This window comes from Crocodylus siamensis, chromosome 4, assembly GCF_052110815.1.
Source record: "Crocodylus siamensis isolate JL-2025a chromosome 4, ASM5211081v1, whole genome shotgun sequence".
NCBI lineage: Eukaryota > Metazoa > Chordata > Crocodylia > Crocodylidae > Crocodylus > Crocodylus siamensis.
Window position 1 is genome coordinate 126,512,439 of NC_143398.1, and position 253,868 is coordinate 126,766,306.

Below are 253,868 nucleotides of genomic sequence, written 5' to 3' on the forward strand. Positions count from 1 at the left end.
CTTAACTGGGTTTGACCTGGTGGCTGCAAATCCCCATTCAGGTGCCTGGGGTTGACCTGGCGGCTACAAGGCCCCATTCAGTTGCGTGGGGTTGACATGGTTGCTGCAATACCCCACAGGCTCGTAGGGGGTTGACATGGTGGCTTCAAGACCCCTTTCGCTTTCCTGGGGTTGAGCTGGTTGCTGAAAGGCCCAATTCGATTACTTGGGGTTGACCTGGTGGCTCCAAGGCCCCATTCGCTTAAATGGGGTTGACCTTGTGGCTGCAAGGCCCCATTGGCTTGCCTGGGGTTGACCTCGTGGCTGCAAGGCCCCATTCGCTTACCTGGAGTTGACCTGGTATCTCCAAGGCCCCGTTCGCTTACCTGGGGTTAACCTGGTGGCTGCCAGGCCCCATTCACTTTTCTGGGGTTCACCTGGTGGCTGCGGGGCCCCATAGGCTTGCTTGGGGTTGACCTGCTCGATGTAAGGCCGCTTTCACTTACCTGGGGTTGACCTGGTGGCTGCAAGGCCCCCTTCGCTTGCCTGGGGTTGAACTGGTGGCTCCAAGGCCCCATTCGCTTGGCTGACGTTGACCTGGTGGCTGCAAGGCCCCATTCACTTACCTGGGGTTCACCTGGTGGCTGCAAGGCCCAATTCACTTACCTGGGGTTAACATGGTGGCTTCAGGGGCCCATTGCCTTGCAGGGGTTGACCTGGTGGCTGCAAGGCCCCATTCGCTTGCCCGGGGTTGACCTGGTGGCTGCAAGACCCCATTCGCTTACCTGGGATTGACGTGGTGGCTGCAAGGCCCCATTGAATTACTTGAGGTTGACCTGGGCTCCAAAATCTCCCTAGCCATGGGTGGGGCCGAGCTTGTGCCCAGACTTACTGCCGCCCGGGCTTTCACGCCCAAACAACGACCGGAAGTGCGGACACAGGTCCCACACAACCCCCGGGGGCTTAAGCCTCTATCAAGTGCCCCCCACCTGAGCCGAAGCCTCCAAGGAGTACCCCCGCACCTGGGCCAGATCCCATTTGCTTGCCTGGGGTTGACCTTGTGGCTGATAGTCCCCATTTGCTTGCATTGGGTTGACCTGTTGTCTGCAAGGCCCCATTTGCTTACCTGCGGTTGACCTGGTGACTACAAGGCCCAATTCACTTATCTAGGGTTGACCTGGTGGCTGCACGGCCCCTTTCACTTAACTGGGGTTCGCCTTGTGGCTCCAAGGCCCCATTCGCTTGCCTGGCGTTGACCTGGTGGCTGCGAGGCCCCATTCACTTACCTGGGGTTCACCTGGTGGCTGCAGGACATCATAGGCTTGCATGGGGTTCACGTGGTGGCTGCAATGCCCCATTCGCTTGCCTCGGGTTAAACTGGTGGCTGCAAGGGCCAATTCGCTTGGATTGGGTTGACGTGGTAGCCGCAAGGCCCTGTAGGCTTGCCTGAGTTACAACTGGTGGCTGCAAGGCCACATTCAGTAGCCTGGGGTGGACTTGGTGGCTGCAAGGCCCCATTCGATTACCTACGGTTGACCTGGTGGTTGCAAGGCCCCACTCGCTTGCATTGGGTTGACATGGTCGCTGAAAGGCCCCATTCGCTTGCCTGGGGTTGATCTTGTGGCTGTAAGGCCCCATTCGCTTGCCTGGGTTTGACCAGGTGTTTGTAAGGCCTCATTCGCTTGCCTGGGGTTAACATGGTGCTGCAAGGCCCCGTTCACTTTCCTGGGGTTGACTTGGTGGCTGAAAGGCCCCATTCACCAGCCTGGGGTTTGACCTGGTGGCTGTAAGGCCTCATTCGCTTGCCTGGGGTTAACCTAGTGGCTGGAAGGCCCCATTAACTTGCCTGGGGTTCACCTGGTGGGTGCAAGGCCACGTTCACTTTCCTGGGGTTGACTAGGTGGCTGCAAGGTCCCATTCGCTTGCAGGGGATTGACCTGGTGGCTGAAAAGCCCCATTCGCTTGCAATGGGTTGACCTGCTGTCTGAAACGCACCATTCGCTTGAATTGGGTTGACATGGTGTCTGAAAGGCCCCATCCGCTTACCTGGGGTTGACCTGGTGGCTGCAATGCCCCATTCACTTACCTGGGGTTCACCTGGTGACTGCAAGGCCCCATTCACTTTCATTGGGTTGACCTGGTGGCTGCAAGGCCCCATTCGCTTGCATTGGGTAGAAATGGTGTCTGCAAGGCCTCATCTGCTTACCTGCAGTAGACCTGGTGTCTGCAAGGCCCTATTCACTTCCCTGGGGTTGACCTGGTGGCTGCAAGGCGCCATTCGCTTGCATTGGGTTGACCTGGTGGCTGCAGGGACCCATTAGCTTACCTGGGGTTGACCTGGTGGCTGCAAGCCCCATTCGCTTGCCTAGGGTTGACCTAGTGGTTGTAATGACCCATTCGCTTGACTGGGGTTGACCTGGTGGTTGCAAGTCCCCATTCTCATTCCGTGGGTTACCCTGGTCACTGCAAGACCGCATTCGCTCTCCTGGGGTTCACCTGGTGGCTGTAAGGCCCCATTCAATTGCATTCGTTTGTCCTGTTGTATGCAAGGCTCCGTAGGCTTGCTTGGGGTTGACCTGGTGGCTACACGGCCCCATTCGCTTGCCTGCGTATGACCTGGTGGCTGCAAGGCCACATTCATTTGCATTGGGTTAACCTGGTGTCTGCAAGGCCCCGTTGGCTTGCCTGGGGTTGACCTGATGTCTGGAAGGCCCCATTCGCTTGCATTGGGTTGACCTGGTTTCTGCAAGGCCCCATCCGATTACCTGCAGTTGACCTGGTGGCTGCAAGGCCCTATTCACTTCCCTGGGGTTGACCTGGTGGCTGCAAGGCCCCATTCGCTTGCATTGGGTTGACCTGGTGGCTGCAAGGCCCCATTCGCTTGCCTCGGGTTAAACTGGTGGCTGCAAGGGCCAATTCGCTTGGATTGGGTTGACGTGGTAGCTTCAAGAACCTGTAGGCTTGCCTGAGTTACAATTGGTGACTGCAAGGCCCCATTCAGTAGCCTGGGGTGGACTTGGTGGCTGCAAGGCCCCATTCGAATACCTACGGTTGACCTGGTGGTTTCAAGGCCCCACTCGCTTGCATTGGGTTGACATGGTCGCTGAAAGGCCCCATTCGCTTGCCTGGGGTTGATCTTGTGGCTGTAAGGCCCCATTCGCTTGCCTGGGGTTGACCAGGTGGTTGTAAGGCCTCATTTGCTTGCCTGGGGTTAACATGGTACTGCAAGGCCCCGTTCACTTTCCTGGGGTTGACTTGGTGGCTGAAAGGCCCCATTCGCCAGCCTGGGGTTGACCTGGTGGCTGTAAGGCCTCATTCGCTTGCCTGGGGTTAACCTGGTGGCTGGAAGGCCCCATTCACTTGCCTGGGGTTCACCTGGTGGGTGCAAGGCCACGTTCACTTTCCTGGGGTTGACCAGGTGGCTGCAAGGCCCCATTCGCTTGCAGGGGATTGACCTGGTTGCTGAAAAGCCCCATTCGTTTGCAATGGGTTGACCTGATGTCTGAAACGCACCATTCGCTTGCATTGGGTTGACCTGGTGTCTGAAAGGTCCCATCATCTTACCTGGGGTTGACCTGGTGGCTGCAATGCCCCATTCACTTACCTGGGGTTCACCTGGTGACTGCAAGGCCCCATTTACTTTCATTGGGTTGACCTCGTGGCTGCAAGGCCCCATTCACTTGCATTGGGTAGAAATGGTGTCTGCAAGGCCCTATTCACTTTCCTGGGGTTGACCTGGTGGCTGCACGGCTCCATTCGCTTGCATTGGGTTGACCTGGTGGCTGCAAGGCCCCAGTAGCTTACCTGGGGTTGACCTGGTGGCTGCAAGGCCCCATTCGCTTGCCTAGGGTTGACCTAGTGGTTGTAATGACCCATTCGCTTGCCTGGGGTTGACCTGGTGGTTGCAAGGCCCCATTCTCATTCCGGGGGTTACCCTGGTCACTGCAAGACCGCATTCGCTTTGCTGGGTTTGACCTGGTGGCTGTAAGGCCCCGTAGTCTTGCCTGAGTTACAGCTGTTAGCTGCAAGGACCCATTCGCTTACAGGGGGTTGACCTGGTGGCTGCAGGGCCCTTTCGCTTACATTGGTTTGACCTCGTGTCTCCAAGGCCCCGCAGGCCTGCTTGTGGTTGACCTGGTGGCTGCAAGGCCCCATTCGCTTGCCTGGGGTTGACTTGGTGGCTGCAAGGCCCCGTTTGCATGAATGGGGTTGAGCTGGTGGCTGCAAGGCCCCATTCGCTTGCATTGGGTTGACCTGCTGTCTGCAAGGCCCCATTCGCTTACCTGGGCTGGACCTGGTGGCTGCAAGGCCCCATTCTCTTGCCTGGGGTGGACCTGGTTCCTGCAAGGCCCCATTCGCTTGCAGGGGGTTGACCTGGTGGCTGCAAGGCCAAATTCACTTTCTTGTGGTTGACCTCGTGGCTGCAAGGCCCCATTCGCTTGGCTGGGGTTGACCTGGTCACTGCCAGGCCCCGTTCGCTTGCCTGGGGTTGACCTGGTCACTGCCAGGCCCCGTTCGCTTGCCTGGGGTTGACGTGGGCTCCAACCAGGGAGAAGAGATCGACCAGGAATTCTTAGGTCAGCTCACAGAGGTAGTGAGGGCTAAGGATGTGGTCATCATGGGGGACCTGAACTTCCCAGACATCTGCTGGGAAGAGCAGTCAGCTAAGTCTGATCGCTCACGTCGGTTCTTAGCCAGAGTGCAGGACCTCCATCTAACCCCGGAGGTGCACAGCCCCACCAGGGGAGTCGCCTTGTTGGACCTGGTGCTGGCCACGAGTGATGACCTGGTGAGGGGGCTGCGGGTGATGGGCCACCTGGGAGACACTGATCATCGCTTGCTGGAATTCACCATCCAGCATAAGGTGGCAAAGGGCTGCAGCAAGGCAACAGCCCTAGACTGTAGGAGGGCTGACTTCAACAAGCTAAGGAGGATCGTTGGGGAAGCGCTGAGGACCCAGAGGGGAAGGGAGCCAGATGTCCAAGGTGAGTGGTTGCTCCTTAAGGAGACGATCCTCCATGCCCAAAGGGAGGTAATCCCAACAAGGGTCAAAGAGAGCACGAGGGCACATAAACCCCCATGGCTCACTAGGAGCATCCGGGAATGTCTCCTTGCTAAAAGGGAGGCATACACCCAATGGAGGGATGGGGTCATCACCAAGAAGGACTATGTTACAGTCGCCCGAGGATGTAGGGGGGCAGTCAGGAAGGCCAAGGCAGAGATGGAGATATGACTAGCTTCCCGGATTAGGGACAATAAGAAGTCCTTCTTCAAATACATAGGGGGTAAAAAGAGGGTCCCGGGTAATGTGGGGCCCCTGCAGCACACGATGGGCAACTTAGTCGTCATGCCAGAGGACAAAGCTAACATATTTAATGATTTCTTTGCCTCTGTCTTCCTAAGTAGGGACCAGTTCAGCCACCTCCCTGCTGGGCCCCCCTCGGGCCCCGGGAGAGACACGCCTGGGCCAGGGGTTAGCGAGGAGTTAGTTAGGATACTTCTGGAGAGGCTGGACGTGTTCAAGTCCGCTGGTCCGGACGATCTTCACCCTAGGGTTCTACAGGAACTGGCCGAGGTCATTGCGGGACCCCTGGCGCGGCTCTATGAGCACTCGTGGTGCTCTGGCGAGGTGCCGGAGGACTGGAAGAGGGCCAATGTAGTCCCTATCTTCAAAAAGGGAAAAAAAGAGGACCCGGGAAATTACAGGCCAGTTAGTCTTACCTCAATCCCGGGTAAGCTCTTTGAAAAAATTATCCTGGCACACATCCAGGAGGGCCTTGCGGGGGAATGCATGCTCAGGGGCAACCAACATGGGTTCATCAGTGGCAGGTCTTGTCAGACCAACCTGGTGGCCTTTTACAATCAGGTCACCAAATCATTAGACACAGGGTTGCTGTGGATGTAGTCTTTCTGGACTTCCGGAAGGCTTTCGACACTGTCTCTCACCCTGTCCTCATCAAAAAGCTGGGAGACTGTGGTGTCGATGCCCACACGGTCAAATGGGTCGCCAACTGGTTAGAGGGCCGCACCCAGAGGGTGGTAGTGGATGGGTTCTTCTCGACCTGGAAGGACGTGGGCAGTGGGGTTCCGCAGGGCTCGGTCCTCGGGCCCGCACTGTTCAACATCTTCATCAGTGACTTGGATGAGGGGGTAGAAAGCACCCTGTTCAAGTTTGCTGACGACACTAAGATGTGGGGGGATGTGGGTGCACTAGAAGGGTGCAATAGGCTACAAGCTGACCTTGACAGGTTGCAACGGTGGGCGGAAGAGAATAGGATGGGGTTTAACACTGGTAAGTGCAAGGTGTTGCACATGGGGAGGAAGAACCGGCACCACACTTACAGGTTGGGGAACTCCCCTCTTGCCAGCACGGAGACGGAAAAGGATCTTGGAGTCGTCATTGACTCCACGATGAACATGGGCCGGCAGTGTGGGGAGGCAGTCAAGAAGGCCAACCGTACCCTGTCATGCATCCACAGATGCATCTCGAGCAGGTCCAGGGAGGTGATCCTCCCCCTCTATGCGGCACTGGTCAGGCCGCAGCTGGAGTACTGCGTCCAGTTCTGGGCGCCACACTTCAAGAGGGACGTGGACGATATGGAAAGAGTCCAGAGGAGGGCCACTCGTATGATCAGGGGTCAGCAGGGCAGGCCTTATGAGGAGAGGCTACGGGACCTGAACCTGTTTAGCCTCCACAAGAGAAGGTTAAGGGGGGACCTTGTGGCCTGCTACAAACTGGTCAGGGGGGATCAGCAGGTATTGGGGGAGTCCCTGTTCCCCCGTGCGCTGCCAGGAGTGACCAGGAATAACGGTCACAAGCTGGCGGAGGGTAAGTTTAGATTAGATATTAGGAGGCGCTACTTCACAGTCAGGGTGGCTAGGGCCTGGAACCGGCTTCCAGGGGAAGTGGTGCAGGCTCCTTGCCTGGGGATTTTTAAAAGGAAGTTAGATGAGCACCTTGCCGGGGTCATCTGACCCCGGTGCTCTTTCCTGCCAAGGCAGGGGGTGGGACTAGATGATGTTCCTAGGTCCCTTCCGACTCTAGCTACTATGAAACAATGAAACTATAAGTGCCCCCCCCACCAGAGCTTAAGCCTCCAAGGAGTGTCCCCCGCACCTGGGCCAGGCCCCATTTGCTTGCATTTGTTGAATTGGTGTATGCAAGGCACCCGTAGGCTAGCCTGGGGTTTACATGGTGGCTGCAAGGCCCCATTCTCTTGCCTGGGGTTGACCTGGTTGCGGAAAGGCCCCTTTCAATTGCCTGGGTTTGACCTGGTGGCTGCAAGCCTCCATTCACTTGGATTGGGACGACCTGGTGTCTGGAAGGCCCCGTAGGCTTGCCTCTGTTACACCTGGTGCCTGCAAGGCCCATACGTTTGCAGGGGGTTGACCTGGGGGCTGCAAGGCCCCATTCTCTTACCTAGGTTTGACATGGTTGCTGCAAGGCTCCTTTAGCTTGCATTGGGTTGACCTGGTGGCTGAAGGCCCCATTCGCTTATCTGGGCTTAACCTGGTGGCTGCAAGGCCCCATTCTCTTGCCTGGGGTGGACCTGGTGTCTGCAAGGCCACATTCACTTGCCTGGGGTTGACCTGGTGCATACACGGCCCCATTCGCTTGCCCGGCATTGACATGAGGGCTGCAAGGCCCCATTCACTTACCTGGGGTTCACCTGGTGGGTACAGGGCCCCATAGGCTTACAGGGGGTTGACCTGGTCCATGCTAGGCCCCATTCTCTTCCCTGGGGTTCACCTGATGGCTACAGGGCCCCATAGGCTTGGAGGGGGTTGCCCTGATGGATGCAAGGCCCCATTCGCCTTCCTGGGGTTGACCTCGTGGGTGCAGGGCCCCATTCGCTTGCCCGGGTTTCACCTGGTGGGTGCAAGGCCCCATCATTTACCTGGGGTTCACCTGGTGGCTTCAGGGCCCCATGCGCTTGCTTGGGATTGACCTGGTGGCTGCAACGCGCCATTCGCTTGCCCGGGGTTGATCTGGTGGCTGCAAGGCCCCATTCGCTTGACAGGCATGGTCCTGCTGACTGCAAGGCCCCATTCGCTTACCAGGGGTTGACCTGGTGGCTGCAAGGCCCCTTTCGCTTACCTGGGTTTGACCTGCTGGCTGGAAGGCCCCATCATTTACCTGGGTTCACCTGGTGGCTTCAGGGCCCCATGCGCTTGCTTGGGGTTGACCTGGTGTCTTCAAAGCCCAATTCGCTTACCTGGGGTTGATCTGGTGGCTGCAAGGCCCCATTCGCTTGCCAGGCATTGACCTGGTGTCCGCAAGGCCCCATTCACTTACCGGGGGTTCACCTGGTGGCTGCAAGGCCCCTTTCGCTTAAGTGGGTTTGACCTGCTGGCTGCAAGGCCCCATTCGCTTACCTTGGGTTGACATGGAGGCTGCAAGGCCCCATTCACTTACCTGGGGTTCACCTGGTGGCTGCAGGGCCGCATAGGCTTGCAGGAGGTTGACCTGCTGGCTGCAAGGCCCCATTCACTTGCATTCGGTTGACCTGGCGCCTGCAAGGCCCCATTCAATCACTTGGGGTAGACCTGGGGGTTGCTAGGCCCCAGTCGCTTGCAGGGGGTTGACCTGGTGACTGCAAGGCCCGATTCGCTTACCTTGGGTTTACCTGGTGGCTGCAGGTCCCCATAGGCTTACAGGGGGTTGACGTGGTGGCTGCAAGGCCCCAGTCACATACCTGGGGATAATCTGGTGCCTGCAAGGCCCCATTTGCTTCGATTGGGTATACCTGGTGGATTCAAGGCCCCATGCGCTTGGCTGCGGTTGACCTGGTGGCTGCAAGGCCCCATTCGCTTGCCTGGGGTTGACCTGGTGGGTGCAAGGCCCCATTCACTTACCTGGGGTTCACCTGGGGGCTTCAAGGCCCCATTCGCTTGCCCGGCATTGACATGAGGGCTGCAAGACCCCATTCGCTTACCTGGGGTTGACCTGGTGGCAGCAATGCCCCTTTCTCTTACCTGGGGTTGACCTGGAGCCTGCAAGGCCCTATTCGCTTCCCTGGGGTTGACCTGTTGTCTGCAAGGCCTCATGCGCTTGCCTGGGGTTGATGTGGTGGCTGCAAGGCCCCATTCGCTTGCATTGGGTTGACCTGGTGGCTCCAAGGCCCCATTCGCTTACCTGGGGTTGACCTGGTGGCAGCAAGGCCCCATTTGCTTGCCCAGGGTTGACCTGTTGTCTGCAAGGCCCCATTCGCTTACCTGGGGTTGACCTGGTGGCTGAAAGGCCCCATTTGCTTGCCTGCGGTTGACCTGGTGTCTGCAAGGCCCCATTCACTTACCTGGGTTTGACCTGGTGCCTGCAAGTCCCCATTCACTTGGATGGGGTTGAACTAGTGGACGCAAGGACCCATTCCCTTGCCTGGGGTTGAGCATGTGGCTGCAAAGCCCCATTCTCTTTCCGGGGATTGCCCTCATCACTGGAAGGGCGCATTAGCTTGCCTGGGGTTGACGTGTGCTCCAAAAGTCCTCTTAGGCATGGCTGGGGTTGACCTGGTGGCTGCAGGGCCCTATAGGCTTGCAGGGGTTAGCCCTGATGGCTGCAAGGCCTCATCCGCTTGCCTGGGGTTGACCTGGTGGCTGTATGGCCCCATTCAATTCATTGGTTTGAGCTGGTGTCTGCAAGGCTCCGTAGGCTTGCTTCCGGTTGATCTGGTGGCTACAAGGCCCATTCGCTTTCCTGGGGTGACCTGACGGCTGCAAGGCCCAATTCGATAACTTGGGGTAGACCTGGTGGTTGCCAGGCCCCAGTCGCTTGCCTGGTGTAAACCTGGTGGCGAAAAGGCCCCTTTCGCATGCAGGGGGTTGACCTGGTGGCTGCAAGGCCGCATTTACTTACCTGGGGTTGACCTGGTGGCTGCAAGGCCCCTTTCACTTACCTGGGTTTGACCCTGCGGTTGTAGGGCCCCATAGGCTTGCAGGGGGCTGACCTCGTGTCTGCAAGGCCCATTCGCTTACCTGGGGTTGACCTGGTGGCTGCAAGGCCCCATTCAGTTGCCTGGGGTTGACCTGGTGATTGCAAGGCCCCATTCGCTTGCATTGGGTTGACCTGGTGGCTCCAAGACCCCATTCACTTACCTGGGGGTGACCTGGTGGTAGCAACACCCCAATTGCTTGCCCGGGGTTCACCTGGTAGCTGCAAAACCCCATTCGCTTACCTGGGGTTTACCTGGTGGCTGCAGGTCCCCATAGGCTTACAGGGGGTCGACGTGGTGGCTGCAAGGCCCCAGTCACATACCTGGGGATAATCTGGTGCCTGCAAGGCCCCATTTGCTTCGATTGGGTATACCTGGTGGATTCAAGGCCCCATTCGCTTTACCTGGGGTTGACCTGGTGGCTGCAAGGCGCCATTCACTTCCATGGTGTTCACCTGGTGGCTGCAGGGCCCCATAGGCTTGCAGGGGTTTGACCTGGTGGCTCCAATGCCCCATTCGCTTGCACTGGGTTGACCTGGTGGCTGCAAGGCCCCATTCAATTACGTGGGATTGACCTGGAGTCTACAAGGCCACATTCACTTACGCGGGGTTAAACAGCTGGCTGCAGGCCCCCATTCACTCTACCTGTGGTTCACCTGGTGGCTGCAAGGCCCAATTTGCTTGCCTGGGGTTAACCTGGTGGCTGGAAGGCCCCATTCCCTTGGATTGGGTTGATCTGGTGTCTGCAAGGCCCTGTAGGATTGCTTGAGTCACACCTGGTGTCTGCAAGGTCCCATTCGCTTGAAGGGGGTTGACGAGGTGTCTGCAAGGCCACATTCACTTGCCTGGGGTTGATCTGGTGGCTGCAAGGCCCCATTCGCTTGCAGGGGATTGACCTGGTGTCTGCAAGGCCACATTCACTTGCTTGGGATTGACCTGGTTGCTGTAATGCCTCATGGGATTCCCGGGGTTTTACCAGGTGGCTGCTGGGCCCCATTCGCTTTACCTGGGGTTGACCTGGTGGCTGCAAGGCCCCATTCGCTTGCCTGGGGTTGAGCTGGAGGCTCCAAGGCCCCATTCACTTCCCTGGGGTTGACCTGGTGGCTGCATGGCCCCATAGCCTTGCCGGGGTTTTGCCTGGTGGCTGTTGGGCCACATTCGCTTACATGGGGTTGACCCGATGGCTGCAAGGCAGCATTCACTTGCATTGGCTTGACCTGGTGTCTGCAAGGCCCCATTCGCTTACCTGGCGTGGATCTGACGTCTGCAAGGCCCCATTCGCTTGCATTGGGTTGACCTGGTGGCTGCAAGGCCCCATTCGCTTACCTGGGTTTGACCTGCTGTCTGCAAAGCCCCATTTCCTTAGCTTCGTTTGACCTGGTGGCTGCAAGGCCCCATTCACTTACCTGTGGTTCACCTGGTGGCTGCAGGGCCCGATAGGCTTGCAGGTGTTTGACCTGGTGGCTGCAATGCCCCATTCGCTTTTATTGGGTTGACCTGGATTCTGGAAGGCCCCATTCGCTCACCTGGGGTTAACCAGGTGGCTGCAAGCTCACATTCACTTACTTCGGGTTCACCTGGTGGCTGCAGGGCCCCATAGGCTTGCAGGGGGTTGACCTGGTGGCTGCAATGCTCCATTCGCTTACCTGGCGTTGGCCTGGTGCCTGCAAGGCCCCATTCACTTACCTGGGGTTAACCTGGTTGCTGCAAGGCCCCATTCACTTGGATTGGGTTGACGTGGTGGCTGCAAGGCCCCATTCGCTTGCAGGGGGTTTACCTGGTCGCTGCACGGCCCCATTCGCTTCCCTGGGGTTAACCTGGTGGCTGCAAGGCTGCATTCACTTGGATTTGGTTGATCTGGTGTCTGCAAGGCCCTGTAGGCTTGCCTGAGTTACACCTGGTGGCTGCAAGGCCACATTCACTTGCCTGGGGTGGACCTGGTTGCTGCAAGGCCCCATTCGCTTACCTAGGGTTGACCTGGTGTCTGCAAGGACCCATTCGTTTGCAGGGGGTTGACGTGGTGTCTGCAAGGCCACATTCACTTGCCTGGGGTTGACCTGGTGGCTGCAAGGCCTCATTAGCTTGCATGGGATTGACCTGGTGCCTGCAAGGCCCCATTAGCTCTACATGGTGTAGACCTGGTGGCTGCAAGGACGCATTCGCTTGGATTTGGTTGACCTGGTGTCTGCAAAGCCCCATTCGCTTACCTGTGTGGACCTGGTGGCTGCAAGGCCGCATTCGCTTGGATTCGGTTAACCTGGTGGCTGCAAGGCCCCATTCGCTTACCTGGGGTTTACCTGGTGGCTGCAAGGACACATTCAGTTGCATTTCATTGACCTGGTGTCTGCAGGGCCCCATTCACTTACGTGGGGTTGACCTGGTGTCCGCAAGACACCGTAGGCTAGCTAGGGTTTGACCTGGTCGCTGCAAGGACCCATAGGCTTGCCTGGGTTTTACCTGGTGGCTGCTGGGCCACATTCACTTGCCTGGGGTGGACCTGGTGGCTGCAAGGCCCCATTCGCTTTACTGGGGTTGAACTGGAGGCTGCAAGGCCCCATTCACTTGCCTGGGGTTGACCTGGTGGCTGCATGGCCCCATAGGCTTGCCGGGGTTTTACCTGGTGGCTGCTGGGCCCCATTCGCTTACACGGTGCTCACCTGGTGGCTGCAAGGCCCCATTCGCTTGCCTTGGGTTGACCTGGTGGCTGCAAGGACACATTCAGTTGCATTTGGTTGACCAGGTGGCTGGACGGCCCCTTCGCTTGCATTGGGTTGTCCTGATGGCAGCAAGGCCCCATTCGCTTGCATTGGGTTGACCTGGTGTCTGCAAGGCCCGACTCAGTTATCTGGGGTTGACCTGGTGGCTGCAACACCCCATTCACTTACGTGGGGTTCACCTGGTGACTGCAAGGCCCCATTCGCATACCTGGGGTGGACCTGGTGGGTGCAACGCCACATTCACTTACGTTGGCTTCACCTGGTGGCTGCCAGGCCCCGTAGGCTTCCTTGGGGTTGAGCTGGTCGCTGCAAAGCCCCATAGGCTTGCCGGGGTTTTACCTGGTGGCTGCTGGGCCCCATTCGCTTAACTGGGGTTGACCTGGTGTCTGCAACGCCCCTTTCACTTGCCTGGGGTTCATCTGGAGGCTGCCAGGCCCCATTTACTTCCCTGTGGTTGACCTGGTATCTGCAAGGCACCATTTGCTTGCCGGGGAATGACCTGGTGGCTGCTAGGCCCCATTCGCTTACCTGGGGTCGACCTGGTGTCTCCAAGTCCCCATTACCTTACCTGGGGTTAACCAGGCAGTGAAAGCTGCCATTCAATTACCTGGGGTTTTGCTGGTGGCTGCCAGGCCCCATTCTCTTGCCTGGGGTTAACATGCTGGCTGCAATGCCCCATTCACTTGGATTGGGTAGACCTGGTGGCTGCAAGGCCCCATTCACTTGCATTGGGTTGACCTGGTGTCTCCAAGGCCCCTTCGCTTACATGGGGTTGACCTGGTGGCTGGAAGGCCCCGATCGCTTACCTGCGGTTGACCTGGTGGCTGCAAGGCCCCATTAGTTTACCTGGGGTTGACCTGGGGTCTGCAAGCCCCATTAGCTTGCAGGGGGTTGACCTGGTGGCTGCAAGGCCACATTCGCTTACCTGCTCTTGACCTTGTGGCTGCAAGGCCCCGTTCGCTTGAATGGGATTGACCTGGTAGCTGCAAGGCCCAATTCACTTAGCTGGTTCACCTGGTGGCTGTAGGGCCCCATAGGCTTGCAGGGGGCTGAACTGGTGGCTGCGAGGACCCATTCATTAGCATTGGGTTGACCTGGAATCTGGAAGACCCTATTCTCTTATCTGCGGTTGACCTGGTGGTTGCAAGGCCCCATTCGCTTACCTGGTGGTGACCTGGTGGCTGCAATGCCCCATTCGCTTGGCTGGGGTTGGCCTGTGGTTGAAAGGCCCCATTCACTTACCTGGGGTTCATCTGCTCGCTTCAGGACCCCATAGGCTCACAGGCGGTTGACCTGGTGGCTGAAAGGCCCCTTTCGCTTGCATTGGGTTCACCTGGTGTCTTCAAGTCCCCATTCGCTTACCTGGGGGTGACCTAGTGTCTGCAAGGACCCATTCGCTTGCAGGGGCCTGACCTGGTGCCTGCAAGGCCCCATTCGCTTCCATTGGGTTGACCTGGTGGCTGCAAGGCCACATTCGCTCACCCGGGGTTGACCTGGTGGCTGCAAGAACACATTCAGTTGCATTTCATTGACCTGGTGGCTGCAATGCCCCATTAACTTGGATTGGGTTGACCTGGTGGCTGAAAGGCCCCATTCGCTTGCATTGTGTTGACCTTGTGTCTGCAAGGCCCCATTCACTTACCTGGGGTTGACCTGGTGGCAGCAGGGCCCCATACGCTTGCCTGGGGTTAACCTGTTGGCTGCAAGGCCCCATTCACTTGCATTGCGTTGATCTGGTGTCTGCAAGGCCCTGTAGGATTGCCTGAGTTACACCTGGTGTCTGCAAGGACCTATTCGCTTGCTGGGGGTTGACGTGGTGTCCGCAAGGCCACATTCACTTGCTTGGGGTTGACCTGGTGGCTGCAAGGCCCCATTCACTTCGATTGGGTTGAGGTGGTGGCTGCAAGGTCCCATTCGCTTGCAGGGGGTTGTCCTAGTGGCTGCAAGGCCACATTCGCTTCCGTGGGGTTGACCTGGGGGCTCAAAGGCCCAATTCACTTACCTGGGGTTCACCTGGTGGCAGCAGGGCCCCATAGGATTGCCTGGGGTTTACTGGGTGGCTGCAAGGCCCCATTCGCTTCCCTGGGGTTAAACTGATGGCTGCAAGGCCCCATTCACTTGGATTGGGTTTATCTGGTGTCTGCAAGGCCCTGTAGCCTTGCCTGAGTTACTCCTGGTGGCTGCAAGGCCCCATTCAGTTGCCTAGGGTGGGCCTGGTGGCTGCAAGGCCCCATTCGCTTACCTAGGGTTGACCTAGTGTCTTCAAGGACCCATTCACTTGCGGGGGGTTGACGTGGTGTCTGCAAGGCCACATTCACTTGCCTGGGTTTGACCTGGTGGCTGCTAGGCCCCATTCGCTTGCATTGAGTTCAGCTGGAGTATGTAAGGCCCCGTAGGCTTCCTTCGGGTTGACCTGGTTACTGCAAGGCCCTATTCACTTAAAAGGGGTTCACCAGGTGGCTGGAAGGGCCCATTTGATTACTTGGGGTGAACCTGGTGGCTGCCAGGCCCCATTGGCTTACCTGGGTTTGACCTGGAGGCTTCAAGGCCCCATTCGCTTCCCTGGGGTTGACCTGGTGTCTGCAAAGCCCCATTAGCTTACCTGGGATTGACGTGGTGTCTGCAAGCACCATTAGCTTCCAGAGCGTTGACCTGGTGGCTGCAAGTCCACATTCGTTTCCCTGCTGTTGACCTCGTGGGTTCAAGGCCCCATTCGCTTGCCTGGGATGGAGCTGGTGGCTACAAGGCCCAATTTACTTACCTGGATCACCTGGTGGCTGTAGGGCCCATAGGCTTGCAGGGGGCTGACCTGGTGGCTGCAAGGACCCATTCATTAGCATTGGGTTGACCTGGAATCTGGAAGACCCCATTCTCTTATCTGGGGTTGACGTGGTTGTTGCAAAACCCCAGTCACTTACCTGGGGTTCACCTGGTCGCTGCAGGACCCCTTAGGCTCACAGGGGGTTGGCCTGGTGGCTGAAAGGCCCCATTCGCTTGCATTGGGTTCAGCTGGAGTATGTAAGCCCCGTAGGCTTGCTTCGGGTTGACCTGGTGACTGCAAGGCCCCATTCACATAAAAGGGGTTCACCAGGTGGCTGGAAGGCCCCATTTGATTACTTGGGGTTGACCTGGTGGCTGCAAGGCCCCATTGGCTTACCTGGGTTTGACCTGGAGGCTTCAAGGCCCAATTCACTTCCCTGGGGTTGACCTGGTGGCTGGAAGGCCCCATTCACTTGGATATTGTTGACCTGGTGTCTGTAAGCCCCGTAGGCTTGCGTGAGTTACACCTGGTGGGAGCAAGGCCCCATTTGCTTGCCTGGGGTTGACCTGGTGGTTGCAAGGCCACATTCACTTGACTGGGGTTGACCTGGTGGCTGCAAATCCCTATTCACTTGCAGGGCTTTACCTGGTGGCTGCAAGGCCCCATTCGCTTACCTGGGGTTAACCTGGTGTCTACAAGGCCCCATTCACTTAGAGTGGGTTGACCTGGTGTCTGCAAGGCCCCATTCGCTTAAAGGGGCTTGACCTGGTGGCTGCAAGGCCCTATTCGCTTGCATTGGGTTGGCCTGGTGGCTGCAAGGCCCCATTCGCTTGCCCGGGATTGACCTGGTGGCTGCAAGGCACAATTCGCTTGCATTGGGTTGACCCGGTGGCTGCAAGGCCCCATTCACTTACGTGGGGTACACCTGGTGACTGCAGGGCCCGCTAGGCTTGCAGGGGGTTGACCTAGGGTCTGAAAGGCTCCATTGGCATACCGGGGGTTGACCTGGTGGTTGCAAGACCCTATTCACTTACCTCGGGTTCATGTGCTCGCTTCAGGACCCCATAGGCTCACAGGGGGTTGACCTGGTGGCTGAAAGGCCCCATTCACTGGCATTGGGTTGACCTGGTGTCTGCAAGGCCCCTTTCGCTTGCAGGGGGTTGACCTGTTGGCCGCAAGGCCACATTCGCTTGCCTGGGGTTGAACTGGTGGCTGCAAGGCCCTAGTCGCTTGCAGTGGTTTGACCTGGTGGCTATAAGGCACCATTCACTTGCTGGGGGTTCACCTGGTGGCTGCAGGGCCCCATAGGCTTGGAGGGGGTTGACGTGCACTGGGTTGGACTGGTGTCTCTAAGGCCCCAGTAGCTTAGGTGGGGTTGACCTGGTGGCTGCAAGGCCCCATTCGCTTACCAAGGGGTGACCTAGTGTCTGCAAGGCCCCATTCGCTTGCATTGGGTTGACCTGTTGGCTGCAAGGCTCCATTCGCTTACCTGGGGTTGACCTGGTGTCTGCAAGCTCCATTAGCTTGCAGGGGGTTGACCTGGTCGCTGCAAGGCCACATTCGCTTCCCTGCTGTTTACCTTGTGGCTGCAAGGCCCCATTCGCTTACCTGGGATTGACCTGGTGGCTGCAAGGCACAATTCGCTCTGCATTGGGTTGACCTGGTGGCTGCAAGGCCCCATTAGCTTACCTGGGGTTGACCTGGTGGCTACAAGGCCGTTTCGCTTGCCTGGGGTTGACCTGGTGGCTGCAGGACCCCATAGGCTTGCAGGGGGTTGACGTGGTGGCTGCAAGGCCCCATTCGCTTGCTTTGGGTTTACCTGATGGCTGCAAGGCCCCATTCGCTTGCATCGGGTGAACTGGTGGCTCCCACGCCCCATTAACTTCCGTGGGGTTCTCATGTTGGCTGCAGGGCCCCCTAGGCTTGCAGGGGGTTGATCTAGTGGCTGCAACGCCCCATTTGCTTGCCTGGGGTTAAGCTGGTGGCTGCAAGGCCCCACTCACTTGGATTGGTGTTGACCTGGTGGCTGCAAGGCCCCATTCGCTTACAGGGGCTTGACCTGGTGGCTGAAAGGCCCCATTTGCTTTCATTGGGTTAACCTGGTGGCTGCAAGGCCCCATTAGCTTACCTGGGGTTGAGCTGGTGTCTTAAAGCGCAATTAGCTTGCAGAGGGTTGACCTGGTGGCTGCAAGGCCACTTTCGTTTTCCTGCTGTTGACCTGGTGGGTTCAAGGCCCCATTCGCTTGCCTGGGATTGACCTGGTGGCTGCAAGGCCCCATTGGCTTACCTGGGTTTGACCTGGAGGCTTCAAGGCCCAATTCGCTTCTCTGGGGTTGACCTGGTGGCTGGAAGGCCCCATTCACTTGGATATTGTTGACCAGGTGTCTGTAAGCCCCGTAGGCTTGCGTGAGTTACACCTGGTGGGAGCAAGGCCCCATTCGCTTGCCTGGGGTTGACCTGGTGGTTGCAAGGCCACATTCACTTGACTGGGGTTGACCTGGTGGCTGCAAATCCCTATTCACTTGCAGGGCTTGACCTGGTGGCTGCAAGGCCCCATTCGCTTGCATTGGGTTGACCTGGTGGCTGCAAGGCCCCATTCGCTTACCTGGGGTTGACCTGGTGTCTGCAAGGCCCCATTCGCTTAAAGGGGCTTGACCTGGTGGCTGCAAGGCCCTATTCGCTTGCATTGGGTTGACCTGGTGGCTGCAAGGCCCCATTCGCTTGCCCGGGATTGACCTGGTGGCTGCAAGGCACAATTTGCTTGCATTGGGTTGACCCGGTGGCTGCAAGGCCCCATTCACTTACGTGGGGTACACCTGGTGACTGCAGGGCCCCCTAGGCTTGCAGGGGGTTGACCTAGGGTCTGAAAGGCTCCATTGGCATACCAGGGGTTGACCTGGTGGTTGCAAGACCCCATTCACTTACCTCGGGTTCATCTGCTCGCTTCAGGACCCCATAGGCTCACAGGGGGTTGACCTGGTGGCTGAAAGGCCCCATTCGCTTGCATTGGGTTGACCTGGTGTCTGCAAGGCCCCTTTCGCTTGCAGGGGGTTGACCTGGTGTCTGCAAGGCCCCTTTCGCTTGCAGGGGGTTGACCTGTTGGCCGCAAGGCCACATTCGCTTGCCTGGGGTTGAACTGGTGTCTGCAAGGCCCTAGTCGCTTGCAGTGGTTTGACCTGGTGGCTATAAGGCACCATTCACTTGCTGGGGGTTCACCTGGTGGCTGCAGGGCCCCATAGGCTTGGAGGGGGTTGACGTGCACTGGGTTGGACTGGTGTCTCTAAGGCCCCAGTAGCTTAGGTGGGGTTGACCTGGTGGCTGAAAGGCCCCATTCACTTGCATTGGGTTGACCTGGTGGCTGCAAGGCCCCATTCGCTTACCTGGGGGTGACCTAGTGTCTGCAAGGCCCCATTCGCTGGCATTGGGTTGACCTGGTGGCTGCAAGGCCCCATTCACTTACCTGGGGTTGACCTGGCGGCTGCAAGGCCCCATGCGCCTGCCTGGGGTTCACCTGGTGGCTGCAGGACCCCATAGGCTCGCAGGGGGTTGACGTGGTGGCTGGAAGTACCCATTGGCTGGCATTGCGTTGACCTAGTGGCTGCAAAACCCCATTCGCTTACCTGGGGTTCACCTGGTGTCTCCAAGGCCGCATTCGCTTACCTGGGGTTAACCTGGTGGCTGCAAGGCCCCATTCACTTTACCTGGGGTCACCTGGTGGCTGCAAGTCCCCATTCACTTGGAGTGGGTTGACCTGGTGTCTGCAAGGCCCTGTAGGCTTGCCTGAGTTACACCTGGTGGCTGCAAGGTCCCATTCACTTGCCGGGGCTGGACCTGGTGGCTGCAAGGCTCCACTCGCTTACCTTGGATTGACCTGGTGGCTGCAAGGCCACATTCGCTTGCCTGGGGTTGACATGGTGGCTGCAAGCCCCATTCGCTTGCATTGGGTTCACGTGGTGTCTGCAAGGCCCCGTAGGCTTGCTCTGGGTTGACCTGGTGGCTGCAAGGCACCATTCACTTAAATGGGGTTTACCAGGTTGCTGCAAGGCCCTATTCTCTTCACTGGGGTTCACCTGGTGGCTTCAGGGCCCCATAGGCTTCCAGCGGGTTGACCTGGTGGCTGCAAGACCCCATTTGCTTACCTAGGGTTCACCTGGGCTCCAAAAGTCCCCCTAGGCAGGCCTGGGGTTGGCCTGGTGCCCAGATTTGCTGCCGCCCTGGGTTTCACTCCCAAACAAGAACTGAGAGTGCGTACACAGGACCCACACAACCCCCAAGGGCCTAAGCCTCCATCAAGTGCCCCCCCACCGGAGCTTAAGCCTCCAAGGTGTGCCCCCGGCACCTGGGCCAGGCCCCATTTGCTTGCCTGGGGTTTACCTGGTGGCTGCAAGGACCCATTCACTCGCATTGGGTTGACCTGGTGGCTGCAAGGCCCCGTTCGCTTGCATTGGATTGATCTGGTGGCTGCAAGGCCCCATTCGCTTACCTGGGTTTGACCTGCTGGCTGCAAGGCCCCATTCGCTTACCTGGGGTTCCGCTGGTGCTTGCAAGACCCCATTCCCTTGCCTGGGGTGACCTGGCCACCAAAATCCCCCTAGGCATGCCTGGGGTTGATCTCGTGGTTGCAGAGCCCTATAGGCTTCCAGGGGGGAGACCTGGTTGCTGCAAACCCGATTCGCTTACCTGGGGTTGAGGTGATCGCTGCAAGGCACCATTCACTTACCTGGGGTTCAACTGGTGGCTGTAGGGCCCCATAGGGTTGCAGGGTTTTGACCTGGTGGCTGCAATGCCCCATTCGCTGGCATTGGGTTGACCTGGTGTGTGCCAGGCCCCATTCACTTGCCTGGGTTTATCCTGGTGGCTGCAAGGCCGCACTCGCTTGGATTGGGTTGACCTGCTGTCTGCAAGGCCCCGTAGGCTTGCCTGAGTTACACGTGGTGGCTGCCAGGTCCCATTCGCTTGCATTGGGTTCACCTGGTGTATGTAAGGCCCCGTAGACTTGCTTCGGGTTGACCTGGTGAATGCAAGGCCCCGTTCGCTTAAAGGGGGTTGACCAGGTGGCTGGAAGGCCCCATTTGATTACTTGGGGTTGACCTGGTGGCTGCAAGGCTCCATTCACTTAGATGGGGTTGACCTGGTTGCTGCAAGGCTCCATTCGCTTACCTGGGTTTGACCTGGTGGCTGCAAGGCCACATTCACTTGCCAGGGGTTGACCTGGTGGCTGCAAGGCCCTATTCACTTGCAGGGCTTGACCTGGTGGCTGCAAGACCCCATTCATTTACCTGGGGTTCCCCTGGTGGCTGAAGGGCCCCCTAGCCTTGCAGGGGGTTGACCTAGTAGCTGAAACGCCCCATTCACATACCTGGGGTTGACCTGGACGCTGCCAGGCCCCATACGCTTGCCTTTGGTTAACCTGGTGGCTGAAAGGCCCCATTCGCTTCGATTGGGTTGACCTGCTGTATGCAAGGCAACGTAGGCTTGCCTGAGTTACACGTCGTGGCTGAGAGGTCCCATTGTCTTCCAGGGGGTTCATGTGGTGTCTGCAAGGCCCCATTCGCTTACCTGGGGGTTACCTAGTGTCTGCAAGGCCCCATTAGCTTGCAGGGGGTTGACCTGGTCGCTGCAAGGCCACATTCGCTTCCCTGCTGTTGACCTTGTGGCTGCAAGGCCCCATTCGCTTACCTGGGATTGAAATGGTGGCTGCAAGGCACAATTCGCTCTGCATTGGGTTGACCTGGTGGCTGCAAGGCCCCATTAGCTTACCTGGGGTTGACCTGGTGGCTACAAGGCCGTTTCGCTTGCCTGGGGTTGACCTGGTGGCTGCAAGGCCCCTTTCGCTTGCAGGTGTTTGACCGGGTGGCTGCAAGGCACAATTCACTTCCTGGGGGTTCACCTGGTGGCTGCAGGACCCCATAGGCTTGCAGGGGGTTGACGTGGTGGCTGCAAGGCCCCATTCGCTTGCATTGGGTTTACCTGATGGCTGCAAGGCCCCATTCGCTTGCATTGGGTGAACTGGTGGCTCCAACGCCCCATTCACTTCTGTGGGGTTCTCATGTTGGCTGCAGGGCCCCCTAGGCTTGCAGGGGGTTGACCTATTGGCTGATAGGCCCCATTCGCATACCTGGGGTTGACCTGGAGGCTGCCATGACCCATTCGCTTGCCTGGGGTTAACCTGGTGTCTGCAAGGCCCCATTTCATTCTATTGGGTTGACCTAGTGTCTGGAATGCGCCGTAGGCTTGCCTGAGTTACACCTGGTGGCTGCAAGGCCCCATTCGCTTACCTGAGGGTGACCTAGTGTCTGCAAGGCCCCATTTGCTTGCATTGGGTTGATCTGGTGGCTGCTAGGCCCCATTCGCTTACCTGGGATTGACCTGGTGGCTGCAAGGCCCAAATCGCTTTACCTGGGGTTGACCTGGTGGCTGCAAGGCCCCATTTGCTTGCCTGGGGTTAAGCTGGTGGCTGCAAGGCCCCACTCACTTGGATTGGTGTTGACCTGGTGGCTGCAAGGCCCCATTCGCTTACAGGGGCTTGACCTGGTGGCTGAAAGGCCCCATTTGCTTGCATTGGGTTGACCTGGTGGCTGCAAGGCCCCATTAGCTTACCTGGGGTTGACCTGGTGTCTGCAAGCCCCATTAGCTTGCAGAGGGTTGACCTGGTGGCTGCAAGGCCACATTCTTTTCCCTGCTGTTGACCTGGTGGGTTCAAGGCCCCATTCGCTTGCCTGGGATTGAGCTGGTGGCTGCAAGGCCCAATTTACTTACCTGGATCACCTGGTGGCTGTACTGCCCATAGGCTTGCAGGGGGCTGACCTGGTGGCTGCAAGGACCCATTCATTAGCATTGGGTTGACCTGGGATCTGGAAGACCCCATTCTCTTATCTGGGGTTGACGTGGTTGTTGCAAAACCCCATTCACTTACCTGGGGTTCACCTGGTCGCTGCAGGACCCCTTAGGCTCACAGGGGGTTGGCCTGGTGGCTGAAAGGCCCCATTCGCTTGCATTGGGTTCAGCTGGAGTATGTAAGGCCCCGTAGGCTTGCTTCGGGTTGACCTGGTGACTGCAAGGGCCCATTCACATAAAAGGGGTTCACCAGGTGGCTGGAAGGCCCCATTTGATTACTTGGGGTTGACCTGGAGGCTGCAAGGCCCCATTGGCTTACCTGGGTTTGACCTGGAGGCTTCAAGGCCCAATTTGTTTCCCTGGGGTTGACCTGGTGGCTGGAAAGCCCCATTCACTTGGATATTGTTGACCTGGTGTCTGTAAGCCCAGTAGGCTTGCGTGAGTTACACCTGGTGGCAGCAAGGCCCCATTCGCTTGCCTGGGGTTGACCTGGTGGCTGCAAGGCCACATTCACTTGACTGGGGTTGACCTGGTGGCTGCAAATCCCTATTCACTTGCAGGGCTTGACCTGGTGGCTGCAAGGCCCCATTCGCTTGCATTGGGTTGACCTGGTGGCTGCAAGGCCCCATTCGCTTGCCCGGGATTGACCTGGTGGCTGCAAGGCACAATTTGCTTGCATTGGGTAGACCCGGTGGCTGCAAGGCCCCATTCACTTACATGGGGTACACCTGGTGACTGCAGGGCCCCCTAGGCTTGCAGGGGGTTGACCTAGGGTCTGAAAGGCTCCATTGGCATACCAGGGGTTGACCTGGTGGTTGCAAGACCCCATTCACTTACCTCGGGTTCATCTGCTCGCTTCAGGACCCCATAGGCTCACAGGCGGTTGACCTGGTGGCTGAATGGCCCCATTCGCTTGCATTGGGTTGACCTGGTGTCTGCAAGGCCCCTTTCGCTTGCAGGGGGTAGACCTGGTGTCTGTAAGGCCCCTTTCGCTTGCAGGGGGTTGACGTGTTGGCCGCAAGGCCACATTTGCTTGCCTGGGGTTGAACTGGTGGCTGCAAGGCCCTTTCGCTTGCCTGGGGTTGACCTGGTGTCTGCAAGGCCCCTTTCGCTTGCAGGGGGTTGACCTGTTGGCCACAAGGCCACATTCGCTTGCCTGGGGTTGAATTGGTGGCTGCAAGGCCCTAGTCGCTTGCAGTGGTTTGACCTGGTGGCTATAAGGCACCATTCACTTGCTGGGGGTTCACCTGGTGGCTGCAGGGCCCCATAGGCTTGGAGGGGGTTGACGTGCACTGGGTTGGCCTGGTGTCTCTAAGGCCCCAGTAGCTTAGGTGGGGTTGACCTGGTGGCTGAAAGGCCCCATTCGCTTGCATTGGGTTGACCTTGTGGCTGCAAGGCCCCATTCGCTTACCTGGGGGTGACCTAGTGTCTGCAAGGCCCCATTCGCTGGCATTGGTTTGACCTGGTGGCTGCAAGGCTCCATTCGCTTACCTGGGGTTGACCTGGTGGCTGCAAGGCCCCATTTGATTGGATTGGGTTGACCTAGTGTCTGGAATGCCCCGTAGGCTTGCCTGAGTTACACCTGGTGGCTGCAAGGCCCCATTAGCTTACCTGGGGTTTCACCTGATGGCTGCAGGGCCCCATAGGCTTGGAGGGGGTCGACGTGGTGGCTGACAGGCCCCATTCGCTTGCAGGGGGTTGACCTGGTGGCTGCAAGGCCCCATTCGCTTACCCTGGGTTGACCTGGCGGCTGCAAGGCCCCATTCGCCTGCCTGGGGTTCTCCTGGTGGCTGCAGGACCCCATAGGCTCACAGGGGGTTGACGTGGTGGCTGGAAGTACCCATTGGCTGGCATTGCGTTGACCTAGTGGCTGCAAGACCCCATTCGCTTACCTGGGGTTAACCTGGTGGCTGCAAGGCCCCATTCACTTTACCTGGGGTCACCTGGTGGCTGCAAGTCCCCATTCACTTGGAGTGGGTTGACCTGGTTTCTGCAAGGCCCTGTAGGCTTGCCTGAGTTACCCCTGGTGGCTGCAAGGTCCCATTCACTTGCTGGGGCTGGACCTGGTGGCTGCAAGGCTCCACTCGCTTACCTTGGATTGACCTGGTGACTGCAAGGCCACGTTCACTTGTTTGGGGTTGACCTGGTCGCTGCAAGGCCCCATTCGCTTGCAGGGGTTTACCTGGTGACTGCAAGTCCCTATTCTCTTTCCTGGGGTTGACCTGGTCACTGCAAGGCCCCATTCGCTTGCAGAGGGTTGACTTGGGCTGCGTAAGTCCCCTTAGGCAAGCCTGGGGTTGACCTGAGGACTGCAGGGCCCCATAGGCTTGCAGGGGTTTGACCTGGTGGCTGCAAGTCCACATTCCCTTGCCTGGGGTTGACCTGGTGGCTGCAATTACCCATTCACTTGCTGGGGGTTGACCTGGTGGCTGCAAGGCCCCATTCGCCTGCCTGGGGTTGACCTGGTGGCTGCAAGGCCCCACAGGCTTCACAGGCGGTTGACTTGGTGGCTGCAAGGACCTTTCGCTTGCATTGCATTGACCTGGTGGTTGCAATGCCCTGTAGCCTGTAACTGTCTTATAGTTTTTAGCAAAGACTTTATATTATTTTCTCTTTTCTGTATAACTGCCGCGCGGCACTCTCACATTTATGTAACCTTGAAGTAGACTGTTAATCAAAATGAACGCTTTGTACTTCTCTCCACCGGCATTAAGCTACACATGCGCATTCTGTAAATTTCATTTCTTATCTAAAAGTGTCATTTTTGCAGAAATGAAACTTATGTAGAAAATCTGCCTAGCAATAATTATGTAAAAGAAAATTATCCTATCTGTATACTATAGTTAGTGTCATAGAGGCAGTCCAACAAACATTTATAAAAGAGGCAAAAAGCAGGAAGCAGCAGAGACGACAACTGGAAAACTCTGTGGGCCTGATCACCCCGCAGACCGGTTCTCAGCCTCCCCGCCTGGGCGTATCCCAGCGAAGATAAAGGCCTCAGAAATCCGACAACTGACAACGATTCACTGTGTTACAGTATTGCTTTGTGTTTCCCAATTATGAGCCGTTGACCAGTTCTGGGACTTAAGGAGCCGGCAGCCGCACCTAGCTTTGGACTTGTTCCACTGTTGGAACGCAAGGGCTGGCTCTGGAACCTCGTGAACCAACGGACACCCTATAGAATATCCCATTCATGAGCTGTTGACCAGTTCTGGGACTACGGAGTCGGCAGCTGCTGGCTCTGGAACCCCGTGAACCAACAGACTCCTTTAGTATCCAGCATACTGTAACTGAAGAAACATCGGAGACTCCGCTTCTCGACTGCCTCTCATCGTAGCTTAGACAGCATACCTACGCTTGCTATACTTGTATTTACTGCAACTTCATTCCAACCGGCCTCCCCTCTTACTTGTAAGAGGGTGAGGCCAGGTGAATGAATAAATCTTTTTCTTTTACTCTATATCTGCTCCGTAATAACTTTTATTACTAACATTCCATATCAATGAGCCGTTGACCAGTTCTGGGACTTAAGGAGTCGGCAGCCGCACCTAGCTTTGGACTTGTTCCACTGTTGGAACGCAAGGGCTGGCTCTGGAACCTCGTGAACCAACGGACACCCTATAGATTAAGAGACACTAACTACTTACTCTAAGTCGTCTACTTGTGCCAACACGGCGAACCTCGAGGGCGGCTAAGAGCTACCTCAATTCCGCCCCACAAGCCACGCGCTCGCACAACTCCGCAAAGCACGCGGCTCCCCTAAGCGGTGCCGGAGACGCTAGCCCGGCATTTCGCCACATAGCCTTGCCTGAGTTACACATGGTGGCTGCAAGGCCCCATGTACTTGCCTGGGGGGAACCTGGTGGCTGCAAGGACCCATTCGCTTACCCAGGGTTGACCTGGAGTTTGCAAGGCCCAGTAGGCTTGCTTGGGGTTCACCTGGTGGCTGCAAGGCCCCATTCGATTACTTGGGGTTGACCTGGTGGCTGCAAGGCCCCTTTCACTTCCCTGAGGTTTATCTGGTGGCTGCAGGGCCCCATAGGCTTTCAGGGGGTTGATCTGGTGGCTGCAAGGCCCCATTCGCTTACCTGGGGTTACACTGGTGGCTGCAAAGCCCCATTCACCTCCCTGGGGTGGACCTGGTGGCTGCAAGGCCCCATTGACTCACCTGGGGTTGACCTGGTGGCTGCAAGGCCCCATTTACTTGCATAGGGTTGATCTGGTAGCTGCAAGGCCCCATTCAATTGCCTTGGGTCCACGTGTTGGCTGCAAGGCCCCATTCGCTTGCAGAGGTTTGACCTGGTGGCTGCTGGGCCCCATTCGCTTAGATTGGGATGACGTGGTGTCTGCAAGGCCCCATCCGCTTACCTGCAGTTGACCTGGTGGCTGCAAAGCCCCATTCAATTTTGTGGGGTTGACCCAGGGGCTGCAGGGCCCCATTCGCTTCCCTGGGGTTGACCTGGTGGTGGAAAAGCCCCATTCGCTTAAATGGGGTTGACCTGGTGGCTGCAAGGCCCCATTCGATTACTTGGGGTTGACCTGGTGGCTGCAAGGCCCCTTTCACTTACGTGAGGTTGACCTGGTGGCTGCTGGGCCCCATAGGCTTGCAGGGGGTTGACCTGGTGGCTGCAAGGCCCCATTCGCTTAGCTGGGGTTGACCTGGTGTCTGCAAGGCCCCGTAGGCTTGCCTGACTTACACCTGGTGGCTGCAAAGCCCCATTCAGGTCCCTGGGGTTGAACTGGTGGCTGCAAGGCGCCATTCACTTGATTGGGATTGACCTGGTGGCTGCAAGGCCCCACAGGCTTGCAGGCGGTTGACTTGGTGGCTGCAAGGCCCTTTCGCTTGCATTGCATTGACCTGGTGGCTGCAATGCCCTGTAGCCTTGCCAGAGTTACACATGGTGGCTGCAAGGCCCCATGTACTTGCCTGGGGTGGACCTGGTGGCTGCAAGGCCCCGTAGTCTTGCTTGGTGTTGACCTGGTGGCTGCAAGGCCCCGTAGGCTTGCTTGGGGTTCACCTGGTGGCTACAAGGCCCCATTAGCTTGCCTGGGCTTGACCTGGTGGCGGAAAAGCCCCATTCGCTTAAATGGGGTTGACCTGGTGGCTGCAAGGCCCCATTGGATTACTTGGGGTTGACCCGGTGGCTGCAATACCCCATTCGCTTAAATGGGGTTGACCTGGTGGCTACAAGGCCCCTTTGCACTTACCTGAGGTTGACCTGGTGGCTGCAGGGCCCCATAGGCTTGCAGGGGATTGACCTGGTGGCTGCAAGGCCCCATTCACCTCCCTGGGGTAGACCTGGTGGCTGCAAGGCCCCATTCCCTTGCGTGGGGTTGTTCTGGTGACTGTAAGGCCCCATCCGCTTGCATTTGGTTGACATGGTGGCTGCAAGGCCCCATTGACTCACCTGGGGTTGACCTGGTGGCTGCAAGGCCCCAATTACTTGCATAGGGTTGACCTGGTAGCTGCAAGGGCCCATTCAATAGCCTTGGGTTCACCTGTTGGCTGCAAGGCCCCATTCGCTTGCCTGGGCTTAACCTGGTGGATGCAAGGCCCCTTTCGGTTGCATTGGGTTGACCTGGTGTCTGCAGGGCCCCGTAGGCTTGCCTGAGTTACACCTCATGGCTGCAAGGCCCCATTAAGTTACCCGGGGTTGACCTGGTCGCTGGAAGCCCCATTCGCTTACCTGGGGTTGACCTGGTGGCTGCAAGGACCCATTCACTTGCAGGGGGTTGACCTGGTGGCTACAAGGCCCCATTCGCTTGCCTGGGGTTGACCTGGTGCCTGCAACGCCCCACTCGCTTGCAGGGGGTTGACCTGGTGGCTGCAAGGCCACATTCGCCTCCCTGGGGTTGAACTGGTGGCTGCAAGGCCCCATTTACTTCCCTTGGGTTTACCTGGTGGCTGCAAGCCCCTATTCGCTTGCCTGGGGTTGACTTGTTGGCTGCAACGCCCCACTCGCTTGCAGGGGGTTGACCTGGTGGCTGCAAGGCCACATTCGCTTCCCTGGGGTTGAACTGGTGGCTGCAACACCCCATTCGCTTGCATTGGGTTGACCTGGTGTCTGCAAGGCCCCATTCGCTTACCTGGGGCTGTCCTGGTGTCCGCAAGGCCCCATTCGCTTCCCTGGGGTTGAACTGGTGGCTGCAAAGAACCATTCCCTTACCTGGGGTTGACCTGGTAGCTGCAAGGCCCCATTTCCTTGCCTGGGGTTCACCAGGTGGCTGTAAGGCCTGATTAGCTTACCTGGGTTTGAGCTGGTGGCTGCCAGGCCCCATTCGCTTGCCTGGGCTTGACCTGGGCAGCCAAAGTTCCCCTAGGCATGCCTGGCATTGACATGGGCTTTGCAGGGCCCCATAGGCTTGCAGGGGCTGTCCTAGTGTCTGTAAGGCCCTGTAGGCTTGCCTGAGTTACACCTGGTGGCTGCAAGGCCCTATTCAGTTGCCCGGGGTTTACCTGGTGGCTGGAAGGCCCAATTAGATTACCTGGGGTTGACCTGGTGGCTCCAAGGACCCATTCACTTGCAGGGGGTTCACCTGGTGGCTACAAGGCCCCATTCACTTGTCTGGGGTTGACCTGGTGGCTGCAACGTCCCATTGACTTCCCTTGGGTTGACCTGGTGGCTGCAAGCCCCTATTCGCTTGCCAGGGGTTGACCTGTTGGCTGCAAGGCCCCACTCGCTTGCAGGTGGTTCACCTGGTGGCTGCAAGGCCACATTCGCTTCCCTGGGGGTTGAACTGGTGGCTGCAACGCCCCATTCGCTTGCATTGGGTTGACCTGGTGTCTGCAAGACCCCATTCACTTACCTGGGGCTGTCCTGGTGTCCGCAAGGCCCCATTCACTTCCCTGGGGTTGAACTGGTGGCTGCAAAGAACCATTCACTTACCTGGGGTTGACCTGGTAGCTGCAAGGCCCCATTTGCTTGCCTGGGGTTCACCAGGTGGCTGCAAGGCCTGATTAGCTTACCTGGGTTTGAGCTGGTGGCTGCCAGGCCCCATTCGCTTGCCTGGGCTTGACCTGGGCACCAAAAGTTCCCCTAGGCATGCCTGGCATTGACATGGTCGTTGCAGGGCCCCATAGGCTTGCAGGGGCTGACCTAGTGTCTGTAAGGCCCTGTAGGCTTGCCTGAGGTACACCTGGTGGATGCAAGGCCCTTTCATCTGCCTGGGGTTGAGCTTGTGCCTGCAAGGCCCCATTCGCTTGCCTGGGTTTGCCCTGGTGGCTGCGAGGCCCCATTCGCTTGCACTGGGTGGACATGGTGTCTGCAAGGCCCCATAGGCTTGCATGGGGTTCACCTGGTGGCTGCAAGGCCCCATTCGCTTGCATTGGGTTGACCTGGTGTCTGCAATGTCCCATTCGGTTACTGGGGGTTGACCTGGTTGCTGCAAGGCCCCTTCACTTGCATTGTGTTGACGTGGTGGCTGCAAGGCCCAATTCGCTTGCATTGTGTTGACCTGGTGGCTGCAAGGCCCCATTCACTTACCTCGGGTTGACCTGGTGGCTGCAAGGCCCCTTTCACTTACCTTGGGTTGAGCTGGTGGCTGCAGGGCCCCATTCACTTGCCTGGGGTTTAACTGGTGGCTGCAAGCCCCTTTCGCTTGCCTGGGGTTGACCTAGAGTCTGCAAGGCCCCGTAGGCTTGCTTGAGGTTGACCTGGTGGCTACAAGGCCCCATTCGCTTAAATGGAGTTGACCCGGTGGCTGCAAGGCCCCATTCGCTTGCCTGGGGTTTCACCTGGTGGCTGCAGGACCCCATAGGATCGCAGGGGGTTGACTTGGTGGTTGCAAGGCCCTTCCGCTTGCAGTGCATTGACCTGGTGGCTGCAATGCCCTGTAGCCTTGCCTCAGTTCCACCTGGTGGCTGCAAGGCCCCATTCCCTTGCCTGGGGTGGACATGGTGGCTGAAAGGCCACATTGGATTACTTGGGGTTGACCGGGTGGCTGCAATGCCCCATTCGCTTAAATGGGGTTGACCTGGTGGCTGCAAGGCCCCTTTCACTTACCTGAGGTTGACCTGGTGGCTGCAGGGCCCCATAGGCTTGCAGGGGATTGACCTGGTGGCTGCAAGGCCCCATTCACCTCCCTGGGGTAGACCTGGTGGCTGCAAGGACACATTCCCTTGCGTGGGGTTGTCCTGGTGACTGTAAGGCCCCATCCGCTTGCATTGGGTTGACCTGGTGGCTGCCAGGCCCCATTGACTCACCTGGGGTTGACCTGGTGGCTGCAAGGCCCCATTTACTTGCATAGGGTTGACCTGGTAGCTGCAAGGGCCCATTCAATTGCCTTGGGTTCACCTGTTGGCTGCAAGGCCCCATTCGCTTGCAGGGGTTTGACCTGGTGGCTGCTTGGCCCCATTCGCTTGCATTGGAATGACGTGGTGTCTGCAAGGCCCCATTCGCTTGCCTGGGCTTAACCTGGTGGCTGCAAGGCCCATTTCAGTTGCATTGGGTTGACCTGGTGTCTGCAGGGCCCCGTAGGCTTGCCTGAGTTACACCTCGTGGCTGCAAGACCCCATTCAGTTGCCCGGGGTTGACCTGGTGGCTGGAAGGCCCAATTAGATTACCTGGGGTTGAGCTGGTGGCTCCAAGGACCCATTCACTTGCAGGGGGTTGACCTGGTGCCTGCTAGGCCCCATTCGCTTACTTGGGGTTGACCTGGAGGCTGGAAGGCCCCATTCACTTACCTGGGTTTGACCTGGAGGCTGCAAGGCCCCATTCACTCGCCTGGGCTTGACCTGGGCTCCAAAAGTCCCCCTAGGCATGCCTGGGTTGTTCTGGTGCCTGGACTTGCTTCTGGCCTGGGCTTCACTCCCAAAACACCACTGGGAGTGTGGACGCAGGACACGCACAACAGCCAGGGGCTTAAGCCTACATCAAGTGCCCCCCCCACCCGGGCTTAAGCCTCCAAGGAGTGCCCCACCCACCTGGGCCACTCCCAGTTCTATTGCCTGGGGTTGACCTGGGGCCTGCAGCGCCCCATTTGCTTCCCTGGGTTTGCCTTGGTGCCTGCTAGGCCCCATTCGCTTCCCTGGGGTTGACCTGGTGGCTGCAAGGCCCCATTCGCTAGCCTGGGGTTGACCTGGGCTCCAAAAGTCCCCCTAGGCATGCCTGGGGTTGTCCTGGTGCCCGGACTTGCTGCCGCCCTGGGCTTCACTCCCAAAAAACCACGGGGAGTGCGGACGCAGGACCCACAAAACCACCAGGGGCTTAAGCCCCCATCAAGTGCCCCCCCACCCAAGCTTAAGCCTCCAAGGAGTGCCCCCCACACCTGGGCCAGGCCCCATTCTCTTGCCTGGGGTTGACCTGGTGGCTGCAGGTCCCCATAGGCTTGCAGGGGGTTGCCCTGGTGGCTGTAAGGCCCCATTCGCTTACCTGGGATTGACCTGGAGGCTGCAAGGCCCATTCGCTTGCCTGGGGTTGACCTGGGCTTCCAAAGCCCCCTAGGCATGCCTGGGTTGTTCTGGTGCCCGGACTTGCTGCTGCCCTGGGCTTCACTCCCAAAAAGCCCCTGGGAGTGCGCACGCAGGACAAGCACAACAGCCAGGGGCTTAAGCCTAAATCAAGTGCCCCCGCCACCCGGGCTTAAGCCTCCAAGGAGTGCCCCCCGCACCGGGGTCAGGCCCCATTCGCTTGCCTGGCGTTTACTTGGGCTCCAAAAGTCCCCCTAGGCATGCCTGGGTTGTTCTTGTGCCCGGACTTGCTCCCGCCCTGGGCTTCACTCCCAAAAAACCACCGGGAGTGCGGACGCAGGACCCGCACAACCGCCAGGTGCTTAAGCCTCCATCAAGTGCCCCCCGCACCCAGGCTCAAGCCTCCAACAAGTGCCCCCCGCACCTGGGCCAGGCCCCATTCGCTTGCCTAGGGTTCACCTGGTGGCTACAAGGCCCCATTCCCTCTACCTGGGTTTTCCTTGGTGCCTGCCAGGCCCCATTCGCTTGCCTGGGGTTGATCTGGTGGCTGCAAGGCCCCATTCGCTTGCCTGGGGTTGACCTGGGCTCCAAAAGTCCCCCTAGGAATGCCTGGGGTTGCTCTGGTGCCCGGACTTGGTTCCGCCCTGGGCTTCACTCCCACAAAACCACAGGGAGTGCGGACGCAGGCCCCGCACAACCGCCAGGGGCTTAAGCCTCCATCAAGTGCCCCCTCCACCCGGGCTTAAGCCTTCAAGGAGTGCCCCGCACACCTGGGCCAGGCCCTAGTCTCTTGCCAGGGGTTGACCTGGGGCCTGCAGGGCCCCACAGGCTTGCAGGGGGTTGACCTGGTGGCTGCAAGGCCCCATTCGCTTACCTGGGTTTGACCTGGAGGCTGCAAGGCCCCATTCGCTTACCTGGGTTTGACCTGGAGGCTGCAAGCCCCATTTGCTTGCCTGGGGTTGACCTGGGCTCCAAAAGTCCCCCTAGGCATGCCTGGGTTGTTCTGGTGCCTGGACTTGCTTCTGGCCTGGGCTTCACTCCCAAAACACCACTGGGAGTGTAGACGCAGGACACGCACAACAGCCAGGGGCTTAAGCCTAAATCAAGTGCCCCGCCCACCCGGGCTTAAGCCTCCAAGGAGTGCCCCACCCACCTGGGCCACGCCCAGTTCTATTGCCTGGGGTTGACCTGGGGCCTGCAGGGCCCCATTTGCTTCCCTGGGTTTGCCTTGGTGCCTGCTAGGCGCCATTCACTTGGCTGGGGTTGACCTGGTGGCTGCAAGGCCCAGTTCGCTTTCTGGGGTTCACCTGGGCTCCAAAAGTCCCCCTAGGCATGCCTGGGGTTGTCCTGGTGCCCGGACTTGCTCCCGCCCTGGGCTTCACTCCCAAAAAACCACCGGGAGTGCGGACGCAGGACCCGCACAACCGCCAGGGGCTTAGGCCTCCATCAAGTGCCCCCCGCACTCAGGCTCAAGCCTCCAACAAGTGCCCCCCGCACCCGGGCCAGGCCCCATTCGCTTGCGTAGGTTTCACCTGCTGGCTACAAGGCCCCATTCGCTTCCTTGGGTTGACCAGGGCTCCAAAAGTCCCCCTAGGCATGCCTGGGCTTGACCTGGTCCCCGGATATGCTGCCGCTCTGAGCTTCACTCCCAAAAAACCACCGGAAGTGCGGATGCAGGACCCGCACAACCGCCACTTCCTTAAGCCTCCATCAAGTGCCCCCCCAACCAAGCTTAAGCCTCCAAGGAGTGCCCCCGCCACACCTGGGCCAGGCCCCATTCACTTGCCTGGGGTTGACCTGGTGGCTGCAGGGCCCCATAGGCTTGCAGGGGGTCGACCTGGTAGCTGCAAGGCCCCGCTCGCTTCCCTGGGTTTGACCGGGGCTCCAAAACCCCATAGGCTTGCAGGGGGTTGACCTGGTGGCTGCAAGGCCCCGTTCGCTTACCTGGGATTGACCTGGAGGCTGCAAGGCCCATTCGCTTGCCTGGGGTTGACCTGGGCTTCCAAAGTCCCCCTAGGCATGCCTGGGTTGTTCTGGTGCCCGGACTTGCTGCTGCCCTGGGCTTCACTCCCAAAAGCCACTGGGAGTGCGCACGCAGGACAAGCACAACAGCCAGGGGCTTAAGCCTAAATCAAGTGCCCCCGCCACCCGGGCTTAAGCCTCAAGGAGTGCCCCCCGCACCGGGGTCAGGCCCCATTCGCTTGCCTGGGGTTGACCTGGGCTTCCAAAGTCCCCCTAGGCATGCCTGGGTTGTTCTAGTGCCCGGAATTGCTGCTGCCCTGGGCTTCACTCCCAAAAAGCCACTGGGAGTGCGCACGCAGGACAAGCACAAGAGCCAGGGGCTTAAGCCTAAATCAAGTGCCCCCGCCACCCGGGCTTAAGCCTCCAAGGAGTGCCCCCCGCACCAGGGTTAGGCCCCATTCGCTTGCCTGGGGTTTACCTGGGCTCCAAAAGTCCCCCTAGGCATGCCTGGGTTGTTCTGGTGCCCGGACTTGCTCGCGCCCTGGCCTTCACTCCCAAAAAACCACCGGGAGTGCGGACGCAGGACCCGCACAACCGCCAGGGGCTTAAGCCTCCATCAAGTGCCCCCCGCACCCAGGCTCAAGCCTCCAACAAGTGCCCCCCGCACCTGGGCCAGGTCCCATTCGCTTGCCTAGGGTTCACCTCGTGGCGACAAGGCCCCATTCCCTTACCTGGGTTTTCCATGGTCCCTGCCAGGCCCCATTCGCTTGCCTGGGGTTGATCTGTTAGCTGCAAGGCCCCATTCGCTTGCCTGGGGTTGACCTGGGCTCCAAAAGTCCCTCTAGGAATGCCTGGCGTTGTCCTGGTGCCCGGACTTGGTTCCGCCCTGGGCTTCACTCCCACAAAACCACCTGGAGCGCGGACGCAAGACCCGCAAAACCACCAGGGGCTTAAGCCTCCATCAAGTGCCCCCCCACCCAAGCTTAAGCTTCCAAGGAGTGCCCCCCCCACACCTGGGCCAGGCTCCATTCATTTGCCTGGGGTTGACCTGGTGGCTGCAGGGCCCCATAGGCTTGCAGGGGGTCGACCTGGTGGCTGCAAGGCCCTGCTCGCTTCCCTGGGTTTGCCTTGGTGCCTGCTAGGCCCCATTCGCTTGCCTGGGGTTGACCTGGGCTCCAAAAGTCCCCCTAGGCATGCCTGGGTTGTTCTGGTGCCCGGACTTGCTCCCGCCTTGGGCTTCACTCCCAAAAAACCACCGGCAGTGCGGACGCAGGACCCGCACAACCACCAGGGCCTTAAGCCTCCAAGGAGTGCCCCCTCCACCCGGGCTTTAGCCTCCAAGGAGTGCCCCCTCCACCCGGGCTTAAGCCTTCAAGGAGTGCCCCGCACACCTGGGCCAGGCCGTAGTCTCTTGCCAGGGGTTGACCTGGGGCCTGCAGGGCCCCACAGGCTTGCAGGGGGTTGACCTGGTGGCTGCAAGGCCCCATTCGCTTACCTGGGTTTGACCTGGAGGCTGCAAGGCCCCATTCGCTTACCTGGGTTTGACCTGGAGGCTGCAAGCCCCATTTGCTTGCCTGGGGTTGACCTGGGCTCCAAAAGTCCCCCTAGGCATGCCTGGGTTGTTCTGGTGCCTGGACTTGCTTCTGGCCTGGGCTTCACTCCCAAAACACCACTGGGAGTGTAGACGCAGGACACGCACAACAGCCAGGGGCTTAAGCCTAAATCAAGTGCCCCGCCCACCCGGGCTTAAGCCTCCAAGGAGTGCCCCACCCACCTGGGCCACGCCCAGTTCTATTGCCTGGGGTTGACCTGGGGCCTGCAGGGCCCCATTTGCTTCCCTGGGTTTGCCTTGGTGCCTGCTAGGCGCCATTCGCTTGGCTGGGGTTGACCTGGTGGCTGCAAGGCCCAGTTCGCTTTCTGGGGTTCACCTGGGCTCCAAAAGTCCCCCTAGGCATGCCTGGGGTTGTCCTGGTGCCCGGACTTGCTCCCGCCCTGGGCTTCACTCCCAAAAAACCACCGGGAGTGCGGACGCAGGACCCGCACAACCGCCAGGGGCTTAGGCCTCCATCAAGTGCCCCCCGCACTCAGGCTCAAGCCTCCAACAAGTGCCCCCCGCACCCGGGCCAGGCCCCATTCGCTTGCGTAGGTTTCACCTGCTGGCTACAAGGCCCCATTCGCTTCCTTGGGTTGACCAGGGCTCCAAAAGTCCCCCTAGGCATGCCTGGGCTTGACCTGGTCCCCGGATATGCTGCCGCTCTGAGCTTCACTCCCAAAAAACCACCGGAAGTGCGGATGCAGGACCCGCACAACCGCCACTTCCTTAAGCCTCCATCAAGTGCCCCCCCAACCAAGCTTAAGCCTCCAAGGAGTGCCCCCGCCACACCTGGGCCAGGCCCCATTCACTTGCCTGGGGTTGACCTGGTGGCTGCAGGGCCCCATAGGCTTGCAGGGGGTCGACCTGGTAGCTGCAAGGCCCCGCTCGCTTCCCTGGGTTTGACCGGGGCTCCAAAACCCCATAGGCTTGCAGGGGGTTGACCTGGTGGCTGCAAGGCCCCGTTCGCTTACCTGGGATTGACCTGGAGGCTGCAAGGCCCATTCGCTTGCCTGGGGTTGACCTGGGCTTCCAAAGTCCCCCTAGGCATGCCTGGGTTGTTCTGGTGCCCGGACTTGCTGCTGCCCTGGGCTTCACTCCCAAAAGCCACTGGGAGTGCGCACGCAGGACAAGCACAACAGCCAGGGGCTTAAGCCTAAATCAAGTGCCCCCGCCACCCGGGCTTAAGCCTCAAGGAGTGCCCCCCGCACCGGGGTCAGGCCCCATTCGCTTGCCTGGGGTTGACCTGGGCTTCCAAAGTCCCCCTAGGCATGCCTGGGTTGTTCTAGTGCCCGGAATTGCTGCTGCCCTGGGCTTCACTCCCAAAAAGCCACTGGGAGTGCGCACGCAGGACAAGCACAAGAGCCAGGGGCTTAAGCCTAAATCAAGTGCCCCCGCCACCCGGGCTTAAGCCTCCAAGGAGTGCCCCCCGCACCAGGGTTAGGCCCCATTCGCTTGCCTGGGGTTTACCTGGGCTCCAAAAGTCCCCCTAGGCATGCCTGGGCTTGACCTGGTCCCCGGATATGCTGCCGCTCTGAGCTTCACTCCCAAAAAACCACCGGAAGTGCGGATGCAGGACCCGCACAACCGCCACTTCCTTAAGCCTCCATCAAGTGCCCCCCCAACCAAGCTTAAGCCTCCAAGGAGTGCCCCCGCCACACCTGGGCCAGGCCCCATTCACTTGCCTGGGGTTGACCTGGTGGCTGCAGGGCCCCATAGGCTTGCAGGGGGTCGACCTGGTAGCTGCAAGGCCCCATTCGCTTCCCTGGGTTTGCCTTGGTGCCTGCTAGGCCCCACTCGCTTGCCTGGAGTTGACCTGGTGCTGCAAGGCCCCACTCACTTGCCTGGGGTTGACCTGGTGGCTGCAAGGCCCCATTCGCTTACCTGGCTTTGCCTTGGTGCCGGCCAGGCCCGATTCGCTTGCCTGGGGTTGACCTGGGCTCCAAAATCCCCCTAGGCATGCCTGGGGTTGTCCTGGTGCTCGGACTTGGTTCCGCCCTGGGCTTCACTCCCAAAAAACCACCGGGAGTGTGGACGCAAGAACCGCACAACCACCAGCGCCTAAAGCCTCCATCAAGTGCCCCCCCCACCCGGGCTTAAGCCTCCAAGGAGTGCCCCCCCCACCTGGGCCAGGCCCCATTCTCTTGCCTGGGCTTGACCTGGGGCCTGCAGGGCCTCATTTGCTTACCTGGGTTTGACCTGGAGGCTGCAAGGCCCCATTCGCTTGCCTGGGGTTGACCTGGAGGCTGCAAGGCCCCATTCGCTTGCCTGGGGTTGACCTGGAGGCTGCAAGGCCCCATTCGCTTGCCTGGGGTTGACCTGGAGGCTGCAAGGCCCCATTCGCTTGCCTGCGGTTGACCTGGGCTCCAAGAGTCCCCCTAGGCATGCCTGGGGCTGTCCTGGTGGCTGCAAGGCCCCATTCAATTACCTGGGTTTGCCTTGGTGCCTGCTAGGCCCGATTCACTTGCCTGGGGTTGACCTGGGCTCCAATATCCCTCTAGGCATGCCTGGGGTTCTCCTGGTGCCCGGACTTGGTTCTGCCCTGGGCTTCACTTCCAAAAAACCACCGGGAGTGCCGATGCAGGACCCGCACAACCACCAGGGGCTTTAAGCCTCCATCAAGTGCCCCCGCCCACCCGGGCTTAAGCCTCCAAGGAGTGCTCCCCCGACCTGGGCCAGGCCCCATTCACTTGCCTGGGGTTAACCTGGTGGCTGCAAGGCCCCAATCGCTTGTCTGGGGTTGACCTGGTGGCTGCAAGGCCCCATTCGCTTCCCTGGATTTCACCTGGTGTATGCAAGGCCCCATTCACCTGCATGGAGTTGACCTGGTGCTGCAAGGCGCCATTCGCTTTACCTTGGGTTGACCTGGTTTCTCCAAGACCCCATTCGCTTGCCTGCGGTTTACCTTGGCTCCTGAAGTCCCCCTAGGCGTACCTGGGCTAGACCTGGTGCCCGGACATGCTGCCGCCCTGGGCTTCACTCCCAAAAAACCACCGGAAGTGCGGACGCAGGACCCTTACAAACGCCAGGGACTTAAGCCTCCATCAAGTGCCCCCCCCACCCGGGCTTAAGCCTCCAAGGAGTGCTCCCCCAACCTGGGCCAGGCCCCATTCACTTGCCTGGGGTTGACCTGGTGGCTGCAGGTCCCCATAGGCTTTCAGGGGGTCGACCTGGTGGCTGCAAGGCCCCAATCGCTTGCCGGCGGTTTATCTGGTGGTTGCAAGGCCCACTCGCTCGCCTGGATTTTCCCAGGTGTCTGCAAGGCCCCATTCACCTGCCTGGGGTTGGCCTGGTGTCTGCAAGGCCCCTTTCACTTGCCTGGGGTTCACCTGGGCTCCAAAAGTCCCCCTAGGCATGCTTTGGGTTGACCTGGTGCCAGGACATGCTGCCGCCCGGGGCTTCTCTCCCAAAAAACCACGGGAAGTGCAGACGCAGGACCCGGACAACCGCCAGGCCCTTAAGCCTCCATCAAGTCCCCCCCACCCGGGATTTAGCCTCCAAGAAGTGCTCCCCCCACCTGGGCCAGTCTCCATTCGCTCCCCTGGAGTTGACCTGGTGGCTGCAAGGCCCCATTCGCTTGCCTGGGTTTGCCTTGGTGCCTGCCAGGCCCGATTCGCTTGCCTGGGGTTGACCTGGGCTCCAAAATCCCCCTAGGCATGCCTGGGGTTGTCCTGGTGCCCGGACTTGGTTCCGCCCTGGGCTCCACTCCCAAAAAACCACTGGGAGTGCGGACGCAGGAACCGCACAACCACCAGGGCCTAAACCCTCCATGAAGTGCCCCAGCCACCTGGGCTTAAGCCTCCAAGGAGTGCCCCCCACACCTGGGCCAGGCCCCATTCGCTTGCCTGGGGTTGACCTGGTGGCTGCAAGGCCCCATTTGCTTGCCTGGGGTTGACCTGGGCTCCAAAAATCCCACGAGGCATGCCCGGGGTTCACCTGGTCCCCCGACTTCCTGCCGCCCTGAGCTTCACTCCCAAACAAGCACCGGAAGTGCGGACGCAGGACCCGCAAAACCACCAGGGGCTTAAGCCCCCATCAAGTGCCCCCCCACCCAGACTTAAGCCCCCAACAAGTGCCCCCCCCACCTGTTGCAGGCCCCATTCACTTGCCTGCAGTTCCCCTGGTGGCTGCAGGGCCCCATCCGCTTGCAGGGGGTTGACCTGGTGGCTGCAAGGCCCCACTCGCTTGCCTGGAGTTGAACTGGTGGCTGCAAGGCCCCATTCGCTTACCTGGGTTTACCTTGGTGCCTGCCAGACCCGATTCTCTTGCCTGGGGTTGACCTGGGCTCCAAAATCCCCCTAGGCATACCTGGGGTTGTCCTGGTGCCCGGACTTGGTTCCGCCCTGGGCTTCACTCCCAAAAAACCACCTGAAGTGCGGACGCAGGATCCGTAAAACCACCAGGGGCTTAAGCCTCCTACAAGTGCCCCCCCACCTGGGCCAGGCCCCATTCGCTTGCCTGGGGTTGACCTGGTGGCTGCAAGGCCCCATTTGCTTGCCTGGGGTTGACCTGGGCTCCAAAAATCCCACGAGGCATGCCCGGGGTTCACCTGGTCCCCCGACTTCCTGCCGCCCTGAGCTTCACTCCCAAACAAGCACCGGAAGTGCGGACGCAGGACCCGCAAAACCACCAGGGGCTTAAGCCTCCATCAAGTGCCCCCCCACCCAGACTTAAGCCCCCAACAAGTGCCCCCCCCCCACCTGTTGCAGGCCCCATTCACTTGCCTGCAGTTCCCCTGGTGGCTGCAGGGCCCCATCCGCTTGCAGGGGGTTGACCTGGTGGCTGCAAGGCCCCACTCGCTTGCCTGGAGTTGAACTGGTGGCTGCAAGGCCCCATTCGCTTACCTGGGTTTACCTTGGTGCCTGCCAGACCCGATTCTCTTGCCTGGGGTTGACCTGGGCTCCAAAATCCCCCTAGGCATACCTGGGGTTGTCCTGGTGCCCGGACTTGGTTCCGCCCTGGGCTTCACTCCCAAAAAACCACCTGAAGTGCGGACGCAGGATCCGTAAAACCACCAGGGGCTTAAGCCTCCTACAAGTGCCCCCCCACCTGGGCCAGGCCCCATTTGCTTGCCTGGGGTTGACCTGGTGGCTGCAAGGCCCCATTTGCTTGCCTGGGGTTGACCTGGGCTCCAAAAATCCCACGAGGCATGCCCGGGGTTCACCTGGTCCCCCGACTTCCTGCCGCCCTGAGCTTCACTCCCAAACAAGCACCGGAAGTGCGGACGCAGGACCCGCAAAACCACCAGGGGCTTAAGCCTCCATCAAGTGCCCCCCCACCCAGGCTTAAGCCTCCAACAAGTGCCCCCCCCACCTGTGCCAGGCCACATTCACTTGCCTGCAGTTCCCCTGGTGGCTGCAGGGCCCCATCCGCTTGCAGGGGGTTGACCTGGTGGCTGCAAGGCCCCACTCGCTTGCCTGGAGTTGAAATGGTGGCTGCAAGGCCCCATTCGCTTACCTGGGTTTACCTTGGTGCCTGCCAGGCCCGATTCTCTTGCCTAGGGTTGACCTGGGCTCCAAAATCCCCCTAGGCATGCCTGGGGTTGTCCTGGTGCCCGGACTTGGTTCCGCCCTGGGCTTCACTCCCAAAAAACCACCTGAAGTGCAGACGCAGGATCCGTAAAACCACCAGGGGCTTAAGCCTCCAACAAGTGCCCCCCCACCTGGGCCAGGCCCCATTCACTTGGCTGGGGTTTCCCTGGCGGCTGCAGGGCCCCATGAGCTTGCAGGGAGTTGACCTGGTGGCTGCAAGGCCACAATCGCTTGTCTGGAGTTGACCTGCTGCTGCAAGGCCCCATTCGCTTGCCTGGGGTTGACCTGGTGGCTGCAAGTCCCCACTCGCTTGCCTGGGTTTGCCTTGGTGCCTGCCAGGCCCGATTCGCTTGCCTGGGGTTGACCTGGGCTCCAAAATCCCCGTAGGCATGCCTGGGGTTGTCCTGGTGCCCGGACTTGGTTCCACCCTGGGCTTCACTCCCAAAAAACCACCGGGAGTGCGGACGCAGGAACCGCACAACCACCAGGGCCTAAAGCCTCCATCAAGTGCCCCCCCCCCCACGTGCTTAAGCCTCCACGGAGTGCCCCCCCCACCTGGGCCAGGCCCCATTCTCTTGCCTGCGGTTGACCTGGGGCCTACAGGGCCCCATACGCTTGCAGTGGGTTGACCTGGTGGCTGCAAGGCCCCATTCGCTTACCTGGGTTTGACCTGGAGGCTGCAAGGCCCCATTCGCTTGCCTGCGGTTGACCTGGGCTCCAAGAGTCCCCTTAGGCATGCCCTGGCTTCACCTGGTCCCCGGGCTTCCTGCCGCCCTGAGCTTCACTCCCAAACACGCACCGGGAGTGCGGACGCAGGACCCGCACACCCGCCAGGGACTTAAGCCTCCATCAAGTGCCCCGCCACCCGGGCTTAAGCCTCCAAGACGTGCCTCCCACACGTGGGCCAGGCCCCATTCACTTGGCTGGGGTTGACCTGCCGGCTGCAACGCCCGATTCACTTCCCTGGGGTTGACCTGGGGGCTGCAAGGCCCCATTCGCTTTGCTGGGGTTGACCTGGAGGCTGCAAGGCCCCATTCGCTTACCTGGGTTTGCCTTGGTGCCTGCTAGGCCCCATTCGCTTGCCTGGGGTTGACCTGGGCTCCAAAATCCCCTAGGCATGCCTGGGGTTGTCATGGTGCTCGGACTTCGTTCCGCCCTGGGCTTCACTCCCAAAAAACTACCGGAAGTGCGGACGAAGGACCCACACAACCGCCAGGGCCTTAATGCTCCATGAAGTGCTCCCCAACTCGGGCTTAAGCCTCCAAAGAGTGCCCCACTGACCTGGGCCAGGCCCCATTCACTTGCCTGGGGTTGACCTGGCGCCTGCACGGCCCCGTAGGCTTGCAGGCGGTTGACCTGGTGGCTGCAAGGCACCATTCGCTTACCTGCGGTTGACCTGGTTGCTGCAAGCCCCATTCGCTTTGCTGGGGTTGACCTGGTGGCTTTAAGGCCCCATTCGCTTGCCTTGGGTTCACCTGGTGCTGCAAGGCCCCATTCGCTTGCATTGGGTTAACCTAGTGTCTGCAAGGCCCCATTCCCTTGCCTGGGGTTGACCTGGGCTCCAGAAGTCCCCCTAGCCCTGCCTGGGGTTGACCTGGCGCCCGAATATGCTGCCGCCCAGGACTTCACTCCGAAAAAACCACCGGAAGTGCGGACGCAGGCCCCGCACAACGGCAAGGGGCTTCAGCCTCCATCAAGTGCCCCCCCAAACTGGCTTAAGCCTGCAACAAGTGCTCCCCCCACCTGGGCGAGGACCCATTCAGTTGCCTCGGCTTGACATGGTGGCTTCAAGGCCCCATTCACTTGCCTGGGGTTGACCTGGTGGCTCCAAGGCCCCATACGCTTGCAGGGGGTCGACCTGGTGGCTCCAAGGCCCCACTCGCTTGCCCGGGGTTGACCTGGTGGCTGCAAGGCCCCATTCGCTTGCCTGGATTTGACCTGTTCCCTGCAAGGCCCCATTCGCTTGCCTGGATTTGACCTGTTCCCTGCAAGGCCCCATTCCCCCGCCTGGGGTTGACCTGGTGCTGCAAGGCCCCATTCGCTTGCCTGGCATTGACCTGGTGCATGCAGTGCCTCATAGGGTGGCAGGGGGATGACCTCGTGCCTGAAACGCCCCATTCACTTACCTTGGGTAGACCTGGTGGCTGCAAGGCCCCAATCGCTTGCCTGGGGTTGACCTGGGCCCCAAAAGTCCCCCTGGGCATGCCTGGGGTTGACCTGGAGCCCAGACATGCTGCTGCCCAGGGCTTCACTCCCAAAAAACCACCGGAAGTGCGGACGCAGGACCCACACAACCGTCACAGTCTTAAGCCTCCATCAATTGCCCCCCAACCTGGGTTTAAGCCTCCAAGGAGTGTCCCCCCAACCTGGGGAAGGCCCCATTCACTTGCCTGGATTTCACCTGGTGTCTGCGAGGCACCAGTCGCCTGCCTGGGGTTCACCTGGTGGCTGCAGGGCCCCATAGGGTGGCAGGGGGTTGACCTGGTGGCTGCAAGGCCCCGTTCACTTACCTGGGGTTCACCTCGTGCCTGCAGGGCCCCATTTGCTTGCCTGGGGTTCACCTGGTGCTGCAAGGCCCCATTCGCTTGCATTGCGTTGACCTGGTGTCTGCAAGGCCCCATTCGCTTGCCTGGGGTTGACCTGGTGTCTGCAAGGCCCCATTCGCTTGCCTGGGGTTGACCTGCTGTCTGCAAGGCCCCAATCGCTTGCCTGGGGTTGACCTGGGCTCCAAAAGTCCCCCTAGGCATGCTTGGGGTTGTCCTGGTGCCCGGACTTGGTTCCGCCCTGGGCTTCACTCCCAAAAAACCACCAGTAGTGCGGACGCAGGACCCGCACAACCACCAGGGTCTTAAGCCTCCATCATGTGCCGCCCCAACCCTGGCTTAAGCCTCCAAGGAGTGCCCCCCTGACCTGGGCCGGGCCCCATTCGCTTGCCTGGGGTTGACCTGGTGCCTGGAGGGCCCCATACGCTTGCAGGGGGTTGACCTGGTGGCTGCAAGGCCCCATTCACTTACATGGGTTTCCTTTGGTGCCTGGAAGGCCCTATTCACTTTCCTGGGGTTGACCTGGTGGATGCAAGGCCCCATTCGCTTACCTGGGGTTGACCTGGTGTCTGCAAGGCCCCACTCGCTTGCCTGGGTTTGACCTGGGCTCCAGAAGTTCCGCTAGGGATGCCTGAGGTTGACCTGGTGCCCAGACATCCTGCCGCCCTGGGCTTCACTCCCAAAAATCCACCAGGAGTGTGGACGCAGGACCCTCACAACTGCAAGGGCCTTAAGCCTCCATCAAGTGCCCCCCCCACACAGACTTAAGCCTCCAAGGAGTGCCGCCCCCAACTGGGCCAGGCCCCATTCGCTTGCATTGGGTTGACCTGGTGTCTGCAAGGCCCCATTCCTTTGCCTTGGGTTGACCTGGTGGCTGCACTGCCCCATAGGCTTGCACGGGTTGACCTGGCAGCTGCAAGGCCCCATTCACTTACCTGGGGTTCACCTGGTGCCTGCAAGGCCTTGTTCGCTTACCTGGGGTTGACCTGGTGCCTACAAGGCCCCATTCGCTTGCATTGGGTTTGCCTGGTGTCTCCAAGCCCCATTTCCTTTCCTTGGGTTGACCTGGTGCCTGCTGGGCCCCATAGGCTTGCAGGGGGTTGACCTGGCGGCTGCAGGGCCCCATTCACTTACCTGGGGTTGATCTGGTGCCTGCTAGGCCCCATTCGCTTACCTGGGGTTGTCCTGGTGCCTGCAAGGCCCCATTCGCTTACCTGGGGTTGACCTGGTGCCTGCAAGGCCCTATTCGCTTGCCTGGGGTTGACCTGGTGCCTACAAGGCCCCATTCGCTTGCCTGGGGTTGACCTGGGCTCCAAAAGTCCCCCTAGGCATGCCTGGGGTTGACCTGATGCCCGGACTGGCTGCCGCCCTGGGCTTCACTCCCGAAAAACCACCGGGATTGCGGACGCAGGACCCGCACAACCACCAGGGCCTTAAGCTTCCATCAAGTGCCCCCTCCACCTGGGCCAGGACCCATTCGCTTGCCTAGGGTTGACCTGGTGGCTGCAAGACCCGATTCCCTTACCTGGGGTTGACCTGGTGCCTGCAAGGCCCCATTCACTCTACCTGGGTTTGCGTTGATGCCTGGTAGGCCCCATTCGCTTGGCTGGTTTAGACTTTAGACTGGTTTCTACTGGTTTAAACTGGTTCAAACGGGCTCTGGAACCGGCTGGAACTGCTTGCGACCGGTTTTAACTAGTTAGCAAACCACTTTAAACAGGTGTAGGCTGGTCTAAACTGGTTGAATCTGCATCGGGAAAAGGTTAAAACTGGTTTGGACCGGTTTTAACTAGTTAGCAAACCACTTAAAACTGGTTTAGACTGGTCTCAACTGGTTGAAATTGCTTTCGGAACCGGTGAAAACTGGATTAGATCGGTTTTAACTAGTTAGCAACTCACTTTAAACTGGTTTAGACTGGTTTCAACTGGTTGAAACGGCTTCGGGAACTGGTTAAAACTGATTTAGACTGGTTTTAACTAGTTACAAACCACTTTAGATTGGTGTAGTCTGGTTTAAACTGATTCAAATGGGCTCAGGAACCGGCTAAAACTGCTTAAGACCAGTTTTAACTAGTTAGCAAACCACTTTAAACTGGTTTAGACTGGTTTCAACTGGTTGAAATTGCTTTCGGAACCGGTGAAAACTGGTTTAGATCGGTTTTAACTAGTTAGCAAACCACTTTAGACTGGTTTAAACCAGTTGAAACTGCTTCGGAAACCGGTTAAAACTGGTTTAGTCTGGTTTTAACTAGTTAGCAAACCACTTTGGACTGGTTTAGACTGGTCTAAACTGGTTGAAACTTCTTCGGGAACCGGTTGAAACTGGTTTAGACCGGCTTTAACAAGTTAGCAAACCACTTTAAACTGGTTTAGACTGGTTTAAACTGGTTGAAACTGCTTCGGGAACCGGTTAAAACTGGCTTAGACCGGTTTCAACTAGTTAGCAAACCTCTGTAAACTGGTTGAGACTGCTCTAAAATGGTTGAAACTCCTTCGGGAACCGGTTAAAACTGGTTTAGACCGGTTTTAACTAGTTAGCAAACCACTTTAGACTGCTTTGGACTGGTTTCAACTGCTTGAAACTGCTTCGGGAACCAGTTAAAACTGGTTGAGACCGGTTTAATCTAGTTAGCAAACCACTTTAAACTGGTTTAGACTGGTTTAAACTGGTTGAAACAGCTTCGGGAACTGGTTAAAACTGATTTAGACCGGTTTTAACAAGTTAGCAAACCACTTTAAGCTGGTTTAGACTGGTCTAAACTGGTTGAAACTCCTTCGGGAACCGGTTAAAACTGGTTTTGACCGGTTTTAACTAGTTAGGAAACCACTTTAAACTGGTTTAGGCTGGTCTAAACTGGTTGAAACTGTGTCGGGAACTGGTTAAAACTGGTTTCAACCAGTTTTAACTATTTAGCAAACCACTTAAAACTGGTTTAGACTGGTTCAAACTGGTTGAAACAGCTTCGGGAACCGGTTAAAACTGGTTTAGACCGGTTTTAACAAGTTAGCAAACCACTTTGAACTGGTTTAGACTGGTTCAAACTGGTTGAAACAGCTTCGGGAACCGGTTAAAACTGGTTTAGACCGGTGTTACGTAGTTAGCAAGCCACTTTAGACTGGTCTAGACCGGTCTAAACTGGTTGAAACTGCTTCGGGAACCATTTAAAACTGGTTTAGACCGGTTTTAACTAGGTAGCAAACCACTTCAGACTGGTTTATAATGGTTTAAACTGGTTCAGACGTCCTCTGGAACCAGCTAAAACTGCTTGCGACCGGTTTTAAGTATTTAGGAAACCACTTCAAACTGGTTTAGACTGGTTTGAACTAGTTGAAACTGCTTCGGGAACCGGTTAAAACTGGTTTAGACCGGTTTTAACTAGTTAGCAAACCACTTTAAACTGGTTTAGGCTGCTCTAATCTGGTTGAAACAGCTTCGGGAACCGGTTAAAACCAGTTTAGACCGGTTTTAACTAGTTAGCAAACCACTTTAAACTGGTTAGGCTGGTCTAAAGAGGTTGAAACTGCTTTGGGAACCGGTTAAAACTGGTTTAGACTGGTTTTAACTAGTTAGCAAAGCACTTTATATTGGTTTCGTCTGTTTAAACTGATTCAAACGGGCTCGGGAACTGGCTAAAACTACTTGCGACCGGTTTTAACTATTTAGCAAACCACTTTAAACTGGTTTAGACTGGTTTCAACTGGTTGAAACAGCTTCAGGAACCGGTTAAACCTGGTTTAGACCGGTTTTTACTAGTTAGTAAACCACTTTAAACTCATTTAGACTGGCCTAAACTGGTTGAAACTGCTTCGGGAACCAGTTAAAACTGATTTTGACCGGTTTTAACTAGTTAGCAAACCACTTTAAACTAGTTTAGACTCGTCTGAACTGGTTGAAACTGCTTCGGGAACAGGTTAAAACTGGTTTGGACCGGTTTTAACTAGTTAGCAAACCACATTAGACTGGTTTACACTGGTTTAAACTGCTTGAAACTGCTTCGGGAACCGGTTAAAACCGATTTAGACCGGTTTTAACTAGTTAGCAAACCACTTTAAACTGGTTTAGACTGGTCTAAACTGGTTGAAATTGCTTTGGGAACCGGTGAAAACTGGTTTAGATCGGTTTTAACTAGTTAGCAAACCACTTTAAACTGGTTTGGCTGGTCTAAACTGGTTGAAACTGCTTCGGGAACTGGGTAAAACTGGTTTAGACCGGTTTTAACTAGTTCGCAAACCACTTAAAACTGGTTTAGACTGGTCTAAACTGGTTGAAACTGCTTCGGGAAACAGTTAAAACTGGTTTAGACCAGATTTAACTAGTTAGCAAACCACTGTACAGTGGTTTAGTCTGGTTTAAACTGGTCCAAACGGGCTCGGGAACCGGCTAAAACTGCTTGCAACCAATTTTAACTAATTAGCAAACCACTTTAAACTGGTTTAGACCCGTTTCAAGTGGTTGAAACAGCTTCAGGAACCGGTTAAAACTGGTTTGGACCTGTTTTAACTAGTTTGCAAACCACTTTAGACTGGTTTATACTGGTTTGAACTGCTTGAAACTGCTTCGGGAAGCGGTTAAAACTGGTTTAGACCAGTTTTAACTAGTTCGCAAACCACTTTAGACTGGTTTAGACTGGTCTAAACTGGTTGAAATTGCTTCGGGAACGGGTGAAAACTGGTCTAGACCAGTCTTAACTAGTTAGCAAACCACTTTAAAGTGGTTTAGACTGGTCTAAACTGGTTGAAACTGCTTCGGGAACCTGTTGAAACTGGTTTAGACCAGTTTTAACTGGTTATCAAACCACTTGAAGCTCGTTTAGACTGGTGTAAACTGGTTGCAACAGGCTCGGGAACTGGCTAAAACTACTTGCGACCGGTTTTAACTATTTAGCAAACCACTTTAAACTGGTTTAGACTGGTGTCAACTGGTTGAAACTGCTTCGGGAACCGGTTAGAACTGGTTTGGACCGGTTTTAGCTAGTTAGCAAACCACTTTAAACCCGTTTAAACCAGTCCAAACCAGTACAAACCGGTTTCCTAACCAGTCTAAACCAGTTTAAACCGGTTTGAACCAGTCTAAACCAGTTTAAACCGGTTTCCTGACTAGTTTTAACCTGTTTAAACCAGTATAAACCAGCTTAAACCGGTTTACAACCAGTCCAAGCCAGTTTAAACCGGTTGAAACCAGTACATACCAGCTTAAAGCGGTTTAAACCAGTCCAAACCAGTTCAAACCGGTTTCCTAACCAGATTAAACGAGTCTAAACTGCTTTTAACCAGTATAAACCAGCTTAAACCGGTCTAAGCCCATTTAAACCAGTTTAAACCGGTCCAAACCACTTTAAACCGGTTTAAACCGGTTTAAACCACTTTAAACCGGTTTAATCTGGTTTTAACCGGTTTAAACCACTTTAAACCGCTTTAAACCGCTTTAAACCAGTCCAAACCAGTTTAATCCAGTTTCCTGACTAGTTTAAACCAGTTTAAACCAGTATAAACCAGTCCAAACTGTTTTAAACCAGTCCAAACCAGTCCATACCAGTTTAAACCAATTTAAGCCAGTCCAAACCAGTTAAAACCGTTTTCCTAACCAGTTTAAACCAGCTTAAACCGGTTTGAACCGGTCCAGACCGGTATAAACCGGTTTGAACCGGTCCAGACCGGTATAAACCGGTTTGAACCGGTCCAGACCGGTATAAACCGGTTTGAACCGGTCCAGACCGGTATAAACCGGTTTGAACCGGTCCAGACCGGTATAAACCGGTTTGAACCGGTCCAGACCGGTATAAACCGGTTTGAACCGGTCCAGACCGGTATAAACCGGTTTGAACCGGTCCAGACCGGTATAAACCGGTTTGAACCGGTCCAGACCGGTATAAACCGGTTTGAACCGGTCCAGACCGGTATAAACCGGTTTGAACCACTTTCAACCGGTTTAAAGCAGTCCAAACCAGTGCAAACCGGTTTCCTAACCAGTATAAACCAGCTTAAACTGATTTGAACCAGTCCAAACCAATTTAAACAGCTGGCCGCAAAAGCCGGAAACCAGAATCCGGGGCTGGATCTGAAGCCCAGCTGGCTGGAACGGCCGGAAACCGGAGTCCGGGGACGGATCCGGAGCCCGGCTCGCCGCAAAAACCTAAAACCAGAGTCCGGGGATGTATCTGGAGCCCGGCTGGCCGCAAAACCCAAAAACCGGACTCTGGGGCCGGATGCGCAGCCCGGCTGGCCGGAAAAGCCGGAAACCGGATTCCGGGGCCGGATCCGGAGCCAGCTGGCCGCAAAACCCAGAAACCAGACTCCAGGGCCGTATCTGGAGAACAGCTGGCCGCAAAAGCCGGAAACCGGACTCCGGGGCCGGATCCGAAGCCCGGCTGGCCAGAAAAGCCGGAAACCGGAGTCCGGGGACGGATCCGGAGCCCGGCTCACTGCAGAAACCTAAAACCAGAGTCCGGGAACGTATCTGGAGCCCAGCTCACTGCCAAACCTGGAAACCAGACTCCGGGGCCGGATCCGGACCCCGGCTGGCCGCAAACCGCACTCCGGGGCCGGATCCGGACCCCGGCTGGCCGCAAACCGCACTCCGGGGCCGGATCCGGACCCCGGCTGGCCGCAAACCGCACTCCGGGGCCGGATTCGGACCCCGGCTGGCCGCAAACCGCACTCCGGGGCCGGATTCGGACCCCGGCTGGCCGCAAACCGCACTCCGGGGCCGGATTCGGACCCCGGCTGGCCGCAAACCGCACTCCGGGGCCGGATCCGGACCCCGGCTGGCCGCAAACCGCACTCCGGGGCCGGATCCGGACCCCGGCTGGCCGCAAACCGCACTCCGGGGCCGGATCCGGACCCCGGCTGGCCGCAAACGCTGCAAACCAGACTCCAGGCCTAGATCCGGAGCCCCCCTCCCAGCAAAACCCAGAATCCAGAGTCCAGGGACGGATCCGGAGCCCGGCTCACGCAAAACCCGGAAACCGGACTCCGGGGTTGGATCCGGAGCCCAGCTGGCCGTAAAACTCGGAAACCGGACTCCGGGGCCGGATCCGGAGCCTGGCTGCCCGCAAAAGCTGGAAACCGGGCTCCGGGGCCGGATCCGGAGCCTGGCTGCCCGCAAAAGCTGGAAACCGGGCTCCGGGGCTGGATCCGGAGCCAGCTGGCCGCAAAACCCAGAAACCAGAGTCCAGAGATGGATCCGGAGCCCGGCTCCCAGCAAAACCCAGAAACCGGAGTCCAGAGACGGATCCAGAGGCCGGCTCACTGCACAATCCAGAAACTGGACTCCGGGGCCGGATCCAGAGCCCAGCTGGCCGCAAAACCCGGAAACTGGACTCCGGGGCCGGATCTGGAGCCCGGCTCACCACAAAAACCTAAAACCAGAGTCCGGGGACGTATCTGGAGCCCAGCTTTCTGTCAAACCTGGAAACCGGACTGTGCGGACAGATCCAGAGCCCAGCTGGCCGGAAAACCCAGAAACCGGACTCTGGGGCCAGATCCGGAGCCTGGCTGGCCGCAAAAGCCGGAAACTGGGCTCCGGGGCTGAATCCAGACCCCGGGTGGCCGCAAAACCCAGAAACCGGACTCCGGGGCTGAATCCAGAGCCCGGCTGGACACAAAACCCGGAAACCGGACTCCGGGGCTGGATCCAGAGACCGGCTGGCCGCAAAACCCGGAAACCGGACTCCGGGGCCAGATCTGGAGCCCGGCTCGCCGCCAAACCTGGAAACTGCAGTCTGGGGATGAATCCGGAGCCCAGCTCGCCACAAAAAGCTAAAACCAGAGTCCGCGGACAGATCTGGAGCCCGGCTCGCCGCCAAACCCGGAAACCAGACTCCGGGGCCGGATCCGGAGCCCAGCTGGCCGGAAAAGCCGGAAACCGGAGTCCGGGGACGGATCCGGATCCGGGATCGCCAGAAAACCCGGAAACAGGTCTCCAGGTACAGATCCACAGCCCGGCTCACCGGAAAACTCACCTGTCTGAGATCTTATGAATCCAGCATTCATTCCTGCCTGTGGGAAGGGGTCCGGCTAGATGATCTGTTCAGGTCCCGCCTGACCCTAGCTACTATGAAACTAGGAGCACCTTTTCCAGAGACAAGCACTCCCTCTGTGACCTCCCCATCCTTGAGATCAAGGGAAATCCACTGAATACTTTTAAAAGGCAAAGTTGGAACAAACTTTCACTAAGAACCCAGGAATAAATGTTTTACAGCACATTATATTTTATCTAGCTTCTGAATTATTTCCACACATGAAAGGTGAGGGTGAACCTCCTCCCTTTAGATAGGCTTTCATCTTCCAGTAACCAACTTCTTTTTTTCTACTAATTGTCCATCTGTTATCTCTGAGAATCTCTCTCACCCACTCCCCTCGGCTGTTTTTCACTAGTCTGTACCTGGCTAACTATGAACAGAGACCTGAATGTTTTTCATTTTAAAGCTCATCTTTTTGCCAGCTACTCAATTGGTCCAGTAGAAAATATCACCCTAAGAAATTCTTGCTTCTCACAATTAATCTGAATGGCTTACACTTTTTGCAACAGTTGAATGATGGCACACACTGTTAAGTAGGTGAGATGCAGGAGTGTCATCCACATTGCCTAGCTTCCATTTTGTGGGCAAAAACGATGGTACATTTCCTGGGAAAATGACACGCAGCTATATGAGAAGAAGTATATATGATCCATGTTAGCTCTCTAAAACCTTTTTTAGACATCTACGTCATCTACAGTTTTACAATTAAAACTGCTGATTTACAGTAAAAAATTAAGATAGAAGTATTCCTGTTTGCAGCCAGTTATTTCTGTTCCATCTTCCTCTGAAGTTTAGTAGGGTCAGAAATTCCTAATAATAGTGCTTTTTCATCTAATGGCAACAGATAAAATACTAATATTACCCTTCTTTCTGCATTAATAGCACATTAGCTCCATTTAGGTTCATATATATTAGAATTCGGTCCTGTAAATTGCAGGCACTGTAACCAGAATTCAAACAGCTCTGTAGTCATTTATTACTATTGTATATTCATCTGGTTACTAGAATGCTTTTTGTAAGATTATATTGGTTTGATTTAATTGGGGATGGCAGGAAAAAGTGGCTCAATATAAGCTACTTCTGACTGAACACTTTACGGTTTTAAAGAGAAAAATGCCTGGATGATTAGCTCTGAATGTCCCACTTGATATAGAGAAATGATAAACAAGGACATGACCTGGAAATCAAAAGACCAAAAGAACTTGAACAGCTTAAAAAGGAATACTTTGAAGAGAGAGAGGCAGCTCTTCAGCTGGACCAGTGACACACAGGACCTTTTGGGCTGACGGGGAAAAAGTCAGGGAATGAGAAACATCTAGGTAAGAGGGATTTGCATAGAGATAGTTTTAAAACCTTGCATTTTTTTCCATACTGCAAAACAAATATGAGGTTTGTTTAAGAAGGCTTTCTGGTCACTCGAATTACTGCTAGCCATAGTCTACAGAGGGGAAATACTAGAGATGCTGCCTTCGTAGGGCCTACTGAGTAAGCATGATTGATACCCACGGTACTGTAGGTCAGGGCCTGGGCCTAAAAGTGATTGTGGCATTATTACAGCTGAAGTAAAGGCATCAGGTAGACCTGAAAACATACACTTCAAGGGACACCAGCTGGAGTAAAATCACAGCTAACCCCAAGCATTTCTGTTAAAATCAATAAAGTTCAAAGGTCTATCCTGGTCAAGACTGAATCATATGCGACCTGAACCTTCCTTCTGGTAATACTTGTTCACAATACTGGGCCTTTACTCTAAATGCTCCTGAAAGAGAACATGTAGTAAAGGCATACTGTTTTTTTCTCCCCTTAATACCATGGAATAATGTTTGGTTTAAAAAAAACAGATAAAAGTGAAGGAACAATGATTTCTTTGTTTATTTGTGTTTTGGTTTCAATTACTGTGTGTGTTCTAGGATGATTTTCTGATCTCAAAATTTTTGGTATATGATTTTGCATATTAGGATGACATCTTCTAAAAACAAAAGAAAGAACACCCCCAGTAATCTTAACTAATGATGTGTGGATTTTGTTTTGTGGGGGTTTATTAGTTTTATTAATAATTGCTCTGCAAATGCCTTTGTATTAGAAAACAGATCAAGCCTAAACATAGACAGCAGCTCTGGAGTCTTCAGCTGTTGGTTTAATTTCCGAACAGTCTTGATCTGCAGTATCAAGAAATACAGTGCACATGCACACTTTATAGAATAAGCTTGGTGCATCACTATAAATTGTTTAGTTGTAGGTTATCTAGATATGAAATGCACTAGAAAAGGCTCATCTAATTTGCTTCTCTCTCTCACTGAGCAACAGCCAAGGGACCTGGGGTTTCAGCTATAGCCACATCATTTATTTCCTGCTCACCAGAAAATAATTGAAGTCAAGTGATCCATGAGCACTGCCCCACTGGAAAATGTACCATATAGATCCACATAATCTTCGCTTTTATTAGTGATGAGTCAGTTGTCAATATTTGCATGAAGGAAAGGCATGACTTTCCAATTTACATCAGATTCTTACTCCTGAAGGGAGGGAAATGTTTTAGTAGAAACAAACTTGTTTTCAGACATGATTATCTCAAAAACAAGCTAACTGGGTCTTAAGTGGCATGCTTTTCTGAACATTGCAACCTGAGAGGCACTAACAGGTTCCAGCTTTTGTGGGCACATTTATCTGACACCTTATATGATTGTCTTTCCCTCCCCTCCCCACCCCCACCCAATTTTCCAAATCAGCCTAGTTTCCCCATTTGGATTATTCTGTGAGAATCTTTATTTTATCCTAGGCTCCAATACCCACCATTAAAAAAATGTCATTGCTACAAGCATGCAATACAGTTTTTGGGATGGGGAACAAAAGGCAGTTTTGTCATATGCTGTTTCAGAACATCATTGTCCCCTCCCCTTCTCTTTAATATACTTATAGAAAGTGCAGCTTCTTAAAAGGAAGACAAGCACAACTTAGCTGAAGAAAATGCCTACTGGTTGATGTACTTGCCTTTTAGAGTGATCCATTTTGCAACAACCGTGTGCATCTTTCCAGGGATAAGATTCCAACCCCACCCCCGGAAATAAGCAACAAAAGCCCAGTCTGATTTATGACTCGGTGCACCCGATTTCTATAATGAGGTGATCTATTCAATCTAATGAAGGATTTGGCCTCCTCTGCCATTTTTCATCAGTAAAATGAAGATAAGGATGCTTACCCATCTACCATTCATGAGTATGATGAGACTTGCTCAATAGTTGTCTAGTGATTTGAACATTTAAAATTCTATAGGCCAAGAGTCATATCTTTTAAGACTTCTGTTTGTGTTGACATCTCCTTTTCCCATTCTTTCTTTGGAATTAGGGCTTAGATTTTCTTTATGTTGTCTGTGTATGACTCCAAGTCTTGTCAAGCTAAGATCCTAAGGAACTGTTACTTCCACCTGTCCCTCGGCAAATGAAAACAGTAGGAGTTACCGTACCTGTTCAGCCTTTGGGCAGCAGTAACTCCTACTGATTCCATCCTAGTGATGATCATTACTAAACTTCCATTTATATCAAGGATGGGCAAAATGGTAGATCTGGCCAGCACCCAGACCCCATTTCCCAACAGCCCTTGCCTGCATCACTCTGGCTGGTTTCCATGGGGATCCATAACACCATGGGGACAGGCTCTCCATGGAAACTGGCCCAAGCAGCACTGGCAGGGTACGTGGCTGGGCAGGAAGCTGCTCCGGGGCCGGGGCCGGAATTTTGCAACGGAGATGGCATGGGCTGGAGCCGGGGCCAGGATCCACTGTTCAGGCAGCAGTTCTGCCCTGGCTCTGGATAGTTCTGTCACCGCCACAAGATCCTGGCCCACGAGCAGCTCCCTGCCCGTGTGAGTGCTGCTCGGATCAGTTTCCATGGAGACCCTGGCTGGACCTATGCGAGATGGGGCTGCTGGGAAATGGAGTCCATTGTGGGCCCAGTCTGGCCTGTGGGCTGGACTTTGCCCACGCCTGATTTACAGCATTTTCTGGCTCTTCTTTGAAGTCCAACTGCGTCATTTCCACCAGATGCTCTTCACTGGTTCAAGTGAATCCTTCTCTACTTTGCAGAATGGCTCAAGGAGCCAAGAATTCCCACAAAAGCTTTGGTTCACAATTCTGTAGGGCAGAGAAGGGATCTGTTTTCTGTATGATCAGAATAGTTTCATATTTTTTCACTAGGGACTTTGTTGCTTATGATTTTGTTTTATTTTATTCCACTTTCCAAGGGAAGCCAGAGCAGAGAGCACACCTATAGATGACGATAACTGAATTAATTACCATATTTATTTGAATATAAGACGACGCCCCAATAATTAAACTCTACAAATGGAAAAATGTGTAAATGTGTTGTAATTTTCCAGGTATAAAATCTAATTATTGAACATTTGCCTTGATTTTGTCCCCCTCCCACTGTTACAGCAGGGAAAATAAATCTGAAGGGTCACGTCACCCCGTTGCCCTCTATGCCCCCAGATTCTTCCACTTGTTGCCTGTTTTGCCTTTTCTTACTGTCAGACCCTACTCGTCCTCAAGCAAAGAGCAAATCTGAAAACAGTCATCTCAAAATGAAGAGGCCTGTAGTAATTGCATCTAGAAATCATAATTCATGTAGAAATGATGCATCACACCTGCTGCAAGTTTTGTTGCAGGTATTCTGTAAGCACACTTTTAAGCAATACTTTTGTGTACCTACTTGTATAAACTATGCATGATATTAATCTATCGCCAAAATCTCATGATTTACCATATAGTTCTTTGGACTGGGCCCCAGCAGAGTCAACAGCATTCCACAGTTCAGCATGTGCTCAGGATGTGCGCTTACTCTAACTACTCCCCACAAAGGGGAGTTAATTAACGTGTTAATTAGTCCCCCATGCATGACTGGAACCAGGTGTTCTTGTCACGAGTCCTGGGATCCTCCAAAAATGTATATGCAGTAAGCACAGGGAAGCCCGGTCCGGCTCCATCTCACAGAGGGCAGGGCCACAGTAATCATATACACCAGGTAGGGAAATGGGGTGACAGTTTCTGGGCAAACTGTTTGGGGACATTTGGTAATGTTTACCAGACCTTTAAGGTTTGTGAAGAAACAGGAATCATTGGAAATGGAAAAGAAAGGTAGTGAAGAGGAAATTGAAATATGTGTATTGTTGTGGCTTGAAAAACAGTTGTGGCTTGAAAAACAGTCAGCACTAAGGGTGACTGCACTCAATGGACACTACCATGCATCTTATTCAGATGGGCTATGCTACCCTATCCTTGTGGCAGGGTCCCATCAGCATCTTGGCCTTTTTGGCTAAGATGAAATGTACGAGGCCCTGAAGCTCCTTAAAAACCATCACAAAGTATGCAAGGGCCGCAGAGCTGAAAGGACACCCGGCACACTGGTGAGGTCCGCCACCCCGGCCCAGACCGCGGTGAGAAGACCCGCCAGGCCAGCCACCCCGCCAACAACCCCACCAGACCAGAACTCCAGAGACCGCCTAATGGAAAGACCTGCCCCAGAGACACCACTGTACAGGTCTGCACCCAGGGATCCCCGACCAGACGTGACGCCCTGACCAGACAGCTCTCCTCCCAGACCCCCGGGGCCACCCGATGCTTCCAACCTGCCAAGGATCCCAGAACTGCCCGGAGGAGCCGAGCCACTGAGAGCCCTCCAGCTCCCAAGTGTGCCGGGACTCCCGGGTGCAAAGACCTCCGCACAGCAGAGGATGCCCACCCCATGGAAAACCCTCTGGCTGGAGCTCTCCCGGACCACCACCTTCAAGGCCTTTGAGACCTTGGTGGCTGGCTCACAGAAGAGCTCTCACCAGCCGCTAGGCCCAGCCAACCCCAGAGGAGCACCAACAGTGGACCGACGACGCGGCAAGACCACAGACCGCAGCCACAGAGGCAACCCAGGTGCCAGCGCTATGACCTGGCGGCAGCCTCCCAGATCCAGAAGGTGTACTGGGCCAACCATCCCAAGGCAGTGAGAGAGATCCTGGAGGGACCTTTGGCTTTCTGCCAGGTCCCCCAGGAGACTCTGTTTAATTATTTCAGCAGGGTCTTCAACCCCCAGGCAGAAGCCACCACCCCACGACCTTCAAAGTGCTGACCTCCATCCCCCTGGCAGAGGGGTCTGAGGAGGTCTTCACGCTGCAGGAAGTGGAAGCCCGCCTGAAGAGGACCAGGGACACTGCCCCCAGTAGGGACGGTATCAGGTACGGTCTCCTTAAAAAACATGACCCAGGCTGCCTTGTTCTTTCTGTTCTCTTCAATAGGTGCAGAGAGTTCTGGTGCACGCCTGCTGCCTGGAAGAGGGCCATGATGGTCCTCATCCACAAGAAGGGAGACCCGACTGACCTGGGCAACTGGAGACCCATCACCCCGTGCTCCACTGTGGCCAAGCTGTACACCAGCTGCCTGACAGCCTGCATCACTGACTGGGCGGTGACCAGAAGGGCTTCATGTCCATGGAGGGCTGCTATGAGCACAACTTTACCCACCAGATGGCCCTAGACAATGCCTGGAGGACCAGGAAGCAGCGTGCGGTGGCATGGCTGGACATCTTCAACGTCTTCGTCTCCGTGCCCACCGCCACATCTTCGGCACCCTCCATGAGCTGGGCCTACCGGATGGCGTCATCGACCTGCTGTGAGAGATCTACCATGGATGCACCACGATGGTCTGCACCGACAGACCGCAGAGATCCCCATCCAGTTGGGGGTGAGGCAGGGCTGCCTCCTCAGCCCCATCATCTTCAACCTGGCCATGGAACCGCTCTTTTGAGGCATGGCGGGCAGCCCCGGCGGGCTCGACCTGTACGGCCAGAAGTTGAGCGTCCTCGCCTACACCAACGACCTCGTCCTCCTTGCCCCCGACACCACCCAGCTGCAGCAGATGCTGGACATGACATCCAAGGCGGCCAGGTGGATGGGCCTGTGCTTCAACGTCGCCAAGTGCACCTCCCTCCACAACAATGGCAGGCAGAAGAGCCACGTCCTGGACTCCACTCTCATGATCCAGGGCCAGGCGATGAGACACCAGAGCTGGGGGCCGGATCTGGAGCCCGGAACAGCACGAAACCCAGAAACTGGAGCTGGGAACGGTGCAAAACCTGGAAACTGGAGCCGGATCCATTAGCTGGAACAGCGCAAGACCCAGAAACGGGGACCGGATCCAGAGGCCGGAACAGCACAAAATCTGGACAGCAGAGCCAGGGGCCAGATCCAGAACAGCGCAAAACCCGGACAGCGGAGCCAGATCTGAAGCCCGGAACAGCACAAAACCTGGAAACCAGAACCAGGGGCCAGATCCAGAGCCCAGAACGGCACAAAACCTGGAACCCAGAGCTGTAGGCCGGATCCGGAGTCCGGAACACCACAAAACCGAGAAACCAGAGCCGGGGCCAGATCTGGAGCCTGGAACAGCGCAAAACGCGGAAACCGGAGCCGGGGGCTGCATGCGTAGCCCGGAATGGCTTAAAACCCGGAAACCGGATGCGGGGGCCACATGCATAGCCTGGAACGGTGCAAAACCCGGAACCCGGAGCTGGGGGCCAGAGCCGGAGCCTGGAATGGTGCAAAACCCAGAACCCAGAGCCGGGGGCCAGATCCAGAGTCTGATCTGCCACAAAACCTGGAAACCAGATTCTGGGGGTGGATGCGGAGCCCAGTGAACTGCAAAACCCGGAAACTGGATCCCAGGGCCAGATCCTCAGCCCGGTCCACCCCAAAACTCAGAAATCGTATGCCAGGGTGGATCCGCAGCCTGGTCTACTGGAAAAGCCAGAAATTGGAGCCCAATCTGCTGGAAATCCCTGAAACCGGAACCCGCTTGCTGGAAAAGCCGGAAACCAGATCCCATGGCCAGACCCGGAGCCCGGTCCGCTGCAAACCCAGAAACCAGTTCCGAGGGCCAGACCCGGATCCCAGTCTGCCAGAAAACCTGGAAACAACTTCAGGACCGTTGACCTTTTTACCTTTGACCTCACAGTCTTTGACCTCACAACCACTGACCTCGTGACCTTTGAGCCCATAAGCTTTGGATCTTTGTCCTCACAACCTTTGATTCCACGACCTTTGTCCTTTCGACGTTTGACCTCACCTTTCACGTCTTGACGTTTGTCCCCTCTACCCCGACCTCATCCACTGAACCCTCGACCTTTGTCCTTCAACCTCATGACCTTTCACCCCGTGACCTTTGAACTCTCGACCTTTGAGATTGACGCCTGACTCAACTTCTGACTTTTTGACCTTTGACCTCACGTTTGACCCGACATTTGACCTCTTGACCCAACCCCTCGACCTTTGACTTGTTGACCCCTGACCTCAACCTTTGGTCCCGACCCCTCAACCTTTGACCCGACCTTTGATCTCTTGACCCTGACTCAACCTTTGACTTGTTGACCCCTGGCCTCTCGACCTTTGATCTCTCGGTCTTTGACCTAGACCCCTGGCCCCTCAGCCTTTGACCTCTTGACCCCGACCCCTCAACCCCAACCCCTGACCTCTCAACCTCTTGACCTTTGACCTCTTGACCCAACCCATCGACCTTTCACCTCTTGCCTCCTGACCCCTCGACCTTTGACCTCTCGACCTTTCACCTCTTGCCTCCTGACCCCTCGACCTTTGACCTCTCGACTTTTTACCTTAACCCCTGGCCCCTTGGCCTTTTATCTCTCAACCTTTGACCTCTTGACCTGATCTCTTAACCTTTGACACTTTCCTGATGCCTATCATAACAACCTCCCAGACACCTGGGCACAGAGGCACCCACCCAACTAGCTAAGTGGCTGTGTGGGGGAGGGCAGGGGAAAAGGGAAGGTGCTGGGGATACATGTGACGTAGTGGGGGAGCGTGCCCCTGTGCCCACTCCCAGGAGCAGGGCCACAGGATGAGGTCAGTGGTGCCACTCTGCGAGCCACACACGTGCCGGCCGGGTGTTCACCCACGGTGGCCACCACCGCAACTCTGCTACTACCCCTTCTGCTACCATTCCATGGCCACCTGCATGGCTTTTTGGGCAAGTGGTGCAGGGCACAGCCGTAGCAGTGCAATGGCAACCCCTAGCTAGGGGGTAGAAGGGGGGGGGTGTATGCAGTGGCTGCCACTGCACTGTTGTTTATGCCTCGCGACCAGATGCAGGGGTCTGTGGTGGTGCAGGGTGGTGGTGGCTGCGTGCTCGCTGCAGGGGTGGGCCTTGCAGGCAAGTGCTGCCACTGCAAAGCCATGCTCTTTGCCCCTGAATTCTAGAGGTAAGTGGGGCTTGGGGGCTGTGGACATGGGGCCACTGCAGCCAGGTTCAGGGCTACGGGCTGAGGGCAGGGGTGCCCCTCTACAGGGGGCTTTATGAGTAAGGGATACCGAGCATGCATGCCACCCAGCCAGCTGCCCAGGGGAGGGGGAGGCTGGCATATGGCTGGCTGCACAGTTCCATGGCCAGCTCTGCAGCAGCAGCGATGGATGGTGGCTGGGGGGACAGGCGGGGTTGCGGTTTGCACTCAGCAGCCACTGCCATTTACCTCTGGGGCTGTGCCAGTGGAAACAGCTGCTGTGTATAAAACCTTCCCACACTGCTGCAGAGCCATGCCCGGAGCTGTGTGGCCAGCCACAGGGGGCAGTGGCAATGTAGTGGCAGCCAGGTGGCAGGCAGCCATCCCCACCACCATCCAACGCTACGCGTCGACCACAGCTTGCCACCACATTGCCACTGCCACACAGCTCCAGACATGGCTCCATGGCAGCAGTGGCAGCGCGGGGAGGTTTTGTACACAGCAGACGTCATCCCTGGCACACAGTAGCCACTGCTGCTTACCTGTGGGGCTGTGCCAGTGGTGATGGCCGCTGTGTACAAAAACTCCCTGCACCACCACTGCCACCAAGAAGCCATGCCTGGAGCTTTGTGGCCGGCAGCAGCAGCACTGTGGTGGCGGCCGTGGCTGCTGTGCAGTGCGGAATGGTGGTGGGGATGGCTGGATGATGCCTGGCCACCACCACACAGTCGCTGCCCCGTGGCCAGCCGCACAGCTCCAGGCATGGCTCTACAGTAGCGTTGGGAGGCTTTGCACACAGCAGCCATCTCTACAAGCATAGCTCCACAGGTAAGCAACAGCAGCTGCCACCTGCAAGCACCACCCCCAGCCACCAGGCCTTGCCTCTGCTGTGGAGCAGGCCACGGAGCTCTGCAGCCAGCCGCATGCCAGCCTCCCCCTCCACTGGGCAGCCAGCCAGGTGGCACGTGTGCCCCAGATACCTTGCCCATAAAGCCCCCTGCAGAGGGGCACCCCTGCCCTCAGCCCCCAGCCCTGCACCTGGCTGTGGTGTGCCACCTGGGGCCAGCAGCACCCCCCACTCCCTCAGCCCCCAGCCACCTTCTCCAGCACTGCCCCACAGCCCCCAAGTCCCACTTACCTCTAGGATCCAGGGGTGAAGGGTGAGTCTAAGCCTGAGCCCAGCCTTGGCTGAGTCACAGGCTCAGGCCCCAGCCTTCCCCCTCTCCCTCCCCCTCCAGGTTTGCCCATTTCTCCCTCTGTTATTTTTTTTTTTTTAAACAAACACAGCAAACTGATATGCAAAATACACTTCAAACATATCTGAACATCAGACTTTAAATTTTATACAAGAAAAGTCAAAACATAAGGTATCAAGAAAGAAGCAATAAAATGTCTAGGTATTTCAATGTTTTTATTAGTATGAGCAGATTAACAAATTTGAGAATTGTTTAAGTAATAAAGCTACAGAACAAAATCAGCTGGAACTAAATTTCTGATTTTTTTTTAGGTACATAAAATTTATAATACATATTTTTGTCAAGGTCTAGCCCGTCTAAAAAGAAGCCCCACTACATTTCTTATTCACATACTTCGTAATTTATCAAAAAAACCCTTTAAGATTATACTAAAAATATGTAACAAACTAAATATACAGTTATCTACTCTATTTGGCCCAGAAATTATATTTCCTTCAATTTCTGTTTATTTGTACATAACATTGATTGTTTAAAAGTACTTGAGTCTCTTGCTATTTTTAATAATTCTAAGTTATAAATAAATAGTTCCCATGACTAAATGGAAATCTGTTACTTAAACTCTAAGTATAGGCCACAAATCTCATACTAAGCATAATATTTTCTACAGGGAATAGTGCTTTAAGATCCTATTGTCCTGCCATTTTCATCCAGAGCTAATTAATTAAGGGCTATTTCCTGACAGCTCCAAATCAATTCCTATAGTTTGCTATAATTTACTAAACACCATCTCAATGCATGTCTTACTTAAAACGTCTCCAAAGGCCACAGAAGTCAGTAGCCAAGTTTATATTGCAACTAAAGATAACTAGAGACGTGCAAAGATTTTTATCCAGAAATCTCATCTTTCAATTTAAGTGCCCTATCCACAGTCTACAGCAAACTTGCAAATAGAGAGAAAGATGTTCTTTACATAATGCTAAGGGCACTAAGTGATAAAACATTATAAAGAAACAAAAGCATAAAAAAGTGCTGTGACAAGCTACTACAAGGATTTTGCTACTTGAAATAAAGTAACAGTGAAAAAAATGCTAAGCACCAAAAAGTCATATGGGACACAAAGATTGCCAAACAAATGGTAAAATATTCTACAGCCCTAAGGCTGTATTTGAAATCAGCAACGGGATTAATGACATATCTGAACAGAAACCTCTTCCTTAGTGTACCAATATGCAACTGGTTAAGAACCATAGCGATCCTAGAAAAGAAAAAAAGAGAACAAAAATATAGTCATGTCATGTCTCCTGCAGCAGGATAAATTAAACTTTCATTTATTACAAAGAACTGATGTTTAATTTTGAAAGACGTTTAGAAAACCAAACAATATTTCCAAAAAATGACAAACATCCTTTCTGTTCTTTAAAAGAAAAATTAACCTAATTGGAACATAATAGGTAATTGTTTGGGGGGGGGGGGGAAAAAAAAATCAGGTGTATGTGTCTTAATTTAGATGCCTTACGGTTGTTGGTTGTAGCCGTGTTGGTCTATGGACATAGGCAGACAAGGTTCTTTTGAGACCAACTAACCAGTTGGAAAGAACCTTGTCTGGTTAAATTTAGACACTTAATTTTCAGTACCCATATTTCAAAATCTTAAGATTGTATGCCCAAGTGTTCTCTAGGAGATAGAAAAAAAGTTCATCGTACCATTTCTATTTCTTTGTTACAGAATTAAAGCACAAGCATTACTCTAAAATTTATTTTAAAAAAGGGTAAGTGTGGGAGGGGAGGCAAAAGCATGTCCCAAGACCCTGCCCAACAAGCCCTGGTACTCACCACAAGGACGAAGACAAGCGGCAGCTGCAGAAAAACACTAACACAGGCTCGGCAGTTCCAAAGCTGCCTGAGCCTGCAAATTGGTGAGCCCCGGGGCGGGGCTTTGGAGAAGCGTGGGCTGCTCAAAGAGCAGCTGGAGAGGCAGTCAGCTGACTGGGGAAAGAGGAGTGGAATGCCAGCTGGGAAATGCTGGCTACAGAGCCAAGCAGCATCAGCCCCAAGCATGGGGAGGGGAAGCTGAGCATCTGCTAGGGAATCCCAACAGAAAGAACGAAAAGTCCAAGCCCCAGGAGCAGAGGGTCACCAGGGAGCCTCATTGGGGACAAGCAATTCTCCACCACGCTCAAAAGCGGAGCCACAGTCGTGTCAAAGAGCTCAGGTACTGCAGCAGGGAGAGGCAACGAGGGACGGCTAACTCCCTCAGGATGTGGTAAGGGTGAGGTAAAAGGGGAGGTTTGGAGCCCCATGAAGAGAAGACCAGGGTCAAGACCCCTTTGGGGCCAAGTAGGAGCAGCACCTGAACCATCTAGGTGGCATCAGATCCTGGTCTCACCCTGACGTCGCTACAGAACAAGACACCCACCAGAAAGGGGCCAAAGCCTTATAACATGACAAATTGGTGCTTTGGCCAGGGACAAAGAATCCATCCCAGGGCTCATTCAGGCGATGGAAGCACAGGCAAGACCTGTGGCAGGAATGGAGGCCATGCAGCAGACCCTAAACCTTGTGGCACAGATCCTGCAACAAGGTGAACCAACGAATGGCTTTGGATGAGCAAATGGTGAAGGAGTAAGAGCTGATGAGTCAGAACATGGTGGATTTAAAAATCCCAAAAATGACAGCTAAAGATGGCTCCGAAGCATTCCTGGAGAGCTTCAAACAGGCCCCAATGGTCGCAGGCCTGGACAAATCCAGGTGGGCAAAGGTCAGAGTGCTGCTGATGGGCCCTGAGCAGGTAGCCTACAGGGCACCATCACGACTCACAGCTCAAGACTACAACCATGTGAAGGAACAGATCCTGTATCGCCTGAATATTACTCCTGAGCATTATCATCAGATGTTCTGTGCCCGAAAGGAGGACAAGGCTCCCGGGGTCCTCCTTCAGAAATTAACAGATCTCCAGGAATGATGGATCCAACCAGCCCAGGCATCAAGAGAAATCATGGATGCCTTCCTGCTGGAACAGTTCCTTGTGGATCTGGAAGAGGATACTCAGAGGTGGATGCAGTGGCATCATCCCAAGACGTCGCAGGAGGTGCTACAATTGGTAGAAAATTTTGACTGTGCCCAAAGTGAGATACCCTGAGAGAAGGGGGACAAGCTGGGGACATCAGTGAGCTCTAGACCTAGCAAAAGTTGGGCAGACTGGAAGGGTAGGACTCCCACCCAAGCCTCACTGGTGGGACTGACTTGTTTCCACTGTGCAAAGAGGGGGTCACTTCACATGGGAGTGCCTGATGAACCCATGGCTCCTGGCCACAGAACTAGACAAAGGGACAGCTGAGGCAACCATCCTGCACAGCAAGAGTTTTCCCCAGTGGAGATGATGGACTGCAGCCTGGGTAATACAGCAGAAGCAGTCCACTGAAACAAGCCCACGGCGATGGCCGTGGTAGTGGGGCGAGCAGTCCGCACCATTCTTGATACAGGGTGTGACCAGATGCTAGTTAAAGCTGGCCTGGTGCCTCGTGAGGAAGGGATGAGCACCAACCCCATTAAAATAATTTGCCTTTTTGGACAGGCCTCCATATACCCCAGTGGAAGATCCAAGTGAGTGTGCAAGGGTAATGCCCACGAGGGTAGCATCAGACCTACCCTACCTGAAGAGATCTATGAGATCCTGGAGAACCAATGAACCCAGGGAGGCTTGTGGAGGAAGAAGCTCCGGGAGAACAGGGCGAGGAAGAAGGGGCCCTCTGGGACGCCAGTGGAGCCCAGTTCCAGGATGCCCCATGAGCAGAGCCTGCATTTCAGGCCATCTGAGAGATAGAGATTGCCGGGTACGACCAGCAGCTCCAACCGGAACTGTGATCAGCTACCCTGTTGTGAGGTGAGAAGAGTGTCTTGAAGGTACCAGATGAATTTGTTACGGCTGGCTCATGCCAACCCTCTTGGGGGACACCTGGGCCAGGAGAAAATGGTAGCCAGGTTGGTAGGAAGAGATTCTTTTGGCCACATCTCTACCGAGACGTAGAGCAATTCTGCACCGTCTCAAGTGCCAGCGGGTGAGCCTAAAGAAACCTCCTAAGGTGCCACTCCAGACCATGCCAGTTATTGGGGAGACATTTACAGGTGTGGCGTTGGACATCGTGGGTCCACTACCCAAGTCATCTGGGGGACTCCAGTTTATATTGGTGCTGATCGACTATGTCACCCGTTACCCGGAGGCCAGTCCGCTTAGGACAGTAACAGGCCCTTGAGTGGTGGGCTCCTGAAGTGAGTCTCCTGGGTGGGCTTTACCCCAGGAGATCACAGATCAGAGTATGAACTTTATGTCCCACGTGATGAGAGGACTCTGTCAGGAACCGCACATAAAGCACCTCTGCACTGATATTACTGATATATTACCCCCAAGCAAATGGGCTACTGGAGCAATTCAATGAAACCCTTAAGGCCATGCTCCAGCAATGTATGCAGGAAGACCCACGACAGTGGGACCTCCTGATTCCTCCTCTGCTGTTCGCCATCAGGGAAGCACCTCAAACATCACTGGGCTTTGCCCCATTCAAGCTGGTTTTCAGGCATACCCCATGGGGCCTGTTGGATGTAGTACAGGAAAGAATGGGAGAGCACAGAGGAAGGAGGAAACCCCCCATCTCAGTATGCGCAGTTGCTAAGAGAGCAGCTGCAGAAGGCAAAGTGGCTGCCCAGGGATAACCTGAGGGAGGCCCAGGTATGGCCAAAAGAGCACTATGATAAGAACACGGAAGAATGTGAATTTCAGATAGGACAAAGGGCTCCATAAGCAAGTTCCTGACCTATTTGGCAAGGGCCTTTCCAGATTGTCTGTAGGGTTGGCCCCATCAACTACGAGGTACTGCGGCCTAGACATAGACGGGAGAGACAAATCTAATCACCTTAACCTCCTGAAGCAGTGGTATGAGCTGCAAGGGTTCTTAGCTATTCCTATCCCTGAAATTGAGAGGAAGGCTCCTAGATGAGCCAGCAGAGGAGGGAGGCTCTATGGGCCAACATCTGACGGCTGAATGGAGGTGACAGCTGGCAAGGATAGCGCGCGACTTTGCTAATGTATTCAGTGAGATCCCTGGGAAGGCCCACGGTGCAGTCCACAAGATCATGACACCAGAAGGGGTCATAGTGAGGGAAAGGTGGAGGCAAATACCCTACCACAGGTATCTTGTGGTAAGAGAGAAGATGAGAAAGATGTTGGAACAAGGAATCATCAGGGAGTCCCAGAGTCCCTGGCGTAGCCCCACAGTCATGGTCCCAAAAGCCAATGGGACACTGCGGTTGTGTATCGACTTCCGCGAGCTCAACACTATCACGCAGTTCAATGCCTTCCCTATGCCCCAGGTCAGGGAATTGCTGGAAAGAATAGGACAAGCGTAGTTTACATCCACGTTTGACCTGGCCAAGGGATATTGGCAAATACCCTTGTGCCTGGAAGAGTCAAGACAACATCTGGGACTCCATGGGGCCTGTACAAGTTTTGCAGGATGCCCTTTGGCTTCACTGGGGCAGCAGCAACCTTTCAAAGCTTGATGGATTGGGTACTGGCACCCTATCACCAGTACGCAGCTGCATATATTGATGACATTGTAATGTATACCAAAACATAGGACCAACACCTATGGGCAGTGCAGGCGGTACTACAGGAGTTGAGGCAGGCAGGCCTGATGGCCCACCCTAAGAAATGTACTCTGGGGCAAGCCGAGAAGAAATATATCGGATTCTTAGTGGGGCAAGGCCAAATCAAACCCTTGGCTGATAAAGTGGCCGCTCTACAGAAGTACGAGATTCCACAAGCAAAGAAACAAACATGGGCATTCCTAGGCCTAGCTAGCTACTACAGGTGGTTTATTCCCCATTTTGATTGGATTTGGGGGGGGGGGGGGGGCTGTGAACCCTGCAAAGGGAAAGGAAGTGGAGTCATAAAGCTAGAAGAGGAACAAAGAAGGGCCTTCGAGAAAGTTAAATAGGCCCTTTGCAGGGAGGCAGTGCTGCACACACCAGATTTTTCAATGCCCTTTGTTCTGCAGGTCAACACATCAGGCACTGGGAGCAGTCTTATCCCAGACAGTGGAGGGGGCAGAAAGACCAGTAGCCTATGCCAGCAGGAAACTCAACGACCAGGAAAGGAGGTACACTACCACTGAGAGGGAATGTTTAGCCCTGAAATGCGGGGTAGAGTATTTTCAATATTATTTAGTTGGCAGAGAATTCACAGTCACTACTGACCATGCTCCTTTGAAATGACTGAAGTCGGCCAGGACTGATAACACCAAGATAACATGTTGGGCCGTGGCACTGCAGCCATTCCAGTTCTCCATAGAACACAAACCTGGGAAAAATAATGTGGTAGCTGATTTTCTGTCCTGCCATTCAAGGGACACATCACAGGACCCTCAAGATTTTCAAGGGAAAGCATAGCCATCCGCACATTTGACATCAGGTAATAACGGAAGAGCACCTAGCGGCATCTTGGGGGGAGGGGAGAAATATGCAAGAGAGAAGGCAAAAGCCCCCTCAACATGTCCCAAGGCCCTGCCTGACAAGCTCCAGTACTCACCACAGGGACAAAGACAAGCGGCAGCTGTGGAGAAACGCTGATGCAGGTTTGGCAGTTCCAGAGCCGCCTAAGCCTGCGAATCGGTGAGCCCCAGGGGCAATGCTTCAGAGAAGTGCAGGCTCCTCAAAGAGCAGCTGGAGACAGAATCAGCTGGCTAGGGAGAGAGGAGCGGAATGCTGGCCGGGAGACGCTGGCTGCAGAGCCAGGCAGCATTGGCCCTGAGCACAGGGAGAGGAAGCTTAGCATCTGCTGAGCAGTCCCAGCAGAAGGAACAGGGAGCCTGAGCCCTGGGAGCAGAGGGTCGCCAGGGAGCCTCAGCAGGGAAAAGCAATTCCCCACCAAGCTCAAGAGCAGAGCCACATCTGCAGACAGCTCAGGGCAGCCCAGCGAAGAGGGAGGAACAGGAAGTGGTTGCATCGGAGTACCACCGGGGGTGGGACCAGGAGTGATCAACTTAGAGTCAGCTGGGCCCTGGGAAAGAAAAGAAAAAAAAAATCACATGGGGAGGCGGCCTACCCCCACGCCTGCTAGGAGGGAAGAGATAGACAAATTCCCTCCCCCACTCCAGGGGGCCAGGTGGGCTCTGGGAAACAGAATCCCAGGTGCCCATCAGCAGATGCCAAACACCTTTTCAGTTAAAGTTGTCTTAAGTTACAGTTAGCCCAGGCCAGGGCAGGTTTAGTTGGCTGTAAGCTGGTCTGAAGACAAGGGATCGACTCAGGAGGGATTGACGGCCAGAAAGACCCAACCCAGATTAAGGCAGGTAACATGGATGAGGTAAGATCATCCCGGGGAAGATGACAGGGAGCAGTGTTTTCCTAGGCTGTGGATGTGGTAAGGGTAGGGTAAAGGGGAGGTTTGAAGCCCCACGAAGAAAAGACGAGGGTCAAGACCCCTTTGGGGCCACCAACAGGGAACTGCCTCCCCACCAACCAACATCAAAGACACGGCAGGCGAGTAGAAGCAGCACCCGAGTCATCTAGGTGGCACGAGAGCCCGGTCTCACCCTGTCGTCACTAGGGAACAAAGCACCCACGAAAAAGGAGCCAAAGCCTTATAACACCTGCCAACAACGGTACGAAAAAACAACCTGTTTCAGAGAATGTACACTTAATAGCAGCAAGAAACAAAACATGCAACTTTAACTGTACAAGGAAAAACTACTATTCTCAAAGAATTGGAAGGTCATAAAAACTCTTAGTTTTAACACCTGAAAGCTTTCAAATACTAGCTCTAGCATATAAAGAGAAGCATTTTTCCCAAAGGGATCCATTAATAGTCATCTTGGGAATAAGTCTTCACAGCAAGACTAGTACCTACCCTACCACTTTTATATAACCAACTTCTCTGATTTGACAAACCTGTATAGATGTCATGACGCCATTAGCAAGAACAGAAAGTCTTCCTGCCACAGATTTTACTCCTTGTTTAAACTGAGTCATATCAGGAGCTGAAGGCAGAACATTTGTAATATTGTAAGTTCCTAAACAGGGAATAAAAACACACTGTATTGATACTGTGCTTCCTAACATGAACCTTTTTTATACAGTACAGCATGTATTGTGCTATACTGAATGTCATACACATAAATATTTGAATAGCCTTATTCAGAAAATGCCTAAAAATTAAAGTTATAAAATGTCAGGTCTAAAACCATTCTAATTACTCAGCATCATACTGCTTTATGTTTTCAAATGTTCACTTGTGGAGTCATCCATACTTCTATTAAACTTATTTTGTAAAATTGACCAATTATTCATATTCATATTTCAAATTGACCAATTAGTCCAAAAACATAAGTTAACTTGTACGGGCTTCAACTGTATACAATATTACGTGTTTCCTAGCCAAACTGCCATACAGCGTTGTTATGTGCTTTAAACAATGATTCCACCTCAAAGTCGACTGCATTCAAGTGGTGGGTAAAATGAGACTTTTACTTGAAGTCTGAAAAGAATTCATAGATGAATCTACAGTAACATCCATTTCTGCACTAAATTCTAGAATTCCAAAACAAAAAAATGTGGAAAATGTCATCTTTACTTAGCCTCATCTTACAGTTAGTCTGGATAACATCTCATGATTCAATTATTGATTTTTCTTCTTCTCATGATTGGATTATGACTCACTGTGTAAATACTAAATTATGAAAAGTATGCATCTGAAAAATCAAACAAGAACTTTTCTCTAACACGTCAGAAGATTAATCGCACTGGGATTAAATCTCCTCTATGACTGATGAAACAAAATATATAAATACCTTTATATCAGGGTACTCAGAAATAAACTGAAGTTATCCAATATAATACAGTACCATATTGTGAGATGTAGCATCAGATTTTCAAAAGCATGAAAACGAAGCTTACCTCTCTTACCAGTTTAGTTATAGAACACAATAGTGACCTTGGGCGATAAAGGAGGGGGCCAGTTCAGTAGTATGAGAAGCACTGAGGGGGCAATCTGCCGCCCCGACCCCTTAGCCCGGGAAGTCTGCTGCTTCCCGGGGGCCCGCATCCGAGACATTGCGGAGAGGATCCTGCAGCTCCCTCCAGCCCACAGACCACTACCCCATGCTCCTTATTCATGTGGACACCAATGACACGGCTCGGAGCACCCCCAGCCAGGTCATGAGGTGCTACAGGGAGTTGGGAGTGGGGCTTAGGGGTCTGGGAGCTCAGGTGGTGTTTTCGTCGATCCTCCCAGTCTCGGGCTATGGGCTGAGGAGGGAGAGGAGGATCCACACGGTGAACCAAAGACTGCGGCGCTGGTGTTATCGGGAAGGCTTTGGCTTCCATGACCACAGCCCGCTCTTTGGAGAGAGAGGCAGCGAGCTGCTGGGAAGAGATGGCCTCCACCTCTCTCCCCCGGGGAGGAGGCTCTTCTCAGCCAGGCTGGCCGACCTGCTCCACCGGGCTTTAAACTAAGCCCGCTGGGGGATGGGGGAACTACTGCCCCTGCTGGCCAGCCGAACAGCCCTTGCAAAGCCAGCGGACCAAGGCACTTAAGGGAGCCCACCCCTGCCCCAGCCCTGGCACAATCTGTGGGCAAGGCAAGAGCCCCCAAGGGCACACTTGCCTGCCTGTACACTAATGCCAGGAGCCTGGGTAACAGGCAAGAGGAGCTTGTCCTCCTGCTCAGTGCAAAGAAATATGATGTCATTGGGATAACAGAGACCTGGTGGGACTCCACCCATGACTGGACCACGGGTATAGAGGGCTATACCCTATACAGGAGGGATCGTGTTGGCAAAAGGGGCGGGGGGGTAGCTCTCTATGTGAAGGAAAGCTACATGTCCCTGCAAGCTGATGTTGGCGACTGGCATGGACAGCTAGAGACCCTCTGGGTAAAAATTTGTGGGGAATTTGGCACAGGGGACACAACAGTGGGAGTCTACTACAGACCTCCCACTCAAAGGCCCGAGCTTGACCAGGAGTTCACCCGGGAACTGACTGAGGCCGCTTGCTCCAGGGCCTTGGTTGTCATGGGTGACTTCAATTACCCAGACATCTCATGGGAAGATCACTCAGCTAAATCTGAGGGGGCGCAAAGCTTTCTCTCGTGCGTGGATGACCTCTACCTGACTCAAGTCTATGGGCCAACGAGAGGCAAAGCGCTGCTTGACCTGGTACTGGCTACGGGAGACAACCTAATCGGCAACCTAGTGATTGATGGGAAGTTGGGTGACAGCGACCACGAGCTGATCACCTTCACCAACCCCCGTAAAGCTGGCAAGTCAGCCAGCAACACAGAAGTCCTTGACTTCAGAAAAGCCGACTTTGATAAGCTCAATAGGCTAGTCGGTCAGGCCCTCAGGGACCATGACCCCAGGGAGATGGGAGTTCAAGAAGAGTGGTTGCTTCTCAAGGAAGCGATCCTCAGTGCACAAGCTAAATCTATTCCAACATGGAGGAAAGGCAGCAAGAAGGCACAGCAGCCCTCCTGGCTCTCCAGAGACCTAGCAGACCTCCTGTGGCTAAAAAGGAAAGCCTACAAAGAATGGAGGACGGGATTCACCTCCAAGGAGGATTACTCCGCGCTGGTCCGGTCCTGCAGGGACCAAACCAGGAAAGCCAAGGCTGCAACTGAACTCCAACTAGCTTCAGGCATCGAGGACAACAAAAAGTCCTTTTTCAGATATGTGGGGAGCCGGAGCAAAAGCAAGGGCAATGTTGGACCCCTGCTAAACCAGATGGGGCAACTGACAACTGACGCCCAGGAAAAAGCCAACCTATTAAATAGGTACTTTGCGTCAGTCTTTCATCAGTCACACGGGATGCCCATGCCTGCTATGGGACAGGGAAATCTGAGTGAGGGGGATCCCCTACCCTCCATCAATGCTGACCTCGTGAAGGAACACCTTGAGAAGCTGGATACCTTCAAGTCAGCTGGCCCTGACAATCTGCACCCCAGGGTACTCAAGGAGCTGGCGAGCATCATAGCCCAGCCCCTGGCACGGATCTTTGAAAACTCCTGGCGCTCTGGCGTAGTGCCTGAAGACTGGAAGAAGCCCAATGTGGTGCCGATCTTCAAGAAAGGGAGGAGAGTGGATCCGGCTAACTACAGGCCCATTAGCCTGACTTCTATCCTGGGGAAGATCCTAGAAAAGGATATTAAGGAGGCCATTCTTGAGGGACTGGCCCAGGCTAACATTCTAAAGGGACAGCCAGCATGGGTTTGTTGCGGGTAGGTCTTGTTTGACCAATCTCATTTCCTTCTATGACCAGGTGACCTATCACCTGGACAAGGGAGAAGAGATTGATGTCATATATCTTGACTTCAAAAAAGCTTTTGATCTGGTATCCCATGATCACCTCTTGGCCAAACTGCCCAGTTGTGGCCTTGGCTCCACCATGATCCGCTGGCTGGGAAATTGGCTTCATGGTCGGACCCAGAGGGTTGTGATTGATGGCAGTCACTCATCATGGTGCCCTGTGGGGTCCCTCAAGGCTCTGTCCTGGGACCCATACTGTTCAACATCTTCATTAACGATGTGGACATTGGAGTCAGGAGTGGACTGGCCAAGTTCGCTGATGACACCAAACTTTGGGGCAAAGCATCCACGCCAGAAGATAGGCGGGTGATCCAGGCTGACCTGGACAAGCTCAGCAAATGGGCAGACGAGAACCTCATGGTGTTTAACACCGATAAATGCAAGGCTCTCCACCTTGGGAGGAAAAACCTGCAGCACCCTTATAGGCTCGGCAGCGCTACGTTGGATAGCACTACAGAAGAAAGAGCTTGGGAGTCATCATTGACCACAAGATGAACATGAGCCTGCAATGCGATGCTGCGGCTAGTAAAGCGACCAAAATGCTGGCGTGCATCCATAGATGCTTCTCGAGCGAGTCCCGGGACGTCATTCTCCCCTTGCACTCGACCTTGGTGAGGCCGCAGCTGGAGTACTGCGTCCAGTTTTGGGCTCCACAATTCAAAAAGGATGTGGAGAAGCTTGAGAGAGTCCAGAGGAGAGCCACGCGCATGATCAGAGGTCAGGAAAACAGATCTTACGATGACAGGCTGAGAGCCATGGGACTCTTTAGCCTGGAAAAGCGCAGGCTCAGGGGTGATCTGATGGCCACCTATAAGTTTAAAGGGGTGACCACCAGGATCTGGGGGAACATCTGTTCACCAGAGCGCCCCAAGGGATGACGAGGTCGAACGGTCACAAACTCCTGCAAGACCATTTCAGGCTGGACATAAGGAAGAATTTCTTTACTGTCCGAGCCCCCAAGGTCTGGAACAGTCTGCCAGCGGAGGTGGTTCAAGCACCTACATTGAACACCTTCAAGGTAAATTGGATGCTTATCTTGCTGGGATCCTATGACCCCCGCTGACTTCCTGCCCTTTGGGCAGGGGGCTGGACTCGATCTCCCGAGGTCCCTTCCAGCCCTAATGTCTATGAAATCTATGAAATAATACTGGAGTAGACTAAGAATAAGTGATTCCTAAATTTTTATCTTAGGTCCAACATGGAGTTTCTTTGCAGCTTTGGTTAAGTCACTTCACCCCTATGAGCAGAGAGGTGGTTCATAATGTGGATAATTCCTGTCTCAGAGCATTGGGACAATTATTTTTAAATCCTATAAAGAATACTTAAAACTAACTCATTTGTTGATGTTCTTTCCATCAAAAGCATGAATCTCCAAATCTATATCTTATTCAGGCATCTGTCCTTTACAAGACTTTTCTAGATGTTGTTGGTCCTACATGGCCCTCCAAGGAAACTGCTGAGTGCTGCTTCTTCTGAAGTCATGAAATCAAGTTCAAATAATATTATCTGCCCTATAAGTTAAAAGTATGAACATTTTTATTGTGAATCTTTAGATTCTTGTAATGAAATTTACCACGAGTACTGAGTAGACTTCCGTAATAAATACTAAGCGCAAAATAGAGCTTACATACTTGATCTGTGCAAAACTGAAATAGCTAGAATGCTGACACAGTGCAACTGGAAACCAAGACTCTAAAACATGGGAGTATGTCAAACGCAAAAGTACAATTTCTCTCACTGGCTTCATTCTATACCTGTTGGCTGCTTCTTCTGATCTTCAAACAAGTCAGCTGAACTTATAGAGGAGCTTCCAGAAAGTCTCTCTAATCGAGCCCTAGCTTCATACTAGAAAAAATTGCAAAAGAAAGTATTAACCATAGTATACTGACATGCTTTTCAGCTTTGCAACTCATAGTTCCAGGCATAGCTGGCAACAGCTTAAAGCCATCATCTAGTGGCTTAAAAGAGACCACCAGAGCAATCATTGTCTCATAAAAATGCAATGTGAAGCACTATTTTATTGACATTCTAGTCAGTACTATTATGGATTTCTAAATGGCTTTAGCAAAACAGTGGAATGGGTAATTTATAGGGCTAGCTAACTGTGTGGATGCACTAAGCACATTTGCATATTACAAATATGGGGAAATTGCATTTAATATTTCTAAGTAGTATTGTTAGGATAGCACATTTAGCTTTAGTTGCACCTGCTTGGTGCAATACTATTATTTGAACTTTTCTTTTATATTTAGCTATATTTAACTATTGCTTAAAATTTTTTGTATAGCTTCATTATTATGTGAACTTTGTGTCATTTTGTATCTGCACTATCGGCTAATGGACTTGAGCTTGCTTACATAGGGAGCCTATACTAGCTCAAATTGACAACCTGACCACTAACCAGCTGAATCTAAAATGATTAAATATGTTAATGAAAGTTGATAATAGGGAACCAACTGAATAGTGCTTGACCGCAGAGCCCTTGGAATTTCTGGAGTTAGTGGACAGACCAAATAAAGCATCCAGGGCATGCCCAAGTTAAGACACCAGTAAAAAACCAAATTAAGATGTAATGGGTTTCTTGGAAAAAAGGGAATATGCTGACAAGATAAAAATATGAACAGTATCATGATCTCAGGGAAACTAATCGACAGTATCCAGAAACAAAGAGACATCAGAAGAGTAAAGTTAAAGAAAAAGCATAAAAAGAGGGACAACAAGGAAGTTGGGTATATGTCGTCAAACAACAGCTCGACTGAAGAACAGCCCATTACCCACAGACAATCACCCTCTACTTTCAGGAACTTTTCTGTGAAGTGGAGTAACTTCTGGGATTGGGCAAGACCATGGAACTAAGTGGGGTTTTTTTCCCTCTCTCTCTCTCCCCCTGTATAAACTATTAATAGCTTTAGCATGTTAATAAACTTAGATTTTATTAGGTTGAATGGTATGAGGCATATTCTGTGTTCACTCTGGGTTGATTATGCGTTAGCGATTCTTTAGCAGCATGGGTACATAAGTGAGATGTTTGTAAGATGTCTTGAAAATATTTGCTTGCAATGAAGCAGATCACATTCTCAATCCTACTGAAGACTAACTTTCAGATCTAATTCAAAAGGGAAATACAGCAGCTAAAACTTAAGCACTACCATCAACTGAATATTCAGATACAAGTTTATGAACTTACAAAAGACAACCCCACTCCTTGACTTAACTATTTAATACCCAGTATGTATAACTGCAACACCATTTTTTAAAAACCATCACAGAATATTGAGCATATACAGTGTTTATAAGATGGAGAATTATTTGTACTTACATCTGCATGGTCTTGCTTTCCAAAATACATGTCTGATGAAATAGCTTTGACATTGCCAAACTTTTTTTGCGCCTCATCTGTATTTAAAGGCAACTCGTATTCAGGTTTACGACGCGATGCAGGCCTAAAAACGTTTTAAAAATTTTTTGCTCAGGTTTTAAGTTCTATTTGGTACATTATATACATTGTAATTATATGGCAAGTAGTATTTTTATAAAAATAACTAAAGGACATATTCTTATTTAAAGATCAATATAAAAGCTAAAATCAACCCGAATTAAAGTAAGGAAAGTTGTCTCATGTTTTCTTGTAACTGACGAAGTCACAGAACCATACTATTCTGGTGACAATTTTATAGGTAGATGTGCATATATTACTGAACTACAACCTCGCCCAAATATTTGGGCTTGAATTCAAAGACAAAGCCAGGCTAACTATAACATTTACACAGTGAACAGAAATTAGTTTAAGCTTTGCCCAAAATGAATATTTAAAAAGAAACTTTACAAAGTATATCCTGAGAAACAAGTCTGTTTATAGCCGACTTAATTTAGTGATAGTAGAGGAGTTCATAATTCTTTCTTTCACACCCTACTGCCAAATAAACACTGAAATCTCACCAGAATACCACATTAAAAGCATGTCAAAACAAATAAGATAAAGTAAGCTAATGACAATTATGGTTGTTTGAGTTTCTTTGATTCTCTGCATATACATTATGATAAAGTTTTCAATTACACAAATCACATGCTGTTCTTTTCTAATGCCATCCAGTGAAAGAGGAGTATGAAATTAATGTTTAAATAACTTAAAGGGAGAAATAAAAACAAGCTGGGCACAGTACAAGTCATGACTACAAAATTTAAAACATGTTTTCCATTGCAGATATATTCCCATTATAGGCTGTTTTAAAATAAATCTGTTGCTCACAGATATTTTAAACCTTAATATATACTCAGTGAATGAATCATGGGTGCAAGGAAACAGTCAGTGTATGATTTAAGGGATAAGGCAAAATGGCTTCAGAAGAAAACTAGACAAGATGTTAGAACAGAGGCAGGCAATCATTTCAGGAGGAGGGCCACTTACTGAGTGAGTTTTGGCAAGCCACTGAGGGTTGTATGACAGGCAGCCAGGGGCAGATAAATATTAATTTTCTAAATGTTTTAGGGGTCCTGTGGGCCAGATAGAATGGCTTGGCAGGCCGCACGAGCCCTGTGAGCTGCATTTTGCCCACCCCTTTGTTAGAATAACTAAAAAATAATTAAAATACAATGCTTATAATCCAAATGCAATGCTCATCTTGTTTTATGTAATTGTCTTTGGCTTACGGTTTTGGAAAAAAAATAAGCATTTCATCTTGCCTTTTTAGTTCTAAATAAGCACTGCTTAAATAATAAAGTTGCATAAAATCTTGATACATGTGTAAGAATAACCTCACCATTACTAGTAAAAGATGTGGTCAAACCCCACTAGTCTTAGTCACACAAGAAGTCCCTTTAAATCATCAGTACTCTCATAAGTTAGATGACAGTATCTTGGGACCAAAGTCAGAATAAATAGTCTCTGTATACCTGTCTGAATAGCCTGTAATTTTTGAAGTTAGTATTATGTCAGCATCTCTATTACTCTCCTTCTTCCAAAAAGAATCTGAATTATCATCCCACTTAGAAAAAGTGCTGCTCCTCAGCTCTGCAGAATCATAATACCTGGATGAGAAAACAGAAGAGGAGTATTGAACAAAATGCCCCAATTCCAGCTTTATTTAAATTTACTCAAAGCATTTCAGCTATCTAGTGATTAGTAAAACCTGTAAATAAAACAAAAAAAGGACACAAACCCCTAGATTCAACTAAGCAAAGCGTCTATATCAAGGGTTCCCAATTAGTGCTTTGAAACCTAACCTAAATTTTATTAGCATTTCTCCTCATGGAAGAACTCAGCTATAAATATTCTGCAAAATTATTCCTGAAATGTATGACTATCTGTTTTGATGAAAAGAAGGAGTAAGTTACACATTCTGTGGTAAATGGTCGAAATGTAATGCACATGTAGATGCACATGTGCCTCAGGCATGATCCCAGAAAGTATTGTTTTTGAACAGCAGTGGTCATAAAGGCCACCAACAGACACCAAGCCCCCTTGTAATCCAGCTAAAAAGGCATAAAGGGTGAGTTGGCCACACTTCCTTCCTCAGTTCCCTCATAGATCAAAGCCGTGTTGTTAAGGATTTCAAAAACCAGAGACAGGGAGGACAGGTTGTGGAACCTACCACCTTAAAAACCATACACTTTCAAATACTCAATGTTTCTATCAAGGATGCATCCAGAGAAGTTCCCACAATAAATGATTCCCACTTCCTTGCAGAGTGGAAGCATGACGTTTTAGTGGTATCAGTCAGTGACTGAAGTACTATTATCATGACCCTGGTGTCTAATTTGTCTGGCATGTAAAATGCATGTTTAACAAATCACATTGGTAGCCCAGCACAATATTCCAGCCCTAGAGCAGCTCCCTGCCCATCATGCCCTGCCAGAGCTGCTCAGGCCAGTCTCCATGGAGACCCTGGCCCCATGCTGTTATGGTCCTCTGCTGCTCCTGGGGTCTCAGTGGAAACCAACCTAGGCAGGGGCTGCTAGGAAATGGAGCCCACTGCAGATCCAGAAATGACACGTGTAAAGCAAGATACATGTTCAGATAGCAACAATGAACATTTGTCCCATTTTCTAAATGTAACAAAAACATAATGAAAAGTCTCAGGCTATTTGGTGCTTGCACTGACTTTCAATTGTTTCTTGCTTCCATGTGGGGATGGGGGTGAGACATGGCTGGAACCCTTGGGCTGGCAGAAGACATTGGGCAGGAAGGAGAAGCAGGAAGGAAGGTTAGGGGGAACCCCCTTTGCCATCAATACCACTGACTCATGCATGGGGGAAACCCCACAGCTACTCCTATTCCACTCCTGTCCTGCTTCAGCTGGGGAGACAAGTTCCCCAGGGATCCCCCACATGCCGGGAAAGCACACCCTGGAAAGAGGAGCCCGCCTGCTGCCACCACTGTTCCCAGATGTTCTCAGCTTCACATGCAGAGGCTCTGGGATTCACCCTATTCCCAGTTCATGATGAAATGGTGGCAGTGAGTGAGTCCCCCTTTTCTGCTTTATCTTCTAAAACCTGAACCAAAAGACACAAAACCCCACTTACATAATTCAACTGCTAGCGGAGTAATGAATAATTTCAGAGCAGTAAGAGTTCTTTTCGTGAGGCAAATAGGCAAGCATTCAAAAGGTGCATTTTTTTTACGGTATTGTTCACAGTATATTTAGAACCATGTCTGTATTTCTACCACTAGCGAAGACATTACCAAGTAGTACCATTAAAATCTTTGTGTTTTTAAAATTAGACAAAATGCAAGTACCTAGGTACAATTTTTAAGTCTGTTTTTTCCTGCTTCTTTGGCAGTAATCCAGTACCTGCTGTTTATAAAAGCACCATGTGCTCATATCACTCAATCTGTAAACCAGTTTCATAGTAACAAAGACCTTAGAATTTATTCTTTCTTCTCACTCTATTAACAGTAATATTTATCATATTGTTAGATATATGTGCCTCTGACCCAAATCAGACTTCTTTGGGCTGAATCTGACATTTTTCATTTAACTGGTGTTTTAGATGCTACACATTTCAATTTTTAAAAATCATTTAGAAGTTAGTAAAAAAAAGACTTATCAGGTTAAAAGCCTGATATATCTAAAAATAGTTAAGTTCTCCATTTTTCATAATGTGTGTTCATGGTTAGAATACTGACATTGACATCTAGCATTAGATTTTAATTCAATGCCTTTATTTTTAAGTTCATTAGTTAGGTCATATACATTAAGAGTTTTAGTAAGTAGAGACAATTAATCAACACGATGAGTAACATACAGATGCAAGCTGTGACAAGTTAAATTTTTCCATCCACTACATAAGGTTGATTGCCTTTACAAAACAACATATAAAACAGACTTGACATCAGACTCTAACCTGAACAAATGGGAAACACACACATACACACACACGCACCAAAACTCAAACAAATCCCAGCCCCATCTCGCTTCCCTGTCAAAAATATTCTTCACCTATTGAAGCAATAAGAAGGTTTCTTAAGCATCTCAATAACATTTTTAACTGTGTTTAATGTGAACTATTTAAAAAGTTTCAGTTATAAAATGAATTCCCTCTAAACAAAAATAGCTGTAGAATTCTGCACAACTGGCTACCTTCTAGACAGTATAGTACTATTATATTCCCTTCAAAAAAAAAGAAACAAATATATTACCTTGAACTAGAGGAAGAGAAGTATGAATCATCCCCTTCATCGACGTATTTTTTCTTTGTTTTTGCAACTGTGGGTGTTTCTTGCTCTATTGTTTGCATGTCTGAGACAACAGAATGAGAAACGCCACTGCACAAAAAAAAGGAACTCGTAAAGCAGACACTAGCTACAAATCAAGCAAAGTACAATCTCTGATTTTATGATCTCAGGTGACATTCAAAATGTACAAATAATTGAGGCTTTTGAACAAATGGAATCTTTGACATCTGTATTTTATAGAATTTTTACCTCTGCCAAGCAGATTTCAGAACTGACCATCTCAGTTGATTCTAAAGCATGCCAACATGGTCTCTCATAGAGCTCAGTTAAAATGTTTCAGCTGGGTTTCCTACAAACAGCTAACTATGGTCAAAATTTAGTGCAGAGGCACTACGCAACTGCAGTTCACTGGCTGTTTTAGTTAAACTGAAACATGCTGCACATTAGGTAGAATTTATTATACCCCACAGATCAATAAATGCACCATCTTTGCTACAACAATGGTGTATGCTATTAGAAAGCTTCTCTAACACACTTAACCGACCACACATTTTGATTTCCTTCCTGATCAGCAGGGATCCTGGCTTTCTCCGATAAAATAATAAATAAATCACAAATTCTCTGCAGAAAAAATAAAGTAATAAAATCACAAATTCTCTGATGAACCCCCCAAAATCCGTTGTTAAAATTAAAAGCCCCATGCAACCACCCCCCTCCAGCCCTACTCATACCTCTTGCCCCACACCCACAGCCCCCGCCCCCCAGCCCTGCTGCAGGGGCCCCCAGCTGCCATGGCTATGGGACCAGGGACCCAAGTCTGCAATTTCCTGCCCCCAACAGCAGACAGCTGCAGCAAAAGCAGCATGGAGCCAGCTCCCGCATTGCTGCTGCCTGCTTCAGTGGGGCTGGGGCCAGCTCCTGGCTCCCCTCGCAGCCCTGCCCATGCCCCGAGTCATGACCCACAACCCCCCAGCCCCACCAGAGGGGCCCCACTTACCTCACAGGCTCCAGGAGCAAAGTGAAGCTGAGCTGAGCTGAGCTCTGGCTGACTGAGCCCCTCAGGTACCACCCTTCCTCTTCCCCCTCCCACTTCCCCTCTGGGGAGGCCTGTGTGTTTCCCGCCCTGTTTGCAAACAGTTCTTGCATGCTGGAGCTCAACCAGCCTGCAGAGCTCTTTGCAAAAGCAGGGAATCCACAGGTTCCTCTGATAAAAAGGGGAAACCCATGGTTTTCTCTGTTTTTCCGTGGGAAATGGAAAACCCGAATCCCTGCTGATCAGAGATAATGCTACACTAACATATGCATGAAATTATAAAGCCTTTTAAACAGAGAATTTATATGACTTGACTTACCTTCTGTTGCTGCCAAATCCCATGCCAAGTCTTTCTATCTCAGATTTCTTTTTACCAGTCAGATTTAATTTTTCATCTTTCCTTTGAATTTCAAGATCCTTGTAGGTCAATCGTAAAGATGATACTCTAAAATAAAACACGTAACAAATATATAACAAATGTAAATCATTAGCCCTTAATCCAAGTATAATTGGCAAAAAAGCAAAAATACATGTAACATCTAAAAGACTGTATTAAAGCCAAGCTAAAAGATACAAGAATTGGCCGTGACATTTTGTCAGTTATTTTACATACTCAAACTTTTTCTGGGAAGAAAAGAAAGAAGAGGACTAATCCAGCAGCCAGCAGGGCCCAGCTTTATTTAATACCTCCCTCTTTAGCCCTAGACCAAACGCACTACTACTTTTCTAAGAATATTAGCACACAAAGTTTTAAGCATTCAAATTCGCAGACCTGATCACACAGTCAGCAAAGAATTTAACACAATCTTAAAATTTAACATAATACATACAGCTATGTATAAAGCTGCATTTTCCAATCAGCTGCATGTGACTGATCACTTTTATATTGATGCATTCTTGGAAAGAAATTTTTCCCCTTTCAGTTGAACTGATAAAGTCAAGAGCTTTTAGCCTTTGCTTCAGCAGTGTGGACATAGTGTAGGTTTAGAGGAGTAATAACAGGAATTTCAATATTAGCATGTACTAGAGGAATGTTTTGTCTGTCACTATTTGTAGCCAATGTCAATCTCTGATAAAAGTTAAAAGAAAAAAAAGAGGTAAAATAGACCTAGGATATAGCTGGCAGATATAGCTTGTGCCATAAATAAAAGGCTAGATCTGAAGTCTCTGCAGACTAAGGTCCCCCCCTAAGGTTTCTCTACCTACTTCATTACAAGTGAGGAAAATGAGAATTCAAAAGCTGTTCGTATAAGCACAAAAAGGTCTACTATGGATTATAAACATACCTCAGGAACCTTCATAGTTGGTAGGGTCAGAAGGGACCTGAGCAGATCACCAAATCCAACCCCCTGCCATAAGCAGGAAAGAATGCTGGAGTCAAACGACCCCAGCTAGGTGATTATCTAGCCTCCTTCTGAAGACGCCCAGGGTAGAAGCGAGCACCACTTCCCTCAGAAGTTGGTTCCAAATCCTAGCCACCCTGAGTGTGAAGTAGTGCCTCCTGATATCTAGCCTGAATCTACTCTCAGTCAACTTATGACCATTATTCCTTGTTACTCCCAGTAGTGCTTGGGGGAACAGGGATTCTCCCATAGCCCGCTGGTCTCCCCTGGCCAGTTTGTAGACAGCCACTAGATCCCTTCTCAGCCTTCTCTTGTGGAGGCTGAACAAGTTCAGGTCCCATAGCCTCCCCTTGTAGGGCCTGCCTTGCTGCCCCCTGATCACATGAGTGGCCCTCCCCTGGACCCTCTCAGTCCTGGCCACATCCCTCCTGAAGTGCAGCGCCCAGAACTGGTCACAGTACTCCAACTGTGGCCTGACCAGCGTCGCATGGAGGGGGAGGATCACCTCCTTGAACCTGCTCGTGATGCATCTACAGATGCATGCCAAGGTACGGTTAGCCTTCCTGACCACGTCCTCACATTGGTGGCCCATGCTCATCATGGAATCAATAATGACTCCAAGATCCTTTTCTGCTTCTGTGCTAATGAGAAGAGTTCCCCAGCCTGTAGGTATGCTGCTCATTCTTCAGGTGCAATTGCTTGCACTTGTCAGAATTGAAACCCATCCTGTTCTCATCTGCCCACCCCTGTAACCTGTCCAGATCTAGTTACAGCCTGTCCCTCTCCTCTGGCATGCCCACTTCTCCCTACATCTTGGGTGTCATCCACGAATTTGAACAAGGTACTTTTCACCCCCTCATCCAAGTCGCTGGTGAAGATGTTGAACAGGGCGGGTCAAGGACTGAGCCCTGGGGAACCCCACTGCCCACATCCCTCCAGGTTGAAAATGACCCATCCACCACCACTCTCTGGGTGCAGCCCTCCAGCCAATTTGCAACCCATCTGACTGTAGGCACTGACCTTAAATCAAATCAAATAGGAGACAGGGTAGATGGCTAGTGTCCCTCTCTGTTGTTAAATTAGTGTAGTTGCTTTCTTTCTGTTGCTTAAATCTATCCCTCCAATTGTCTTTCACTGATCATGCCTGGCCTTGTTAATAAAGAATCTTGGCTTTAGATAGACCAGGGGCGGGCAAAATGCATCCTGCCAGGCCATTCTATGAAGCCTGCAGGGCCCCTAAAATTTAGAAAATTTATTTATTTGCCCCTGGCTGCCTGTCATGTGGCCCTCAATGGCTTGCCAAAACTCAGTAAGCGGCCATCCGCCTGAAATAATTGCCCACCCCTGAGAAAGACCCACTAGAAACAGTTTTCAGTCAGCAATATTTTGTTGGAAGTGAGATTCAAAGCAAAGCCCTGATTTTTTTTAAAGGCATTCTAATGTACGTGATCACATTTATTACAGCCTTTTAATTAACAAAAATTAAGTGAATTAAAACCATTTTAATCCTTCAGGTTTCAAAAACCCCTTGATCTATTTTGGACCCAAGATGACTTGATATCTTCACATTCATCTATTGGTCTTTCTTTTGCAGGTAAGTGTATTCCAACACGAATAGGAACTGGTACATAGTCGGGGGTGGGGGGGTAGTTTGTTTTTTTTTTAAAGAACCATCTCGTTGGCATTTTTAACAGCTTTCTTCAAAGAGCTGATTCCTATACTTGATTTGTTCTCCAACTCTCATTTCTACATGAAAGCAGTCAAGCTACCTTGATTGTTTTTATTTTATTCATCTATTAATAACGTATCAAACTAGCAAGTGCTATTATAAAGTTACAAGCCACCTGCCTGTCAAAAATGATGGGGGATGTGGGGAGGCAGCTGGGAACAACAGCCTGCGTTCAGCCCCGCTCCCCATCCCCACCTTCAGGGCCAGGCCTGCTCCCCACCTCCTCGCCTGCCACTTCAGAGCTGAGCCCAAGTTGCCCCCTCCATGTCTGCTGGCCCCACCCACCCTGTCCGCTCCATTGGCACATAGGGCCAGGGGAATGTGGCCAGCAGCGCTGGCCTTGCCCACCCACCCTCTCTGTTTTCACAGCCTGCAGGAAGCAGGGGGTACAGGGCCAGCCCCCCCTCCATCCACTCTGTCACCGCCGCCTGCAGAGTCGTCGGCCCATCCCCAGCAGTGCTGGCCTTGCCACCGGGGGCGGGGGGAATGGGGCCAGCACTGTTAGCTCCATCACCTGCCAGGGTGGGTGGGGACAGAGGCCAGGGACCAGGCAAACTCTGCCCCCACCCTCGCCACTTTCAGGCTCCGGCTGCTACCCCCATCCCCACCCAGGGAGCCGGCAGGGACAGAGCCCAGTGTCTGGCCCTGCAGATCCACTCCCCTCATCCAGCCCTGCTCCCCCCCCCCCCCCCCCCAATTCAGGCCTAACCCTGTTCCCTCACCCCCAGTTCAGGTTCGGGGCCACTCCTCCTGACCCCTCCTTGCCACGGCAGCCCCGACCCCATTCCACCCCCTCCTCCACAGAGCAGGGGGGTGCTCCCCCTCTCTGCCACTCTGCCATGGGGACAGCCCCCCCAACCTCCCCACTGCTGCTGTGGGGCCAGTGCCAGGTACACCCCCTCTAACCCCCCCACCATCATTGGAGGGACCCAGCATACCCCGTCATACCCTCCATTTTGGGGCCAGGCTGGGCCCGGCATGCCCCCTTCACCCTCTCTGCCCCCAATACCATCTCCATGGAACAACCATTCCATCTGCCCCATTGCCGTTGTCTCCAGGAAACAGGGCAGGGGTCCCCTATGTCCCCACCATCATAGCAGTACTTCGCCGCACTGTCACCTCCTGTCCAAATGCTATATTCACATTCTGATTGGTTGTTTCCATCAGCCAACAGCGTGCAAATAAATTGTGACAGACAGACAGACAGACAGACAGACAGACTACAGCTTTTATAATATTAGTATTACCGCTAGCTAAGAAAGTCATCAAAATCTGTTCCAAACCATGATATTTAGAAGGCCGCATGGGTGACTGGTGCCTCGAGTCAGTGATCGGGGGGTGGGAGAGTTTCCCCGGTGGCCAATCCCACTCACCAAAAAGCGGCCATGCCACTTCCAGAAGTCCCGCAGCCACTTCCGGAAGCAGCATGTACCCCCTACATGTTGCCACTGGAAGGCTGTATCAGCATGGGGAAAAAATAATTCCAGACCAACTTACCATAAAAAACAAAAACCTTACCATTGGAAGAAATTAAAATTTTATACGATAGTTAGAAGTTGTGCATGCACACTGAATATTTTGATATAAACTGACACCAGCCAGATTCGCACAGAAGTCTTTTTTTTCCCAAGTGTCTACTTTAACTCCTCAATAAGCCATACTGCCTTGATTGTGCAGCTAAATTATCTATTGCAGTTGAACTAGGCAAAATAGCAACATTTATTGAAAGTATCAAAATGATGAACTGCGCAGCATCTTGCTGTAGACATGTAGGCACATTGCAGATCTTGTGCACAGATGTTCTCAAAAAGTCACTGTATATTCTAAATATATATTAAATAGAACACTACTAAATAATATACAACTAAATACTGTACTAAATACTGTGCTGTTTTAGTGCATCAGTATAAGCATGTGTATAATCTAAATTGGCAACTATATAAATCACAAAGACCAAACCTTTCCCATTTTTGTCTTCACATGATTTAGTAAACTCCCACACAGAGAGCAAATATTTAAAACAGGAAGAAATGGAAATGTTAAATTACATTTAAATCATAATGGCTTTCATACAAACCAGCCAAATTACCAAATTAAGATTTAAGACAAACTCTGGAGTATATATTTTCCTCAAAATTTTATGGAACTTGTACATTCAAATAGTGAGATATTTATTTTCCCACATCAAAGTGAGAATATGAAACCTTAAATATCTGACTTCATTATATTATCTAATGGGCACATTAGCTAAGACTAAGATTTCAACCCTACTCTAAATTTCATGTGGGTATGGTCAATGTAGAACATTTTAGAACTGTATATAGAAATGCATGTGCCAGAAATATTAGTATGCAAAATACCAAATTTGAAAAACTTGGGAGAGGGGTGTCTGAATTAGAATAGAAGTCTTTAAGCCACCATGTAGTCCTTTAAGTTTACAGTTCATTGAGTAGTAGCCTAAAACGGAAAACAGGGTGCATAAACAAACAGCAGCCAATGGAAATTAGTTATGATATTTATACAAAATGGATATGTATATACAGTAACAGAACTAAAATATATATTAAAAGTAAATGTAATTGAAGGGTGCTTTTCTTGGAAATTACAATTTTGAAGCCATGCATGGTTTCATAGGCTAAAGAAAAAAAAAAAAAAACTTTCACTACTTAAACATGCATTTGGACTCTTTCAATTATAAATAAGACACACTTACTGTTACACCTCTTTGAAAGCATTAATGAAATCAAGAAAATAAGAACAGTATGCATCTTCAAAGAGAGCATATCTTTTTGGGAAAGTCTATTAACAACCTTATCAATTCCCCCTATTTCCCGCAGGCTCTGTTAAGGAACAATTGCAATGGATCATACCAAACTCAGTCTGAAAAATGCTATTGTTCTTTAGTTCTCAGAACACCAACCACCCAGCATTTTAAGAGCTGTGTTAAAGAGCATAATTGCCAGTTTAATTGCCAACATTAAAACTTTCAGATTCACAGCTAGCTAAAACAAATAGTTTTGTGGATGTTTTTTTTAAGAGGTCCACCTATTGCCAGGGACTCAGAAAGAGACTAAAATCACTGAAAGCTTGTACACAGTATAAAATTAGGTTCTAAACTTAGAAAATAACATTTTTTCCCCCTCAAAAGTTCATGCGAGTTGAAGACAACACTTCAATTCCAGCTATTTCATAAAGTCCTAGTGAATAAATTAAGTGCATTTTCCAATTTAAAAAAAAATTAAAACCAACATATACCTTGCAGTCAAACACTTATAAAAAATACAGTTACTTTTCTAAATGTTACATGTCCTGCCACCTAGAGGTTAAACATCAGTATTTTTTTAAAGACAGAAGTGACCTGCTTATAATCAAAGAGAAGCTTACATAGACCCAATGTTGCAATGTTCATACATACCCAAAACATTTGTAAAAAAAAAAAAGACTAGGGTCCTCTCGAGTGAGGTCATTTGCATATTTTTTCATGGTGACAAACACTTGGGCATATGGCTTCACCCTATCCTCTCAATTACCTAGGCTCTATGGAAGTAAAGATACAGCAGTTTGGTGGATCTGTGCAGGTAACCATCTAAAAAATTTCTATTCACATTTAGGTAACTTGTTTTCCTTCCTTCTCTATTTCCAAAGCCACAGCTTTCTGCTACATAATAATAATAATAGTATATCTGAAGAAGACTTAACACTCCAAAGTTAGGGGAATTTATGCCTTCCGGATATCTCCTGGAAGAATAATACAGCCAAACGTAGCATGCTGAGCATGTTCCCCACTTGTGTTGAGGACAACTGTTTTACAAAATTGAGGATACAGCAAGGGGATCATCTGTTTTGGATCTTTTCCTGACCAGTAGGGAAGAACTGGTTAAGCATGTGAAGCTGACAGGTAACATGGAAGGAAACAATAGGGATATGACCATTCATAATTCTGGGATGAGGAAAGCATGAGGTTGGCAGAATTAAGAAACTGGATTTCAGCAAGGCAGATTTCAATTAACTCAGGGAAATAATAGGCAAGGTGCCATGGGAGGATGGACTGAAGGATAAAGGAGCCATGGAGGTCTGGCAGTTTCTGAAGTGGAAGCTCAATAAGAAGCTATTCTGGCAAGATGGAAGCACAAGAATGGCAAGAGGCCCATGTGGCTGTACAAAATGCATTTAGGATGCCTCAAAATAAAATACAAACATACATGTGCGCAGGCAAGTCACTAAGGAAGCATAACAAAAACAGCAAGAACTTGCATGGCAACATCATTGAGGCAAAGATAAAAAGTGAGCTCTACCAACTGAGTGAAGTTATGGACAACAATAAAAGATGCCATAAGTACACGTGTCAGAAAAGAAAGACCAAGGAAGTTGCTAAATAGCCAGGATGACCTCTTAACAAAAGATGCAAAGAAAGTGGAGCTGCTCAACCGGCATTTTGAGAACTTCTGATCAGTCTGAATGAATTCAAGTCACAAGGCCCTGATGAACTTCACTCCAGGTTACTGAATGAACTGGCAGAAGAGAGAGTCCATGGCAATTATATATACCAAATTATGGGAAACAGGCAAGTTACCAGGGATTGGAAAAGGACTAAAAAATGGCAAAAAGGAGGACCTAAGAAATCTAGTGGCCTGTTACAAACTAGTAAGGGGGGGACCAGCAGGCATTGGGGGAGTCCCCGTTCCCCCGAGCACTACCAGGAGTGACTAGAAATAATGGTCACAAGCTGGCAGGGGGTAGATTCAGACTAGACCTCAGGAGGCGCTACTTCACTGGCAGGGTGGCTAGGATTTGGAACCAACTTCCAAGAGAAGTAGTGCTGGCTCCTACCCTGGGGGTCTTTAAGAGGAAGCTAGAGGACTTTTTCCTGCCAAGGCAGGGGTCGGACTTGATGATCTGCTCAAGTCCCTTCCAACCCCACAAACTATGAAACTATGAATTACAAACTTCTTAGCCTGACTTCAGTGCTTAGAAAGTTATCAGAGCAAATTATAAGCATGTCTACTTGTAAAGCTTTTGAGGAAGAAAGGCAAGCAGCCAGCACAAACTTGCTAGGAACCAGTCATGCCAAATGATCTGGGTGAGCTGGGTGGATGGAGAGAATGGAATATATATGGACATAATGTATCTGGACTTCAGTAAGGCTTCTGAAAGTCCTCCATGGTAGTCTCATGAACAAACTGGAAAGACATGAGCTAGACCAGGAGCAGGCAATTATTTTGGGCAGAGGGCCACTTACTGAGTTTTGACAAGCCATCATGGGCCGCATGACAGGCAGCCCAGGGCAGATAAGTATTAATTTTCTAAATTTTTTAAGAGCCCCATGGGCCGGATAGAATGGCCTGGCGGGCTGCATCTGGCCCCCGGGCCGCATTTTGCCCACCCCTGAGCTAGACAAAACTATTACAAGGTGGCTTAATAGTCATGAGCTAGGGCCAAAGGATCCATGTTAGAATGGAAGGAAGTTTTGCATCCTCAGCATGGGTGTCTGGTGCTTCTTGAGTCAGGGCGGGCACGTGAATGGCAAGAGACCTATGTAGCTGTACAAAATGACACCAGTCAGTGACCAGGGAGCAGGCCAGCTGATCTCACTCACCGTAAAAGCGGCTGCGGTGCAGCGGCTTTTGCTGGCGGCCCCACTCCCCAGCCAGTGCTCACAGCAGGGGCAATGATGCTCCTGCCTGCCCCTCTGCCTGCCGCCTAAACAGGCAGTGCAGCCTGACAAGGTGGGCGCCGGCGCTCTCAGGGGGTGCACTTGCACCCCCGTGCATCCCCTAGTCCTCAGTCCTATGATGTTCAATGGGTTTATTAATGATTTGGATGTTCAAATAGATAGCTTCCCGAGCAAATTTATGGGTGACATGAAATTGGGAAGAACTGCAAAGCCACTGGAGGATAAAAGTACAACAAGTCAGAAGGATCTTGATAAATTTTATCCTACAGTCAAACTGCCACCAACTCGGGGGGGGGAGGAGGAGGAGAGGAGGTGTTTGTGCCCTCTTCCAAAGTGGGGTGCTTGGACCTCTTCCTTGCTTCTCTCAAATGTATTTTAACAAACTACTTCCTGTTCTTTACAACAGCAGGACACTGACAATGCCCTCATCCTCCTTTTATTTACCACTTCTTGATATTTTCCCATGCATTGTGCCTTGTTAGCTATGGAAGAGGATTGCTCGTGTAGTGGTTTTCAACCGTTTTTGATTTGCAGTCCCCTAAAACATTTTGAATGGAGATACGGACCTCTTTTGAACTCTAAGTGCGAGTATTCACATACTTTTGATTGACCATAGTCATTTTTCACAGATCCCTTAGACAGTCTGCAGACCAGAAATTGAAAACCACTGGGCTAGACAGACACTTGTTTGGTTTAGAGAGGAACCTTCCTGCCCTCAGCAAGGGCAGGATGACCTCCTGAGGTCCCTTCCAGTCTTATTTTTCTGTGTGTCTATACAAAAGATACCCACATTCTTCAAAATCCAGTGTCAAATCTTGAAAAGACAGCTAGAGATTAAAGCTACCTAGTTAACAATAGTACTCCTATAAGTATCTTTGCTATTATACACTATGAAGGAGATGTTTCTGGGACAAGTTACAAATGTTTCCCTCAAAACCAGTAGAACATGCCTTAAAGCAGAGGTGGGCAAAATACATTCTATCCAGCCTGCAGAGCCCCTAAAAAAATTTAGAAAATGAGTATTTATCTGCCCCTGGCTCCTGTCAAAGATGACAGAAGCCAGGGTAGTAGGACCTAGGGGAAGCCACAGCAGGTTCCTGCAACAGCAGGGCCCATCTGGCCCAGCCCCACCCCTGCCAGCTGGAAGCCCCTGCCTAGCAGGGGCTCCTGGCCTGGGACTGTGGGGATGTTTATGGCTGTGCCAGTGCAAGAAATTCAGATAAGAAGGTGGAGAGGAGGGAGGCAGGGGAGGACCGGAGGGAAATCACCCTGCAGTACAGGTGGGGACAAGTGCGCAGCCCTGCATGCCCCAGGCTCACCCACCTGCACTGAGCAGTGGCGGGAGGAATGTGCTAAGCACAGGTGAAAATTGTGCCCCCCACCCCCCCGTGCTCCCTGCTGCAGCCATCCAAGCTCACACAGGGCTGTCCTACCTCTCCGCTGTGTCACTGCTGCCCCAGCGGTGGCAACAGAGAACAGGCACAGGCAGCCCTGTGTGGGCTCCAAGCAGCTGCTGCACAGGGCAGAGGAGCAGCTGCTTTTGCCTTGCGCGGAGCACCATCCCCACTGCCGCTGCTAGCCTGGGCCCCACATGGCCACTGCTGCCACTCTGGGCAGCACAGAGGCAGCAGTGAAGCAGCTGCACCGCAGCCTATCATGGCACGAGCTCCTGGCAGGCAGCAGCAGCAAACACTGCCTGGTGGCAGCGAGCAGGGGGGCCGCTTTCCTCTGCACCAAGCAGCAGTGTGTGCCCAGCTGCTGCTGCTCAGACCCAGAGCCAATGTGGGGCCCAAGCTATCAGCAGCAGCAGGGGCGGTGCTCAGTGCGGGGGAAAAAGTGGCCAGTCCCCCGCCCCATGCTGCAGTCGCTTAGAACCCACACGTGGCTTCCTGGGCCTGCTTTCCATTGTCACCGCTGGGGCAGCAGTGACATGGTGGAGAGGCAGGACTACCACATCTGGACTCTGGCCGGCTGCAGCAGGGAGCACTGGCGGAGGGAGGGGGGGGGGGGTGCTGCTTTTCCCTCATGCTGAGGATCATCCCTGCCACCACTGCTCAGTGCAGATGGGCGAGTGCAGGGCATGAGGGGTTGGGGCTGTGCACTTGTTCCCACCTGTACTGTGGGGCTGGGGCAGGGGCACTGGGAGTGAGCAGGTGCACGGGAGCCAGCGGCAGCCAGGAGGGAGCGCGGGGCCTGTGTCAATGCCTTGGGGCCAGCACTGGCGGGGTCGAGCAGGGCAGCAGGAGCTCTATGGAGCCAGGTCAGCTCCCCACTCTCCCTGCTGGTACAGCCCAGCCTGGCGCCACAGATCCCTGCCAGCCCACACTCCTACTGCCCTGGTCTGAGCCCCTCTGGTGCCCGCCCCAGGACATTGGTGCAAGCCCCATTCTCTCACATGCCTCTCATTTCCACTCCCCAAACCCCTCTACTTCCCTGCCCGCCTGCCACTCTGCACTACATGGCTCCCATAACCATGTTCATACCCACACACATACATCCCCACAAACCCCCATATGCAATCACTTCTGCATAATACAGCACAAACACAGACAAATCAGGACAAAAATATATTTTTAATTAAATTAAAATATATTATGGGTGTTTCATTTTTAGTATGCATTTGTTTCCCCCCTCCTAAGACGGCAAACTCTTGTCCTCAAAGAAGTACTTTCAGGGACAAGGGGAGAGACTTCCGGTGGCAAAGGTCAGAGGTTAGGGGCAGGACTTCTGGTCCCAAGATGGTAACCAGGGGGCAGGGCACCTGTCAAGGGGCAGGGCTACCCATGCAGCCCTCAGCTTGCCAGAACTTGGTAAACTGCCCTCAGCCTGAAATAATTGCCCTCCCCTGGCTTAAAGCCATTGGGAACAGGTTTTGAAACAAAGTGTTAAACAGCTGTATCTCATAAGCAATGGACAATCACTGCAGGTAACAATCAACCTAGGGAACTGTGAAATGGGCTTTGAGGAGGATGTGCCTTTTACAATGGGAAAAGAAGGATTTAACTTTGCAACAGTATAAATGTATGCTAGCCAACTTTTAACTAGACTAATTTGGACTAACATTGCCACAAAACTAAAAATGAAAGAAAGATATATAGCCAACAAATCACAAGGAAACTACTGGAAAGAACCGAGTGACTCAAAGGAGCCAGATCTCCACAAAAAACTTGGGTATGATTGTCCATTACTTTAAAAGCCATGCATGAGGCTCAACAGAAAAATAATCTTTTAGAGGGATCTGAGAGAGGATGATGGGTATCTCTCACACAGTCCAGCACAGATCCAGGTAGGCAATAGTCAAACTATTCCTTGATCTTATAACCAAGTAACAACTTACATTTCATTCTATTCACCGTGTTAGTTCAAACTATTTGTATCAAACAGTTCTTGGTATTCAAAATACTGATACCTAAAACATAACAAGATATTTGGCTAACAAGACTGTATTACCTATACACAAATTCATACTTACAGTGGTTCTTCCTTCTCATTTCTCTTACTGATAGGCAGACCCTCCTGTTCTTTCAATTTATCTACAGCTTGCGCTTGCTTTTCAAACTCATTAAAACTCTGGCTGCTCATTTTCTGTGCTCCCAAACCAGCTTTTTTGGCACCAAGCTTTATTAAAAAGGGAAGAGAGAAACAGAGAGGCCTTAAGGATAACCATACTACAGTAAAAGCTGTTATCCGGAATCCCCTGGGAATGGGGGACGCCACTTAATCAAATATGCTGGTTAATCAAATATGCACCGTCTGGCGCACTCCCTGGCGTCAGTGTGCCAGGGGACAGAGAGGGGAGTCCCACACAGGCTACTTTGCCCCAGGCCACGGTCCGCAAGGAAGAAGTGAAGAAGAACTTGGCTCGAGGCGGCGAAACCAGAATTTATGCATATTACTGGCATGTGTCTACGCAAGCACACCTTTCACATGCATTAAAAATGGTGAAATCAGGCTTATTGTGCCAGAATTTGATACCTGCAGGTAATAATTAGGTAGCCCACATTAACTTTAGTGCTGTGTCTACACATGCGTTAGTGCTGGGTCTGCCCAGCCACTAGTGGCACATGGCAGGGATGCAGGGACTTGGCACTAAAGTTAGTGCGCTAACTTTAGTGCCAAGTCTCTACATATGTAGATACCTGCCAAAAATTGCTTAATGTGCGTTAAATTTAGTTGCACTTTAAATGCATGTGTACACATGCCTACAGTGCATCAAACCTTGTCACATTCAGATAAATGATGTACTGGATGTCACAAAAAGCAAATAGGTGCAATTGGGTTGATTTGTTACTGCAATTGCACTGACTGCAATTTTCAGTTTCTCACCTGTTTAATTTCTTAGCATTCATTTTTGTATTAAAATGGATACAATCAATTTAAAATCCCCAAATAAAAGACTGTATTTTTAAATACAAAAACACTATCCTGAAGGTACATCCTAAACTCTGATCCTGCAATTCACTACATGCACCCCTCTATGTACAGACCTATTCCTGTCATTAAGAGCCCACCTGAATATAGTTATTTGTATGAACTGCCACTTAGGATGTTTCTAAACTTTAGTGCTGGAAGAAACAAGCAGAGGTTCCAGTCCCTGCTCTCAGGCCTGCTTTTCTGCTTTATCCAAAGAGTATTTAAGGTAAAGTACATGAAGCAGTCTTGGAAAACCAAAACCCCAGACACTTTGTAAGCTTAACCTCCAAAACTATAGCCCCAAGCTCCCCCTTAAGCTCACTCTTTATGGGCCAATTTATCTTGAATTCTTTGCCGTGCAGCTTCAACAGGAGGGAGTGGAAGTGCTCCAATGCAGAGTAACTCTTTCTTCCAGATGACTGGCCTACATACTAAGTTTAGGAGCTCATAAGAAGCAGTTGTACAAGTCACCGTAGTCAGGTGTGCCCTCAATGACAGGAATCGGTCTGTACTATCACCCATGACCTGCTTGTTATGGCATTCTCTTGGGAAGTGGAAGATGTGGGTTTGAACACCATCAGGAAGAGAATGCATATTGAAAGAAGGGTGTTGAAACCAGGTCTCCAACTTTTTGGGTGAAACCTGTAACCTCTAGGCTGTTATATAGTGGGCATCACCATTCTTTTCTCTTCCTCTAGCCATATGTTAGAAAGAACTGAGCCCTGCTCCATCTTTAGAAGAATGAAGGTAGGTGCTTGCTGTCAAAAAGAAAACTCAGGGCTCAGGATTACAAATAAGCAAAGTCAGTACAATTGGACCAAATTATTTTGAATATATTTCAGTCATAATACTATTTATAAAAGTTTGATATTCTGTCATAAGTCACATCTCCCAACTGGTTTGAGAAAGACAATTATTACTGGTGCAAAACTACCAACCCACAACATACCAAATATTTTTTACTTGGATAAATACAGTTCTAAATTACCATCTAAATGCTTTCTAAATACTATAACACACACCCAGAATATGCATTAATGATGCACTTACCCCTTTTTTAACTTGATTTGGCTTCTTTTTTATAATGGAGGTGCTGCCCTCTGCAAAGATTAACATACATTACTTTAGCATATATTTTTATTAATTCCAAGACTTTCAGAAGTATATTTCCATAATTTAAATCTCAAGTTAAACTGAGACAAACTATAAGTATGTCACAATGTATTCTGCTGCCTTAGAAATATTTCTGTTTCCACATGAAGACATCTAGAACCCTGAAGTACTACTATTTTTTAATGTTCGAGACATCTTGTAAAGACTAAAAACAATTTAAGGCTCTGTTTTCAAATCTGAATGCCTACAAGTAAGCTCATAAACAAGAAGAACACCACATTTGTGAAACACAGGATTCAAAGTTCCACCTAGTCCAACACCCTCTCTCTAACTCTCACCATAATTACAGTTTATATTTAATATACTTAAAATACATTACCTAATATTTCAAAAGTAGTCTGAACCAACAAACAACAGACATCAATTGAAGTGGCTTTGTTCAGTGCCCGTGAATATCTAGCTGTTTTTCTTTGATTAACTAAACATAACTTTGAGATATATGTACTTAAGTTTTAAATTTGCAGGTCATTAGTGTGCTGAAATAAACTGAGGCACAGAAAGGAATGGGAACTATAAATCACTCTGTATAAATCCTATAACGTTTTTCAAATTGTAGATATTTTAGAAAAACCTTAACAGAACCAAAATGAAGAATTTGTACCATTTCAATAATGACTTATATAGTAAAAGACAGATTGTCTTGCACAACAGTAACTTTCAAATGTTTCCTGTTATAACAATGTACAGCTTCAGTGCATATTTGCCTATATTGCAAAAGCAGTTCTAGCTCTGAATGTTAGATGCAGCCATATATAACAAAAAATTGTAAAAGAATGGTCTCACAATGCACAAGAAAACAATAAAAGTACTAGCTGTATGTCTGTGGCACTTGTTCACTTCAGGAAAGATGCATCATAAAGGAAACAATGCTTCCTTAATTAATGACCACAAAACTTCCAAATATGAAAAAAATGTCATGCGTCAAATTTCAGCATAATTTAGCTGCTGTACAATAACTTTCACTTAACCTTTTGAGGACATTACACATTTCCTATATAATTTTTCTTTCTATGTTTTATTGTCCACAGACATATCTACAGCTCCAAATTAAGTTTCTCGGATTTTTCATAAAAAATATTTTCACCTAGGTTTTTTTTATATGTAAAAATCTGCAAGAGGTTTTACACATCTCATACATTAAGACATTCAGATGTACTTACTGGAGATGACTCATACTCTAGCCTAATTTCCACCTCAAACACAAACTGTAAAACATAGCTCAAATCATTCCCCACAGTGGGGAACAACCATCATTCTGTTGAGCAACCCCATTCATTCATGGAATGAATCACAGGGGCTGCTGCTGCAAACTTGAGCAATCCACAAAAGGCTAGTCCACCCATGCAGAATCTTGTGTTCCTCCACTTTCTCCTCTGCCTATGCAGCCTGGATGATGTAGGTGAAACAGTAGACTACTGAACTGCTACTTTCCTTTTGTATTTGGCAAAGTAAAGAGACGTGTGTGGACAGTCCTTTCTATGAGCAAGTCTAGAGGGAGTGATTTGAACTACATTACAACGGCAATAAATGTTTTCAAGGAGAAACTGTCAGTAACGATCTTTTGCATGATTACTTCTAATAATATTTCCATTATTACTGACATCATCTAGATCAGGGTTTCTCAACCTGTAGGCCACAACAATATATGAAAGGGTAACAAACAAACTGCACAAATGGATCAATGAAACTTTTTAAAATTTTAAAAATAGATAAAAACATGGGAAACTAGGTTTTCCCTTGCAGGCTAGTAGAGTTCCAGCCTGCAAAGGGCTGCCTTTGGCCCCTCATAACCTACCCCCCTGCATCCCACACACCGGGGGTCGAAGCCTGGGGGCAGGTCAGGAGTGAGGGGGTACTAGCAGGGCCTGGGGATTGTTTTCTACTTAAAATATTTACTGGGTCAGGTCTGGCCATTGATATTTACAAGTGTACAAGTGGGCAGTGCTGTAGCAACAAAGTCTGGCACCCCAGACAATGCCTGCAGCAGCAGCCTACACTTGTCCCATGCACAGATCTGGGGGCACATGCCCCACCATGCTTGCATGGGAGTGCATGCAATGGTGGGAGCTGCTCTGCCACCGTCCCTATGCCTCCCCAAACAAGCTACTCATGGCTCTGTCCCGCACCCTGCCCTGGCTGGGCAGCGCCTGTTGGCACTTCTTTGCTTTGGCGCGTGGTGCAGTCACCCCCCTTCCCTCCCCACCCTGCTATAGCATTGCAAATGGGTCCTGGTACAAAAGTAGCAAATTCTTTGGGACAAGAATGTACCCTTCATGTCTGTGAAATTGTGCATCAAAGTCCTTTTCAGAAAAATAAAAAAGCTTTACTTTCAACATCAGAATGCCATTTTCACTCACAAGGAACAGACACTTCTATGTGAACACCATCAGTATTATAAACACATTGGCTTGAATAGTCATAAATACTAAGATATACTTCTAGGAATGCTTCTACCAGTGCTTGTCTTGACTTTTGGAAAGCTAAATGTGTATTCAGCTGAAAGTTACATTGTCGTTTTATTATACACTAAAGGACACATTTCTACAATGTGACTTAACTTATGGACTCCCAACATTGAAAATTTATGTTTATAGTCAAGTAAAAATATTTGATTTAGAGCTTTAAATGTTTTAATATTGAAAAGAGAAAAAGTTGTGTTAAAGACAGACAGAAACCTATTAGTGAAAAATGGTGTTTGCCTCAATAAACAGCAGGCCATGAAGTACAGTGCAGTGCTCTATTCCACTTGTATACTTATGTGTGGACCCTGAAGCAGCCCAACAGGAGATCTAAAACATTAATGGTCACCTTTGTTAGGTGCGATGCCTGCAGCATTTAATGTCACCAAGTCAGCTAAAATAAAAGATAAAAAAACCAAACAGCACTGAGTAAAAAAAAAAAAAATCATGTCTGAAACAGTATACATTGTGTAACAAACAGCTGCAGCAGAATGCTGCATTAATTAATTAATATAATATCAGCTAACTCATGAATACAAATTTATTGCAAGACTTGCACACTTTTTTCCCACACCACCATTTTCTTTAAAGACATATACTGGAGCACAATAAATGTGTCATCTACTTCTGTTACAGGTTCATTACCTAATGCAAATTTCGGTGACACACTGAGGCAATCAACGCTTGGGCCATGTTCTGCTGCACCTGAAAGTAAATAATGGGAACAACAAAAACACATTCACTGAGAAGTTTTGAACAGATTGTGAATTTAGAAAAAAAAATTTCAGGTAACTTCTTTTTTCCCTTCTCTCTCCCTGCGAACTTTTGATCACTGTGTAAAGCAACAACAATGTTTGAAGACTATGTTTTTTAAAATTTATAAGGTTATTGTAATAACATTATTAGCGACCAAGACAACGCTGGGAAAAAGGATGTTTTTAGTAGGGCTGTGCAGAGCAGGTAATATTCAATTCGACAGCATGTCGAATATTAAACTGGGTCCCACTTCGATTTGCCATCTGCTTTGAGTCGAAGTGGACCCACTTCGACTCAGGGTCGAAGCTCAGTCAAATCGAGCTGCTTCGATTTCCCCGTAGGCTATAATGGGGGAAGGTCAAAGCAGGCTATAACTTTGGCATTTCTTGTCTGATCTTGATGAAACTTGCAGGAATGGTAGCTCCTGAGGAGCCCACAAAGCCTGCCAACTTTCAACAAGATAGGTTCAGGGGGTTCAGAGAAACAGTACCCCAAATTCTTGACAGAAAACCTCCTGTGACTTCTGTGTGGAAAGCCACAGGGAGCTCAAAACTGCAGGCTTGCTAGTCCCTGAGGAGCCCACAAAGCCTGCTAACTTTCATGGTGATAGGTGCAGGAGTTTGGGGCAAACTGCACCTTAGGCTGCTGTCAACAAAACTCATGATACAGATAACAAGGAGGGTGGCATTCGCTCCGTCTGCACCTGGAGCTTAGGGAACCCCAGCAGTGGGAGGTTCACCTTGAGGAACACCAGCTGCTCCACCAAACCAGGATCCAAGTAGTTGTGACACTCCACCACACCATCTGCAGCCATGCTGAACACCCTCTCGCCTGGCACACTGGTTGGTGGACAGGGCAGGTATTCCCGGGCAACCGTTGCCAGATCTGGCCACATCCAGCTGCGGGTTGCCCAGTAGACCAAGGGGTCGCCGTCCAGGGGCTCCACAGGCTCGGCAAAATAGGCAGACACCACGGTGTGAGGGCTGTCTGCCTGATCCTGGGGTCTGGTGAGTCTGGACCCCCTAATGTTTGCCATGGCCTTAGTCCATACTGGTAGTGCCTGTGATGGAGGGGAAGACTGGCTCACGGATGGCAGGCTGGATCCCCCTGTTCCACTTCCTCCCACCTCCGCTGTTCCAGCTCCGTCACTTTCTTAGTAAGTACCTCCCTCCAATGACTCAGTGTCTCACTGCCACATATGGTGCCCTTCACCCTTGAGTCATAGATGACGGCCAGCATATGCACTGTGTTGGACCCGAAGGGTTCAAGCCTTTTCCTAAGGCCCTCCTTCAGCCACCTCACCAGTGCCTGCACATCTGGTGAAAGCGGCCTGCCCCAGCCAGGAACACTCGCCCCCAGGAAGCTCTCCATTTGGCTGCGGAGCTCCTTCACTATGGGGACCACCTGGCTGAGGAAGGCATCAGCAGCACTGAGAGTCTCAGTGGCCTCGAGGAAGGGCTTGAGGACCAGCAAGATCTGGGAGATGGCATCCCACTCAGCTTTGGTCAAGGGGCCGCTGATCCCAATCTCCCCTAGCAAGGCCAGCTCATGGATGGCCTTCTGTTGCCCCACCAGCCTCTCGAGAATCAGGTATGTGGAGTTCCACCAAGTCTCCACATCCTGGAAGATTCTGTGCTGCGGGACATTTAGCTCTGCTTGTTTCTCCCACAACATCTTGCCCCCCTTGATGCTCCAGTGGAAGTAGTCTGCCACCTTCCTGCATCTGGAAATGAGCCTGCTTGTGTTGCTAGTGCCATCACCGGCAGCCCTGTCCCCCTCCAAGGCATCCCACACAATCAGATGTAAATTGTGTGCCACACAGCGAATATCAGCAAAGTTGGCATCACAGACTGCCTTGACCATATTGGCTCCATTGCCGGTGACCATGAAGCCACGGGTGAGCTCAGCCTGCCCAATGCCCAGCCACCTCTGCACCATGCGGTTCATGGCCCCCCTTATCTCTGCTGCTATGTGGGACTCGTCCATCAACTTGGCGTGAAGGAGAGCCCACCGACGGCCTGACTGGCCACACCAGTGCCCTGTGAAGGAGAGGTACGCATGATTTCCACCCCCGCTGCTCCAGATGTCCAAGGTGAAGTGCAGCTCCTCCCTCAAGTGTGCCCCGCATGCTTCGTATAGGGAGGGCACCACCGTCCTGCTGAAGGTGGTGTGTGCGGGCACCTGGCAGGATGGAGCCAGCAGTGCCAGGAGCTGCCTGAACCCTGGCCACTGAAAGGTGAAGGACTGGCCATCCAGAGCAAAGTTTGGGTGACCTTGCTCACATTTGCAACTGGTCCCTTTTGCCCCCAGTGTTCCAAGGTGCCCTGCCTCTGCTGTGGGGGAACGGGGGCTGTGGAGCGAGCGGGGGCCGTTCCTGTGGCAAAGGAGTGGTACCTGTGGAGATGATTTAGCATCCCCAAGGTGGTCATGCATTTGGTTCCCTTGCCCCGGCTGATTTTGGCTCGGCAGTGCACAAAGATAGCAAACGCGGGATCATCTGCCAGCTCATAATGATTCCAGACCGTGCTAGTACTAGGCCTTTCCTTCTGGCATGCCGGTGCATCTGTGGATGCTGCTGAACTCTCCCCCTCTTCAGCAGTCAGCGGCACAGCAAGAGAAAGAGCATACTCAGCTGAGCCACTTGCCTTCACCTGTACAGAGGCACCTTCTGAAGTGCCTTCTGGGAAAGACCTCGTGGCTTGAAAGGAAAAAACCTGAGGGGTGTCAAGCACAAACTCAACTGATTCCCCTTCCTTCCCCAGAACTTCCCTTGCCAGGGCACTGAGATCCAGATCCAGCATCAGCTCTTCTTCTGGCACTGGAAGGCTCAGCATAGGCAGTGACACAGGGGTGGAGTGCGCTGCTGTGCTGATTGCAGTTATGGTGGGAGAGGTTGTGGCTGCTGTGTCTGGACATGAGCGAGTCTCAGGCACAGGCAGTGGCTCTGGTGGCACTGCTGCTCCCCAGTCTTTACTGCCTGTAGCAGCCTCATCCCTTGAAGCGGGAGGAAAGAGGCTGTGTCTGAGTTTGGTGGGGGGAGAAACTGCAGCTCTCCTGCCTGCAACCCCCCTTGCTCCCCTTCGTGCAGGCTGGCCAGTGTGGCTACCTGCCTTTCCAGCCCGCTTCATAATGTGTTCCTTCATATGTAAACTGGAACCTCTAAGTGTGCTGTGTGCCGCTGATTAGATTTCTGGATGTTATATAAATGTCTTTGTGTGTGTAGATAATATATTGAGAAGCGCTGGTGTGGTGGAAAGAATGAATCATGTATTAAAAAAGATATATATTAGTAGCCTAGGATCTATTCTATATATAGGAATTTAGTTTTTATATATACAAAAACTAAATTCCTATATATAGAATAGATCCTAGGCTACTACTAACCCTATCCATTATAAGCGTAAACTAATATGAAAAGTAGTTATAAAATAAAAAGCACCAAGTTCTCAAAAATCCCTGTTGCCAGCGTTGCAAGCAGGGAATCTGTTGAAGATAAGGGCTTCCAGCCATTGTGGTCTGACACAGAGGTGCTGAAGAACATCAGCAGCTCAGAAACTGACCCCAAGGCAGAAAGCAGGGGAGCTGAAAAACTGCTGCCTTTTATGCATTTTCTCTGGCCCTCCCCCAGAGCACTGGGATTGGAAGAGACCTCAGAGAATGCTGACAGGTCACTGGCCAGCCACACATGTCAGTCATGAAAGCACCCCTTCCCCCTCTCCCCCTCCCTCCCCTTACTTTCCTTCCCCACTCCCCCGGGAATCCAGTATAGGCAAGTTGAATATGCGACCCTTGGCTGTTAATATTCGACTTCCAGTATTTGATTCGACAGCTATTCGACCAGCTGCTATTGGACTTGACTTTTACTTTTCAAGGTCGAATATGTCAAATATTTGTCGAATCGAATATTAAGTCGAAGCTTTGCACAGCCCTAGTTTTTAGAGGTACTTGCCCCTTGAAGAAAAAAACCAGACAGACATCACATAAAGCCCAAATGTTAATCTTATCATAAGCTATGAATCACAAAATGCTGAATTTTTTTTAAAGGCTGACATGTACTCTAATTATTAAAATGACTTTCAGGAGGAGAAAGATTCTTTCATTGTTAACACATACATTACCTATTCAATTAAAGTCCCAACTTGACCAAATCTGATGGCTTAATCCATTTAGATTTATAATAAAAGTACCATTAGCAATACTTGCAGCCTTACTAATCCCTATATGACCAGTTTCTAACCAATCTCCAAGCTTCCTAAATTCTTACCAGTAGAATATAATATTTTAAGAAGGTAAGCATCAGTTACTATTTGATACATACACTTAGAAACAAAAATGTTGACCTATGGACTATAAGCAAACAGTTTATTCTTAAGATGAAAGATGGATCAAACCTTCATTACTGTCTGTAGTGATTTCTGAAGAACTCTGGATTAGAGAAACTGGCTCTGGTTGTGAAGACACCCACTCTGAGTTATTTATCTGCAACAAGAAAAGAAAGGTACTGATGAGCTCAGAAACTAAAATACATTTAAATCTGAACAGAATCTCAACTGACTGACTAAGATGGTGGAGTATCTCAGTATTTCTCCAAATCGAGGTAACATAGTCTGGAGTAACAGCTGGACTTGATCTCTTACATACACCATCTGATAAAGTGAACTTGGGTTCATGAATGCTTGTGCTCTTCCTCTCCCTCTCTAGTTAGTTAATCTATAAAGGTACATATCTATCTTGCCTTCTGACTGACTTCAAACTGACATGGCTAACTATCTACCTCTCTCTAAAATTTAAAATGTTGCTGACTGAGCACCTGCACTTCCCATTTATTTCAATGGGCTTGGTAGATCCCTCACAAAAAAATCAGGCTGTAATTTTTATATTTACAGTAGTACTGTAGTTATGGCATAGTAGTTGTTACATTTTTTTCATAAAGATAATATGGTACAAAAATCTGGACAGCTTTTTCACTGCTATACTCTGACCTCTGTCCCTGTATAGAGCCTGGCATTTCCAATTTTCTAACATTTCATTGTAGATATAGAAGTATCCTCCCATCTTTTCCGGCTACAGCCCCTCTTTCAGAACAGGTAATTCCATTATCCTATCTACCAGTCCAGCTTGTAACCTCAATATTCTCTTTTCTCCTCCTTCCATGCCCTATTATTATTCTTTGCACCTATTCCATCCTAGTCTAGAACCCTACTCTCCAAGCTTTCATCCATTCCCTCATCACCTTCTGTCTTGAGGACTGAAATACATACCTAATTTCCCTCCTTTCCAGGCCATGCAAGAATCTGATGCAAAAACTCTCTCATTTTCCTCACTCAGATTATGTTACTCCATCACTTAAAACTTTTATTTACTTTCACATAGCTGAAATGTTTGATCTTCAGCCTCAAGAATCTGTGCAACTACTCCAGCCTACACTTCTACCTTTCTGGTTCCACTTCTTGCTCCCTTCTTTGGTTTGCCCAGGATACACCTATCTTGAATACCAGAGCTCCTGTTTCTGCTGCCTGGCTGAGGCCAGGGTGGCTCATGTGGGAGGTGAGACCAAGTGATATCGGGGGGGAGGAGTGTGGGAGGCACTACATGGTGATACTGGGCAGGGGGAGAACTGCTTCAGCTCTGGCTCTGGTCCTGTAAAGGCCAGGGGTCAGAGCCAGAGCTGCCATTTGGCTGAAGCCAGGTACCAGAGTCAGAGCCAGAGATGCTGCAGAGTAAACAGCAACAGGGAAGCAGGTATACCTGCAGCAGCTTTTCCTACTACTTGCCCTGCTGCCATTGCTGTCCCCACCACAGCAGCAGGGGGAGGCAGGGTAGATAACACTTTGATATCTCTGTCTCTCTGTAAGTGCTATATTATAGCAATATTTTAATTGTATTTGCATACAGGTTATAACTGTATTACAGAGATTTCTTTTGTTGCAATGTCTCAGGAATATCTGTTTATAGTAACACAGTTTACAGCTTTAACATCATCCTTGCTAAAATCACTTCCCAACGCAGGCATCTGAATTCTTCTTTACCGTGCTCTTAATACTCATAAAACTCTAAACTGTCTACAGCAAACAGTTTCAGATAAAATTGCAAAAAGAGATACAGCAGAACAAAAAAAGATAGAGCATATTAAGGATTCCGCTGTGAAAGCAAACTAGAATTAAGAGAGAATAAGAACAGCAAGAAATATAGCACTGTAGCTCTTTTACAGATCTGGTAAGTTATCTGGGAATTATTTGTTCCACAGAAAAGTTTATACTTACTGACATTTGTTAAGACTTATTGAACCCTTTATTGTATGGTAAATTTAATCACTTAAGTGTTTAATTTGAAAAATGTACTGAAACCAAAAGAATAACCTCTATGGATTACATTATAAAGAGAAAGGTAGCTTTAACCGTAACTAGGCCTGAGCTACCATGGGTATTGTTTTAGGTTTCAGTGCCCCCTTAAAATGCATGTTAAACACCACAGAATCTAAGCAAAGAAGTTATGTACAGTATTTTTTTTACCTTAGGTGAAACATGTGATGCAAAAAAATCTTCTTCTTTGTGTTGGGGGGATAAAGGTAGAATTCCACAGCCATCTGTCCACAGCTAGAATTAAAAAAAAGTGCTTCAGTTTTTACCTGACATTTTAGGAATGTTCCAGCTATATACGGCACTTTTTTTTTTAAATTACTTTTGGCAAGGATACTAGCTGATTTTTCATGATAAGAATGTCCCTCCCCACCCCAAACATATTTGATCTTTAAACACAAACCTTTCCATTTCCCTGCTTTTGATGTCTGTAAAAGAACAATCTCTCTCCAGACAACTGAAATTCCTGCTGCATAAAATGTCCTAGCACAACCTCTGTAGAGCCAACATTTAACAGCCCTGAAGCTTGAGTACTGAATGTAATAAAACAAATAAATTGTTCCTCAATTGTCTCCGTAATAGACTCATTCTCATGTAGTAAAAAAACCGGGCTGTCAAGCAATAATTTAATAAACTTTGCAAAGAATCTCAATTTGTTTCAGTCCTACTCCAACAGAATTTTTTATCTGCTCTGAAGAAGAGTTATAATAACAACTCTATAACATCATTATAATGAAGGACCTAGTTTTTCAAGGAACTGGCTCTAATACAGGCTCCTCAAGGTAGCCTTCAGAAAATGACAGGATAGAACTTTAATCTTTGACCTGTGTCCCAAGACTACAAATAAAGGAAGACATAGCTAATGGTGAAGTCTATTATCATATTTGTTCATATTCATTCACTGTGTTCACCTTTTTCCTGGAAATCTACAATAAAAAATTGGGCCATGCGTCTTAGATACGGAAACTAATTCTGAACAGTTTAATTAAAGGGAAAAATTATTTTTTCTCCGCTCCACATTCTCAAAACAAGGTATACATCTATCATTGATCAAAGTGATCTAAAACACTTATTCTAAGCATTTAAAAAAAACAGGCAGCAAGAGACCCTGATTTAAATCAATACTTTTAATCTTGTTTTGTATTTGTTCTTTTTAATTATGTTCCTGAAAAAAGGTTGATTCCTAATTACGGGTACTTCTCATTAACTAGAACGATGCGTGATAAACATTCATCTTGACATTATATGGCCCAATATACACTTATTCAAAATCATAAGAAATCCATCACTTATTTACTAAATATTTTACTTGCGTGCATCCTTAATCTTGACACACTTAAAATATTTTAGTTAAACAAAGCTAATAAAACACACTGCATGCATTACAGAATGTTTAAACACATTTGCAAATTAAAATTGATTTGTTAATAAAAGAAACATTAGTTTTAGTTAGTGAATTTAGCTGAACTGGTTAAATAAAACTGAAAAAAAAAAATACTCTTTCTGCACCTGGGGTAGAGGTTACTGTACATGCCCAGTAAGAACACCTGGAGCCCTCTGGGACTGGACTGACCTTGCCTAGACAGGCCCTCCCCATAGGAGATTAGAGGTAGCCTGCCCCATAAAAGCGGTAGTGAAGACTGACTCCTCGGGACGCCCTCTCCATCTGGACCAGCACCATGCCACACCACCTATCCACCCAGAGGTCCTGCCGACAACCCCGCTCTGGACAACACCTACTGGACAAGGACCCCTTTCCAGTAGCTATCACTCCCCACCCCCTCTTCAACCAAGGACTTGGACTCTGTTTCTCTTCCCTACCTGGACTCCAGCCCTTCCACCAACCCTTCCACTGAGTCGCTTTCTCCTGCTGCCATTGTGAGTACTTGTGTGTGTGTGTGCGCATGAGTGTGTGAACCAATAACTTCATGGGGCTGTGTAGTGTGCTGTCCATTTAATAAAACTGTTATTTGGACCTCTAAGTTGGGTTTTACTTTACTATGGTTCAGCACTGCTCCAATCTCTGCTCCTCGCCCCCCTAACTTCTGTCTCATTTCTCCCTCTCCTGCTTCTGGCTCACTGCCACCTCCAACCACCTGTCCTGAACGTCTCTCTACCTTCAAACCCCACGTTTCTTTGCCACTATCTTATTCCCACTGCCTCTTCCTTTTCCCCTGAGCAAACAGATTTCTACCTCAGTTTCTTTCCTGGCTGTCTCCTCCTTTCCACCACTTATCTGCCCCCCCAACCCAATATCTCAGCTGTCTGCCTCAGTTTCCAGCCCCAGTCTACTTTAAGTAATCCCAAGCCTCAGTTCCTCAGCCAGCTTCTCTGTAGTCCACCGGTTCTAATCCTGGTTCTGGCAACTTTCACTCCCTACACTTTAACTCTCTCTCTCTCTCACCTGAACCTCCCCCCAAGTATCCCAGGTACCCCAAGCACACATACATACCGTGCCAACCTGGGTTGTATGTGTGAGAACTGGTGAGTTTGTGTGTATATATGTCAGTGTGTGTATGACATATGAATTAGTGATCTGTGTATGTGTACTGAGTGTGCGGGTATGGATAATTGATTTTTGTCTAACTTTTGGGGTGCATAGTATATGTGCTTGAATTGGTGCCTAGGCTAGTTTGGATGTGTATGTGCCCAAGTTGGTAGTATGTGTATATTTCTGTATTTGTATATGTGCAATTATGTCACACCCTCCTGTCTAACAGCGCAATATTGAGATCCTGGGAGTTGGCCCGACCCCACAGGGCAACACCCCCACCCCACGGCAAGCAGTGGTAACGGAGCAGACAGGCCAGCACTACTGGCCCCACCCCCTGATCCTGCAGGTGGTGGCAATGGAGCAGAAGGGAGGAGTCGGGCCAGCAGATGGGGGCAAGGGAAAGCCCGGCCCTGGCCCCAGCATGGCAGGGGGGAGGGAGCAGGCCTGATCCTGAAGGTTAGGGTGGGGGCTGGACACTGGCCTCTGTTCCCAGCCACCCCTCTGCCCCCACAATCATTCTTGACAGGCAATTGGCTAGTTATCAAATACCACTCATCTGCTTAAGCCAACACTATCCAACAATATTAGCTACTTAGTTACTGACTTGCTTAGAATTCTAGTGTTCCAACTAATGGGAATATTTCCAACATATACACCTTCTCTTTCAACATATTCACCACTTCCGTATTGACAACTACAAACACAAGCAGTGCCTGCTTCTTTGCATTTTACTTACCAGTTAGAAATTTAAATCACTGTGGAAGCAGATTTTGTATAAGAATATAATGAACTAATACATGCATTACTTACATCAGTACCATACTTCCTTGTGGCTTGTGCTGCAAGAGATTTAATTTTTTCCCTGTAAAGCTGGGCACCTCGGCTATTGTACTTGGCATTGGTATCATATGTTGAGCACCCATGTTGATGGAAAAAAGCAGACTGTAAACACACAAACATATACATCCTGAGAAAGAGGTTAAATACAATACTACAAAAGAAAGGTTTCCTGAATTGCAGCTAGGTGCTTTACACCAGGAATGGGAAATTATTTGGTACTGAGGGCCACTTGGGAAGTTCCAATGAGCTGTCACCACCTGTAGGTGGCTGCTCATTGCACTGGGCGGATGAACCAGGTGGAAGGCAGCTGGGAGCTGAACCCCTGCACACTGAGGCAGGAGCTGCTTGGCTGAAGCCTCCTTCCCCCCCACCACTCAAAGCAGTACAGCAGGGGTAGGGGATGCAACTGGGGGTGAGGGGAGCAGAATAGCAGCCAGCCAGCTGCAACCACACCAGTAACAGCCCCACCAGAAGTTGTGCGTACTGGTCGGGGCCTGGGCTAGAGCACATAGGCTGCACTGTGGCACGGGAGTTGAGTGAGTAGGGCTCAGTACCAGAAGGGCAGCAACAGGACAGATCCAGTCAGCTGGCAGGCTGGATCTGACCCGCAGGCCGTATTCTGCTGGCCCCCACGTTATACCCTTTTAAAAATACTATCTATTTCTCCCAGTCCTTAATATCCTTAATGTGTGCTAACAGTTTTCTTTTTCCTGTTAAAAGCACCACATGCAAGTATGCAAGCCTCTGACAATCCTTGTTTTGCAAGTCACTATGGCAGTAATTCTCAAACACAGTGCCAGAAGATCTTTTTAAGGGTGCTGAAGATTTGATATAAAAGGAATATTTTCTAAGGATGCACTGATAGAGATTTTTTGGGCTGACAGCAATGGCCAATTTTTAACGAGCCATATTGGCCAATACTGATCCAAATACAATATGCAGCCCCACAGCGCGAACAGCGGTGTCAGACTGGTAAGTCTGTTGTGGGGAAAGGGGTGGGAGGAGGAAAGGGGTATGGGGGGGAGCAGACCGAGGCCCCCCACAGTGAAGGAGGGAGTGGGGCGGACTGTGAGGCTCAGTAGGAGCTGGCCACCCCAAGGACTGGGGTGATCCCTGCAGTCTTCCCCTGCCTTCATTCTCCCCTTCTTACCTGCACTGGCACAGCCATAAACAGCCCCACAGTCTCAGGGGCTTCTGGCTGGGGGAGGAGCCTGCTATGGCTTCCCCTGGGTCCTACTGTCCCTGACTCCTGTCATCTTTGACAGGAGCCAGGGGCAGATAAATATTCATTTTCTAAATTTTTTAGGAGCCCCCTAGGCCAGATAGAATGTCCTGGCAGGCCGAATCTGGCCCGCAAGCCGTATTTTGCTCACCCCGATCTAGATCTAGATCTAGTTTCTATATCGATCTCTCTCTCTCGATACCTCTTTTGATATCTATATAGAGATAGAGAGAGAGAAACACCAGATGGTCCACTGGAATATTTGGTTAGTTTAGTTTACGTTTCATCCGGTCTACATATTTAGAAACTATCAAAACTCCATCAAGGCATGTCATGTCTTGTCTTTTGACTCCATCACAATTTTAGTATAGAAACCAATAAATAACTTTCAGCATCCCTTTTATCTTATTCTCTGGAATAGCCAATATTTGCTAAGCCAAGCCATCTGAAGTTTCAAAGTAATTTGCTGTATTTTGCTACATTTATCAAAGATACATATGTTCTGATTGTATGCCCAAAATCATGGGTGGGCAATTATTTTGGGCAGAGGGCTGCTTACTGAGTTTTGGCAAGCCATTGTGGGCCACATGACAGGCAGCCCAGGGCAGATAAATATTAAATTTTCTAAATTATTTTAAGGGCCCCGTAGGCCAGAAAAAAAATGGCCTGGCAGGCCACATCCAGCCCCCAGGCCGCATATTGCCCACCCCTGCCTTAAGTGTTGTATCTACCTCTAGCAATAGTAAAACACAAGAGTGGGGACATAAAAATTGTACCTAAGTAAAGAGGAGCTGGAAATTTACCACATCAGTTGCTGTTTGATAATGGTATATCTGTTCCTACCACATGATAAGTGAAAGCAATACTGAGACAGCTTAGCTCCTAGTTTAGGAGAATACATTTCCATGGTTTAATCTTTGACTTGCCAAGAGACCGCAAAATGAACATGAACAGTTACCAAGGAGCAGTTGATGCACTGAGTCCTTGCCCCCTCCTAACATAATGCAGTTTATCTGTCTACACCACCTCCTTTGCCATGACCCAATTCCAGAAAAGCTACTCCGATCTCAACTTGCTTAGAATTTTAAGAAAGTAGCAATTTATTCATTGGCATACACAAAAATACAAAATTCCAGAGGTTTGGAAAGTTAGCTCCTTTATTCCTAAATTCTTTATGATATATGAAATGAATAGCTCTTAATAATGGATCTTAATAATGCAGCTAAATGAGCAGCTTTTAATAGTAACGTCTTTCTGTTTTCATGGTAGGCAAATACCCGAAAACAGAAATACATTTTTAAGATATACTTACAGCACTAGCATTTCCTCCAATTTGCATGCATCTCAACTGAAACCAAGACCAATTGGAATCTAGTTCTGTAGACCTAAGCAGAGGAAACATTTTTAGTATTAGTTTCTATAACCATTTTAAACAACTCTTGTTAATGCTACTTTAAGAAAAGTTAGCAGCTTGAAAGAAATACTACAGTTTAAAACCTGCTCTCTCCTGGGGCATAAAATCCATGTTAATTAAGAAATTAATAGAGGAATAGAACATCAGTATTTGAGAAAATATACCCCTTAACTAGCAATCCACATGTTTCCTTTAAAAGATGTGGCTGTGAGGCATTTAATCTGGAACTCCCTTTTTCAGCATCCAAGTCTCAGCTTTTCTGTCCATTAAGTTGTTGGTCAACAGAGAGGATGCTATAATGACAAAAATCAAAGCTACATCACAGAGAATGAAAAAACTGACTGGATGCCAGACCTTTTTTGATATACAAGCTAGGAATCATCCATTAAGAAGTATCACAAAAAGTTTCTGTAGGACAAGAAAACTTTCCTGCAAGGCACTGATTACAATGTTCAAAATGAAAAGAAGACAGTTTCTTAATTTTTTTTCCTGGGAAATAAAGCTTCCCAGCTATCACAACAGCAAAGAGCCATATTTCACAACTGCAGGTTTCAAGAATCCATGCATATCCTTTTGTTAAACTTTTCTGATGCATATACCCAATGAAACAGTAAACTACAGCAGAAAGCTGATATCAGTGAGCACTTATGTAACAATGCTGCAGAAACCTTGATCTGGAAGAACCATAAACATGAGACTTAGTTTAAGTATATGCCTATTCCGTACCTCTTCAAAGAAGTTGGATTAGGCTGCCAATAAACATATTAATTGTGTAATGGAATGCACATGTAATGGAACAAAAGTACATTATGATTTCTATGAAATCCTCATCACACATATGTATTTCCCACGCAGCTAGCAGCAACTTTTTGACCACACCAACATGAGATGGATATAAATTAGTAATTTAAAAAGTAAAAATGTAGTCTCCCATTATCAAACACCTGTTTAGAACACAAAACTTCAAGGCTCTGATCAAAGAGCAGACATAGCTCACCACTTCTTAACCAAAGAAAAATTGTAACTATTTACCGAATGAAACTCAAGTGAACACCAAGAGATCGATGAGTCCCCGAGCAATCAATACAAAGAAAAACACCGTACGTTATGCTTGCCCAGCTAGGATTTTTAGCTCCACAGTCAAAACACACCTAAAAGATAAGAAATTAATAACAGGAATTTAATATAACTCCTTCCAATTAAAGTCACATTTAGATTAATTCTTCTTAGCATCTACCTAGCGTTCAGGATTCACATCACATGCACGTCAGAGCTGCTCCACCCCAGCCCCCACCCCAGACGGACAGATCAGGGTCCTTCTGCAGCTGGACCAGGCCCATCACCTGGATTTGGCTCACAGAGGCACCACTAATCTGGCCTGAAGAGTAAAAAGGTTGACTGGTTAATTTTGTAGTAACCCCATTTTACAGATGGGGAAATAGAAGCTAAGGTATTTGTCCAAGCTCACATAACTAACCAGAAACAGAAAGTACCAGAATTCCTGAAGTCTTGGCTCCAAGACTGAGCACAGTCCACTAGAACACCATAGCATCTCTTTTATGACAAAGCAACCATTTGCATTCAAACTAACCCTGATTCACACCACCTGTTTAGTTTAAGTATCAAGATGTTTCAAGATGAAAAACTGTCATCACATCTGCCATGCATCTAACATAATGCTTGCTACATACAGCTACAACATTATGGTATATTAATAACAAATGTTCTTTTTGTTAAAAATATTTCTGGAAAGGAAAACATACTTCCTTGCAAGGTCAACTCATTTCTATCAGAGTGATATAAATAATAATAAATCATGATTTGAACAAGCAACATTCACTTTTTTCATTTATAATTTCCAGTTATTTTCCTCAAGGTAAGTTGACATTAGTTGACAACCATTAAAACACTGATGAAATATCAGCTCCACACTCTTATGTGGCACTGCTGTTTGCTATAGAATATGCCTAATAAAAGTGTAATAAAATAATATTAACAAGAAGAACAACAACAAGAATTCAAATAAATGCTTATTGCTTAAATAAATGTGCTTGGATAGCATGCGAGAGACTGATGACTGATAGTTATAATTTATGTTAAGCACTGTTTAGATAGAAATTGAAATTAAATTGAATTAAAATGCACAAAAACAACTAAAAAACAATTTTTAAAATGTTAAAGTAAAACTACCTTAAAATGCACTTTATAAGAAAAAAATATTTAAACATATTCTTCAATTAATACATTTTAATAAACTAAGTCTGTTTGTTTTCTTAGTAGATTTAACTGGCTCTGATTATCACGTCATTCTGTATTTTAGAACTAGTGGATCTGTTTCTCCCACTTACTTTTTATTTATCCTTCAGAAAGGACACACAAGTTTTTTGGCTTTTATAACTTCCTGCTGGTTTCTCAGGTTTGAATAAACTAATCACTAAGCTGAAACAGTTGTATGAACTGAGGCACCTGCAGAAGAGGTTATTGTACAGGACTTCCAACAAACTGTAACCAGATATATGATCCATAAGTAACTACAGCCAGCTGTGTTTTGATTTTTGTTAAAAATAATAACAGTAGACATATACAGATGACTTTTGAATAATTTACACTTAAATAGATTATTTGGATTTCAGGCTTTTTGCATTAAAAATTTATGGGTGTGTGTTTTTAAATGGGTTTATTTTTAAAAAGTAAAATACAGAAAAAATGAATTTAACCAAGATATCTATTTTTTTTCAACTATCAACGTCCTGCATGAGATGTGTACTTATATTTTCAATGTTATTACTGTTTGAGAGAGATAAGTTTAAAGAACCCATATCAACATGGTCTCAAGAATGCATCTAGTACAGAAATTTAAATATTATTAAAAACAAAAAGTACTGCAACAACTTCTCCCTCTTTTTGGTAATAACAGATTCAAGCAATATGTATCTGATAATGGCAACTGGACCTATTCTATTCCCAGTTACTGATAACATTAACACCTATATCCCAAATGCTCCACTTTTTTATGGGATGGAAATTGCTCCTAGCAACAAAATTACAGATTTTTCTGAGTGTTTTGGGGATACAACCCATGTATTGTATGGGCCAGCTCACTATAGCTTTTTGTGTGGCTGTTTGGGAACAGGGCCAGACTCTCTGATGTTATACCCACAACATGGGAACTGTCTCCCAACACTGGAAAAGTTAGAATGGAAAACCACCACATAGACAATCTACTGTCTACAGGGAGGACTCTTTCCTTCTTGCTTTCATGGAGTTTCTCAAGGTTATGCTGAAAAGTCTGTACACCTTTTTTTTTTTTTTTAAGTTGAATGAAATCAGGGTGGATGCAAATCAATGATTTGGAAAAAAAAAATCAATATAAATCAGATTTTTTATTTAAATCAGATTGTTCTGATTTAATCGTATTTTTTTTTGTTAAGATGCTTTTAAAAACCCAACAAACCTATATAAACATAGTTGTAAGATATGTTAAAGCTCAAAAATATCATTAAAGGTACACCGACAGATCAGTGCCATACTGGATCAGATAAAAGGAAAATTAACATTATCACTATCGGCTTTTTATCAACAGTGTAGCCAATAACGTATCGATAAATATAATATACCTTCTGGCCAGGGCCCTTGGACACTGCATGCATGTGTGCAGCTTCACACATCCAGGAACGCAGCCGGGCAATGTGAAGAGCAGCGCCCAGAAGATATGTCTGTGGAGAGGAAGGGGCAAGGGGAGATCGAGGCCCCCACAGTGAAGGAGGGACTGAGGCAGAGTCAGGGGCTGGAGCAGGACAGTGAATGGGACCCTGGGCCTGGGGCAGGGAGTCTGTCCAGCAGCAGTGGCAACAGTGAGCTGTGCCTCCCACGGCTGAATGGGCAAGGGAGCCAATGCACGGCTCCTGACACAAAGGCAACAGGGCGAAGAGCCCCAAGCCCACAGCGGGCAGCCTGCCTCCACCCTTGCCCCACTCGGCTGTGATTAAAAGTGCCCTGGTGCTTAAAAACGGTGGTGGCAGTACTTGAACTAAAGCTTATCAAATAAGCTTTAATTCAAGCACCCTCATCACCATTTTTAAGCGCCAGGACATTGATCCCCTGGACAAACCGCCTGTGCCTCTGTCCCACTCTCCACCCCAGCCCTGGGATCCCATTCACTGCCCTGCCATGCCCCAGCCCCAGCCCCTGCCCCACTCTATCCCTCACCTTGGGGGCCTTGATCTGCCCCTGCTCCAGACTCCTTCCATCTACAGACTTACCTGCAGGGCGCTGCTCTCCATGCTGCCTGGCTGCATTCCTGGCCATATGCATGCATGCAGCTACGTTCCTGTAAGTTGGTTGTTGGATCGGTATCATCTGATATGCCTGGTGAATAACTGGCTATTGGCCAAGAAAATCTTTATCAATGCACCTCTAATCATCTTGGAATAGGGATTATAACTTCTAATTATGTACTAGTTGAGACTATATATTCATGTAACCTTTTTAGAAAAGGTTTTATAAATAGGTCAAAACAGGCTATGGACTATATTAGGCGCCCAATCTTATGGGGCTCCCAGAGGCTTATTTATATGGATTAGTAAAGAAAACCACTCTACCCAACAGGACTCACTGCTCAGTCCAGGAGATCTCATTAAGCACCTGTGATGCCCAGTTTCCGTTCTCAAACTGTGGATTTTTCTCTCTAAAGATAACATCCTTGTTAACAGCAGGATATGGAGACGAAAGATAACAGACCTGATTATCCACCCATCAGCCCTATTAGCCCTCTGCAAGTTTTTGTAGACAGAGCCCTTACTTCTCTCTAAAAGTACAGTTTCAAGAAGTTAAATGAATAGAGAGGGCTGTTGGGGTGGAGCAGTTGGGGTAACGACAGTTCCCTTAGTATAGGGTGGATGCAGGCAAGTCCTTGTCCCTTCAAATTGCAGGCAAAAACTCTTTTACACTGAACAGGTCTTGTTTTTAACATGAGTTAGCAAAACAGACTTGAAGCTCAACACAGAATCCAACAATGAATACAGTGCACATAGGAAAAATATAACAAGAACACTATTGAGTGGTTATACTTGGAACAATTCAGTGTTTTAAAAGGCCAGCACAATAGGTACCATAAAAGATTCCACACTGTTCTATCTATAAGCATTTCTGAATTTCATCATCTTGAAATTAATTGCATCATCTAGGAAATTTGACTGCCATATCATAAAGCAATTGTGGCTTCACTGGCTCAGCATCAACCTCTAAAATAAAACTACCATATTCTCTCTGAAAAGCCACATGAAGTGGCTTAATTTTTAGAATAGTGGCACATGCAGAAGGAATGCATACTACTTTGGGAAAGTAATGTCATGTAAAAACTGCAGTTTTTTCTTAAGATACTATGTATTCCTGTGATGCTGCAGAAGTAGAACTAGCTGGTTCATTAGTTTAAGTCACAAGTGTTTTACAAAGCATTCCAAATTTCTAAATCACTTCTCACTGTATCATCCTGTCATCAGTTGTGACAGGAAATGGAAATGTGGTTAAAAAAACTCATACTAAACATCTTTTTCCACCTGAAAAGAGTAGGGTTATAGACACACATTACTTTACCGCGCTCCCCCTGGTTAGAGTGCAACCAAGTTGGTTTGAAGGCATGGTCTCCTACCCCCAACCTCCTCAGGAACCTGTAAGTCAGAGGTAGACAATGTTTTTTGGCTGGAGTGCCAAAAAAACTACAATGTCTACCTTGGAAGGCTCCAGAGGGCTGACATGCCGGAGCCTGGAGCAGCTTTTTGCAGCTGGCCCATGGCCCGTGGGCAACGGCCTTCCGGGCCCCTCTGCGGTTGCTGACCCTTGCTGTAAGTGCTGGCATCAGCTGAAAGTGGGCTCTCAGCAGCCTTTCTGCCCAGTGGCAACAGCTAGGAAGTTTATATGAAGTAGCTTGAGCACTGGATATTCACACCTTTATTTACTCCACACCACGTCTGGTGTGAAAACAAATCTTAAAACATAGTACCAAGACATTTTGCTACATTAGAGAGAATTATGCAAGTTCTTCCCAAGTGTTGCATTTTTAAATGTTACCTACGTTATTGATATATTTTCCAGTAATGCACCTAACATTTAGCAGTAAGGACTACAAGAGTGCACTAGTTTACCAGCTTGTATTTCCTCCCCACATCAGCAAAAAACACCACAAATTAAGGTGCAGATAGCAGAAGAGATAAAGATAAGAAAATGCCAAGAAAAAAAACAAAAAAAAAGACAGGACACAGAGCCAGGTATGACCAACTATAAAAACAAACAACAGAAACAAAATATTTTTTGCAAACAGTTTACCTAAGACTGAATTCTTACAAATTTTAAGAAACACAGATACTAGGAAGTTATTTGAGATAACAATGCACTGTTGCCCTGTGCATCTGAAAATGTCTTTACTGAAGGGTTAGCTAAATCTAGTATGTGCAATGGAATTACTCTTCTCAAGCTAGTCTAGCTTGTTTTTTCTCAACCCTAAGTAGCAAGTACTCCCTAACTTCTGAAAATGTTATTAAGTACCCCAACACTCAATTTTCCAGGGGATTTTATATTTACAGACTAATATGCGCCATATGTTGGAAGGAGAGCTATGTGACATGACGGATGTCTGATCTGGTTGCCACCTTTTACACCAGGGGTGCACAACTCAAGTATATACCTGGGCTAGACGTGATGTTGGCCAAAGCTAGGAGGGCTGAACGCCAAATAATTACTGGGAAATTTAAAGTGCTGCACAATGCACGGCACGCCAAATTTTTGCCATAGTTTTGAGAGGAGGAAGGGGCAAGAGAGAGAGGAAAAGAGGGCAAGAGAGAGACAGACAGAGGCAGCTGCTGCCAGCCATGGAGCCTGGGCTGTTCCCAGCAGACAGCTGGGAGGCTGCAAGCAGCCCGGGCTCTATGGATGGCAGCAGCTATCCAGAGCCTGGGCTGGTTGCAGCCAGGAGGCTGGAAAGAGCGGAGGCTCCAGCATCGCGCACCTTGGAGCAGATGTGGGGGGCGGGCCCTGAGGCAGCACAGCCCAGAAAAGCCCAGTGCCGCTGCCAGGCCCCACCTGTAGCCAGCCTGGACTCTGGGCAGCTGCAGCAGGCAGGCTGCAAACAGCTGCACAGGGCTCCGCAGCCCTGGCATCTGCTCCATACTCAGAGCAGAGAGTTGGAAGGAACCTGAGTAGATCATCTAGTCCGACCCCCTGCCATGGCAGGAAAGAGTACTAGGGTCAAATGACCCCAGCAAGGTATACATCTAAACTCCTCTTAAAGACTCCCAGGGTAGGAGCCAGCACCACTTCTCTTGGAAGTTGGTTCCAGATCCTAGCCACCCTGACCGTGAAGTAGCGCCTCCTGATATCTACCCTAAATCTACCCTCTGCCAGCTTGTGACCGTTATTCCTGGTCACTCCTGGCAGTGCTCGGTGGAACAGGGACTTCCCCAGTGCCTGCTGGTCCCCCCTGACTAGTTTGTAACAGGCCACTAGATTTCCCCTCAGCCTTCTCTTGTGGAGGCTGAACAGGTTCAGGTCCCATAGCCTCTCCTCATCAGGCCTGCCCTGCTGTCCCCTGATCATGCAAGTGGCCCTCCTCTGGACCCTCTCCATGTTGTCCACATCCCTCTTCAAGTGCAGTGCCCAGAACTGGACGCAGTACTCCAGCTGCGGCCTGACCAGTGTTGCATAGAGGGGGAGGATTACCTCCTTGGACCTGCTCGAGATGCATCTGTGGATGCATGACAAGGTACAGTTGGCCTTCCTGACTGCATCCCCACACTGCCGGCCCATGTTCATCTTGGAGTCAATGATGACTCCAAGATCCTTTTCCGCCTCTGTATTGACAAGAAGGGAGTTCCTCAGCCTGTAGGTAAGGTGCCAGTTGTTCCTCCCCAGGTGCATCAGTTTGCACTTGTCAGTGTTGAATCCCATCCTAATCTCATCCGCCCACCCCTGTAACCTGTCTAGGTCCGATCAGAGCCTATTCCTCCCTTCTAGCATGCCCACATCCCCCCACATCTTAGTGTCATCAGCAAATTAAACAGGGTGCTTTTTACCTCCTCATCCAAGTCACTGATGAAGATGTTGAACAGGGCGGGCCGGAGGACTGAGCCCTGCGGAACCCCACTGCCCACATCCCTCCAGGCTGAAAATGACCCATCCACCAAACTCTCTGGGTGTGGCCCTCCAGCCAGTTGACCACCCAGTTGACTGTGTGGGTGTCAACACCACAGTCCCCCAGTTTCTTAATGAGAACGGGGTGAGAGACAGTATCGAAGGCCTTCTGAAAGTCCAGGAAGACTATGTCCACTGCTACCCCTGCATCTAATGATTTGGTGATCTGATCATAGAAGGCCACCAGGTTGGTCTGACAGGACCTGCCACTAAGGAACCCGTTTTGGTTGCCCCTAAGCATGACCTCCCCTGCTGGCTCCTCGTGGATATGTGCCAGAATAATTTTCTCAAAAAGCTTGCCCAGGATAGAGGTAAGACTAACTGGCCTATAGTTTCCCGGGTCCTCCTTCCTCCCATTTTTGAAGATGGGAACCACACTGACCCTCTTCCAGTCCTCTGGCACTACACCAGAGCACCACGAGTGCTTGTAAAGTCATGCCAGGGGCCCTGCAATGACCTCAGCCAATTCCTTTAGTACTCTAGGGTGGAGAACATCTGGACCGGCTGACTTGAATACATCCAGTCCCTCCAGAAGTTACCTAACTAGTTCCTCACTAACCCTTAGCCTAGCTGTGCCTCCCCTGGGGGCTGGGGGGGCCCCAGCAGGGGGGTGACTGTTCCAGTCCCTGCTTAGGAAAATGGAGGCAAAGAAATTGTTAAATATGTTGCCTTTGTCATCTGGTGTGACGACCAAATTTCCTAACATGTCCTGCAGAGGCCCCACATTACCCAGAAGAATTTGAGGCCTCCTGTGGATGTGTGTACTGGCCCCCTAATCACAGCACTGCCCTGGCCCCTGCAGCAGCCTGTGGCCAGCTTGGGGGCGGGCGGACGGGGGAGAGGGCGAGTGGCCAGACATGAACCTGGCAGCTGAGGGAATGGTGGCGCCTCCTGGCTACGGGAGTTTTTGGTGCCCGCATACCCCCTGCCTGTTTCTCACATACCCTCAGGGGTATGCGTAGCATGGGTTGAGAAACTATAGTCTAGCCTAATGGAGAGCAGCCGCAGTGTGAAATGACACTAGCTGCTGCATCCATGCCAGCACTAGGGGCATGTCTATACTGCAGTCACTGCTTTATGTAGACACTCCTAAGGGCATGGACAGATATAACTTTTGGAGCAACGGAGCACTACGGAAACGTTATATGAAGTGAAGGGACTAATAACACACGGCACCATTGAACTACACATCGGTCTGAACCGCAGGTTAACTTTAAACTAGCCAGCTGCACAAATATTTATCCAACTCCTGGAGCCTTTCTGTGCTGCTGAGAAGTAGACCTGTGCTGTGAGGTCTCTCTCAGCAAACTCCCATGAGAACCCAGAGTCTCAGGATCAGCAGGGTCCTTATGAGAAGGCATCGGAGCAGCCACACACAGCACCTGTGTGAGCCTCAATGATGGCTCTGCCACTTACAGATTGCATTCAAACCTGTCCAGGAAAAGGCAGCTGCCTCAACTTAAAAACACCTTCACACTATAGCTAAAGATTTCTGCGCCTGCAGGGAAGATGAACCCAACCCTCAGGGCAGACCTGTTGTGCTCTCGTGCCCCAAAATGACAGCTTTTCTCATTGCTTTTATTAAGCCCTTCACCGTAGCAAGCAAGGGGGCTCCGCCTCAGAGTTTATCAACCCATGGGTCATGACCCAAAAGTAGGTCACAAGGATTTGAGAGGGTTGAAACAAACTTTAAAATATTGACTCTCCTTTAAAGGAGAAACATGGGAAACCCTGGCTTTCCCCTTTGAGCCTCAAGGGGCTGCTTGGGGCCCCACTCCCCTACCCCTCACATGCAGGGAACAGCAGGTCAGGACTGGCCATTGGTGTTTACGAATGGGTCCAGGTACAAAAAAGGCTGACAATCACTGATCTACACTATGGATGATCTCACCTGCACCGGGTGTGTTGGGGGGGGGGGGGAAGGGAGGGGGCAGGTAAACAGAGGGGCTGGCCAGTCCCAACCCAGCCCTGGAGGAAGAGGCAGCCCCGATCCAGCCTGGGGGCCCCAGCCCCGACCCCCCGAAATATGGCACCAAAGGACCTGACTGGCCCCCATGCCCCCCATGGAGACAGCCGGGTCCCCCGCGAGGCCGGGGGGGGTGCTGGCCCCGCCGACAGTCGGCAGGGGTCGGCCCACAGCAGCCAGGCCCCGAGAAGGGGGTAACCCCGCCCCCCGCTCGCCAGGCAGTGCGACGTGTCATAGCGCCCTGCCCTCCCCCCGCCACTACCTTGTTAGTGGGAACGGAGCGGAGCCGCTTGAAGATGGCGGCGATGTCCTGCTTGCTGGGCTCGCACATGATGGCGATAGCAACAGCAACAGCGATGGCAGCGGCGGTGACGGAGGGAGAGGAGGCACGGGACAGAGGGAGCTCCCGGAGCCAGTGGCGGCGACCGCCCACGAACACTGCAGAGCACGCGACACCGCGGCGGGGCCTGCGCCTCAGCTCAGCCCAGGGGGGCGGAGCCTCGGTGGCCACCTCTTTCCTCTCACGTCCGGTCCCGTTTCCTTGGCGATGGGGAGTTTGGTGCATCACCCGGCGCCCGAGATATAACCGTCACTGTTGGCTCCCTGTGCGCATGCGCATTGGTGCCGCCGCCGAGCGGCGCGCCGAAGAGCCGTAGAACAGCCTCCACGCGTGCGTAAGATTGGCGGCGACCCTCTTTCGCCCTGTCCCCCGTCGAGCTCCTGAAGGCAGGGGTGCGGACAGCCTGCCTTACCCCAATGGTTAGCAAACCCCAGCACAATCAGTCTCAGAGCAGTCTGGGTTTGCACTCGGGCCTCTTGTCCAGTCTGAAAGAAGAGCGCAGGCCCTGTAGCAAACCTCACTGACCCACGAGCAATGCAGTGGAAGCGCTGGAACCTTGCCTCACATCAACCGCAGCTAATACCACTGAGTTGTCATTTAGGCCTAATCTACAAGCACCTGTGCTGGGCCTGTCCCGATACAGGGCCTCATCAACCCCCTTATCTGTTTTTGAGCCTCAGACCCAGGATAACTCCATGTCTACCTCTAGTCCAGTGGTCACAACCAGTGGCTCTTGTTGGGGAAATTTGATCAGCTATTGTGTAGCACCCATACACCGAGGAACAGCACTGATCTCGTCCCTTTTGCTGGGCTCGTTCCTAGCCGCGATCAATTAGGCAGAGAATGAGGGAGTGTTGGCAAGATGATTTATTTCTCTGCAGAGGGGTAACTCCATGTCACAAAGACAGAGAGCTCCCCCTGAAGTGAGTTTACAGCTTGGTATTTATACGTTAAGCATTGCATTGCTTTGTTGTTGTGTGGCATATTACAAAATTACAAAACACAGTACAGAGCAAGCTTGGGCTAGTTTAGACTGGTTTTGCGGTTACACATTACTGTCAGTGAGAAGTACACGTCCCTTACTGTCAGCAAGAGACGATCTTTAACCTTAGGGGAAAAAAGATCATTTGCTTTTTCAAGGGTCATCTGCTTTTTATGATTGTATTCCTGTTTTGTCTTATACTCTTGATCCACCAGTAGATCTTGGAGTTGATCCAGGGCTGGGTAGGCACACGAGTAGAGCATGCACGTGCGTGCCCCAGCCCAGCAGGTCAGTCCATGGAGGAGAGAAGGGGCAGGGGCTACATGGAGGCCCCCACAATGAGGGACAGTGCTACAGAGCAGGAGCAGGGGTAAGTTGAGTGGGTCCTCAGCCAGGTGGGACTTAGCTGCTGAGGAGGCGCACCCCTAAATAATTTTCCTCCCTCTGCCTCAATCTGCCCCACACTTCCATCCCCACAGACTTACCTGCTTGTAGAGAGGGAGGGGTTGGTGGTAGCACATGGTAGATCTTGGCCACCAACACTTTTAAATGCCAAAGGTTATCTACTTACAAAGGCTGGAGACTACTGATCTGGCCCATGAACAGCAGCTGCCCCAGGAGGTGATGCATCTGGTACAGCCTAGGAAAGGGATGTTCTGCAACAGGAAGGAGACTCCAAGCACTGCTGAGTTCCATCAGTTAGTTAGGTAAAAGGTTTTGATCCAACAGATAGTTCCCAGCCCCTGGGTGGGCAGATTAATTTAAATACTTAGTCAGACTCAATTAATGGTGTCACGACTTAACAGTAGGAGCAGCCCCAGCAGCTGGATGCAGGTAAATCTATGGGGAGCAGGGGTTGGAGGGCCAGGAATTGGGGACTATCCAGGGGGGTTCTGTGCGTGTGTGGGGGGGGAGGGTATGTGGAGGGGATGGATACGTGAGCAGGGTGGGTGCCTACCCATGCTGGGGGAAGCTGTCCAGATGCCAAGGCTGCAGCAGCACAGGAGCAGCGGGGAGCGCATCTGCCCCTCCAGTGGGACAGATGACTCCCTTGAGGGCAGCATGGAATGCCGTGTCTGGGCCAGTGGCACAGATGAAGAAAAGGAAGACCTAGGACAAGATGGACCACCAGCATCAAAGACTGGATGGGAGTAAAACTGACTGATTGTATAAGAATTGAAAAAGACCAGGAACAATGGAGGGAAGTTACTGCTATATCAAAGATGCCCCAATGGTTGGTGCTGCCTCGGGCCTGTTTGACCGACTGGCTGAATATCACATTTGCTTTATTTATATGACAAATGCCAACAAAGAAATTTTAATAAATTCTGAAGCAGGTTTTTAGAACTTCGTGAAAATAATCATTATTACAGCTTTCTTTTCTAATTTAGGACAAAACCAAAATGTTGAACTGTCAGAATTTCCCATAGAACAAAGCCTTCTATGTTTGCTCAGCTATTCAGGATAGATCCACAGTACTAGCAATGCAGTGGCTCACAAAGAGGTAGCTGGGGAGTTTCCTCCCTATTATTAAACCTAATCCACTCGGCTAAGTGTTACAATCTCATCCAGTCCAGTTGCAAATTTTATCACTCTTAAAATTACTTCTGAAGTTAGAAATTCATTCTTAGGTACTTATATGGTCCCCATTGTTTAATTAATATCTAAATCACTTCATCATTAATGTATGCATGAACTTCTCCTTAACACTTTTTTGTAAGGCAGGAATACTGCTAGCTCCATTTTTACGGACAGGGGACTAAAGCAGAGAAGGTCTGATCCAAATCCCATAGGAGTTAGTGGAGGTCTTTTCATATACTGTACTTCAAAAGGTCTTCCTAGATTCTACTTAAGTGGATTTGTGTCAGGCACACAATGACTAAAGGGCCATAATTTTACATGTTTATTGTAACCAAAAATATAAATAGGTGCTTTGCTGCATTTGCAAAAACACCTAGGCACTAACTTGTCCCCTCCAATACATTTTCACCTCAGAGATATTTTTTTAAGTTTGATACAATTCTGGTTCATTGCTGTTTATAGTTATCCAAGAATGAAAAAGAAGAGGTTTTCCCCAGCTTTGAATTTCAGCTACTTTTCCCACATTTGGATAAACCAAATTCCTTATTCAATTAAACTTCATAGCTAGTACTGACAGTCCTTACTGCAGCTGCCTGAGATATATTTGAGAAATCATACTTGGTACATACCGCAATTAAGTCTGTAAACACAGCACTTACAATATTACAATACCACATTCTCTATAATTCACTAAAATACAATAGTTCAGATGTACATATACATATATCTGAATAGGTTACACTGACATTAGAATTTCTTATTTCAGAAGGCCAAATTGCCACCAGTACCCATAGATTTCAGCTGAACACAATCAGATACTTTGGTTAAAAAGGCATATCCTGATGTGAAGCAGTGCTGCCAATTGCCCCAAAGAGGTGGAGGGGAACCATTTTCTGTGGAAGGAAGAAGCGCAGGTGGATCCACATTTTTGAGGATCCAGTGGCAAAATGGGAGAAAGAATGGTGGCTTTCTATCTCAGCAGATCTGCTGCTGCTGTTACTCCAGCTAAATATAGTTTGCTAATGGTGTTAGTGGTGACTGGGAACTGCCCACGGACACTGCCAGTGGTGTTGACAGCAGAGGGAAGGGAAAGTGGGGGGCAAGCAGCAACTACCTGTAGGCACCACCAGCAGTGGTGCACCTTTTTGCAGGCACTGCCGAAGTCAGAGGGTGCACATGCACTTGTGTGCACCTATGCTGCACGGCTGGCTGGGACACAGTGTGCCTTAGCACAGGGGCTCCACAGCATGTGGCTTGCACTGCTTTTTTCCAGGGTGTTATTTTTTGCTACTGGGAAATCCTTGTAGCAAATTTGGCCCCAGCACTGCAAGTTAGCAGCACAGTGTGTTGGCTACAAAGGACCAGCCCATAAGATCTGCATCTGTCCAATAAACTAGACTTTTATGATGAAGTCAGACCATAAACCTTGGTGCTGATCCCCTCAAACACATGCACACACACACTCACAGTAACTAGCTATGAACACTAAGCACCAGTGTCAAGATATACCTGTCCCCAAGCGCTGGAGTCCACCGTCAGTGGCCAGTCGAGGCTGCTTTCAGTGCGATGTTGCTTCAGAAGGGGGTCATCGGCCAGTCCTTCTGGCTGGACAGGCAGAGCACTGGTCAGGTCAAAGAGGGTGCCATTGGAGGTCATTCTTCACTGCCTCTTATCCCTCTCTAGCAGACTTTGGTGACTCCCCAATTCTTGGGCTTACCCAATCCAGGGGTCATTGACCTTGAGGGACATCCCTCTTGGTAGCTGCTGGATGGCAGCTGTCAGCCCCAGAGGTCACATGCGCAGGTACGTGCAGTCTTGGGAGGCCATTGATGAATTTTGATTGATTCACTGCCGTGATCCTCTGGAAGTGGTTTATCGGGGGTCTCTCAGCCCCAAGGGTTGATTAGTTCAAACCAGGGCTTTAGTACCTTTAACAATGAAGTTTCAGGGAGTTCCTGGCTCTGTATTGATTCTTTCCTCTCCTTAGTCTGTGATATGTAGGTGTTAATTGCTGCTGGTTAACTTGCTTATCCAGACTAGCTACTGTGTTACACAATCAACCATGATTCATTCAGGGACCTGCTCCATACAGAGATTCCTGCCCTTGCTAACATTGCCACATGGTACAACTTACTTTTAAACTTAAAGTACATTTGTAAAAGCATCTACAAGCTCTATTTTCGCTATAAGTGCACCTTATATAAAAATAATAATATAAAAGAAAAAGAGAGGAGGGAAAAAAGGTAGAAAAGCGAAAGCATCCCAATAAGGGGCAACTACTGCAAAAGGGACCTTTGCCATATGGAGGAGCTTCACATTTGGGGGGTGGGGGGCAGGCAAAAAGGTTTCTTGCTACAAGTGCACTGATTAATATGCAGCTCATGCAGTTTGTGGCATTGCAGAGGATTGCAGAGCCACAAACGACATGTCTGCAGGTCTGGATCTAGCCTAAGTGGCCAAGGGGCACACACAAGCAGGGGTCACACCAGCATGAGCCATGGGCCCCAAGCCATGTAGGCACCCCTGCTGCTGCACTACTTGCCTACAGTCCCTTCCTCCCCCACTGCTGCTGCACTGGCCACCCATGCAGGCTCCCCCTACTGCTGTTGATGCACTGCCTGCATGCGTGGAACTTGATGCACCCTCCACTCACACCCTTGGGCAGTGGCAGGAAGTGGCAGCTAAAAGAACAGGGGGAGCCCAGGGATCCCAACTGCTGCTGCACCTGCAGCAATAGCAGGAGCAGCAACCAAGTAGGAGCCTAGGGTCTCAATTTAACCCTGTGTGGTCTGCATGCAGCCCATGGACCACCTGTTGGACAGCCCAGTCTTAAAAGATATTGGCAAATAACATAATTTGTCAAATAAATGTGATTTATGCCAACAGGGTTGTTTTTGACATTTTACACATTTTTCTGTTGTTTTTAAGGGTCTGAGATGGGAGAGAAGGATTTAAATATTTCCTTCCAAATCTTGGTTTTCACTGCAAAACCTGCAGTATTGTACCTGAACCAAAAAACCCCTGGCACTTCAACAAACTGATATAGTTCTTCTGTCTGAGCCACACTGAAGCCATCAGCAGAATCCATCCCTACATAGAGAGGTGGATCTCACTCCAGCCTGACTGTTAATATGAAACGTGGTGGTGTCACCTGTCACACTGTACAAGATGCTCTGGATTGCTGGGTATGAAGGCTTGGCAAGCTCCCATCTTACACACTGGCTGGACCTTTCCACCTCGTATTGGGAGATGGGCCCACCACTCTCATACTTAAGAGTGCTTTCTTGGGGAATATGCAGTTCCAGGACTGCATGCACCCAAGGGTGAAGCCTGGCATGTGGAATCAGAAAAGTACAGACAAGCATGTGACCTAGTATTGATGCAGATTCTTATACTTATCACAGTGCACTTCTTAACCAGCAGAATTAGTTCCTGTAAGGATTAGAAATAGTCCTACAGTATGGTAGGTTCATCCTGAAATGAAGTCCAAAGTGGCTCCTATGAACTTGAGCCTGCACTGTAAACTCTGGTATGTTCATCAGCAGACCTGGAGTGACAGCACCACATCATACTTTACAAGGTGATGTTTGATTGGAAGAGGTCCCTCTCACTAACCAGTCATCAAAGAAGGGGCAAGAGGCCATTACCTACAACAAAGGTTTAAGGCTAAGACTGAGAGGTTACCGGTAAACTCTTGAGCACTCACCACTCTGTCGTGGTAGTTGTCCTGATTCACTGCTCAACAGAATTAATTTTTGTGCAAGGAACTGACAGCTATGTGGAAATTAGCATCCTCTAAGTTTAGAGATATGATCCAGTCCTTCCACAGCCTAGATTGAGTAATGGCTGCCAGAAAGACCATCGTAACGTGAGCCTGTAAATGAAAGCATTTAGCTTTTTTAGGCCAAAGATAGGACAATATCTCCCCTTTGTCTTTGGAACCATGAAACAACCATTGCAGAGACTCTGTCCCTAAGATGTAGGGACACTTCTAGTGCCCTTAAAGATAGGCAAAAGTGTACTTCCTGTGTGTAGCAAAATTTTGTGAGAAAATTCCTTGAAATGAAAGGCAGATTTGGAGTGGGAAGTGAAATGGAGTATGGTATATTATACAGTTGCAATATTACATCTAGAGTCTACTAGTCCAATATAATTTGGAACCCAACCCTAGCAGCCAGGAAGAACATCTCAGAACAACTGCCATAGCCATGAATCACTAGGTAGTTTTAGCAGTGTTTAGAACTACTTGTAGGGAAGGCACTGCTATTGCCCTCTACAATAAAAGTGAATAGGGCTTCTTTTTGTTCTGTTGTAAGGGATTCTGCAACATTCGTAATATGCTTGTACATGCAGAAACTACCTTATTTGTTGGCAGAGGTAGAAATCAGTAACTACATTGAAAAGCTGGTGTGGGAGTGTGCATGGAATTCATGCGAGTCTCTAGTAACCATGTCAAAAATAGATTGCATGGACTTCCACATGAGATGCAATTGTGGCTAGGTTTCACCAGAGGCACAGCAGGGTGGCCCCAAAGCACAGGGCAGCATGGGCTGCTGCTGTGCTGATTGCAGCAGTGGCTGTTCTCATGCCCTCCAACAAAGGCAGTGCCTGGAGATGCAGCCCCCCCACCCCCATAATTAATAATATAGGGCTTCATAGTCATTGCATGCCCCAGATGTGAAGGACCTGACTACAGAGCATTTCCCAAGAATATGAGATTCTCTTAAACCAAGCATATGAAATGCCCATTCAATGCAGACCTAGTACCACTTCAAAGTGGGCACAACTTAAATGCAGGACAGTAGGAAGAAGCAATAGAAATATTACTTTAAAAATATTACTTTCATAGATTTCATAGACATTAGAGCTGGAAGAGACCTCAAAGATCATCAAGTCCATCCCCCTGCCCCAGGGGCAGGAAGTCAGGGTCAAAGGACCCCAGCAAGATAAGCATCCAAGCATTTCTTGAATGAGTCCAGAGTAGGTGCCTACACCACATACAGAGGCAGTCTATTCCAGGTCCTGGGGGCTCAGACAGTAAAGAAATTTTTTCTTATGTCCAGCCTAAAACAGTCTTGTAGGAGTTTGTGACCATTGGTTCTTGTTTTTCCTTGGGGCACTCTGGTGAACAAATGTTCTCCCAGATCCTGATGAACCCCTTGTGTACTTACAGGCAGCCACCAGGTCCCCCCTGAGCCTGCACTTTTCCAGACAGAAGAGTCCCATGGCTCTCAGCCTCTCTTCATAAGGCCTATTCTCTCACCCTCTGATCATACTCATGGCTCTCCTCTGGACTCTCTCAAGCTTCTCGACATCCTTCTTGAATTGCAGAGCCCAGAATTGGATGCAGGACTCCAGGTGCAGCCTCACCAAGGCTAAGTACAGCGGGAGGATGACATCCTGAGATTTACTTGAGAAGCATCTATAGATGCAAGCCAGGATGTTGTTTGCTTTACCAGCTGTGACATCGCATTGGTGGCTCATGTTCATCTTGTGGTCAATCATGACCCCCAAGTCTCTTTCAACAGCAATGCTAACAAGCGGAGCACTGCCGAGCCTATAAGTATGCTGCGGGTTCTCCCCCGCCCCCCAGGGTGGAGTACTTTGCATTTATCAGTATTGAACATCATCAGATTTGGGTCCACCCACTTACTAAGCTTATCCAAGTTAGCCTGGATCACTAACTAGCCTGTCCTCAGGTGTGGACACTATGCCCCAAAGTTTAGTGTCGTCGGCAAACTTACCCAGTGAGCTTCTAACATCAATGTCCACATTGTTGATAAAGATGTTGAAGAGAACCAGTCCAAAGACAGAGCCTTGGGGGATGCTACTGGTCACAGAGTGCCATAATGACTCACTGCCATCAACCACTACTGTCTGGGTCCAACCTTGAAGCCAATTTCCCAGCCATCGGACTGTGCTGTAGCTGAGACCACAGTTGTCCAATTTTTCTATGAGGAGGTCATGGGACACCAAATCAAAGGCTTTTTCAAAGTCCAGGTATATAACATCCATCTCTTCTCCCTTGCCCAGGGGTTACATCACCTGGTCATAGAAGGAGATGAGATTGGTCAGGCAAGACCTACCCATGACAAACCTGTGCTGGCTATCCCTCGGGATGTTGCCCTCAGCCAGCTTATCCAGAACGGTCTCCTTGATAATTTTCTCAAGAACCTGACCAGGGATTGAGGTCAAGCGGATTGGCCTGTAATTCCCAGGATCTACTTTCCACCCTTTCTTGAAGATGGGTATCACATTGGCCTTCTTCCAGTCTTCAGGTACTTCACCTGAGTGCCACAAATTTTTAAATATTTTTGCCAATGGTTGGGCTATGACACCTGCCAGCTCCTTGAGTACCCTAGGGTGTAATCTGTCAAGACCAGCTGACTTAAAGATGTCCAGCCTCTCAAGGTAATCCTTTAGTAGGATCAACACTGATGCTGGGTATAAATACACACTCACCCTGGCCATCTCGCATCTTGCTAGGCAGGACGTTTCAATTGGACTGATGAAAAACCAAAGCAAAGTGCCCATTAAGCAGGTTGGCCTGGGTGTCGGTTATCAGCTGTCCAGTTTGGTCTAGCAGGGGTCCAGTGTCACCCTTGCTTTTTTTCCGACTCCCTACATATCTGAAAAAGGAGTTTTTGTTATCCTTGATAGGTGAAACCAGATGGAACTCGGTTGCAACCCTGGCTATCCTGTTCTGCTCCCTGCAGGTACAGACCAGTGCCGAGTACTCCTCTTTGGTGGTAACTCCAACCTTCCATCCTTTATAAGTCTCTCATTTGAGGCATAGGAGGTCCTCAAGTTAACTGCTGAGCCAAGTGGGTTGCTGCACCCTTTTGCTACCCTTCCTCCGAGATGGGATGGCCATCCCTTGTGCTGTCAGGATTGCTCCCTTGAGGAGCAACCACTTCTCTTGGACTCCTCTTCCAGTTGAGTCATGGTCCCTTAGGGCCTTGACAACAAGCCTCCTGAGCTTGTCAAAGTCAGCTTTCCTGAAGTCGAGGACTTCAGTGTTGTTGACTGACTTGGCAGCTTTGAAATGGATAGTAAAAGTGATCAGCTCGTGATCACTGTCACCCAGCTTACCATCAATTCTCAGGTCACTGACTATGTCATCCCCTTTGGCCAGTACCAGGTCCAACAACGCTTTACCTCTCATCAGCCCATAGACTTCTTGAGTCAGGTAGAGCTCATCCACACATATGAGGAAGCTTTGTGACCAATTAGATTTGGCCAAGTGCTCTTCCCATGACATGCCCAGGTAGCTAAAGTCTCCCATGACAACCATGCACCGAGATCATGCAGCCTCAGCCAGTTCCCTGGCAAATTCCTGGTCTAGCTCTTGTTTCTGGTTAGGAGGTCTACAGTAGACTCCTACCATGATGTTCCCTGAGCTACATTCCCCACATATTTTGGCCCAGAGAGACTCCAGTCATCCTTCCTGGGTGCTGGTGTCAATTTGGAGGGATGTGTAGCTGTCCTTGACATAGAGAGCTACACCCCCACCCCTTTTATCTGCATGATCATGCTTGTACAGGGTATAGCCATCTATACCTGTAGCCCAGTCATAGGTGGAGTCCCACCAGGTCTCCATTATCCCTATGAGGTCATAATCATTCTTGTTTAGCAGGAGGACCAGTTCCTCTTGTTTATTCCCCAAGCTTCTGGCACTGGTGTACAGGCATTGGTATACAGACAGGAAGTCCCACTGGGGGCCCTTGCCTTCCCTACATATCATCCTGGGGCTAGGTAAGGGGGTGGGTTCCCTTAGTCTGCTGGATTTACAAGGGTTGTCCAGTGGGCTAGCAGTGGCAAGAATCCCCCCAACCCCCAGCAGGCTTAGCTTAAAGCCCAACTGAGCAGGTCAGCCAGTCTGGGTGAGAAGAGCCTCCTCCCCAGTGGAGTGAGGTGGAGGCCGTTTCTCCCCAGCAGACCACTGTCTCTGTCACTGAAGAGCAGACTGTGGTTGTGGAAGTCGAAGCTTTCACAATGACAGCAGCGCCACAGTCTTTGTTTGACTACTTCAACCTATCTCTCCCTCCTCAGCCCATGACCCACAACCAGGAGGAGCAAGGAAAAGACCACCTGCATACCCAACCCCCAAGCCGCACTCCCAGAGCCCTGTAGTTTCTCATGACCTGGCTGGGATTGCTCCAAGCCACGTCATCCATGCCTGCAGAGATAAGAAGCATAGGGTAAGGGTTGAAGGGCCGGATAATCTTTGAGAACCTCTCTGTTACATCCTTGACGTGGGGCCCCAGGAAGTCCCCTCAGGAAGTCTCCCATGACAACCGCTCTGCGTTTCATCTTAGGAGTAGTGGTGGGTGATCCTCCGATGCCTGCAGGACTGGCATCTCTGCAGGTTCTACTGGGGCTGCAAGAGGTTCATACCTGTTGCAAAGCCCCAGGGGGAAGGGAACCTTGGTGTGGTGGGCCTTAGGGCCCTTGACCACCTTGGTCCAACCCCCTGGCTGGACAGTACGGGAGGTCCCCACATCCTCCCTTGTCCTTGACCTAATAAAGAGACTCCTAATTTCTTTATTCAAGAAGAGAGAAGGCATAGAATGCAGCCAATGATGATAAAAATGCCAAGCTGGTAGTGCCAAATGGTGCAGAACAATTTGAAGTGGTTGGGAAGGTGTACAGGGCATAAGACCCTGCTTCCCCCCCCCAGCCCAAATCAAACTGTTCAGAAAAATATTATGCCAAAACCATAATAAAGAAACCAGAAATTAGTATCAATAAACTGAAGAACCCCTTCAAATAGAAAGCTTCAGGAAGATTTGTAAGGCTACAGGCATCCTTGAACAGTTTTATACCTACATAATCTGTTAGTACATTTATTAATCTAAAACAGTTTTTAGTGAGGTACAGAGAACGTTTTCTGAGAGGCAGAAGAGTTTTGTGAAGTGTAGTATCAGAGTAGAGTGTTTAGGAGCTCAAATAAATTCAAACAAAAACATTATGACATCAGGTATTGTCTATCTTGCAGACAGAAGGTTATCATTATATTGAGGCACATCCACATCTCTCCTTCCTTCTCCCAAAATTGTTATTTCATCAAAATTTTTTGCTAAAACAACCCACGTTATGCTGCGATTCTGTCTTTCTAAAGACAGATTTATTTATGGACCATGTAAGATTGGCTTATCATTTTCAATTATCCATGCCAAGCATTAATGAAATGCATAGACTATTTACTTTATGGCTGAGGCAAGGATTTTTGTGGGTGATATCTTTGTTGGACCAATTGCATGGTTAGGAGACTTAATCTTTTCAATGCAGTGCACTGCATTTGAAAGATTGCCCAAGTCTATCTCAACAATGCAGTTGGTCCAATAATCCTTGTCTCTTGCATATTTCCTGGATTATCATGGCTATAACATTTTTCCATCTTCCTGACAATTATATTTTCATTTACCTCTAGAAAGTAAGGAGTGCATTCTGTTTATTTAGGAGATTAACAGAGTTTATTATTTTTCTAAAATTTTACAATACAGAGACTGAGGCCCAAAAATTATAACAGTTTTAATAACTCTATTTTGTGGGTGAACAATTAATTATGCTGGCAAATTTAAAACAGACACATACATACACCACTGCCTAAGCTTGCACATTTTAACTCATTGGAAATGCTGGCTGAATATAGCTCTATGATCTCAAAAAACAAACAGTATAGTCAGGAGTGCCTACAGTGTTTAAATTGCCTCAAAACAGATTTAATTTTATTACAGTGTAGCTTCACAAAGTGACATCAATCCACCTGATAAGATTTAGATTTTTTTTTTTTTTAAAGACAAACCCGGTGTAACCTATAACCCATATTTTAAAATTTATCACAAATGTATGATATTTAATACTATTACATATGACTGAGTCGTAATAGCAACACGATGTAAAAATTTTACAGTGTTCTGCTACAATAATCCACATAGGGACTAATGGTACTTTTCATCTGGATCCACAATTTAGCAACAAATACAGATTTTGAGTATACTGCTACATTTACAAGAATCTAAACCACAGAATATTTAGTCTATGGTACAATAGCTAATATAGAGTGACAAAGCAGATTTAAACATACCTATAATTTGATTTTTCAAGCATAGTCTAAATCTAATCCACAGTCAAAAAACTTGCTAATCAACAGTAGACATCAGCTTCAAAGTTTTTTTTTAAATCAAATGATATGTACATACTCACAACATAAAGAGCCTCTTAATATAAACCATTTACTCTATTTTACAATTGTCTTTGCTTGAAAAAAGTTTTTTTTCCATACACATTTAACATTCTAAATCATTGATACAATAAGTCAGTGAATTTACAGAATGGCAAATTTCTCAGCAAGACCATGCTGGAAATACTTTGAAATATTCTGGGGTTTGTGTGCAACTGTTTTGCTTTTAGAGTACTACTGAATATCTATTTTGGCAACTGGCAATTAAATGTCAAAATGCATAAATGGCATCCAGAATAGAAACTCAACCCACAATACTTGCAGATATTTCTGCTACAAACAATCTTCTGTAACAGACATTTATTAAATACAATACTTTTTTTTTTTACAACTTTAAACCATGCTGATAGCATGGAAAGATTTTTACAACATGGAAACAGTTTTCATTCAGTTAACTGGTGAATGAATCTATGTCATAATTTAAGAATTCATCGATAAACCCAACCAATACAAAGGTGCTCGACTACACTGCCTTTAAATAAAAAAAATACTGCATCTTTCAGACATCGCTAAGAACAAATAAAAAAATTAATGGTCATAGTCTTAAAAATTCAACTTTCCAATTACTGAAGGCCACTTGAAATAACTGATTAAACAAAAGTGAGCATAAGCCACACACCAGGACAGGTTGATACACAAGCATAAAATGCAAAACATAAAGAGTGATGGTAACAGATGAGATGGAAAAGAAGCTTTTTAAAGGGTCATTTCTTGTTTCACATATTTTTTCAACTTAACCCTTTTGTTTTGCATTGTGTACAAGTTGTGAAAAAAATGTTATGTTACCAGGTCTAGCTTTTGTCTTTAAATCACTATGATGTCAATTTCAAGCCATCATTCCTTTGCATTAAAATATATACATTCTATATATCATTCAGTTTCCCTTATTGAAAATATGTACTGTATATATTATCCTACATGATAAAAGCAATATTTCCAGAATAACTTAAGCCTTCATCACTGGATTGGTTCTACATAGTTTGCAGGGTATAAGCCAACTTGTCCACTGTCTAGACGTCCTTTGCACCAACCTTGTTCATCTTCATCTTCTGTTTTAGTTAGTTCATCCCCTGTAAAATAAATGTCATATTTGACATACAGATACATCTGGTTAATAACAGGATAACACTCAGTCACCTAGATTCTAGATGTCCACACCTCTGCTCACCCAAACTGGCCCCATCACTGCTTTCCAAGTCTGCTCTCATCTAGAGGTGCACCGATACATCGGTCCCATATCGGATATTCCCAATATAGGGAAAAATTGAAAGCATCAGCAATCAGTTTATTTTGCCTGATATGGCCAATAAATGCCCCATGCATGCACACAGCCAGGAGCACAGCTCAGAGGCTTGGAGAGCAGCATTGGCCGGTAAGCCTGTTGTGGGGGAAGGGGGAAATCAAGGCTCCCATGATGAGGGAGGAAGTGGGGCTGGAGCAGGTGGTGCTCAGGCAGGGCAGTGTGGGGTGCAGGACAGGGCCATGAGCAGCTCATCTGGGGGATGGCTCCCGCTGCTGTGCACACCCTGCGAGGGCATGGGGGGCATGTGCCCCCAGATCTGTGGGGTCAGGTGGGCTGGGGCCAGGGCTCTTCCCAGGACAGAACTGGGCTCTTCCGAGGAGGCTGGTAAGTCTGTTGTGGGGGGAAGGAAGGGGCATGGGAGGGGGCAGATCAAGGCTCCTGTAGTGAGGAAGGGAGTGGGGCTGGGGCAGGTGCTGCTCAGTTGGGGCAGGGTGGAAACATGAGTGGCTTGTCTGGGGGTATGGGGAGGGGGTGGGTGGTGGTGGTGGTGGTGCTGCTGCTGCTGCGAGTGGGGCTACAGAGGGAAGCTACAGCAAATTTTGAGGGGGCTGCAGCCCCTCCCCCCCTCGTAACCTCCGAGTGCTGCTGCCACCCACCCCAAGCACAGCCCATCCCAGCCCCCGCCAGGAAGAACCCAGTGTTGCCCCGGCCCCAGCCTGCAGCAGCCTGCCCCACCCCATACGCAGATTCAGGGGCACATGCCCCCCATACCCCCCCAGGGTGCACACAGCAGTGGGAATCACCACCCCCTCCCCACACCCCCAGACAAGCCACTCATGTTTCCACCCCGCCCCAACTGAGCAGCACCTGCCCCAGCCCCACTCCCTTCCTCACTACAGGAGCCTTGATCTGCCCCCTCCCATGCCCCTTCCTTCCCCCCACAACAGACTTACCAGCCCAATGCTGGTCTCCATGCTGCCCAGGGTTGCATATTGGAATCGGATCAGTATTGGCCAGCATGGCTCTGTGGCAGGGCACTGTTTGTGCCTGCCACTTTAAGGACTGAAGCCAAGCAGCCAGCAGGTGCCTAATTAAGGCAGCCATTTTAGATTCAGGGCTACCTATATAAAGCAGGGCATTTTGCTGCTGGCTGCAAGGCTTCATGGAATACTCTGGAGGTAAGGGAGGAGCAGTAGGGGATGGTCAGGAGGCTCCTGGTCCTGGGCATGACCTAAAACTGCACCCTGCCAGGAGTGGGTGGCCTGGTGGGGCTCTTAGTGGTGCAGGAGCCCCCAGGAAATGCCAGGCCAGTTACTACCCCGGTGAAAGGAGAGTTGGGGCACCTTAACCCCAGCTCCCACAACTGAGTGGGTTACCCGCTAGTAGGGCCCAGAGGGCAGACTCCAGGAGATAGAGTGGGGATAGAGACTCAGAGACCTGATAGAAAGAGTACCCTCGACTAGTCAATGCTGGGACCAGGACCAGACCAGTGATAAGGGCCAGGGGCCCACCATGAAGGATGCCCAGAGCTAAGAGGGCTTGGGGTTTCCAACTGGCCTTGGAGACAAGGCCAGCACCTGTATGGCCCAAAGGTCCCGGGGGGGGGGGGACCACACCTGAGAGGAGAAAATAGTTTCAGGTAGTTAGATAGCCTGAATGAAGGTGGGGTAGGCCGCCTGAATGGAGGGATCTTGGAGGGGTCCTGATAGGAGGATTCTGGGGCCCAGTGTGGGGCCAGTGAGAGTAACAGCTGGATGCCAATCTGCAAGGCTTGGGCTGCTGTGTAGGGGAGGTACAGAGCCATAGATAGCATCCCCTGGCATCAGGGCAGTAAATGGGCAGCCTCCCACTTAATTAACAACTATTAATTAAATATCATCAAGGTGTGGTGGGCAAGAAGGCAGGCGGTTAGCCCAGAAACACGTGGGCTGGCCAAAGACAGGTTACAGGCTCCTTAAAAATCGGCCATCGGTATTGGCCAAAAAACCCTCTATTGGTGCACCCCTATTCTCATCGCTTTGATACTAACAAAAGCTAATATTTACAAATGCACATAAGATATCAAGTATCCAATAAACATCTCAAGATACTTGTTGGGAGGGAGGTGCCTAGGATTAAAATAGCATCACACTGATATTTTGAAAAATTAACATTTCACTTTACCAAAATGCAAATATAATTTTAAGGACTACATCAAGATTAGTGTCACTCTTTCCAATGAGAGGATGACTTTCATCTCATCAGAATGCAAACAGACAAGGCAGGTCTGACTAGTATAACCACTTTCATCAGGCCAAAAAGGGCAACAGAAGCTTTCACTTCACACTTTTAAGATTTATAACTATGAACAGAATCTTCAAGTTCAAGTAAAATAAGTTATATTTTGGTGGGCAAACACCTTCTTTATTCACATATTACAGTCAGCTTTCCCTGAAAAGCTAGCAATTGAAAATTGGGCTGCATGTCTAAACTACAAAACTGATTCCTAAATGTGTGGTTAAAAAGAATAGACCTCTCTTTATTATGCCTTCCCAAAACATGCCTTATTTAGGGACAGGTAGTAGATGAACAAGTGCAGCATCTAATACCCCATTATATATGTATATATATATTTTATAAATTACAAAAGCATATAGGGAAAACAAATCTATACTATAGCATTTACTTGAATCTAAGGTGACCCTGAATTTAAGATGATCCCCCCAATAATTAGACTCTTTTTGATAATGTTCTATGTATTGTATCTAAATATTGGAGGGCTGTCTTTAATTCATCCTTCCCACCACTGCAGGGGGGCTGGAAGTGGGGAGGCAGGTGGTATGGGAAGTCAAGCAGCTTGGTCCCTGGTCCCCTGCCTGCCTCCCCAGCCTCTGCTCCATGCTGGCAGGCTCTGTCCCCGTTCTAGCCTAGGGAACCGAGTATAGCCCCAACCCAGCCCAGCTCCTGTAGAAGTTGTGTAGGCTGTATGCTGCTGTCGTGGGGCTGGTGTGTGTCTGTGCTCAGTATCCCAGGCTGCAGTATGGAGGTAGCCTGCTAGCACTGAGCAAAGCTAATGGAGGGAAAAAGGAAGGCAAGGTAGGAGGCAGAAGCTGCAGGGGTGGGAGGAAGATGGGGGCAAAGAAGCTGCAGGTGGGAGACAGCTGCGCCAGGCTCATCACCTCCATGCCAGGAGCTGGGGAGAGACCAGGGCTGCGCTGCCTCAGGCCCCGCCCGCTCCGACATGTGGGTCCACACACTGGTGCGGAGCTGATGCTGGAGTCTGGCACAGCTGTTTGGAGCTTCCCAGCTGCAGCTGGCCCCGGCTCTGGGGAGCTGCTGCCAGAGGGGATCCCAGGCTACTGCCAGCAGGCAGCTGGGACGCTGCAAGCCCTGCTGGGAGCAGCTTGGGCTCCAGTCCTGGCAGCAGCTAGGGGCTGGCAGAGCCAGGGCTGGCTGCGGCATGCCAAGCAAAATGGCCTCGCATGCCACACTTGGCACGTGCTAGGGGTTGCCGACCCCTGTTCTAGGCCATAGCTGCTAAATAATATATTTTTTGCCTTCCAACTTTGACTTGGAGTTGTTTTCCAGGTAGTATTATCTGTGTTTGTGCTTACTTGATGCATGATGATACTGTTCAGACAGCATAGCCATGATTTACAAACAAAAAAACCTTTGAACTACTGCAAATACATACAGTATTCTTGCAGAAACAGGATTTTCTTAATCCTTCTAAACAAACTAACTCACTGAGGTTACCTAGCAGAAAACACACACCTGGCAGCTACATATTCCAAGTAAAAATCTAAAGGACTTCATGTTAAACCAGCTCAGATTTTTCATCTTTAAGGTTTTATATTTCATCAACTAAGAAATTCCAGCTCCCTAGTTTACAGGCATACAAGGTACTTAGGAAGGAGGCGTAAGACATAATTACTGAAATACTAGTCCTTTGTCTGAAATACAGACTTTCTGCAAAAAATTCTCTGTTGCGGCTCCTGCAAACCGTAGAGGATACTCGGCAGCTTTCCCACCAATGTATTGAGCAACTTTTTTTCTAAACATGTCTAAAATCAAGAGCACTGATGATGGCTGCCAACGCCAGAGTATCTTCTACACCAGTATTAAAACTTGAAATTCAGGAGCAATTAAATTCCTAGCATACCACGTATCACTCATCTTTAACTTTATTTTATATGACTCTACATTTATACAGTCCCCCCCTCTCCCCCCCAGAAAAAAAACAAAAAAACCCCAAAGCTTCTTATAAAATATGTATCAATTAGGAACCAAGCAATTCCACCATTTTAGAATACCTGAAGGTATTCTATTTCTGGGAAAAGTTAATCTAATATCCAATATCTCTACCCCAATGCTTCTGTCTGCCAGGAAAGAGATCAAGTAAAATAGTTCTCTATAATCCTCTCAGCTTCAGTTAATAGTAAGAAAATGTATTTCATGCAGAACGCGTAGGAATACTTCACACCCTCTGGCCGGTTTTTAACATAAGCCACACAAACTTTATAAATACAAGACATACTTTGCATACACAAGGAAATCCTCTCTGATAATATCTGTGTGCATTTCGCTAACTGAGCCCTCAGACAGATTAATCCCTTGATGACAGGCTCTTTGGAATCTAGCTATATCCAACGCTGGGTGGCAACTGCCCCATTTGGCTCCTGCATGTCTCAAGAAAGCTGTTTTTTCCCCTTAAGAGGCTTCTCTTTTTCAAATGCTCAACAAATGCCTAATCCTTCTAATAGTGCTGCACAAAACCTATGTATTTGACTGCATCCATTTTATACCTTACACCTTGTGAGCAGATTCAAAACTAAGTATCAGTTTGCATACAACTATTAACTTACATAACTTGTATAATAAAACATCATGTGCAAACTAAGTTCTTACTGTGGCTCCTCTTATTCAAAGGTATTCAACTGTTCACCAACAAGTTAAGCCTATGCTATGCCTCTTGTGAAAAATACTTTCCTACATTTTTAATATTACTGTGTAGTGGTGAAATGAAAATTAAATAATTTAAACAGTCACACAGTCAGTAATAGAATCCAGAATGCCCAAACCCCTGGTTAGCCACAACATCCCAGTATATAAACATTGCTTCATTATACTAGAAAGGTTCCACTATCCCTTGGAATATAGCACCTGTCACTTGACAGGCACAAGGCATGCTTATTTCAAATCGATTAGCACATCTCCATCTCCTGCTGGGAAAGTGTTGCAATGAGAATAACCTTTGGCTCCTGTTGATTCCCATGGGGAATGAAGGGGAGAACTGCTTATCTTATTACTGCTTTTCTCCTATCAGGGCAGGATTTCAAGCAAGCCAGCACACCACTCCTTTATTCAATAGCTATAATTATTATTCTAAAAAACTCAGAATTTAATTACATTAGAAAGGCAAATCATAAAACTGGGTTTTTGACATCAGCCCACCTACAGATATGCTCAGATTTAGTTTAAGGATACCCTGATATCCTTATTAGAATACAGGGGCATCCAGCTCATGTACTTTTGTTTAGCACAGTTGAGTATTGTTCCTTTTGATTACTGTATTTTCCCACATCTAGCCTGAGGGCTATACACATTTTTACAAACTTGACGGGCAGATGCGGGCTATACAAGGGTGAGGGCTATGCAGAGTCTCTGGAACATCATAGCCTGTCCCTGCCCATCCCCGGCTGCAGGCTCCAGCTCCAGCAGCCATGCCCAACAGAGTGTGGCTGGTGGCGGCGGGAGTGGGGCTCTGCAGGGGAGGGGAGGGGAGGGATGAGGAGCTGTGAGCCCCGCTCCCCACCTCCACCCACATTCTGCTGGGCACAGCCACTGGAGCCGGAGCCCACAGTGCTTCATCCCTCCCCTCCCCTGCAGAACCCGCAAGCCCAGCACAGCCCGCATTTGTGGCCATGTCTCAGGGTGCAGCGAATACATGGGTGCAGGGAATATACAGAGTATTTTACAAAAATGCAATTTTCTGCAGGTTACACATGGGTGTGGGCTATATGAATGAAAATATGGTACTTAAGCTAAAAAAATGCCTCATGAACTCCCCAAACTTTTAAATTTATCCTATTATGCATACCATAAGACTCCAAGTGAGCCATTTAGGAAAGAAAAAGAGGTCACAAGCAGAGGGAAGGGAAAACAACACAAAGGACATGGGAGATTTAAAAAGGGGATATTGCCCCTTTTCATGCTAAAATTTTGTATCCTTTTTAGAAGGTGCTTGTGCAATCCTGTGAACAGCAGCTGTCAACACAGGAATTATGACTGAGCTAACTGTAGAAGTGAAATTCTAGGATCAGCACCAGAGGCTGGTTTCTATAAGCTGAGCTCCTGGCTCAGATGCAATTTCAAGTCACCACCATCAGATGCTGCTGTTCACAGGCTGACCAGCTTCTGTAGAACTTAAAGTTTCATACAATTGGGCTGAACAAATGAGCAGTCACCTGCCAGGCTAGGATGCTTGCAGGAAACAGTCAGTCAGCAGCATTTCTTGCTGAATCCCCAAGCTGGCAGTGTGCGCTGCTAGAGTGAATGAACAATTTCCCAGGCATACTTATTAGGATGGAAATAGAGTACCATGAGGCCTCTGACTGCTAGCCTTCTGGCAAGCAGTTACTTGCCAGCTCAGCTATATTCTCCCCGCTTCTGGGGTACTGCTGGGATGTGCATAAAGCCCATGCTCATGGCTCAAAAAGAAGCAGACATTGCCTCAGACAAGAGAGACAACTACAAAAAAGTCTGCAAAGGATGACACAAGACAATCGTCAAGGTGGCATACAGTCAAGAGAGAGAGCTGATTCCTCTCACTGGCTTGAGTATCTAAAGTTTTCAGCCTCTGAACACGTTCAGCGAGAGCAAAGGGCACAAACTCAACTCCTGATACTAGTTTTTAAAGTCGCGATTTCTGAATTCTCAGTGCTGACAATCCCAGGGAGGTGAAAGCCGCATTGGTGCCTCTTACTAAATCACCAGTGAATGGGTAAATGGGAAGGCACTATTTAATATCATACTTTCCCCCTACTACAGGTAAGACAGAGGCTAGCGGGGGTTGCTCTATGTAACTGCAACGGATGAAGAGAGGGACTACCAACACTCCCAGAACAAAGCCATGTATTGGGGCTGAAGGATCTATTGCAAGATACAACCTTCTCTGTAATATAAAATAACATTTAGTAAGTGGTTTTGGTAAAAATAATAGTTCTCACTACAATGAAGAGGTGGGAAAGACATTTGTAAGGTACTTCCTTCCTCATTTATTCTTTTAACAATCATTTAAAAAAGCAAAAGCAGTGAAAAGAAAAAAAGCAAACTTACCAGCCTTAAAGCTGAGTTCATCTTGCTCTTGACCCTCATAGTCATAGAGTGCACGTACTCTCACCTCCACTGCCAGGGAGGTATCTTCATCAAATGGATTAGTTTCTCCATTGGCATCAGAGGAAGAAAATGGATTGTTGGGCTCTTCATCTGACCACTCTGTAGGGTAGCTTTGATTTTTCTCATAGCTGCTAACACTGAAAAATCCATTTTAAATGGTTTTAATTTGCTCTCAAGACATTAACCCCGATTACATAATATAATATCAGTTTTAACTACTTAAGTGTACCCATTAGTGCCAATATTTTAGTATTCTGTATTTCTGAAGCAATGTTTCTCAATATTTGAAGCTGGCAATCCCCTATAATTAAAATAATGGAGGTTACTTTGGTTTTTTTAAATCACTTACATTTGTGAAAAGTGCATCAGCAATAACAAACCTATGTAATCTGTATATGCCTTGAGAGGCTGACAAAATACTCTAAAGGAAAAAAATGCACAGGTAGTAGGGAGAGAGATTCTCTTTGCCGCAGATTAATAGTTTTCAATACTTCAAGCACCCTGCTCCCTTGCTTTTCTTAACTCCCTCTGGACATTGCAAGCCATCAGTTGTGAAACACTTTAAAGCAACACTTTTAGAACCAGTAACTCACAGTTAAAGAAATGGTAACTGTTGAGTCTACACATGCAATTCCATGCACTCCTAGACAAACTGTCATAATACAACAAGTAACTGACAACATTCAAGTTGGAAGAAAACAGTCTTGAAAGGGGACTTTTCCAGTGAGGACACTCAGCAGCAAGGCTCCAGCAGTAGTTTCACAGCAGATTGTTATACCTCACTTTTTTTTTTTATAGAGATATTAAGTAAGAACAAAAAGGCAATGAGAAACTGTGTTAGCAGCCACCAATGTCCAGTGTAAGAGAAGACAACATATCTAGTATCTGTCAGAAAAGATAAGTTAGGTTACAATTCTGTTTACATAACTTTTCATAAAGGCTTCATGCATTGTACAACATAGCATCTTTGCAGAAACCCAAAATTGGAAAGCCTAGATAGAGAAAGAACAAGTGTGAAAACAGTTTAAAAAAAAAAAAAGCATTCTTTCACCAACTTTTTGATTTTATTGTCCTCCTTTTCACTGACAGTACTCCCAGTATCTTCTTCATCTTCAAAGGGATTGTAACTTGATTGTACTGACTGCACTGTGTTACTCGGGACACTAAGGTTGCTATTTGGGAGAGAAAGAGCATTAAGGTGACCCTATCAGCTCAAAGAATCAGATGCCAATATAATTAACGTTACACTAAGAGTGAGCTAATAGCAGTTACCCTTCCCTGGTCAAAAAATACTAAATCAAGGATATTGCTTCAATTCTTCAGGAGAGCCCAAACCCACCCCTGCCCTCATCTACTCTGTGTCTGCAACACTAAGTATTTCCTATCATATTTGCAGTTCAGTGTTTTAGTTAATCTGTTGCTTGCTAGAGAAAGTAACACCTATTTTCTAGCTGTACTGTATTCCTTTCACAAAGAAAAATCCGAATGTTCTGCCAGTGAGTAAACTGCATCCAGAAATGGCATAAAATTCTTTGCAAGCTAGAATTTTACAGTATTTTACAAAAGGCCATTGTTCCCATACTACAGATGGGGCAAACATATATATGGCAGTTACATATGCCAGGAATGGGGAAGTTCAATTTCTGATGGATTGGTTTCTTCAATTGTAGGACGAAGGAGAAACAAAGATGTGCTGAGTAACCAAAAATAAGATGGATGAGACCCACCAAAATACTCTGTAAGCTTCAGAATCATCTCCTTTCCAAACTCCGGAAGTAATTTTCTGTATTTGTTCCCTAGCTACAGAAGTACTGCAAAGCACTATGTCTTTCTGCAACAAGTGAGCCATGCCCTTTTTACCTGGGTGGCTAATGAAATTTCTCATCTGTACTTTCCTAATGAATTCCAAGATAAAATTTCTCTCTTATTCTTCTAGTTTTAAACACTAACATGAAAAAAAACTGTTTACCTGCTATGTTTGTTAGGCTGTGAAGCCTGATCTCCTGTCTGGCTAATACCAGTTAGAGTCACTCCATCTGCGGGTTTCTTCTTTTCCCTTCTACTAAGAGTACGGTTTAGATCTCCAGAATACTCCTACAAATGACAACAAAGTAAGAATTTAAGCTAGTCAATACTACAAATATTAAAACTGAATTTTAGAACACACAATAAGACCAATGAGCTAATAAGTTAAAAAAGATTTAAATGCTTCATGTTACCTTTAGGTCTGTTCTCTTACGTGCCTTGCTAGGCATTCCGAGAGATCTCTACATCCCTGTTCCAAGTCACCCATTCTTCCCCACCTAATACTACTAGCACATGGGAGAGCCTAATGTAGCTACCAGGTTTCTCTGAACTAGAGGAAGAATACACTGGAATCGGTCTGTGTAGTTGTCTAAAAGTTAGGCTGAGGAGTTACTTTTCAGTGATACAAATGTATATTATATATATATTCATCTTTAAAAATAAACTATTTAAAATTATGATAGCCTTTAAGGCCAAGCCTTACTCTATTCTTAAAAAAATATTCAAGCAATACACATTCAACAGATTCTCCTACAATAATCTGCAAAATAATCCACTTGTTACACAATACACAATTTTAGAAGAGAGCTATTGCATGGCCTTTGGCAATTTTATACTGGCAGTAAACAACATGATGACTTCAACTTTTCATATAACTTGAATCCTAAGGTCCAGCACTGTGGGTTTTTTAAAATACACAGCTTAGTCACTGTTGCTAAAATCCATTATTTTCTATCCAAGAAAATATAAGCATGGTTAGAGTTGTTATAAAAAACATGGAGTTATATATAAAGCGTCATGATATTGGAAGTTTTGAACTTATAATTTGAAACTAATGAGTAGATAAGCAGGTCTCACAGCACAGGGCTGCACACAACTGACAGTTGCAAAGTCAATCCTAAATTGCATTAAGGAGATGATCCTTCAAGCCCAAAGGGAGGTAGTCCTAACACGGATCAAAGGGGGCAAGAGGGCTCACCAAAAGCATCCGGGAACATCTCCTAGCTAAAAAAGAGGCGTACACCCAATGGAAGGGAGGGGCCATCACCAGGGAGGACTATACCTCTGTTGCTCGGGACTGTAGGGTGGGAGTCAGGAAGGCCAAGGCAGAGATGGAACTGGGAACAGCTGCCCGGATCAAGGACAAGAAGTCCTTTTTTAAATACATAGGGGGTAAAAAGAAGGTACCGGATAACGTGGGGCCTCTGTAGGACAAGCTAGGAAATCTGGTTGTCACACTAGACAGCAAAGCTAACCTATTTAACAATTTCTTTGCCTCCATTTTTCTGAGCAGGGACTGGGTCATCCCCCCACACTGGGACCCCCGTAGGCCCCAGGGGAGGTGTACCCACACCTAGGGTCACAGAGGACCTAGTCAGGGAACTTCTGGAGGAACTGGACGTATTTAAATCAGCAGGTCCTGATGACCTCCACCCCAGAGTGCTGAGGAAATTAGTGGAGATCATTATGGGATCCCTGGCATGGCTTTATGAGCATTCACAGTGCTCTGATGATGTGCCAGAGGACTGGAAAAGGGCCAATGTGGTTCCCATTTTCAAAAATGTGAGGAAGGAGGACTCAGGAAACTATAGGCCTGTTAGTCTTACTTCAGTCCTGGGTAAGCTTTTTAAGAGAATTATCCTGGCGCATGTCCGCCAGGAGCCAGCAGGGGAGATTATGCTTAGGGGCAACCAACATGGGTCCATTAGAGGCAGATGCTGTCAGACCAACCTGGTGGCCTTCTATGACCAGGTCACAAAATCCTTGGATGCAGGTGTTGCGGCGGACATGGTCTTCCTGGACTTTAGGAAGGCCTTCAACACTATCTCTCACCCCATTCTCATCAAAAAACTAGGAGACTGTGGCGTCAGTACCTACACAGTTAAATGGGACACTAATTGGCTGGAGGGCCACACCCAGAGAGTGGTGATGGACGGGTCGTATTTGACCTGGAGGGATGTGGGCAGTGGGGTTCCGCAGGGCTTGGTCCTTGGGCCCGCCCTGTTCAACATCTTCATCAGTGACTTGGATGAGGGGATAAAAAGCACCCTGTTCAAAATTCACAGATGACACCAAGATGTGGGGAGAAGTGGGCATGCTAGAAGGGAGGAATAGGCTGCAATCAGACCTGGACAGGTTGCAGGGGTGGACAGATGAGAACAGGATGGGTTTCAACACTGACAAGTGCAGGGTACTGAAACTGGGGAGGAAGAACCAGCATACCTACAGGATGGGGAACTGCCTTCTTGTCAGTGCAGAGGCAAAAAGGGATCTTGGAGTCATCATTGATGCCAGAGTGAACATGGCCCGACAGTGTGGAGACACGGTCAGGAAGGCCAACCATACCTTGTCATGCATCCACAGATGCATCTAAAGCAGGTCCGAGGAAGTGATCCTGCCCCTCTATGCGACACTGGTCAGGCCGCAGTTGGAGTACTGCATCCAGTTCTGGGCGCTGCACTTCAGAAGGGGTGTGGACAACATGGAGAGGGTCCAGAGGAGGGCCACCCGCATGATCAGGGGTCAGCAGGGCAGGCCCTGTGAGGAAAGGCTAAGGGACCTGAACCTGTTCAGCCTCCACAAGAGGAGGCTGAGGGAGGATCTAGTGGCCGTTTACAAAACTAGCCTGTGGGGGACCAGCAGGCACTGGGAGAGTCCCTTCCCCACCCCCCGAGAGCTACCAGAAGTGACACGAAATAATGGTTAGAAGCTGGCAGAGGGTAGATTCAGACTAGACATCAGGAGGCACTACTTCACTGTCAGGGTGGCTAGGATCTGGAACCAACTTCCAAGTGAAGTGATGCTGGCTCCTACCCTAGGGGTCTTTAAGAGGATGCTAGACGAACACCTTGCTGGGGTTGTTTGATCCCAGTACTTTTTCCTGCCATGGCAGGGGGTCGGACTTGATGATCTACTCTGGTCCCTTCCGACCCTACCAACTATGAAACTCTGCATACTAATGTAAAGTAGAAACCGAGTGGCAACACAATAGCAATACAAAAAAGGGACAAAGAAAACAAAAGCAGAAAAAAAACTTGTATTACCATAGGAACTACTATCCCCAATTTGAATGACCCTGTTCAAAAATCAGGATTGGGCTTGTTGTAGAAAAGTAAAAGGTGAAGTAGAATACAGGGAAAATAAAAAATGCTAAAAACTTGATAAGCTGGTATTGTAAGCTTACTCAGTTAGGAACATCAGTCTTAAAAAGCAGAATTCAATTGGCTTTCAGATATTTCTGGTATTTCAGATATTCAGGTTCTTTCAACTGAGTACTTTTGCAGTTTACGATTTAATATTTCTGAATGTGGTTGATCATAAAATATTTACTTACTTCATCCTTGTAGCATGTAAAGAAAAATTATTCAGTTAGAAAACAGAAGTAACTTAATATAGAGAGATACAATTAGTTGAAGCCCAACAGCCCACACACAAAAAGCAACTGTAGTTCAAGACTTCGCACTGACAAAAATAGTGTGTCACTGAGCTTATATTTGAGCTTTTCCAGCCCTGAAAATCTCAATTAAAAATGCTGCTAAAAATGTGTTTAAGCAACATATTTCAAATTTCCCCTTAACGATAAATGACATTTCCATTCCAGAGGCAGGAATTCTTGAGGGAGCCATCTTCTATTACCCTAAGTGCATACCTGGGATGGACACAGACAAGCTTTCAGGTATCATGATACCGTTCCTCAGGACTCAAGTGAAACCTGAGGAAGGGTACTGTGATAACAAAAGCTGGTCTGTGCCCATCCCAGGCATGAAGTTGATCTAATAAAAGGTATCACCCACAAGAACTCTTGCCTCTTGCATGTTTCCTGAACAATCATGGCAATAACATCACTTGAATAGTACTATTTCCATTCCACCAATTTGGTGACTGTAACTGTTGAAACATCTTTAAACTCTCTCCTTCCATTAACTATGCTTTAACTTTTATTAGATAATTAACAGCTTTAACTTTTATTAGAGAAAAAGTTATATTAATAGCCATCATAAAGATGCTGGTCAGACAGACAAGCTCAGGTTCCTTTCTTATTCTACTTGAATAAGTCATCAACCCTCGGGGTCTGCAAGTCTCCCCTCTGGCACCTCAGAGACCACCACCGAGACGAAAGCCATGGTTCCGGGCTCCACGCAGACCGAGCCCCTGGCTCTCGGCTGGGGGGGCTGCCTGTCACTTTTTCAGGCTCTGGGGCCCAGGAGCCCACCTCCCCTTGTGGGGTCTGCTCCCTACTGCAGTCTCTGGCGTGCCAGCCGGAGGAGCTCCAGGCCGCAGTCCAGAGATTGCGCGCCATCAGGGACTGTGAGCAGCAGATAGACTCGTACTGCCAGGCCCTTCTCCCCAGGAAGGCAGAGGGTAGACCACAGTCTCCCTCCAGGACAAGGGAGGACCCGGGGACCTTCCCTTCTGTCCAGCCACGGGGTTGGACCAAGGTGGTGAAGGGCCCCAGGGCCTGCTGCACCAAGGCCCCTGCCCCACTGGAGCTTCGCAACAGGTACAAACCTCTTGCAGCCCCAGCAGAGCCTGCTGAGTTGCTAGCTCCCGCAGGCAACACAGATGACACTGTAGCTACCGCCCCCGCTCTCCCCAAGACTAAACGCAAAATGTCTGTTGCGGGAGACTCCATCCTGAGGGGGACTAAGCAGGCACCCCAACCCCTTAGCTTGCGAAGTTTGCTGCTTCCCAGGAGCCAGCATCCAAGACATTGCAGAGAAGATCCCTAAGCTCCTCCAGCCCACTGATCACTATCCCATGCTCCTCATCCATGTAGGCACCAATGACATGGCTTGGAGTGCTCCTAGCCAGGTCATGAGGCACTACAGGGATTTGGGTGCGGGGCTAAAGGGTCTGGGGCACAGGTAGTGTTTTCTTCGATCCTCTCAGTCTCGGGCTATGGGCTGAGAAGGGAAGGGAGGATCCAGGTAGTCAACCAAAGACTGCGGCACTGGTGTCATCAGGAAGGTTTTGGCTTCCATGACCACAGCCCACTCGATGGAGAGAGAGGCAGCGAGCTGTTTGGAAGGGACGGCCTCCACCTCTCTCTGTTGGGGAGGAGGCTCTTCTCAGCCAGACTGGCTGACCTGCTCCACCAGGCTTTAAACTAAGCCTGCTGGGGGATGGGGGGATTACTGCCACTGCTGGCCCACTAAGTGGCCCTTGCAAAGCCAGCAGGCCAAGGCACATAAGGGATCCCACCCCAGCCCCAGCCCTGGAACAAAATGTAGGCAGGGCAAGGGCCCCCAACGGGACACTTGTGTGTCTATACACAAATGCCAGGAGCCTGGGGAATAAACAGGAGGAACATGTTCTGCTAAATGCAAATAACTATGATGTCATGGGATAACGGAGACCTGGTGGGACTCCACCCATGACTGGACCACGGGTATAGACAGCTATAACCTGTACAGGAGGGATTGAGTGGACAAAAGGGGCGGGGGCATAGCTCTCTATGTCAAGGAAAGCTACGTGTCCCTGCAAGCTGACACTGGCACCCATGGTGGATGATTTGAGACCCTCTGGGTTAAAATCCATGGGGAACACAGCACAGGGGATACTATGGTGGGGGTCTACTACAGGCCTCCTACCCAGAGTCAAGACCTTGATCACGAGTTCACCAGGGAATTGGCTGAGGCCACACGTTCCCAGTGTACAGTTGTCATGGGAGACTTAAACTACCCAGACATCTTGTGGGATGACTGCTTGGCCAAATCCGAGCAGTCGCAAAGCTCTCTCGTGTTTGGATGACCTCTATCTGACACAGGAAGTCTATGGGCCAACAAGAGGTAAAGTGCTGCTTGACCTCGTACTGGCAACTGGGGATGACCTAATCAGCAACCTGACGATTGAAGGGAAGCTGGGTGACAGTGACCATGAGCGGATCACCTTCACCATCTGCCATAAAGCTGGCAAGTCAGTCAGTAATAAAGAAGTCCTTGACTTCAGGAAAGCTGACTTTGACAAGCTAAGGAGGCTTGTCAGAGAGCCCCTAAAAAGGCTACAACCCAATGGAGAGGGGAGTTCAGGACGAGTGGTTGCCCCTCAAGGGAGCAATCCTGGATGTGCAAGCAAAGTCCATACAGTCTTGGAGGAAAGGCAGCAAAAGGGCACAGCAGCCCCCTTGGCTCTCCAGGGAACTGGCGGACCTCCTGCGTCTTAAAAGGAAGACCTACAAAGGACGGAGGACTGGAACCGCCACCAAGGAGGAATACTCTGTTCTGATCTGGACCTGCAGAGAGCAAATCAGGAAAGCCAAGACTGTGAGGGAACTCCAGCTAGCTACAAATAATCAAGGAAAATAAAGAGTCCTTTTTTAGATATGTGGGGAGCTGGAGGAAAAGCAAGGGCAACATTGGACCCCTGCTAAACCAGATGGGGCAACTGACGCCCAGGAAAAAGCAAACTTGCTAAATGGGTACTTTGCATCAGTTTTTCCACCAGTCCCCTGGGACAGCCCTACCCACTATGGGTTAAGGAGGCCCAGGTGAGGGAGATTCCTTGCCCTCCATCGAAGCTGACCTCATGAAGGAATACCTTGACAAGCTGGATACCTTCAAGTCAGCCAAGGGTACTCAGGAAGCTGGCAAGCATCATAGCTCAGCCCCTGGTACGGATCTTTGAGAGCTCTTGGCGCTCTGGTGAAGTGCCTGATGATTGGAAGAGGACCAATGTCATGCCTGTCTTCAAGAAAGGGAGGAAAGTAGATCCGGCAAACTACAGGCCCATCAGCTTGACCTCTATCCTGGGGAAGGTCTTGGAAAAGATTATCAAGGAGGCCATCCTTAACAGACTAGCTGAAGGCAATATCCTGAGGGATACCCAGCATGGGTTTGTTGCAGGTAGGTCTTGCTTGAACAATCTTATTTCCTTTTATGACCAGGTGACTCATCACCTGGACAAGGGGGAAGAGATCAACGTTGTATATCTTGACTTTAAAAAAGCCTTTGATTTGGTATCCCACGATCACCTCTTGGCTGAACTGGCTAACTGCAGCCTCGACCTCACCACAATCCACTGGCTGGGGAATTGGTTCCACGGTAGGACCCAGAGGGTGGTGGTCGACGGGAGCCAATTGTCTTGGTGCACTGTGACCAGTGGGGTCCCTCAAAGCCTATACTATTTAACATCTTCATCAATGATGTTGGTGTCAGAAGCGGACCAGTCAAGTTTGCCAATGACACCAAACTGGGGGAAAGCATCCACACCTGACAGGAGGGTGATCCAGGCGGATCTTTACAGGCTCGTGAAATGGGCGGAGAAGAACCCGACGGTGTTCAACACCAAAAAATGCAAGGTTCTCCACCTTGGAAGGAAAAACCTGCAGCATGCTTATAGGCTTGGTAGTGCTATGCTGATTAGCTCTACAGACGAAAAGGACTTGGGGGTCATGGTTGACCACAAGATGAACATGAGCCTTCAGTTCACCAGCGCGCCCCAAGGGATTACAAGATCGAACGATCACAAACTCTGCCACAACCGATTCAGGCTGGACATAAGAAAGAACTTCTTCACTGTCCGAGCCCCCAAGGTTTGGAATAGACTGCCATTGGACGTGGTTCAAGCACCCACTGTGAATGCCTTCAAGACGCATTTGGATGCTTATCTTGCTGGAATCATATGATCCTTGCTGACTTCCTGCCCCTGGGGCAGAGGGCTGGACTTGATGATCCTCCGGGGTCCCTTCCAGCCCAATGTCTATGAAATATCTAACTGAAAGACTGTTTAAATTGCATGGGAACTTGTATAATTCCTCATTGTTAAAAATTACTTCATGGTACACAGACAACTTCTTTATATGCAAGTATGACGTTGGGTTTTTGATTCTCTTAACTTTTACATGAATTTTTAAATATGAAAGTACAAACAAGTCTTCCAGAAAACTCATTTAGAAATATTCTGATTACTGATTTAACAGCATTCTAGTTACTAGACCCACCATATACTTGATTATAAGATGAGGCTTCCCCCCATTTAACATGCAGGGGAGGAAGATCCTTGTCTTAGATTGGGGGGGGGGTGCACAAACAGCTGCTGAGGCTCAGGTTCCAGCCCCTACCCCTGCTGCCTCTGTACTCTAATCTCCCTTGCTACAGCCTCTCCCTCCCCCAACACCACCATGCAGCCTCTGTTCCCCTATCTGCTCCTCTTCCTCCCCGTCCTTACACCTGCTACACGCTGGCAGGCTCCATCCACCCTGCAACCTGGGACACTGAGAGCACAGTCCAAGCCCAGCCCTGTAGCACTGGCATGCAGCCCACACAGCTTGGCTGGGACTGCTCAGTGCCCCAGGTTGCAGTATGGATGTAATCTGCTGGTCTTGGACAAAGGTAAGGGAGGGAGGGAGGGAACAGGAAAAGAGGCTGTGGGGGAGGACCAGGAGGGGAAGCAGAAGGGGAAGGGGAAGGAGGGAACAAGCAGGGGGCTGACAGAAACAGGAGGCAAACTGTTTGACCTCCCCCACAATACCTGCTCCCCTCCGGGGGGGGGGAGGGGGGCGGAAATCAACCCTCCAATAATTGGATTCTATACATGGAAAATTGTATCAATTTGTTTTAATTTTCCATGTATAGTATCTAATTATTGTGGAGGTTGTCTTAAATTCAGAGTCATCTTAGATTTGAGTAAATACAGCATTTTTGTTTCAGCGGCGAAGTACTTACCTGAATGCTGGCTGAAAGGGAGTCCTAATTAAAAAGTTAACATACACAACATGTTTAAACAGGGGTGAGAACAGATATACCAGGTAAATTCTGGTTTACAACATCACCTATAAAAACTGACTCATTTTAAGTCTGCGGAAAGCTGTTTACAAAGTTGATACAGTGATCAAGTCAGAGAAATAGCAGGGTAACTCTGTGTCCTGGACAGTGGCAATGCACAGGGTAGTGTTAACTGCTACGGTGCCAATAGTGGCATGCCCAGCTGCCACTATAGTGGTAGCTATTTTTGTGCCCCCTCCCCAAAAAGGCAACATCTGGGACTAGAAGTGCCCTGATCTTCATTACCCCTCTGCACCCCCCTCACTTATACTACTGCAAAAAATCTAAAAGGGAGACAAAGACTTTTTAAAACTTTACAAAACCAGTTTCCTAAGGTCAACAAATGAGACAACAGAATACAACAAAAAACAGCTTTTAAAACAAACTATTATGTTTTTACCTCAAACTGAGGCCAATTCATAGACATCCCAGGACCTTGATTAGCTCTGAACCACCTAAGGTCTTCAACAGCATCTGCTGCTTTGATGTTCTGCTCCAATTCACAGTAGATATTTTTGTAACTACAAGATATATTAAGGTATAAATTAGAAATGTGGTAAATGTACTACTCAAATAGGAAAATGTATGTTTTATCATGTTTTCTGATGCATAACACATAACCCACTACTATATGGAATAGGACACAGCTGCTAAATAATGTGCAGAACTTAACAGGAACAGTTAAAAGGAAAAAAAAGCAGATAGGGCAGGGTGGCACTTTATATACCAGCTTGTTCAGAGAGGCATGAACTTTCATAGGCTATAGACCGCTTCATCAGATGTTATGAATGAAATTTTATTCATAGTGTCTGACAAAATAAGCTATAGCCTACGAAAGCTTATGCCTCTCTGAACAAATTAATCTATAAGGTACCACCCTGTTCTGCCTTACTTCAGGCTAACTTCCTCTCTCTATTCATAGTTTTAAAAAATAAAATAAAATAAATGCAAAAAGCTACTTGGATAAAATATTTAGCTTTTAATAACTCAAGAGATTTTGGGGCATTTCTGAAGCACTCTTTATGTAAACATGATGTTAGAAATGTGACATACAGGACACCTAGCCACTTTAATTAAAATGTCTGCAGTATCTCGTGTATTCAGCATCCTGTGTTTCAAAATGGCAGTGGGGGCGCTTTAACTAAAACTTGTTTGGCAAGCATTCTATTCAACAAGCTTCAGTTAAAGCACCCCTGCTGCCATTTTGAAACGAGGGACACTAAATACAGAAGATGCTGCAGTACGCTGCAATATTCTGATTAGAACGCTCCAGCAAACTAATCAGAACATGTCAGAGCACATGTAAAAGTTCACTTAGTGACATATAAATGATATTACACATTTAACTCCATATGTAAATCCTTATTTTTAATATTGCCTAAAAACATTCCAAAATTTTATGCACGCTGGCCTAAAAGACAATGTTTTCCCTAGAACAAGGACAGGCAAAGTCTAGCCCATGGTGTGGATCAGGCCTGCGGCAGACTTCATTTCCCAGCAGCCCCTACTTGCATTTCCAAGGAGACCCCACAAACAGTGGCTCCATGACAACACAGGGCCAGGGTTTCTATGGAGACCAACCCCAGCAACGCTGGCAGGGTGTGTGCAACTGGGTGGGGAGTTGCTCCAGGGCTAGGATCTTGCAGTGGTAACAGCATGGTTTGGAGCTGGGGCACAGTCCTTATCCACTGCCCACATGCCTCAGGCAGGGGCATGCAGGCAACAGATCGTGGCTCTTCCACAGCTCTGGACCATGCTATCACCACTGCAAGATCCCAAGCCCCAGTTGCAGAGTAGTTCCCTGCCCAGCTGTGCGTCCTGCTGGTCAGTGCTGCTGGGGCTGGTGTCCATGGCCCTGCACTGTCACAGTGCTGCCGTTTCTGGGGTCTCCATGGATACTGACTGCAATGACATGGGCAGGGGCTGCTGGAACATGGTCCAGCCACCAACCATATTTGCCTTTTGCCCACCCCCACCCTAGAAGGTTACAGCATTGCAATGTAAAACTAATGAATTCTTATATTCATAGACCAAACCATAATAAAATCAAATCAGTAGCCAATGCAGGATTTTTCTACATATCCTATGCTGTCACATGCACAGGTCTGATTTAAACACCTTCAAATACTGTATTTTCATTTCTTACCACGGGACGCTATTTTGAAGTGCAACAGATTTACTTTTAAAATCCTTTTTTTTTTTTAAAAAAACAACAAAGGAGAGAGATGAAAAAAGATCTGACATATTCCCTTTAGTAATTGTAGCGATTACTCTTAGTTTCATCCAAATATTTCTTTCCTCTTCTGCAGTCTTCAAATAGATGCAGACTATGAAACAGGCAAACTATTAAGAGATCCACTTAGGGTCCATTTACATTTTTGCTATAGTTAAGGACTCTGGCCTTCAGACTATGCTGGGTCATGCCAAGCTGTAGACATCCAGCTTACAACTCGCCAGTGAAGGGGGAACCTGGGATCATGATCCTGCCTTCCCCACCCCCACACTGGTAAGTAGAAAGGGTGCAACTAGGGATCTGATCCCCTCAAAAAAACAAAGATCACACTTCCTACCATGCATCAGCAGCAGCAATCCCTTGCAGTCGAAGATGTCTGCCTTCCATTACTTTTTTTTTTTTTTTTTTTAAAATCAGTGGGTCCGAAGATGGCTGATAAGGTCAGTCCAGAATCAATAGGTTCTATTGCAACTTGGGCACATGTTTCTATGCGAGATGGATGGCTATGGATTCCTGATTTGGTCCGTGACATGCTGCTGTTCCCACTTTGCCATCTCCTGTTGTCATTGTGAGGTTTCAAAGTACCGAGATCCTTGCAACAGACTCTTCCTCCATTTGGGATGGTCCTGGGCAATAGCCACCCACAAGCTGATGTCAATTCTGCATTTTTTCCAAGATGGCCTTGAGGACGTCTTTGAAGCACTCTATCTTCCTCTTGAGTGTACGCCCTGACTGAGCTTAGAGAAAAAACTTGCTTCAGAAGTCTGGGGTCAGACATCCAGATGACATAGCTGGCTCAGCAAAGTTGATGTTGGATGATCATTACCTCAATGCTCATAGTGTTTGCTTGTGAGATGATTCAATACAGTGGGAAGATGAATGCAAGCATCTTCCGTAGGCAGCATTGATGGTGCTTCTCCAGCTACTTGAAGTGTCTCCTGTACATTGTGCATGTCTTGGCTCCATACAGTAAGGTGGGGATCATGGCTGCTTGATAAACCAGGAACTGGGTTTCAAATTCAATGTCATGATCTTTGAACACCCAAGTCCTCAGGTGTCTGAAGGCTGCACTTGCACATTTTAGGCGATGTTGGATTTCTTCGTTGATGTGAGCCTTCTGCAAGAGATGGCTTCTGAGGTTCAGGAAATACTCAACATTCTCCAGAGTCTTGGTGCAAATCTGAATTATCGCAGCTTGTTGATGGAGGACCTTAGTCTTCTGAATGTTAAGCGTCAGTCCCATTTTCTTGTATGCCTCAGTAAAGGCATCAATGATTGTCTGACAGTCTGCTCCCAAGTGAGCACAAACTACAGCATCATCAGCCTACTGCAGCTTTATGACCGAGGTCAAGGTTTTGGCTTGGTGTTGGCTGAGATTAAACAGTTTACCATTCATTCATTCAGTAGTTTAGCCCCACTCCAACTAGAAGCTTGGTGGTGGTCAGATGTAGCATCACAATAAGGAATATTTTCTACCATGCTTGTGTGGCATAGCAGGAGGTGTGATTGCTGGGATCATAGATTAGATCCTATGGCACCTTTAAATTAATATATTAGGCCAGGGGCCCAATATATTTATAACTCATCCACAAAACCCTTGCTTTGCCCCTCTTAAAAGTTAATTTTTCATTTGCTTTTCTTTTCTACATTCCTCTAATAACCAATTAATCTTCAAGTGGATAGCAGAAAACTTTTTATTGGTATCTGTCACATGCTACTCCTGATGCACAAGGAGGGGGAAAAAAAAGAAAGAGAGACTAAAACCATATTTAACTGAACAGAGATCCCTCAATCCCTCCCCACCACCAAGATCTGTTTCTTGAGAGGGACAGACCCAAGTGGTCAAAAGGTTTTACACTATAAGTAAGACAGTCACAACCTGATATGGACAGACCAGCAAAAAGCACCTTTACATAAAAAAGTATGACATATGGGGTGATATATAGGAGAAGATGAGGTAAGTAAAAGCCTCATGGCCTTTGATAGTCTCAAGCCCTAGATCTGACCTCCTCAATTGTGGACGGGGGCAAAGCAAAAAAAAAAAAAAAAAAAAAATTCCACAGGCGCTAGAAGACATTCATTTAATGGTGCAATGGGATCTGATCCCTGATCCCAACAAATCACACCTCATGCCTTGCATGTGTGGGGAACCTTTCCCTGATCCCAGGGTTCCTGTGCACTGGGAGGTCTAAAACCTGTGCTTACAGCTGGGCACATCAGGATCTTTAAAAACCAGTATGGGCAGCCTAGTTGTATGCACAGATTTTAGACAGTCTCAAGATTTGGGAGAGGCTTCCTGATCACAGGCTCCCAGTATTCTGTGACCTTTAATCCTGGCATGTGCAGCCCAGCAGGGCTGCAGGTGCAGCTCTGAAAGTGGTGCACAGAGGAGAGAAGCTGACCCAACAAATTAAAAGCTCCTTGGCAGTTGCAGGGCAAGGTAGTTAACATGCTGGGCTGTGTGGAAGACCGGAGGGGGGGGGGGGGGGTCTCCAGCACAACCCAGAATTTTAAAGTGCCTAGCCCTGTAGCAGCTGTGGGGCAAGACAGGAAAGGCTGTCGGGTGCAGGGATTGCAAGGAACCTTGCAATCTGCTCCCATGGCAGCCCATTTTCCAGATCAGGACCAGGGCTGCCCTGGTTCCAGTGCCAACCCTGACAACTCTCTCACCCTGTTCTCATTAAGAAACTGGGGGACTGTGGTATCAACACCCACACAGTCAATTGGGTTGCCAACTGGCTGGAGGGCCGCACCCAGAAGAGTGGCGGTGGATGGGTCATTTTCGGCCTGGAGGGATGTGGGCAGTGGGGTTCCGCAGGGCTCAGTCCTCAGGCCCGCACTGTTCAACATCTTCGTCGGTGACTTGGACGAGGGGGTAAAAAGCACCCTGTTCAAATTTGCTGATGACACTAAGATGTTGGGGGATGTGGGCACGCTAGAAGGGAGGAATAGACTGCAATCAGACCTAGACAGGTTACAGGGGTGGGCGGATGAGAATAGGATGGGATTCAACACTGACAAGTGCAAACTGATGCACCTGGAGAGGAACAACCGGCACCATACCTACAGGCTGATGATCTATTCAGGTCCCTTCCGACCCTAGAAACTATGAAACTGTCAGCATCTGCATGGAGGCATGCTACACATTCAATTAATTGTGCCATGCAAACCAGCCACAAAAATGTTCTATATATTTTTTGTGGAATATCTTTGTGATTAATTTGCCATTTTATGGTGCCAGAGATTGGCTGAATGTGTAGCATTGTTACCATCTATGGTGCGATTAAAATGTTAAATTGCACCATAAGTGAAATGTGTGCCATTGACAGGGCAACATTGTCACCAACTACACGAAAAAAATCTAACAGTAACAAGAAAAATAAGGAATAAAATATAGTCCTTAGAAGGCAAGATCCCAAACAACAGTGGACTGATCTCTCTCACACACAGCTACCTAGCATGGTAACCTATTTCAATTAGGAAAACTGTTTTGATAGCCCTACCCTGAAGTCTTAACATTTACTCATTGTTTATAAGTGTAAGACAAGTCTGAATTCTAGTTTAGCTAGTTAACGTATTTGTAGACCCTCCCCCCCCCAAGCCTATTTGACCTTCTTGTTTTTGTCAGTTTTATACTCTACACTCAAGATTTCCAGGTAATTGGCAAATGTTCAATTTCTGACAACTTAAGTGGAATAAAAAAAATCTTAGTCACTATACGTTAAACTACATGAGCACTCCATACTAATGCTTTATCCTGAACAAGACTAAACCTGATGGAAAAAGTTTACATTTTTTTATTAGAAACTTTAGATACACTACCTGATTAAGCAGCACATTAACAAATTTAGTCATATGCCACATGCTAATTTGTTGGACGTATAGTATTTAAGGGCAAAATTAAAACTTTTCTTGTTCAAGCTGCTTTTAAGTTTACCTTGCAACATTAGATAAATCCAGGTGTTTCTCAACTTCCAATAACACTTCCCGGAAGAAACGTAGACGTTTTTCTTCAAACTGTTGGCACTGTTCAAATACCTGCTCCATGTTTTCCATATACTGAGGAGTAGCGTTATCCAGCTCTTTCAGTGATTTTTCATACTTTTCTTTGGTCTAAAAAGAGATTAAAACTACTTTTTCCATGTGTTATATTACTAACTGCACAATAGGCATAAAAATACAGATAAATACCGCCCCCGCTTCATGCCACCAAATCCACTGCCGGCTTCTTGACGTCTGGGGATGGGGCCTCACACAGGCTGATTTGCCCTGGGCCCTGCACCCTACTTGTGTTGTCTCCGTCTTTCTGCCCCACATGCTGGATGGATGGTGCTTGGTCTGTCTGTGGGCCATGTCTGGCCATTCATCACGTGAGGCAGGCACAGCAGGGTCTGATTCAGCTGCATCCAGTGTAGCAAGGGGGGATAGCCTGGCTCCAATTCAGCCATATGGGGGTAAGGGACATGGCCCAGCCCCGATCCAGCCACACATGGCTTGGGAATTTGGCAGCAGGGGAGGTAAGGCAGTATTAATTGCCACTGTTCCACCACCACCAAATTTCCTGACTCATGGGGAACCCTGCAGGCTACATGCCATGGCTCTGAAGGCAGGGAGTTGAATACTCCTGACCTAGAGCTATCTAGGTTTAATTTTATTTAGAGTTTGAAGCATTAATTAGAGGTTGTAGCATCAAAAAGGTTAACAGAGCAATGAGAGAAGGGTTACTTAAAAACAAGTTATTCTTCACATGCTAGTCTCATGGATTCCAATTCTGATATATATATGGGTCCAATATGCATGTGAAATTGGATTCTTATGGTTAGCATTACCCCTTAGGGGTGTGCCTGCGTTTTGCATGACCGCCTGCTCCTAACCAAGGCCAACCATCTTTCAATTCAAATATAATAGCCTGTCATTAATAAGAAGTGAAATTACCGTGGCACTACCTATGTACATTATATTACCCCATGGTAAAATGGAAGCTGAACCATAGTAGCTTAACCTTCAATAAAAGAGGTTTACCACCATTATTTAGCTTCCATTTACTTAGGGTAAAGCATGTGTACCTGTTTACCTTCTGCACATCTTGTTTGCTTTTTTCCACTTTATCTTGTAGCTTTTTAAGTTGTTCAGGATTCAGTGCAGGATCTGCTTTGCTATTGGCTTCTCTGGACGTAGCCAATTTCTCCTCTTTGCATGCTGCATGGTATGCTTTCTTTGAAGCTTCCACCTATAAAACACATTCTTGAACCTTTGCATAGCATACATTTTATAAACAGTCAGATACAGGAGTATCTGGGTCTTGTAATCACATTGCAATAAAGCCTATATTATCAGTTTCTTTTGTAAAAATGTTGACATCAGATCTAATGCTATATTCAAACAAATTTAGTTACAAAATGATTTAGCGGACTGAGCTTAAGGAAACTAAATACTAGGGGTGCACTGAAAGATTTTTTTTGGTTGATACTGATGGCAGATTTATTAACCAGCCATATCATCCAACACCAATCCAACTGCCGATATGCAGCCCAGCAGCTTGGATAGCAGTCTCCAGCCAGTAGGTCTGAGAGGGATGGGGCATGGGAGAAGGAAGGGGTGTGTGGGTGGCGGATTGAGGCCCCCATGGTGAAGGATGGAATAGGGCTGAGGCAGGAGCAAGCTCTGCCCAACCAAGGCAGGGCACGGGATGAATTCATGGGCAGCTGTCTGGGGGGCACAGTTCCCTGCACCCTGGGGGGGAGGCATGGGGGGCATGTGTCCCTCCTGTTTGTGGGCGGGCTGCCGACTGTGGCCTCTTCCTGGCAGGAGGGCTGGGCTGGGGCTGTGCTCGAGGTGGGCAGGCAGCAGTGGCACAGGGTGGGGGGCAGGACACACTACTGGGGGGCTACAGCCACTCAAATTCGCCATAGCTACCCCATAGCTTCCCTTCCAGCATCACCACTGCCGGCCCCACTCTCCCTCACCCCGAGCACAGCCCCGGCCCAGTCCCCACTGCCGGGAAGAGCCCGACACAGGCCCCGGCTCTGAACACACAGCAGACAACCTGCCTTCACCCCACACACAAATCTGGGGGGCACATGCACCCCATGCCTCCCCCAGGGGTGCATACTGCAGCAAGAGCTGTCTCCCTCCCAACCCTCCCCACCCCCCATCAAGCTGCCCGCAGCTCCATTCTGTGCCCCACCCCACCCCAGCTGGGCAGTGCCTGTCCTCTCACTGTGAGGGCCTCAATCTACCCCCCCCAATGCCTTCCGCCCACACAGATTTACCGGCTGGATGCTAGTTTCTGCCAGGCTGCATTCCTGGTCACATGCATGGTGCGGCTGAACACATTTATCTGTGACATTATTGACCGTGTTGGCCAAAAAAAAGCTGATTGTAGATCACGTCAAGTTTCCTTTTATCAGTGCCGATACAATATGGACCCACGTATCGATGCACCTCTACTAAATACTGCATTTGTAAGATGGCATTATCCTTCTCTGTTAAACAAGTAACTGTCATTCAATCTAGCTTCAATTTTCCTTCTGAAGGAAAACAATTTAAAAAATGCCTCAAATTCCTGAATGAAATAGTTTGCCCCGTCCAACTCTCTCTTGCATGTTCTTTTAAATAACGAAAATATTAATGTAAAAAAGATCTTTTTCCTTTAAGCACTTTTCCTACATTTAACATCTCGCATGCAGTCATAGATGCTGTTGAAATGTGACAAATAGGTCAATTTCACATTCTCTAGAGCACTGCTGAATTGGCTGACATTAAATGAGAGTGGAGTGGTTAACGGGAGTGGTGATAGGAAAAACAAGAGGCGGCTTCTTCCAAAAGAGAACAAAAAGCAGAGATCTCAATGAGAAAAGGATTTACCTGAGAATGGGCATTAGTCCCCGCCCAATTAAAGCTTTCTATAAAGCATTACTACATTGAAACTCAAGACAGGAAATATGCAGTAGATTGCTGTACCTCTTTTAGCTTTTTTGCCCAGGGTTTCTGAGCCTTCCTAAATCCATCATCTGCTTCTTTGGTTTCCTTAAATCCTCCAATCATTTGCTTATGAAAGGCCTCCTTCTGCCAGTTCTTGATCTTTTCAAAGTCCTCATTCATCAGTGCACTTTTTATGTCTAGATGTAGTTCACTTACTTTTTCAGCTTCTGACATGAATGCACACCAAGCCTTTTCTACTGTTCCATATTGTGGACCTACACAGAACAGAACATCAGTTTCAATTAATACCATCACACTAAACTTTTATTCTTAAAAAGCCATCCAAAGCCATTAAACTTGTACTTGTGGATAATCCATAATCCTGGCTTTGTATTTAACACCTTAAATCAAATAGTATCTTTTGTACTTTAATTAAAAATTCAATTTGGAGATTCTGATAGAAGAGACCTTTTTAATTCAGTCTGATTTCCAGCAAAATGAGCCAAGAACCTCCATCCAGTAATTCCAGCAACAAGCTCAACAACATGCAACTGAACTGTAGCATACATTGTAGTGTTGGGAGGTTTCTAGAGACTCCACTAATATGCTAAGAAACTCTATGCACATTTGTTTTGTGTGGCTAAAGTGGAAACATTCTTTTAAAAATCTGTTTTTCCATTAAAAAAGTAAAGCCTCTCAGAGCTTAAAGTTATGACATTTATTACCTTTTTCCACAAGCTGTTTCCATCTTTTTGCCCATTCGGTAAGCTGCTGAGCATAGCCCTTTTCTATTCTGGCGCGTTCATGAATACAATTCATTAGATCACTGCAGAGCCTGTAACCATCATCAATCCGCTTTACTGTCCGTTTATAATTCCCAACCTAGAGAAAGAAACATATTTAGGAATTCTTACTTGAAAACTTTGGGCCAGAAATAAAAGGCTTACTATTATCAATTAACACAATAAGCTAACATGGGAATCGTACATATTTTAAACCAGCAATAGGATTCACAGGTAAATGTAACTTCAAAAGTACTAGGTTGAATTAAAGTCTCATATTTACCTGAATCCAAAGGAGGGAGGTTTTTTTTTCTTCAAATCAATATTGGGGGCAGGGGGGAAATAAAGCCTCATTTTGGATTCAAATATCACCTGAAACAAGCGGCCGATGCCGTCCCAGCTCTGTGCCTAGGGTGAAGTTAGAGCCAAGCCACCACCTGCCCTGGACTGGCATGGCTTATGCTGCAGGGAAGGGGTCATATAGTAGAGGGAGACACAAGGCAAAATGCACCGTGGGAGGGAAGCATGGCAGAAACTGCTTGGGATTCAGTGGAAGGGTGTGCAGAGAAGGGAAAAGGGTGGAGGAAATCTTGTAACTGGGGTCATTCCCCATCCTCTCCACCGTGGCTTCAGCTCCAGCCCTGGCTCAGGACTGCTGGGTCAGGCCTGCTGCTGGTGGCCCCAAAAGATAAAGTGGGGGGAAGGGGCAAGTGGGGGGGGACAGGCAACTGGGGGAAAGCACAGGTGGGGGGATGCTGGGGTGAGAGGGCAAGGGGTACAGACCTGGGCACTCCCCCCACCTCTCCCCACACATTGCTTTGCCTGCCACAGCAATGGGGGGTAGGCGACAAATGAAAAGATGACCCCCCCATATAATTAGATTCTACATATGGCAAATTATATTATTTTTTAAGTACAAGATACTATTATCTAATTATCAGAGTTGTCCTGGCTTTGGGTAAATATACGTATATGAAAACACAATTGGTAAAAAGTAGGAAAACTGATTTTGAGGAAAAAAATTTCCAGCATGATACGTATGAAAGTGACATCAAATAAATTTCAGCAATACCTCAAAAGGTGTAATTGCATGCTTTCCTTCTGAAAACAGTGTGATCACTTTTGAAATTTACAATAATCTAAGATAATTTCTACCGACTGTCTTGTAATCATTGCTGAGCAAATAGCTCTCAAGGACTGTTACAACATTATAGCCCTACACATGTAATTCTGGTTGTGGTTTAAGTTAATCACCATGTTACATTTTTCTTAACAGCTGCTTTACTGTATTTTGGTTCAATGTCCTAGAAGATAATTATATGATCTAGTTTCCTCTTTTTGCTATTTAACACATAGAAGCATAAGATTTTACTCTGCCACCTGTCACCACAAACATTGCGTGCTTCCCGAGGCTGGTGGGGGGACATGGCAACCATCTGCAGGCGGTGGCAGCAGTGGTGGTGGTGGCGGCGAGTAGGGAGCTTCCACAGGCAGTCACAGCAGTGTCAGTGGTGAGGGTGGGGGGGGGACTGGTGAGCGCTGACTGGTGATCTGCGAACACCTGCAAATGCCGCTGGCAGTGTCAGCAGCAAGGGGGTGGCATGCGGTGACTGCCCACAGGTGCCACTGGCAGCATCAGCAGTGGCCAATCTCAGGGGGTGCACGTGCACCCCCTACAGTTGCCAGTGCCTGTCACTATGGGATTAAGATCCTGTTTTGCAGGAATAAACAGCCCCTTTCTAGATTAAGATTACTACACTTAAGAGGGAATGCAGGGAGAAGCACTGAGAGATTTATGTTAAGACAGTTAAAAGAAACCTCAAAAGGGCAAAGAAATAAAAATTGAAGAATGTAGCACGTAGAAGTCAATCATTTAAAAGGCCAAGAGAAATGGAATATTGGCAGCAGACTGTCACCAGTGAAGCATATTAACAATAAACAACTAAACCAAGCAGATACAATGTACTTTCATTTAGAAAGAACCATGATCAGAGTGTTCTACATTGTAAATGTACATACAACCTGTAAAGAAAAAACTGAAGAAATATTCACAGGCATCCTGAAAGCGAACTAAACATCTGAAAACATTAGGAATACCTTCTCAAGTAATTATTAGTTTGTCTAGTTCTAAAATATTAGAATCAGATATTCGTTTAGGCTCACTAATAATTTAAGAACATTTGTTCAAAATTTTGTAAATACAATAATAATTAGTAAAAAATAAGAATTTAAAGCCATCCACAAACCCATCTGCTTCAGAATACCTTTTTAAAAGTAAATAATTAAACAGTACATTTATACTAAACTAAAAACATTAATTGTCAATGGCTTTGTTCCTATATTGGTATGGCAAAAGGCCCAAAATGATGAGATTACTTGCTGAAGTTGCCTGAAGTCAGAGCTGTCAAGCTTAACAGTGACATTTTTAAGACAATGCCCTTACAGTACTCAGCTCAACGGTCTTTAGTTAACAGGCTATACCCATTTCAGCAAATCAAAGAAAGTCAGGTGGTATCTAACACAAGAACATGATCTGTCTACAAAGGTGACTTGTCTCAACTTTGTCAAATAACAATATATACACAAATTGTTAAGTAACTGAATGGTGCTGGTAACTTGTAACACCAACTAAGGTAACAATCTTAAGAAAAATGCTGAAAGTACCCACCCCAAACACCTTTACCCCGGAAAACAAAATAATTATCAGCATAAGAATGTTTTCCCTTATTCAGTGAAAACTCTCCAGACTGGGTTACAGAAAGGACAGCATATTTTCTCAAAATAATCCCAGCTCTAACTCTATAACTAGGTTGTCCAAACAGGTTATGCTAACTTCCACAACTGCTAGGATCCTATTTAAATAAACAACAGTTTCTCTCTCTACCTGTCCAGAGATTTTTTTTTTTGGTCATACAAAGTTAAAGTTGTTATATAAGAAAATATTCTAAGATTTCCATTAATATATTAGCATTTAAAATGCTAAAACCCTCTGGAAATTGGATTCCTCAAGGAACAGGCTGCCTGTTCAAATTCTACCCATGCTGGTAATGGTTTGCTATCACTTATTTTAATCAGCTGCTCAATCTTGTGAAACAAGTTTACCTGTTATGGTCCAATTCTTACTGGAGACACAAACTTGAGTTCAGAAAACTAATGTCACAACCAGAACTTCTACTGGCCCATAACTGCACACGCACTGGAACTAAATTTTATTCCTACAGACTGCTTCCTTTTCCACAGATACACTGAATTACATTGGCACTACAGTATGGAAAGCTTGCCTTGGACTTGTATTAAATAGGCAGTTCTCCAGAGCGGTAAATCTGGTACTTGTTACCAGATCTACACTGTACCAGGGAGCAGACGAGGGGAAAACCCCAGGGAGCCCGGGAGGAACTCGGAACAGGAATGGCATGGGAAAGAAAGCAAAAGAAAAGAAAAACAAATAGAAGGGTTCTTACCTTCAGAGAGCAGCGCAGCGAAACCGGAAGTGGCAGCGGGACCCAAGCAGCTTGTTAGCCATGTTTCTATAAAATTATGGCCAGCTGATAGCCACAGCTGCACGAGTTGGTCAGGGGATTTAAAAGCAGCTGAGTGCAGCCCCAAGAGGAGAAAAGGAGGAGGAGCACGGGTGAGGGAAGCATTCTCTGAGTCCCCTCGGAGCAAAGGAGCATGGGGGCTTGCAGCCGGCAGCCCCAGTGGAGAGAGTGAGACCCCGCAAGAGGAGGAGATCACCGCCAGCGGAAAGGCAGGAGGCGAGGAAGTAAGGCCGAGGTGCAGAGGCCGAGGAGGGTTGGAGAACCCTGAGACCTGGAGGAGCCCTCAGAGGATAAGAGGCGGCGGCAAGCTCCAGATCACCAGAACAGGTGGGACCGCAGAGGGCACGGACAGCCCCAAAGAACAGCGGTAGCGGAGACGTGCCGAGGGGACCCACCAAGAACACAGTAGGCTTACCCCAGACTAAGGTTAGGCTGGTTGAGGCCGGAGAGACAGCAACTGGGGCCAAAAGAGCGGGCGGTAGGAGCAGACATAGAAGGGGCAAAGTGCAGCCCTTATTATCTGGTGTTTGCTGCCAGCGATTTATTTTGTGTTTTGTTTGGTTACCCACTGTTGGAGGGGAGGCGGAGTATGTAGCATTGACAGGGTGCAGCTAGGGTCAGAGCAGGTGGCCGGTAGGAGGGGAGTATTTAGCTGAATTCCTGAAGCCAACTGGGAAGAGGGGCTCAAGCTCAACCATCAGAGGGACTGGGCCAAAGACCATCAAGGTGTGGTGTAAGGGCGAGGTAGAGGGGAGGAGGAGCCTCGCAAAAGACCAATGTCCCATGGTCCCTGGAACGAAGAGCACCGATAGTCAATCCCCACCACTGTGATAAGATCAAAGTCGTGGCAGGGGAGATTGGGGAGAGATGATTCGGGTCGCCAACGTCAACTCGCTGAGATCACAGGGACAGAAGGGCGGACGACTTCAAACATCCGGGGACGCAGAGCACGTGACCAGATGTTCAAAACCAGGCAGGTACATACACTAATAATTAAAAAAATTAAAAAATGCTGACATCTATAAGCTTCAAACTGTTCCATTTCACAGATCACGTGGACTCCACATTCCTGTTTATGCTACACTAAGTGTTAGGATTTTAGAAATATCTAATACTCCTCTATATCCAGCTTCAGTATGCACAGAATTTTATGTCCCTGACAGTGTGCACATCAAACTGCTTCAAATGCACTGCTGTTTAATAAGTATATGAAACACAGACTAGTTTCTCCCCTGAAGGTTATCTTGTTCAGGAAAGGGTTGACCTTAAAATGTTTTTTGATGTAGCGTTTTGCCCTGCAAAAATAAAATTCCATCTTCAGTTAAACCATTTTCCAAGGATTTTTGCAACTACATTTAGGACAGCTCAGCAACCGTATCATTAATACCCCCAAACAGGAAACAAGAGCCTATAACAAGATAGTTCTACTACAACAGTTATAAAAGTATAGTAAAATGTGTTCAGAAGGAGCAATTCTGAACCTGCCACAAGCCCTGAAAAGTCTCTCAAGTTAATCTTAAGTGCTGTAGTTTCACAGTGGATCTGCAGCAAGTTCAGTATTGCCCACCCCACCATGCCAAAAATCATGAGACAAACGCTTATTAAAAAAAAAAAGATTGGTACGTAAATCATTAAATGTTATTTTTGAAGTGTGCGTGTGTGTGGGGTGGGGGGGTTACAGCCTGAGGAGGGAGGGTCCCTGTACATCCTGGCAGGATGTGGGGTACTGTGGGCCAAGAGTGAGAAGCAGCAGCAGGGCTGGCTGGGCTGTGGCTTGGGAATGAGGAGCAGACACACACACACACAGCACCCAGCTGGTAAGTTGAGGGGAAGCGTCAGGGAGTAGAGGGAAGGGAGATTGAGGGCCCCACAGTGAGGGAGGGAGTGGAGCAGGAGCTGGGGTGAATGGGGCCCTGGGGCCAGGGCAGGTTGTCCACGGGTGCAGGGGGGAGGAGAGGGGAAGGGGGTAGCTCCCTGCAACAGTAGCACATACCCCCAGGGGAGGCACGGCAGGCACATGCCTCCCATGGGGCAGAGCCAGGCTGCCCACTGCAGACTTAGGGCTCTGCACCCTGCTGCCTTTGCCCTGGGAGCTCAGCAGCAAGATGCCAGTGTGCTTCCTGCTGCTGGGTGGGCAGGGGATGCACCACACAGCCAGTGTACCCCATGTCCCCTGCCCACTCAAGTGGGCAGCAATGGCGTTGCATGGCTGAGCTCCCAGGGCAAAGGCAGCAAGGCGCAGAGCCCACAGTGGACAGCCTGCCTCTGCCCTGTGTGTAGCATATACACCTCATGCCTCCCTCAGGGGTGCATGCTGCTGTAGAGAGCCATACCGCGCCCCCCCCCGCCTCTAGATGACCTGCCTTGGCCCCATGGGGCCCCATTCACCCCAGCCCTTGCTCCTGTCCCACTCCCTCCCTCACCATGGAGCCCTCGAGCTCCCCTTCCTCTCCACAGACTTACCAGCTGGGAAAATCTGAAGATCTGAGGGTTTAGTTGGGAGAACATGAGTTGGAGTTATTTTGACTTGGAAATCCCAAGTCTTGCAATGGTTTCATGACAGTTAGCATTACTTCAAGTCCCACCCCCTTTTGTTCCTTGAGTGATTTTTCTGTTGATGCCAACTGGTGTGTTTTCAAATTAGGGATGTGAAAGGTTAAATGTTTACACAGAAGCAGCAAGGAGGAGGGGTGTGTGTGGGGGGGGAGCCAAGGGCGGAATAGTACCCATAGCTTATGAGGTTAAAGAGCAAGAGAGCAGGCAGCATAATGACTTATCAATTAAGCTCATTCACAGGTGAGAAGAAGCCAGCTAGACAGAGATAACAGGCTACTTAGTTTAAACCTGTGCCCAACCAGAGTTGCCTGCTTCCTCCCTCTCAGTGTACCAGTGTCTGCAGCAGGCTGTGAAAGTACCTTGCTTGCTGCTGCTACCTTCACTGGGCTGTGTTGTTTGGCCCCGCTTGCTGATGCCCCCTTCCCCTCTGTCAAAGGCCCTGGGGAGTGGCTCCCAGCAGCAGCTGTGTCCAAGCAAGGTCTGTGCATGGCTCCCTGCACTGTTCTGGGTAATCAGCTGCAGATCCTCCTCATAATTAGCTTCCCAATGGTCAGCTTGCAGTAGGAAGATCTTGGCTACACACTGACTTTATGGAAATGGGAGACTCCTCCCTAGCTTGCTCCTGCAGCCATATGAGTGAGGACAAGTGAAACTCAGGGGCATCCTAACCCCAAGCCTCGAAGCTTGGGTTTTCATGTAGGATGCCTGCCCAAAGGATTTGGAAGCATGTGAAGCCCCAGGCTGGGGTGGAGAATACTTGCCAGTGGCAAGGCCACATATGATTTTTTATTGATTTAAATGGATTTGGACCTGATCCGGCTAAATCTCACCAGGGACATGAAAAAATTTCCATAACAAAACAAACAAAAAAGTAGCTACAGACCCTTCACCATTGTAGGGAGGGAAAGGTACCAGTCTGGGGCTTCCCCCTACCCTCCACCAGGATTAGGCATGTTATTGGTTAGCCATTTAATCAATATAATTAGAGGAGGCTAAACAGATATTTTAAAAAACAATATTTACATCCCCACTTCAAATCTGAACAGACACAGGGATATTCCCATTACACCTCTCCATTGTGCTTAGGGCAGCTAGGAAAGAGTAGCTGAGCTAGAAATAACAGCAGAATAATTTACTGAAGTTAGCATTCAGATGCTTAATTTTACTTGAAGAAGTGAACCACTGAAACTTAAGCAGGGTTGAGTTTAACAAGTTTGGTAGGAATCTGCTCTTTGTTTTCATTTAGCTGAAATGAATATATAGTTCCAAGCAATGTTCCCTCTAAGGAGTAGCATCTGTGAGCGTGCCGCTTCAGTCCTGCCTCCCACTTTTGGCAGTCTGCTGGTAAGTGTCCCAAAGTAAGTGTCCAGGTGGAGGTTTGGCCACCAGATGAAGGTAAGCTCCTCACTCCTTGTGTAGGGCAGACAGTGGCTCCTCCCCAAGGCGAGATAAGGACAAGGATAGGGAACTGTTCTGCTCCCCCACATTGCCTCAGGGAGTCAGGGCTGGGGAGTGGAGCAGTTCCTCAGAGTCAGCAGAGCTTGCAGAGCAGTTCCCCAGAGCCTGCACCAGCCCCCAGCCCCACCTTGGTAACTGCTCCACGGGCACTGCTGGTTCCAGGGAACTGCTCCACACTCCAGCCCTGACACCATGTGCCTCCTCGCTCCCTGAGGTGATGCAGGGGAGTGCGGCAGTTCCCTGGAGCCGGCAGAGCCCACACCGGCCCCCATCCCCACCTCAGGGAGGAGCCACTGCCCGCCCTGCGTGAGCAGTGACAAGCTTACCTTCAGTATGTGTCCCAAGCCGGCCCCAGTGCTTCTGCCACACTCTGCACCCAGCTCCTCTCCGGGCAGGTGCGTGGCCTTAAAAAGTTTGTGTGCAGCAAGATTTTTACTTGTGTGTGGCCACACATGCCCACACCTTAGAGGGAACACTGGTTCCAAGAATCATTTTTTCCTTCAAAACGAGTGGTCAGAAAATTGATTCTGTGACAAATGAACAGAGACAATACTATGTAGTTACAGTGCTGGCAGGGTTCCTGACATTTAAACTAAATCTTCTCTACTACAGTTTAAACCCATTGCCTCATGACCTGCTCTCTGTGACAAGGAGTGCAGTTGTTTTCCCTCTTCCTTGCATCAGCCTTTCAAGCATTTGAAAACCACTGTCATGTCCTCTGCTCAATACTCTTTTTCTCCAAAAGAAAACATGCCTAGTCCTCTAAACCTTTCCTTGTGCAGTCTGCATTTTAACCCCTTTATTATCTCAGTCACTCACCTCTGGATTATGTCCAGCTTTTTTTTACATCATACATAAAATGCAGAACTCAGAGCGTTCTAAGTCCTAACCATACTAAGATAAGTCCTGAGCAATACCTAACAGAATAGTACTATTGTTTCCAGTATCATGTAGAAAATTCTTGTGTTAATGTAACTAAAACCTACATCTGGGTTTTCCCGTGACTGCATCATGCTTCTGACTCATGTTACATTTGAGATTCAACGTAACCCCAGATCCTTTGGCAGTTCTGCAGCCTAGCTCAATGCTCTCAACCTTTTCAGAGTCAGGGTACCCCTCCACCACTTTACTTATTTTTAAATGTGGCAACAGCCATGGTTTAGAACCACTATTGTTCTCAACTTACCTCAGTGAGATTCTCAACAGAGTGCTGCTGCTGGCAGTAAAAACCGTCCTGAACAGCAGGTGCACAGCCAGCCTGGGAAGGGTTGCAGCATATGCACACTCTCCGGCCATGCTTCTCAGTTCGACAATGCACAGCCACTGCTTCTGGGAGTAGGATGGAAGGGGACAGAGGCCAGACCAGGAAGAACTATAGCACAAGTCAATTCTTTTGCCTCCTTTGGGGTCACTGGGAAGCCCTACTGCAGGAGGAATGCATGCATACTGCAGCCCTGGACAGAGCAGTTTCATCTGGCTGCTTCCCCATTGTGGTCTTACAGCATCCCAGCTGAGAACCACTGGCCTAGCCAATTATCTCCCATTCTATATCTGTAAGTTTTTTCTTCCCTAGGTATAGCATCTTACATTTGGTGTTGAAAACCTGGACTCTAGCAAATAAAATTAAGTTTAACCATTTATCCAGGTACTGTGCAATATAAACTGGTCATGAACGAAACCGTCACTCTGAATCAGATACTGACCGTTACCTGAGAATAAGCTGTCAGAAAACTCATATTGAATAGATGTTTCCTTGACTTTCCTGAGAAAGCTTGCAAAAATGTTTTGTTTTGTTGATTGAAAAGTTTGCCAGCCATTCTTATGCAAGTAGCTGCCCAATCCTTCTTGGACTCCTACTTGTAACTATCTTATAGTTTTTAGCAAAGACTTTATATTATTTTTCCTTTTCTGTATAACTGCCGCGCGGCACTCTCACATTTATGTAACCTTGAAGTCGACTGTTAATCAAAATGAACGCTTTGTACTTTTCTCCACTGGCATTAAGCTACACATGTGCATTCTGTAAATTTCATTTCTTATCTAGAAGTGTCATTTCTGCAGAAATGAAACTTATGTAGAAAGTCTGCCTAGCAATAATTATGTAAAAGAAAATTATCCTATCTAGTTAGTGTCATAGAGGCAGTCCAAAAAACATCTATAAAAGAGGCAAAAAAGCAGGAAGCAGCAGAGATGACAACTGGAAAACTCTGTGGGCCTGATCACCCCGCAGACCGGTTCTCAGCCTCCCTGCCTGGGCGTATCCCAGCGAAGATAAAGGCCTCAAAAATCCGACAACTGACAACGATTCACCGTGTTACAGTATTGCTTTGTATTTCCCATCCATGAGCCGTTGACCAGTTCTGGGACTTAAGGAGCCGGCAGCCGCACCTAGCTTTGGACTAGCTCCACTGTTGGAACGCAAGGGCTGGCTCTGGAACCTCATGAACCAACGGACACCCTATAGACTATCCCATTCATGAGCTGTTGACCAGTTCTGGGACTACGGAGTCGGCACCTGCTGGCTCTGGAACCCCGTGAACCAACAGACCCCTTTAGTATCCAGCATACTGTAACTGAAGAAACATCGGAGACTCCACTTCTCGACTGCCTCTCATCGTAGCTTAGACAGCATACCTACGCTCGCTATACTTGTATTTACTGCAACTTCGTTCCAACCGGCCTCCCCTCTTATTCGTAAGAGGGTGAGGCCAGGTGAGTGAATAAATCTTTTTATTTTACTCTATATCTACTCTGTAACAACTTTTACTACTAACATTCCATCTCAATGAGCCGTTGACCAGTTCTGGGACTTAAGGAGCCGGCAGCCGCACCTAGCTTTGAACTAGCTCCACTGTTGAAACGCAAGGGCTGGCTCTAGAACCTCGTAAACCAACGGACACCCTATAGATTAAGAGACACTAACTACTTACTTTAAGTCATCTACTTGTGCCAACTCGGCGAACCTCGAGGGCGGCTAAGAGCTACCTCAATTCCGCCCCACAAGCCGCGCGCTTGTACAACTCCGCAAAGCCCGCGGCTCCCCTAAGCGGTGCTGGAGCCGCTAGCCCGGCATTTTGCCACACTACTAAGCTTTCAACCTCAAATGACCTCATCGCAGTTAGTTCCTCAGTTTAATTATCCAACATGTAAAGTATTGGTTAGTTTTAAATGTTTTGTCTATTAATTTCTTTGATTGACTTGTTTTTGTATTTAAAGACAAAAGATAAACTTGATTGGTTAACTAGTCTCACTAATTTCCAACAAAGAATGAAATTAAAAAAAAAAAAGATACTGTACAACTAAGACATTTTCTTAACAAGATCTAATAGACTGCAGACTAATTGTTGGAAAATATACCATTCAATAATGTCCTATACAATAAATTGCAAGTTAAAATAATTTTCACTGATAGAGGAAGGATACAATAACATAATACAATAGTTTGCGCATTTACAATCCTCTGAATACACACTTGTAGTTTGAAATTAATGACTGTATTTATATCATGGAACCACAGTCCAATAATAGCTCCGTTAGCTAAAGTTATAAGCAGACTTCCACTATGGTTCTACATGTCTAAAACATTTTCTGACAAACATTTTATATTTGAAATTTGGGATTCTCAGTGGAACTGAAAACCACTTTGGTTCTGAGGGTGTTTTTGTCATTACCATTTTTCAGAACTCCAAGGATGAATTTCAGGAAGTATGTCCTTTTAAAACCCTATATTTAACAGATAATTCTATGCACATCACACACACAGGCTAGTTTATTAAAATCTTAACAACAAACAAGCCCATCATTAACCATTATTATGCTTTCCTCCACCATACACGCTGACATCAGCAGTATTCTCTGAAGACACCAAATGAAGCGTGTACGTGGAACCGGACACTTAATAGCACAAGGTATTTAATCTAAGTCAGGTATCCTTAAGAGATTCCCAAGGACTGCCAAGAACCACAGAAAACAAACTGCTAACATTAGAAATCTTCACTAAACTTAAAATTTTTGTCTGCTTGCTAAAAAACAGGTTATAGGTTTTTTGGGGTGCATACTATTATTTTTTAAGTCCTTATTTCTAAAAATCCTATCCTTGATACCTGGTTTCATTTTTTAAGAATTCCTTCAACTGCAATTGGAGAGATGAGAGATTTTATTGCTGTAAGCATTCACAGCAAGGTTGTTTTCGCGCTGAGAACTGACAAATTCCACTATCTGTAGCAGCTGGCCAAGATAAATTGACAAGTAGGTATGTTTTCAACAGTCAGAGTTATACCCACACAGTCACGAACGCCCAAAATTTTTTACTTTTTTTTGTTTGTTTTCTGAATAGGCACTCTCTGTATGTATATGGAAATAAACATTTTACTAGTCGCCCATTTTTTCTCGCTCCCAACTCTGCAGGGTCAGTTGTTTTCACCCGAGCGATGAGGAGTCAACTAAGATATGTAACTAGTCATCTCCACTGGAGATCTCATAAATTAAAAGCTAGAGAAGCTCTTCACCATTTCAGAAATGAATCTAAAATAGCATCAAGAGAGAATGCACTGCTAACTTATCCTGTGTGTTTAAGTACAGCAGTTAAGTAAATGAATATTTTTTGTATCTTTCTTTATATTTGAGCTTTATGTTTTACTGATGGGTTTAAGCAGCCGTTGCTTTACTATCAAATACATTTCAATGTTACCTTATGTAAAAGTATCTGTGGCTAGTGGCCGATATAAAATGCAACAAATACTATAACTCCATTTGTACCAGAGGAATGGCTACTGGTGAACTACAGGATGTTCTAGCAGGACATCCATACAAAATGTTCCTGAAAAGATAACCTCCCTGGCTACTTGCTTTGCCCACACTACCCCTTCTTGTACTCCATCATCAGCTCCTCCTTTCCAAACAACGTTCATCTTTGCTTTTAAGAATTTTCACTCTATCCCAGCTACTACAATGACCATAGATGCTCTGCAGATGTCAACCCTCAGACCTCTACCCCTGCCTTGCCAAGAACAGCCTTCAACTGCCAATTTATTACAGCAGACTCATCTGCTGCCTCTCATTCATGGAGGGAGCTCCCAGCAAAGCTACTGAGCCTCATTCCTTTAGACTTCTCCCAGTGGCAATTCCCACAAAAATTCCTCACAAGTTGAGGAACTATGCTGTGACTACCTATTTTCCTGTGACCAGGAAAATCATTGTTTTCTCATGTTTCCCCATCTGTTTTGTTCAACCACCACCACGTATATTATACCTGCTCTCAATCCCAAATATCTTACAATCTTTTTCTTATGTACTCGTACAGCATCTTGTACCACAAATGCAATGAAATATTATTTTTATCTAGTATTAGCAGAATAGGAAAAAGGGAGCATAGAATGTTAAAAACCACTAAGTTCTTTTTGTGAGATGAGTGGAAAGGCAAATACTGCCATCACAAAATTCTTGCATTTCACTTGTTAGCATGCGAGACAGGGACAGAGTTTTAACTATCATAGCCCCAGGCAACAGATCCAGCTGTACTGCATGAACTGCCAACATCAGCAACCCTGCAGAAACTGCCAAACGTAAATGCAAACCATGAACTGTTTATAAAGTGAGATCTGACATGAAGAAACACTTTCTTCTGGTATTCCTAATTTGGTTTGGCAGTCTTATTCATACAAGGTGATCTTTGTGAAATGAGTCCAGTTCACAGTGAAAAGGTTTCTCTCAGAAGCTACCACTATAACAACTGATGCACTCTATTGACAGACATTTAGAGGCCAGGAAGAAAAAAAAAAGAAACATGGGTCTTGACAGGTAGCTTGAAGTCCTACCTCAGGGGTACCTGATGGGCTTCCATCACTGCTGAAGCCTTTTAAACATTTCATCTGGTCTTCATTTTTAAAGGTCACTAAGTAACAATACTTCATTCTCTCCCTGGTAAAAACTTCATAGCTTTTGAATAATGCTACTAAAATAATGCTATATTTAGGACATATTTTGAAACACTGTGCCAGCTGTTCCCTGTTCTTAGAGCTGCAATAGGCCTTTCCCACTAATCCTCTCCGATTTCAACATACTGTGGCCTTTCAAACACCATGTGACAGCAGGTCAAGGAATGATAGGTACTAGATAAGATTCATGAATTCAAATACAAAATATTTGTACAAAGTGGTCAGACCTGTGTTATGCTTTAAGACAGAGCCCAGACAGGTGTGACCTGACAAAACATGATGTTCTGGCTACTGGCCATGAGCTTGGGTTCTATCCTTTAAAATAATTTTTTTGGCAAATCTGGTAACCATAAGGACACACTGGAAATACTGTATAGCATGATTTGACTAATCATAATGTTGACCAATTCATGTTGTGCTAAATTACAACCTAAGAGTTGTGACACTACTTTGTGAGGTTTTTTTGGTTTTTTTTTTTAACCACAATGTTCTAATAATGTTAGAATAAATATGCAAACTCTTTTCCACCCAAACAAAACACTATGTTAAAGTTATGCCATGGGTGGGTGAAATCCTGTTGAAGTCAGGAGGCGTACCAACAGCCTCTGATTGAAAATGTAAGAGTATTAAGCTTCCTTGGGGAATTAGAAAACAAAAACAATAAACAGCTGCTACCCAAAAACATAGTTTAAATGCAAAAGCCAGTCAAGAAAGATTGTTTAAACACGAGGCTTTCTCTGGGGACCAAATGCAAACAAACAGGATTAGATACTATTTTGATGGAGTTGTGTAAGCAAAAGCAATCAGCACAGAATTACAGTGCATCTGTTTTGATAGTCTTCTAGGAGAAACTATTAACTGGTCTAGCTATGTGTTCCTTTGATATTTTACTCCAAATTAGTAAGAACTCGGCATTTACATCTGATCTCTCAGACTGTGGAGCAAAATTTTAAGTCATCATCAGTCAGTAGGTCTGGAAGTATCAGCTGCCCGATGCAAGAGTGCATCTCATAAAGACATCATAAAACAAGCCATCAGAAAGCAAAGGACCCTACTGGTTATAGAGATTTTAAAATGTTTTCATCCTCCAATTTTTCTCTCTGCTTTGGCAAAGCTTGAAAACACAAGCACCAATCACACAACAACTCTTCGCATCACTTCGCGCAGTCTACCCCAAACAGCAAGCTTACCTTTAAGTATCTCTAAAAATGTCATGATTAGTGTTCATTAAGCTTGCTCTAACATCTGCTTCTTTCTTGCGCACAAAATTTTAAAATCTTTCCAACATACTAATTTCTACTTTACGAAAATTCAATAAGAATCTCTTTTTAGACAACAGTGACAGTTGTCTAAGCCATGATTATCTCTACTGTCTAAGTCTACAAACTACCCCAAAACTTTTATCAGTTTTTTTTTTAACCTATAAAAAGGAAAACATAGTTTGGTTTGCTAACAGGGTAAGATTTAAAAATTCAATCTTTGAATCCCATATACCACCAAAATGGAATGGGGTTTGCCAATTTGCCTCAGCATTTTTAACTCAACTTGACAGAACTGGGCCAAAATCTAAAGAGGTAATTTCTATTCTGAAGGCTGTTTGAAGCTCCAGATAATCACACATTTTATTTAGACGGTTAGGTTACTCTTTTTAGCTGCCAGTAATTCTGCATGTGCAGAGACATAAGACTAATTCAAAGAAAAAGTCAGCAGTGCAAACAAACACAGTATTTAGTAATAAAATACTCCAGTTACCTCCCAAAAGCTATCACTGGAAACCTCTACTCCAACGGAATCATCATATGATCCAGACATTTCTGTATAGGAAGAGCCTGAAGGCAGTCAGTGTTCTGTTGTCAATACTAGATCCTCAAAATCTGCAGAAGGACAAAAAAAACACAAAAAAACCCAACACAAATTATGAAAATGTTGTTCATCAGAATCCAACACCAAAGCAAGGCTGAGAGATACTTATTTTCTTAAAAAATGAGCTAATATTCTTATATGCAAGAGTGCCAAACAAAGTACATAACTGCACAATTATAACAGTAAGGTATCCTTACTAAATAAGCACCTTTTACCATAAGTTCATAAAACAACAACACTTGAATAGACCCTACCTTATACAGTCTAGAAAGCTGTTAAGCAATCTTATGTGCCAAATTTCAATAGCAGTTTAATCTGTTATGCCATATCATCTCCTGATATACAAAACCAGTACAAAGAATTAACCTTTAAAAGTGACAATGAAGGTAACACTGATCAATCTAGTGGTTATAAGCCAGGGGCAGGCAAAATACAGTCCGCAGGCTGCATCCAGCCTGCATGGCCATTTTACCCAGCCCGTGGGGCCCCTAAAAAATTTAGAAAATTAACATTTATTTTCCCTTGGTTCCTGTCAAAAATGCATAGCATGGTGCCAGCCACATGGCAGGGGAAGGGCCACTCCCCCCTTCCCCCACACTCAGCTTTTCCCCAGGCTCCTTCCCAGTGTGGGGAAAAGTGGCCCCTCCTGTGCCCAGTGCCCCAGGCTGCAGGTGTTCACAGCCCACGTGGGGCTGCCTGTGCCTGCTCCAGACAGCCCCACACAGGCTGCGAGCAGCTGTGGCACGGGGCACTGGGTGGGCAAAGGGACACTTCCCCCTCCCCCCCCCCCAACCGCGCTCAGCACCACCTTCTAACCCAGCCCCACTGCCAGCCTGGGCCCCTGCACCAGCTCTGGACTTGTCCATCAGGGCTGCACATGGTGACAGCAGCTGCAGCTCCCCCACTTCCCACACCAGGCAGTGTTTGCCACTACCGCCTCTGGGCTGCCCAGCATGTAAGCTCTGGGTGGCCAGCAGCAGCCAATGCTGCCTGGAGCAGTAAGTGGGGGGGAGCTGCAGCTGCTACCGCCGACGGGCAAGCCCGGAGCCAGCTCGGAGTCCAGGCTGGCAGCGGGGCCGGGCTACAAGCTGGTGCTGCATATGGGAAAAAGGGGCTCCTTGCGTGGGCTGCCAGTGGGGCAAGCGAGGGGCCACTTTTCCGTGTTCAGCACCAGCTTCTTCTCTTCCAGCAAGCAGGCAGTTCGGGCTGTGCACTGCCCCCTGCCTGTACCGTAGGACAGCAGGAGCGCGGGGGCCCGGCCGGCAGGGGCTCTATGGAGCCAAGCCAGCTCCTCCCCGCCCCCCCCCCCCCCCCAGTGCAGCCCAGCCCAGCTCCACAGACCCCTGCCAGCCTGTACCCCACTTTGGGCCCCACCGGTGCTGGCCCTGGGATATTGGTCCCAAGATGGTAACCAGGGGCACCTGTCAAGGGGTGGGGCTACCCATGCACCCCTCGACAGCCTGCCAAAACTGGGTAAGCAGCCCTCTGTCCAAAATAATTGCCCATCCCCGTTATAAGCTATTGAGCCTGTAAGTTTTTTCTTCTCTCTTCAGATATTTTATTGATTGCAAATGCCAGGTAACTATATTCAAAGAAAATGTATAGCAGTACTGCCACATGGTGGAAAGCTACACATAACAACCCCTCTCAACAATGTTTAAGGCCACTAAACATTTTGCAACGGAAAGATCTTGAGAAAAAACATGCTACCCTCAAAACTGAACATTTAAAATTTGAAGAATCTAAACCCAGGAGCAGAAATTTAAAAATGTATACGTTTACAAAGGTTTCTTATGGAAAAAAAAACACCTCCATGTCAAGTGTTAGAACAAAAAGTACAGTTGCATGGAAAGACATACTTGATCTGACACATTTAAAAGGTGCAGAGTTTTTACCTATTTTCCCAAAACATTATTTGGAAAAGTAGGGTAAAAGCACTTATGTAGTATAAACCAGTTTGATTTTTTTCCCTTTCAAAAGTTCCAATATCTTAACTGGAGTTGATTTTACATAGTTTCCATAAAGCTTTACCTTCCCATATATAAAAACTTAACTTTTTAAATAAATCTGTAAGATTTATTTTCTTGAAGTTTTTACCAAAATTAACACATGCCTACACAGACATGAAAACAGCCTCCGTCTGCAAGATGTAAAAATATAGGCAGGTGCAACAGTGTGACGAAATATAGAGTAATATAGAATATGTACACACCAACTATTCCCAAATGCCTCAAAACCAAAGTTTGAAGGTACCAAGGCAGAGTGTAGTCCGTGATAAAAAAAAACAATTAATTCTCTCACAACTGAAACTCGGGGACTTCACTCATGACAAAGGCATTTTGATAGGTTTTATGACACTACTACAGGTAAATGGTCTGCTACTTAACAGAAATATGATGTTTGGTATTGTATAAAACAATTTCAAAAACAATTCATGCCTTTATTATGAATAAATTTGTAACTCTCACTCCCTCTGGAGTAAAGCTGAAAGAAGGGAATGCATAATACCTGTTCCTCAAGCATGACTCCTTCTGTCATTGAAGATGACTGGGAGCAGCTTAAAGCATAAGCAAGTAAGGGGGAGAGGTTTTCTGCACCTTGTTGTGGATGTGGGTTAGGTAGCATGCCTGGTTGAGCTGGAGTCTGGGGCAGGGAAGGTGCCTGGAGGCAGCTATCATTTAAAAACAAACAAACAGTCTGGGGAGCAGGGGGCTAAGTCTTAACTTTATGCCTGAGATCATTGCTTTTTATTTGTTGACATTTATGTATAACAATTGTAGGGAAAAATATGCCAAGAAATAGAGGAACTTCAAGTCCCAGTGTATTTTAAATATTCTACCCCATATGTTGAGTAGCAGAAGCCTTCAAATATGTTAATATACTATATTTTATGGACATTTTATGCACTCTCTTCTCCTTCTCTACCCATCTCATAAAACCCAGAGGCCATTTTTTTCTGGGTTAGCTATGACCACTAAAGTTAAAAAAAACAGACATCTTTTGTAAAACTATGGGGACAACAGGGACTGTTTTACTATTACTGTAGAACTAAATGTACCATTGTTAAATGTTATTTTTTCCAGATATGGGAAAGATTTCACAGAGCCACCCACATATTTTAAGTGTTGTTGAAGGGGGAGGAAAAACCCCACCTTGTCTTCTAATGGTTCCTAGTTTGCAGTTCTCTTCCATTCCACCAAGCAGACTGTTTTCATTTACACGCCATTAAACACAGGCTTTTTTTTTTTTTTTTTAATCCATTAACTTAGACAATATCTGCCTCTTTCTTAGACCTGAGGATGGGCACTGTATGACCAAAAGTTTGTCTAATCTCTTTCCCAACTATGCTGGTGATGCAATAAAAGATTAGTCCATGAACGTTTGATGACACTAAAGATACAGATGGTATTAATAGCTTTAAAAAAAGGACTAGTTTTCATTTAATTAGAATTCCCCTAAAAATGTGATTAGGAGTCATCTTAAATCAGTGGTTCTCAGCCTTTTTTATACCAGCAATGCCATAGCAAGGTGGGGGGTGAGTGGGGCAACCTCCCCAGGTGCCAAAGCAAAGGGGCGCCAACAGGTGCCGCCTAGCTGGGGCAGGGCATGGGACAGAGCTGTAAGCGGTTCGGTGGGAGGGGGGGAGGGAAGGGGGCATAGGGATGGGGGGTGGCTCCTGCTGCTGTGTGCACTTCCAGGCAAGCATAGGGGAGCATGTGCCCCATGGACCCATGCATGGGGTAAGGGCAGGGTGCTGCTGCGGCTGTTGCCCCAGGCATCAAACTTTGTTGCTACAGTATTGTGTACCAGGGCCATTTGTGAACATCAATGGCCAGTCCCGACCCAGTGCCCCTCACTCCTGACCCAGTGCCCCCTTCCCCAGCGTGTGGGGCAGGGGGTGGGTGTTTGGGGGCATGAGGCAGCCCCTTTCAGGCTGGAACTCTGCCAGCCTGCAAAGGAAAAGCCATCATTTCTCATGTTTTTCTCCTTTAAAGGAAAATCCATTTTTAAAGTTCGTTTGCGACCCTTTCATATATTCTTGTGACCCACTTTTGGGCTGAAACCCACAGGTTGAGAAAAGCTGGCCTAAATGACAGCAACATCCTTGGATAAAACTCTTTCCCCCATAGATACTCACTTTAAAATTTGTCAGTGGCAAGTACAAGTGTAACTATTCAGCTACCATTGCTCCCATATACACGTAGGTCCAGGCACAAGGAACTGGGGGCAAAATTTATTTTCCAAAAAGATGTTAACTTGTAATTGCAAGATGTCCCAACTGATTCATCACTTTACAAGAACAATATGAAGTAAATGGACAAAAGAATCTTGCAAGGCGATTAGCCACTTGGGTTACATCACTCATGATTTCTTTGTAACGCTGGCTAGGACATTTTGAGTCAGGGACCAGAATCCAGCTCACTCAACTGCATGAGATGGAATAGAGGAAACTCTGTGCGATTACCACTTATTCATTCAGTGTAGCTACCCGTGATAAAAGTTAGCACACAGACCATGAAGGCTGCTTCTGCTGTGGCAATTTAGATTTCCACACAATCTGACCCACATGGAAGAAAGATACAAGATCTACAATGAAGGTAAAGATTTTCCTACAGTTTGTAAAATGCAAATTAAAAAAATCTAAGAGAACACATTAAATTAAAACACAAGCTAATACCAAATCAATGCTACCTCAACCTTAAAGCAATTATTTATCATCCTTCTTAATTCCCATATAAGCATAGATAGAAGTGCTTTGTGACATCATCCAAGCACATCAAATAATACGATGAGATTTTCCTTGTTAGCCTTTTTTCAGATAATTGTTATTATTTCTGTGCTGCTTACAAACAGCTAAGTACTTCTGACTACTTGGCATGCCAACCCATTGAAAAATATTTACTTTCAACCAAACACAGCTCTCTCAAAAAGAGGTTTTTAAACATTTCCAAAACAAATGCAAATGCTTGATTAGCTAGCTGTATTTTTTAAGATCATTTTATCCCCTAAAATAAAAGTCACCATTTTCAGTCAACTTCAATTTGTCAAATTTCCAGATTATTAGGTAGAATCAGAGGTCAAATATAAAGGAGCAGCAAAACAATACCAAGTGGAAAAATACTGGTGACTGCATCACCGTGAAGTCAACTTAGCAATTAAAGCATATGTGCTATCCTAATGTAACAGGATAAGGTAGAATGGTCCGGTGTTGTTCTAAAAGGTGTTCAGACAGGGTGATAAAACTGCTTCTGAACCATAATTATATACGCATTTTTTATAATTAAAGTGTTTATTCTCATTTCCAAGACACTATCAAAACTATCCTAGAGTCTAACATCCTGATAAACAAACCCTTTTATCATAAGCATCCAACCTTTCTAGATCTGATCATGCAAAGAGAGAGGGCTTTTTAAAAAAAATACTACTTTACTGTATTTCCCTCTACTGTCAAAATTAAAAAACAACCAAACAAAATCCTGTACTAATGGTGGAGAGACAATTTACCTTCAGTAAGAGAGATCAAACATTATGATGTTACAACAGGAATGAGTAAGTTGACAAAACATGTGGAAAACGGGGAAAAGCTGCAACGAAAATATTTTCTGAGTAGGTGGAAAACTACAGGATACAGAGAACTATCCTTTTTCCATAAAAGCATGAAAATAATGATAATCATTCAAGAAATTCTGATGACTTAAGATTTTTCCATGTCAGATACTATGCTGTGAGAAAGTATAAACAAGTGTATTCAGGGAAACATTATGAAGTCATAGCAACAACTAGCACAGAAAAAATACCAGTTGTAGAGAACTATTTAAATATAAACTGGACACTGAAATACCAGTGTTAAGCTAGTGAGTCACACTGTCCTCATGAAATACAGTTATTAGAACAGCCAGTCCCTTAGCACATTTGTCTTCAAGGTTTGGTTTTCCCACCCACCCCCTAAATGAATTTGAAGAGTTTGCACAGGAGGGGTCTGAGATTTGTCTTGCATGCTGTTAAAGTACAAAATTAAGAGAAATGTTGATGGAACATAAATTAGTCATGAATTATCTATCTAGATCATTGGTTCTCAACCTTTTCAGAATCAAGGAACCCCTTGCTGGACTTGAGGCAACTCACAAAAAAATGCTAGTTCTTAGTTTTCACTTGTTTTTTGACTACCAAAAAATAGAGTGATTCTTCTGTTGCAAAGAACACAGCAGGTCAGAAAGGAATCTATAGTGTTAAAACCTTTGGTTTTAACCTATACTGTGAAACCTTTGGTTTTATTTTGAGAGTCATGTTTGCATACCTAACACTGTGCAACACCCCACAATACCCTTTGAAAAGAAGTCAAAGCCCCACAAGGTGCCACTGATCTAGATTAATAAAAGGAAAACAATAGCTTTTACATAGATTTTCATTCATTTTATCAATTGTACTCAAATGCCACATCCAAGGAATCAGCCAGCTAGAAAAAGAAGTTGTGATTTTGTTTTCAAAGTTTGAAATAGAAGTTCTCTACTAATCAAACGGTTGTGACTTCCGAGCCCAGCCTTAAGTCACCAGTTTTTCTAGCACATCTCCAACAAGCAGAAACAAAAATTGTCATTCCTCAGGTTACCAACTATTCCCAACTTCATGAGATGTGAGAAAATAAGAAAATTATGACACAAACAATTCTTAATTTAAAAAAGGTAGAGATGACTCTTAGCCGCTGCACAGTTACACAGGCAGAACCAGAATAGCAAGAATATTTTCTTAGCCAGCTACACTGAAGAGCAGGGGTGGGCAAAATACAGCGCCCGAGGGCATTCTATCTGGTCCACGGGGCCCCTAAAAATGTTTGTAAACTACTATTTCTCTGTCTTTGGTTCCTGTCAAAAATGACAGGAACCAGGGGCAGTAGGACCCAGGGGAAGCCTGGTGGGCTCCCCCAACAGCAAGGCCTTCCTGGCCCTGCCCCCCAGCTGGAAGCCAAAGCAAGGAAGGAGCTGGTGCAGAGCACAGAGAAAAGCAGCCCCACACCTGCCGCATGGCCAGCGCACCCTGCTGCAGCCCACACGGGACTGCCTTGAGCAGGCACAGGCAGCCCCATGCGGACTGTGAGTGGCTGCAGCACAGGGCACTGACCACAGGGCGGGCAAGGGGCCACTTTCCCCCCCCACACTCAGCACAACCCTGTAACCCACCCCCACTGCCAGCCTGAGCCCCGTGCCAGCTCCGTCGGGGCTGCACATGACAGCAGCAGCTGCGGCTCCCCCACTTGCCGTGCTGCACAGTGTTGGCTGCTGCTGCCCACACGTAGCTTGCACACTGGACAGCCCAGGGGCGGCGGGGGCCGCAGCTCCTGCTGCCATGCGCAACCCCGACGGGCGAGCCCAGAGCTGGTGCAGAACCTAGACTGGCAGCAGGGGCGGATTACAAGGTAGTGCTGAGCATGGGGGGGGGGGGGGGGGGGGGGGGAGCCTTTCACCCACCCTGTGGCTGGTGCCCTGCACTGCAGCTAATTGCAGCCTGCATGGGGCTGCCTGTGCCTGCTCAAAACAAAAATGAGGGCAGGGGGTTCATGGCAGAATGCCCTGCTTGTGCCCCTTCCCCCCCCCCAGCCCTGCACCTCCCACCCAAAGCCCCTTCCCCCCAGCCTGCTCATGACATATGCCCCCCATTCCAGGCTCTGTAGCTGTCAGCAGCTACCTAGAACCTGGGCCAGCTGCAAACATCTGCTGCTTCTCCACTCCGGCCCCTGTCTGTGCCTGCTCAGGACAGCCCCATGCAGGCTACAAGTGGCTGCAGCAGGGAGAGCCAGCCACTGAGTGGGGGAAGGACCACTTCTCCCTGCACTAAGCACCAGATTGTTCCCTGCTGTGGAGCAGGGGATTAGGGCTGTGAGCTGCCCCCCACCTGTACTGCAGGGCTGGTGGGTGGGCACTTGGGAGTGAGCAGGTGCACAGGGCCCACACCAGTGTCCTGGGGCCAGTGCCAGCATGGCCCAGAGCACAGCAGCAGGAATACACGGTCCTGGCCAGCAGGGGCTCTGTGGAGCTGGACCAGCTCCCCCTTCTCCCTGCTGGTGCAGCCTAACCTGGCTCCGCAGACCCCCGCCAGCCTTCACCCTGCTCTGGGCCCCACTAGCACTGGCCCTGAGACATTGGTCCCATGATGGTAACGAGGGAGCGGGGCACCTGTCAAGATCTGGATCTACCCAAAACTGGGTAAGTGGCCCTCCGCCCAAAATAACTGCCCACCCCTGCTGAAGAGCTTGCCAGGTAAAAGAGCTCCTGTAAAAAAAAAAAAAAAACTCATCTCCTATGGACTGGAAACTTGTTAATGAATTTATATAGGCAGTTTATAACCTGCTGTTTCCTATGGCAAAAATAAATTTAAGAAACCAAACATATTTAAGCAAATACTCTGAAAGAAGAGGGTCAGGATCTGTTTATGGAGCAACTCAAAGTTTTAACAATGAAAATAAATTTATTCTCCATCTTCCAGATTAACAAATCCATAATTCAGTGGATTTTTGTTTTTAAAAAATAACAATGGGCTTTCAGGGAAATTTCAAGATGTAGTTTTTAATAGGGGTGCACCAATAAAAATTTTTGGGGGCTATACCAATGGCTGATTATTAACCAGATATATTGGCTGATACCTACCTGATTGCCAATATGCAGCCTGGAGGCTTGGAGAGCAGGGTCCAGCCAGTAAGTCTGTATGGGGGAAAGAGCGGGGGGGGAAAGGGGAGATCAAGGTCCCCATGGTGAGGGAAGCCGCAGGCAGGTCATTTGGGGGGCAGCTCCTTGTCACTGTGCACACCCCTGGAGGGGGCATGAGCCCCCTGAATTTGTGTGCGGGGCAGGGATGGGCCACCTGCTGTGGGCTCAGGGACAGAAGTTGCACCAGCCTCACCCCAGGGGGGTGCTAGGCTGAGGCTGTGCTAGAGGTGGGCAGGGGTGGGGCAGGCGGCAGTGGCACAGGGAGGGGGGGCTACGGTGAATTTTGGGGGCTACAGCCCACTCCATAGCCCCCCTCCTCGTGCTACCACCCCCCGCCCCAACTGCAGCCCCAGCCCAGCTCCCCCGCCAGGAAAAAGCCTGTACAGCCCCTGGCCTCGAGCCTGCAACAGGCAGCCACCCTTGCCCCAAGCACAAATCTGGGGGTACATGCCTCCCATGCAGATGCATGCACTGGCAAGAAGCCACCTCTCCCTCCCTGCCCCCCCTTGGACAAGCCACCTGCACCCCACCCAGGTAGCACCTGCCCCACACCCTCCCTCACTGTCAGGGCCTCAATCTGTTCTCCTTCCCTCAACCCACAAGGACTTACTGGCTGGACACTCCTCTGCAGGCAAATGGCATTTATCAGTGACATTATTAGCTTCACCACCCAAAAAAAGCCAATGGTCAATCATGTCAATTTTCCTTTTATCGGTGCCAATCCAATGTGGGCCAATATACAGTTAATTAATTAATAATACTGCAAGACTACAGCATGAGGCACTGGCACATGAAAAAAAATATCATTGTGGTAGTGAACCTTTGGGTGCCTGCCACTTTAAGGGCAGAGTCAGGCAGCCAGCAGGTGCCTGATGGCGGCAGCCATTTTGAGAACCAGGTATATAAAGGCTGAAGCATGCTGCTTGCAGCCCAAGCAGAAATATCACCTGGCTGAGCTGCAGCAGACACACTAGGAGACAAGGGCAAGAGCTTATGGGGATGGCTAGACGGCTCTTGGTCCTGGGCATAACCTAAAACTGCACCCTGCTGGGGATGGGTTGCCTAATGGGGCTGTTCATGGCAGAACAGTCCCCCAGAAGTGCCAGGCCAATTACCACCCAATGTCTTAATAAACCCAGCTCCCACAACCAGGTGTGTAACCCCACAGTAGGGCCCAAGAAGGTGGACCCATGTAAGAGATTGTGGGCTAGTTGCTCAGAAGCCTGACTTGAGGCATCCTTGACTGGTCAATGCTGGGGCCAGGACCAGAAGGGTCAAAAGGACCAGAGGCGCCCAGAGCTGGGGACTTGGGGTTCTGACTGGCCTTTTGGTGAGACCAGGGCCCGTGTGGTCAAAGGTCCGGGAGGAGTGGGGAGGAGAGGGGACACAAGTAAAGGGAGCTTGGCAGCCCAAAATGTGGGCGGAATAGGCCACCTGATTAGGAGGGAACTAGTTGGGGTCCAGACTAGTGTGTTATGGGGCCCAGTGTAGGGCTGGAGATGTTAAGAACTTAGATGCCATCTGCAAGGCATGGGCGGCAGTGTAGGAGTGGTTTTGGAGCACAGATAACACCATCTGGCATTGAGATACAAAATGGGTAGCTACCTGCCTGGATAATAGCTCAATCATTTTCCATCAAGGTGTGGCAGGTGAGTGAGGAGGATGGTTAGCCTAGAAACAGGTGGGCAGGCCAACTCCTAACCAGCCAGGAAGCCTCCCTGTTACAGGGGTATCTATTGATAGTCAAAGGGTTGTAAAGCTTTGGGAAGGTACAACTGGACGTTGAGGTAGCCTCTCGGTCAATATAATCATGTGGTGAGCAAAAAAAACAACAAAACCCAACCCCCCCCCCGCCAAAAAACCCCCCCAAAACAAACCTTGAGAGGAGGCTGGTGCTACTGTTCTCAGCAAGTGGACTTTGCTGTTGTTTCCTGAACAGTAATTTATAGGTTATGTGGCTGTAAGCACATGATGGGCAAAATGTGGCCTGCAGGCTGGATGCGGCCCGCCAGGCCATTCCATCTGGCCTGTAACACCCCTAAAAAAAAAAAAAAACCTTAGAAAATTAATATGCATCTGCCCCTGATTGCCTGTCACGTGGCCCTCAATGCCTTGCCAAAACTCAGTAAGCAGCCCTCCACCCAAAATAATTGCCTGTCCCTGATGTAGTATCTCAAGCATCTTTAAGTTTATATGATATAATAAATTAGAGCAGTGGACCTGAAAAAAGTCTTCATGCAGTGAAAGGAGACCTAAAGAATTCTATTAATATAAAGTGCAGTAATTCAGCATTTCTCTTGAGCACAATAATTTGACAAAAGAAACATACAAATAATTACCCACCCCTGGGCAGAGAGAACAAAGATCAAGGGAACCTAACCTTTGCTCCCCTTCCCCTTGCCCCCATCTCCCCCTGAGTCCCCAGCACACAGTTGAGTTGGGCAGGAGCCAAGGGTGGTGCACTGGAATACAGCGTGGCACTGGGCCAGAGGCTTGGGGCAGGGGGCAGAGAGAAGGGGAACTTAATCTTTGTTCTCCCTACCCTTTTTTCTCTGCTCAAGGGTGGACTATTATTTGGGCTAAAGGACCACCTAGGGAGTTTGGTGAGCTGCTGTGAGGGGAGAAAGGGTGCTGACCCAGTCTGCGACAATTCATTTAAACTCCCTAAATGGCCCTCTGACCAAAATAATTGCCGATCCCTGACTTAGCCAGTAAGCTATGATGCCTCTTTCCTTAGATGAATGGAGGTTTTCATCGGAGCACAATATTCTGGTGCTGCTTTCCACTATAACATCCTCTCATCCCCATTCCACTGGGGAAGGGCACTGAATCGCTACTGTTTTAATCATAGAGTTGTTTACCCACAGAAAGGTAACCGAGTCCTTGGCATACTTGTTAGAAAGCTGCACAGGGCAACGCAGAGTTTATTTCCTCTCCTATACTGTTTACATTTTTTGTGTAGTAAATTCAACTCATCTGAATCCCCCCATGCCTTGAGTCCAGCCTTAGATTAGATGAAAGCACTACCATGTCCAGCTTAGCTGCAGGAAGTCCCTTCCTGAAACAAAGAATGCTAAATCATTATTTAGAGAGTTAAGTTGGCCCCTCCTGGTAATACCAACTAAGGTGCGAGAAACCAAGGAAGGACACAAGAAACAACTAAGGAGATCTACCATGCACTTGGCGCAGCTGCAGTGTGTCTACACAACACAAATAAACCCAATGACATTCAAAGATTAATGGTAATATCCCAAGAATATACTGATCATCCTGAAAAGATCATAGTATCATAGATGTTTGGGTCAGAAGGGACCTCAGCAGATCAAAGATGCTCACTTGCTCAAGACAGGGAGAAGTAAAAATCCTGTGAGGTGGTGATGATATTCCTCTGCTATTGAGTCATCTTCCAAAACCTGATCTGTCCTTCCAGTATTTTGCTAGTCTTACTTAAATGTACCTTATTTCTGGTATTTTCTATTGCAACTGTTTGATTTTTTCCAACCATAGCATTCTCTTATAGTAGCCTTGTATATACTGCAATTAAACATTAATAATTCATTCAAAATATTAGTATTACAGAAGAAGACTGGAAAAGGATGCTGCATTTGATTTACAGTCAGACAGTTATCAGCACATCTGAAAAGACTGAGAATGATTCTTCCATTCACAGTGTACATAAATCAATAGTTTCAATACTGTTAATTAGGCCTGTGCGAAGCAATTAGTATTCATTTCGGATTTGGATCCGACCATATCAGGGGGACAGTGATGAATTCAGCAATTTGAATCGCTGTCCTGAATCTATTTGGCCAAATCACGCAGGCCCCATCCCCCACTCGCTCTCAATGGCAGCCCTGCTCACCCCAGCTACCGGCTCTTTGAAAGAAAAAAAAAAAAGCCGCCACTCAGTGGTTCCTGCCTGGCCGGGGGGCGGGGGGGGGGATCCCTGCTGCCCCCCACCATATGAGGGGCTCAGCCACAAGCCCCCCAACCCCTGCCCACTCTCCCAGTCCCCCCATGGCTGCCCCGCCTGCCCCAGCTCTCAGCCCTTTAAAAAAAAAAAAACAGCCCAACCAAAAAACCCTAGACTCACCAGCTCCTTCCCAGTGTGTGTGTGGGCAGAATTTCCACTGCCCCCTGCTACTCTGCACTGCATGGGGGGCTCTATCAGGATCCCCTAGAAGCCCTGAGGCCACTGCAGCAGCCAGTGACTCAGGGCTTTTAAAAAAAAAAGGGCCCAGTGCTGGTGTAGTCGGGGCAGCCATGGGGGTGGGGCTAGGAGAGTGGGCAGGGAGCTCATGGAAGAGTCCCCCCATGTGGCATGGGGACCACCCCCCTGCCTGGCAGCACCCAGTGAGTGGGGGCTTTTTTTTTTTAAAAAACTGGGAGCTGGGTCTGGGCAGAGCAGCCATGGGGGAGGGTGGCTGGTGGAGCAGGCAGGGGATGGGGCCTGCCAGGGGTCCCCCCATGGTCCCCTCCCTCCTCCTCCAGCCCTCCCCCACATCCCCTACTTACTAGCCCACCCCCACATCCCCTACTTACTAGCGTGGAATCCGGGTCCAGCTCTCTGTAGCATCGAGCAGGGACTGCCCAAATCTCTGAAGCTCTCTGAATCTTTCCTGAATCAATTCAGAGAGCTTCAGATTCAAACCTTTTAATTGGGCCCAATTTGATTCAGATTCGGCCGTCAAATCTCCAAATCAAATCAGGACCTGAAGCTTCGCACAGCCCTACTGTTAATTATATTTTACTTGCTATTTACCATGCATAAAAAAGCCTTTATGTATTAGAACTGCACAGTTGTCAGACTAAATGATCCAGACATATTTACATTGCATGACTGAAGTTTTAAGCTGTCAAAGATCTAATCCACAATAGAGGGCATGGTGTGTACTGGATAATGCATGCAAATAAATGCTTTAACTCTTATGCCTTATTAAATACTAATAAAAATCATTATAAAGGACAGGACATAATGAAAATTGTCATGCATTAATTCTGGTTCTCTGCCCTTTGAAAACTCAGCAAATGCAGCCCAGCAGTATTATTTTTATTTTACTGAATTACTTCAGGTTTGTGATCTCAATCTCAATACATACCAGACTCTTTGCTTTAACATTTTGTGATGCACTAATATATTCCAGTGCAAAACACCCTGAAAATCAGGTATTCCATCTGAATATAAAGGCTGCTAAAAGAAAAGGTAATGCAATTAAACCTGAATACTAACCACTTCCTTCAGTCCTCACATGGCATTCTCTCTAGCAGTCAGGTACCCTCACGGCAGACTTGAGTTTTGGCAGTGAGGTCTCATCCTTATAGCAGTCAATGGCTTTCCTTATTTTGTGACCAGCTGAATTATTTTATACTTATGAACTCCCACAAACCTTTGCATATCCCCCTGCTTGAATTTGCCTCTTCATTTTTCAACATACAGATAGGATCCAACTCCGATGGCAGTGGGAGTAGTTCCTGCCTATTTTCCTGCATCATTCTTCCAAAAAACTCTATTGCAGATGTGGCCTTTTAAACACTTAATGTTTTTTTTAAAATCAATAGAGAGCCTTCATTTCTCCTTCATTTTGGATTTTAAACTCTGCCTACCTTCAGTGCTGGCCAAATTAAATGAATAAACAACAAAAATCAAACCAAAGAAAAACACAGCAACTGCCCAAGCACACTCTCTCTCCATGCACAAATGATTTTTCCTATAAAGGTGCTTTTAAGCAGTATTTTTAAATGAACAAATGTTTAGTGGAACTTGAGCTCCTGAGTGATCCAGATGACTTTGAAAACCTTGTTCTTAAACTCTTGCTTTACACTAATGCTCCTAGTAAGCAATTAAGCTGCCAGAGAGTACTTATAAAATCAACTGCCCATCAAGAATGACAGTGGGGTGGGAGGGTGCAGCCACCCTCCCCTCCTCCTTCAGGGCCAGGCCTGCTCCCCCTTTCCTCCCCTCCGCCATGGGGCCAGGCCCACCCTCCCCGAGGATCTTAATTGTTGCTATAGTGGAAAGAGGAACAAGAAAGGAATCATTTAAACCAATGCGAGCCAACCTTTTTGGCAGGTGTGCCACAAATTAGCCCTGCACACCAAGTGCCATTCTGATCCCCTTCTCCTGCCTAATCTGCTGTTCTGCTTTCTGTTTCTTTCCCTGCACTCCCTGTCCATCTGCCACTGTGTTTGTCCCTTCCCCGATAGGTTCAATGACACACACAGCATCCCCCTCCCCCCCTGCCGATTTAAACCAAAGGTGGCTAACCTGTTTAGTCTCATGTGAGGCAGCAGGAGTGTTAATTCAGAGTTGCTGTTTCAGCACAGGTCCAGAACTTGGGGAGTTCATACCAGCCACCACCTCTCTTTTTCCCCCCTGTCACCAATCTAAAGTTTCCACAGGTGACTAAAAACCCCAATTCCAACAGCAAGTTAGGAGGGGGAAGAATGGAGGTGAATGTTGTTAACTCCTTGGGGTCCAAAGCCATGCTGAAACAGCAGCTCTGGCAGCCCCTGGGATTAGTGCTGCTACCGTGGAAGCTCCAGGAGCCGTGGCTGTGAGGCCCACCAAGTTGGACAATCCAGCCTGCAAAAAGTCTTATGGGCCAGATGACCCACCTTCATAGGCGGGATTCAGCCTACAGGCTGTATGTGTGGTCAGCACCTCTGATTGCAACTATGCTGTAGTTAAGCACAAAGTTTAAATATAGTTTTGTCATGTTACGGCTTAATTACAACAAAGTTAGTGCACCAATATTCTCATATGCTTCTCCAAAAGTCCTTTATGCTTCCGAATTTCTGCATCTGTGTTAATAGAAGTATGGGAGAAGTAGTGACTTTATGAACTTTATGTATTATAATGTTCTATGATTATCATATTCTATGATTGATATCATCACAGAATGATGAATCAGATTCATTCCATCATAGAATATGATTCTATGAGATGTTGAGCGTAAGAGACTACAGTCAAATCATCAAACCCTACTCATCTCAGATCGCCTCTATTTGTGCAGCAGATAAGAGCTGCATCTCTTGAACAAAGAGCCACCTAGTTTAGTTAGGATGAGGAGCATCTAAGGTAGGGCTCTCCAGTCCCAAATGTTCACCTTCCAAGTCAACTGCAAATTTTAATTATCTCCAACTTTTTCAGGAGAGAGACTGGGGTGGGGAGGATGGTGGGGGAAATGCAAAGAACTGGTTCCTACTGTAGTTTTTATACGTACAAGCCCTAAATTGGCCTATTTAATAATAAAAGTCAAGTCAGGACTGAATATACCCGTAAGATCCTCAAATGCTGGTAAAGTAAAGAAAGTAGCATTAGAATTGTTTGGGCTATAGAGACTCTGAATTTCTATTGCTGGGGTATTTTGGATGCCTTGCTCTTGATTTTTTGAACTACACACTTACATTCTCTTTCTACCTAATTTAACCTGAATTTCAAAGAATTTTCTGTCTAAAAATCCTAACATTAACATCCCAAGAAAAATACCACAGAAATCATTGGGAGAAGGGGGAGAAATCAGATTCTTTACTAAAGACAGGTCCATATTATTTGTATTAATCCTTCTACCTGAATTCTAAATTTGTCATACAGACAGCATGAAAATGTACATCTCACTATTTCTGCTGCAATGGCCAGCTTAAACGTGAACAAAATTGATGTCCACTTTCATGACAAAACATTCATTTTAGAGCAAGGGTGGCCAACCTGTGGCTCAGGGCAGATTCAGGAAGGAGACTGGCAGACAGGGCAAGGAGCAGAAAGCAGAGCATCATATCAGGCAGGGAGCATAGGCAGGAAGCAGAGCAGCAGACTGGGTAAGGGAAAGGGATCATAGCAGCACTCAGGGAGAGTACGGGACTAATTTCTGGCACACCTAACATAAAATCTTGGCCCTTACTGCTTTGGAGCAAATACATCAGCAGGATTACAGTATTATAAACACAGCAAACAAAGTTTTGTGGGACTCCCACCCACTGGACAGCCAGTAGGTTGGCCTGCAAGACTCCCGCAGGTCCTCAACTACAATATCAGAAGAGAGCTATTTTTAAAATTTGTAAGAAACAGAAAGATGTGTGTTTACTGTATAGGACTTAGAACTGTTCTAATTAATACATTATGTAACTGAGGTGAAATAAATTTAAGTTTATTAAGAGACAAGTTTTCTGTGAAATATCTATTTCCAGGCCTGACTGAAATCATCTCCTTCTGCATTCAAATGAATGCAGTGTTGTCTGCACAGGTCAGAGGTAAACTGGCTAAACCACAGGCAAACTAATTTTCAAGCTACTGAGATACTATAGGTACCCCATTACAATTAAAATTAGCACACAGAAATCTGATTCTTCATTTTAAGAGACAGCCACGACGTAAACATTTGAACTTGACATAGGCATTAAAAGACTGGAGTCCCAAATTTGTTTTATGATGTTATGTACAGCTGCATTTAATTACGTCTTAAATATGAATATATTAGCTCCCTGGAGTATTTCTGATATGCAATGTCATGTTGCAGCTTGCTTCCTGAATCAATAATGCTCCTTAACAAGTCAGCAAGTCTCAGTAAAAGCATTTTTACAGTTATTCCCTGCAGGCTCCCACTGCAGAACAATCCGTGATGCCAAGTCAGTTATCACTGCTCAGCAGTGAACCAAGATTTTCTAGCCACTAAATGAAAATTGTTCTTTTTAAAAGAGTCACTGTCATTATAGCAATATACACATTCTGAAGTCCATTTTTTCCCCAGAAACTTGAATTCCTAGTTATTGTCAAGTCAACTGTAACAGCTTTCTTCCTAAATTATCCTGAAGCCCAAATTGCAAAACCTGTTTTTCAATCACATGACTATTTCATGATAATTAAAATGTAAAAGCAGGTCTACAGGCTTTTTAGATTATATTGAACATTACCTGCTTTGATCAATATTCAGTACTGAAGCCAAGCTGTGAGCCATGATGCTTTGATGAAGACTGCTCATTGATATCTAAAAAAAAAACTACGAAAAAGGGCAGGAAAACAAACTGTTTACTTCAGGTTAAAAGGAAGCCTAGTGTCAGTATCTGATAGTAAAATACCACAACAGACAAGTGTTACCATCTTACTTGATGAAACTCGTACTTCTGACAAGCCGTTTGAAGACAACCAGTGCCACTGTCATTAATTTTCCAGACACTGATTGACACACAATTTCTAGCAAACTGCAACCTAACACAAGAACATTTTATACTTAATCTGATTCACAGTACTCAAGACTTGGAAATTTTGCCTTTAAAAAGATTGTTTTAACTTTGTTTCAAAGTATTTTTAAAGTAATTTAGGCTTCAGAAGTACTTAAATGATATATAGAAACAGTACTACAGCCTGTTTTCCAACAAGAATATTTTAACATATTGTAGCTTGCCTCCAATAAGAAGCATACAGCAACCCCCAGAACTCTCCCTAAACCTGAAAGCTATAACACAGTAGCTTGAAATTTCATATACAAACATACATGTAGCCTAGTCACCTTTATGTCCTACATAATCAGCTATGTAAGTACTTATTTCTAACTGCAGACACCAATAATGTTTACTAAGTTAGGAAAAGGAACAAAACATGGAATGCAGAACAATGGAAAAATGTAAAGTTACTGCACAAAAAGTAAATTTCCATCAAGCTGTTATCGCAACCCACCAAGAGGAGCTAGACTCAAGAGATACACTGCAGTTGTCAGCCCAGCCTAGACTTCCAAAGCCTGACATGTTTCTATGTAGGAAGACACTTTCTTAAGCCAGAGAAGTAAGAGGGCAGGAGATAATGTACTCCTACAGCTATGGTGTGATAACTAGATACAGCTCCTATGGTGGGTGTAATAACTAGTTTTGAATTAAAGAAGTTCAGCACACCTAAGAGAATGCATTAAAGGCAGGGGTATCCCTCCCTCCATGCAAATTTGATAGGTGTCATATGTAGAACACAGGAGGGACTAGAAAATGATCAGTTTCCCACCCTAATGATGGTTACCTCCTGATGGTGCAAGGGGAACTATAAAATATGCAGCCAAATAACTGGATGGGTACTTGGTCCAAAATATGAACCTCTGCTTTGTATTTGGGTAAACATTTTAACCAGAAATTGTTACAGAACTCCTACACATACTTTTAAAACTTAAAACACATTGCAGGCCTGATAGACTCTGGTAATGCAAAAGAATTCAAGTGTGAAAGTATTCTTTTACCAGACCAAGTAAAAAGCAAAAAGTAAAACAGTCTATATAATGAACAATAACTTGGAATTGTTACAATTTTTCATTTTTAATAATCTGAAATATTGGTAACAGGAAGCTCAAAAGTTATTTTCAACCTGCCTCTATCCCATTTTTTTAAAAGGTAGTTTCCTTATCTCTGCCCTCAAAAAACTCTGAACATTCACCAGAAAAATCCATGGTTCCAGCTTTTACTTAGACGGTTAGAACTGTTTTAAAAATTCTACATGAAAGATGACAAAGTATTTACAGCAGGGATTGGCAATATCCAGCTCACAGAGTCAATGGATCTGGCCTATGGTCAGACTTAAAAAAAAACAAACCAAGATTTTTAAAAAAATTCAGCCTGGCTAAAAATCCATTCCTTTTCAATTGTCCAACCTTTACTTGCTTTGTTCTTGGGTTATCATTTACTAACATCTCTTATCAAAGAATTCCAAGGTTAATCTGACCTTATTTTCTAGCAAATACATTTTTGAGATAGGCACTTTCATGCCAGTTGCGTCACACTAGCAAACAGGAATGAAACTTCCTTCCCCTCCCCCCCCCACAAGCACACTTAGCAGGTTACTTCTAACAAGCATATCGTAGTCATGAACTCCAAGCAGCGCAAAACTAAAATAAATGAAACAGCATATAAACTTCTGTCTGCAGCCTTTCTGTCCCTTTTGTGAGCTCTTTCTGCCTGAGCAACAGCAGCTAAAAGATACTGGACTAGCTTGGCTATCTACCTAGTCAGTCTCCTGCTAGTTTCTGTTCTTGAAAAGGATTGGATACAGCTTACTAACTAGAATCCCTCTATTTCTCCCTATCCAATCCATTTCTTTCAATATATTCTTCCCCGCAAAACCTCTTGTTTGTTCTTGTTTTTTTCTTCCCTGTACACTTTTTAAAAAGAGAGCTGTGTTTTCCCAGGCAGTGTGAGCTATCACTGTGCAGGAAAGCACATGCATTACACACACTCACACACATACACAGAGAAGAAGAGATATTACAGAGTTACACACACACAACAGTAAAACACAACACAGAACAAGTCAGACATACATCAGAGAAGAAGAGAATTTACAGCTGCGCACACGCATACATTTTCCAGCACAGGAAAAAATAATATGAAGTGTGCTGGAAAGGCAGGTGCCAGGTCTTCTGCCAGGGGAGGGAGTCTAGATGGAGAGCTAAAGTTGCGAGTCCCTGTCCCATTCCTCCCCCCTCCCCACACAGATTCATCCTCATTCTTGGCAGCCATGAGTCTTCTGCTGCCAGTGGGAACAATGAGGCGGGAACAGTACCTGTCCCTGCACCTGCACCACCTCCCCTAACACAAGAAATAGCCACCAGCAGCAGAATCACTGTTTTCCCCACCCCAATTTCATCTCCCAGTGCAAGCCTCCCAGTGCCAGAGGAGGAGCTGGATCTGGAACCAAGGGACCTGAGCATACCCACAAATGAAATTCTGGGGCCCACGGGGGAAGCTGAGTTTGTGCTGTACACCTCTCAAAGTTCCCCTAGTGCCAGGTCTCCTCCAGAAAGCACCTTGGAGGAGGTTGAGGTTGTGGAGGCAAGTGGCTCAGCCGAGTCAGCTCCTCCTATTGTTGCACCTCAGCCTGCTGGGGAGGGGGATAAGCCTCCTTCCACACCCTCAGCCCAGAAGCAGGGGGCGTAGTGTAATGTAGGATCATTTTGAGGTGGCAGATGATCCCAAGTATACCATCTGCCAGCAATACCAAAGGCAGATCAGCTGGGGCAAGGAGGTGAAACATGTCAACACCATGGCAATGCTGCTACATCTCAGAGCTGGAGGCAGCAGTTTAGTTTTTCACCAGCCAGCATGGGAAGAACATTTCTCTGCTGAGCTCCTGTGCCAGGAAGAACTTGGTGGTATAAGGGTTGGGGCTATATGGGGAGAAGGCCCCACATAATCCTGGGCATGACCTAAAACTGCACCCTGCCAGGGTAGGGAGGCCTGGGCAGGACAGCTGGTAGCACAACAGCCCCAGGAAATGCCAGGACTGCACAAACCTGCTTGATGAAAGGCAGGTAAGAGCTGGAGGCACCATAGCCTCCAGCCACCACACAGTCCTGGCTGGGGAAAGCCCAGACCTGTAAGATCTTTGATAGGCCTGAGGCTTACTGGTTGCAGTGGAGTTGTGAGTGTGAGAACAGGGGCTACCATCTCTGCAGGTTTCATCCTGCTGTGCCTTAACAGACACACAGTCACAGATGTCATGAGTTTTGCTTTCAGCAGTTTGAGGTGCAGTTTCCCAGAAACCCCTGCAACTATCTCCTTGAAACTTGTCAGGCTTCATACCCTCAGAAGGGGCTACCATCCCTGCAATGTTTATCCAAATCAGCCACACAACGACAAAGTTATAGGTATTTCAGTGATTCCCCATTATAGTCTATAGCTGAATCTCTCCAAATCTTCCAAAGCCATCTCAGCCGAATTGATTTGAGACAGCAATCCAAATCGAATCACTGTCCTCCAAATCAGCCAAATCCAAATTGAATACTTCCTTATTCGCACAGGCCTAGTGGCAGTAGCCCACTCCATAGCTCCCCCTCCCAAATGCTTCCGCTGCCTGCCCCATCCCCACCCCTAAAGTCCAGGCTTGGCTTCTTGAGTGGAAAGGGAGTTCTGACTTCTTTCAACTCTGAGCTATTCTTTCAAGATCTACCTTTCAGTTCAGCTCCAATGAGAGCAATTTTATCATTCCAAAGGGGAAAAGAGTACACCCAAAGTTCCAAGCAGCTTCTCTTCGATAATGGGCAGATTAAAGGGCAAGTCCACTCAGCAAGAAAACCCTGCATCCCCTCCAAAGATTAAGTAGTTCCTCTGTCTTGAGTCCAGCCTGCACAGCCTTGGGCAGCCAAAGTTAGCTCGGCTGTTCTCTTTTCAGTCCACAAAGCCTGAATATCCCAAAGTAGCCCAGCTGTTCTCTAGCTTCACACTCTGTAGCTCACAGATACCCTGCTTTTTTCAGATTGCTCTGTTCAGTGTGATGAATCATTCAAGATGAAACTAGCAAAGGATATAAAAGACTACAAAAAGGTATTCTACAAGTATGTCAAAATAAGAGGAAGACCAAAGAAACCAGAGATCCCTGACCAAATGTGGAAGGTAAAGTAGTTCTGGATAATGCAAAGCAGGCTTGCGTATTTACTCTTTTTTACTTTAGTCTTCACAAATAAGGTCAAATACCAGTGGCGAGTGCACCCAGCAGCAAAGATAGGGTAGGAAGCAAACAGGTTGGGGATTACTTAGAGAAGCTAGATGCTTTCAAGTCAGAAGGGGCAGATGGGATATATCCTAGGGCACTGAGCAACTGGCTGAGGTAATTTCAGAGCCAGTGACTATTCTCATTGAGAACTTGTGGAGTTCAGATGAGGTCCCAAATGACTGGAAAAAGATAAATATAATGCCCATCTTTAAGAAAGCGAAGGAAGATTATCTAGGGGACTACAATATTTTCTTGCATATGACAGACCCCAAAATTAAAAAAAGACACATATGAACCTCGTTTTTTAAAGGAAGAAAGAAGAAAAATGTTTCCTTCTAGTAAGTAACTGAGTAGCAGCAGCTAGATCTGAGACTGTTCACTGTGAAGGTTTTACTTTTGCTTTTGCCCAGAAAGGTAGAAATTGCTCTTATCATATTTCTCTCCTATTATGCATACCACAATTTCCAGCAGCTGGAAAAAATAATGGAACAGATCCTCAAAGAATCTTTTCTGAAGCACCTAGAGGAGAAGGTGATCAAGAATAGTTAGCATGGAATCACTGAGCGCAAGTCATACCTAACCAACACAGTTTCTTTCTTTAAGGTGACAGGCTCTGTGGATAGGAGAAGGGTGGGGAAGGAGAGAAGAGTAGATGACATATACCTTGACTTCAGTAAGGCTTTTGACACCAATCTCCCATGACATGTTCATTAACAAGCTAAGGAAATACAGACAGATGAAAGTACCGCAAGGCTGATACATAATTGGCTGAATCATCATGCTCCATGTCTAATTGGGAGGATGCATCAAGAGGGGCTCCCCAGGTGTCTGTCTCAGATCCAGTATTGATTAACATCTTCACCACTGATTTGGACAATGGGACTGAGTGTACACAAGGCAAATTTATGGATGACAACACATTGGATGAAGTTGCGAACACTCCAGAGATTAGGGATAGGATCCAGAATGACCGTAGACATGAAAAATGTTCCACAATCAACCAGATGAAATTCAACAAAGCCAAGTACCAAGTCCTGCACCTGGGACAGGGTAACTGTATGCACAAATACAGACTGGTAAACAACTGGCTAGGCTGCAGTACTGCAGAGAAATCCTGGGGGTTTAAGTAGACCATAAGCTGACAACATGCTCTTGGGAAAAAAGCCAATAACATACTGGGTTATATTAACAGGAGTGTCACCTGCAGATCAAGGGAAGTGATATTTCCTCTCTGTTCAACACTGGTGAGGTCCTACCTGGAGTACTGTGTCCTGTGCTAGACCCCACATTTCAAAAAAGATTTGGACAGACTGGAGAGCAGCTAAAAAGAGGATGAAGAACAGCCTCTTCTCTGTGGCTACAGGAGACAAAACTAGTGGCAATGGCTTCAAACTGAAGGCTGGAGATTAGGAAGAACTTTCTGACTATGAGAGCAATTAAGTATTGGAACAGGCTACCTAGAGAAGTTGCAAAATCTCCGTCCCTGGAAATTTTCAAGAGCAGGTTAGACGGACACTTGGCTGGAATGGTTTAGTCAGGGATGATCCTGCTTTGAGCAGGGGGCTGGACTAGATGACCTTGTGACATCCCCTTCAGCCTACTTTCCTACAATCCTATGCTTATTCCAATTTGCTTCCCTTCATGCCTCCAGTGTCACCTCCAATCCCACTTGTTGAAATATTACTCAATGCCTTGCTGGAGGCCCATCTTGCCTGTACCACACAATCAGTTTTGGGACCCAGCAGGGACTCTATTAGCCATCCTGTTCTTGTGTACAAACTATTTGGGGAAAATGGAAACAAGAGACATTACTAATATGGGCACATTAAAAAGAAATATTACAATGGAATCATAATCCGTGACAATCACCCACATACCAAACCTTTCTATGGCAAAGTTTTAATGCAAGATAATTTAGTGGTAAAAATATTGCATCTGTGCAGGCTATTGAATTGTTTGCTTGCTGCTTTATCTATTTTGTCAGGTAAGAAATGCATATTTAAAAGCAGACTTAGGACTCAGAACAGCCAATGGCAAATGAAAACACCCATAACGTCAGGTTTGGGGGGGGGGGGGTTGGAGGGGAGGGGAAGGAACACTGCGATGGGGAGGGAAGAGGCACAAATGATGCAGAATACAAAGGGACATTGATTTTGTCTGTTCCTTAGCAGAAAGCAATGAACCAGCATTTACAGCAACCTTGGCAAAGTAATTGCCTATTTTTCTAATTGCAGGGAGACGGACATCCACAAAAAAAGACGTGAAAGATCCCAGAGATGAAAACTCCCAAGGAATGGTGTCAGGTAAAGTACCTAATATATAGATCACAAAAATATAAACACTTATTTGTAACTTATAAAAAATATAAACAATGGTACATAACAAACAACAGCATAAATCTATAACTGCCACGATATATCATAAGATCTCCCTGATGCCAAAAACTGAAAGGGAATTAGCTACAATTCAGCAACTTCTTACCTTAATACCAAAAGGCAGGATTTTACCTTACATTCTCGTTCAGCACTAGTTTTAAGTTGCTAAATAAATGCCCCATTCAGTTCGACTAAAACAGTTTCAAGTTAACAGTTTTAGACTGCTTAATAGTTAAGTCTATGGGGAAAAATTATTAGAACTGTTTAACAATTCCTTCAACATGTTGTTTGGAAAACATCTACCTTAATAAAATATACACCTTAACTCACTCTTGCATTTTTTCCAAATGCCAGGCTCAGCTGTACAACTTCTCAGATCAGCTCAGTACCTGCCTTTTCCTCTACATAGCTGTTATGACCTCAACTTTCACAAGCAATATTCTCTCAGAGCACATTTCATTATTTCCTCTTGGCTGTTAAATCCTTGCAGCTCAAGCTACGGTCATTCCTTCATGCTGCAGTATTCAAACAGATCTTAGGGTTTTGGCTTTCATCTCCGCCCCCTCTCCTCTCTCCCCAAGGCTTCTTATGTTTATATGCTGCAGTGATGTGTTGGGGTGCCTTTCTTAAAGTTATAATAAACTTAGAATATTCTAAACTTGCATCTTTCAATTATAAGCACCGATTCAGTGAAAATACACAACTGGCCTAACAAAAGTTTAGCAAAAAAAGAGAAAGTTGAAAAGCAAACTCTATAAAAGTACAGTGTAGGCAGAACTGTTCTACACATTTCGAACAGACATATCTGTCTTCATTAAGAGGCAGTTGTAACACTTATTTTACAGATTTAAAAATGGATTATTTGGTCTCAAGGAATCACTGGGTAGATATACCAGTAATCACTGATTTTTAAAAAGCTGGCTGCTGAGGAACAGATGCAAGCCCAAGCCTGTAGGTCAAAACCAACTTTCAATTTTAAGAAAAACAAATTGGTCCATTCTGAATTGCAGCTAGAGCTTAAACTTAAAAAGTAGCCATTCAAGTAAGAGAACTGCAATTTAGGTTTAACTCAGTAGAGACTTATTTCCTCCCACTGTTAGGAGTAGCAGAGTATGTTAGCTAGGTACAGGGGGCTTTACTTGAAACAGGAAAATAAGATGAGGAAAGAAAAGCAGCATATATGCACATCAGCTTTAATTAAAAATATATCAGCTTACTCCACCCCTATTTATAAGAGGGCTAACTAGGCAGAAAAGAATGGGAATGATGTTGGGAAGCATTTAACACCACAGTTGGGAAGTGTACTGCAGACTAATTCAGGGCTATCTCCTTTTTTTTTCCCCCAAATGCAGTGCTAATCTTTAGCACTTAATTCATGAAGCCACCTCTGCCACTACCTCTCATGATCCAAATCTGTCACTGGACAGGTTATGGATCAGACAGAGAATAAGAAATTTGTCCCTCCTTGCAACAAAGCAAAATCAGAGGGATAAGGACTCCATCCGTCCATGTCATGCCTTAGCAGGATTTGGGGGGAAAATGAGGAGGGAAGAGAAAAAAATGACAGTTTTTCTTGCAAGAGGCAAGGATTTTTTTTTTTTTGATTTTTTTTTTGTGCGCCGAATCTTTTACGGGACCAACCAAGTAGTTCTTTCTTGTATTTTCTAAAGTTGAGACTACAAATAAATGGCTCACTGGTAAACAAGCAGATTCTCCCAAAGTTTATACTAGTGCAAAAGTGGATTTTAAAACCAGTTTATACTGGTCCCCAGAACAAAATGGGTTGTACCAGCAACGTACTTTTAATCAATGTAACAGGATATAAAGAAGACAACATTTTTCAGGCTAAAAATGTTGACACAATTTTTAAAATTATATATATATATATATATATATATACACATACACACACACACACACACACACCTTTAATCAGCACATCCTTATTCTTTAGATTAGGGGTTTTCAAAATTTAAAGGAGTGTACCTCTTCTGGTGGGTACCCCTTCTGGAGTGTACCCCCTTCCAGTTAGGAGGTGCTGACAGCACAGCCAGCCGGACTCTAACCAACCACCGTAGTCATATTCATCTACTTGTTATGGTGTTCCAATGTTACTGAAATGAGTGACCTGTCTACACCAGTGGTGCTCACTGTCTTTTTGGCTTGGTGGGACAGACGAGCAGCACCCAATCTGTCTATGGGTCAGATGTGTCTGCTGGTCTCAATCTGTCTCCTGGGACAGGCATGACACTGCCCCATCGGGCTATGTGGAAAGGGGTGGGGGGCAGCCTGGCTCCATGAGAGGAAGGGAATTTGACCCAGATCTGCAGGGAGCCTGGAAGGATGAAGGGGGCTTGACATGACCCCAGCTGAGTCCTACAGTAGGGTAAGAGGCCCCAACCCAGCCCTGTAGTGGGGCAGGGGACATGGCCCAGCTATACAGAGGGAAGGGGACATAGCTTGGCTCTGACCACCACTGTGCTTATGGTTTATGCTTAGAGAGCGGCTGTATTAACTGCTACTGCTTCCTCACTGCCAAATTTCCCACCCCGTGGACCAGAGGTTGAACACTCCTAGTCTAGGCAATACAATCAACTATCACTGCAAAGCCCTGTCTGCATAATTACTGCAGGTTGCTCTGCATTAGTCAAAGAAGAACTCAGAAGAAAAAAAAAAATCTGTTTTTTTATAACCAGGTTTTAGAGCCAAAGTAGCTGCGGGTTGAACGCTGTCTCTACTTGATCAATAATGAGCAGTTGATGAAAAATGTGTTCTAAGAATATGCAGAAAAAATTTAACTTAAGTGTATCAAGTGCTCATCTAATTAATAACTTACTGCTGCACATAGATCTACTGTAGGTATGTGGTGAAATGTATAATGGTATACTAATGAGAGAATGGATTACAAAAAGAGCTTAATGAATAAATACAATGCACCATTGATTTGAAAATGAAGTACAAAAGAACGAAAAAAATACAAGGCAAGGATTTTTGTGGGTGATACAAGGAGCTAATCTTTTGTTGTAAGGGAAAAAATGATATTCTATTGCTGTTGACAGTATTACATTAATGTAACATTATCATAGTACATGCAGAAAGGAGAGTCAAGGTTATTTGTGAAATCTTAATCCTGGCACTTTCCAACCATAGCACTTCAAAGAAAAGCATAACCTTCTTGTACACTGTCTTGTACTACATTAAAGATAATAAAACCTAGACATAACAACCCAGGGAGTTCTGCACCGGGTATTCCAGCTTGTTTCAGAAAGGGTTCACAACAAAGATAGTAAGCAGACACGTGAGAGCATTCCACTGTATAGTCAACTACATGTGTTGAAACATAAAAAAAAAAGAAAGATTTCACTTGATCCAAGATATTGGATGTCTTTAGTGCTGAAGGCCTGAAATCATCTGACTCAATCATGGGACCCACTGATCTGATTTAATGGTGGTATTTTTAAAGTTTATTAATAAATTGATATGAAAAGAAATAATCTTAGAATAAATAGCACAATTATTCATTTGATGAATAAAATAACTGCCAATAAAAAGTAATATCAACCACTTTTGGGTTCTGTGCAGTTTTTAAATTTATGTTGGGATGCCTATAGCTCTTTAAATATTCACTGAGACATCCAATAATACTTTCTGGATTACAGAGAGGTAGTCAGCTGTATTAGTCTGAAGTCAGGCAGAAGGCAGGGTACAGACTAACTAAAATCAGAGATTCATAAGCCCAGAATCACAGAACGTTGGGGTTGGAAGGAACCTCAGGAGGTCCAACCCCCTACTCAAAGCTCATCCCCAAGTAGATCATCCCAGCCAAAGCTTTGTCTACCCAAGTTCTGAAAACCTCCACGAATGGGTCTTCCACCACCTCTCTGGGTAACCTGGGTAATCATAATTCAGAATCTACTGTTCAGAATTTAAATCCTATGTTGTGCACTGGTCAACTTTTCTTTGAAATCACTTCATCAGATGCTGTCATCATTAAAGTAAGATGAGGTTGGGATCACAAAAGTTTATCCAACTCTGAATTAGTCTATAAAATGCAAATCTACCCTGCTCTCTCAAATATATATTGTTCATACTCAGAAAGCTTGCTGACATTCCGAAACAAGTGCAAGGGTTAAAACATCTGTTTTAAACGGATACTTTTTAAAAAGTACACTCAAAAACAAAGGGGGAATATACAGTAAAAGGAATGAATTTAGATGCCGAAGTAGTAGTATTGGGATCATTTCACATTTCTCCTGTGGCAGCATTTTTCTTCTACTGAAAGAGCTGTCCTCTACAAATCATAATAGCAGAAATATGACTAGTTAAACAGTCACTCATAGCATCTGCCAAATACAAAGGCTCATAGACTAACTTTTAGAGAGAGGCATAAGGTGCCACCCTGCCCTGCCTTTTGCCTAACTTCAAACCAATACAGTTAGTTAGCTACCTCTTTCTAAACAGCGGTTGTTAGTGAGTCTGGATTTATTACCCACGTATCTGCACAGCTGGCTAGAAAATTCTCCCAGAGGTTACATGTTCTACAGCAGCTATGCCCTCAACACACTAATTGAGAAGTTTGTGCCTGTCATTACAGTAAAGTGCACTGCATTTTTAAAACGGTTCTAAAGGCACAAAAAATGTGTTAGAAATATTATTAAAAATGCATTATCAATAGTGTTGTTAGAACAGCACACTGCCAGCTCTCGCTCTCCCTGGTGGGAGAAGAAGGGGGGGAGGTTGGAGAAGCTAGTAAAGGCTCTTTTTATTAAGGTATCACTCTCTCTTTGTTCTGCAAATTTACTATCTCTTTGTTACACTAAATCACACTTCCTTTCATGCCCCCTACACTTCTCAGGCAAGATAAGAGTAATTGCCATCTTGTCCTTGGGTTTGAACTTTTTATAACCTGAAGTACTTCCTGAGCAAGCACAATTAGCTAATACATATAAGCCTATCCGCCCCGCATACTTAAGTAGTTAATTATAATGCACATGCGATGTATGACGTGACGTCATTTCATATATGTTTGTATGAACCGGAAATAAGTTGTAAGAGTTCCTGCTTCTGTACACGTGCTCAGGAGAGAGGGGATAAAAGCCTACTGAGAAGTGTTCCCCGCGGGCAGAGAGTGTGGTCTTTTGTCTTCTCTCTCTGACCCTATTTGCAAATATATACCTTTTGTATTACCAACAATGTGTGCCTAAAGGATCATTATTCATGAGCCTCCAAAGAAACGAACCGTGATTTTTACATCAATAATTGGCGCCCAACGTGGGGCTCCTTTGGATGACCCTGGAGTCCATCGGCGCATCGTCTCTGCCACCACGTCTTTTTTGACTCGCCCGGGGGGGGCCTTGAGACGTGAGTCGGGACATCCGGGACACTAAGGGCTCCTATGCAAATTTTGTTTTTGGAGTCTTCAGGTACACATTTTGGGATTTGGATCGAGATCTCTGGGGTATCTGAGTGAGTATACGAATTCCCTTTTGCCCAATTTGGTTCTGGATCCAAAACGGGGGGGGGGGGGGGGGGGGGTAAACGATCGCTGGGGAACTTTTAGCTCACTTGTCATCGTAAAACCCTCTGTTATAGAGGTCTTTTGGTATTTGGTGTGCCTTGGGCGCACTCTTGTGGGCAAAATGGGTATGGGTCGCTCCCGTGTAGAAAACAACATTGATACCCCTCTAAGGTTCTTATTACATCATTTTAATAAATTTGCAAAGCCGGCCGATTACGGAGTAAAAATGAAAAAGGTGATTTAATTCAGTTTTGTCAACTCGAGTGGCCAACATTTGGGGTCCATTGGACCCTGAAAGGATCCTTTGTGCTAAAAGAATTGATAGCCATCCATGAAATTGTCATGCAGAATGGGTATTGGAATCAGTTTCCTTATATTGATTGTTGGTTGTGGGTGGTTTAAAATCAGCCACCTTGGATTAAGAATTACTTAGTAAAGTCTCATGTGATAGTTGTTAAGGAAAAGACTCGAGAGGGACCGCCTGTACTCCCTGAGTCTAATGAGAGGGGGGTTTCTGAATTGGCTGAGTATCGGACCCGCGCTCCGGTTGCCCTGTCAGGTAGCGAAGATGAGTCAGACGCCTCCTCGGGATCCAGTCCCTCTGCACCACCGCCCCCTCCCTTAGGGAGACCACCACCGACGTACCAAAGCATACCTAATGATTTAGAGCGTGAGCCTCAGCCAAGTGCCCCACCTGAATCGAGGAATAAGGTTTATTATTTGCGCAAGCCTGTAGAGTCACAGCCGGTGCTGAACTGCCCCATGCGAGAGGTTATTGAGGAAGAAGGCAATGCAACTTGTGTCTACACCCCATTTAGCACTTCAGATTTATTTAACTAGAAGAATCAGAGCCCCTCTTTTCGTGAAGACCCTAAAAACATGAAGGACCTGTTTTGATCTATTGGGCAGACTCATCGACCCACTTGGGCTGATGTCCAGATGATGCTCCAGACCCTCCTAACCCCGGAGGAGAGGAGATTAGTGTTGGGTACAACAGAACGTACTGCGGCAGCCAGAGTTGAGTCAGAGGGTGCTGCTGGTCGTACTCTGCGTGATACCTGCCCTGTAGAAGAGCCGAGATGGGATAATCATACTGCAGAGGGAAGAGAGCTGAGTGCACGGTATCTAGGAATTATAGTAAAAGCAAATGGAAAAGGCAGTGCCTCAGGTTACCAATCTGTCTAAATTATATAAAGTAAGACAAGGAAGAGAGGAGGATCCCTCAGCTTTCCTTGAAAGGCTGTATGAGGCGTTTCGCAGGTTTTCAGATCTGGATCCAGAAGCCCCAGATAATCAAGGCATGGTAAATCTTATGTTTATTAATCAAATCTGCTGCTGATATCCGTAAGAAGTTATAAAAAACTAAGGGAGGTGCTGGGAAACCGATTTCAGAGCTGGTGGAAATTGCATATAAGGTGTATGGGAATCGTGAGCAAGTGCAGGAGCGCAAGGAAGATAAAAAGGCTCAGCAACAAATGGCTGCTATAACTAGAAGTAACCCTGGAAAGGCTAGGATACAGAAGGGAAAAGAAGAAAGAGGGGAAGCAGACGTTTGTGCTTATTGCAAAGAGAAAAGACACTGGAAGAGGGAATGCCCGAAGTTGAAGGAGAAGAGAGAGAGGGAACCGAGAGGTCACCTCATGCAGGCAGAGGAAAAGGGTGAGGACTCAGAATGAAGGGGACGAAGATCTAAGACCACTACCCTTTGGGTTGGAGCCCAAGAAGATCCCATGGTAACCATTAGGGTTGGTGGCAAAAACTTTGAAGCCTTGGTGAATACTGGGGCTACATTTTCAATGATTCCAGAAAAAACCCCCTGTGCAGGAACTAGTGAACAGCATGTACTTGTAGAAAGGATTAAGAGAACGCAATCCCGACTCCCTGTTTGTAAACCACTCCTCACCAAAGTGGGGGACCATTTGCTCAAGCACTCCTTTGTATATTCTCCAAGTTGCCCGGTTGCACTCCTTGGGCGGGACTTACTCACAAAATTGCAAGCTGAGATCTTTTTCAGAGACGATCAGATGGTGGTCCAGCTACCTGTCAAGCAGAGCTCGAACTATCAGATGGCTCTCCTGGAGGACCGTCGCCCTGCAGTAAGTCCAGAAGATTACATGACTGGAGTAGACCCCTCGGTATGGGCTGATGAAACCCCTGCGCGAGCTAAGTCCGTCTCCCCGGTAAGGATCGTACTCAAGGATGGGGAGGGGCCCGTTCAGGTAAAGCAGTACCCACTCAGCCGAGCGGCCAGAGCTGGACTCAAACCGTTAATAGAGAAATACAAGAGGTGTGGATGGCTAGTGGAAGGGTCCTCACCCTATAACACCCCCATTCTTGGAGTGCCGAAGGCAGATGGGGTCTCATACAGACTGGTCCAAGACCTGCAAGCAGTAAATAAGAAGGTCCTTTCAGACCATCCTGTAGTCCCGAACCCTCACACGATTTTGACACAAGTACCGGGGGAAGCTGAAATATTTTCAGTGCTAGATTTGAAAGATGCTTTCTTCTCCATTCCCCTTCACCGAGAGAGTAAAAAATTGTTTGCTTTTGAATGGGAGGATCCAGATACTTTCCATAAAGCCTAACTCATGTGGACAGTTCTTCCACAAGGATTCATAGCAGCCCCCCATATTTTCGGACTTGCCCTTCAGAAGGACTTGGAGGAGTGGAAGGGATCACACCCCGCAGCGACTCTCCTCCAGTATGTGGATGACCTGCTAGTTGCAAGCCCAAACTTGCAGCTCTGCAAGGAAGCCACCAGGTCACTGCTAAGCACTCTGGGGGAAAAAGGATATAAAGTCTCTAGAGAGAAAGCCCAAATATGTCAGCCTGAAGTCACATTTTTGGGATATAAGCTCTCAAAAGGGGTCAGAGCCCTGAGTGCAGATCGCATACAGGCAATCCAAGGTCTAACCTCACCTAAGTCACCCAAGGAGCTGTGGGCATTCCTAGGGCTAACTGGGTTCTGTCGACTATGGATACCAGATTATGGTGGGAAGGCTAGACCACTGTATGACTCACTGACTAAGGAGAGTCTCACTAAATGGAAATGGAATAAAGAAATGCAGCATGCCTTTGATCTGCTTAATGCAGCATTAATTCAGCCCCCTGCCCTGGCCATCCCAAATAGTAAAAAGCCATATCGACTGTACGTTCATGAGAATCGAGGGGTCGCATCAGGGGTGCTGACACAGCCATTGGGCCCGACCTGGAGACCCGTGGGATATTACTCAAAGGTTTTAGATCCAGTTGCACTCGGGTGGCCAGCCTGTCTTCGGGCTGTGGCAGCCACAGCAGTGGTTGTTGAAGAAGCCCAGAAGATAGTCATGGGTGCAGATATGGAAATACACACCCCTCATGGAGTTCCCCAGATTCTAGGGACTGAGGGAGGAAAGTTTCTTAACCCCTCCAGACAATCACGGTATGAAATATTTTTGCTCTCTAATCCAGGACTTACTTTCAAACATACTACAGCCTTAAACCCTGCAACCTTGCTGCCGGAGCCAGGGAAACCGACGCATGACTGTCTTGAGGTCCTGAATCAAACCACACAGGTGCGGCCTGATCTTGCTGAGGACCCAATTGAAGACCCAGATGCTGAATACTTCGTAGACGGCTCCAGCTCTGTCATCGATGGAAAAAGACGAACAGGATGTGCAGTGGTAACCTTGGATAAGGTAGTATGGAGGGAGTCATTGCCGAGCTCATGGTCGGCACAGGCCGCGGAACTCACTGCGCTCACCCGAGCATTACAGCTGGGGACAGACCAGCGGGTTAATATATATACTGATTCTTGCTATGCTTTTTCTGCAGTCCATGCGCACGGACTATTGTGGAAAGAAAGGAGTTTCATTATGGCTTCTGGGAATAAAATTGCTAACGGTCCCCAGATTATCAAGCTACTAGAGGCACTCCACCAGCCTAAAGAGGTAGCAGTCATTCATGTGCGGGCCCATGGGAAGGCTGCTGAGGAAAAGCATAAGCTTGGAAACGCAAAGGCTGATGCGGCAGCAAAGGAAGCCGCATTTATTGGGGGAGAAGCGGAGGAAGTATCCAGGCAGGCCTTGTCCCATGCCATATGGCCATATGTCCAGGATTTAGTCCCGCAGTATTCCCCTGAAGAAGATAAATTTGCACAGAAAGCTTGTGCAGAAAAGAACTCCCAGGGGTGGTGGATAGTACCAGGAGGGAAAGTCATGATACCCAGGCCATTGCTTCGGGAGGTGCTGCAACAGCTCCATGCAAGAACCCATATGGGAGGCTTGGCTATGGGTGATCTAGCGATACGCCAAGCAGTAGCCCCAGGGCTATATATAGAAGCTCAGTGCATTGCTACCAGGTGCATCACATGCCAGAAAGTAAACCCTCGAAGGAAACCCCCTGTGCCAATGGGAGGTAGACCCTGGGCAGCGTACCCTGGACAAGCATGGCAGATTGATTTTGCCGAGCTCCCACGGTCCGGACATCATGGGTTTTTACTTGTCATGGTAGACTAGCTCTCTGGTTGGGTCGAGGCATGGCCCACCAGGACTGTCACTGCGGCTACAGTAGTGAAGTATTTGTTGCAGGAGATCATTCCCCGGTATTCCCTGCCTGAATCCATCGAGTCAGATCAAGGACAACACTTTGTGGGAAAGGTAGTTCAAGAAGTCGCACAAGCTCTCAAGATCACTTGGAAACTACACACACCATGGAGACCACAGAGTTCAGGACAAGTGGAACGCATGAATAGGACCTTAAAGACTCTACTCACCAAAATCTGTATTGAAACACGCCTTAAGTGGCCTCAAGCATTGCCACCAGCTCTTACTTGCATTCGAAACACTCCCCGACGGGGCCTTAAATTAACCCCATATGAAATTATGTTTGGCAAACCGCCTCGAGTCTTACCCCCTGGGATGCGAGAAAATGTAACTTTTGAATTAGGTAATAGTGAGCTTCATATGTACGTTATTGCTCTGCAGTCTGTCTTGTCTTCTCTTCACAGGTATGCAGCCTCCTTTCAGCGTCTGCCTTTAGACGTACCAGTACATAACTTCTGCCCGGGAGACTGGGTCTTGGTGCAGCGGTGGAAAAAGGAACCTTTGACTGAGAGGTGGAGTGGCCCTTTCCAGGTACTTCTAACAACCCACACTGCTGTAAAGATTGCTGGCCATGACCGTTGGATACACCATACCCATGTGAAACGACATCCACGAGCGTCAGAGGACATCAACTCCCAAGACAAACTCACTCCGGAAGCTGAGTCATCTTCGGAACAAGAAGCCAGCAAGTGGAGCTGTGAACCTACTGGTGATCTCCAAGTGCGCCTGAGACGGCTTAATCAAAGTTCAGAAAATTAGACAAGGAAGTAAAAAGGGAAAAGTTTAGGCTGTATTTGATCTCAAGAAAGGGAGGACCCTGGTGAAAAAAAGTAGGGTTTGTGTTTTTGTGTGCTCTGACTGGTTTGATTTTTATCCCTTGCCTTATTCCCTGTCTCACTAGATTGATAACCACCACAGTTGAAGGGATGCAAGTTGCAGCAGTCTCCCTCAAAGTGCAGACTGCAGCAAAAGTCATGGTCCTCAGAAAAATTCCTCGTAATTATCTTGATCTGCCTAAATGAAAATGGGGAGCAGAAAGCATCTTGAGGGGGGAATATTGTTAGAAATGGAGTATCGTTATAATATTGTTAGAGATGGAGTGTTGTTAGAAATGCACAGTTTGCATCTCGTACCTGATAAAAAAAAAAAACCACTGCCAAGGACTTTTTTCCTTGGCCAGCTTTGCTACAGTTTTTCTTATGCTAAATCACTCTCTCCCCCTGGTCTTCTCATGCAGATTACAGAAGCTGGAATTCAACTGACTGTGTCCTTGAAAGCGGGGGGGGATTTAAACTCTTGTTCACCTAAAGAACTTTCTGCGCATGCGCAATTAGCTGATGCATATTTGCTTATCCGCCCTGCATACTTAAGTAGTTAATTATAATATACATGCGATGGATGAAGTTACGTAGTCACATACACGTTTGTATGAAACGGAAATGAGCTGTAAGAGTTCCTGTTTCTGCACACATGCCCAGGAGGGAAGGGATAAAACCCAGCTGAAAAGTTCCTCAGGGGTTCGGAGTAATCTGAGTCCTTTGGCTCTGCTCCGACCCTATTTGCAAATACACCTTTTGTGCTGCTAATAAGCGCGTGTCTGAGATTTCTTCGCGCGCCTCCAGAGAAACGAACCGCAATTTTTTGCAACAGGTATTGGCAATATTTTACTTGCTTCACAATTGGTAAGTGTTCTCTTTCCACTGAACTGACAGATATCCCTGAGTGGAGGCATTTCCCACAGTAAAGCAGTAGCAGTAACGAAGAGGATAAGTTTGTATATTAAAGAAAATTTGGATGGAAAAGGCATATGAGCTAGTCATGGGGGTGGGGGGGAAGGACACCTCTCTCGGGTTCTTAAGGGAAAGCCAGATGCATTTGGGAGAAAACCATGAGATGCCTATACACAAAAGTGTGGAGGCTGTTCCGACATGCTGGAATTCCGAGACTTGATTAACTGAGTCTGTTGGAGTGTGGCAGTTACTGCGCTCCAGCAGCCTTCTGAGTCTTGTGCATCAGTGTCCCCACACTTAAAAATGGCGGCAGAGGTGCTTGAACTAAAGCTTGTCAAATGAGCTTTAGTTCAAGCACCCCCACTGCCATTTTTAAGCGTAGGGACACTGATGCACGAGACAGGGCAGAGCTTTAGAGTGGCTCCAAGAGCCACTCTAATTAATTAAAGCACTGCCCACCCTGCCTCCCCCAAGCTCATGTAAAAGTGCCCTTGATGGTCTCTTTGCTAAACAGAATGAAGTGGACTGTTAATCAGGTAGTCTTGGCCAACCTGATCTATGACCCTATGCTACATTTCTCTTTCTGAACACCAATATCTCATGGAATATCAGTGATTCATTAAGAACTGCCTCTTGATCCAGGAACTAAACCAAGATAAAACTGATGAAAGTCTTCATGAAAACTAAGTTAAATATTGGGTTTCAAGCTCTTTTACACTTCAGGTATCTAGCAGGGAGGAAGTGAATATTATTTGCCTTAAAGAATTTAAAAAACTGCTCAGACAAGGTTCTTTGCATGAATCTGATATCTTTTATTAGACAAACTTAAATAGTTGGAAAACAATTATTAAGCAAGCTTTTGGGTTCAAAAACCCTTTGTCAGCCTAAGGAAGTTTCAGCAGTTGGCATGTGCTCTTCCTGGATGGAATGAAAAGTAAAGAAGCCAGAGGTTGGGCTGGTAAGCATACAAGACAGGTAGTCAGTGACAATGTAGACTGAGGAGTCAATGGGTGAAAGACAGGCGGGGGGGAGGAAGAGAGAGAAGGGGGATGAAAAGTGAAGAGATACCAAGAGAGTCAGATGTCAGGCAGGTTATAATGTGTCATAAATCCGATGTCTATATTTAGTCCATGATTTTTAGTATCCAGGAGGTTGATGAAGTGGAATTCATACGCTCGTCTCTGGGAAGTGTTTTGTAAGCTTCCTTTGAGGATCAGGACTGAGAGGTTGGAAAGAGAGTGGTTTTCTTGTGAGAAATGTGCCCCCACAGGTAATTGGGTATTCCTGCCTTTGAAAACTGCTTATGAACTTTGAATAAGTATTGATGATGCTGTCTTATGGAATTTCCCTAGTTTTGAAGAGGTGAGAAACAAGCAATTTTTTAATCAGCACTTCCAGACTGGCAGTAGGTAAAAGATACTAACATTGTTATTGACTGACCATGAACAAGCCAACCAACAAACATCCCATTCACATTTCTTTGAAAACCCCTTAGAAGCACCACTCCTATAACTGCAGGAGAAACTTGGGAAAGACATTACAATAGCCAAGGAGTGACCCTATAGGCTTGCTTGACTTACCGTTTGGCAGGCACAGGAGAGAACATTCACATCAACATCTACTGTACTGAGAATATGGCAAATATTCTGGAAATCCAAGTAATTTCTGAATCAACAAGACTGAATTCTGCTTGCACCAATTCTGGATTTGGTGAATATGCCAGATTTATGATCCGTCTCTCCTGACACATTCAAAATACATTTATGGAGGAAATTGCTCAAAAGAATTTCTGCTTCAATCAGTCGAGTCACAGACCATTTTTTCACATTACTTTTTCTAGGAGCTGTACATTCTTCTAAAATGTCGTCCAGCAAAACAAGGTATTTAAAAGGTACTCTAAAATGTAGTAAGATATCTTTACACAGATGAACTATTCAATGGGTCAAATGTTTTAATAAAGCTTTAGCAACATGCAAGCCTTTAAAGGTTAATCAAGAAACTTAATAGATCATTCATTATTAAGGTGTATAAAATAAATGCAGTGTATCCCAGCCAAAAGTATAAATAGCTTCTTGATGGCTTTAGTGCCACTTTGGCACACAGTAAAGCCTTTGACTGTTTTCACCTGGAAAAGAGATATAGAAAAATCCAGTAAAATTATCATGGCAGAAATAATAATGCCCCTCTTCTCCTGAGTTAGGAACCTGAAAGTGTTTCAAGAAACTTAAACATGTTAAGTTTAGTCACATTTTCCTCATATAAGCAAGAGTAGGCAGAGGTAGTACATGACTATACTCAACATTGATAGAAACAAAGAGGCCTGAGGACTTGAGTCTCTAAAAGAAATGTATTTAATTTTTTTAAAATTCATGTTTCAGTATACAATCGCTGCTTTTTCAATCCCAGTGAAAAAAAGAGTAAAACTGGTGATTCCTTAAAGAAATCTAAATTATTGTATTATATGTTCTTTTCTCAAAACTAGATAATCAGCTATACTTGCTTAATTTCTAATTCAATCCTAAAACAAATCGAGTAAGACAAACAAAATAACTGTTATCTACCTTACAGCAATTGTAATTCTTAGAGATACGGTATCCACACATATTCTGCTTCTGGTGCTCTTGCAATTCACATGCGAGACAGGATTCTTTCTAACAACAAGCGTTGTTGGGACCACATCCAAGTCCTGGCCATGAACCTGTTTCTGGCTGCTGAGCCCGCAAGGAGTAGGATAGCCAGATTCTCCAATTAGCTCCTTAGCCAAAAATACTTCCAAAGAAATATCAAGTCATCCATGTGCCTAAGTATCTCCAAGAACCATCATAACTGACATGTGTCCATTCTTTTAAAAAAGGGATGCTCAACCCCTAGCCCACAGGCCAGATCCAGCCCACAGAGCCATGTCATCGGACCTGCAGAACACACCAAAAGTCTGAAAACTTGGCAGCGGGAGAGCTGTTAATTGCTGCTCCCCTGCTGCCAAATTTCCAAACCTGTGGGAACCTTGGGGGCTGAACCCTGGGGGCATGGCTCTGCTTGCCAGGCCCGGGCAGCATAAGTGAGATCCAAGCAATGAGGTGGGATCTGGCCTGCAGACTGTCCCAGGCCACTCTTCTGACCCGCAAAGCCAAAAGGTTGAGCATCTCTGTTTTAAAAGGACTGCTCACACAGATTCCACTTCTGACAATCAGCAGGCAGTTGAACATTTATAGGGAGTAACCTACTTAATTTGTGTAGGTTATTAAGTGTGAAATCTGGGATTGTCTGCAAAATCAACAACAAACGAAACTTAATAAAAATAAAATGCTGAGTCCCCAGTGGGGGCTAGTGGTCCTCACTGACAGAAGAAGGTGCCAGCTGGCCGGGCAGCACGAAGCCTGGCAGACAAGATGGCAGCTGTCCCTTTGTCCTTCTGCTGGGGCCTCTCTGCCAATCAATATGAAGGGGCGGGATGGCACAGAGGGCAGCCATCAATCAAGATGGTGGCTCCCTCCCTCTCCCTCGGGCCTCTCTGCCAATCAATGCTGAAAGGTAAGGACACCACGAAGTGCTGGCAGAAGTCAGCTCTGTGCACTGTGAGCAAGCTAAATCATGATTTAGGTAGGTCCCTATTTATAGGGCATGTACAGAAGTTGCAGGATAATCCTCCTCAAAACAGTGTCTGACCTGGATGCTTAGTCATAGAAATACATGGGTGGCTAGAGACCCATATTACTGACCTGCATTTTTCCAATATGGAATCACTACCCAGGCAAATTAGAGTAAAGCTGCTTGAAGCACCATTTGTCCAAGGGAACCCCTTGTTTAATCACTGACATAATGAGTATTAAACACAGACCAGGATCTGCTTAGACAGATTTTGAAATTCTATGTAATATCCCTCAGCCCTCTTAAATAACATGAAGGCTTTAGATCAGGGGTAGGCAACCACTGGCATGTGTACCAGACCATGGCACACAAATGTATTTTGCTTGGCACACACACCATGGCGTGGACAGCAGGGGACCTGCAAGGGCCCAATCTTTGTTGTGGCAGTGCAGCCCCAGCCCCTTTCCTGCCATCCATCTTGAGACATGCATGCACCCACCACTGGCAACAAAAGCTGGTCTGGGGCTTCACAGACCCCTGTACAGCTGTCTGCACCCAGGCCCCCATCATCTGCTCCTGGCATGCCAACATCTTACAAATCATCATTACAGGTCTTTTTGGCACTCTGCTCAAAAACTTGCCAACCCCTGGTTTAGACTATACCTAAATGGCTTGGTTCTAACTAAATAAAAAACAAAAGCTCTCAACATCCAGCAACTAGAGTTTCAATTTATCCAGAGTACAATGCAATTAAAGTGCAAGTTGTGCCTGACCAACTTGATTTCCTTCTATGACCAAAGGTGACAGGCTCTGTGGTTGATGGGGGTCAAGGGGCATTTGCGTGTGGAAAGAATGGTGGATATGATTTATCATAAGCAGGGGTAAAGAGAATAGGCAAAAATATAGGACTGAACCCATCAGTCCAATAAAAACTAAGCTATGATCCTAAGAAGAAAGGATTTAAGAAAACATGACAGAGAAAACATGAATGAATCTCCTTAAAAATATCAGAACTTCTTAATGCAAGGTGACCACATAGCCCTGAACTGCAACATGGCTATCAGAGATTGGTGCCCAGCACACTGTTCTGAAACTGAATTACATTTTCAGGTGTTTTTACAGAAAGCAGGTAGTCCAGTATCTTAGACAATGTTGTTAGTGATCAAGATTTGTTTTTGAACTGCCACGATAGAAAATCTCTACCATCTGACCTTAGATGTCTGCCTGGTTTAAGGTTTTGCTTTCTGTTACAAGATATCCTGAACTGTGGCAGATAGTTTCTCTCCGTGTCTCGTTATTCAGGCAGCATCCATACCATCGGGTGCAATGTCATCAGATCCAGGTACTGTGGTTCTACAAGATTAGTTCAGGCAAGAGAGGCAAAGTTACTGGTCTCCTAAACTACTGATCTGTTCATAAGAACATTAGTGTTCTTGGACACAATGATGCAAATGATGTCTTGCATAGTACCCTATGTATCACAGATATAAAAGAGAATGGATATGCCAGATCTGAAACCCTCAGAGTGAGGGGAAGCAAGAGCTTGTGAGCTGCTCTGGAGAATCACCTTCTGGTATCTGTCACCTGAAGTGTGTTGCAGGGCCTACTCATGTGAATCTTATTAGCAAAAGCTGTGGAAAACTGAAGTTGAAATAACTCATTACTATCAGATAAACCTCTGATGAGTCTGTCCACTATATTATTACTCATGCTGGGAGAGTTAAGGCCCATCAGTGAGACAATAAAAGACAGTCCCACAATCAGAAGAATTCCTGAGAGGACTCAACTCCATCTGGTCTGCTGATGTAATGCATTACTGCCATATTGTCCATAACCATTTGTTAGCCCCAGAAGAGCTCTGCATGCCAACCAAATTGTTCTGACTTTCAGCAAAATGCCCTAAGGGGATCTTTTACTTTGAATTCTCAACTAGTTGAGATAATCTCTCTCAGTACTGAGCAGCATCTCTACCACACACTTGGATTGAATCTGTTTCCCACCTTAGTGTGGTCAAAAGTCTGAGGGATACAAAGTCCTCAAACAATCCATGCTAGAGGAATCATTTCAAAATAACAATTTAATACAACAAATTCTCTCTCATTAACTAATATGAAGTCAGTCAAGTAATCTTTTTTCTACATAAGGAGCTCCCAGTATATTACCATGCCCATTAGGTATAAAATGGATCTTTGGATATATAAACAAAAGGACACTGGGTACGTATGGGGAGGTTAAATTACTTCAGTATCTAACACTGGTACAACTCTTGTTGACAACTGTCCGATTCTGGTATACATGGTTCAAAAAGGATGTTGAAAATTCAGACAGAAATTAGAGGAAGAAACATGAAAATGATTGCATTAGCAATTCTCAACAAGGGTACCACAAGATCCTCTTACAGCTGAATATCAAAACTGTTATCCATGCAAACCCCAACACATGATAAACCCAGTGATTTCAAATAGGAAACCAGAGTGTCAAAAACATACTGACCTGTTTCTGAGTTCTTTATAACAGACTAATTGCTCAATTAGTTTTCCATAGTCAAAAAATGAGTGAAAGGTAAAACCTGCCATTTTCCAAGGGGGGCCTTAAGTTTACAAGGCTGACTGGATAAGTCTTAGTGACAATGCAGGCAACAAAAACGTTGTTAATGACTTTTCTGTCTAGTAAACAAAAATATTCTAAGAACTAACATCTAAAGGCTAAAGCTAGATAAATCAGTCTAATAAAAGCGTGGATTTTCTTGTTTTAGACGCAACTATAACCTATGAGCCAGACCCAGCCCATGAAGCCACATCATTTGGTCCATGATTCTCCACATAGGTCTGGAAATTTGATGGTGGGAGAGTGTGGCAGCACTAACTGCCACAGCTCTGGCTGCCACCTGTCCCCGACAGACAAATTTCCAGACCCGGGGGGGAGCCCCACAGGGAAGATGACATGACACAGAGCATAGGGCCACACCTGACACTGCACTGAGTTCCACACCCAACTCTGTATGCCATCCCAGCACTGGATCACTCTCACAAACAGACCCCTCACAGGGTATCCAGCCCAGAGAATGATTCCAAACCACTTATCTGGCCCCCTGGCTAGATGGACTGAGCATCAGTTTTAGGTAGTGCATGTAATTCATCATTACAACTTTCCTCAGGAATTTCTCATGTCACTGGAAATTTTTAAAAGCAAAATTGTATCTTTTCCAACAGATAGCTCTAGTTTCAGTAATAATTTAAATCAGGGACGTCCGACAGTCTTTTATTGGCAGTGTAGAGGATCACAAGGGTACCTTCCAATTACTACCCCCACACAGAATAAATGCTAAAGAGTAGAGTTTTTTTCTGTAAGTTGTAAAATTAGATTCCTCAAACTGATGCTTTTAAATTTATATAAAGTAAAGAGTGACAAAGACTAAGTCATGTGCTGACGTCTGCAAAATCTATCAATGTATGGTCTACAATTTTATAAAAAGGAGATATTAGGCAACAGCCATATCCTTGATGATATTTCATGTTATGTTGGAAACAACAACATAAACAAGAAACAGGAAAATCCTTTGAAAGTGTCCAGTGCATGATTAGCCTATGCAATCATCAGCTACTACATTTCTAATAATCATATGACAGAAGGAGAGAGGATTTCCTGGGTTAATTCTGTTATAAAGAAAAGGGAAAACCTCATTCAATCACAGTCAGGTCAACAGAAAACCAACCAACTCCAAGATTTTATTTCAATTTTGTTTTTTGTGGTTCTGAAAGGGTGGGTTGCCATGAGAATTCTTTAGAATCTTGGACTTTGCAACTTAACCCACAACAGTGATTACAGTATTGCTCGGCTAGAGAAAGGCGTCTCTATCCATCTTCAGTAGTAGTTCCATCCTCTGGGACATTCCCAAATGAAAGCTATGATAGGTTCTACTGTCCTTAGGAATTCCATTTCTCCAGTAGTAACATACTAATATTTCTCCGGTAGTAACATACTCCCAGAATGCAATCTTTTTAGGTTTGGCAAAAGCAAGAATTTTTAGATTGAACTGCTCTACAAAACATATCCACATAATATACCTACTGCTGTTAACAGTTTGAAAACTGTTTTTTGTTTCTCTTTTCCCCCTGAGTTATAAATTTTAAATTCAGATCCTAGGTCAAATTAATTTCTAGATGACAAGATGGATGCCACATCTTCAGCAAGAGATGTCCATATTTATACAAATGATTAAAACACACCTCTTTAATACACTGCTACATGGGAAGATGTTTATAATTGGCATCAATAAGTTCTTTGATCCGTACACAAATACAGAACAGGTTAAAAATGATGGATTTGAAAGAAGCAGTTAAGCCAAATGTTATGAAGGAAACCAGAGAAAGCACTGCCAAGCTGTACATCCACATGACATGGCATGATCAGAGCTAAATTGAACTGGCTGAGGGGATTCCCTAATTGCACATGCAGTGTTTATGGGGAAGTGGTAGAGAGAGAGAGAGAGAGCAGGAACAGCAGTTATAAATACCCTAAGAGGGAACAGAATAACCATGCTCCTCAGAGCGCAGAAATAGGTGGAGGGGGCGATATGGAAACGTTAAGCAAGAAACATCCATTTCTGTGCGTCACAGGGGGGTGGCCTGCGAGCGGCTGTGGGCTCGCTAGCGCCCCCTGCTGTGTCAATTAGGGTGATCCAGCACCCTCTTCTCGCCCGCCATGTCTTTGTTCTTATTAAGTTCAGTAAGGGAGGCTGCCTACCTTCACCCTTGAAACGGAGGTAATACCAGCGCAGTGTCAAGTGGGGTGCTTCAACACCCCCAGCCTTATGGGCAATGCGTGCCTCTTACCTCCCCTTTAGCACACCCCAAGCCTCACAGCTGTTCCTGGATGTTTATCCTGTCCTTGCCCTCTGACGCCCTCTCTGGCGCCCCTGGGGCTCATCACACCCCAGCGCCCCTTTCCAACCTCCCTGGGCCTATCCCGCCAACTGGCAGCCCCTTACTGGCACCCCTGGGTCAGTCACGCGCCCGTCGCCCCTTTTACCAGCGCCCCTGGGCCAGTTAGACAACCTGCACCCTGATACCAGCGCCCTTGGGCCGCTGCTGCAACCTGCACCCCGTTACCGGCGCCTCTGGGCTTGCTGTGCCCAGGCCTCACCCCACTGGGCCTGGCTTGCAGTTTTCCCCCGCTCCTCGCCCTCTCTGGGGCCTATGCCACGCTTCTCGTGCCCGTTGCCCCCCCTCTGGGGCCTATGCCGTGCTTCTCGCGCAGTTGGGGCTCAGGTGGCCGCAGCTGTGCCTGGCCCCCTGACCCTTTCCTGGGTCGCTTGCCCTGCTGGGCAAAATACCACCCTCACGGGCTAGGGTTTCAACCCCTATACACCAAGCGCCTCTCTGGCGCTCGCTCGCCGTGCCCACTGTGGCACTGGAGTCCCCAGCACTGTGGAGCCCTCCGGGACTCTCTCCTGGTCCTATCCCAGTTGGGGCTCAGGTGGCCGCAGCCATGCCTGGCCCCCAGGACCACCGTCTCAGTCCTTTGCCCTAATAGGGCTTCTCTCTAATCTCACCCCACAGGGTAGGGTCCACTGACCCTTCGATACGCGTGCCACTGGCACAAATAGCTGTGCCCTGCTGGGCACCAGGAACCCCCAGATTATTGGGGAGCTCCCGTGAGGCCTCCTCACACCCCTACAGCCTCACCCGGTCCTCCGGTGTAACTAGAACAAAACATGAGCCAAGCAGCTACAACTTAAGCAAAAAGCCCACCGGCTTATAACATAAACCACACGCAATGCTGGCTCTCACCAATACCTTTCTCCGGGGTTCTCTCCCTCCCCTCGCATCATTGCGGCTGTCAAACTGCCACCATAAGCTCTGCTGCTCAGCTCTCCACCACAGAGCTCCTGCTCCTGCAGTGGCCAGAGGGGAACTGCTAGCTAGGCTTTGGCCTAGCTGTTTATAAGGGCCTGGCCCTGCCCCTTTTGGTCATGGGGCCAGCCTGGTTGCCCCAGCAACCCACATCTGTGCTGCTTCAGGGAGCTTCAGCAGCCCTATTCCTACTGCTAGTAGCAGGCACCCTGGTGCCCTGCTACTCCTCTCCCCCTCCCGGGGTGGAGTCTCCTTAGGAGCGGGGCGCGGGAGTGCCCCGTGACAATGTGTATTGAAGCAAACCTAATTTTTGTTTATAAACAATTAATACACGTGTGTCTTGCAAAAATATACTCAACTCCTAATGGAAATAAGTTGGGAGGTTTCAAATACAACTGCTTGGTCCAAAGGGGCCAAAATATCTTCAACTGTTGGCAATGGGGGTTATGTTACCTTTACTCATTTGTAAGGGTACCCAGGCCTGAATGCTAAAAAGTTCGAACTGTTTTCAAAGTTTTTCCTAATAGCAAAAAAGTATGCAAATTAGATTTCTGTAAAGCAAAAGGAATCTAAACTCACTTATTCACTTTGTGTAATGAAGAAGAATTCTATCCAATTCACCTTAGAAAGCTGAAGTTTGAAGTTTACTTTAGAAATTACTTAAGATATTTCACTTGCCATTCCAGGGTTACCTCATGTTAAATAAAATGTTATATAATTTAGGATAGGATTGGTTCATTTAACACATCAAAAAAAATAAAGAACCTTTTAAAATTTGTTTAAGCCATCCAAATCTTCTTTTTATGCCATAATACTTCAAAAGACAGCCACTATCAAAGATGGTCCAAGGACTGAGAAAGGTAGAATGCTGGTACAGTTTGTTTTATGTAGATTATTCCTATTAACAGTGATCTTCAGCCACATAAATTATAACAACTTTTCCTATACTTTTTAAATGGATTTCCAACTCCTACATGAAAGTACACTCCTACCATGGAACCTTAGAAAACAGATGCTGTAACATCAGTTACTAATTAATGTTGTCAATCCTTTGGGATCTTAGCAAATACATATTTGTAGTTGGCAGTGATGCAGCAGATTGCTATACAGGATTGCTACATTTAACTTAATACCTCAAAAAAAAAGATAATTAAATTCTTATGTCAGGTTTGTATCACTTCTGTAAAAAGATATGATAATACAGAACACAGTAACAACTAATTTTCTAGAAATGATTACGGTAACACATTCATCTAATTTCAAAATTAGGATATACCTTATTACTTTGCAATTAGAAGAAAAAACAGTTTGCAGGTGTGTAGATTGCAGCAGGTGTCAAAGGATTTTTAGAATTTGTTTTCCATGGAGGAACTTACAACATCACTCATTACTTACAAACTCTGTATGTACTCCTAGGAAACAGGTTCAACTGTTCCAAAAAGTGTGCTTGAAGAAAGAATTGTTACTATACAGATACGCTAAGTGAAAAATGGGATTTTAAAACAGCTTTTCATCTTGCTCTATTCTTCTCTAGTCCTAAAATAATAAATAAGTTAGATCATAATGCTATCCTTTCCCCTTTACTGTTGGGTAGGGGAAAAAGGGCCTAATTAGGATTTTTTGGCTTTCAAGGCTTTGAATCTTCTATTCCCCTGTAATTGCCCCAAAGAGTTATTATTCTGCACTCGGGTGAAATTAAAACTACAAAATACAGATTATAAACAAGTCAAAATATTTATACCATGATCATAAATGAGGTACAAGAGTCAGAACTATTTTTTTTAAACATTTCCATGATTTAAGCAGCTGAACCAACTGTATCACTCAAAATCAGGGAGGCGTTTCACATTTTTCTCAGACCTCTAGGTACTGTACAGTATTATTCATACTTAGTCCTAAACCTATTTACCAATTAGGCTGGGTACTTGCTTAAATATTGACACATCCTAGCCACTCAAATTCATATTATTCTAACAACAGCTGACAGCAGCTCAAACAAAGACCTTTACATTCCTCTAAGCCAGTGGTTCTCAACCTTTTTAGAGATTCAAGTTTTCTCTCTTTTTTGCCTTCAGAAAAAGAATACAGCAGTTTTTTCCATTACAACATTAGTTCCATTAGAACTCAGAATAGCCACAAATATGGACCTCTATTTGACATCTCTGGGTCTATTTTGTGAATCATGCTCATAAATTGAACAGTGCTAATGCTGTGTGGCACCTCATAGGACACTTGAAAGGATCTCAAGACACTCCAGAGGGTTGTGGTACCTTGCTGAGAATCACTGCTCTAAGCTCACACTAAGAAAGGTTCTGAGCTGACAAAGAAATGCTGCAATACCGAGCCTTATCTGAACAAGAATGGTACTCTGGGGGATATCACATGAAGTAACAATGAGATGCAAATAACGGTAATATTTGCATAAATAAAAATATAGATCCCAAATTAACTGGTTCAGTTTTGTTTTGTTAAGGGTGCATATCAGTCTGTTCACCTTCCCAATATCAATTTTAATCAGGATTTTCTCTCCAGTCCTAATGGCCTAAATATCTAAGCAACTTGAACACTACTACAAAACATACCATGTCACCCAACCACAGATTCAGCATTCATGTAATTGTGTATCTTAGTACACAGTTATATCACTATAGTTACTTCCTGTTTTTATTCCCTTCTGTGCGCCTAGAACAAATTCCTAATATCTTTAAATCGTGTTCCAACTTACAACTGTCATCATTTCAGTTCAAGTTTATTAAATAAGCCAAAGCAGTAACTGTTACTTGTAACACTTCTTGAGCTAAACTTAACTTCTGTGTAACAGGAAAGATGAGCTCATTTCTCTTACTGCATCTGCAATTCTGAAGTTGTGAAATATTCTTCAGTTCATCTACTCTAAAACTGTCCTTCATGTACATGCAGTTTATGCAGTCACAATCATATCTTTTTAACAAATCTCAAAAAATAAGCTAAATGAATTACATTTCCCCAGAATCTTCCATATCCTTCAGACTGTAGTAACACACTAGGTTTATAACTTTATTTGTGGAAAAAGTTTGGTTTTAAGCATATGTTCTCCATTATAAGGACTGATAGCTTGAAGGGATAAAACAGCTTAGTTATATTAAAGAAAGATTCAACTGCTCACCAAAACCAGAACACTAACCTTTAGCTGCCCTCCTTCAACATTAACAAAGACAGTGTTTTGTACAGCTTTTTCATTCTGTAAAATTAAGTATGAAGGCCTCTGTTTCAGGTTTCCCCAATCTCAAACACTTGCTTATCAAAAAATGTTTCTTTCTGTAAAAGGAGAGTCACCAACACAGAACAAAAGCTGATGACTCCAAAACTTATGCTAAGCTTGGGCCTACTCACGAAAGTTAAAATACAGAATAATAATGTTAACTGCGTATTGCAAGAGGATGTGAGTTCATGGCTAGGCCATCTAAGAAGGAATAATGAAGCATCTCTTCCAGCTTATCTTGCTATATTCAGAACGATTTCAAGCAGACTCTTAGTTGTCTAGCATGTAACCACATGAAATGTCTATCTTTGATTAATTAGCATGGTAAATATTTCTTTTGCAACTAACTCAAGTTTATGTGCAGGAAAAGACATTCTCCATATGTAATAGATGTCTCCTCCTGATTTAGTATGTTTTTCCTGGCTGTTAATCAGTTTCTTAATATGCTTCGAACTGGATAACCTCTTGTTACCAAAGAAGGTAACTCATTCAAACAAAAAAATTCTGATAACCAGCAGGTTTTTCCTGTCAATTACTGCTTGGGACACTCTCTTCATTTACACAACTAAAAGAATGCTTTGAAGATGCTAAACTAAAGGTATAAAAAGGCAGTAAAACAGCAAACAGCACACACGCTTCAAGAGTGAGAAATCTTTCTGACACCAGTTGTTGATGCGCCCGACTTACTCAAGAAGATGAAGAGAAACAAACCACCTCTTCGTTGCTTGTTTGGTGAGAAATCATCACCTTTTAGCTAATTACTGGACTTTGATTTGGTTTGGGCTCACTTGACTTGATTTTAAATGCCTGTAGTAAATAAAGCCTCTCTGTCACTAATCTAACGAAGTGTTGTGTCAATCCCTGAGCTAGTCCAGAATCCTAGGTTTTTACTGCTAACACCACTGATATAAAGGAAAACACACATTCATATCCAAAAAGGAATTCAGGTATTCTGTGAAGAATTTACTTAAAGACATTCTCAGGCCTTTTTTTTTTTGGGGGGGGGTGGTGGGGGAGGGAAACGACAGTCAGGAAAACCACTGCATACATTCTTACATCCCATTTAATAGAAACATGGGTTTGATAAGGACCTCAAGAGATTATTTGACCTAACTTCCTGCACTGACAAAGATCAAGTACGCCCAAGCCACCACACCAGAGTTGTATCTAAATGTGTTCTTACAGATCTTCAAGACTCAGTGGTTCTGTAACCTCCTCAAGAGAGCCTGCTTCAATGTTTCTCCAACCCAGCTGTTAGAAAGCCTTTACTAATATGAAACCTGAACCTTGTCTACAGCAAACTAAACTGGTTTCTTCTGTTCCTTCCCCCCAGTAACCAGGGAGAACAGCTGACCACCAGCCACTTTATAACAACCTTTTATGTATGGCAAGACTTGTATCGCCCCACCCCACAGCCCTCCCCAAAAAAGGCTCAGGGCCAAAATGAATACAATATTAAATAGGGTAATACATAACTAAATGAACTATCCAAACAATACCCAGCATTTAAAAATTCCACTCAGTCACTCCTGCTCCCCTCCCTCTCCCTTGCTTTCTAACCATTTTTTCACTTCCTCGATTAAAGACATATTTGCTTCCCATACTTCCCCTCCCACTCCTCACATATGACCCTCCCAAGCCCATACCACCCTGCCACAACTGTCCCCAAGATCCACTCACCCTCTCCCTCCCCACCCCGCATGAACGCATTATTCAATTTAAAAGAATTATAAAAAGAGACACCAGAAATCCCAAAGGGCACCCAAACCTCTTAGCTTTGATGTTCTTCCCTAGATTCTCTCCAGTTTGCCTGCATCTTTCTTAAAAAATGATGATCAAAACTGGACATGGTATTCCAGTTAAAGCCTCACCAACACCACCAGAGTAGATCAATTATGTCTTAAAAATAATGCTCTTATTAAAATATCCCAGAATGAGATTTGTCTTTCTTCAATTCCATCACATTTAGTGAACCACAATTAGTTTGTGAGACACTCTGACCTTTGGATCCTTTTCTACAGCACTACTGCTTAGACAATTGCTTCCCATTTTCTGGTTGCGCAGTTGGCTTCTCTTTCCAAAGTACAGTAGTAGTTTGTACTTGTTCCTTCAGAATTTTATCTTACTGATTTCAGACTCTTTCATCTGGATCATTTTGACTTCTGATCCAGTCCTCCACCATGCTTTCAACTTCCTCCTCCCTCACAACTTGGTGTCATGCTTATATTTAAATTTATAAAGCACACTCTCAATGCCATCACTTAAATAACGAAATAAAATGCTGATGAGAACTGAGCCCAGGTCAGATCACTAAGAGACCCACCTGAGATGCCCTTCCTGTTGGACAGGGAACCACAGGCCACCTGCAGGTTGACTCCAGCAAACAGGGACCAGGTACCTTTGTTTTAATGTCAGCAAGGAGACGAGCATGGGAGCTGTGGCAGAGCCATGCTGCTTCCAACTGTGCCCGCACCACTGCCCCTTCTCCCTGCCATCCCCTCACCTCCCCTGGCTGTAGTTTTCAGCCCATGGAGAGTTGTATTTGGCTCTTCTAGCTTCAAGTTGTGCCCACCCTGTAGCTGGGAAGCAGGGGTGGGGGGGAGGGAAGGAGAAAGGAGAAGTAAAGGCAGGGATGGGGAAGCAGAGGTAGCCTGAACACCATTTCTTGCTCCCCAACCCTGGTGCAGCCCTCTACCAGCTGAAAGTTGAACCAGCATGCAGCAAGGGAAAGGAATGGGAAGAAGTAGCTGCAACACAGGCACAGGCAGAACCCTCCAGCTCCATGTTGCCAGCCTCTACCATAGATGATGCCCAGCAGGGTGGATAAAAATCAATGATTTAAAAAAAAAAATAACAAAAAAAGATTTTTGTAAATTTAAATCGTATTTTTATATTTTATTAAGATCTGTTAAATAAAATAAACATATAAAGATAGTTTTAATTTAAGATATGTCAAAGCTCAAATATATTATCGTGGAATAGGGATTATAACGTCTAATTATATACTAGTTGAGACAATATATTCATGTAAACTTTTTAGAAAAGTGTTATAAATAGGTCATGGACTATATTAGGGGCCCGATCTTATGGGTTTCCCAGAGATTCCTCTATAGATTAGTAAAAATTAAAGAAAACCACTCCACCCAATGCTCAGTACAGAAGATCCCCTTAGCACCTCTGTGATGCTCACTTTCAGTTCTCAAACTACGGATTTGTCTCCACAGATCATAGGAAAACAAGGTTCTTTGGGTCGATATAGTATCTTTTATTAGGCCAACTAAATAATTGAAAAAAATTGTTCTTTGCAAACATTAACACCCTTCTTCAGGCATAGGAAGAGTTTGTTGTCTCCAGAGATAACATCCTTGTTAACAGCAGTACAATAAGATCCAGCATCCCTGGGGTAAGGGGATTGTTGGTTATATAAAAACTCCGGTTATTAGAAATAACCCATTAGGGTTTTCAGATAATGCAGAGCTGGGGGGGGGACGGGGGTTGGGGGGGTCAACACATGCAGTGCCAGCGGCTGCATACAGTGACAACAGTTGCAGGGTGCAGCATGGATTGGTGCTCAGTGCAGGGAGGCATACGCGGAGAAGTGACAGCACAAGCTGCAGTGTTCGAGCTTCCCCCGCCCTCCCAGTTGGTGGAACAGGGGGTGGCGGTAGCCACACGTGGAACAGCGGCAGTGCAGGGTGGTCAGTGGCGGCAGTGGTTGCCATGTGCAACCTTTCCCCCACCCCCTACTCGCATCCAGCTGGCTGGCCAGAAATTCCAGTTAGTAAAGTATTCTGGTTATTTAAATGCCGGATAGAGGAGATTACTGTATATGGAGATGAGAGAGAACCAACTTAATTACCCACCCACCAGCCTTGTTGTCTCTCTGAAAGTTTGTGTACATTCGGTCAAGCCCTTATCTTTCTCTAAAAGTGCAAAGCTTCAAGAAATTAAATGAATAAAGGATATTAAACAACAAGAACACACTTTCCGCAGAAAACAATGATTAAATTGAGGCTTCCCGACTGCCGATTTAAATCATGATTTACACCCTGATACCCAGTTCCGTAACTTTCCCATTTTTTACCCACTCACACCTGTACAGACATTTTCATACAAGTGATCTGAGGAACTGTGGCCACATGATACAGTTTCAAAAGTCTTACTGAAGTTATATCCCTATTAGGCTGGTTATTCTGCCAAAGGAAGAAATCAGATAGGTTTGTCAAAAAGAGATCATGGTGACCCAGTGTTCCTCATTTTTATCACCTTATTGTATTTTAGGTATTTGCAAACCAATTATTCCAACAATTGTTCTAAAACTTATTTAAAAACATTGAAAACCCCTGAAATAGCTTATTAAGGTTGGATCTGTTCCTGCTTTGAGCAGTGGGTTGGGCTAGATTTGGCCCCCTGAGGTCCCTTCCAGCCACTACATATTACCATCTCATCTGATCCAAGCACGAGTGGCAGAGCATATGTTTTTGCCTCTGAAAATATGCATGTGCATGTGTGAGCAAATGTGTGTTCAATGTGTGCATGTCCATCCAATGCTAGTGCATGCCTCAGAGAATAATCAGACTGTCGCCAGACTGAATAAAGTCCAATTCTAAGGGTGCACTGGTTAGAGGTTTAAATCCAAGTATCAAACTCAAATATTTCAAAGTCATAATTCAGACTCTGCCTGTTGAACAGACAAAACACCCAACAGCTTTATGACTTCAAACTGTTCGAGGCTTCATTTTACAGCTATGCGTGAAAGAAGACTAAATGCTTGCACACAACTCTTCCTAGACTACACTGTGGAAGAGAGGGAGTTGGCCATGCTAGTCCCAAGCCAGGCAGAAGACAGGGTAGCTGTGCACCTCACAGACTAATAAACTGAGGTCCAAACAGAATCAAAGAATCATAGGAAACAAGGGCTAGAAGGGACCTCAGGAGGCCAAATCTAGCCCAACCCACTGCTCAAAGCAGGACCAGATCCAAAAAGAAAGCAGGACCAGATCCAAAAAGATCATCCCAGCTCAGCTTTGTCTGCCCCAGGGTTAAAAACCAGTAGATGTTCAGTGTGCCCTTACTGTATTCCACCAGTGTGCAAGTCCAGTGTGTTCTCCCAGTGTGTGCGTGCCCCTCATTGCGTGTATGTGTCCCCAGTGCGTGGCCCTCCCAGCGGATCCGTCCCGGGTGGGGGTGTCCCTTGTGTGTGTCCAGCCACGCAGGCGCAGGGCGGAGCGGGGCCGACCAGCCCGGCCGGGGCCGCAGTCCCAGGGCAGAGCCCAAAGTCGGGAGCTCAGAGCCGCCCCCCTCCCCTCTCGCGCTCACCTGGCCTCGACGACCGCCCACTCCCGCTCGGCTCCGGCTTCCAACTACGAAAGCTAGCCACCACCGCCACCCTAGAGTCCGCGCCGATTGGCTGCCGCCCCGCCCCGCACTCATTGGTGAGGAAGAGTGACGAGACAGGAGCCCGCCTCCGAGGAATTGAGGCTCCCATTGGCCCTTTCGCGCTGTCAGTCAAAACAGCTTCCTAGTGAGCCAGTTGGGGCGGGACTTCGGGGCGGCTCCCGGAACACTGGTTCGAATCCCCACTCTGGGCCCTGGGTGCTCGCTGGGCTCGTCGCCCCTCAGCAACGCGGGCTCCGAGCTTGCACTCCCACTTCGGCTAAGCCCAGGCAGGGCAGGGGGCTGGGACGCAGGGGTGCGCCCCTCCGGCATGGCCCTGCCTGGGGAGATACATACAGTTCCAGGAGGCTGCTCCTTTAAATGCATATTACATGTTGCGTTCCAACGTACACAGGAGCCGACCACACGTGAGCTGTCACAATGCAACAGGGACGCGCATCTGCGTTCCTGACGTCACGTCTCCGCGCCCAGTGCAGCGGTCACAGAGCAGCAGTCCCTCGTGTCCCCGCCAGTGTGAGGAAACCTACGGAGCAAAAACCGGCAGAACTGGCTGCCCCGCACTGGGCACCGCGGAGCCCTGACTGAAAACTCTGCGGTTAGATGGTGACTCGTGTTTGCAGTTGCAACACCCCTGAAAGGCTCTTATGGCGTAACAGGTTCCCCTGGCTACCACCCAGGGCTCTGTGTTGTTTTGGGGTTTCACTAGTTAGAAACCCAGAGACCACTGAGAGTAAACACCTTACACACTCTCCTTCTCTCTTCCCCCTCCTCCCGCCCAGATACATGAACAGTGCTCCTCCACTGCAAGAACACATGGACACACACATTACATGAGCAGTCTGCTAGTAAGACCATTTGTTACCGCAGAAGGACCTAGGTAGCAAACACTGATCCATTGCACCCCCACTGCACAGTGTGTGTGAGGCTACTGCTTGGCTTTGCATTCACTAAATAAATACTTACACAAACAGTGCTCCTTCGCTGCAAAGATCCACTGTCCATAGTTAAAATGTTCAGTTCAGGGATCTTTAGGGGAGGAGCAACGTCCTTGCCCAGGGGCAGCTGAGTACATTCCTAATGTCACAGATAGTTTTTTCTACAGGAACTGCATGCACATGGCCACTGAGGAGGCTATCACATAGCTCCGCAATTAGGCGAACTGACTGCCACAGTTAGTAAAGGGGTGTGGGCGTGTGCATGTTAGAAATATTATTAAAAATGCATTATCAATAGCAGATTTAGAAAAACACAGCTGCTTAGCTCTCCTTGTCTCCTTGGTGAGAGAAGGGGGGTTTGAAAATTGAAGGGAAAAAAACTACTAAGGGCTCTTTGTACTAAGGTATCACTCTCTCTTTGTTCTGCAAATTTACTATCTCTTTGTTACACTAAATCACACTTTCTTTCATGACTCCCACATTTCTTAGGCTAAGATAAAAGTAATTGCCATCTTAGCCTTGGGGTTGAACCTTGAATAACCTCGGGTCCCTTCTAAGCACGCGCAATAAGCTAATACATATTAAGCCTATCCGCTCCGCATACTTAAGTAGTTAATTATAATACACATGCGATGTATGATGTGATGTATTCACATGCATGTTTGTATGAACCGGAAATGAGTTGTAAGAGTTCCTGCTTCTCTACATGTGTTCAGGAGAGAGGAGATAAAAGCCTACTGATGGGTGTTCTCCGCGGGCAGAGCGTTTGATCTTTTGTCTCTCTCTCTGACCCTATTTGCAAATATATACCCTTTTGTAACACCAACAATGTGTGCCTGAAGGATCATTAATATTCATTGAGCCTCCAAAGAAACGAACCGAGAGAGTTTTTTTTACTTCATGCATGTCCTTTACTGGTGACCCTCTGAGCTTTCTATTATAGTTTCATAGTTTCTAGGGTCAGAAGGGACCTGAGTAGATCATCTAGTTCGACCCCCTGCCATGGCAGGAAGGACTACTGGGGTCAAACAACCCCAGCAAGGTGTGCATCTAACCTCTTAAAGACCCTCAGGATAGGAGCCAGCACCACTTCTCTTGGAAGTTGGTTCCAGATCCTAGCCACCCTGACCGTGAAGTAGTGCCTCCTGATATCTAGCCTAAATCTACCCTCTGCCAGCTTGTGACCGTTATTCCTGGTCACTCCTGGCAGTGCTTGGGGGAACAGGGACTTCCCCAGTGCCTGCTGGTCCCCCCTGACTAGTTTGTAGCAGGCCACTAGATCCCCCTTCAGCCTTCTCTTTTGGAGGCTGAACAGGTTCAGGTCCCATAGCTTCTCCTCATAAGGCCTGCCCTTCTGCCCCCTGATCATGCGGGTGGCCCTCCTCTGGACCCTCTCCATGTTGTCCACATCCCTCTTCAAGTGTGGCGCCCACAACTGGATGCAGTACTCCAGCTGCAGCCTGACCAGTGCCGCATAGAGGGGGAGGATCACCTCCTTGGACCTTCTTGAGATGCATCTGTGGATGCATGACAAGATACAGTTGGCCTTCCTGACTGCATCCCCACACTGCCGGCCCATGTTCATCTTGGAGTAATGATGACTCCAAGATCCTTTTCCGCCTCTGTATTGACAAGAAGGGAGTTCCTCAGCCTGTAGGTAAGGTGCCAGTTGTTCCTCCCCAAGTGCATCACTTTGCACTTGTCGGTGTTGAATCCCATCCTATTCTCATCCGCCCACCCCTGTAACCTGTCTAGGTCCGACTGGAGCCTATTCCTCACTTCCAGCGTGCCCACATTCCCCCACATCTTAGTGTCATCAGCAGATTGAACAGGGTGCTTTTTACCCCCTCGTCCAAGTCACTGATGAAGATGTTGAACAGCGCGGGCCCGAGGACCAGGCCCTGCAGAACCCCACTGCCCACATCCCTCCAGGCCGAAAATGACCCATCCACTACCACTCTCTGGGTGTGGCCCTCCAGCCAGTTGACGACCCAGTTGACTGTGTCGGTGTCGACACCACAGTCCCCCAGTTTCTTAATGAGAACAGGGTGAGAGACAGTATTGAAGGCCTTCTGAAAGTCCAGGAAGACTATGCCCACTGCTACCCCTGCATCTAATGATTTGGTGATCTGATCATAGAAGGCCACCAGGTTGGTCTGACAGGATCTGCCACTAATGAACCCGTGTCGATTGCCCCTAAGCATGACCTCCCCTGCTGGCTCCTCATGGATATGTGCCAGAATAATTTTCTCAAAAAGCTTGCCCAGGATCGAGGTAAGACTAACTGGCCTATAGTTTCCCGGGTCCTCCTTCCCCTTTTTGAAGATGGGAACCACACTGGCCCTCTTCCAGTCCTCTGGCACTACACCAGAGCACCATGAACGCTCATAAAGCCATGCCAGGGGTCCTGCAATGACCTCAGCCAATTCCTTTAGTACTCTAGGGTGGAGATTGTCTGGACCGGCTGACTTGAATACATCCAGTCCCTCCAGAAGTTCCCTAACTAGTTCCTCACTAACCCTTGGCCTAGGTGTGCCTCCCCTGGGGCCTGAAGGGGGCTCAGCAGGGGGGTGACTATTCCGGTCCCTGCTTAGGAAAATGGAGGCAAAGAAATCGTTAAATATGTTGGCTTTGTCGTCTGGTGTGATGACCAAATTTCCTAATGCATGGGCCCCACATTACCCGGAACCTTCTTTTTACCCCCTATGTATTTAGAGAAGGACTTCTCATTGTCCTTAATCTGGGAAGCTAGTCCCAGTTCCATCTCTGCCTTGGCCTTCCTGACTGCCCCCCTACATCCCATAGCAACTGTAGTATAGTCATCCCTGGTGATGGCCCCTCCTTTCCATTGGGTGTACACCTCCCTTTTAGGTAGGAGACATTCCCAGATGCTTTTGGTGAGCCATGGGGGCTTGTGTGCCGTCCTGCTTCCTTTGTTCCGCGTTGGGATTACCTCCCTTTGGGCTTGGAGGATCGTCTCCTTAAGGAGTGACCACTCTCTTTGGACACCTGGTTCCCCTCCCCTCCGGGACCTCAGTGCTTCCCTGACCATTCTCCTTAGCTCATTGAAGTTTGCCCTCCTGAAATCTAGGGCTGCTGCCTTGCTGCAGGCCTTTGCCACTTTGTGCTGGATGGTGAATTCCAGCAGGCGATGATCACTGTTGCCCAGGTGGTCGAACACCCGGAGCCCCCTCACCAGTTTGTCTCCCGTGGCCAACACCTGGTCCAACAAGGCGTCTCCCCGGTGGGGCTGTGCACCTCCTGGGTTAGATGGAGGTCCTGCATCCTGGCTAAGAACCTACGTGAGCGGTCAGATCTGGCTGACTGCTCTTCCCAGAAGATGTCTGGGAAGTTCAGGTCCCCCATGACTACCACATCCTTAGACTTCACTACCTCCGTGAGCTGACCTAAGAATTCCTGGTCGAGCTCTTCCCCTTGGTTGGGAGGTCTGTAGTAGACCCCCACTGTTAAGTCTCTTTCCCCTCCACTCGACATATTAGGACACACAGGGAAAATTGTATAACCATGATCTTTTAATAACAACAGGGTACATCTCTTAAAGTAGTGGGGGCCAACTGTTTCGGCAGGTGTGCCACAAGTTAGACCCACACCAAGTGCCAATCCAGTTTCTTTTCCCCACCCAACCCCCTCCTCTGATTTCTGCTTTGCCTGCCATTGTGCTGCTGTATCTATTGTGTTGCACACAGAGGTAACTGGTGCCACTTGCAGCACTCAGGCTGCAGGTTGCCTACCTGTGTGTTAAGCATCCTAAAAAATACATGAGGTAGGACTGGAAAAAAAAATCACTTGCTTATCATCAAAATGCAACCCACCAGCTCTCTGAATCTGAAAGCAAACTAATGTCACACAACAGGTTAGTTTATGAAATAAAACACAAAATAAACCAAGAAAAATCTTATGGATGGTTTAAATTTCATGGGGAATACTTAACTTTTTTACTATAATTCCCAGAACTGGAATCTGACCAATAGTTGTGACCTTCTAAAAGTGGTCAAGATCTGGATTTCTGATTCTAAGGAAGCCTCTTTCAGCAGCCCATCTCCAACATCACAATGCAGCAATGCTAGTGCTGCATTTATTACATTTTTCCTTTGGCTCCTGTCTGCCAAGTTAAGCCTACACTGCAGTACAGAAAAAAGTGCATGGGATTTAATGTTCTTATCTACAGCTTGTTTAGCTACAGCTGTCCTTCAACAAGTTGTATTTAAAATAACATTGCTGGTTTAGCTAAACCTCTAAAGCCAAGTCATTCAGTAATAGATCATATTTCTCATAGGTAATATTCGTCTATCATGTTCCTACCATTACTAACCTATTTCTTTCTCCCTCATTCTCTGCCTCCCATCATTTTTAAAAATTCTCCCCCCACACACTTTCTCCTCTTGTTGTCAATCAGCCTACAACATTGCCACAATATAGTTTGATTTGAAGATAGTAGGAGTCCACAAACAGCCTCTTGTTCTTATCAGATATTTTTGATACAGGACTATGTATTATTGTACTCTTTTACTCATTTTAATATAAAATTAAGTCCAAGTGAAACTATCCTAATGTAGCAGAAGTACCCTCTAAACAGCAGTTTAGCAAGAGGCATGTTACAAGGCTTCTACCAAATCCTCATCCTCAAACTCCAGTATACATTTGCCTGTTCCTACAGCTGGAAACAGCACCCAAAATGTGCTGATATTTACTTGATTTAGGAAACAGAGTGAAACAGAAACAACTGTACTCACAGGTCCACTGCAGAAGAGGCAAAACTGAATCCCACTGAACCAAGAATTTTACTTAAGTAGGACTATGGGTTGAAGTGGCAAATTCAGGAGGAAATCTTTCCTTAGAAATGATTAATCACTGCCTGGTACTTTGTCCTTTATATATTTGCAGGGTGCAAAATGCCACCACTTGTGTAAGCCTGTGACATTTTCATTTTATCCTTCCTGCAATATTGCATATGGCAGTGCAAGTCTGTATAAATTCAGGCCCTGGGATCCCATGCAAAAACAGTGGTATCTTTGCAAGTGAAGAAGACATCTAAATCTATATCATTGTGCACATACTTACTTCATCATGCATCTCTTCTCCTTCCATATGCTTTTACTGACTACCTTAAATTTGGCCCTCCTGGGCATATCCACACATGCAAGCATACGCGCTTGCAGCAGCTCAAATACAAGCAGTGCAAATTTGAGCCGGGGCTTTTTGCTTCAGCACACGTACTTGGACATGAACCTTGCTGTGGAGCAAATGGTGCCACTTGGGGCAAAATAACCCTGCCTGGCTCGTCCTGGATCTTCAGCCAGGGGGAGCTAGAGCCTAGGGCCAGCATCTGTGCTGTCCCCAGCAGTATAAAAAGCTGCCCTGTCCTGGCCCCAGCAGTATAAAAAGCCACCCTGGAAAGTAGGTCAGGGCTACTAGCTCTCAGGAGCTTCTAGGGCCCAGCCAATTGGTACCTGGGGACACTACCCCTCGTGCCAGCTGGACTGCTGAAGCAGCCCTGAGAGTTCCCTGCACCCTCTATCCACTGCAGCAGTTTGGCAATGGGGGCTGCTGCCTGGCTGTGACCTGCTGTGCACCTGCCAGACTTGGATGGGGTCTCCACAGCCAGTACAGGAATCTGCCCCTCTGGGCCAGCTGCCAGTGGACTGCGGTTGCAGGGTTGGCCTTTGTGCGGCACTACTGCCATTTGTGCCCCCTGCCCGGCAGCTATCACCTGGAAGATGTTTCGGGTGTGGTGACCTGCTCTAAACTGTCAAAGCATGTCCTCCTGGCCCCATTTGGCCAGGAGGTCAGCCACAGCCAGATGGGTCCAAGGTGCCAGCTCTGAGCAAAGGGTCCTGCCACTGGCCTCCATAGCAGGAATTCTGGTGTTCCCTATTGGAAAACTGAAAAATTCCTGATTAAAAAAAAAAAAATCGCAAAGTCACTCTCTAAAACACCCCCAAATCCATGTTCCTCCACAAGTAAAACAAAAGACCACTATAAAGAGAGGAGAGGGAGAGAGAGAGAGAGAGAGAGAGGGCAATCAGTTGGACAATGTTTTATTGATATATCTATAGTGTTAAAGCAAATCATAATAATAAAGTGAACTCTAAATACAGGTTTCATGAATTCATGAATACATATTTTGCTGTCCTCTCACAGGGTGATGGCCCCCACACAAGGGCTATGGCCCCCCAACAGGGAGTTCAGCCCCTACACAAGGGGTTCAGACCCCCATACAAAGGTTTTAGCCCCCCAACAGAGGGTTCAGCCCGCATACAAGGGGTTCAGCCCCCCAAATGGGTTCGGTCCCCACACAGGGGATTCAGCCCCCCAAAAGGGGGCCAAATGGCCCCCGTGGGGGCTACCACCCCCCTTGCAAAACCCAGATGCCCCACCTGGCCTCATCCTCCACCAGCTGCTGCAGACCCCACAAAGGCTGCCCACCCAGTCCCACCCCCTGCTCCCCCAGACCTCCCGATGGGTGCCTCACCCAGTCCCACCCCCCAACTTGCACCCTCAGGCCCCCAAGGCTACCCCCACAACCCTAGGTACCATCACTTAAAAAAAACACCCAGAAAAAGTACAGAAAAAAATGGGGGGAAAAAAGCCTCTGTTTACCTTAGAAGCAGGGGGGGCGGGGCTCCAGGGCATCCTGGCAGAACTCCCCTCCCCGTCCCCCCAGGCAGCACAGGACAGCAGAGGGACAGGAGGGCCCAGGCTGGGGCCGCTGGGGCTGTCACCCTGCCCTGCACTGTGGGGGCGGGGCCCCAGTCAGCCACATGGCAGCTCCAACTGCTGGTAGGTGCCCGTTTTTTTGGGTTTTTTTAAGTATGGGGTGGGGGGATGGGGCCAGCCAGGGCAGGGTCAGGGGCTTTGGAGGGGGCTGGCGGAGGGAGGAGCTGGCCACGGCAGGGGTCAGGGGCCTTGGGGAGGCTGGTGGGGGGAAGGGCCTGCCACAGCATGGGTCAGGGGCCTCAGGGGGCTGGTGGGAGGAGGGGCCGGCCACAGCAGAGGTCAGGGGGGCTGGGGGAGTGGGCGGCACCATCAGGGGTCCCCCCCATAGTCCCTTCCCCCCTCCTCCAGCACCCCCGACCCCTTACTCACCAGCACCAGAGCCCTGGTGCCGAAACATACGGCTTGGCCTGCCACATGTTTCAGCCAGGGTGAGGGGCCCACCATAGAGACGCTCTGGCAGCCAGAGCATCTCCATGGAGGACTCAGCCTCCGGTTGCCTCACGTTGCCTGTGCCGCTTTTTTAAGCTTCGATTTTTTTAGACCCCTGGATATCTTTTTTTTGTTCCCGCATGTGCCTGTTGCCCTGCTCATGTGGACGTGCCCTCTGTGTCTTGATACAAAGGCAGCAGATGGAGGTAACCAGCCTTCTACACGTGGAACTAACGGAATTAATAGTAAGTTTTATGTATATGAAGGTCTTCTATGGATCTACTCCAGTGAAGCCAGAAGCTGGTTAAATATGTAACAGTTCAAAGCCCATATTACCCTGAAGGTGCCTTATAAGGGTCAAGAATCTCTTACTGAATGCTTAATGGAACAGAAGGATAAGCTGAGGTGAATATTTTTACATAGATTTTCTCCTAACATCCAGAGGAAGATTTGAATGATGTATATAATGATTGATGAGAAGTCACATTGTCAACATTTTCTCATTTCCTAACGCTGCACCTTTATAATAAGCTTCACAAAATTAATGGAGTAAAAAATAAAGTGAAATTGAAGGAATAACCTAAAGATGATTCACATAACTGTATTAATTTCATATTTGAATAATTCCCTTAAGCACCATGCTAAGAATTACTACTAAAACTACTTTGCATGAAACTAACACCTTTTTCTGCCTCCTCTGCCTTAGACGGTAAGGTGACAGCAAGTGCCTCAGACAACTTGGAATACAATAATATAAATGTAATTATATAAGGTTTCCCTTGGAGGTGGTTGGAAATACTGACAAGCTAACATTGTTAGAACAATCCAGAAGATAAATTGGACAAACTTAATTAGCTTACCTGTGATTTACAGTATTGTACTGTATGTACAGTATTTATATAATGAAAGCCCCAATACCTGCAAACACTTATGCTGGTACTTTACCTGATTTCAACAGGCTTACTCATGATCATAAAAATAAGCATGGTCATAAGCATAATGTTAAATATGAGATAGATTAAGACTTTTAGCACACTGAGTATATACACAAAATGTCTACTTTTACTTAATGAAGTAAAACTTGAGAGTTAGGCCATTGTAGTTCTTGTTACTACCAGGTTAAGTGCATCCTGTCACACCCTTCCAACACAATGTCACCACTAGAATGCCATGGATGATTTGCCAAGAGATGCTGAAGTTGTATTAATTACTTTAAACTCAGCAATTAAAAAATTCTTACAAATTTTCATATACAATTATTCTTTGATACATACTAGGATTTAGAAATATTCATGGTAAAAATAATATCCACAATAACAAATATTGTATTACATGCATGTTAGTAGTAGACCTTGAATAATTAACATTAAATGGATTTATTTAATACTAAATGGTTGCAAATTCAGCCTGGTACATATTTCAGTTTTTAAATAGTACATGCAAACACTAACAGTTTAAATAGGCCCCCGGTGGACATTTTTTTGTTCATATTTGGTGGCAGGAACAAGATTTGCCAAAATATTACACCTGTCTTCCCTCAGTTCCTTCATGAGTAGCCCATAGCACTGCATATAGAAATCCTTAAATATACTCCTTTTGCCTACTGATGCTTCTGTGCTTCAACATGCTCACCTATGTACTCATTTTTCTCCATTAAATTAAGTAACTTTGGGGATGGAACTTTGTTGAATGGTCATTTTCTTAATAGATTTAGTGCATTTTTTTTGTTGTATAGTCACAAAAATATCAAAGTGCCCAAAGCAGTGAATAGAAAACTCTTTAATTTTACAAGTAAATAATTATCTATGTTTTCAGTTGTTTTCCATTAATATTCAACCTTTTTTGGGGGGAAAAAACCTCGATGCATGACATTGATCTTACAAAAAACTTAAGGCTTGAATGAAACTACTTTTTAAAAATCAGACCTACATTAAACTAACCTTCAGGTTCCACCTCTCATCTATGTAAACTACATGGCAATTCCTTCAGAAAAAGAACTGACTTTTAAAAAAGCAAAGCCTTTTATTTACCCTAGATAAGCAAGGCTGATGTATCATGTTCTAGTTCTGGAGCTAAACGTAGATCTCCCATGAAAATGTGTGTGTGTTTTTGGGTTTTTTTAATCTATAGCAGGAAGTTAGGCAGGAAAGACTGAGGTAGGAGGGACATTCTAGACAGAAGTTTTACTATGAAGCCAACAGTGATAAAATAGCCTTAAGGAAAATACCTTTTCCATTATTACAATAACATTCATAAAAAAGTATACGAAAATACTGTTAATTCTAACTTTAAGAACAGAAAGAAACATTAAAGCTTTGCTCCCAAAAAACAAGGTTCACTTTGGTATCCAATTTGAATGTTAAAACTTTTGCTATATAGATGTGGCTATTACACTTACCCTGCTCCTGATGCATGTGTTTATCTACTGTATTTACCCAAATCCGGGATGACACCAAATTTAAGACCACCCCCAATAATTAGATTCTATACACAGAAATGTATAAGTTTGTTATAATTTTTCCACGTATAGAATTTAATTATTGGGGACCATCTTAAATTTGTCTCCCTCCCTCCCCCACCGACTGCTGTAGTATGAAAAAGCGGTGGAAAGGTGGGGGAAGTAGGGATGAGGCAGGTGGACATCCCCCCCCTCTCCCCCCCACTACCCTCATTTAGCCAAACACCAGTGCCTGCTCTGCCTGCCCTGGTGCCTCCCCCTGCCCCATTGCTGCATGCCATACCCCACCAGATCCTGCACTGCTTTGTTTCCCACCCCCCACCATGCTGAATTTTGGGGGAAGGGAATCTCATCTTGGAATCAAGTAAATATGGTAAATATTCACATTCTGTTGTCTGATTTAGCATCCTCTGTGGATGACTGGGAAAGGACAGCAGAATCCCGCTCTGGTTGGTGGAGTCAGCTTGCAGGTGGAGCAAGGCAGACTGGATCAAGTTTTGTGATGACCAGCATCAGAGGAGGAAAGAATTTGCTGCTCTGATTCAGAGCATTGCTAGTATGCACATGTGCTCTACCTGTGAGCAGGACTGTCACTCACACATTGGACTCAGCAGCCAAAGAACTCACCAGCGCATACATCATGCTATGTAAAGAGTGACAATGCCAATTGATTGATTGATTGAGTGATTGATTACCTGTTAAGTCAATGATCATTTTAAACATAAAAAGCAGAATTTTTGGAATAAGTTTCTTGGCCATTTTAGCTGTACCTGACAAGGTGTTATACTAACTGAAATCAGAGTATCTTGCAGAATGCAATTGCAATGTCCTTTGCTCCCATACCACTTTTATAAAACCTCTCCCAATTCCCTTTCACAACAGCCCTCAGTTTAAGACTACTTGGTTCAGGGCTCAGATTAGTTAACGTGACTGAGGGCTGGCCTACAAATAGACACTCCATAATGTTGAGAGGTTGGCCTCTACTACACTAGACTGCTTTGGCTGCCATAACCTCTGGCAGCAAGAGCAGCCACAACAGGGAAGCACCTGGAACATGGTGACATCCGTGTGAGTCCACTAGAGAAGTTCTGCTGGTGGATCAAAGTCACAGGCAGAGGGAGAAAATATTATTGTGGGGGAAGGAAACACCAAGTAAAACTTAGAAGATACTGCTACTGTGCTGCTACACAGACACCGCCCAGTGGGTACGTGTGTTGTGGGGGAAGGAGTATGGAGGAGGGAAAGGGCAGGGGGCAGATCAAGTCCTCCACGGTGATGGAGAGACTGAGGCAGGGGCTGGGTTGAATGGGGCCCTGGGGTGGATTATGGGACAGTTGACCAACATCCACCATGAGAGCTCTTGGTAGCCCCTTGGCAGTGCTGCTGCACCCAGGACCCAGGCCCAGCCCTGGCCTCCCCGCACCAGCAACCTGCTGGGCCAAGCACATGGCCCCCCACAGCCTCTCTAACCCCGCTGCTCCATGGAGGTTCTCTGCACTTGAGCTGGCCTTCCCCATCCTCCCCAGCACAGCCAGCACAGAAGAACATGGCCTCTCCCACCACCCAGGCCCTTCCCAGGGTGGCCTGAGCCTTTCCAGGAGTGCAGGGAGGCTCCTCCTTCCCCCAACATGGGGGCCTCAATCTGTCCCCCTGTCCTCCCCACCCCAACACCCCTTCTCCCCTGCCCACACTGCTGAATGCTGCTCCACACATGGCCAGGCTGCATTCCTGGCTGCCTGCCTGTGTGTGCCCCTCCACCCCTGCTGCAGCTGCCAGGAGCGCACGCCTGGGCTGCCCTTCAATGCTCTGCAGTGCCATGCATTTGGGGGACCAAGCCCCGTTAGCCCCAGCCTTCCGCTGCCTATGGACAAAGTATACATTGGGAAGGTACTAGTAGCTAGAGGGACAAGGACAGCTCGCAAAAGACGGGAGTGTTGTACATGATTACTGCTGGCTAGCAGTAGAAGCCTTCTTTCACCTGGAAAGGTAGAGGCCACACCTGCCAGGCAAAATAAGAGGTTCTGCCACTACAGAGTAGCCTCAAGCTTGGGCACATTCTGTTTTGCTGGAAAATCAAGCCAGACTGACTAAAGAGGTGTATAAACTAATGTATATAAATCAAAGTGCAATATTCCCTCCCATAGGTGCTCTCACATTCAGAACTACAGAGGCCTTTCATCCTCCAGAGAACTGAACTGCAACAAATTAAGTCCACCTTACTTCTGAATAAGAGCATCCATACAGAGATTTAATGCACTCTGATTTATTCATATTAACTCCACACCTCCAGTTAATTCCTTTTAACTCCCTATGGGGCTTACATACCCATTATTCTCCCACAGCATCTTACTGATAACAGAGTAAGCCTTGAGCTTCTTTTAATCCAGAGACTTCCTGAGTGAAGAATCAGCAGCATTATTTTGTCTTCATACTATTTCTTGACTAAAATCTAATATGTATGAATTTTTTTTAAATGGTTTTTAGTCCCATGTATAAAGGAGGTTTTCCATCCCTCCCAATTTCTCAGTTTAACTTTTCAAGACCATGGACCAGAGGCGGGCAATTTTTGGGCCCACGGGTCATATTAGCAATTCTGGGGAGCTGCTGCAGGCCAGTCAGCACCCCCCAGATTCCCTGCAAAGGCCGGAGCCCACGTGCCCTGTGGCTCCTCCCTGTCACTGTCAACAGTGCATATCCCCAGCCTGCCCCACAGCCACTCCAGATTTGTCCTGGGTGGAGTGGACCAGCTGGAACCCATGCATACAGCCCTGAGCCTGACCCACGCTTGCTCCAGACCACCTGCCCATGCTGAGCAGCAGCCCAGCAGAAGCTGCTGCTTGGTACAAGGAGAAAGTGTCCTGACCCTCCCCCTCGCTACTGACAAGCCCTTCTTGCTGCAGCCACCTGGAGCCCACACCCAAGCTGCCCTGTGGCTCCTCTCCACTGCCATCACCTCCAAGCTGGCCAGTGCTGGCAGTGCAGAGGAGTCACAGGGCACCCCAGGCATGGGCTTGCAAGATGGGCTTGGAAGCAGTGAGGTGGAGGGGCTGCTTTTCCCCCATGCCAAGCAGCAGCTTCTCTCGGCCACTGTCACTGTTGCTGCTCAGAATGGGCAGGTGAGTCCTGAACAGGCATCAGGCAGTCTGGGGCTGGGCATGTGGGTTCCAGCTGGTCTACTCCACCAGGCCAAGTCTGGAGCAGGTGTGGGGTAGGCCAGGTTAGAGCTGTGCACATGGGTCCCTGCCCATACCATGGGGCTGAGACCAGTAGTGGCAGCAACCGAGAGGACCTGCCACCACCTGGGCTGCCTAGAAAGGCATCCTAGCTATGGAACCTCCCCAGCCCTGCTGTGTACCTAGGGGGCATCAGGATGTACCACAAGCTGGACAGTACTGCAGGCCATATTTTGCCCAAACCTGCCATAGACAATACTCTCCACACTGTCCCTCCTCCCACCCCGACTCTACATCAATTATTGCATTTCCCTTCCCCCTGCCAATACTGTTAGAATCAATATCCCTTTTGTTTCCTTCTTTGTCCCGTGTTTATGAGCATTGGACCACATTGACTAGAGTACAAAACAATCTCTCACTTAGACGCACCTTTATCTCTTCCCTCATACAAGCCCCTTCTTTTGGCCATTTTAACAATATTGGTTCCTTCCTGCTCACTGAATTTTACCTAGTCTCTCTCCGACTCCATATTCTTCAAGAGAGGAAAAGTCTTACTGTTTGTTTTATACAGTATTGAAAACAAGAACAATGATTAATCATATCTTATACAACTTCATTCTTGTTTCATAATCCCCAGTTGGTGCTGTTAATTTTTTTAATCTGTATTAGAACCAAGTCCTTCAACAAGGACAAGTGCAAGGTGCTGCACCTAGGGAGAGGGAATCACCAGCATAACTATAGGCGGGGGCTGTTGATGACCTTCTCAGCAGCAGAAAGAGATCTGAGTTGTTGTCGACTCCACAACAAATATGATGCAACGGAACAATTAGCAGAGCTAACTGCACTTTGCCATGCGTTAGTAGATGCATCACGAACAGGTCCAGGGAGGTGATGCTGCCCCTCTATGCTGCACTGGTCAGGCTGCAGCTAGATTACTGAGCCCAATTCTGGGCACCACAATTCAAGAAGGATGTGGACAACCTCGAGGGTCCAGAAGAGGGACACTCATATGGTTAGATGCCTGCAGGGAAGGCCTTATGAGCAAAGGCTGAGGCTGAGGTGGGGAGAAGGGCGCAGCGCAGCCCAGTGGCTGCAAGCAGGCAGTGTCTGCCATTCCTGGGGCTGAAGCAGGAGCATCACCAGGCTCTTTGCGGCACTCAGGGTGGGCAGAAGCCCTACTCACCCCGCTTCTCCCCACTCACTGCAGGCCTTGCTGCAACAGGCCCTGGGAGCGGCCGATGCCAGCTGCCTGTAGCCACTGGGCTGAACTATGCCCTGAACCCCCCAGCAGCTGCAAGCTGGCAGCATCCACTGCAGGCTCGGGCTGGTGGCAGCACCAGGCTCTTCCCAGCACTTGGGGTGGGCCACGGTGATTGGAGGGGGGCTGCTGCTACCCCAGATTTTGCTGTATCCCCCTGCAACCTGCACTCCCAACACTGCTGCCAAGCACTGAGAAGAGCCTGGTGCCACCGGCGGCCCCAGCTTGCTCTCGTCCCACTGCAAGCAGCTACCTACCTCTGCTGCAGCCCTAGGAGCAACAGATGCTGCTTGCTTGCAGCTGCTAGGCTGCACTGTGGCCCAAACCCCCCAGGGCTCCATGCCCCGAACCCCCTAGCACAGCAGAGCTCAGCAGCTGCAAGCAGGCAGCGTTTGCCACTCCCAGGGCTGCAGCAGGGGCAGACAGCCTCATTCAGCCGCACAAGAGCAGGCTGGGGCTGGTAGCCGCTGCAGGCTGGGGCTGGTGGCGACATCAGGCTCTTCCCAGCACTCTGCAGCAGTGCTGGGAGGGCAGGTTGCAGGGGGCTATGGTGAATTTTGGGGTGGTAGCAGCCCCCCTCCCATCACTGTGACCCACCCTGAGCACCGGGAAAAGCTTGGTGCCACCGCTGGCCCTGGTCTACAGCGGCCACCGGCCTCAGCCTGCTCTTGTCCAGCTGCACACGGCTGCCCATCCCTAGTGGAGCCCTGGGAGTGATGGACGCCACCTGATTGCAGCTGCTGGGCTGAACCGTGCCAGGGGGTTGCACAGGGACACAATTGTTCCCCTGGGGACACAATTCCCCAGGGAAAGCGGAGCCCCAGGGGTTTTGGGTCATGGCTCAGCACACCTGCAGCAGGGGCAGGCAGCCACTTACAGTCAGACAAGAGCAGGCTGGGCCAGCAGCCACTGCAGACTTGGACCAGCAGAAGCACCAGGCTCTTCAGGGGCAGGTGAGAGGGCTGTGTGGGCCAGGCCCTCTTCCCCTCCCCTCCACTCATGGCCCTTTCCCCTCCCCTCCCAAACTCAGACTTAACTGCTTAGGGAAGGGCGGAGTGTGCCTATGCCAATTGCATATATGCAAATTTACCTTGCATATAACGAATTTCAGGTACAAAAGGGTCAGCGCACAAGAGCAAATTTGCATAAATTGAACCTGCATAAATCAAGGGAAATCTGTACTCAAAAAGAATTTGAAAGGAAGTAGTAGTTTAACCTGTCAAAGCAGTGACCTATTGTTTGCACAACAGGAAGACAGGTCATTCTAATAGCAGTAAAACTACGCAAGTTTTCCTCTAAAAAGAAGCAACACATTCCTTGCTTAACATACACTTATGCATCTGCAAGGCAAAATTCAACAGTATGCACAACTGTACACATTACTGATTAGGCAAAAGAGGCCTAAGTTGTGGCCTTAACTTTAGGTTTCTGAGCTCAACCAGTTTCAGGTTCTGACCTGAAATCATATCCTCTTGTAAAGATACTTCATAATTGGGTTAAAATATATTAGGCGTTTTGCAAAACAGAAAAGTGCCCAAAAGGGACCCTGCCTTAGATAACCAGGTTACTAAAATGTCCTTAATATTAACACAGTTCTACACCTTTGTAATGATTAGAGAGTTTTTCCAAAAGTAACATGATGCACTTTAGCTTTCACTTACTGCAGGGTATGTGTGAACACAGTTACCACATTGGTTGTCCTGCTCTAGTCATTTCTCCCTGCTAATGATCTTTAAATATGATTTGTCCATACCCTTAAATACAAAACAAGACTTAACTTGTGTGTGGTTAAAGAACTACTACTATCCTTTGCATATTCTATTTGTCAGGTATAAAACACAACTTTAAAACTAATTTGATGAAAGCTAAACCAAACAGAAGGTATAGGTTGTAGCTGTGCTGGTCTAAGGACATAGGCAGATAAGGTTCTTTGGGCAAATCTGATCTCTTTTATTAGATCAATGCAAATAGTTGGAAAAATTCTTCTTTGCAAGCTTTTGGGTATAAATACCCTTCATCAGGCTGAGGAAGCATCTGCACTTGGTGTGTGCTCATCCTGGATGGAATGAATAGTAAGGAAGCCAGAGGCTAGTAAGCATGCAAGAAAGCCAGTCAGTAAAGATGTAAAACCAAACAGAACTGTTTTACAGCGTGTTGCCTGTGTAAATCGTTCTACAGAGCCAACAGTCAGACAAAACTCTTGTGGTAGAGGCAATATCTTTTATTAGATCAACTAGATAGTTGCAAAAAAAATTGTTTTTTTATTTGCAAGCTTTTGGGCCCAAACACCCTTCATTAGGCAAAGGAGAATTCAAAGACGGTAAAATTTCTCCCTGGTAGAAACAAAACTTCATATTGCACAGGAGAACTAAAAGCTGATAAAGTTCTCCTGGGTAAGGAAGTTCATTTGTAAAGAGACTGTTCTTCAAGTAAGCAAATTAGGCTCAAACAAAGGCTGTAGTAGTTTGTTAACCAAAGGTTCTCCACTGGCATGCAAGTTGCTGAATTTTGCTTCCTTAAGTTGTTTATGTTGCACATGAGAACTAAAAAGGTGGTATGGTTCTCCTGAGTGGTAAAGTTCATTTGTAAAAAAGCTGCTCTGTGAGTTTATTTCAAAATGGCTAATTATGATATGCTCTGTTTGAGGGGTATGTGTTGTAGCCGTATTGGTCTAGAGGTTGCAAAAAAAAAATTATCTCCCTATGCCTCTAGACCAACACGGCTACAACAAATATCCCTCAAACATCTACAGCAACTGTGGAACTGAACAGTCCCTTCCTAAAGTTGAGCCTCCTTACTCATGCTAATTACCTGTTACTCCTTGGTGGAGACCAGAGATATTACATGGAAGATTATGGTATCCCAGCCAAATTATACATGGGAGTTCAAGGACATTTATCCTAACGTATATCTTTTCCCCCTTTAACATTTATCGTAGTACTTGATTATCTCCTGCAGTGTTTCTATTAATGATCTCTTCAAGAAGGACACATTATAAATGTAAAAGAGGTACACAGCCAAGTTGACAGCATACATTTCTTACAGATAAAAAACATTAAGGAAGTAACTAATCATGGAATACCTATGATGCCAGAACTAACAGCATGAAGAAAGGTCTATATATGAATTCACTGAATATAATTGTATACCATTATATTGCAGGTATATCTAGAGTCCCAATCAAGTTTGGGTCCTATTTTAAGTCATGGTACATACATGCAGTAAAATAAAAAAGTCCCTGTTGAAGAAAATATATTCTTAAAATACTGTCTGGATGTTACCACTGAATATCACAAGTGTGTTCTGCAGAAAATCTCTGGCTCATAAGAGCAATTGGTTACTCTATCTTTAGCCTATTTCTACTTCTCCAACATTGGCTATGCCTTAGGATGCAGGCTTTATGCAGCTTCATTTTATATAAAAGAAAATAATTTGCCCTCCATTGCATATCTTTCTTTTTAATTAGAACCTGAATTTTTCCATATACCATCTTCACAGAGTCCCACCACCACATACTCCTCATATAGAAAAGGTAGTGGTCATTATACATGCACAACAACATTAGAAGTCACTCTACTGATACCATGAGACAGACTGGAGCCAAATATTACTGGGTAACTGTCCAAACTGACTGAGTCTGGATTCTTTTAATTCCAGAGCACCCAAACTGTCATCTCTAATTCTTGTATTAGTTAAGCAATCCGCTCGTATTAGTTAAGCAATAACACTCGTTTACAACAGCATATTTCCCAATGCCTATACTACTACACATTTCCTAGCAACTGGCAGTTTGGAGGTGGAGGAGGAAGCATCTGCCATTTAACACGACATTATAATAGCATTCAGTATCTAATCACAAATATACTAAGCAATGGCTCTCACCCCACCAAAGCTCTAATGGACAAAAGGGCCTCAGCATGGGGGACAATGCATCATCAAACTGGAGAATATGCAGACTTAATTTGTTAACCATTTGTAAAAATAATTTCTTAACCTCAGCTCAATAGCCAGCTTCTTTCTTGATGACCCATGTTGGCCTTCCTAGGGAAAGGGTTGAATTCCAATAATACTGAAGCCCAGAGATGTGATGGAAAAAGCCTATATTTAAATGGAACTTACCACACCAAATAGGAGATCTGCATATCGAATGTCCATCAGTAATTCTGTAGAGTTGTTAATCTGATTATTCCCCCCACCCAAACACAGAAGAACCTCTTATGTTAAAATAAGCAATGAATAATTTCCTGATGAGTGGTGGAATTGAGCCATCAAAAGTTACAACCAATCACAAAAATGACAAATTCAAGTTTACACTGTTCTATATGTTAAAAAAGCTAGAATCACCCATGAACTTGTAAACTTTGATATCACAGCTATAGAAATGGCTTACTAGATGCAACACTTTGCCACACACCATATAGAACTAATATATCTATACACACACAGATACATAACAGGTGTTACAAATGCAAGGAAGATATACAGAAATCAGTGAGAGCAAGGCTGGTATTTATTATCATATATCCAAGTAGAAAAACAGGTAGGAAGAAGAATATGAAGATCCATCCAGTATCACCTGATGAGTAAAAATAAATGTCAATTGTCAAAACATACTAATTCGGTGTTTGAGAAATTTCCTCAGTTAATGCCGTTTTAATTCTTAAGGAGTTAGATGTTTCAAAGAACTTAATCATTTGTAATTGGTGCCAAAGTTTAAAAAAAATACAGATCTATTAAGAGAATT

The 253,868-nt window shown here is 47.7% G+C and overlaps 2 protein-coding genes across 6 annotated transcripts; both read right to left on the reverse strand.

Annotated features, from left to right (window-relative positions):
• Positions 1-61,944: 61,944 nt before the first annotated feature.
• ARFGAP3 (ARF GTPase activating protein 3) lies at positions 61,945-123,976 on the reverse strand. Of its 2 annotated transcripts, XM_090043720.1 has the most exons (16): positions 122,098-123,976; positions 112,718-112,836; positions 111,584-111,656; positions 109,020-109,151; positions 105,869-105,952; positions 103,748-103,835; positions 99,246-99,305; positions 96,019-96,068; positions 94,028-94,173; positions 82,129-82,254; positions 80,741-80,866; positions 77,995-78,129; positions 76,421-76,544; positions 74,856-74,946; positions 69,692-69,813; positions 61,945-63,003 (listed from the first exon to the last, which is right to left on the reverse strand). In XM_090043720.1, the coding sequence occupies exons 1-16, from the start codon at positions 122,398-122,400 to the stop codon at positions 62,986-62,988; spliced, it is 1,797 nt and encodes a 598-aa protein (XP_089899846.1). In that variant the 5' UTR covers positions 122,401-123,976; the 3' UTR covers positions 61,945-62,985. The 2 variants fall into 2 exon arrangements, with proteins under 2 accessions (XP_089899846.1, XP_089899847.1); XM_090043721.1 differs by lacking the exon at positions 112,718-112,836 and having other exon boundaries at positions 122,098-122,229.
• Positions 123,977-134,407: 10,431 nt separating this feature from the next.
• On the reverse strand, positions 134,408-234,200 carry PACSIN2 (protein kinase C and casein kinase substrate in neurons 2). Of its 4 annotated transcripts, XM_090043723.1 has the most exons (12): positions 234,056-234,169; positions 190,262-190,422; positions 179,572-179,693; positions 164,274-164,430; positions 163,588-163,823; positions 161,699-161,854; positions 160,562-160,737; positions 154,792-154,912; positions 145,574-145,698; positions 144,660-144,776; positions 143,545-143,741; positions 134,408-136,054 (listed from the first exon to the last, which is right to left on the reverse strand). In XM_090043723.1, the coding sequence occupies exons 3-12, from the start codon at positions 179,629-179,631 to the stop codon at positions 135,942-135,944; spliced, it is 1,458 nt and encodes a 485-aa protein (XP_089899849.1). In that variant the 5' UTR covers positions 179,632-179,693; positions 190,262-190,422; positions 234,056-234,169; the 3' UTR covers positions 134,408-135,941. The 4 variants fall into 4 exon arrangements, with proteins under 4 accessions (XP_089899849.1, XP_089899848.1, XP_089899850.1 ...); XM_090043722.1 differs by lacking the exon at positions 190,262-190,422 and having other exon boundaries at positions 234,056-234,199; XM_090043724.1 differs by lacking the exons at positions 190,262-190,422; positions 234,056-234,169 and adding an exon at positions 233,812-233,938.
• Positions 234,201-253,868: the final 19,668 nt, after the last annotated feature.

Bases quoted from the DNA above. Each gene is read 5' to 3' on its own strand.
- PACSIN2 (XM_090043722.1), bottom strand. From the start codon at position 179,631: ATGTCTGGATCATATGATGATTCCGTTGGAGTAGAGGTTTCCAGTGAT. The intron at 160,738-161,698 runs GTAAACAGGTAC...ATCTCTTTTTAG, and splicing joins GCAAACAAGATGTGCAGAAG to ACCAAAGAAAAGTATGAAAA. The intron at 145,699-154,791 runs GTAAAAACATAA...TGTCATTTGTAG, and splicing joins TGAATTGGCCTCAGTTTGAG to GAGTATTCTGGAGATCTAAA.
- ARFGAP3 (XM_090043720.1), bottom strand. From the start codon at position 122,400: ATGCACCAAACTCCCCATCGCCAAGGAAACGGGACCGGACGTGAGAGG. The intron at 105,953-109,019 runs GTAAGTAATGCA...TTTTAATTCTAG, and splicing joins CAAGGAAGTATGGTACTGAT to CTGTGGACAGATGGCTGTGG. The intron at 82,255-94,027 runs GTAAGTATGAAT...GTTTTATTTTAG, and splicing joins AATGAGAAGGAAGAACCACT to AGTATCATCTTTACGATTGA.